The 288,358-nt window shown below is 37.7% G+C and overlaps 1 protein-coding gene across 1 annotated transcript; it reads left to right on the forward strand.

Moving 5' to 3' along the window:
• Positions 1–96,879: 96,879 nt before the first annotated feature.
• Positions 96,880–98,862, forward strand: FLRT2 (fibronectin leucine rich transmembrane protein 2; the record flags this gene model as incomplete). The annotated part of the gene is made up of 1 exon (XM_079699556.1): positions 96,880–98,862. One exon carries the CDS (start codon positions 96,880–96,882, stop codon positions 98,860–98,862), a length of 1,983 nt encoding a protein of 660 aa, XP_079555682.1.
• Between the last annotated feature and the right edge of the window lie 189,496 nt (positions 98,863–288,358).

The following is a 288,358-nucleotide window of genomic DNA, read 5'->3' on the forward strand; positions in this document are numbered from 1 at the left end:
TTTGGGGAGAAGAGCGGCTTTGCATCTGTAAGCCAAAGCATTTTCCTAGCCACCTTCTCAGGATGCAACAGGAGGAGCGACCCGCGGGCACGACCCGGGGGCGTGTGTGCGTGTGTGTGCGCGCGTGTGCCAGCGTGCGTCTTGGGCGTGCGTCTGGGTGGATCCGTGAGTGGTTTGTGTTTAAGAGGCAAATCAGGAGTTTCTCCAAGTCCGCTTAACATGATTTAGGCGCTCAAAAAACGTGAAGGCGGTAGTAGACACAACGGGGATGCGAAGGAAATAAAAACAATTAGGAAAGTGGTGCCAAGTGACTCAGACTTTGAACTGCGGACGGAGAACTCATCCCGAGCTGGTTGTGGCCACCGCCCCTGCCTAACACTTCTGCCGCGATAACCGAGAGGATCCCTAGGGAGTTGGTCCTAAGCCAGTTTCCAGCTCGCTGGTTGCTTCTCGCCTGGCCCCACCGACGGCGCGTCTCAGCGCAGTCCAGCGCTTGGCGCGAACTCGCTCTCCCTCTTCTGTTCAGATTTAGCCTCTCTCCAGACTTGTTAAAACATGACAGCAACTTACTGGAGGCAGGAGGAGCGGCAATGAAATGAGGGGAGAAAACCAGAAACTTTTTTTTTTTTTTCTTTCCTTTTTCAAGAAAGAGACGTGCACTTGGTTCTCCTTACATTACTCTTTAACCTTTGCAAAAGATTGTGAAGTTGAAACGTAGCCTGTATGCAAATCAGGCGTGTTTTTTTTTTTTTTTTTTTTTTTTCGCTGTCAAACCTGTTTTCTAAATCTCTGAGGCTGAATTTGGTTGTTCGTTGTAATCTATGGGGCAAGTGAACAGCGATCTTTCCAGCGGCTAGGGTGAAGGAAGAAAATGGGTGGCTTAAAATAATTATATGAAACTTCGAATTATTTTCCCTATTGAGTTATTTAAGAAGATCCGGGATCAGGGAACTAGTGATGGGGCGGGGGGCAAATCACCAAGGTTGCCTGCATTTGAAGTTACGCCATCTTGGTTGAGAGACTTGTTATATATTTTTACCCTCTAATGTCACGTTCCGATCGTTTCTCAGTGTCTAAGTAATAGATCCTCTGGCTTAGAAGTACAACCCAGGGCGGGCAGGGGGAAATCAACTTTTGGCGCTCAGATGGTGGCACTATCCTTCAGAGCTGGGGGTGGGAGGGTGCAGGGTAGAGAGAGAGAGGGGAAGGCGTGCACGGTCTGGGTGGCATCCGCGTTGTTAGCCTCGGCGCTCGCGCTGCAACTCTCTTCAGGGAGGACAGGGTTAAAAGCCGAGGCTGACTTTGCCTCCTGGAAAGCTTTGAGTTGCAGCCGCGCCTCCCAAGCATTCTTTAAACCAGAAATGTGGGAGGGGCTCCGAGAGGGAGGGAGTAGGGGAGGGAGGGAGAGAAAGAGGACTCGAGGAGGGGAGCGCGCCAGAGCGCGAGGGACCGAGGCAGAGGAGGAGTGCGGGAGCGGCGGAGGCGATCCCGCGCCTTCATTACTGTAAACACCTCCCGGGAGTGTCAGACGGGGTGGGGGTGGGGGTGGGGGCCGCGGCGCCTACATTAGCCGGGCCGGGTTGGGTCGAGGCGGCAGTAAGGTCGGAGCAGCCTCCGCACCCACGCCGGGCCGGCGCAGCCCTCGGAGCGAGCCCCGCGGCCGCCCCCGCGCACCCCGCGCAGCACCCCACGCCGGGCTCAGCGCGGTCGGCGCACAGGCGTCTGAGGCGCGCGCGCCCGCCCGGCTCTCCGGCTGCCCCCCGGGGTCCTCCGTGTCCGAGGAGCCCCGGCGCTGCGGGGCAGCTTTCCGCCACCCTCCCGGCTCCCCCTCCTTCTTTCGGGACTCGTGGGCTCTGCCGAGGCAGAGAGGGGGGAGGCAGAGGAGAAGAGGAGGCGGGGGCCGCGGCGGCCGGAGCCGAGAGAAAGTGGCATGCTCGAGCCCTGGAGGCGGAGGTGTTGGAGGACGGGGGAAGACGATGCCGCGGCTCCGTAGGGGAGGAAGGCGAGAGCGAGCGAGGCGAGCGGGGCGCCCGGGCGCCGGCCGGCTGCGGGGAGGCGCGCGCCGCTCTGAGGCTCCGGCCTCCGCATCCCGGCGCCCCGACGCTGCGGGCGACAGGGCCGGGCTCCGGCAGCCGCCTCCGTCGCCGCCGCCACCACCCGGAGGACCAAGCAAAAGTTTGGATCTGGGGGAGGACGCGACGCTGAGAGGGATTACTACCAGGGCTGGAAGGAGACCTCCAGAACCTTCGCAGGTAACGCACACCCCCAACCCTCTCCTTCCCTGCCTGGGCTGGGCTGCTGCTTCCTCCTAGCGCCTTTCCAGACGCTCGCCAGATCTGGCTGAAAGTAAGAGGGAGGCGAAGTTGAAGATCCCGGGAATGGGCAACTAGCACGGGGAGATCTACTGGAACGTTAGAGCGGGATCGAGGCGCTTCTCTGCGCAGAGTGGGCAGCTGTGCAGGGAGGCGAATCTCGCCCGGGAATGGATGGGAGCCCTCGGCCCCAGCTGGTGCCTCATCTTGTAGCTCGGAGGAAATTTAGAATGTTTATTCAGTGGCTTTTAGTATTCTTCAATCCAGAGAAATGATGCGTAGATTTCACTCACTCCACCTTCACCCTCCCACTCTCTCACTCTTATTTAGTATCTTTTTAAAAAATGATACGAACCCACTCTCATTAGCCTGCCCGGTTTAGCTGGTGCAGGAAAGCAAATGGGGGGTGGGTGGGAAAATTTCAAGCAAAGGGGAAAATTTATCCTTCCCCTTTTTAACATCCTAAGAGCCCTCCCTCCCTCCTTCCATTCACCTCTGGCTTCATAAAATAGGAACTTTCGAAGTCACATTTTGATTGAAGGGTGAGACGAAACACGTTAACCATTGGTGGTGTGAATTTGCAGTGATCGTCAGCCTGTGTAACTGTGTTTAGGGGGTTAGTGGTGTTGCGGAGAGGCCGGTTTTCCTCGGTGGCCTGATGCACCGGGGCTTGGGGGGAGTGAGTGGTCGCGGAGGCAGCGGAGGGGGCAGCGGAGAGAAAACAGTCACGTTTCCTGGGCAGCAGCCTTTCTTACGCTAATAAAATAGCTCCTGCGTTTCACTCCGAGAGCAAAAAGGTTTCAGCCTCAACTCCCCGACGTCCCCTTTCCCCCAGTCGAGTAGTTTCGAAGCAGCTCAACGTTTGCTGTTCTGTCTTCTTTATTATGATCATTATTTATTCACCTGGAAACTCATCGTGCCTTCTCTCGTAAATGGAAATCAGTTTCCAAGAGCTTTTGATTAATTTTAGTGGAGGAAATCTCTTGTAAAGCTTACAGTAAGCTAATCAAGTGCAAGGCACAAATCCGTGTAAATGCTCGCGCAGGAGTGCAAGGTGCTGATTAGATTTCTTTACACGCTGCATTTGCTATGCAAAGCGTCTTCTAAATGGGAGCTATTGCTCCCCACTCAGCTGGGAGACTTTAATCACCCAGGGTCAGGGAGCTTTGGGGCATGTCCACTGGCTCACAGGCTTATTGCTAAATTTATTATGTCTAACTTCTCCCAGGCAAAAGGTAATATGAAGGCTACCTTCCATATCGGGACCGATATTGTCTATGGACTTAGCGGTATGACCTTATTACATCTCCAACGAAAGGATCCCCCAAATATTTTGAGGTAAATAGAATGCAGGTTGGCATTTGTCCAGGCATTCATTTGGTTGTTGCAGTATGAATCAGTATGAATGTAAAATTTTTGGTCAGTATCTGAAGTGTTAGAACTGGACTTTTTTTTTTTTTTTTTTTTTAATCACTGAGCAACATGCGCCAAATACATAAGATCGGCAGGCCACCATGTTAGATGAAAATCAGTCTCTGGGTAATCAATCTTTCATGCATAGCATGAAAAGTTGCTTATTTTCCCACAGTGTCGCTAGTCCGCGAAATACAACTTTTCTTCCTCGCCTCGCCAGAAACCTCAAAACCATTTATGGATTTTTAATAATCACAGGTGACAGTGCAACACCATACTGTCATGTTGAGCTGCAAATATCTGTGACTGGAGGAGGCTGGAAGATGAAATTTCAAACATTAGTCCATGCCTCTGGCAGTAGGTACAAGAAATTGTAAAAAGACTTGAGCTAGCTGTACTGTAGCAGACCTATTACAAACCTAGCATGGAAGGAATGCTGGTTTAAAAAAAAAATACCAGTGTCTTAACACTTCAGTAGTTTCATTGCAGTTTTAGAAATTCCAGGGGATGCTTTTAACAGAAGAAGTAGATTCCCAAATGACACCATGCTGGGCTGCCTTGGGTTTCCCAAAGCAGGCATGGTTTTTCCTGTATGCTAGGTTTCAGATGATGTGCTCTTATCCGAGTTTGAGTTTGACTTCGACCGCCTGGATCTAATTTGAACCTCCTCTGATACCCGTTACATTTATATTCTGGCCTGCTGGAGAGTTTGATTTAGGATTTAGACATATCTCCCAAAAGCAATCCTATATGTTCCCAGTTTGAAGCTGTGGTTTCAAGAAAGGCTCAAGTATGTACAAGTGCAGAAGCCTTATTCTGTAGAGAACCAGTGTGAGCACCTGATCTGACTCTTCAGCTTTGTACTCTACAAGGAAGAATTGCCACTTCTGCGATCCCTAGTGTCTGAAGGTAAAAAACAGCAAGGGTGCCGGGTGGCTCTCGGTTTTGCTCTACTTAGAAGATTCGAAAAAGGTCAAGGTGATGTAATTTTATTTCTGTTCCGGTTAGACCTTTCTGGATAACCATCTTTTGGTATCTTTAATTTCAATTCAAGTTCATTTTTCACTAGATTACTTTACTAACCTTGTGGTTTCTGCCACAGTGATTCAAATTCAGGCCATTAGTGACCTCTGTCTGTGAGAAGTGAGCACTCATTGTTTTTCTTTCTTCTCATCAGAGTCGACAGATTATGTGTGTGTGTGCAGGGAAGAACCCAACAGCTCTGTAGTTCTTTCTGAGTATTTAGATTTTCGAACTTGATATTTCTAATACAGAGTTCAGAATGGGTAATGATATTTAACAATGGTAATAAAAATGTTACAGGCTAATAGGCTACTAAATGGTTATTCCATACAACATTGACAATGTGATCAACATAAATAAAACACCAGTGCTGTCCACTGCCAATAAAAGGATAGTACAGACAGGTAGACTAATGTTTCGAGACTCACAGTACTGCTGGATGTTAGTGAAATTTTATTGCCCTGAAGTGCTTATGTAACAAGGGAAACTTGAGACAAGCCCAGAACATACATGTGGGCTCTAGACTTCACAGTAGCAGTGCAAGTATGTCTTTTTAACTTCTACTGTGAACTTATGGTCCAAATCAAGGGCGACGTGGGGTGTGAGAATGGTGTCTATAAACAGCTGGTCTTTTAAGGAGACTTTTTAAAATCTGATTCCTAATCCAGCTTTGTCTTCTGAGTGTTTTCAAATCAAAATTTCCATTTGAGTTGATTATCCTAAATGATAATTGAAGACAAAATTTACTGACTTTCTTAGGTGGGCGGATACCATTATTTGGCATTTTCCAGCTGGTTTTTGATCTCGTGGTATTTGGGAATATAGAATTTTTAGGAGGCTTTCCTTCCCTTGGGCGGGTTTTATGCCAGAGACATATAAAAAGACCAATTATTATTATTATTATTATAACTAAACTTAAGCAACTATTATAACACCCCAACTTTCTTACTTTTCTCTACCCTCCACAAATTGCTTTGCTTTTTTTTAAGTTATATTTTTCTTCTAAAACTACAGGTTGGGGCTAGGAGTAAGGCTATCAGTATCTTTTAACTACTTTCAGCAATGTGACCTCCAATTACATATCTGTTTATAGTAAAACATACACAGGTAAACATCAAGGACCATTTTAGGACAGAGATTCTTTTCAAGGTTTGAAATATGTTTCTTTTTAAAGGACTATGACACAAATATTGTAATAAAAATATCCTGTGTTCCAATGAATACAGAGGCTTATTTCAGTCGCATGGAACAGTAAAACACTGTATTGGCAAAATAATCAGCAGTATTTTCAGTACATGGTCAAAATCTGTTAGAACCTTCATGGGTTTTTTTTCCCCCCTTGGTGAATTTCACATCTACTGGTCTTTTTTGGTTTTCTTTGATTCTTTCTAATGTGGCTCTTTGAAGTGATTCAGAAGTAAACAGTAGCTCCTTTTCTCGGGAAATTCATCATCTTATGTTCAGGATTCCAGAGGAGTTAATGATGCAGAAAAAGTCCTGTAAAACATCTTTCTAAAAGAAGTCCTTCTCTTGCAGGCTTCCCACTTACTGGCCTCCTGTACCATTTGCAGTGAATTGGAACTCTGTTATTTATTTATTTTTCAAATACCACCTCTAACTTAATTTAATGTGGGATGTGTTTCTGCAGAAGCGTACAGCACCATGTGCTGTCCGAACAAAGCAGTGTCATTTACAGATCTGTCATAGGGAAAGTCAAAGAAAATATCCTTGTATAATTTGGGAAGTCAAAAGGCCACATTCATGATTCTTAAATACCAATCAATTGTTCTGCGGATACTCAATAAGGGCACACATTTTTTCTGGCAGTTTAGTGGTTGAAGACCTCAGCCATTTTTTGATGTATTCACAAAATAAATCTCAGATGCTCTTACCCGTTGAGCGCTCATTAGAACTGAGCAGTTTTTCTCACTTTCTTCCCAGGTTGCTTTTAAGGGAATGTGCAAGAAACTTGGCAAAAAGTCCTCTGTTCCCCTCAGTTCACAGGTCACGTGCTGTATTTCAGTTCCCTTTATTAGAGCTTTCAACACACAGATAAAAGAATCTTCCAGCTGAACCTTTTAAGAACCTAAGGGCTTTTGGATTTAAATCCATCGAAAAATATCAGGTCTCCAAGTTCATCGATACTATTAGGCCTCAGAACAATGAAACCTCCTTCCACAGGGAGTGAAAGAACAGTGGCTCCTAAAATTGGCTCACAAATATATGGTCCATTGAAGTCAACAGAGGTCACAGGGCTGAATGGAAAACATTAGACTTATATCAGTCCCGAAATAGGCCCACGTGCTGGTGTCACTCTTAGCCCCAGCTGCCCGTGGGCGTCACTTTCATGAAAATCCAGTATCAGAATAACCTCTATGATAGTTTTCTCTCCCACTTTGCTCCAGAGCTTCGACTCGAATATTTTGAAGGAGGAAATCATGAAGGAACTTGTAATGTTCCTCATAGATATTAGATAAAGAGGTGCTAAAGGTTAAGGGAGTAGATTGGATAAACATTTGACATAGTGGTTCCAGAAAATTCTGTTTAGGCCCTGAGGGATGACATTGACTTTAAAACATATCCCTCTTGATCATTTACTCCCCTCCTCTGTTATGTTTTTCAGTTCTCACATACAGTATTTCATTTATTCCTCACAACTGCCTCTTCTGTGAGTTGGTCTGAGAAAGCCCCACTCTCCTGGCTTCTTATTGGGTTACAGGAGCCAGAAGGAAGTTGAAGGCTACCTAAGGCTGCACAGAGCCCTCCTTTAAACCATTTGACTTTATACAAAATCATGAACATTACATTTAATTACATAGATGCTGAATTCTCTGATACAGTTCAGAAGTTTCCTTCTTTACGAACTCAACTAAAATGATCAGAGTTGGATTTCTTAAATTAAAACTGTAAAAAATCTTGCAATTGTGTACGTATTTTGATTTAAAAATAACACTTCACTGTCTCTCCCTCATTATCCTAGAGGCATGTTTGCCTGTTAGGATGGGGGTAATTTTATGAGGTTGGCTTTGTGATTTGGGACTTTTACTGTGATGGGGAATGAGAAATAGGGAGGCTGTTTTGGAGGAAAGAGAAGATGTATTTATAGAAAGAAAACCTGCATTCTCATGTCAGCACACGCCTTTCTACACTGATGACCTTGGGCAAATTACTTCATCTTCTGGAGACTTAATTTCCTCTCTACAGAGTTCAACAGGGTTGTTATGGGGTCAGATAAGATTAATGTGTGTGAAAATACCTTGATAATAATTCAGTGTTATATTCCCATAAAGAGGCATTATTCAGATTGATGACATTTATCACTGTAGGACTGTCAGGTGCTAGGATAGTTCTAGGTTTTATGTAAATAGAAGGGTAACCAAGACAGAGTGCCCTGCTCTCCAGGAGCTTTTGTTTTTGTGAGTGTTCTGGACACCACCTAACCAGTAAAGTGTCTGGTGGTCCTCTACATCACTCCCTCCTTTCATTTAATGGTGCATGATCTTCTTCCGTGGTGAGTTGGGCACAAGGGTCAAACTTTCCTTTCTTGACAGCTTGGCTTGACATTGGAAACTGAATTTATCACAGATGGATTCCACTTGGGATCTTTTGGGAAGGAACTGTCAACATTCCCTGAAGTAAGGTTGTTTCTTTTTGGATGGCTTTATACTTTAGCTATCCAAATGAACCTTTTGCAAAAACACAGTCATTACTAGAATATATGATGATTTTTCAGACTTTTGTTTTGCAAAATAAGGCAGGTCAGTGCAAAAGACTGTCAGTAGTTTGGAAGCCTCCTGAGCCCATTACCAATAAATGTCCTCATTTATTAAGAAACAACACAGTCTCCAAAGCTTGGCCTTATTTTGACTTGTGAGTGTCACAAAGCCCTTGTGGGACAGTTCTTCACAACTTATTTCTTCATATTTTGTTCAGTTGTATTTTTATAATTGTCAAATCGGAGACACTTTTAATTTTAAATGTTCCACGAGTTGAGCATGTTTATTTTACTTCCCTGATTTGTATACATGTAAGCCTTTGTAAAGGTTAAATTGTTTTAAAGTTACTTAATTGAAGCCTGCAGAAAACACACATATGCGAAGTGTGTATTTATAAAACGTATGATTAGGTCATGATTCTTGATCAGAAGATAATATTCCTATCAGTGATTTGAATGTATGACAGTCTGGATCTGTGTTCTGGATCTGGACAGTGTTCTTTTTAGTTCTGGATTTTCTATTTGCCAGAGTTCTGATGCTTGCTTTATTCTTTTTTAAGTTGATTAGAATTTTAGGAGTACCTTGTAAAGGACCTGGCCATGGAACTATATTTTTACATGACAAATTATTTTCATAGTTTGAAAAAATTAGTCTGAATACCTTTTGTTCTGGCAGTGCCAAATGATATAATATTTGAAGAAAGAATGTTTGCTGCTACTCTGAAGAGTTCTGCTAACAACATGAGAAGAACTTGTGGGTACATATGGGGGAGGTAGTATATGTTTGTGTGCGTCTTTGAAATGCACAAACAAATCTAAGGCTTAGATACTATGGGATGGGGGTACAACTTTACCATTATGCTAGGTGGTGTTAATTTAGCCCAGATGTCCATAATATAATAGAACAATGAGATAACCCAACTTATTTTTGGTTGGAGATTTTCACTTCCAAATAGGTCCTAGGGAAACTCTAAATAGATAAACACACACGTAACAAGGGACTATACTTTTGTGTGAATGGCATGGTACTTAGGAGGAGATATTATTCTTGTAGAGGCAGAAGGTATACATCCAACAATGAAGAAAGCTTTTTCATACATTCAGGAGATTATTTTTGCCACTTACCATGTACCAGGCATGGAGTAAGACTGGAGAGGCAAACACTGGTAATGCAGGATCCCTCCACAGGGGCAACCCAGGCTGGCGAGGAGAGAGGAAGACATAAAACCTATCTGCATGGCAGTTTCATCCATGATTGAAGACAGTGCCAGGAGCAGAGTATTAATGAAAAGAGCTTTACATTTGGAGAGAGAGTCTCGGGTTCTAATGCTGCCTTTGTCCCTTGTTAATTATGTAAACTTGGGCACACCTTAAAAATATCTTTTAGTCTTTCCCTCCTCAAGTGGAAAAATGGAAGGAAATTCTTTCTAGTCACAGAGCTGTTCTTCTGAGGATTGAGATAATTATGTAAAATGTCTGCCAGTCTGGCACACAGTAGAGGCTTAATAAATGCTGACTGCAGATCCTTCTCTCTCTGAAATGATAATGATTCCATTATGTTACTCTTCCCCTCTACACATACCTCTGCATTCCCCTGGAATCCTGAAGAAGGCTTTTGACCCTTTGAACCTGTTCATTAACAGGGTACAGCTTCTGCAAAAGACAATTTCGTTATTTATGCACATAACAGAGCATGAGGGGACAGCAAAGGAAAGCGCTCTCCACATAGTGGCAGAATAGGCTCATGGCTAGTGGGATACAGTGTGGGCTGATGGTGTGAGAGGACACAGAGGGAAGGGACGGAGGGCAGAAAAGAGGCCTCAGTTTGAGGAATCAGAAGGTGGTGTCAGCTGAGTCCTGCCTGACTTGCAATGTTTTTGGTCATTGAAAGCATAGCCTTTGGGACCCCGCCCCCATTCATCCCCATGCCCCTTCCAGGGTGACAGTACCTGCAGCTTCAACAAGCCCCATGTCTAGACTGTGACCCGGACACAGTGAGCCGAGGTTATGATGCCTCTGCTAGTCTACGGAGATTTTTTTTTATCAGAATGCATTTTAAACACTTGCTTCACACAATCCATCTCACACATGGCTCTTGGCAGAGTCAAGAAGATATTTCGTTGTAGAAGATTAACATGTAAATCATTGCTCTGTTTATATAATGCTTATTCTGTGCTTACAGAATAATTATACCTTGCTTGTGTAATGGTAGATGTTCATATCAGAATGATGCTCTTGGGTTATCATTTCCATGTGGAAGGATTTCTTTCAGAAAGCCATTTTTAATTAATTTAAGTAAAGGAGCTTCTTACTGCTTCTGTGTGAGACACTCCTGAACAGCACTCAAAGGCACTGGTCAAATACACGATGCTGGGGTTATTTTCCATTTCATTATGATTACATGTATATATAGTATAATTTTTTGCATTCTACTGAGCAGTTGAGACTTGGTTACTTTTTCTTAGCACTATGAATCTGTAAATTGTTGTGGGAAGGTTATATTTAAGAAGATGTTAGGAACCCCTAGCTTCCAAGTTTGGAAACACAGAAGGTTTTCCTGTTAAAATCACATCATATGTATGCAACACATATACATACAATCAATCACATTGGAGAAGAGAAGCAGGCACTAGAGTGTATTCTGCAAGCTCTTCACTTCTTAGTAAGTAGCTTTAGAACCAACATTCCACCCAACATAAAACAATAAGACCTTGTTTTGCTTCTTTAGAACATGTAAGAAAGATTAAAATTCTTTGGGAAATGGTTTAAAATATTTTTTTTTACCCAAATAGGTAAGGAACCAGTCAAATAGTGCTGACAGCAATGGAATTTAAAGCTCAATTCTCATAATCTCTGAATCCCAAAGGAATGCAAGGCAGACATCCATTCAAGTCACAAGCTTGTAACTGGGGATTTGACAAAGGTTGATTTTGTACCACGTGCCAGGCACCATACTAAGTTTTGTTCTGAGCATTTGGGATACTCTTTCAAAGAAGACCTCGTCCCTCCTCCCCAGGAAATCTAATGGATTGACCTAGAGTTGCCCTTTTCCAAACTAGACTCATCCAACTGAATGAACTGGTTAAAAAACTGGAGGAACTGGTTAAAAATCCATGTTTCTGGGCCTGAGGCCTGGAGACCCTGATATTTTAAGTCTGTGATGAAGCCTGGGAATGTGGATGTTCAGAAGTTCCTGGGATTGGAGATCACTCACTGATAATTTTTAGAATTTTTTCCAACCCAGAGACTCAGTGGTTTTATAGTTGTCTGGTTTAGAGTAACTTGTGAATTTCTGAAAGTATTTTTCCCATATATTTTGCCACATAGGAAATATTGCTCCATTTAACCCAACTCTTCTAGGGGAACCTTCTGCGGAACCAGATGTCAGGGCTGTTTTCACTCTTGGTAGCCACAGTCTCCTGTGTGGTTTCTCTACCATCTGTCTGTACCAGTTTTGGTGTCCCCAGAGTTAACCCCCTAAGAAAGCAAATCACATTGCATTACTAGTCCTATGACTTGGATTTCCTGTCCCCCTGGATAAAGCCCATCCAAACTTGTTATCATGACACATGAGATCCATGACAATCTGGGTCCCAAGCATCACTCAGACCTCATTCTCCAGCACCCATCCCCAGCACCCATGCTCCAAAGATGGTAAGGCCTCTTGAGAGTTAGCCTTCCCCATGCTGTTTACCCTTTACATAGAATATTACCTGCTCACTCTCCATTTTGCAAACTCTTTTCCTTTAAGACACACAGGAATGACATTCCCTCCCAGTCAAAATTAGTCATTACTTTCTCTGGGCTTCTAGAGCATTTTGTTTGTCACTTTGTTAGTTCCCTGTTGGTGCTGTATTGTAACATGTCTGTTCACGTGTCTGTCTCTCCCAGTAGACCCCAAAACCATGGCTCATTCATCCCATCTCCCTGGTACTAACAATAGTGCTCAATGCCCCAGGTTCTGCATAAATGTAATTGAATGAATAAGTATATAATTGTGCTGGATAATTCTGGAAAACAAGAAGATTCATAATCTAGTGATAGGGGCTGCTTCCTCAGAAGTGCTTTCCATGCCTATAGATTGGTGGCTCAGTGGGGAAAAAATACAACCACCACCATTCTGCCTTACTGTAAGAAGGTTTGTCAGGCAAAAGCCTTTTGGTTAACCCAACCCTGATTAGCATCAAGCTCTCCAAACCTCACATGAGGCAATTTCAAAGGCCACACTTGAAGATCTGTTTAAAGAAGGAATCATTTTGCTTGATGAAGTATGTCTCTTGGCACCGAGTAAAACCATCAGTTAAGTAGATGTTCACGCAGATGTGGTTTCCATAAAATGAGAAATTTAACTTATAGTGTTAACTTTGTGTCTCTTTCCTGACAGAATTAAAAAAAGCAAAGCAAAGAACTTGTGACAGTGTTGTGCATTTGCCCTCTTTTTATGTTGTTGCTCTTTGTTTTTGTTTTGTTTTGTTTATTTTATCTTAGGTACATTATTTCCTGATGGCGATATCTGAGGAATGAGGGCCCTCCAAAGAGGAGAAAAGAAGACTAGGAATCATAGATCCTTAGTCACTCTGTATCCACAAAGCAGGATCCACCCTAGTCCTCATGATTTGCACATTGAATGCAGCAAAGCAGATGCAAAGGTTGCAACAGATTCTAAACTTGCATGGTTTAATGTGATCACGGTAGTGACAGAAGTTGGACTTTAAGTCCTTCTTGTTGGCCAAGAGACAATTCTAACACCTTGCTGCTTTTATGGTAGACTATCGATTGATGGACAGAGAGGACTTGTTTGCAAGTGGGGGTGGTGTATGCACATATAAACACACTCTGGTCCCTCCTCCCCCCTTTTTAGCAAAATTTTCAGTGGCTAAAAGAGTAGAAGATACTGGAGCACATTTTGATATGCCCACACCTTAACCCTTGGTCCCCTCTGGGCTGTCTATATACTGGCAACACTTTCCATGCCAATAGACCTGAGATGGATGACCTGAGATGACTTTTGATAAAGCACTCTGCTTGAGTTCTAGGGGCTAATCACAACCCCCCCCCCCAAGGATCTTACAGGGTTAATTTATGGGGCTGTTTAGAAACAATATGCTTTCCTGATTTTTGAATCATGCTGGGTATCAGTAAGGCCACATTCTCATCTAGGGGGATTAATAATAATAATAATAATAGTAATAATAAGTAACAACAGTAATTGTATTGATTATACAATTCATTTAGGATGCTGCTTATGCAGTTCATGTATATTATCATGTTTAAATATTCACAAAAACCCTGTATAAGAGGTTCTGTTTAGAAATACTGCTAATAACCCCAGTTTACACACAGGGAAACTGAAGTAGAGGAAATTATGTCAGATTGCTTATCTTATTTTGTAACTGAAGTTAATTAGTTTTATAGGATAAGTGAGCACTAGGTAATTTCCAAAATCCACTCTAAATTTATTTTTCCATGCCTTAAAATCAAATTCTTGGATGATTGCTCACTGTCCACTAGGCAGCATGTGGTCCAGATTTCCATATTTGACTTTTTAATAGGTAACTAAGAAGTAATTATTTGCTCTTTGCCATTTTTGAATGAAAGCAGTTCTTGGGTCTGTCCATGCATTTCTATAAAATGGGAAGAGAGAAGAGTCATTAATTAGAAAATAAAGTGTGACAACTTCTAGCATGTTTTCAGTACTAATGAAAGTCTGTGGTAAGTACCTAGTGATTAAGGAGTCTGTTTTCGGAGAGCAGACTCTCCGTTTCTTGTATTTACCCTTTTATCAGCACTACTAATAAATAGTTAGATGGACTGATTTGAGATGCACCTCTTTTTCCCTGTGGAGGTGATAATGGACAATGGAATGTCCAAAGGGCAGATAATAACATAGAGCGAGAGGTTTTCTGAGAGAGCCTGGAAATGACTGAGAATTGACTGTGCTATAAATAGATCAGATTCTCTCCTTTTCTAAATCTATGTGATTGCTCAGGTGGTTGACCCTGTTGGGTGAAAAAATGACCCAGAGATGGTCTGGAAAAGGCTGTTGCATGTTGGTAATTTGAACATAAGCCCAGTGCTTACAAGTCATCACCCAGTTGAATTTGATTTTTGACCATCCCTCTTTTTTCACCCTTTCTGCTGATGCCCTCTGCATGTATTCTCGTTGCATTTTATGAATTTGCAATTATTTGTTCTTCCTAGTTCTGTATAAATATTCTTAATTCTGTCTAAATTAAGTGATCCATTGCTTAATTCTTTCATTTCCCTGGAGGCAGCTAGACCATGACTGCTGTTACTTCTATGTTCTTTTGTCACCACATGCCCATGATCTGTCATGAGACTTCTGTGGATGGGGTGGTATAAGATGATTTCTGAGTTGGGTCAGTTTGGATGGGCTCGTGGATGGGGTGGTGTATGAAAGCATGCTCTGCCCACGTGTGGTAGCAGTTTGATTAGCGGCTCCCCATCTCCAGGACCACACGCAAACACCAGCTCTGTTGACCCTCCGGTGAATTCTGTGTTATTTCTGTCTATGGCAGAAATTTTACCTAATGCTTTGTGTCCACTATCTGTGAGCTCACTTAAGGTGAAGGCCTTGCCCAACAAATGTTTGAGGAGCTAAATTGAACCAAAGCATTTGCTCTCTGCAGTTTGCAGCTGAGAAGTGATCAAGCCACATGGAAGAAACTGAAACATACCAGTGTCAGTCTTGCTGGAAATGGCTGCCTGGTCTCTTTGGACCATGCACAGACCTATAAGGGATCAGCCTGCGACCCAGGGTCACTCTTCCCTCTCCACTCGGAGTGGTGAACTCACTTGGATTTTGTTGGAATTCAATGTCGGTATGTCATTTTAAACAAAGTCTCACTCTGTTTAATTCATATGTCTTATTAAACAAGATCCACTGTCTAGAACCACTGCTTTGAGTCATCTTTGATTACTCCCTTTCACTCACTTTCAACTGTTCTGTCACTAGTTTTATGCATCTTTCAAAAATTCTATCCTTGCCCTTTCACTTTGGCTGCATTGCAGTTAAACACAGGTATGTCTTTCCTCCCCTGACGTGCACACCACAGCTGCTCTTCCTCATTTTCAGGCGGATGCTACTGCTTTCCATTATTCACAGGGTCAAGGCTAAATTTTATTTTTATTTATTTTTAATTATTATTATTTTTTTTATTTGCGGTACGTGGGCCTCTCACTATTGTGGCCTCTCCCGTTGCGGAGCACAGGCTCCAGACACACAGGTTCAGTGGCCATGGCTCACGGGACCAGCCGCTCCGTGGCATGTGGGATCTTCCCGGACCGGGGCTCGAACCCACGTCCCCTGCATCGGCAGCATCGGCAAGTGGACTCTCAACCACTGCACCACCAGGGAAGCCCAAGTCTAAACTTTTAAGCTTGACACTTAAGGCCATTCTTTCCATGGCTTTCCTTTATCTTCCCAAAGAAAGTTAATCTTCTCTTCTGAACTAAATGTAGGGTGAGCCCTCATTTTTATCCTTATAATAGTCTCATTGTGGTGTAAAATTTTACCTGGTGCTTTGTGTCCACTGTCTGTGAGCTCCTTTAGGGAGAAGGCCATGCCCAGTAAATGTTTGAGGAGCTCCATTGAACTCAGGTATCTGACTCCAACCTACCTCTGAAACTTATAGCACAAGTCTCTATCTCCATCAACATATACTACTTCCCATCATTTTCAATGCTGAGCAAATTAATATTAACAGAAGTTTGCAGAAATAACTCATGCATTTGAATTTCAAAGTTATCTAATAGAAGCTTCCCTTGTTCCCTCTGTGGAACACTTTGTCAAAGCAGTGCACTCTTGCTTGGAAAACAGGAAGGTAGAACATTCCAACAGCACCATGAACCCTCTGTTTATATTTGTAAAATCGATAGTCTTTCCAGACCTCTAAGCAAGAGCAAATAGAAATAATCAGAGGCATTAGACTTGATTATGTTGAGCTGGATTCTTATAACTGAGGCTGGACAGCCAAAATTGTGGTGTGATGGTTTATACTGAAAGAGATGCTTGCAGTATTGCAGAACCACAGACTGCAGCTCGCTGGAATCTTTGAAGACATCTGGATGTTTTGAAAAATGCAACAATCACATGCTTTTTATTATCTCCATAATTGTATTCTTTCAAAAAGGGAGCTGCATAATGACAGAGGATGGGTGTAGTGGGAAGGCCATGGAGTTTGCATTCACATGGATGGCTTTGAATCTGGTTCTGCCGCAACCAGCTAGGGTACCTTGAGCGTGTTTCTTCGTCTTGGGTCTACTTCCTCCATTTTTAAATGGAGGAAAAATAATATGCATCTCACAGGATCCCTGTGACAAATAGATTAGGTGATGCCTGACACACATCAAGTACTAGTAAGCCTTAGCTTTCCTTCCTTTTGCACTCCAACTTGGAATAATATGAGTGCTGTTGTTTATAAATGGCTATTTTTTTTCCTGCATAGATAAGGCAGTTCTGTAATACTACGTCACTGTTTCCCTAAAGGATCTCTCTGTGGGGCAACACTGCCTCTTGCCCAATTTCTCCATAACAGTATTTATGTCTGGGGTCCAGAAGAGGAAATGATATCTTAAGAACTAGTTATCACTCTGTCTCAATTAGGACACTCACTGTTGAAGAACTCTTAAAAACACTTTGCTTCTGGGAAAAAAAGAAATCTCTCCAACAGTCTTATCGCCTCAAAAACAGTGGGTATCATGGATTATTAGAAAGGAGTTACTCAAAGAGAGTGCTCTTAAAAACAACTGCCCGCCGAGGAGTCTGGCTTATCAACAGGCAAAAAAGAATTTTTCTACTAAATTTTAGCTTGTCACTCTAAACATGAAAATGGCAATACTCATAATATATTCTGTGGGGACGATGCAGTGCGTGTTTCCACTAGGTGAAAATCTCTAGTAAGAGCTTCTAAAAATGAACATTAACTCTTCAAGAACACTAGGGAATGTCTATTAGGAAACAGGTAAACAGCAAAATGAAAGCTATTACAAAGAGAGAAGCAAAACAGGCAAATCTAGTAAATAATTTTATTGTGGACCACATTGTGGAAAATATGATGGGATGTGAGGCACATTTTATTTAACATGAATGACCAATGTGATTATAGTTGAATATGTTTTCAATGAATATGTTTTCTTTTTCAGCATAATATTAGTGTCATCCAGAGTTATGAAGGTGTTTTTCATATCAAAACCCCACAGCCATGAGAAATTATATTCGTAGACTTATTTTCTGGTAAAAAGTCAATGTTGTTTCAACTTCACTTAGATTTCAGTTTAAAGGCTTGTCTGCAGTCTGAAAACACGTTAGCAGATGAAGAAGGATCTATAAAACATGACTTTTTTTTTTTTTTACCCTTAAAAACCAATATTAGAGCTTATCCTTGATTGTATTTTTTTTGTGTGTGGAAATCTTGATCTTCTTGTATAAAGTACTTTGGAAGTTTGGAAGGGATCTCATGGGAGAATTGTAGTTGTTCCTTCATTAGCGATTTTTCAGATAACATAAATAATTATCCTGATGGTTTAGCTTAAATTTGGTCTCTGATGACAGGCGTGCAAACAAGCTGGCTTGTCACTGCCCACTCTCGTTTCATGATTCTTTATTTCTAGATCATTAATGGGATTTCTATGAAAATATATAGCAAATAGATTCCTGAAGAAATGAGTATTCAGGTGATTATTTGTCCTCAAGTGACAGAGACACTTGTAAATAATGGAGTGTCGAGAGAAATCTCTAATTTCATTTAATGGTAGCTTGGCTGTGATTATGACTCCACCTTTTTACCAGAACTCTTAAGAAGAAGATGAAAGGATTGCAACTTCAAGTCCCATATTTCTTTTGCTCTTCAAGATTTAGAGCACGTTGCTGATGGAGGAGTGCTAGTTGGTATCTGTGAAATGTACTGAACAGGACCATTAGGCCATAATTGAAGTGATATAAGGAATGGGATTGTTTGGAAAAATTAGGAAATGGAGGTAGACTGGAAGCTTAAGAGGAGCACGGACATGCCGCTGGTAGAGATAACCTTCTAGAATCTCCTTTTCTGCCTACAGTAGCTCTTAGCTTTCTCCAATGGAGAGTTATTGAGAATACATTAAAAAATGCAGTGTTTTTTTTTATATCAGTCTATGATTTAACTCTCTAGAGCCCAAGTGATAGCAATAGGTACTCCCATGTCACCTCTGCTTGTCCTGTTTAATGGGAGGGGTTGGGAGGGGTAGTACTTTGTGGTCATCGGCACATCCAAACATGACTCCAGGTAGAGGGAATGTCAAGGACAGCATGGTTGTTCGGTGTTAGAATTAGGTGGGCCTGAGTTTGAATACCAGCTCTATTACTACCTAACTGTGACACTTTGGGCAAATTATAAATTTTATCTCAACCTCTTGTATAAAATGAAGACATTAATATTTTATAGAGTTCTTATAAAGATTAAGTGAAATAAGATATGCAAAATATTATGCCTAGTAGGATCTTAGCATATTGTTAGTTTTTGGTGTGTTTGGCTAACTACCACTGTATCTTAAGTTCTTGAATGAATGGATGGATGCGTGCATGCATGGATGGATTTATATGTGTGTTCTGCCTTGAAATCCCTAAAAGATTCATTTTATTTAGGATTGCAGTGGACCCTAATGGAATAGCTAAAGATTTAATTTAATTATTGCCAGAGAGAAAGCATGGCATGAAATGGAAACATGAAGATGGGAACTGTTTTTCGTAATCCTTTCCATTTTTGTAATTCCTATTTCTTTTATTTCTTAAAGCTTTCAGTTTGGTTATATCATTTTACTTTCCTATCTCCTGTAGTAGGTGGGGTGTGTACAATTATCACTACCTCAAAGATTCCCAGAGAGGAAGATGAAATGGGGAAGGTCATGTCCATTTCTGTTTTGTATAGCTATGTACCAAATAGTCATCTTATCAACAATTGGTGCCATGAGCTGGACTGGACAAGCAGTGTGGGATCATGAAAAGTTTGATAGGCTAGTGGGCAGATGTTCTGAATTCTAGTTTTTGTGCTGTCTCTAAAAAAAAAATCTTTGATTTCTGTCAAATTTCTCAACTGTCTTGAGCCTCAGTTTCTTCATTTGTTTAAGACTGGACAGTTCCAGTAATTCTTTAATTCTCAGAATCTAGGGAGCCAGCATTAGTGGTTAAAAGCTAGGCTCTGGATCTTGTCTGCTTGGGCTTGTAGCTGCCTTCACTACTTCACAGCTCTGGCACCCTGGATAAGCCTCACCTTTCTCATCTGTGCAGTGGGGACAGCAAAATTAAAACCTCCTTTAAAAAGTTGTCATGAGGATAAACAACACGGTCCTACTGTATAGCACAGGGAACGATATTCAATACCCCGTGATAAACCATAATGGAAAAGAATATGAAAAAGAATGTATGTATAACTGAATCACTTAGCTGCACAGCAGAAATTAACAGAACATTGTAAATCAACTATATTTCATTAAAATAAATTTTTAAAAAAGAAAAAAAAACAAAACCCCCAAACCAAATATAAACCAAAGAGAAATCATGTTAATAAAAAAAATGAAAATAAATACATAAGTAATCGAAATAAATGTGAGTAGATTTAATTCACACATTAGAGATTCTCAGATCTGATAAAGGAAATAAATGGGTATTATGCTATTTATAAGAGACATCTCACCCCTATTAAAAAACTATACCTGAAGTTCTAAAATAAAAGAATGGAAGGTTATACCACACAAAGAGAAATTAAACAAAGCAAACAAATAAACAAAAACTCCACCATCAACAACAACAGTAAAACAGAAAGATGTCAAAAAAAAAAAAAAGAAATTGATATAGCAGGGGCAACATCCAATAACTAGAAAACAAACTAAACACTTAAGAGTTATAGAAAGGAAAATATAAATCATGTATAATGCCAAATACTGGTAATGATCATCACTATTATTATTTCCATATGTTTTTACAAATTTGGAATTCTATTAAATACATTTTTATTTAAAAAAAAAAAAAGTTGCCATGAGGATTAAATGCATGCCGAGCATTTAGCATAGTATCTGGTGCAGTTATGTGCTCAATAAATATTAACAAGTCTTCTAACATGGCTTATTCAAAAAAAGGTAAGGCAAGCATCACTGACGTTTTGGAAAAGAAATAGACATTAATATGTCCCTGTATTACTGACCCAACAACCCAAGTCATGTCCTTCGAAGCTACCAAGGGCAGATGATCACAGAAGAACATCCCACAGGTCTCTTCCATGAGAGGTGTGGTCCCTCTCGTTCCCTCTAGGAGCTCAGCCAGTGTTTCATGAAGATACTCTTGATGATTCTGCCACAGCATGGAATTTCCTGGTGTAGACAGGTAAGACACGGAGACCTTTCAGTTTATGGAGTGATTTAGAAGGCTGATCGTGAAACCTTTGATGTGAAGAAATGATTCCAGAAATCCCTCCAAGAGACCTGCACTGCTGTAACTAATGAGTCTTGTTGCTCATGTATCTGATGCTTCTGCCACTGCATTATTTCTCTGAAAATTTTACCAGCCTAACCTCTAGGTCTAGTTTTAGAAGACTGTGGAGGAATGGCATTTCTGGATGCAGTGATCAGGCTAGGACTCTCACATTAAATTTTAACTAGGGGATTTTTTGTAAATTAAATACTTTCAGACACAATAGATAGTGAATAAGGCAGGGAACACTGAGGGAGCAGCCACCTTCCACCTGTTATCTCTTTTCTTTTGATTCAAGTAAGATTTTACAGGTATCGGCATTGGTCTTTTGTTAGGAAATGCACACCTGTTCTCCTTTGCAGCATTGAGACAGAACAAAAGGATGCAGTGGATATTGCAGTGATAAAGGTTTATTGGCCACTAAACATAAAATCATGATGAGATGTGATGATACAATCTTCTTAAGGATGCAGACAGGGTATTTTGTAGTGGCCGACTTTTAAACACTTGCCCCAATGATCAACTTGCTTTCTCTTCCTCTCCCTCAGTGGGCTCTGCCACTGGGACCATCTAAGGGTCCTTTCACCTTGTGGAACCCCTTGGGATGATGGCTGTCTAATTACACTTTTATCCTCAGATTCCAGCACAGATCAGGGATATAGTAGGGTTTCAATGAATATTTGTGGTGGAAAGGAGTGAGAGAAGGGAGGGGGAAGGAAGGAAAGATTGAGGGAGAAGGTAAAAAGAAAGATGATTTCGAGACTTCCCTGGTGGTCCAGTGGTTAAGAGTCCACATTCCAACAGAGGGGATGCAGGTTTGATCCCTGGTCAGGGAACTAAGGTCCCACATGCCGCGGGACAACTAAAACCGCATGCCACGACTACTGATACCCTGCACTCTAGAGCCTGCGTGCCACAACTAGAGAGAAGCCCACGCCGCAATGAAGAGCCCGTTCGTCATAACAAAAGATCCCGCATGCCTCAACGAAGATCCCGCATGCTGCAACCAAGACCCGACGCATCCTAATTAATTAATTAAAAAAAAAAGGAAAGATGATCTCATGTTACCTCCGTAGATGAGTATAAGTTTTTTTCTTTTTTAAAGAAGATGTTGGGGGTAGTTCATTTATTTATTTATTTATTTTTGCTGTGTTGGGTCTTCATTTCTGTGCGAGGGCTTTCTCTAGTTGTGGCAAGTGGGGGCCACTCTTTATCGCGGTGCGTGGGTCTTTCACTACTATCGCGGCCTCTCTTGTTGCGAAGCACAGGCTCCAGATGCGCAGGCTCAGTAGTTGTGGCTCACGGGTCTAGTTGCTCCACGGCATGTGGGATCCTCCCAGACCAGGGCTCGAACCCATGTCCCCTGCATTAGTAGGCGGATTCTCAACCACTGAGCCACCAGGGAAACCCTGAGTATAAGTTTTGGTGGTGGTTCTGCATTTTAATTTTGGAAAAGGATAGAGCCTTTTTGTCCTACTGAAGACACGGCATAACAGAGGACCTTTGGAGTGCATTAAAACACAGCTCTGCCTATGTGCTTGACACAGTTATCCAAAAAACAGCATAGATTCAGTTTTATATTCATCAGCTTATAAGGTAGGGCAGATATTTTCAAATGTGATTTTGAGGGTTTCAATTGAAAGGAAAATCTCATCAGTAACAGAAAGCCAAGCCTCCCTTCTTGTTTTCATTCTCATGTAGAAGAAAGGGGGAAACATTTTATTTTTTTCTTTTTCAAAGAGCTGAACTTATTAGAGGGCTTCATTACCCTCTGAAAGACACCACATATTTTTAGGTAAAAAAGGATTCATGATTGAGCCAGCGATTAACAATTAATTATTGAAGTCCCAAATACCAGAAAGTTCTAAGTGCTAGTTTAGTGTTCTTCCTGCAGGATTTAATAAACTGTCATCTTGCAAAAAAGACATTGTAGAAGATAAACATTTGTCGTGAGTGACCACAGGGTGCAGACGCCTTTCCTGCAGAGTGGAGGTATTATGTGCTTCATTTCCTGATATATTAATGTACCTAAGAAATACAGTCCAGGATGTACTACATTTTCATTTTTTTTTCAAAGCTTGCCAGTGGCATACAGATGACTCTGAGGTTTTTTCAGACCATGTCTGTGTGGTTTGAATATCTATTTTGAATCCTCCAACCCTTTACCTTAACTGAATCGTGACGTTCTACTTAGAGCTGACAATGAATTCAACTCACCTAATTGGGCCAAGACTCTTTCCCTCTTAAAATTGTGATATTTCTACTTGATCCATTATTTGTAAAATTTAATTCATTAACTTTGACCAAACAATTAGGATTGTGAATATGAGTGTGGTGTTTAACTTACCTGAGGAATGGTTATGTTTGCCATTCCTTTCTGAATTTAAAAATAGAGAGGTGCTGCTATGAATTTCAGTCGACTCGGCCCAGGTAAGAGAACAATTCTACATCACTACTGGATGGCTGCTAAGGTCTGATTCTGAGGTCCTTTTTCCCTGAAGGTGGTTTGCTGTCCTGCAGTCAGAGGTGGTGCTTGGTACCACATCAGCTTCCCATGCCCTCACCCACTGGGTATAGATCACACCTGCAGAACACACTGATGTGGATTAAAGACCTATAACATCATCTAATAATGCCTTTCTAATGGAGACAGGCATCATTCTGGTAATGCAATTGTGGTCCTTAGAGACCACTTGGTATGCTAGTTTACTCTGTGTAAAAGCTATCTTTATTGAAAGGGAAGGAGGGAAAATCTAAGAGTGACGAGGTACTGAAGTCTTTTCACGTCAGATTTCACAGTAGATTCAGATCTTGAGCTAAGGGGCCAAAGGAGGTTAGCAGCTCTAATAATCTTGCTGTACCTTCAGAAATGAACTAGTTAGTATGTCAGAATATGCCTAAATTCCTGTGAGATGCTACACGTCAGCAACATAGCTATTTCTTCCCTATGTAAAATCTTAAAATGAATGTGGTAAGGAAAGAAGAAAACGGGAAGAACTCCAACTATTAAAAATTAGAAAAGTGATGACTAAAAACACTTTTAATAATTAGCAGGAGAAAGGGACTTCCCTAGTGGCGCAGTGGTTAAGAATCCACCTGCCAATGCAGGGAACATGGTTCAAGCCCTGGTCCAGGAAGATACCCATGCCACAGAGCAACTAAGCCCATGTGCCACAACTACTGAGCCTGTGCTCTAGAGCCCAATATCCACAACTACTGAGCCCACGTGCCGCAACTACTGAAACCTGTGCACCTAGAGCCCGTGCTCTGAAACAAAGAGAAGCCAGCACAATGAGAAGACTGCACACCACAACGGAGAGTAGCCCCCTCTGGCCGCAACTAGAGAAAAGCCTGCATGCAACAATGAAGACCCAACACGGCCAAAAATAAATGAATAAATAAATTAATTAATTAAAAAATAATTAGCAGAAGAAATAAGCATAAAGATGTATGCATGTTTCTATTTTCTAGCTGTGAGATGTTAATACAATATAGATAGAAGGCATATAATAAGAAATTCACTATTAAGTTGATAAATTCAGTCTTGTGAATAGAGAAGATTTGTACTTTCGTAAGACTGTCTGGAATATACGGTGATTCTCTTAAAATTAAAGCAGTAATAAGCAGTGCTGTCTGGACGTTTATAATTTTTTTAAAGTTTCATATCCTAGAGACAACTATATGGATTTCATCTGCAGTATTCGCCATTCTAAAAGAATGCCCACTGGGTGGTTGAAAATTCGGTGTACAGGGGTGTGTGCAGGGCACACTAATTTTATTGGTAAGAGCTTAATTTCAGATATTTAACTTACCTTTTGACAAGCTCTAGCTTACATCCCAAATACCCTGCTTTCTTTCCCTAAATTCACCTACAGGTACTGCTCTGTTAATTTTAAAAAGTTAGTGATAGGGCTTCCCTGGTGGTGCGGTGGTTGAGAGTCCACCTGCTGATGCAGGGGACACGGGTTCGTGCCCCGGTCCGGGAAGATCCCACATGCCGCGGAGCGGCTGGGCCCGTGAGCCATGGCCGCTGAGTCTGTGCGTCTGGAGCCTGTGCTCCACAGCGGGAGAGGCAACACACAGTGAAGTTAGTGATAATTCTATTGATAAAAATATTGTAGCTTTAAAAATGGAATCATAGCCTGAGATTGGCCTGAGGACCACACATGTCCCTTCGAGAAAATCCATTTTCGACCTGGTAAGTTGCATACGTTCTATATTGCAGGGGCGTGCCAAGGCTTAGAGGCAGTTGTAGGAAATGATTAAGCTAGCGCTGGAGGCGGGCTTTGTAGGGCTCAGATCCCTCCTCGTGATTGTACTTGGTTGCCTTAAGTAAGTTACTTGTCTCTCCGGGCCTTAGTTTTCTCAACTAGAGCATGGAGATAATGTCTACCATATAAAGGTGTTGGGAGGATTAAATGAATTAATACTGTGTGCTCGGAACAGTGCCTGGCACGTAGTACATGCATATTAAAGTAATAACTATGACTATTACTTATAAATAACTCCTTACTAGCACAATTTATCTACCTTTTATAATTGATCTAGTAAAAGACTTTGTGAACTCTTCCTGTTTTCTAAGTGATAAACCCCTTCAAAAAACACAGACCCTCTTACTTGATGGGAGGCTTAAATTCATAACGAATTTAGAGTGTTCTTTTTTAAAGCATTTTTATGAGGTAGCTCTGTTACTAGTTTGCTGATTCTTTGAGAGCAAGGTTCATATCATATTTATCTTGAAATACCTCCACAGCTCCTAACTGAGTATTGAATGAAGTGATGAATAAATTTGCTTAAATGATTTCTTCCTTAAGTTTACCGCATTTTGACTCTAAGGTATTATTAGTAGGGTACCTGGATTTTCAAAAAGGAGATGGGCTAGTTAACATCCCTACACAAACCCAGAAAGTATAAAAATAAAAGCAAAGCATAAAAGACACTTCTAGAGCTAACTTGTGTATAGCACAAGCTCATATTAGAAGGAAAATGATGATTATAGAAATAGTGAACCTGGAATCCTTCTTAGGAAATAAAGCACATGATGGAATTTTGTACACAGTATCTCTTACTGTGTTCTAAGTACAGACCATAATAATGAAGCCTCCATGTAGTCTGTTTTGCTCTTGGAAAGTGTATGTCCTCTGCGTGTGTGTATATATTTTCAACTGGGTTATGATTTTGTCATTTTGTAAGCAGAACAAGAGACAAGGGGCTCTCCTTTGCCCCCAGAGTTATATTCAGATCTTTTAGGGAATTAGTGTGTTCGCCCTGAAACATATATCCTTGCTTCAAAACTTAATTTAAAAAATAAGTAAATGAGCACAAACAGAGAAAACAAGCTGGGTGGGTGGAGGGAGGGGATTGGAGTCATGGGAATGGGCAGGTGCTTAGCTGATTTAAAATGAGAAGTAAAGCAACGGCCGACGTTCCTGGATAAATGTCGATATGCATTATTAAATGAAACAGTAGTAAAATATAGACTGTCAGAAGCATTTGTCTTCTAGAGACATGGGGAGAATTGAAATGCACTTTGAAGGAGAAGTCTTTTTCAGTGCTTCTTCAATCATTTTCTGCTTGAAGCTTTAATTACAGTGCTTCTTGCTACCTAATGCTTTCAGTTTAAAATCACATCACAAAGGAGAGGGGAAGATGCAGTTGCTCAGATGAACAGCAGCTGTAGCATCAGTGTCAAGGTGTTTATTCACCGGGGAGTTCCCGTTACATGATTCCCTTCCAGATCAGTATTTTGTTTTTCAAATCCTTTTGCATCATGCATATTGGATAGTGTTTCTTTAGAGTGATTGCGAGATGCTGTTATTGTCAGAAGAGTTAATAACCTTTAGGGAATAAGGTAATCTGAAGTAAAGGAACTAGTTATTCCCATCACTTTCTCTGGATCTGGTAATGTGGGTGGCTAGTGGCATCCTAACAGTTTAGTGTCCTCATCAAAGAAAACTGCGTTTAAAATATATTTATGAGGCCAGATAAATCCAAGTAAAAGCACATGTATACACATAGATATGTACACGTCAATATGCATCTGCATATATAGACATATATAACTGTCGCAGTTACTCCTGCTGAAGAATCTCTTATTCAGCTCAGCTGACATGTACTTTTTGAACACGTGCTCAGCCTAGCAGTACGGAGATGCAGGGACTCAGCCCCTGTCTCAAGCTGTTCATGGTCTGGTGGTAGATGGACAAGAGGGCAAGCTGGGGTGGGGGGATGTACACAGAGGTCTGGAGGCAGAGTAGAAGTGGGGCTCATTTCTCCTCTGGGAGTCTGGGAAGGCTCCACAAGGAAGTAACCTTTTAGCCGATCCTTGCTGAAGGAACAAGAATTAGCTAAGCAGATAAGCAGTGTGAGGTCTACCAGGCAAAGGAAGTAATCACTTTGGGGCTAAACTTACAGCAAAATGAATATGCGTTCTTTTGTTTCTAAATAGTTCAGCTGTCCTTTGAAAGGCACTACCTAGAAGAAAGGAAGCCCGGGAACTAAATCATAGTTGCATATGGTAAAGATTATATGCGCTATGTAATATATGTGTATACATACATATATGTGTAATGTATGTACATATGAGTACATGTAATATAGATGTTGTTTATAAAGTCTTTTTACGCTTTTTTTTTTCTTTTTACCTCTTAGCAGCTCAACGAATTAGAGGAATAGGATCACTGTTTTTCAGGTAAGGAAAGGGAGGCTTACAGAAGTGCTGTCACTTGCACAGGATCATGTGGCTCGGTTTCCCTCCAGGGACGTTCTTGGAACTCACCACTCTTCCCCAGGTCTGTGCTGTCCATTACCATCCAGAGGTTAGATGTCAGGTTACAGGTTAGACTCCAGACCCTGGGCTTCCCCTGGCATCAGCAGCTTTTAGTGGCTTTCCTGTCTCCTTCACTCTTGCTTCATGTCGGATGGACAGGGCTTTTTATCTGTCTCAAGAAGCCCATAGGATTTGAGCAAAAATGTTTACTTTCTTTCATCTCTGCCAGAGTTGCTCCCTTCTCCCTGCAGAAATTTCAACAAATTTCTTCATGCTGCTTCCTCATTTCTGTTCTTCAAAGTGTTTCTGCCAGACAGACAGACCTTGTCTCTCCCAGCTCCGACTCTTCAGGGATGGGCAGGTTTATTTCTTTCTTTCTAAAGTTTTACTTGTCTACTGTATGTGGATCTGTACCCACCCGGGTGAAACAACTCTGTATTTCCTCATTTTTATAGGTGAGACAGTGTGAACTTACAATTACTTGAAACTAAGTCCAGAATCAGGAAGCACGAAGGAGAAAAACATCTTAACCTATCAGATTTAGAAATGATATCACACACACCAGAAACTGACTCCTAATAAAGACAGTCTTCACACATAAAATCCATGCTATGTGACAAGTAATTTGTAACAGCTAAAAAAAAAGTGGTTCAAGGGAAGAAAATTGAAAGGTGCTAGGTGCTGTGTGATGAGCCTGCCTGCTCTTGGGTTCTGAAATAGATTCTTGTGAGAAATTTTAAAAAGTAAATGAAGAATGTTCTTTTCTCTCCTTTTTTTTTTTTTTTTTATACAGTTAGATCTTTTTGACTACAAAAAAAATGCAGAAGAGCAATTACTCTGCTACTTTAATTACTCTCCTAATTATAACGATAACCTTGTCACATTATCGTAATTCCCAAAACAGAAAATGCAAACTCCAAATTGCACCAATATTTGGTCATTTTACCCTGTTAATAGCTCAATGTCAGTGCGTGGAACACTAGATTTTTTTTCCTCATTACCTTTCTGTTGCACACTGGATATTTCTTTGCCTCCAAAGCTGATATTACATTCTGTCTAACATGCTTCTGCTCCACCACCATTATTTCAGTGCAGCTTTTTAACATCTCCTCACTTGCAGAAGCCGTCTACTGAGCAGTGTGTCATTCTCCCCTGGCTGTTGGGTGGTAATGCGAGCTATATGTCTCTAGAGAGGGAAGCACACAGCCTGGGGTGAGAAAGTAGCTATTTATCAAGGTATCTCACAATCTCAGTTTATGTTGCTGTAAAACGTTACCGTGCATATGTTCTGCAAGATTATATCCGCTAGAAATTTGTCAGCCATTGTCGACATACTGTAAGGAGTAAGGACCCGTTTTCTTCTAGTCAACGGAATTTTATTCTGCATTTCTTTGCCCTCATTTTCAAAGAGACTGACTTACCGGGGATACTTGCTTAATGGTGGTACCTGTTAGATTATGAATTGGGCAGAATGAGTGCTGGAAATACACTAGGACACTCACAGAACCCCGGCAGGTAGAAAACAAGGCATCCTAATACATGGCTTTTGCCTGCATGGAAATTCTCCTCCCATTATTACAGCAGGTCATATTGTTGACACCAGTAAAATTGCAGAAAGGCTGCCTAGTATACAGTGATAAAGTAAGAGTGAGATCACATAGAATCACGCCGGAAACCTGTCCAAATAGAATGGTAAATTTCCCTTATTTTAAAATGTATAGTAACGGAGCCTTGAAAATCATTAGTGTTTTTTTTTTTTTTTTTTTTTTTTTTTTTTGCGGTACGCGGGCCTCTCACTGTTGTGGCCTCTCCCGCTGCGGAGCACAGGCTCCGGACGCGCAGGCTCAGGGGCCATGTCTCACGGGCCCAGCCACTCCGCGGCATGTGGGATCTTCCCGGACCGGGGCACGAACCCGTGTCCCCTGCATCGGCAGGCGGACTCTCAACCACTGTGCCACCAGGGAAGCCCGAAAATCATTAATTCTTTAAGACAGCCCCAAGCCTTGGGTAAAGGTACAAACTTGTTTCGGTTGTGGCTCTTGCTGTCTTTGTATTTTGTTTCTGTTGTTTGGCTTTAGTGCCCCTACCAGTTCCAGGGCTGCCCATCCTCCCTTCTGTGGGACACTTCTGCTACCATGTTTCTTTTCTGTCCTCAAGCTCTCTTACCAATACAACTGGTCTCAAGATAAGTTGGAACTCATTGCCACTACAGTGAATATGACTGACACCAATGCTCAGTATTTGTTTTCTGAAAGTATTTACATTTTAAAACTATAAGTAAGGCCTTGGACAAAATGCAGATAGTTTCTGAAATGGAATGCTTAGAGCAGCTACTGAACAAATGGGGGAGAAAAGGCTTCATTTCCTTCTGAAAGTTACTGCACACCTGGTCAGCTTCTCAAACCTGATTCAGGTTTCCAGAGGGACACTTCATTTCACGTAGACATGGATATTTCTGAAATTCAAACCCAAAGTAATCGGAATGTAATGTAAACAGTGTAAAGTTTTAATATTATTCCTGGATTCTCCATAGATGATGTATGGTGGTTGGCATCAAGAAGACCAAGTCTGAGTGCAGTCTCTACCCTTTTTTTGGCTGTGAGGCAGGTTATTTGACTTTCCGGAAATACAGTCTCCTCCTCTGTACACTGAGGTAATAATACCAACTCATGGCCTTGTTCTGAGAACCAACTGAGATGATATAAATATCAGAGAGGGGGAGAGAGTAGATGGGTATATAATGTCAGCTACTTGAGGCTAGTTACCAAGTCTCAACCCTACTCCACCTTTTTTTTTTCTTTAATCAAAATGCAAGATCTCTAATTTAACTCATAATTGTCTTAAATATTGTGATGCTTATGGGCATCAATTATTTTCCTGTTCTTTAGGACATTCTTTAGGCAATGACAGTTCAATCACAGGAAAGAATGCCATCACATGATTGCATCATGTTCTTCAAAATGAAATTATTGAAGGTTGAACAGTATAAACAACAAGGAACATAATCGGTCAGAGTGACCCAGGGGAAATGGCCCAATGAAATTAAACAAAGGAAATTTTATACTGTGAGGAAAAAATCAATGGTGTAACAGAACCTGGTAAGAAGAGACAAAGCTCTTCAGTCCCAGAGACCCAGAGGTGATTGAGAAGCTGTGTGAACTGGAACCTGGGGTTCTTGCTTTGCTTTTTGAAGGCTGTTTCCACTGTGTTAAATATAAAGATAAATAATAAGAAATGTATTTTTAACTTTGTTTCTTCTTAAGTAAAGTTAGATAGCTAGAAGCATCAATAGGACATCTAGTTCTTAAAAGAAACACATACCAGTTTTTGAGAATTATGGTCTTCTGGACACTGTTGCCTTACTCAGTGTAACCATTACAGAAGTCTTATGAAATAAGAATTATTTCATAATTAGAATTACACCCAAGTAATATCACAACAGTTACCTCTGTTACCAGGGCCACACAACCAGAAAATGATGAGATTGGAATGGGACCAGCTCTATGTGACTCCAAAGTCTATGCTATTTAACAACTGCCAGATTCATTGGGTGCTTCCCAAGGGTACTTCTGTTGTGGCTGACGTCGTTCAGATTTTCTGTTACCTCCAAACCCCAGTACTTTATATGATCTTGGGAAAGATAAACAAAAACAGAGAGAGTTGGACTTCTCTCTCAAAAAAACCAGGAAATATTACATATATTTCCTCCTGGGTAGAGGATGTGTCTGATATCTGTATATAACGTCATAGATGACGGTTCACTCTAAATCTCAATGAAGACATAGAGTGAAAAAGAAGACAGCGTTGACACAGGTAGAAGTCGAAGCATGAAAAGGCCCTTAAAAAAAAGTACTCCTACATTTGATGCTTGAATGGACAGCTGGACGTCAGGACATTGATCCCTTTCCTTCAATTGATCATAAGATGATGTTATCAAGGGAGGTATAGGGCAGGCAGGGGGGTTCCCACTTCAGTGCACTGTTTTCAGTATTAACATAGTGGAAAACCAAAGTGACACTTGGCAACCTTTTCTTCTCTGCCTGTATATGGAGAACGTTATAGCCATATAACTTTTTTTTTCATGTCTCATGGATTGATTTGGCTGATGACTATGTATTGCTTGAGTTGGATGGATAGGTTTAGAAGATTTAGTGATTTTTTTTTTAACCCTTTGGTGAGGACCAATTTGGGAGTGTTAAAAGGGACACTGGTTTCCCTCATTTTAGTATAAATTGATTATCTTAGAGGGATGCAAGATAATCAAAAATTCAACAAACAAAAACTAACAACTGAGTTAGGAACATATTTAGGTAATTAAGAGCCTAAATCATTACATGTCCATTGTTCCAACCAAGACCATTCGAAATGTATTCATGGAAGATCTATGTGAAGACATTCTGACTTTGGCAAAAAAGGCTAGTTTTCTGAGTGTTCCATTAGACTCATAGATAGCATGAAAAAAAAATGTGTTTGTATGTAAGGTCCTGAAATATGAACCATTTTCTGTGTCTTTTGTAGACATGGTTAACACTATTGCAGAAAAATAGTACTGTACCTATCGTGATTGAAACAAATGATATGTAATTTAATGTAATAGTTCTTAAACTGTGCAGCTCTGCAAAGCAACTTCTTCATCTATATGATGAGCATCATAATAGTGCTGATTTCAAAGGTTTTTGTGGTGATCAGTTGTGAGATCCTATCTAAAAATGATTTGCAAGTTGAAGACTCTTATTCAAGTCTAAGTCCTAGTGGTGATTATTATTCTGATTCTATGGGGCAGTTCATACATTAAGACACACTTCATGTGGATTACCTTGTCCTGTCTTATGTTTGTACAGTAATACCCATTTAAATTTATCTCCTTTTGTTTCACGAAATTGTTCTCCTCATATTTCCTGTATAGCCATGAGTTAGTTCTCAGCTGCATCCCTGGTCTTACCAGAAAGCAAACAATTTAATTTTATGATGCAATCAAGTATTTGGGATTTTAAAATATTGCTTCCTCAATATAAAAGAGAATTCAAACTCCTGAATTGTTGGGTTCCAAAGAATTTATATGATATTGAAAGGGAAATTTTGAATGTACACTTGTTGTTTCATAGTAAGAAGGAGGTAGGATATTTATCATACGATCTCTGGTTTTATCTTGTTTCTTTCTCACCATTTCTGTGACAGAAGGAAAAGAGTTGTAGAGTTATGAACTATACCAGTCTTAGGAACAGAATTTATAAGATATATTAGAGAACGTTAAAGATGCAAAGCCACAGAAATCCTAAAGTCTTATTTTAAACTAGACCCATTTCTGTCATTTCTATTTCTTTCAGGGATCTTAAGAAAAAGGAAATTAAATACCCTACTTTTTTTTTTATTAGTTTCTGCTTTATAACAAAGCGAATCAGTCATACATATACAGGTGTTCTCACATCCCTTCCCTCTTGCGTCTCCCTCCCTCCCACCCTCCCTATCCCACCCCTCCAGGCAGTCACCAAGCACCGAGCTGATCTCCCCGAGCTAGGCAGCTGCTTCCCACTATCTATCTACCTTATGTTTGGTACTGTATATATGTCCATGCCTCTCTCTCGCTTAGTCACAGCTTACCCTTCCCCCTCCCCATATCCTCAAGTCCATTCCCAAGTAGGCCTGTGTTTTTATTCCTGTTTTACACCTAGGTTCTTCATAACATTTTTTTTCTTAAATTCCATATATATGTGTTAGCATATGGTATTTGTCTTTCTCTTTCTGACTTACTTCACTCTGTATGACAGACTCTAGGTCTATCTATCTCACTACAAATAGCTCAGTTTCGTTTCTTTCTATGGCTGAGTAATATTCCATTGTATATATGTGCCACATCTTCTTTATCCATTCATCCGATGATGGACACTTAGGTTGTTTCCAGCTCCGGGCTATTGTGAATAGACTGCAATGAACATTTTGGTACATGTCTCTTTTTGAATTATGGTTTTCTCAGGGTATATGCCTAGTAGTGGGATTGCTGGGTCATATGGTAATTCTATTTTTAGTTTTTTAAGGAACCTCCATACTGTTCTCCATAGTGGCTGTACCAATTCACATTCCCACCAGCAGTGCAAGAGTGTTCCCTTTTCTCCACAACCTGTCCAGCATTTATTGTTTCTAGATTTCTTGATGATGGCCATTCTGACTGGTGTGAGATGATATCTCACTGTAGTTTTGATTTGCATTTCTCTAATGATTAATGATGTTGAGCATTCTTTCATGTGTTTGTTGGCAGTCTGTATATCTTCTTTGGAGAAATGCCTATTCAAGTATTCTGCCCATTTTTGGATTGGGTTGTTTGATTTTTTGCTATTGAGCTGCATGAGCTGCTTATAAATTTTGGAGATTAATCCTTTGTCAGTTGCTTCATTTGCAAATATTTTCTCCCATTCTGAGGGTTGTCTTTTGTTCTTGTTTATGGTTTCCTTTGCTGTGCAAAAGCTTTGAAGTTTCATTAGGTCCCATTTGTTTATCTTTGCTTTTAGTTCCATTTCTCTAGGAGGTGGGTCCAAAAGGATCTTGCTGTGATTTATGTCATAGAGTGTTCTGCCTATGTTTTCCTCTAAGAGTTTGATAGTTTCTGGCCTTACATTTAGGTCTTTAATCCATTTTGAGCTTATTTTTGTGTATGGTGTTAGGGAATTATCTAATCTCATATTTTTACATGTCCCTGTCCAGTTATCCCAGCACCACTTATTGAAGAGGCTGTCCTTTCTCCACTGTACATTCCTGCCTCCTTTATCAAAGGTAAGTTGACCATATGTGTGTGGGTTTATCTCTGGGCTTTCCATCCTGTTCCATTGACCTACCTTTCCGTTTTTGTGCCAGTACCACACTGTCTTGATTACTGTAGCTTTGTAGTATAGTCTGAAGTCAGGGAGCCTGATTCCTCCAGCTCCATTTATCGTTCTCAAGATTGCTTTGGCTATTCGGGGTCTTTTGTTTTTCCAAACAAATTTTGAAATTTTTTGTCCTAGCTCTGTGAAAAATGCCAGTGGTAGTTTCATAAGGATTGCATTGAATCTGTAGATTGCTTTGTGTAGTAGAGTCATTTTCACCATATTGATTCTTCCAATCCAGGAACATGGTATGTCTCTCCATCTGTTTGTATCATATTTAATTTCATTTATCAGTGTCTTATAATTTTCTGCATACAGGTCTTTTGTCTCCTTAGGTAGGTTTATTCCTAGATATTTTATTCTTTTTGTTGCAATGGTAAATGGGAGTGTTTTCTTGATTTCACTTTCAGATTTTTCATCATTAGTGTACAGGAATGCCAGAGATTTCTGTGCATTAATTTTGTATCCTGCTACTTTACCGAATACATTGATTCGCTCTAGTAGTTTCCTGGTAGCATCTTTAGGGTTCTCTATTTATAGTATCATGTCATCTGCAAGCAGTGACAGCTTTACTTCTTCTTTTCCAATTTGGATTCCTTTTATTTCCTTTTCTTCTCTGATTGCTGTGGCTAAAACTTCCAAAACTAGGTTGAATAAGAGTGGTGAGAGTGGGCAGCCTTGTCTTGCTCCTGATCTTAGTGGAAATGGTTTCAGTTTTTCACCATTGAGGACATGTTGGCTGTGAGTTTGTCATATATGGCCTTTATTATGTTGAGGAAAGTTCCCTCTATGCTTACTTTCTGCAGGGTTTTTATCAAAAATGGGTGTTGAATTTAGTCGAAAGCTTTCTCTGCATCTATTGAGAAGATCATATAGTTTTTCTCCTTCAATTTGTTAATATGGTATACCACATTGATTGATTTGCATATATTGAAGAATCCTTGCATTCCTGGAATAAACCCCACTTGATCATGGTGTATGATCCTTTTAATGTGCTGTTGGATTCTGTTTGCTAGTATTTTGTTGAGGATTTTTGAATCTATCTTCATCAGTGATATTGGCCTGTAGTTTTCTTTCTTTGTGACATCCTTGCCTGGTTTTGGTATCAAGGTGATGGTGTCCTCGTAGAATGAGTTTGGGTGTGCTCCTCCCTCTGCCATATTTTGGAAGAGTTTGAGAAGGATAGGTGTTAGCTCTTCTCTAAATGTTTGATAGAATTCGCCTGTGAAGCCATCTGGTCCTGGGCTTTTGTTTGTTGGAAGATTTTTAATCTCAGTTTCAATTTCAGTGCTTGTGATTGGTCTATTCATATTTTCTATTTCTTCCTGATTCAGTCTTGGCAGGTTGTGCATTTCTAAGAATTTGTCCATTTTTTCAAGGTTGTCCATTTTATTGGCATAGAGTTGCTTGTAGTAATCTCTCATGATCTTTTGTATTTCTGCAATGTCAGTTGTTACTTCTCCTTTTTCATTTTTAATTCTATTGATTTCAGTCTTCTCCCTTTTTTTCTTGATGAGTCTGGTTAATGATTTATCAATTTTGTTTATCTTCTCAAAGAACCACCTTTTAGTTTTATTGATCTCTGGTATCATTTCCTTCATTTCTTTTTCATTTATTTCTGATCTGATCTTTATGATTTCTTTCCTTCTGTTAACTTTGGGGTTTTTTTGTTCTTCTTTCTCTAATTGCTTTAGGTGCAGGGTCAGGTTGTTTACTCCAGATGTTTCCTGTTTCTTAAGGTGGGATTGTATTGCTATAAACTTCCCCCTTAGAACTGCTTTTGCAGCATCCCATAGGTTTTGGGTCGTCGTGTCACCACTGTCATTTGTTTCTAGGTATTTTTTTTATTTCCTCTTTGATTTCTTCAGTGATCACTTCGTTATTAAGTAGTGTATTGTTTAGCCTCCATGTGTTTGTATTTTTTACAGATCTTTTCCTCTAATTGATGTCTAGTCTCACAGCATTGTGGTCGGAAAAGATACTTGATACAATTTCAATTTTCTTAAATTTATCAAGGCTTGATTTGTGACCCAAGATATGATGTACCCTGGAGAATGTTCCATGAGTACTTGAGAAAAATGTGTATTCTGTTGTTTTTGTATGGAATGTCCTATAAATATCAATTAAGTCCATCTTGTTTAATGTATCATTTAAAGCTTGTGTTTTCTTATTTATTTTCATTTTGGATGATCTGTCCATTGGTGAAAGTGGGGTGTTAAAGCCCCCTACTATGAGTGTGTTACTGTTGATTTCCCCTTTTATGGCTGTTAGTATTTGCCTTATGTATTGAGGTGCTCCTATGTTGGGTGCATAAATATTTACAATTGTTATATCTTCTTCTTGGATCGATCCCTTGATCATTATGTAGTGTCCTTCTTTGTCTCTTCTAATAGTCTTTATTTTAAAGTCTATTTTGTCTGATATAAGAATTGCTACTCCAGCTTTCTTTTGATTTCCATTTGCATGGAATATCTTTTTCCATCCCCTTACTTTCCATCTGTATGTGTCTCTAGGTCTGAAGTGAGTCTCTTTTAGACAGCATATATATGGGTCTTGTTTTTGTATCCATTCAACCTATTTATTTGTGTCTTTTGGTGGGAGCATTTAGTCCATTTGCATTTAAGGTAATTATTGATATGTATGTTCCTATTCCCCATTTCCTTAATTGTTTTGAGTTCGTTATTGTAGGTATTTTCCTTCTGTTGTGTTTCTTGCCTAGAGAAGTTCCTTTAGCATTTGTTGTAAAGCTGGTTTGGTGGTGCTGAACTCTCTCAACTTTTGCTTGTCTGTAAATGTTTTAATTTCTCCATCAAATCTGAATGAGATCCTTGCTGGGTAGAGTAATCTTGGTTGCAGGTTCTTCTCCTTCATCACTTTAAATATGTCCTCCCAGTCCCTTCTAGCTTGTAGAGTTTCTGCTGAAGTATCAGCTGTTAACCTGGTGGGGATTCCCTTGTGTGGTATTTGCTGTTTTTCTCTTGCTGCTTTTTTTTTTTTTTTTTTTTTTTTTTTTTTGCTTTATGTGGGCCTCTCACTGTTGTGGCCTCTCCCATTGCGGAGCACAGACTCTGGACATGCAGGCTCAATGGCCATGGCTCATGGGCCCAGCCGCTCCGCAGCATGTGGGATCTTCCCAGATTTGGGCACGAACCCGTGTCCCCTGCATCAGCAGGCGGACTCTCAACCACTGTGCCACCAGGGAAGCCCTCTCTTGCTGCTTTTAACATGATTTCTTCGTGTTTAATTTTTGACAGTTTGATTAATATGTGTCTTGGCGTATTTCTCCTTGGATTTATTCTGTATGGGACTCTCTGTGCCTCCTGGACATGATTAACTATTTCCTTTCCCATATTAGTGAAGTTTTCAACTATAATCTCTTCAGATATTTTCTCAGTCCCTTTCTTTTTCTCTTCTTCTTCTGGAACCCCTATAATTCGAATGTTGGTGCGTTTAATGTTGTCCCAGAGGTCTCTGAGACTGTCCTCTGTTCTTTTCATTCTTTTTTCTTTATTTTGCTCTGCAGCAGTTATTTCCACTATTTTATCTTCCACCTCACTTATCCGTTCTTCTGCCTCAGTTATTCTGCTATTGATCCCATCTAGAGTATTTTTCATTTCATCCAACATGTTTATAATCGACGCTTGATTCATCTTTAGTTCTTCTAGGTCCTTGTTAACTGTTTCTTGCATTTTGTCTATTCTATTTCCAAGATTTTGTATCTTGGAAATAGAATCTTGGATCATCTTTACTATCATTATTCTGAGTTCTTTTTCAGGTAGTCTGCCTATTACCTCTTCATTTGTTAGGTCTGGTAGGTTTTTGTCTTGCTCCTTCACCTGCTGTGTGTTTTTCTGTCTTCTCATTTTGCTTACCTTGCTGTGTTTGGGGTCTCCTTTTTGCAGGCTGCAGATTCGCAGTTCCCGTTGTTTTTGGTGTCTGTCCCCAGTGGCTAAGGTTGTTTCAGTAGGTTGTGTAGGCTTCCTGGTGGGGGGGACTAGTGCCTGTGTTCTGGTGGTTGAGGCTCGATCTTGTCTTTCTGGTGGACAGGTCCACGTCTGATGGTGTGTTTTGGGGTGCCTGTGGCCTTATTATGTTTTTAGGCATCCTTTCTCCTAATGGGTGTGGTTGTGTTCCTGCCTTGCTAGTTGCTTGGCATAGGGTGACCGGCACTGTAGCTTGCTGGTCGTTGACTGAAGCTGGGTGCTGGTGTTGAGATGGAGATCTCTGGGAGATTTTTGCCATTTGATATTATGTGGAGCTGGGAGGTCTCTTGTGGACCCGTGTCCTGAAGTTGGCTCTCCCACTTCAGAGGCACAGCACTGACTCCCGGCTGCAGCAACAAGATCCTTTCATCTACCCAGCTCAGAATAAAAGGGAGAAAAATTAGAAAGAAAGAATTAGTAGAAGAAAGAAAGAAAGAAAGAAAGAAGAAAGAAAGGAAGGAAGGAAGGAAGGAAGGAAGAAAGAAAGAAGGAAAGGAGGGAGGGAGGAAGGAAGGAAAGAAAGAAAGAAAGAAAGAAAGAAAGAAAGAAAGAAAGAAAGAAAGAAAGAAAGAAAGACAGGAGGGAGGGATGGAGGAAAGAAAGAAAGAAAGAAAGAAAGAAAGAAAGAAAGAAGAAAGTAAGAAAGGAAGGAGGGAGGAAAGAAAGAAAGAAAGAAAAGAAAGAAAGAAAGGAGTGGCGGCAGGAGGGAGGGAGGAAGGGAAGGTAGGAAAAAGGAAAGAGAGAAGATAAAGTAAAATAGAATAAAGTATGATAAAATATAGTAGCGTTATTAAAATAAAAAAAGTAATTAATTAAAAAAATACGGTCGGATAGAACCCTGGGACAAATGGTGGAAGCAAAGCTATACAGAGAAAATCTCACACAGAAGCATACACATACACATTCACAAAAGGAGAACAGGGGGAAAAATCGTAAATTTTGCTCTCAAAGTCCACCTCCTCAATTTGGGATAATTCGTTGTAAAAAGAGGAAAAGGGGAAAAAATCTTAAATCTTGTCCTCAAAGTCCACCTCCTCAATTTGGGATGATTCGTTGTCTATTCATGTATTCCACAGATGCAGGGTACATCAAGTTGATTGTGGAGCTTTAATCCCCTGCTTCTGAGGCTGCACAGAGAGATTTCCCTGTCTCTTCTTTGTTCTCCCAGCTCCCGGGTCTCAGCTTTGGATTTGGCCCCACCTCTGCATGTGGGTCGCTGGAGGGCGTCTGTTCTTCCCTCAGACAGGACGGGTTTAAAGGAGCCGCTGATTCGGGGGCTCTGGCTCACTCAGGCCGGGCGGGGAGGGAGGGGCACGGAGTGTGGGGCGAGCCTGCGGTGGCAGCGGCCGGCGTGATGTTGCACCAGCCCGAGGTGCTCCGTGCGCTTTCCCGGGGAAGCTGTCCCTGGATCCCGGGACCCCGGCAGTGGCGACCTGCACAGGCTCCCCGGAAGGGGGGCGTGGACAGTGACTTGCGCTCGCATACAGGCCTCGTGGCGGCGGCAGCAGCAGCCCCAGCGTCCCACGCCCGTCTCCAGGGTCCGCGCCTTTAGCCGCGGCTCGCGCCCATCTCTGGAGCTCCTTTAAGCAGCGCTCTTAATCCCCTCTCCTTGCGCACCAGGAAACAAAGAGGGAAGAAAAAGTCTGTTGCCTCTTCGGCAGCTCCAGTCTTTTTCCCGGACTCCCTCCGTGCTAGCCGTGGTGCACTAACCCCTTCAGGCTCTCTTCCCGCCGCCAGCCCCAGTCCTCTCCCTGCGCTCCGACTGAAACCGGATACCCGAGCCTCAGCTCCCAGCCCCGCCCTCCCCGGCGGCGGAGCACACAAGCCTCTCGGGCTGGTGAGTGCCTGAGGGCACCGATCCTCTGTGCGGGAATCTCCCTGCTTTGCCCTCCGCACCCCTGTTGCTCCGCTCTCCTCCGCTACTCCGAAGCTTCCCCCCTCCGCCACCCGCAGTCTCCGCCCACGAAGGGGCTTCCTAGTGTGTGGAAACCTTTCCGCCTTCACGGCTCCCTCCCACTGGTGCAGGTCCCGTCCCTATCCTTTTGTCTCTGTTTATTCTTTTTTCTTTTGCCCTACCCAGGTATGTGAGGAGTTTCTTGCCTTTTTGGGGGTCTGAGGTCTTCTGTCAGCGTTCAGTAGGTGTTCTGTAGGAGTTGTTCCACGTGTAGATGAATTTCTGATGTATCTGTGGGGAGGAAGGTGATCTCCACGTCTTACTCTTCCACCATCTTCCCCGGACTCTCGAAATACCCTACTTTAAAAACAGTTTTGTTTTTGTTTTTATCGGGACGAGGATAGCGAAATTCTTCCTGACCAAAATGGCATGCAGTCTGCAGTGTCATGTATTGTTTTTGCATAAGAGAAGTGATATTAATATTACCGGGATGTATGGAGTCATAAAAATAGCTTTTGTCATAATGTCACTTGTGTGCTATTACTTTTCTCATAAGAAATCTGTCACATCCATTTTCAGTTAAAATGTGGATATGAGACAAGGGGATTTTGCAATTGGTTTAATGGGCTGGGTGTAAAAATAATGACTTTGCTGGAGCTATTCGGAGTGTTATTACAACATCTGGAACCCCAATAGTTTCTTAATCTGATTAATAGGAATATCACCATTGCTCCAGTACATGCATGGATAGTGACCAAATTTATTTACTTTTTAAATTTTCAAAAGATTTCAGAATACAGAGAATATATAAGATGTATATGCTTGAGGTCCTTGTGCTCAGGTTATTGGTTTTAAAATACAGGTTGTTAGCTTTAAAAAAGGGTTTCTATTTTGGGTTGTCATGCTTAAAAGACACTTGGAAATAGCATAAAAAGACTCCTAGATTAAAAGAGCTGTTACAAGTCATGAGGGAAAATGTACTTGACGTGTAACACTGATGTACTCCTACCTATTGAATCCATGGGGTCTTGGGAAGGTTTAGAACCTGTAATGGAGTTTATTACAAAATGCCTACCGACAGGCTGTTATCTTAAGGGAGAAAAACCATTGCTTTGTTAGTCCTCCAGACAGAGACTTCACTGCTTTCAATAGAGGATGAATAAGCAAAACGAATCAACTTTTGTAAGATTCTCCCATACACCCAGTCATTACAATAAGAAAGATGGGTCTCTGCTTTCTGTCAGATCTAGGCCATGCTGAAAGATAAACCAGTATAAGAAAATGACAAGTTTAGGGAAATTTGCAAATGCTACTGTGCCAGCAGTAGTTTTCTCAGGAATTATCCTGATGACTCATACAATGGAGATTAGAAGACAAAGTTGGATGTACCTGGACAGAGATCCACTTTCTTGTTGGCACTTGCCCAATTCACTCTGGTTGAGGACCCTAAAAAGGGTACATGAGTCAACAAACAATAGTCTCTACATGTATTAAAGGGAAAAACATCAAAGTATTGTGGGCTTGATTACGCTGATGAGCCACTCACTCATGGGTCAGGGAAGAAGGTATTCACTGAATTAATACCATACATTATTAGTACATTCAAGACTGAAGTTGGGGCAGTTCTTCAAGAATGAAGTGGCTTTGTAAAGGAATCTAGAGGATCATTTTGATTTTTCAACCCAGAAGATAACACTTGGTAAATTCTCAAGTCTAATCCTAAAAGAGCTATCCTCACCACTCCCATGATTGTGTGTGTATGTGTGTGTGTGTGTGTGTGTGTGTGTGTGTGTGTGTGTGTAAGATGAGGATTTCTGCTGCTATTTTGGTGAAAGCATTTGGGAAAATGCAATATTCAGTATTGTTCAGTAGCTGATCCAAATATGTGTGGTATACTCTTCAGGGTTTATATTCCTCGCCTAGTTGCAGGGAGAAAAAAAGTCATCTGGTGGCTGAAAAACAGTTACAATATTGCATCCTATCAAATCTTTGGCGTGACTGAAAAGGAACAGACCTCTTCAGCGTATCAGCTTCCCAGAATGAAGCAAGCGTAAATATTTTTCAGTTTGGTCGTTTGTGAATTAGTCATGATGAAAAAACAGTCCGTTTCTGCCAGATGAAGGGTAATACAGTGCAGAACTTTCAACAATATTAATATTTGTGTTGGGACTAGAAAGTAATGAAAATAGTTTCCACAGGTGACCAAAATTTCTCCTGATTCAGCCAGTGTCATTGAAAGTTGAAGGAAGGACACATCTATTGGAACCCATTTAAAATGAAAAATGTGTTGATGCCTGGACCATTGGTAATCTTTTTCAAAGGAGCTAGAGGAGGTGTGTGCAAACACATCCATCAGTTGGGAGCAGGATATTGGATTTGAGGTTTGCAGAAGTGCTCGCAACCAGCCCAGGTCAGCCGCCATGTTTGACACGTACCCTCAGACCCCCACGGACACCTGGGCAGTGTCTTGAACATCATGGTACTTCCATCGTACCATGGTGCCTGCACATAATAGAAACTCCAAAGGTCATTTGGACCTCCTTCTACACACTTCCTCTGTTAGACCAGAATGGAACTTTCTAGGAAGACATACACTGTGTATGTGTCATATGCATGTTTGCCCTATTGCCATACTATATGGATTAAGAGCATCGATTCCAAAGCCAGACTCACCACCTGGGTTCATACCTTGGCTTTGTCACTTATTTACCTAGGAGCTCGGGCAGGGTCTTTATCACTCTGCCTCAGTATCTTTCTCTGTATAATGCAGACAATCACAGTACCTACTCATAGGGCTGTTGTGAGAATTGAATGACTTAATATCTGTAAAGCACTTAGAATGGGGTCTAGCATAGGGCAAAGGACTTATGAGTAAATTTTGTTTTCCTATAGAGATCAGGGGAACATCCAGCTCGATTAAGTTCTACGATAGCATGGCTTACCCTCCTCCCAGCAGGTGGGTCGCCGAAGATTTGCACAGTTCGTCTGCAGAGCAAGGAGTCTTACTACTTATTTGGAGATTAGCCATCTCTATCTTCCTCATGGTGGGTTCTTTGAGAATTTGCCCCTTATCCTGTTTCATCAGGGGACAAATAAAGACAAGGAAGTGAGAAGGCAGCAAACATTGTCTCTATTTGTAGAACCTCGCTGACTTGGGGAAGGAGGGCGCTGGGGGAGGAACGTGGGTCTTTGAGGCAGAAAACATGTTTTTTGTTCCAAGTCTGCCCTAGGCTGGTCACTCAGGTTCCTGCTGAAAGTAAAGAGTTTCTTTGCCCTGCTTGGACAATGGAAAGGGTTATTGTGAGGAGGATGAGTGCTGAAATTAAAAGATGATTGGAAAACCTTAACAACCATGTGTGAGGGAGGCACTAGGACTGAGACAGTGGTCATTGCTAGGTGTATTTCCAACTGAATTTAATTTTCCTTCTATATATAAATATAGATGGGGATTTCCCTTAAAAATGTACTCATGTTCAGGAAGCTTGGAGCAACTCTGAATCAAATGGCACAAAAGATGGTGATTGAGCTTCACATTTAGTTTACCTGTCATTTCTTTTGTCTTTTCTGTTTCCATGAACTTCCCCAGAGATCCAGTGTCCTGATCCTGCCCTCCCCTCCAATTAATGAGGACACTCACTGTGGAGCCCTACCTTGGATGTGCCCTCCTCCTATTCTTAGGCTCTTTACCTTTCTCCTCTTAGTTACTTGACCTTTTGAAATCCATTTTCATTGTCTGTAAAATGGAGAAGCCTAGAGGTTAATGGACATGGTATGTATGTCTAGCCCAGTGCCTGGTATATATTAACCATTTCTCTCTGCTTCTCATTCTTTCCATCCCCTCTCATCCCCTCTTATCCTAATGTCTTAAGGATTTGCAGGTCAGCCTTTATCTTAGAAATTCCAGTTCTGATACTAATTAATGAGTAAACCCTATCATGATAAGTAGTAACATTGTGACAGTAATTTCTTAGCAACCACAACCCTTCACAGAAAAAAAAGGAATATATTCATGGTGGACCTTTTGGACGTTGTGACAAGCTACTGAGGGCTCTGTGGGACCAAAGGAAGGCACTTTAACCAGTAGAGGTGGTTATCATTTTGTTCTTGGGCACTGTTCTTGGTTTCCTCTAGAAAGAAAAGAGAAGCTGTGTCTGCCCAAAGCAGCTCTGTCATTACCCCATGTCCTTGACAGCTGACCAGCTGTTGTTAAGGAGACCTATGTCAATGCAGGTTTCTAGCCTAGGATGGAGAGAAGGGCAAAACTGAGCCCCTCTGGTTCCCTGAGCTGACCAGGAAATGGCACCAGGGGCAAGGAAGAGGGTGGAGCCTAGTCCTCTGTGCTGGGACTGTGGACCAGAGCAGTGCAAGAGCAGCAGGAGGAAGACATCATTTCCTACAGTGAACACTACCCTGGATGGGCACTTAACTTGGCCCTTAGAGATAAACCATAGAAAAAAGGAACCAGTAGGAACCAGGACAATTGTGAGTACACTACAGAGTTCTCATAAAACTGCAGGCAGTCACACTAAGGAGTGTGTTTTAAGAATTTCAGATGAGGTTTATTTTGTCACTGGGCCCTTTGGTTACCAGTTTGTTATGGTTTTATCAGAGCTACTAACAAATACATTTATCTCACACCAGTGAGACAATGGCAGGATACCAATCCTGAAATAATGTTATTAAAGCTTTTTTTTTTTTTTTTTTTTTCCTGTGCCTTTGGAAGGATTTTGCATTAGTGATAAAATCATCACAAGTGCTGGCATTACCAAGATGTTTTCTTACAAAAGTTTTGACCAGTTCAATTTTGGGATCATGCTAATTAAATGTGACAGAGGGTCAGTCTTAGTGGTATTGATAGGATGTTGGTATGTCCATTTCACCTACTACCATATTCTTTAAACAGGCTTTCTCCAGATGGATATATCATTTTCAACCTTAGTGAAAAATCAGGAACAGAAAGTGACAAGCTTTCACACCACATAAGACTGTGTATCGTCACTATCACCATTCTCTAGCTTCCAGTATTGACAGCCATCACCCAGGAGAGTAGAGTTGTCATTTTTGTCCCAAATTATACCTTGGCTCCTTCAAAGACGTTCTCTTGTTCCGATGTCAAGTTTGTGTTGAGTATTGAAGATGAAAGCCCTTGGTTTTCATAGGTTCCAAATTCTGACTCCAGGTTAGAATCTACGTGAGGATATTGTAAATAACTGAGTAGATACATACAAAATTGAACATGTAATAACTGAACTCTTCTCATTTTAGGCATTAGGATTCATAGTTGTACTTTTTTTTACCTGAACTTGACCACAGTATTGGAAGCAGCTAAATGAATTCACATTTAGAGGTTTTTTTTTTTTTTTTTTTTTTTTTTTACAACATTGCATAGATGTGCTCTAATTTATACAGTTACTGAAAGAGCAAAGAGCAAAGTGCATGGTTTTAAGGAATTCTTTATGCTTGTGTTTTTCCCTTAAATTTTCATTATTTCCTTGAAAACAGCTCTGGTGTCTTAATATGTTACATTATACTTATTTTCATTGTAGTCTGCCATGAATCAGGAGTTTAGATTTTAAAGCATTTGTTGCTTCAAGTGTTTGTAAGACTTCTCTCTTAAGAAAGTATCTGTTTGTGGTTCTCAGTGATACTGGCTTTGGGGGGTGTAAGGTGATTACAGTGTATCTTGGGCCCTGGTGACATCCTAAGGATTTGGAACTCAGGGCTTTTCTTCATCTGATTTGCTCAAGGCTGAAGTTGTTTAAAATGGATATACTTTTATTTTTATCACAGGATGCTATCTGCTAAGGTTTTTCTCAGAAGCGTGCATGAATTTAAGAATAAACATGATGTTAGCTTAGGGTCGGCTATAATATGTTTATATTTGGATCTGCTATAACATTTTTATTTTCTAGAATTTCTTTTAAAATGGAAATTATCACCCTCTTATATATTAGTTTCAGAAACTTTAACAAACTGTAAAGAACTTTCTGGGGTAAGGAGTATATTGAAATATTAGATGGCCAAATAGTACCTATTATGACATTTTAATTCAGTGGTCCATAGTTGGCAGTTTAAAAAGTATAACCCAATGGATGGGGTGGTGGATGTGGCCATAAGAAAGGAGAAATGGTTTATCTAATCCCTGGGCTCTTCCCTTCCACTGACATGTGTAAAAGCTGTATCAAAGATTGATTCCAAAAATGAGAATCAAATGTAATCATTATTCATCTGGTATTGAATATTTCCTTGACTTTCTTCCCAAGGAGGTGTGGGAGGAATTGTAACAAGGTGGGCTGGGGGAGGCCACTGGAGCAGAGCCATAGAGGAACTCTCCTTCTCTGATTCAGTGCACTTGATGTTTGAAGAACATGGAGAGCACCTTCTTTCCTTATCAAGTGTCTCTTGATTTGGCTTGCTAAAGCTCTTAGGGGCTCTTGTCCCAAGGCAGCCATGTAAACCATGTGTCAAGAGACTACTGTTTTGCAGTCAGTGAAATTGTGTGTGTGTGTGTGTGTGTGCGTGTGTGTGTGTGTGCGTGTGCGTGTGTGTGTGTGTGTGTGTGTGTGTGTGTGTGTGTTTGGAGTTCGGGGGAGGATGCTAGTGCCAGTTTACTAGGACTTTATATAATCTACAATCAGTCTTATTTATGCAACCCCAAATACTTTTGAGTGGAGTCTTGAGAATGATCACTGATATTATCTGACATCTGTATAGTGGTGAGACAAACAATAAAATGTTGAGAACCACCAGCCTAAATAGCAATGGTCCAACTTTTGTGCCTGGCATTCAGTGTTGCAAACAGCATGGCTAATGTACTGTGTATCTCTAAGTCATCACTTAACCCTGTGTTTTCTCATTTCTGTGACTTTCTTGTATCATAAATCTAGGATTTCCTCTTCTCTGCTTATCTAAATCCTACTCTTCTTTCAAGTCCAGTCTCAAGTGGCTTATCTTCCATGAAGAATTCCCAGACTGCTTTAACTCATGGCAGTTCCCTGTTTCTCTGAGCTCATGGATGGTGTTATCAGTTATACCACTTGTCTGACTGCTCATCAGTGATTCATCTACTGCCCTTTGTACTTTTATGTTGTCCTTTTGTTGTTATTCAACAGTCATTTTCATTAACTTCTCCAGCAGGTGTGTGTTATTTCCTCAACCAAGACATGGGGGCAGGACAATGTGTCTTACAAAGTTTTGTATTATCAACATCAGTTAATCAGGTCCCAGGGTCATGGCAGGAGTTGCTATTAAGCATATTGGTACATGGATTATAAGACAGTTATGTGCAGACAGTAAGTAGGTTTTGATATTCTTTTATTGCTCATTCGTCCTGTATGTAGCTAGGCACAGAGTCTGTGCCTAAGTACTGGCAAATACATGGTGATGGGCTGACCCACTGGCCCCACAGAAATGTGCATTCTTGCCTCTCATTATTCCCATTTAGTGAGCATGTACCATGCGCTGTGGTAGGTAGTTCACACACACTAATGTATTTAATCCTCACAGGAGCTCTTTGAGTTTGCTGCTGTTACTTACATTTTCCAGATGGCTAAGGGGCACAGAGAGTTTGAATAACCTGCCCAAGATCTCAGGGCCAGACAAGATGGAACTCGGATTTGAATACAAGTCTGAGTAACTCTCAAGAGAGAACTCTAATGCCTACTTCCCACTCTCCTGAATTCCTGCTGCATACAGACTCATGCTTCAGTTCTAGCTTTCCAGTTCTTGACCATTCTAATTACTGATTAGCCACAGTTTCTGTGTTAACATCTTTCTTTGGCTGGGTCATCCTCTTGGTCATTTGTATCTCATAGTTAGCAACCCAGGATTGTCAAACATAGCCTCCCTGGGAGGGAAGTTTTTATCTATTGTAAATGCAAGGGTGTGTGTGTGGAGCTATTGTAAATGGCCATTATGCCCCAGAGAAGAAATTCTGCTGATGGTAAGAGAAGGAAACACTCCCTCCTCCATCATTCCTGTCCATTTATAGACAACACACACACACACACACAGAGCATGTCCTTGGAAGCAAAAAGTCATTGAGCTTTATTTCCCATGAAGAAAAATTCGATTTTTCTTTACTCACTTTTAATGCTATGTTTAGCATTTACTGATACAATGAAGACCCAGCTCACATCTGTTGAGATAATTCCTGATTCAAATGTGGATGTCGTTATGATAGACTATGATTGGACGGTAACATTGTGGCAAAGGAGTTCACACATTAGCTATGGGTAGAAGAATGTCTCAGCTCTGTTGGGTGTGCCAACTGTCTCAGCTGTTCAAGAAACAGGATGTGAGGAATTGTTTAGAAATGACAACATGGGGTGAATTCTGGCATCAGGTGTCAGAGATTCTATTCTTGGTTGTACGTCTGTGTTACTAATTTAGAGTGAATGGTTCTCCCTCAGTGTCCTCATGTGGGTAATGAAGAAGTAGTCCATTACAATATTTTCTTAACCAGTATTTGGGTTGATGTTATCTCCTTTTGACATTCGCAAGTTAACACTACCTTAAGATTTAGGACATCTGAGTCACCTCTAAAAGCCTAATGGAGTGATTCGAGCCATCAAAGAAATCTGGCTTATTGTGTCTTCCACATTTATTTTTATTAGTCTGGGTTAAAACAGTCATTCTCAAATATGTGTGCATCAAGATTCACCTGGGAACTTGTAAGCACAGTGATGCTTGGCCCATAGGAGAACTAATCTCTAGGGGAAGGTCCCAGGAGTCTGCATTTTCAAAGAGCTTCCCAGGAAAACATGAAATACAATAGTGGTTAAGGACCTCTGGTTGCACCATTAACCAGCTCAAAAATAGTTCATTCAAAATTTGCTCATGACTGATTGATTGTTCTATTAGAGGGTTAATAGATAAAATAAAGAAAAATACAGGATGCCTGGTTAAATTTGATTTTCTGATAAACACTGAATATTTGTTTTCATGCATAGGTCCCATGCCTTATTTGTATTATGTTTTTTTCACCTGGCAACCTTTCATGCTATAGAAAGCCAAGACAGTCTTGGTTCTTTTACAAATGTTAATACCAAGGGGTCAAAAATGATCTCTAGACAAAGAGAGGTTTGCAGAAGCTGTGGTATTGCCTGCTAACTTGTGTCTTGAACCTTTGGAAGATCATTGTATTAGAAAGAAATTTGAAGATACCTTTTTTAAATCTTTCACTCATTTTCTTCCCTTTATGCTGCATTTTGTCAGAGCTGCATGCACTTTTATGCCTGAAATAAATTAAAGGGTTTCTATTTTTTTAGAGTGCAAAGGAATCTAGCCACACTGCTCCTATTAAGCCATCATTTCATGTGGAAAACTGTTCCAGTGTTTCTCATGTGGATACAACTATCATCTCCTAAATTTCAGAACTTTATTTTGATGAGACTTGTGAGGAATCTAAGACCTCCCTGTTGACCAATGTGTTGTCTTCCCAAACAGTTTTTCTTCCAAATGGAATATTTTTCCACTGTTTGTGAATTGCATCTCTTTAGTCTACTTTGGAAAAAATTTACCCAAGACATGCTGGGTAAGGTAGGAAACAAAGGCCTTGGCCATTTTTTAAGAGCAGACCAGGTCATGGCCAACACCACCAGGATTCATTTTCCCTGAAATTGATCTCTGGGTACCACCCACGCTTAGTGATACTTAGTCTTACTGACTCAATATCTCTGGGTACCACTCATACTTAGTCTTACTGACTCAGCAGAAAAGACTTATGGTCATTAGGTTAGCAAATATTTTCACTTTGGCTTTTATTTAGTAGGTTTTCAGATACACTTAATGGGCACGCTTGTGAATATGGCCATACTGGCACAGAGCCTGTAATAGGTGGTTGTGATTGCCAAGGAAATAGTTCAGCAGCCTGGACCCAACCTTCATCATCTGAAGGTTGTTTATTCCCAGGCTTTGCTCCTGGGCTTTTACCATCTCACTGAGATCTTGAAACCTGTACCCAGATGATCTTATACAGTCCTAATGCCTAAAACAGGCTGAAGGTACATTTTGAATATCTACCTCTGATACCTCTGGGTACCTCAGAGCAGAGTGTGTGTGGGTAGAACAAGAGACTCTGACTTACAACCCTGTTTCCCGTTTTCTGTAGCTGAAGACAATCTGTTCTTATTGAAATATTTCTTCAAGCTCAACAAATATCTACCGATACCTCTGGTTCCCCCTCAAAACATTATTTTAGAATGGATCAAGTGGTTCTGCGGCTCAAGAAAAGATAACACATCTTTTTCATAAGTATGTATGAGTTAAGTTGGAAATGGGGAAATGAAAGTTCTCTGCTCTGGGATGGGCACATCGGGCCCCACAACAAGAATCCCCTGCCAAGCATAACTAAATGGAGTAAGGAGACACAAGCGGTTTGGACCCCTGCGTCTCCAAACAAAGTTGTTTACAGCAAGTAGTGAAAACCTTGCCCCAGACTGTGCTTCTTCCCATGGGGCAGATGGGCTAATGAATGAACAACCTGCAGCAGCAATTTCAAGCCTCTTTAAGAGATGCAGAGAGCGAGAGGGTGCAGGAGGGAAGGCAGAATGGGGGGCCCCCTTTTTTTCCAGGAGAGCCACCTTGCAGCCATAGTTCCACTGCTAAACGCCTTCACATCTGAGTGTCAAATTGTTCATCTGTAAAGAAGTGATAATACTACCTCTTTGGCTGGGCTATCCAGAAGATTAAAGGGAGGAATGTATGTTAAGTGCTTAGCACAGTGTCTGGGAGGGACGGGGCTTTTAAGGAGTTTGGTAAACCTTCATTCTCTCTTGCCTGTAAAATTCCATTTGTGAGGACATATTCTAGAATTGGGAAGGATGCTTATTGCACTAAGGCTTTAAGATATCATTCACGACCTTGTATGTTTATATTCTGGGCTTCCTCTGATTAATAATCTGCCATTGAGTTCACCAGTGACCAACCTTGAGATAAAATGATCTTTCTTTACTTGCAATCTGTGCTATATTTGAAACTCTGTCAGAGGCAGCCTCAGAAACTCATGACCAAACCCTCAGTTATTCGGATTTCTTTCAGGTTTGCTGTTATTTTAATTATATGTGCTTTCTTATTTTCCTTTTGGGACAAGAGCTCTGTATTTTCATCACCATAGTTATCTTTTGGTGCCTCGAAGTATTTGGCTGTTTTCCTCTATTTGGGCATAGAGACAGGGATGTTATAATTTGTCTAAAAGTATTTGCTGTCTCCAAACAGTAGAGAGAGTGCCTTACATTTATAAAGTGCCAAAACACTATCATTGTCTTGTGTTTGGTGCTTGCAAACTCAGAATTTTACGTGTTATTAAAAGCTTTCAACACCTTCTTTTCCTACTTTGAAAAAAATAATCAGCATATTGCCTCTATCATTCTTTCAAAGAAAGCCAAAGACTGTGTTTTCCAACTTCTGAAAATCTAATTCCTAAAGCAACAGCAGTACAAACTGCTTGTGCCTTTTGCGAGGAGGTTAACAAGTCATCTGTCGATTTTGTTTTCAAATGCATTTCAGATTTGCAGTTCTACATATTAAAACTAATTGCTTGCTTGATGGTAGAAATATTCTATTGCATCAGAGAAAAGGCATTATAGACACCCTTCGAAAGCGCTCCAGATATCCTTCCAAGAGCACTGACATACTGCTCAAAGAGGAGCAGACATTCTGATGGCCAATTCAAATCCTCGCCATGAAGTTCATACAATGCCCACATGTTTTGTATTTCTGTTGAGAAAAAGTGAAAAACCAATTCTGTCCATGTGTGTTCCTGATCTTACATACAGTTATTCCTCTAACTATAGCTCAGAACATTTGTCAGCGAACTGTGAAGCTCTTGTTAAAGATAAAATAGAAATTCAAATCTCAAAATAAATAAGGAGCGATTTGTAGTGCATTTTTCCTGTTTTTCATTTTGGGTTGGCGAATCTGAGGCCTGTGGAACGCCCTTGTGGGTGACCCCATTTAAATAATTATTCAGAGGCTATCGAATCTTATAATTCTGATGTCTCCTTTTGCTGTTGGTGTAGAAAACTACAAAGCCGAATCGATTTATTTAAATGTATTTTTGTATTTTGTCAATATGTATAAAAATGGAGGAGAAGAAGTGAAATGATTCATTTTCAATGACATATGAATCCATTTTCTCCTGCAGTGCTGTTACAGAACTCCCGTCCACACTAAGGGGAGGTGAGTGCATGCATGAAGAGTTGAATTCTAGTCACAGCCTACTGCTGCTCCCTTTAAAAAAAAGATGTACGGATTTTTTATTAATTCCCTCCAGCCGTGCTCTCCTTCAAGATTCTGCTTTCTAGCCAGTATACTATTTTTCAGTTTATTGGCCTCTGAGGACCATGCCCTGCCTTCTGTATGCCTGCTCTACTTCCCCTGCTGTCAACAGGACTTGAGTGAGATGGTCAAGGACAGCAAATGGCAATCACTGCCCTTAGAGAGTTTGCCACAATGAGTTGAGAAGGAAAGGGCCACATTTCTAACGGTGTATATGGTGTTACCTATTTGGTTGTCATCTATGCACAAAAGTACACCCAGTTTGCTGTTTAAAAAAATATGTATATTGGCACCTGTTTTTTTTTTCCCCCAGTTCTACATGTAACCGTTCAGAAAGCTACTAAACATTCCATTGCGGCAGCTTTTTTGACTTGTGCCAGAACAAAAATCACAGGCATGCTATGTTAGCTAGACAGTGTAAAAGCATATCGCATACATTATTATCAGATGAGAACATCTTTATAAGTCCATAATCATTCTGAATAATAATGGCAGCAGTAACAATGGTAACTGATGAATGATAGACCAAGAATAGACGGCTAAGTGGCTGTCTCTAAGATGTCAACTTGTAAATCAGAGGCAGAGCAGAAGGGAAGGATGCACTGGCTTGACTTCCAGGCAGGGCCTCCAACCCCTATCGTGGACAAAAAACAATAGATGCTGCAGCAAGTTGGGGGAAAATGGGGGCTGAGGAATGTTACAAACCATTTTAAGGAACTTTTTGGTTATTTCACATATTTAGTTTATATAGCTCAATTCAGGAGCATTCTTGTAAAAGAGTATTGCTTCAAATTATAGACATGCTGAGGGTCACAGACAGCTTTATGGGCAGGTGAAATATTGCTGCCTTGTCATGGTGGGGATAAACTGAGTCTACTTGACATCTGGATGGCCAGCCCTGCCCCTCAAATCCAGCCAGACACTCAGAAATCTGGGATCATCCTGCAAACCTGGGAGTTGAGCCACAGAAACACATCCCTCCCAGTTGGAACCTCATACCTTCTGATCTGCCCTGGCAGTCCTGATAGAAATCAGCTTTTGGAAACACTTTGAATTCTTTTCTTTGAGCTGACCGACCTCTGTAGTGAATCTCCACCCTTCCCTAGGGAAATGGTCCCCCTTCCAGCTGGCCCTCATGGACCTCATGCTTCTCTTCCCCCTGGAGATGCCTTTGAAGTCAGAGGGGGCTGTGCAGTGGCTGATGGGAGTGGGGAGGTGGGTGGAGGGGGGGAGTGGGGGCCGGCTGAAATCCATGTTGTTTGATGGGATTACAGGTTTCTCTTTTGCTTCCTTTTAAAAATATATATTTACTTTTTATTTTGAAATGTGTGTCTTCTCTTGGCTAAAGTAAAGACAGAATTATTCTGGTTTTAAAGAACACCACTAGAGCCAGCCTGTTTATGCAAAGTTGACTGTAACAAGCAGCTGCCACCAAAGCCACTAGTGCCAGGACTTGGAAATTGGACATACACCCATCCCATTTAGGCTTAGGCTATTTTGGGAGTGGAGGAAGGCTGGGAGGTGTCAGAAAATTTATAACTGAATCCTGATGCTCTCTCTTCTTTAGTGTCTCATTTTCTAGTTACCTGGAGAAAATTACCTCTCAGAACCTCAATTTTCCTTATTTGTAAAATGGAAATAAAACTCTTAGCTCATGGGGGTGTTCTGAAGATTAAATGATGCAGTATTCTTAAGCACTTTATATAGTTGCTGGTTCATCTGAACTGCTTAAGAACCTTTGTCATTATCAGGGTCGTATTTATGGTACAACAAATTTCTATTGAATGTGTACAGGGTTCTAGTGGGCAGAAGTTGACAGAGTCCTCTTTGAAAGCAACACCCCTGGAGTCATAACAAATCTTTTCGTGGCTATATGCACCAGTAGTGATAGTCCAGATTCATAGAGGCTATTGGGATTTCTTAAAATCAGTAGTTATCAAAAGGGGAGGCCTGAGTCGCTTGTAGATTCGTTCTTGAGCATCTACCAGTCTGGTTTGAGTTGTCGCAGTTTTGTCACTCAGATTTGCATCTTGTCTTTCTTTCTGTTTTTAGTTGTTTGGATTTCTCCCAAAGTATTTGTGGCTAGAATTCCCTTTGGACTCTGAGTTGCCTTTTTTACATAAGCTTTGGATTGGACTCAATAGAATGTCAAGATGCCGGGCACATTCAGCCTAATAGCAGGTGGGTGTCTGCTGGACAGTGCGCCTGATTTGCCTGATAGTTGCAAATTTAGGCCAGAATTAATGATCCAGGGAAGATGCTGTTGATGTTGCAGGATTTTTGCAGAGTTATCACAAGTAGTTTTGTTTTCTCCTTCTCATGGGATTGTGTTTGCTCAAGAAATACGTGTTCATGTATGTATGTGTGTGTTTATTATGAGATAGAGCCTATTTATTCTTGGTAACTAACATTCACACACACCTCAAAATCTGGCTCATAAACCTAAAAAAGTTTAGCTTAAGTTAACAGTTTTTCTCTGTCTGATTAATCTTCAAGGGGAAGAAAACATTCAAATGCTGAGTGAATCGCTGAAGTTTTTGTTTATACTTACTAGGATAGTTTTCTGTTGTATTTTGGGCTAATTTCAGAAAACAAGGGGTCGGCAGAAGGGAGGTGAATTGGAGTGACGGGTGAAGGAATGGGGTTACAGCCAGACACTACTACGTTTGAATCTTGCTTCTACTGTTTAGAGGATGTTTAACATTGAGAAAACCTCCTGCCTTTTGATTTTCTTTTTCCTCTGGACTTTCCCTGTATATCAGGGAGTAAAAAACGATTAAATGTGGAAATGCAAGTGAAGTACCTGGTGTCATCTTAGGCGCCCCTGAATGGTGACTTGCTAGCTCATCAGTAGAAATGCAAGAAGACCTCAGCAATGGTTTCTGGTTTCTGCCATGTTTATACTGTAACTGGTCTTTTTGTTTTTTCATACTCTGTATCTTGCAGCAGGCCTTCTCTTGTTTCTGCTTTTAATTTCAAATATAAACCCAACTCTGGAACCCAGACCTTCTCATGGTTGACCACAAATGGCCTTAAATTCACGAGACCTCCCACAGCGGGGATGATATTAAACATTCTGATCTAGATTTGGGCAGGAGATGAATAAAATGCAAATGAGGTTTATGCAAATCAGCTTCCCATTTGCTTGGAGATGGTCCGGAGGCAGCAGCAGTCATGGGGTGTTCCAGGATTCTAGAACAGAGCAAGCAGTGCTCTGAATGACAAGCCGGTGGCTTCACATAGCTCATTACAGGATGCCACTGACCCCTAGAGAAGACCGGCCTCTATATTTTGTGGTCAAAGAAAGGAAAACAATAGTTTGACAGTACCATTGAGTCCTAGTTCAAACAGTTTAGAAAATCTACCACGTCTCCACTTCTTGGAACAAAATGGTGGTCATTCCGTTCCTTTGGTTCAAAGACCCAGTCGGTCCTCATGGGCATTCATAGTCACAAGTCCAGTAACGTTAGCATTGAAGATTGACCTCAGAATGAAGACTTCCATTTTCTTCTGGAGTGAAAGGTTAAAAATTCTCCCTGTGCAGTGGTGACATTACATATATTTTATAAAGTTTGTTTTGTAGTATCCGTTATTTTTTAATTTGTAGAACTAGATTTTAAATAATAACATTCTTTATTTTTATTCAGAAAAAAATGTGTATTTTTTTGCAGGGCCAGTTTGAGGGTGGTGTCCAAAAGGTCCTTTGCCACGTTTCACTTGAGTGAAAAAAGTCTAATATTTGGGGTCATTCTGCAGTGTTATTTCTCCATATTGTCTTGTCCACCTTTAGGATGTGTGACAAATATGACAGATATCTATCATTTCATTTCAACTTGGATCGTAGCCTTTGAAGGGATGAAGTCTTAGCTATGGATGACGACTATACCTGTGAACACAGTTGCAAGTTTGGCTTCAACTTTGGTGTTTCCATACAGTGAGGGGCGGGCTTTTCTTTTCATGGAGTGCATCATTTACACTAGCTGTTTTCTTCCTTGGGGATGGTGGCAAGTGGGGAGCATTACTAATACAGTATGTTAGTGGAAAGAGCACCAGCACTGGAGAAGGAGCTAGTCTTAAATACTTGTTTGATCATTATTTTTATGCATCTGAGTCATCCTGTCTTTAAATTGTACAAAAGGGGTCTTTCTGCCATGTTCTTATGAAGCTTAAGGAAGAAGTTATTTATAGGAAGCAGTAACTCTAACAATGGAAGATATTTACTTAATAACAGCTACCATCCCATTGTCTGTATGATTTGCCTGGTTTAAGGTGTACATAGATCTTGCTCTTAGGTCTACAGGCTGGTGGTAAGGCAAAACAAATGGAGTTTTGATATTCTATTCAACAGCAAGATGAGCATTATTTTGATACATAATGCCTTACGACTATGTGATGTGTGTGTGTGTGTGTGTGTGTGTGTGTGTGTGTGTGTGTGTGTGTAATGGGTAATCATAGCTTGTTTTGATTTAGGAAGCTCAATGAAAGTGGCAGAAATTTTGAGTTGGGTACCTAAGGAGTAGATAGAAACTATTTGCTCAAAGACTCATAGAGGTCTTCCTCAACCCCACTCACTGATTTTCATTGTACTTCGTGTTTGTTTGAGGCGGTAGAGCAAAGTGGTTAAGAAGTCAAGAATGAGTTCAGTCTGGGTTGAAATGCTGGCACTTATAAGTGTTGATCTTAGTTAGTTACTTAACCTCTGTGGGCTCCGTTTCTTCATCGGTACAATGGGAGAAACTAGAGAACCATGTTCATAATGCTAATGCATGGATTAAATGAAGATGACTAAAGTAAGGTGTATAGCACGTAGTTAGGCACTGAGTAGATAATTCATAGCTCTTGGTATTGTTATTATCATTACTATGATGGGTATAATGGGGGATAATGGATAGTCTTATATTAAGCAGTCACTGTGGAGATTACATGCAATAATTATGCATAAATTTGTCCTGCAAAGAAAGTGCTCAATAAAGTCTAGCTGTTTTTATTACTAACTTGGGATGAAAGCATCTAATTTTGAGAGATGTTAAATAGTAGCTATGAAAAAGGGCATCCTTTTGTAGGGCTCTGTGTATGTTAGATCAATTTTATTGTTTTACTATATATTTCCATAATATTCTGCATATTTTTTTGAGAATAACAGTTGCACATTGTTTCACTGCACAACTTTGGAGGTTAAAGCTAAGCTTCCTCCCTAATCCCCTCTCCTGGCCCTTATCTAAAGTAGAAAACCATCTGAAAAAATAGTACCCAGAGAAAATTCCCATGTGAGGAATAAAATTGTCCTTGTGAAGGGTTAGGGCTCTAGGAACTGTGTGCAGAAAATCATTGAAAAATAATCTCTGTAAGATTCTGAAAGTTACTGGGATGGATCAGCTCTGAAAGTTAGAATGTCCCAATTCTTCCAGTAGTAAATACTTCAGGGACATTTATTTATTTTAAATTAATTTTGATTCATTTAATTTTTTATGCTATGTCATACTACCTAAAGAAGCAGAGGTAATGAGAAAGGATAGATAAGGTTCATCCATTTTGTTAGATCAAAACTTAAACACTTTTAACCCATTTGAGATCCTTGCTGCTGGTAAACTGGAGTGGGCAAAATTCCCCAATAGAAACAATCAAGGAGTTAATCCAGGGAGCTACTGAGGGGCACTCTGTCCCATGAACAGAATTCAAATATGGGTTAAAGCAGTGAATTTTGGGAGCAGAACACTCCCATTTTGGCAATAGTGGCTTGAAGCCCTAGGTACACACAGAATCAGGCAGTAGATGTCATGGGGAGAGCCTCCAGTCACATCCCAGGGTCCCTACAGGACAAAGTCAAGATCAGAGCTCATGGCTCGCTTAAAGAATGTTTCCTCAAGGCGTTGTGCAAGGAAGAAAATATATCTTACTTTATATAATATGTGTGCTGCATGTTGGTTGTACTGATCTGTACCTCCTGAAAATCACTGAGAAGGAAGAGAAAAATGGGCTTTTCTTAAGCTAATCAGAATCTGACAATGGGTATATAGATGTTTTAAGAATAGGAGATGATTGGCACTAGTTTTTTGTTATTGATGGGCTCCTGTGGCTCCCTGGACTGTCTTTATCCCTGCGATAGGATTTATTTATTTTTCCCTCAGGGAATATGGGCTCCCCTTTATCTTACCTATAACCTTTCAGTCTTGGGAAGGCTCCACAATTAAACTGCTCTGTTGTCCTAACCTTTTTTTTTTTTTTTTTTTGCGGTACACGGGCCTCTCACTGTTGTGGCCTCTCCCGTTGTGGAGCACAGGCTCCGGAGACGCAGGCTCAGCGGCCATGGCTCACGGGCCCAGCCTCTCCGCGGCATGTGGGATCTTCCCGGACCGGAGCACAAACCCGTGTCCCCTGCATCGGCAGGCGGACTCTTAACGACTGCGCCACCAGGGAAGCCCCTTAACCTCTCTATGTAAGCGCTGGTGAACTAGGGCTTCTTAGCTACTTGCCTCACAAAACGCAAGAGTCTATGAATATGTGCACAGGACTAGGAAATGCCTTTTAGGAATGGCATGAGCATGTACCAGGCCTTATAGTATTGACTTAGGCTTTGCACTCATTTCCTTCTTTAAATAATTAGCAGGAGAAATTACATGAAAAATATATATGCTGAAAGGTATAAATGAAAAAAAAAATAGTGGGGGCCAATTAAAGCCATGAAAGGTATTTTTTTAATGATCTTAATTCTGTATTTCTGTCAAACAGTAGAAATTCCATGCCTAGGTTGGGTGACTGGATACAGTCAGACTTGGAGGTTCTTCCTTAGACATTTCTGCAGCTCTTTCTCCCCTTCCTATCTTTTGGGACATGATAATATGCCCTCCAGAGCCACAGAAGACAGACATTCTTCCCTGGGGTCCCATGCAGTCCTGCCTGGGTTCAGTAGAGAGTCACTTACTCTGTGGGAGCTGGCCTCCACCGCAGATGCCTGCTGACACAGGGTTCTAAGTGGCACTGAAAGCTGCTTTATGAGCTTTGCAGAATCGGTGTGCATGCCTGCAGCTGCATGTCTGTGAGAATACCGGTGGGTTCAGGCGCTGCTGTCTCTACCTTAGTCAGGCTTTCTGTGTGGGAGCTATATGAGGCTTTTGTACTCCTGCTGACTTTTCATTGCAAATGGGACCACATCCAAAAAGCAGGGAAGAGGGTGGGCTTGAACGGGGAGCATGGTAGGGGCAACAAATAAATATATGAGAGGGCTGAGGAAAAGCAAGAGGCAGACGAGGGCCTCTGTGGTATCATGAAAGGATATGTAACTTAGAACTGGGAAATGTGGTTGGTGTTCTACCATGGCTGCTGACCTTGACCCCTGGTTTCCATATTTGTAAAATTGTGGTCCAAATATCTCTCTACAAGTTGGAGGTGAGATTGAGGGAGATAATGCTTGTCAAGTTATCTGTCATCAGGACTCAATAAGTGTCTCTAGCCCCTAAGCCTTTCCAAGCCACCACTCCTCAGGTTTGACTGAGGTGAACATCTGTCCTCTGTGTTCAAAGAGCAAGATGTTACTCAAATGTTTTATTTCTCTTACTGTTCTTTGTCCCACTTGGTTCACTGCAGGTGATCATTTTTCAGGGCAGTCTTTTTATTATCAGTCTGCTAGTCCTGCTTTTCCCACTGAAAGGGGGCTCAATCGTGTTCAGTTATAATGAGAATTCCAAAATTATCCCCACTTGAAAACTGCGAACCTTTTTATTTCTGATTACATATGTAAGGTGATCTTATTTGTAGATAATTTGGAAAATCCAAAGTTAAAGAGGAAAATAACCAGCAATTATAATCTCAGCACACAGAAAGAATCATTGCATGTGTGGGTATGTGTTTTACAGAGACATGAGAGTATATATGATGAGTATTTTATTGAGTATCATATTAATATCTTATTTAGAGTTCTGGATTCTGCAACATAAGGTTTGTTGAGATCAAGGGTGGGTGAATTTTATTTTCTTCATTTTAGAATGAGAATATAAATGCATATACATTTTCCTTTCTTGTTGTTCTTCAGGAGTACCAATGCTTCAGCTTTGCTGATAGTCAGTGATAATGATTGCAAATATTTTTTTATGTTATTTATCTTCTTTGCATTGGTTCTACATGCCACACACATACATAGTTAATACACATCTACCCACACATACATGTTATATGTGTTATATAACATATAACATATATATTATATATGTATTATTATGATTTATATATATTTTATATAACATATAAACATAACATATATATATATATATATATATATATATATATATATATATATATATAACATATAACACATATATATGATTTTTTAAATTCTTTTCGCAGAAGAGGAAAATGAGGCACAGGGAGGTTAAGTAACTTGCCCACACGTCACACAGCCTGTGACAATGGAGCCCAGCTTCAGTCCCAGGGTCTGTGGAGCATGAGCTTTTATCTATTCTGCCTACTGCATTGATAATGCTGGTGTAAGAAATAATGATCAATCAAGGAGCTTGAAATTTCAGTTATGCAAGATGAATAAGTTCCAGCGATCTGTTATACAACATTGTGCCTATATTAACAATTCTGTATTATACACTTAAAAATTGAGGGTTTGTTGAGAGTAATCTTGCTAAGTGTTCTTACCACAATAAGATGAAAGTTTTAAAAAATAAATGAAAAAATACCCCAAATAGGAATTTTATAATCCTGGAAAAATTCACCAGGATTATGTGCCAATCCTTCCACAGTTTGGGAATTGAAAATATGGTATTTCATTATATATATATATATATATATCAAAGTAAAAAAGCGTCTTTGTTTAAGTTGTTTTTAAACAGTTGAAACCAGAACACTAGTCAGGCAAATTCTCATGGGCATAGTAGACATGGAATGAGTTTAGTAATGATCCCATCACTTGTACAATGGGGCCGTGATATTTCTCAAAGTCAGAAGAAAAATGTTCTAATCCAAAAGATCAACACAGGAAGGTAAGCTGATTCTCATGGAGTTTAGTTTAATCAAAGAAATTCCCAGGTAGCATGTGAATGTTAAAAATAGTAGAGGTTTTTGTTTTTGTTTTTGTTTTTGAGTTGGCTTCCCTTTATAGATCAGTATTCTCCAGTTTGACTCTATGGAAATCTACACTATTTTATATAAAGAATATCTTACTTGATATTTGGTCCTTGGTTGTGTGTTAGAAAAGGTGTATTTCCAGTTTTACCATCAAATGAGGAAGCTCAGTTTTACTTTGCTTTCAAAATGATATTCGAAAAAAAACACACTTTCTTTCAGCATTTCAGGACATGGGCACAAGTAGATTTTAGCCTTGAAACTGCTCTGTCATCTAGTTTGTAGCCGGCTAAGGAATGAAAAAAAAAAAAAAAAAAAAAAAAAAAAAGAAAAACAGAGCTTATATTGGTCACTCTAATTGCCACTGACAGCAGACACCAGTTTGCCCACAGTTCCAAAGAATTCCCAAGGAAGAGCTACTCTGCTGTCCGAGATTTTCCAGATTTGTTTTGTTTGCTCATTTGATATATAATCTTGTGGTTTACACCACCTAAAGCAGAAAAACATATTCGATTCTTAGGTCATTTTAACTAGAACTTGCTCAGGTTCTAACTATTTCAACAAATTAAAGGACTTGACTGTGGAATTTTTTTTTTTTTTTTTTGAAGTGAACACTTTGCTATTACTCAAGCTCTAACCACAGGTTCAGCAGACAAATGCAAACTGTCTCTTTAGATGTGGTCACAGTTGACAGCTCAAAAGAATGAAATCAGAACCCTTAAAATTGAAATAAAAAATCACTCTTGGAATAAAAAGTCGTATTTCAAAGGTGATATTAAAATGATAATAATTTTAAACATCCCTTTTTAGCATAAACTTCTCCTGATTAAACACTACCCACAAAACTGTAAGGCTGTATTGTCTTAATCATCCATTTAGGGAAACCTCTGGAACTCTCACAGGGTAAATGATGAGGAATGTTCTGGAGGATTGCTTTTATGTTAGCTTTCCTTTTTATTGGTGGGGGTGGCCCTTAGATTAAATTAGATTAATTAGATTAAAATTAATTAAATTAATTAGATTAAAATATTCTAGGCTGAACAAAATGTGACTGTTTGATTCTGAATTTTATTTTTTAATACTATCCTAAGCTTAAAATGTGTCTTTATTCTGATGCTCTCTTATATATTTTCCTTTCTTCATGTGCTGTTCAATGAAAGGTATGGGCTTTATTATGAATAAAAGTAATAAAAATACTTCCAGTTTTATAAGCATTCCAGTAACAGGATGAAGTACTTTGCCTGAATTATCTCTTTCAGTACTTCACCCATCCTTCAAGGTAGGGACTGCTGTATTATTAATAGTATTATACAGTTAAGGAGGCTTGCATTTCCAGAAGTTCAATAACTTTTCAATGTCGTATCACTAATTCAGGGTTTCTCCACTACAGAACTATCAACAGTTTGAACTGAATAGCTCTTTGTTGTGGGGGTTGCATTCTGCCTTATAAGACATTGGGCGACACCCATGGTCTCATCTATGGTCTCTTCCCACTAAATGCCAACAGCACCCCCAGCCATGACTAATAAAAAGTCTCCAGTATTGCTAAATGTCCCTTGGGGACAGGGGTAAAATTGCCCCACTGAGAACCGCTGTACTATATGTAGCGGAGCTTGGGAATGTCTTAGACTAATTCCCTTCCTCTTTACTCTTTGTTACTGTAATTCCGCTCCCTGTTCATATAGCACACAGCTACAGCTATCAGCTTTTCTTGTCTCTTTCTCTTCCCCTCTCTCTTTCTTTCTTCTGAACATAGAGATTTAGCCCTTAGTAAGTGATCATTAATGTCTGCTTGTTCATCTTGATGATGGGCTAAGTGCATTGACAAACACCTTTCTATTCTCTTTGTGGGTGTAGTCAGTTAAAAATGGTATGGGATCTACGCCTTGTGAAAGCAATATCATACGCACAGCAGCGTGTGTGAAGAACCACACAGCAGCTGTTTAATTGCTCATCCCTCTTCGCTTGCTTGCTGAATGTGTGTTTGAGATACACAGTCGTCATGTGTTCACTGAGTCAGACTTCTATCACCGTTTCCTCTGAATGGCTGGGTGGCCTTGAGCAAGTCACTGAATCATTTGTGTTTCCTCTTTTTTCTTTTTGAAAAAATGAGAACCATTCTTCTATCACGAGTCCTCTTACCTTTCACTTTGGAGAGTGGTATGTTAACTGCGAAACACTTTGAGAGGGATTCTAAGACATCCAGTTCATTGAAAAGTATAATTTTTGAAAAATAGAAGTATCATTCACGGTGATAACTTTCAAGATGAAATAGTCTGTTGGTCAGCCATTAATGCATAAAATACTATCAGAAGAAAGCCACATATACCTTTTGCAAGCCATCGTTAGTTTTGGTTTTCTCAGGCTTTCTAGTAGCTGAGGATTTGGGTTAATACAAAACCATTTTGGAAAAAGGTATGAAAAGCACATATCAGGGGTGTCTTGATGTTGCCATCTGTTCATTTCACAGAAACTGAGGACACATCTTGCCCTCTTCCAGTGTCGGTGCATTTGAAGTGCATTGTGCTGTGGGAATTTATTCTCTAGGTTAGAAAGTCTGCAATGGAAAAGTTCTTGCACTCTGAGCATCTAAAGATGTACAGGCAGGGAAGAGATATGGGAACATATGTATATGTATAACTGATTCACTTTGTTATAAAGCAGAAACTAACACACGATTGTAACGCAATTATACTCCAATAAAGATGTAAATAAATAAATAAATAAATAAATAAAAATAAAGATGCACAGGCAGGGGGCAGACCACAGCCCTGCCCCTTACTTGGGGGATGTATGGGGCAGGTTCCAATTGCTCCTAAAAGGTAACCTAGGTGAATGCTTAGGTGATTAGAAATCTTATCACCTCAGGCCTCCAAAATAGCCATCAAATCATTTTTGCCAGTTAGCACATAAAATAGCTGATAATAAAGCAAATCTGTATAAATCTAGGTTAGCAGGAAACTAAATGCAATTGTTTTTAATTGCTTTTGATTTATTGAGTGACGGGTGTACAGGGGTACCTAATTTATAAATGAGGTGGAGTTTTGTTTGCTGAATATATAGAATTTTTATTGCTTAATAAACATTTCGTGAGCTAAGCCCTGACTCTTATGGATGTGGAAAATAAAGGGGCATTATACTTACATAGAATGCTATATAAATTTAATATGCATTTATCTTAGTGTTTTAAACACATGTAACAGTCAAGAAATGAATGACTCACTCAAGTAAATTGAAATAATGAAGTAAATTGCAAATTGATTTACAAAGTGTCAAATTAAATATTTCTCTACGTAGTAGTTGATTTCACCCTGTCTGAGATGGGTCATTAAAAACAGATGTGACACGAAGAAAACAAAAATCTTTTATATGACTATTTTTTAACAGCAACAACAAAAAGTGATAGGATAAAGACGACTTTATTTCTTAGTGTTAATCAATATATTCTGTGATGATGGAAGACAAAATAGAAAAGAAAGGAGAGAACTCTAGATAAGGACAGAGGTAGTGCCTCCTTTTTTTCTGCTCTTTACATCCCTATAGTCATATCCCTGGTTTCTCACCCAATTAGATAGCAACTGGGCTGCAAATTGTGTGACACACAGTAAATGGAGACCTTCTCCTTCCCTTCCTTCTTTATCAGGTAAGAAGAACTGGTACATCCTTTTCCCTTGGTGATAAAAGTGCATCAACTCTGAAAATAAATGGAATCTGGTATGTACAAAGCTGTATTGGCATTACTTGCTCAATCAAAAATTGTAACCACATTAATCTGCACCTGTTTGTCCAGAATTTTGTGCAGAGTGCTGTGGAGGATCCAGACATGCAGAACATGCTGCATCAGCTGTCCTGGGGGCACAAGGCTTTCTTTGTAGTCATTCCATACTCTTTTCAAATTACATAAATGTTTTACCTAATATTTTCAAATCAGTGGGCAGAAAATACACAAAATACATCTTCATCTACTCTACACTAAATCTCAATACACATCTGGATATGGGTAATATTTTCTTTTCATCTTATGCTACAGAATTGCCACTGGGTTATATACCGTGTTCCTTTAAGAACATTTAGAAGAAATGTTTCTTCAGAAGAAAGGAGAAAAAGAGTACTTGACCATATGTCTATATACTATCTGTAGATTAACTTTTCATTTCTTCGAGTGCAGCTTACAAATGCTTAATCAATGAGTTATTAGATTTTTCCTAAAATTTCTAGATTTTTCTGTGATGTCTGTGTGCCCCAATTCTGTGCTGCTTTTGTCATTACATGAAGCTCGTGGCTGTTTCTTCCTCATGATATTCAAGCTCTTTTTCTGTACCTCATCTCCTGGCTGCAGAGCCAGTAGGTTAATTTAAGGCTTGTCATACCTTTCATATAATTTCTCTTTAAGTACAATTGTGAAATCCTGTTGATTTGATAAGATTAAAAATGTGTTCAGTCAAAATCAGTAGGTGCCAGTAGGATTTTCGAGATGTCATATACTTTCTGGGGATTGAAACCGAGGGATATTGTTGGGTCTTTATACTCTACCTGGGAACCATTTAATAATGTTTTATAGACTGTGAACTCTTTATGTCATTGCCGACCCTTAACTGTTTCTTTTAGTTGTTTAGCATTGTTTTCAGGGCTCTTATTTACCTGTGTTTCTTGTTTTTGTTTTTGTTTTTCTTGAATTGAAATTATTTTATGCCTGGTTCTGAGCATTAAAAAGTCTCAGCATCTGATTTTTAAAAATAAGATTTAAAAATTTCTATTTGCCTTATATACTGTGGATCCTATCATTTGCCTGCTTATTTAGAACATTCCAGTCACAAGTATCTGTTAATAATTTTTCAAACTCGTCTAAAGATAATATTTAATATTAAATATATACTACTTAAATCTGATTATTTAAATAACATTAAGTAAACTAGTAATGAAACTTTTATCAGTAAGTGAATGACCACAATTGTTTTTTACCTAAAATAATTTATGTAAGCTAAATTTTAGATTTTCAACCATAATGAGGTTTTCAGTCCACTCCAACTGTGGTCTTCTGAATATTTTAATGAACCAACACTAGATTTAAGGTCTTCAATACAGATTCTCTAGAAAATTCAAATTGCAGTTGGTAGACCTGGGTAATTCAGCAGCCACATGAAAAAGACCAGGCTCTGTGTCATGTGACCAACGTGAGCCTCTTTCTGTGGTTGAGACCATGAAGTGTGAGCTGGTGTTAGTAGACACAGCAGGCTGGATGCCCTGCCCCAAACACCAGCCCCTCTGTTTCCCATCAGCATGGCTTCCTTCCTTTGGATCCCCAGGGCTTTTCTTCAGATAAGAAAGCATTTTACAATAAAAGTTTATCTTGATTGGAAGCGATCTCCTAATACTAATAGGCCCTACAAATGGGATGATATTGATTTCTAACTTAGAATAAGACCAGAGGAGGTATCTTTGGAAAGGAGAAGACAGAGGAAACAAATCATCTGACTGGAGGAGACAGCCAAGGAATAATAGAAAAAATTCCACAATCACACCCTATGTATGTCAAGAGGAGAGTACACGTCTGTACAAGGAAGTGACACTTTTTGCAGGAGATTGGAAATACAGGTCATGGTGGAGTGACTATACATGGCTGCAAGGGTTTTGTTCAGGTTCTATGTGTATTTCAAGTTTGTCCTCAGCTGAGGGAGAGGAGCACTGGGGGCCACGATCGCCACTCTGGGGGGGATTGGGGATCTGTTGAGTATGGGATGGAATGTGTGTGGATGTGTGTCTTTGGAGTATGGCCATGTGTGCCTCAGCAGAGCTGCCCTGCATCTCTTCCTCCAGGTATCCACGTGCCCAGATCCTTCCCTCCTGCAAGTCTCAGCTCAAATGCCATATTTAAAATTGCACTGCCGGTGGGAGGGAGGGGCAGGGCGAGTGGGGAAGTGCCGGGAAAGAGGCCGGTGGACCTCCGGGGGACTCCTGTCTTCTTGGAGGTAAAGTCTTCCCGTCCGAGGAGCCGGCGCCTAATCCCGCACAGGCCCAGCACGTGGACGCCATAACTGAGTGCTTCGGCTTCGCTCCCGCACCCGAGGAGCCCCTGGCCCTGGAGGGGGCCGGGCAGGCACACTCTCGGACCCCCGGTATCATCTCTGCCCAGACTGAGGGGGCACGGGGCCCCCAGGAGAGGGCGCCCGGCTTGGCCTGTCGAGTGCCGGGTAGGCTTCTTAGAGAAGAAACCTGCGAGCTAAGGCCTGAGTAGTAGTTCTAATGCCCCGGGGAGTGACATGGGGTGGGAGAACCTAAGTCTCGGACTTTAGGAGCTTTGGACGCCACCACACTGAGCTCAGAGGAGGTTGCGTCCGCCCTATTGTTAATGGGCTGGGAGATTTTAAAGACGTTTAAAGTGTATCCAGGGTGCTGACAAGGCAATGAAGACACTTGGGTTTGAGAGGGCAGCGGCCACGCGTGTGTAGCAGTCACCTTGACCGGGTGTGTAGGGGGTGGGGATAGGGGGATGACCCTGTGGCCACTATCCTGGCAGGAAGGGCGAGGTCCTGGGGGGTGGGGTGTGCTGAGATATCTTGCCCGGCTGGAGAGGAATATCCTGGTAGGAAGTGAACCCCCAGAGTCTGAGATGGGGAGAGATAGGGCAGAGTCAAGGACAACGTTGTAGTGCCAAGATTAGGTGCCTGGGCTGTTGCTTGAGGGGTTCTATCAATGAGACTTAGCCTGAGACTACATTGGGTCTTTGTTTTCATATAATAGTTTTCCTTTTAATAAAGACTAGTAGAAGTTAAAAAAACAAATAAATAAAATAAAATAAAATAAAATAAAATTGCACTCACTCAGCCCTTCACCCCCTTCACCACACACCCAAATAAATCCCTCTTACCTTATTAGGTGCTCAATAAACTTTTGGGAATGTTCTCCCTGAGCTCTGAAAGAACTTGGACCTTAAGAGTTGTCCCCAGAACTTCCCTGAGGGTCCAGGGGTTAAGACTCCATGCTTCTACTGCAGGGGGGCACAGGTTCAATCCCTGGCCAGTCAGGAAACCAGGATCCCACATGCCACGGGGCATGGCCAAATAAATAAATAAATAAATATAAAAAATAATTTGCTTCTGGTATAGGTATTGTACTGAATTTGTATCAATTAAAAAAAACAAAAACAAAAACAAAGAGTTGTCCCCATCGAAGTCATTTTCAGTCAATAAACATACAGGAGGCTTTTATCTTTTGGCGCATTGGAGTCTAAGTCCTCCCATTCAGTTTTCATATAATCCTGACAAGAACTAAAGTTTTCTCCATAGTCCCACACACAGCCCCAGTCATTACTTAACAGGGGATACCTGTGATATGTCAGAATGACCCTGGGATGTGGTACTCACATCATCCTAGGTTGGAGAGCTGATGTTTATAATCTGTGTGAATTTGAGCAAATTATGTCACTTTAATTAAATTTAGATATTTTTAAATCTCAATAATGAGTTACAAATAATGGTCTGCATGGGTTTTGTGAGGATTAGTGATAAGATATAAAGAAATGACGGAGAAAATGCTTGGCCTGGAGAACATGTCCATAGTTGGTCGATACATTTTGAATGTATATTCATGCTTGTTTATTTCTGTACGTGTATATGCACAGAGCTAGAAGAACTCATGGATTCCTTTCAAAGATAAGGAAGAAAGAATCTTTTGAAGTCTATATGAAAAGAGTTTAGGAATTAATGTCCTGCTGTTATCCAAGATATAAGTGCCTACCATGTTCAAATAGCATCAATAGGATTAATATTCCGAATTTTCTTTGAAGTCCTAATACAGAAAGGCCTGGAAGTGAAACCCATAGCTATTTCTATTGGGGGTAAGTTCTCGATACCAAGTAACAGGCCCAGTGGGACAGCTAGGCCATATCTTTATTGTCCTGTCTTCACATATGTATTCTCTTGGTGCCTTAGAACGGTTCAGTTGACTGGCAAGAGGTGAGCATGTTCCTTGCTTGGTCTGTCGCTTGGAGTTAACTTCTGTAAGCCTCCTGGGGAGGATTTGGAGGGCTTGGAGATTTCTGCTGTCGGGACTGGGCTTTTTTTTCATTCATCTTCGGACAGGCTTGTGGCTGCCTCTCAGGAAATTACAGTTCATTTTTTGACTGTTCAGGAAGGGCCTTTTTAAATACTAGCATCCAACAAACAAACAGTCTTTCCCTGCACAGGTCAGAGAGGCCGCATCTCACCCAGGGGCCAGGAAACAGACTCCTCTGAACTTTCCCCATGGTTTGTTTTCACACGTTATCTTCTCTTCCAGATCTGGAGACTGACATAGAACCTGTCTTCACGGATTTAGGTGAGGTCAGTTAAATAACCACCAGCAGCCCTCATCTTCACAAGAATCCTCAAATGAATCAGACATTTCTGCAAATATTAAAGCAGTTGGACACACAGTTTTCATGTAGTTTTTTTTTTTTCTTTTTCTTTTTTGAGACACTCCAGCACATTTGTTTGCTATGTCATATTTATGCCTTGTAGAACCATGGACCAAACTAGAGATTAGATAGGAACATAAGGCAGGGATTTTTTGAAGTAACTTTTTTTTTTTAAGTGAAAAAGGACTTTAATGTGAGAATTTATTTTATGGATTTCTCCAATGCACAAGTAGATAAAAGAACTTCAGATTTAGAAATTCTAAAGTAACTGAGCCAGTCATCTTTTGGAAGATTTTTCTGTTTGTTTTTCTTTGAAACATTTTCACTATTTAAGCTCTTTCTGCTTCTCACCATGGTACCTGCAAGAATTCGGATGTTTCACAGGTGAGCAGTTACCATGCAGCTAAACAGATCAGAACATGTTAGCTGGGCCTTGTTATGTGATGTGTTGACTTTCAATTGATTTTAAGCACACTTTAAATGGTAGTGAGAATGCCAGGCTGGGAGATAGCATATGGCTTTAACGATTTGATTCTCAGAAAGCAAGCAAACGTTTTAAAATTATGATAGAGTTTTACTAGTGTGAAACTCAAGGTGAAATCAGTGTTTGAATGACAGAAACTATTTCTTCCCTCTTTATTATTATTAGTTATGCTTTATTATATTGTGTTGTGTGGCTAGGAAAAAAAAGTAAAGAGGAAAACCAGAATTTGCTATCAAAGTTTGGATCAAATTAAATATGACATAAGGCTTTGCTCAAAAGGTATGAGGCCTGGTGTTTTTGAACTCAAATCATCCTTTCCAGCAAAATTTAATATGAAAAGTCAATTAAAATATAATAAGGAAAAATGTAGTTCAAGGAGCTGGAAAATGAGAGAAAATGTGTCAGGGCATGAAAGAAAGATGAAAAGAAATATTAGCTATTTAGGCATGAACTACATTTATATATATATATATATATATATATATATATATATATATATATATATGTATAGTACTTAGTACATAGTCTCCTATTAACCAAGAGAAAAATGTGAGTAAATGAGGTGAGTTATTTGGAGATATTTGATCTCTTTATGGGGAAAGACTTGGAGACGCTGTTGAACGTTTGTTTTCTTTATTTGTTCTATCAGATTTTGCCAGCTGCCATTCCCAGCTAAATGACAAACGCCTATGGGGTTATTTTTTTCTTAAATTACACTGTTTTCATAGTTAAAACGGAATGCTGGAGATACCAAAATGCAGTCAACTTTAGGATATTTAGGGGTTTAAACAACTTGTGAGAAGTACGATCTGTTCACAAAGAAACCATGCTTCTCTATACCTCAGTCACTTCTGCAGAAATTTAAAGGCATTGGTGAATTACACAGTAAGATGTATGGTTTAAAATTATATACGATAAGATGTCACCACTGAGTGACATTTTATCTCTACAGAGATAAAATGCTCTGGAGGCATTTTTTTTTTCTTATACCAGCAAAATGGATTTATTTACAGTCAAAAACATAATTGTCTACAGTTGGAAAATAAACCTTTGATCTCCTGAGTTTTAGACTCTCTTTAATGGCTTCTCTACACTTGTCACTATTTCAGTTTAGTTGTTTCATTCAAAACTGTTAATTTAGTTACTTCATATAGACACAGTCTAAGTCGAATGATGAAAATAATGATTACCATTTACTGAGCACTTACCCCATTCAGGCCATTTACTAAGTAAAAGCTTTGCATAAATGCCCTCATTTAATTTTTACAATCATGTTGTAAGGAAATTTTGGATTAGAGAAGTTAAACGATTTACTGAATATTTGCCTACAGCTCATTAATGGCAGAGAACGTGTTCAGACACTCATGCACACTGGGGACAAGGAGACACAAAGAAAGTTCAGTTTAGCTTATTTATGAGGTTAGCAGTAAATATCTGAAGAGGCGGTTTTAAAGTAAGACTTGACCTTACCAGTGACTCATTTGGGTGATAAGTTAGGAGGAAGTAGGAGGCAGTGGTGACCTCTTCACTGTGAGTAACAAAGAGGATGCTGATGCCATTGGTCAAAATGAAGAAGTCAGAAGAAGATCCTGAGAGAGTTGGTTTGAAGTTCCAGATAGATGTAATGCTGTTAACATCCATGGGTATGGAAATGTAGGACTGAATTTCGGATCAGGTGTTGGAACTGGGTTGAAGATTTGGGATCCAGCTTTATACGATTAAAGCAGTAACATTTCATCGTGCATCAAATAGAAGGTAAATAAGGACAGAACTGTAAGGACTGTCCACATGTAGGGGTTGGGAAGAAACAAATGGGGTCAAAAAAGTAAGAGGAAGACGGATGGGATATCAGAGAAACTGATGAAGGGGAGAGCTTAGGGAAAGGAAGAGTGTCAGGAGTGTCATTCCTTGCAGAGAAGTCAGGGTGAAGGAAGATCAAAAGAGACTATTCGATTTTATATTATGAAATCCTAATGTGGACTTTTTAGAGAGCAGTTTCAAAAATATTTCAGGAGAGTTTAAGCCAAATTATAAAGATCCAGAGGGTAAGAAATAGAGATAAGATAATTTACAAGAATGCAAGGAGAAAGATGGAGTGGGAGTTTGGTGGACTCCCAGTGCTGGGAATGAGTTTTTGAAATAGTGGAGACCTGATCATATTTGTCATCAGAAAAGACCTAGTTTGAGGTCAAGTCTCTGACTTATACATCATTCTGTACATTGCCTCATCCACGTAGGTGCTTAATAGATGTTTGTTGAATGACTGATTTAACCTTTTACCAAACCAGAAAGATAGATATTACCTTAATTTTATAAATTAAAAAAAAAACATGTTCTCAAATAAACAAATAGAAACTATGTCCTATGGTAGGCGGGAGAGTGGGGAGGAGGTTGGATGAAGGACACAGGTTAACATCAGAAAGGAGAAGGTCCAGCTGATGGTCAGGCAGGGCTAAGGCTCAGGAAGGTGGTGAAGATACAGGAACAGAGGCAGAAGTGCTGGAGGGAGAATAGGATGAGATTGGAGGGAAGTAAAATACGCAGGAGACCCACTGACAGGATGTGGCACAGGGCAGGCAGCGAACTGGCAGCCCAGACCGATGAGGGCTGGGTTGAACTTGCATGAACTCATAGACCATTGCTGAGCCATTTTGTCAGCGTTGCTTACAAGCCCTATTGAACTTTAAATGACATGGTGTGATCATAATAACGAGGTCCTGGAGCACAGCCAGGCTTCCAGGACTAAAGTTATGCCCCACATCACCAATTCCCCAGAGAGACTGCAGGTCTCTGGATAATAGAAAGCAGCAGGCTGCTCTAGGAGCTGGGGAATGGCAGGCTGCAGTGGATTAATGGCCTGGGGAGAAAAGCCCTAAAGCTCTTCTCACCTCAAAGGAAAGAGCACAACTCTGGAATCAGAACACTTGAACTCAAACTCCAGCCTTGCTTCCCACTACCTAGATAAACTTGAGCAAATCTTTGAAACTATCTGAGCCTCAGTTCTGTCATCTACAAACTGAGACCAATGACAGACTTGTCTTACAGAGATGTTGTGAAGATCAAATGAGAGACATGGGAGAGTAGTTTGTAAATTTTAACTTCTACACAAATATTAGTTTTTTGACCATTACCATTATTGTTGGTAAAGCCACAGCGATGTGAATGGCTAAGAAATAGTGCTAGCAGAAGGATTGCCATGTATCTGCCATACAGTACTCAGAAATGGGAGATGTGTCCTTGAGTCCATCATGGAGTGTTCTGAATACCAGGCTGTACAGATGGAAGTTCATTGTCTGTGACAAACAGTACTTCTTGGTCTGTATGAAGGAAGGCCCTTTCTGCAATAGACACTTTTTTGTAAAACCATATCAGGAAGTTGTCATGAAATACTTATTTATAGTAAAGGATAGTGCAGTGTATTTTGTAGGTATAAATGTTTTTTGTGTATATATACATACATGCACTCATCCTGTAAATGCATATAAATATTCACATGTATGTTATATGAAAATACATACATAACTACCTTATTTTCTTAGCTCTCTCCTACGTAGCTGTCTTTTCAAATAATGATACATCTGGTCCAGTTTCTCAAGGTTAACCCTCTTGTTAAAACAACCTTGCAATAGTCTCTGGGCTCAGATTTGGAGTTACTATTGCAGAATCATTCCTGGTCTGCTCCTGGTTCTTCTTCCTTCCCACCTTCTCCACTGGAAGGGAGATGGTGTTTCTGATTTCATTACCACGCCCTGTGGATCAGGGAGCAAATTGGAGACATCAGGATTGATTATTTTCTGTGCTCTCTTTGTCTTCATCAGGGTTTGTTCAAAAGCCAAGTTAGAGTTTTCAGAGTGAGAATAGCTTAATGGAGCTCTACCTTCAGTACAGAAAACTGTGATTTGGCAAAAGCTCCAATTATTACAGACAGTGAAATAAAAAGGATGGGCGTGATTGTGCTTTAGGAACCTTACCTTCACATCATGTTATTTGCCCTGTAGCTGAACGTATCTGGCAACGTTTTTATTAGGAAACAAGTTGCTAGAATGTCATATGTGGATGGCATATCCTTTGAGGCATGTAAACTCTGTGTGTGCCTTTCATCACTGTTTAAAATAAAACTAATGACCATTTTAAAGATATATTGCAGAGAAAAATTGGTCATAACCCCAGACTGATGATTATTTCTGGGCTCAGGTTTATTTGTGGGGGGTTGTGGGTTGTGAGGTGCTTCTCCTGTTTACAACTCAATGGGCAGTTAGAAAAGGAGCTAATCTCAAATGCCACTTTTTTATTCAAGTCTTTCAGATATTCCCAATCAAATATTCCCTTTCTTTTCTGCCTGGATATAGTTTTGTTGATAACCTCTAGTTATGGCATTTATGCCCTTCTGCCTTCAATTATTCATTTATCCATCTTCCTTGTCTTCCTGTGTGCTAAGTAACACACAGGCAAGGACTTGAACTGATTCCTTCTGAATTCCCTGAAGACACTTTGTATGGAGCCCTTCACCCAGTACGTACAGCTTGGTAACCACTCCTGTTGCTCCAGTGAGGTAGACTCCAGAGAAGAGCAGACGGAGGGCCCTTTGCTTGTATCAATAAGGAAGAGGAAAGTTGAGGTTCTGGGCATTGATTATTAAGGAGGAAAAAGAAGATGTGTCAGTTCTTTCTACAATAACGGCAGTGTCTGAATAACTGATAAGCTCAAAACCAGCATATTAAAAAATGTCCCTGTCTTATTGTTCCTTGATGAGTGATGTTCTCTGCTGAGGACAAGATAAGGACAGATAAATAACTTCTGATAGAAGATGAAGGGGTTCCCTCTTTATTTTTTCTTCTCTTTTCTTTTTTTGTCAAATCTTGGCAGGTAATTGGGACCTGAACAAAGAATGGAGAAGGGATCAGAGATTAAAACTGTACATATTTCTGGGTAACAAAAGGTGACTTTTCACTGTGTCTTGATGGGACCATTTTAATAATATTAAAATGTACTGCTCTGGTTGAAATACACATCTATTGCTTTCTTTAATATATTTCTGTGAACTCAAGAACTTCAAAGCTTATCCTACCTAAATTAATCTTACCCTGTCTTATTAGTTTTTAAAAACATTTTTTTGTGGATTTTTTTTTTTTTTTTTTTGATTTTGGGTAGGTGGGATGGGCTGGAAGAAAAGAGCTTAGATGTAATGAAGTCCATCCTCTTCCATAAAGATGCATGACAGGATGCCCAGGGAAGTTAAGTGGCACGCCTGTATTAGTGGACTGTTCAGGAGTAAAGTCATGATTTCCTAGCTCTTACCAATATCATCTTTCACTTATATCTTATTTCATGTATATTTCACATGTTTATCTGCTGCCTGATAATCTTCTCTAATGTGTGTATTTTCTTTATGCAACTATAGTGTACATCTTTCAAGGACTCAGATCATATCTTTGACTTCTTTTGACCTCTCACAACCAAGCCCAAGTCTTTGAACATTATTATTCACAGTAGGTCACCCTTTAAGGATTAATGATTGCTGTGGGCAGCATTTGTTTGTACAAATTACTGTGGATGAAGAAGTTGAGTGAGAGATGGAAAGTTCCACCAAAAAGAAAAAAAAAAAAAAAAAATCAGAAGCAAGTTAAATAAGCCTAAGGACTGTTTTTAAAACTGAGAAGAATTTTTTTTGCTCTTACTGTTTTTGAAATTGGACTAATGGTAGAGGGGATAAAAAGATGCAGATAAACTAAATTGCTCTAAATAGCTGCAGTTCAGAGCAGTCCTAGAGAGGTACCTTCAAAGAGGGCTTAGAAAATGCGAAGAAATTAGTCATTCCTGCTGTGTCTGTGCAGAGGGGTGAGATGGGGGTGGTTAGGAAAGGAAATGGGAAGACCACAGTGGCCCTCGCAGCCTCCTCTGGCTGTCAGTGCCGGGTAGCGAAGACGTGACTCTGACACGGAAGGTTCAGAATCATCATAGGTCACAAAGAAGGCACCACTAAGAATTCATAGCCCTTTTGGGACCTAACTACAGTGCACCTGATAAATAATTCAGGTAGTCAGAAGTGCCTGCGTATGGAAGACTTTAACAGTTCTTTTTCATCTTTTCCTTTAATATTTTCCCTGGCCTCCTTTCCATCTGATGCGAATCTCAATCTCTCTGTCCCTGTCTCTCTGACTCTCTCTCTGCCTGCTCCCCTTTCTCTTTCTCTCTGTCACATCTCTGTCTCTGTCTCTGTCACTATATGGCTGTGTCTGTCTCTAACTCTCTTTTGTCAAGAAGGATCATTTAGGAAGCCCCTTGTTTTCTCTCAGCTATGTTATTCTTTCAGTAACTTGCAAATATAGTTGGAAATAGGGAGCATCATTTATTTTGGTAACGGTAACTCTCTCCATTGGATGGAGCTCAACAATTTTGCTTACGTTTTTGCCTCAATAATAAGTCACAGATTTTCCAGGTTTTAGGGCTAATAGAACCATGTTATACATTTGAAAATGTATACAGTGTACAAGTTATCTATTATCAGACATAATTGGGACAGTAATTTCAGTTAAATTAAGAAGTCATAAAAATATTTAATAAGTGATACACATACACACAAAACCATCTAAACGGACACTAACTTGGCAATCTTTTGATGTAGGGTCCAAGTTATTGCCTGCATGTGGATCCACTGATTGAATTAATATTTTTTCCCTTCCCCACATGTATCAACTCTGATTTCCAGTTTGCTTTCTTATATTGGAATAAAAACATTTAGGCACTTGGAGAGTAATTTGAGTGTAGAATCATTCAAGATTTTTAAGATTCTGCCCTCTCATTACCCACATGTCCCCTGATTTGCCAGAAACTTTAACTGACTTGTCCTTCATAAATGTTTCTAAGCCATTCAAGTAGATTTTCATACAATGAGTAACTCCTTTTTTGTTCCCCTATTTTATTGTATTATAAAATATTTATTCTTATATAATTACAATACAAAAGTATAGTTGGCATAATTGCTAATTATTAGAGAAATGCAAATCAAAATTACAATGAGGTATTATTACCTCACTCCAGTCAGAATGGTGATCATCAAAATGATTACAAATAATAAATGCTGGAGAAGGTGTGGAGAAAAAGGAACCCTCCTACACTGTTGGTGGGAATGTAAATTGGTGCAACCACTATGGAGAACAGTGTGGAGGGTTCTTAAAAAAATTAAAAATAGAGCTACCATATGATTCAGCGATCCCACTCCTGGACATATATTTGAAAGAGACAAAGACTCTAATTTGAAAAGGTACATGCACCCCAATATTCATGGCAGCACTATTTACAATAGCCAAGATGTGGAGGCAGCCTAAATGTCCACCAACAGATGGATGGATAAAGAATATATGGTATAAATATACAATGGAATATTACTCGGCCATAAAAATAATAAAATAATGCCATTTGCAGCAAAATGGATGGACCTAGAGATTATCATACTAAGTGAAGTAAGTCAGACAGAGAAAGACAAATATCATATGATATTGCTTATATGTGGAATCTGAAAAAAAAAGAATACAAACAAACTTATTAACAAAACAGAAATAGACCCACGGACTTATCGTTACCAAAGGGGAAGTGGGGGAGGGATAAATTAGGAGGTTGTGATTAACATATATGCACTACTATACATAAAATAGATAACCCACAAGGGAACTATACTCATTATTTTTTAATAACCTATAAGGGAAAAGAATGTGAAAAAATGTATATATATAAAGAATATTTTTTTCAGTCATTTTTTTTTAAGTATAGTTGCCATAATATGGTTTGGTAAGAGCTTGACAGTCAAGAGCACATGTGTGGAGGTGCCAGAAGATTACCTGAGCAGCCACTAACGCCCAGTATGTGCTGGGTGGTGGTCAGTGCATTTCATAAGGACATGAGACCATCGAACTTTCTGGTATATTGATTAAGTGGAATATTGGGCAGAAACTTTCTGCCACATATATCCCAGCTATCATATATTTCAGCTGTGTAATCTTGGGAAAATGACTTAAACACTTATGCCTCAGTTTCTATGTCATGTAAAATAGTAATATAATAATAATACTTGGGGCTTCCCTGGTGGTGCAGTGGTTGGGAGTCCGCCTGCTGATGCAGGAGACTCGGGTTCATGCCCTGGTCCGGGAGGATTCCACATGCCGCAGAGCGGCTGGCCCCGTGAGCCATGGCTGCTGGGCCTGCACATCCGGAGCCTGTGCTCCGTGGTGGGAGAGGCCACAGCAGTGAGAGGCCCGCATACCGCAAAAAAAATAAATAAATAAATAAAAATAAAAATAAAAAAAATAATAAAACTTATCTCACAGGCTTGCGAGAAAAATTTAATGAGCTGGCAAATCTCAAGCACTTGGCACTGTGCATTTCAGTTGCAGGTGGCACTCAGTACATCTTAGATATTACTATTCTTATGTCCTTGTTTGGTAGTCTATGACTGTGTCTCTCAAACTTTTTGTCCTTATTGCCCCCCTAAGGAGATTGCTTAGAGTTTTTTCCTAAAGATCTCGTTCCCTCATAACATTTTAATACCATAGATATGCAGTATATCTGCTTATGTTCTGTGGCCACGTGGAGGGTCATAAACTATCATAATATCTAAGGTTTTCTTCTCCTTTCCCTAAGAAAATTTTTCTTACCCTCTGGGGACAACATTGCCCTGGTTGAGAACACGTGGTCTACTGTATTTCAGATGACTGTGTTCTCCTCCAACCCAAGGCATCAGGGTACTATGTTAGACTGGGGTTGACTCTTTATAATATGGGATTGAGCTAGTTTTGACCTGGGAGTGATGCTCCCTTATCCTGTGGATATTTCTCTCCTTAGATAGGTACTTTGTTAATGGATTGTCATTGAAGATATGCAGTATTATTTGTTGGCCTGAGAAGTGGGAGGTGGGTGGATTCTTGGAACTGTTGGGGGTATGACCAAGGCACCTGGGAGAAGAAAGTTTTCAGTTCCAAGAATGAGAAATCTTGATGGGGAGACCTGGAAGTTGAAATTAGGTTTAAAGTGGACTTCTAGGAGAAAATCCTTCCTTTGGTTTACAAACAAGTCTGCTTTCAGTCTTGCTCTGAGAGTTGGATGTAAGTAAGCTGTTCTTAATCACCTGGTCTTACAATTAGTTGTGACATGTCTTTCTTTTCCTCTGTATTATGAGTTATTGAACTGAGTGTATCTCTGTGTTAGCTTGCTCAGGCTGCCATAGCAAAGTACCACATACTGGGTGGCTTAAACCACAGAAATTTATTTTTTCATGGTTCTGGAGGTTACAAGTCCAAAATCAAGATGTCAGCAGGGTCAGCGGGGTTCTGAGACCTCCCTTCCCGGCTTATAGGTGGTGGTTTTCTCCTTGTGTCATCGGATGGTCTTCCTTCTGTGTGTGTCTGTGTCCTATAATCTCCTCTTCTTACAAGGATACCAGTCATATTGGATTAGGGCCCACCCTAATGACCTCATTTTACCTTAATACCTCTTTAAAGACTCTGTGTCCAAATATGGTCACATTCTGAGGTCCTGGGAATTAGGACTTCAACATGTGAGTTTTAAGGAGCACAATTCAGTTCATAACAATCCATTAACTGTTGGGTAGTGGGTATTCAATAATAAGTGAATGAATGAATCGGTTTTTATTTATATTTTTGCTGTTTGCAGAATTAGCAATTCTAGCAATTCTTGTGAGTTATTAATAAGTTTCTCAAAATTTTTATATTTCTTTCACCCTAAAGATATGCTTAGGAGATAAAATTCCAATATGATGTTCATATTTATTCAGCAACTATGCACCACTCTTCTCTTCATGGAGGAAGGTCCTCTCATCATGTTAAGAGCTTCTGCCATCAGCAGGTGTAACCCAAACATTAGCAGACCCCTGAGCAGCTGTTAGAGAGAGGCCAGCCACAGAACTAATCTTTCAAAAGTTATCCATCTTATTAACAGATTGTTTATAAAATGCGTACAATCCTCCTACCATGACTGATCTGCATTTCAGAATGTCCTGGAAGGCCAGGAAGGTTTGACTTTAGAAGTCTGACTCCACCAGTGCTGCATGGAAAGTAACAACACAAAGAGAGCTGATCCAAAGCCTCTTCTCTTCTCCACAGGGGTTCCATCCTGAACCACAAGGGGCTTGGCCCACACACACCAGCTCTGCACTCTTCTCCCCCAGATAAACAGGGGACACCTAGAGATGTCAGAACCTTGGGAGGACAGATGCAGCAGAGAAGCCCACCCAGACCCTGGGAGAAGGTTTGGGACAGGAAATTATGGACCTTGGCTACAAAGAACCTAGCTTAGAAGAGGCTGTATGGTCTTCAGAGAGTCATACTGTTTGGCCCTGTCCACCCCTTGCCCTGATGGGAGGGTGCGGGTCTTGGTCTGAGGGTGATGCTGCAGTCAGTTTCAACTCCTCCAGGACTTTGCACTAGTTTTGAGATTATCCTCATACTCTGACTTCCTTGAAGAGTGAGCAGGAGAGTCAGGGGGACAGAACCTTCTGAGAAAGCACAAGGGTCAGGGGTTAGCCACGTTCAAAGGGAGCCGATGGAGGTGGCTTTTTCACCTGGAAATTCACCTCCTTAAGTCCTGACACCAAATACCCCCAGTTTCTGCACCCGTGAGTCCCCGAAAAGACCAACTCACTCCCTCTGAGGAGATTCAGCTCTAGAAACATATGAACAGATTTCAGGTCAAAGCAGAAACTGCACAGGCTACCCTGGAGAGGTGCCCACCTCACCTGCAGGGAGCCAGGGCATTGATGCCACCCCTGCACTCAGGTGAGACAGCCCAGCCACTCATGAATGATGCAGCCCTGCCAAACCCTGGACAGCACTGGCCACTTTTTTGTCACTAGGGTCAAGAAAAGCCACTTTTTCAAAATTATCTATGGTGGTCTGCCAGGCTATGCTCATAGCTTCAGGGAAAAAAAAAAAAAACAAACAAACAGTGTTCTTCTTCACTACATAGAATCATTTACAGGTAGGGACCAATCTACTTGCTTGGGAACAGTGGGTGGTCTGTGCCTTTCCCAGTGGAGGGGACATTATGTTAAGCAGGGTGACAGTCTTCAGTGTTCACCATGGAAGTAGGGAGAGCTTTCTCATTAATTACATGGCTGTCTTTATGCAGTATAGGTACCTTACTTTGTCCTCAAGATTCTTTAGGCAAAGCCGTATTTCTTTTATGTATTTATTATTTATACAACATCTATTTTCAAAGAGAGTTTAAGACAGATGAGAAAATGGGAGTTGGGCCAGTATTTGGAAGGCTCTCTGAAACAGGACATTTGAAGAGACAATTCAGACAGAAGTTTGAAGGTGCTTGTCCTCTTCTTGATAAAATTTCCTGTTTTTACTTCATCCTTACTTCTGCTCTCCCCAGACCTCCTTCCACTCTATGCTGTACAGATTCAGGGTATCCCTTTTCATTGTTACCATCCCTCTCTATACCCTCCCTGCTCTAGTCCATTTAATTGCCGGCTTCCAGTTGTCCTTAGAATAAAATTCAAGTGGTTTACCAAAGCCTCAAGGCCTTGTGTATCCAGGCCCATCGGAACCCTTGGTCTTTCCACTCACCCCATTCCTCACAAAACATCCCCAGCCACATTGATCTTTCAGTTCCCGGAAAAAAACAGACTCTTCTTCCCTACTAACTTTGTGCCTGCTCTTACTGAGACCTGGACTGTTGTGTTAACCTCTCTCCTCCCATGCACTGCCCTCCTTTGTCCCAGCTCCCCCATGGGTATCAACCGCTCATCCTTTGGGAATCCCATTCTCCAAGATGTCATCCATGTCCGCCATATTTAAACTCACACTCACAGCCTCCCAATATTCTCTGTCATAATAATTTTATTATTTCCAGTCTCAAGTTTGTAGTTGTTATTTGATATTTCTTTTCTGTCTTGCTTTCAAAACAGATAACCTCCCCAACTACAGGGACTTTATCTGTCTTGTTCATCTTTGTATCCCAAGGGCCTCACACTGTGTCTGGCACAGAGTAGCCACTCAACACTTGTTTGACAAATGAATGAAGGAATGAGAAATGCTAGCTTTAGGATAAAGTCTGATACACTTCACTTGATTTAGAATGTCTGCCAAAGATATTTGGATTTCTAGAGAGGGTAACATTCTAGTCCAAAGAAATTGGTTTACAATTATGAAATTGTAAGTGTCAGGGAAGTGGTGTAAAAGGTTTTTGTGGAAACACAGGTCCATTGGGAAACCATGTCACATTAAGCAGCTGCCCACTCACGAGTCTTTTTCCTTGATCTGTTTCTTGAGTGTTTTGTCTAAGAGAGCAGGCCTGCCATTTAGATGCGATACTTTAGAAGTTAAACCTTGTTAGACCCACCGCGGTACTCCCAAGGACCAGGGGGCCCTGCATTTCAGTCAAGTGTGAAAATGTAGCTAAGGAAGGAATGAGTAATCCAATCTGATTTCAAACATATGATGCTCCCCTCATTAATCTCAGTCTTTAAAATCTGCTTTATCATCCCAAACTTCACATTACTCTCTAATACTTGAGTTTTTAGTTTTATTTCTAAGTGAAGATAGGAACTCTTTTCTGAACAACCATAAAGTAGCTGAGACAAAGATGAAAAAACAGTCAAAACTTTTTTTCATGTGATGGGCGTGTGTGTGTGTGTGTGTGTGTGTGTGTGTGTGTGTGTGTGTGTATTACTGAGATCATCTTACAGCTGTGTTGCCTCCCTCTGACTGCCAGCTATGTGCACATGGGCCTGGGTGACATGGACTAAGTCAGACTGTAATTTTTGGTGGAAGCTCTTTTTTTTTTTTTTTTTTTTAACAAAGACTTAAGTGGTTGAAATTGATTGGCAGCATATATTCGATACTTAAGAGAATACAAGCTTTTTGCATGTGGGGTAAAGTTGGGAACCTGCAGTGTTCATAAATGAAAGCAGGGCTCTGACTGCATATAAACCTATAAAAGGATCTGCTCATATGTTTAAATTCCTCAGTATTGGGGGAACATATTTCAAAATTCATTCAAATGAGAAAGGCCACCAGTATAGATTTTTTAAAGGTAGCTTTTAAAATCTGTTGTGGGTGTGTGTTTTTATTATTTTCCTTTGAATTTTTCCTTATCTGAACTGCATAGTTACACTGGATATGGTACTGATGGCTCTCATCTGAGGTTTTATTTTATGTCTTAGAAATCACTTGATTTAATTTTAACCCATATCTAGACATGTTCCAGGGTCAGGGCAGGGGAGAATTTCCTTGAGAGAAGGAGAGGGTCAAGGGTAAGGAATAATAATTTTTCTTCTGTTTCTTATCCCTTCTCATCCTCCAGATCCAGAAATAGTCCCCTGAACATAGCCTGACACATCTGCGTGACAGGTGTTCTGAAGATGAGAAGGTGTACTGTAAAGCCTATTTATTCAGTGAGGAAATTTTATACCACTTACATTCAGAGCCGTCACTATCATACTGAAATAGGCTTAAGCAATGAATTTTTTGTTTTTTTAGACTCAAAACCAGATAACCCACATGAAAATACACACTATGTAATTTCATTTCATGCACCTAATCAATATCACTGCCTGAAATCTGTATTCTCCTTGTGAAGGAGACACAAGATTTTCTGTTTCATTATGTCTATTACATATAGGGTACAGTATTTTGGTGGGAAAAAATAGGCCATGTTTATATTTTTTGATTCAGTTTGTTTTTTTATAAGCATTTTTATAACTCTCAAAGTTACTGGCCTATATTGTGTTGATTCTAACTATGTGGCATGGTAAAGTGATGTGTAATTAAAACACACTGTCACTGAACTGTCACACTGAATGTATGTAAATATTTATAAGCTGTTGGTATATATAAGTAGAACACATATTTGCTGTAAACCATAAAAACTTACCTGAATTCAGGTCATAACCATTTTAAAACTGAGGAGTTAGGTATCTAGCACGATCAGATGTGTCTTTCATCAAACAGAGTTTGTAGTAATAGATCAGACTGATCTTATGTGAGTAGTACTCTTGCTAAGAAGACCACAGAATTTGATGCTATTTTGTAAAAGAAGTACAGTGCTGTAGTAATTACAGTTATTTTCCACTTACGTGTTCTGTGTCTTTTCCTAAAATCATCTAGTTCCTTTGTGTTTGGGAACTATTTATCTATCAATCTCTCCAGCTAGGTTAGTGTAGCATAAATCCCTTGAAGCCTGTTCTGAAATATTATCTCAGTGATTCCTTATGGGACCTCAAATTGAAGATGCTGAAGAGTTTTCACAGACTGCCTCTTCAAACAAAGTAATCATCTGAAAGTCATTCTCTGATTCGTCCATTTATTCTACAAACACTTCTTGAATGCCTGCCATGTGCTGCTCCCGGCCCTGGGGAGGGACCAGCCTGTGAATGTGTGGAGTTTACAGAGAGTCAGAACACAGGATAGGAGCAAGGCCCTGCAGATCATGCCTGAGTTCAAGTCCATCCGTGTGACTTCTCTGCTCATCCACCTTGGAGAAGCTACTTAACTTGGAGCCTCCATTCCCTCTGTGAGATAATAACAGTATAAAATACGTAGTTTTATTATGAGTCCATGTATGTAAGCTTCTTTTAAAGTATCTAAAACTGTAAATGCTATGTTGGAAGTGTTCTTGAAACACTGAAGTAAGTCAGGTGGGTGTTTGGGTGTACAGACAAGCAGCTGAGAGGACAGTCTGGGATGGAGATTGAAGTTTCTGACTGTAGATATGATCATTTCTTAAAACTTTTTTTGGAGTTTAGTTGATTTACAATGTTGTGTTAGTTTCAGGTGCAAGGTGATTCAGTTATACATACACATATATTCATTCTATTTTGGATTCTTTTCTCAAATAAGTTATCACGGAATATTGAGTGGAGTTCCCTGTGCTATACGGTAGTTGGTTATCTTCTTGTATATAGTAGTGTGTGTACGTTAATCCCATCCTCCTGATTCATCCCTCCCCCCCCCCCCCGCTATGTTTCCCCTTTGGTAACCATAAGTTTGTTTTCGATATCTGTAAGTCTGTTTCTGTTTTGTAAATAAGTTCATTTGTATCATGTTTTTAAATTAGATTACACAGATTTTTAAATATCATATGATATTTGCTTTTCTCTGTTTGACTTACTTCACTTAGTATGATAATCTCTAGGTCCATCCATGTTGCTGTAAATGGCATTATTTTGTTCTTTTTATGGCTGAGTAATATTCCATTGTATATATGTACTACATCTTCTTTATCCATTCCTCTATTGATGGACATTTAGGTTGCTTCCATATCCTAACTACTGTAAATAATGCTGCAAAGAACATTGGGGTGCATCTATCTTTTTGAATTATGGTTTTCTCAGGCTATATGTCCAGGAGTAGAATTGCTGTGTCATATGGTATTTCTATTTTTAGTTTTTCAAGGAACATCCATACTGTTCTCTATAGTGGCTGTACTAATTTACATTCCCACCAACAGTGTAGGAGGGTTCCCTTCCCTCCACACCCTCTCAAGCATCATTTGTATATATGATCATTTAAGCTTAAGGCTTGGATGCCATTTCTTACAAAGGGAAGAAGAGTGTCTGGACCCAAGCTTATTGGACTAACACTGAATGGCTACACTGAAGAAAGAGAACCTACAAAATAAGAAATAACAAGAGAAATAGGAAGAAAACCAGCAGCTGCCATAGCAACCAAGGAATGAGGATGTTTCAGTAAGGGCATGAACAAGTCTAAATGATGCTGTGAGATTAAGTGGGAGGAATACAGTCAAAAGAAAGCACTTTGGATTTGCCAACCTGGGGCTGATTGTTAGCATCTCCTAATGTAAACATTAGGAGAGAAGCTTGTGGGAGAGTAGGGATGGGAACCAGCATGGAATGTGTTGGTGTGAGATGGATGGGAGGTGAGAAAACAGAGATATCATGATGGACTGTTCTTTCCAGGAATTTAGCTAAAAGGAGAGAAATGTGGGAATAGCTGGAGGGGAACTTGAGGGTCAAGGGGATTTTTTTTTAGTGGAAAATAGTGGGGAATGTTTCAACATGGATCCAGTTTGAGAGGGAGAGATTGTGCACGCAGGGAAGGAAGAGATAGTTATCTTCCAGAGAGGCCTGTAGGGCGAGGGCTCCAAGGAACAGATGACATGATCAACCTTTAAGGAAAAGAGAGTGGGTGCACATAAAGGTAAACTCGTATGTTTGGCAACAGAAAGAGGTGAGAGATCCTGTCTGATGCCTTCCTCTCTCTTCAGATTAAAGTCAGGTTGTCTACTGAGAGTGAGGGGAATGAGGTTTGGAGGGCTAAGGAGAGTGAAGTTTAACGCCATCTTTGAGGAGAATGGGAGAGAGTGCTTTCCAGAGAAGTGCAGTAACATTGCTAGATAGGGTGAGGTCTCACTTTAGGTTGGGGATTTCTTATTTAAGGTAGAACTAGTCTGTGCTGTTAGGTGACTTTCTCTAGTGGGAATCTGAAACTCAGGTGGGCACAGGGGAGATTGGGCTTGTGATTGAGTGGGAAGCCTTTGCTTCATTGGTGTAATGAAAGAATAGAGGGCAAAGAGAACCTGGGGTGTTAGCAGAAGAATTTTTGAAATGAGAGACTCTATACCCTAAACCGATAAGGAGAGAAATGTGCTGTAGTGGGAAGAGCACTAACTGGTTTTTAGCCAGGAAAATTGAGTTGCAGTTCTATTTCTAGGATATGTTACCGTTTCAACTGGTGGAAGTCACAGATTTCTCCAGGCTAGTTTCCTCATTTGTAAATTAGGAATAGTAATGACTTATTTCTCATAGCTGTGTAGGCATTTCACAAGACTAGTAGTGACTAGCTCTCAATAGGTATTTGAATATTTAGCTGAATCTGAACTTCAGTTGGAAATGTACAAGAGCCTAGTGGTGAATAATTTGAGTATAGTTATTTGCTTATTCCTTCTCTTGAATTATCAAGAACTGTTTAAACATGTTTTGTTCTAGCCCTGCACAGCCTGCCTTTCGAAAAAGAAAGAAGGGGAAGGGGTGAGGAAAAGAGGACGAATTCTCAGTTGGGACACACGTATTCAGAATGAGCACTGCATGCTTGAGTTATAGAGTGGAAGGGGGAAAAGAAAACCTATTAGACTTCCTGATGTCACATGCTATTATAGGATTGCCTGAACAAAGTCTCTTGTAGAGAAAAAGCAGATGTAGAAAGATTTTCCCTAAAATTACTGTTTGGTAGCTTACTGAGCCTACTTTCTACAGATTTTTTTTTTTTTCACTTGGAATTCAAGGAACTCACAACACTAAGCAACATTTCATTTAATTAGTATACAGAAGGTGGCTGTATGTAGGACAGTTGGCAGTTAGTTTTATCCCTTAAATGGCTTTTCCAACAGTTACTCCACATAAAGACCTTCCCAAGCTGTAGAACGTAGTGGCAGCAAACCTGGGACTCTTGGTTATGAAGGAGGCAAGGGGACTTTGTTGTCTTTCTTGCTACCAACTTATCAGTAGCCGTCTAGTCCTTTAGACACCTGCAGTTCTTGGCATCTTGCTGCTGCCCATTGTCTGGGGAGCCCTTGATTTCCCATTCTTGCTGAGTCCTGGAGTCATGTGGGCAAAGCAGATAATTCGCCCACTGGTGTAATTACCTTTTACTTATGCACCAGTCCAGCTTGGAAGTGTTACCCACTTTAAATGCCAGGCTGCTGCTAGTTTTGAAAATTTGAGCTGTGGCGAGGGACTTTATTTTTTTCAGGGAAGTAGATGTTTTTTTTGTTTGTTTGTTTTGTTTGGTTTTGTTTTGTTTTGTTTTTCGTGTTTTTGTTTTTGTTTTTGTTTTTTTGAGGTACGCGGGCCTGTCACTGTTGTGGCCTCTCCCGTTGTGGAGCACAGGCTCCGGAGACACAGGCTCAGCGGCCATGGCTTACGGGCCCAGCCGCTCCACGGCATGTGGGATCTTCCCGGACTGGGGCACGAACCCGCGTCCCCTGCATCGGCAGGCGGACTCTCAACCACTGCGCCACGAGGGAAGCCCGGATGTTTGTTTTAATACCACTGTAACTAACACCATTCATAAAATTATACCTGAAGCTTGCATTTTCATACAGAAGATTTACAATACTATCCTCTGTCCATACCGTCCATGTGGCTTCAGGCAAATTATTTCATCTTTGTGGACATCATTTGAGGTTGATATAAATACCTCCTGTGGGTTGTTGTGGGATTAGATGAAATGAAATATATTAAAAGTCTTTGGAATTATAAAGAGTTTTATACAAAAAGTTACTTGATATTACATGAACCTTTACTCAATACCAAGGGCCATGTCATAGGTATCTTTCTAGTTACCAGTTCCATGCCTGGCAGGGCATGGGCATTCCCTGAGTATTTGCTGAGCACTACTTGGTGCTGGTAGACCTCATGAGTCTTATTTTCCATTCTGGGCAACATATATCAAGAAAGGCATTGCCAGTGAAGGCATCAGCATTGCTAAGATTCTGGAGCAAATGAAAGAAAAGGGACATTTACACAGGAAAGGAAGAGATCTCAGAGACCCAATAAATGTCTCCACATATTTGCAGGTTGATGGATGGAAAGGTGTGTGTGTGTATCTCCAGAGGAAAGCACTATGATAAAAATAGATAATGAAAGTCAGAGGAAAATAAAATTTGATGAATTAAACAGAATGACCTGTCTACTAAATTAGGGACAAAAGCTTCCTAGAATAGGGGGCTTTTTGTTATTATTATTATTTTTTTTAATGCTAATAATAGGAATGACACAATGAATGTATGTTCTCCATGTGTTAGATGATATTCTAAGTGATTTATAGTCCTACAACAACTATGAGAGATTAATACTATCATTTTCCCCATTTTGCATATGAGTTAACTGGGGCATAGGGAGATGAAGTAATGTGCCCAAATTAGCACAGCTAGTAAGTGGGAAAGCTGTCTAGGTCAACTGTCCCCAGACACAGCTTTTTCTCATTATACAATCTTTACCTCTCTTAAATCACAGTTTATTGAGTGCCTAGTTGGTGCTTTTTGCTACTTTACATGCATTATATCTAGTCTTCCCAACATGAGCATGGCTTATTATCCCCTCTTGAGATGAAAAAAAGGTGATGTACAGAGAGGTTAAGTGTCCATTGTCATGCCGTTTGAGTGGCTGCACTGATGTCAAGCTAAATTCTGACTCCAAACCCTTTGCTCTTTCCATACCCCCACGCACCTCTACCTCTCACTTGTTGATTTGATCCAGAAGCAAGAAGGACCAGTTGTCTCGATGCCCTGAAAGCAGTTCCTGATTAGTGAGTGGCTGGGTAGTAAGACCCTAAAGTGCCTGATCATCAAACCCATCTGGGGAAAGTTGACAAAATGTACCTACCCAGCCTTCTTTGAAGACCAGTCAAACCAGAATCTGCAGAGGTGGCACCCAAGAACTTTAATGTTTCATCACCTTCCCTAAGTGTTTCTGATGACCCTTGGGGATGGGGAATCACTGAATCAGATGATGAGAAAAATCTCTCCCAAATTTGAGTTTAAGAAATCAGCTATTTTCTATGCTCAAACCATGAGGTGCTCAGTATTTGAGCAAATGAATGAATGTATGAATGACTGCTTAACTACCTCCCTTTGAAATGGGTTGAAGAGTGTATAGATATGAGCTGTAGGGACTTCCATCCTTTATTGACCGTAGAGTTGTTTCTTTTTTTTAATCCTGTTGGCGCTGTCTCAATAAAATTCTTCTCTAATAGTTTCTGTTCACCAGTGGGCTTTATTAAATACTGTGAAGACTCAGTCTTGCAGTCCTAGATTATACAGATTTATATGAACCCAGAGGATGGTCAGTGGGAGCTCCCTAGTGGATTGAGAGAAGCGTATGGCAGTAATGAAGGTGTCCTCAAAGTTTATGCAGTTGAGTTTTTAGCACTGTAACTTGTTCTAAACTTAGCCCTATTATTCAATCCAACTGCATTGGAAACCATGTGAGAACAACCCTTCAAATGTGTTAGAGAATTTTATGCTTGTCAGGAGAATAGTTTTTCTTCTTCTTTTTTTTTGGTCCAATTTTAATGTTTTCCATTCTAGACTGACTGGAGCCAAAAAATTGTCAACTGTTTAAATAAAGTGTTTCCTTTCTTTCCCTCCCTCCTTCCCTCCTTTTCTCCCTCTTCCTTTCTTTCTCTCCCTTTGTTTTGGCAAAGAAAAATATTTGTCTAATGAGAAAAACTTCAAGGAGCTTGATTGAGCTTCAGTGAATGAGATGGAAAAATGGTTTCAAGTTAGGGGGTAGCTATTGTTATATTTTCCTCCACATTCCTCTGCTAATTCCCACATCTTGGCCAGCTAACTACAGAACTCTCCTGATTGTTGTAGGAATGGTATTTATAACCTATCTTGAGGAATGTGGAAATGTGCACAAGATCTATAAATTGCTTTAGTGTTTCCAGATTATAACACAGACATTTACAGTGTAGTTGGGACTATGGATTCTGCACCTGTGTGTGTCGATTTTAAGCACAAACTTAACTCCAGAAGCTCTAAGTCTGATGTATCCAGGGAAACTTTTCTAGGAGGATCCCTCATCAACGTAGCTTTTTCACTTGCATCGCTCCAGGCAGTGTGCTGTCTTGGCACAATCCAGCCAATGCCGAAACCATTAAGGTTTTTATTAGGTTTGTCCTGGTGTCATTATACTATGGAATTGGCAGTGCTTATAGATAATGCCTATTTTCTGTACTATGATTTTTATAGTCTGAGTTTATTAAGAGCCCCTGGAATTAATTTAAGAAACTTTTTAGGCAACATGAGGAGAGAAACACTTTGAAGAAAGCTCTTCCATGATTTATGTCTCTTGAGTCTCAGTTCCTATGAAAAGAGTTAAAAAGTAGCCTGGCATAACTGCTGCCATTACTGTCATCTTTAACAGACAGGCAGGGTCAGGGTCTTGCTGTCTCCAAAGAGCCTTTGTTGCATGTTGTTTTACACTCAGGCTTTTGAAACTGTTTTCTGCTTTAAAGGAAAATTTCTGTTTTTACCTAGCACCTTCCATTAAGCCATTCTTCACATTCTCTCATTTCCTGGAGGGGAGACATACTCAGTGCACTACTCAAATAGGAAAGGAAGAAGAAAAACCCCACACCTTTTGCTCTCAATATTTGAAATCCATCTTGTAAAGCAAAATCTTTTTATTACCAACCTTTAGAGACTTATAAATGAAATGGCTAATGATTTTGAAACATGGGTTTATTTATTAACTTCTAGAAACAGGACTATCTCTTTGGGAAGCAAAGAGTTGAGCGAAAATGCTGTGTAGTCAAAGTTTTGTTCCTTCTCTGAGCTGGGCTGGGGTTCACCTCTTGGTCCACATGACAACTGTCCATGTGCAGAACTTTTGGAATCTCTTCCCTGGCTTGCACCTTACTATCCTTCAGATCCTCATGTACACAGCCCTTCCTCTGCTGTGTTTTTCCTGATACCCCATGGACTAGATTAGAGCTTTTTACATGGTGCCATAATTTCCTGATGGCCTGAGATTGGATATCTTTACACAGTACCACAATTCCCTGCTTATTCATTTCTCTCCCCTCATTATATTTTTAAGACTCACAAAGTCAAAAACCATATTAGTTCTGCATGATGGTATCGTCATTCCAGTGCCCAATAAATATTGGCTGAATAAATGAATGAAAAACATATTGCATTTTCATGCTTTTTTGGTGGCCATGGCATGAAGCATTTATGGGCTCTGTTTATTAGAAACGTATTTTCAACTTCCTCTATAAAATCAAGATAAAAATACTAACCCTTTAAGGTACTTGTAAGATGGGGTGGGTCAGTCGTTCTTAACTGGGGGCATTTTGCCTCACCAGGGGACATACGTAAGGCAATGTCTGGAGACATCTTTGTGTGCTCACAGCAGCTCCACAAGAAAATAATTATCTGGCTCAAAATATGAATAGTGCTGATGTTGAGAAATCCTGGAGGAGGTGTCAGTACAGAGAACTTGGTTGGTCAAAAGTGATTTTATTTTACTCTACATTTTGGAGTTCACCTTTTTGGATATCATTAATAATAACAAGTACACAGAGAATAACAGTTTTATTTATTATGTTCTTGCCATGTGTCAGGCACAATATAACTTCGCACAAATATTATCCTATTTAATCCTCTCAACAGTGCTGTTGAGTTAAGAACTATTTTATCCCCATTTTTCAGATAGGGAGACTAAGACTTAAAAGGTTAACTAATTTATCTAGCTCCTAAGTGCCAGAGGTGGGATGAGAACTCAGAGGCTATGCTTTTGACCATTATACTATACTGCTTTCTCTATAAATACAGTCTCCATTTTAAGGTCTAAAAGGATTTCTCCCCTTAGTATTTAGGAGGAATTATAGTGGAGAATATGGAGATTTTAGCCTTACTTAAGTTTAAAAAATATCATCATTGCCTAGGTGGTTGCAGTTTTACACTTGCACTAATTTGAACAAAGATACAGTCTACTAGCTGATATAATATGTAGGCAGTTGTTGATCCAGGAATTAGGACAAGTCTATTATGCACAGTTATTTTATGGAATTCCCAAAAGCACAAAGAAAACCTTGAGAGTTTGTTTTCTTTCAACACTGAACTTGCCATAGCTGATCAACACAGTGCGATCTAGATGGGACTTTTCTCCTGTTGAGGTGGATAAACAGTGACAGTTTGCCCCACGTAATCCCATTAGGAGCTTTCTTCAGGACCACATCCTCTTCTTATGTAATTATACAAGAACCACTCATGAGTAAAGTCCACCTGCCAAGAGAGCAAGGCCTGGGGCAAAGGGTTGGCTGATAGGGCTTTTTCTCTCCTTACAGTGGACACAGTTGAAGCAAGTGGAAGAGTTGCAATTTGGATGCACAGTGATGGTCTCCAGTGATCCCTGAGTACTTTGTTAGCTCGCAATCATTATTGCCTTGAGGCTCTTCACTGATAAAGTTTCTAAACAAATTCTACCATCTTCAGGCACTGGTTTGTTGTTTCTAGGGCCTTAAAACTTGGCTTGTAAATGCCAAGTTAAGAAGCATCTATCCTTTTTACATAGGAATTTAAAGACCCTGGGGCAGCTGTGTTTTCTCCCTTGGAAAATCCGTTCATTGTGTGCTATTATCACACTTTGAAGGTTCCCGTGGAATACTCAAAAATGTGTTAGATTCTATTCTTTTGGTCTCACTTTCCTACCTTTTTAGAAGAGTAAATGCTAATAGCACCAAACAGATTTTTGTTCTTAAATAAATCATGCTTTATGAAAGTAGGCCCCCTCTGATTACAAATAGCTCTTTAAGTTCCTACTGGATACTAGTGCTTGTCATTCAGACATACATTTTCAAGGGTCTGTTGAAGCCAAGTGATATATTTAGTCATTGCATTACTCTACCTGTAAGATGTCCTTTACATATAAGATGCAATTTGAGACCATCTCCTGGGGACGAAAGTGATTAGTATGCCTTATGCTTTTACACTTCTCAAATGAATCATTTGACATGCTCTTGCATTTATTTTTCATTTAATAAATTAAAACATTTGAAAAATTAAATAAGACGGCACTGTGTTTAGGGCAGTGTTTCTCAAATTTTAACGTGTACGCCCCAGGCTCTTGCTAATGTGCAGATTCTGTTTCCAGCAACTTCCCAGGTGAGGTTCATGCTGTTGAACCAGAGCTCACACTTGAGTAGCAGGCTATTAGGGAACATTGAGATGGTTTGAGAATTTGAAACCTGAGCTAGGGATGGCATCAAGCTGATGGCATTAAATTCGCTTTTCCTGCACTAAGCTTAGTTGTAGTATAAATTATTCTTTAAGTGTATAGGGACATTTTTGGCAGAGAGGATGACTCCTGTTCAATGTGATAAAACATATATTTGTAATTTTTAACAAATTAAATAATGCTTAATTTTTAATAAAGTATCACATCTATCTGTTTTGCCTGGAAAGATACTCCCTATACCCCCTCCTTTTTTTATTTTTTTAAGTTTTCTGAACAATAAAAAAATGAATATTACCGTTTCTGGTCATCAAAGGCATTTTTTAGATGGCTCACAATATTTCAAATTGTAGAACAAATTTACAAGAGTCTGGACACTAAAATAGTAGTTACAATGTTTTTTTTTTTTTAATTACCTTTCTAAAGATAGCTAAGAGAACAATTTCAAATAGTTCCTCTGTGCTTTACATATAAGTTGTTTCAATTGTTGTGTATTGGTAAGAATTAAGAGACTTCCAGCTTGCCATGTCCTGTCACGTTAGCTTCTTTTGTAGGGAAATCAAATCTGGCACCTTTCAATTAACTTCTTTACTTCTCTAATCTAAAAATAGACGGAACAGTTCTGGAGCAAGAAGGTCTGATTACTACCTGTAAATTGCCTTTACTTCCCCAACTGTGTCTTCTAACATTTCAAAGTTTACTGAAAGTCCTTTCTTAAAAGCAGGAAAACACACACAGATGGGAGGAAGGTTGAGTTGTTGGACAATAATTTTATTCCCAGTCATGAGCTTGTCAACTCTCAAAGGAATCACAATGGTGTATCTCATCTGAACCTGAAGGTCGCAAAAGAGGGGATAAGTGGAAATGTGTCATGGGTAACTCAAGTGTGGGCTATTTGGGAGGCAGAGAGAGATGAGAGGAGACAGGGAGTGGGGAAGAAAAGAGCAGTCTTCTCTCTGACTTGACATCACCTCTGTTTCTGTGCATCACCTTTAAACTGCTTCATCACAATGCCAGATCAAAAGGATGCATCGTTCTAAATAACTTTATCAGTCCCCATTTTGCATTTGTTTATAACTGGAAAGGGTTTCACAATTTTTTTTTCCCTTAAATTGTATTCGTTGCTCAGTCACTCATTTCATCTTGAAATATGACTGTGACCAGTTGCATTTGTAGACGGTCATCATTGATTCAGTGGATTCAGCCCTGGGCCTCTTGTGCCTGTCTGTTTGGATATGCAAATAGATCTCTGAGAGAAGATACTGACTGTGATGTAAAATTCACAATATGATCATTGATAGTGAGAGGTAACAACATGGTCTCCTTTTGATGTAAAGATAACTGAATCGTTTTCATTCCTTGAATACCTTTTCAACTGAATTATTATTATTTAGCATGTCACTTAATGCCAACTCCCTGCCTCTGAGCATTTAGTCCCAATCACAGTGATATATTTTTTTAACATCTTTGTTGGAGTATAATTGCTTTAAAATGTTGTATTAGTTTCTGCTGTATAAGAAAGTGAATCAGCTATATGTATACATATATCCCCATATCCTCTCTCTCTTGAGTCTCCCTCCCACCCTCCCTATCCCACCCCTCTAGGTGATCTTCCTGTGCTATGCAGCCGCTTCCCACTAGCTATCTCTTTTACATTTGGTAGTGTATATATGTCCATGCCACTCTCTCACTTCGTCCCAGCTTATCCTTCCCCCTCGCCGTGTCCTCAAGTCCGTTCTCTACATCTGCATCTTTATTCCTGTCCTGCCCCTAGGTTCTTCAGAACCATTTTTTTTTTTTTTTTTAGTTTCCATATATATGTGTTTTTCTCTTTCTGACCTACTTCACTCTGTATGACAGACTCTAGGTCTATCCACCTTACTACAAATAACTCAGTTTCATTTTTTTTATGGCTGAGTAATATTCCATTGTATATATGTGCCACATTTTCTTTATCCATTCATCTGACAATGGACACTTAGGTTGCTTCATGTCCTGGCTATTGTAAATAGTGCTGCAATGAACATTGGATCACAGCATTCTTGAAAAGCCAGTCAGATCAGCACTTAATCCACTCACTACCCTTAACTGATTCTTTTCTCTCTACTTTCCTACAACAGATTGCAGACTGAACTTAACCAAGTTCATAGGCTGATCCACACTGACCTGACCGACCACAGAAGAAGGGATTCTGCCTACCCAACTGGGCCCCTTTTGACCGCTGATAACTTGGCTTCACTTGTTGCCTGGGTGGAAAGTTCTCCCTATTGAATTTTTTTTGCACATGGAGGACAATAGCAAAGAGGGCAACATAGGCTGATAAGACCAGAGACCACAGGAAGATTCTTTGACTTTAGCCTTCGGAACTTTTCCTCTAGCTGGAGTTCTGGACTTTAACAGAACTGCATTCAATCATTTTGGTTTTGCTATCTGTTTTGTTTTTGTTTTTTTTTTCTTTTCCTTTTCACTACCACATTGTATTTTATTTCTGTACTTCAGAAATGGGCCTACAGACTACACAGGGGCCCAGCCAGGGGGCTTGTTTCCTGAAATCTTGGCTTCTCATCTCCCTGGGGCTCTACTCACAAGTGTCAAAACTCCTGGCATGCCCCAGCGTGTGTCGCTGTGACAGGAACTTTGTCTACTGTAACGAGCGAAGCTTGACCTCAGTGCCTCTTGGGATCCCGGAGGGCGTCACTGTACTCTACCTCCACAACAACCAAATTAATAATGCTGGGTTTCCTGCAGAGCTGCATAACGTACAGTCTGTGCACACCGTGTACCTTTATGGGAACCAACTGGATGAATTCCCCATGAACCTTCCCAAGAATGTCCGAGTTCTCCATCTGCAGGAAAACAATATTCAGACCATTTCACGGGCTGCCCTGGCCCAGCTCTTGAAGCTTGAAGAGCTCCACCTGGATGACAACTCAATATCCACGGTGGGGGTGGAAGATGGGGCCTTCCGTGAGGCCGTTAGCCTCAAATTGTTGTTTCTGTCCAAGAATCACCTGAGCAGCGTGCCTGTGGGGCTTCCCGTGGAACTGCAAGAGCTGAGAGTGGATGAGAATCGAATTGCTGTCATATCAGACATGGCCTTTCAGAACCTCACGAGCTTGGAGCGTCTGATCATGGATGGAAACCTCCTGACCAACAAGGGCATTGCCGAGGGCACCTTCAGCCACCTCACCAAGCTCAAGGAATTTTCCATTGTCCGGAATTCGCTTTCCCATCCCCCTTCTGACCTCCCAGGTATGCACCTGATGAGGCTCTATCTGCAGGACAACCAGATCAACCACATCCCTTTGACAGCCTTCTCGAATCTCCGGAAGCTGGAACGGCTGGATATATCCAACAACCAGCTGCGTGTGTTGACTCAAGGGGTCTTCGATAACCTCTCCAACCTGAAGCAGCTCACTGCTCGGAATAATCCTTGGTTCTGTGACTGCAGTATTAAATGGGTCACGGAATGGCTCAAACACACACCCTCATCTCTCAACGTGCGAGGTTTCATGTGCCAAGGTCCTGAACAAGTCCGGGGGATGGCAGTCCGGGAGTTGAATATGAATCTGTTGTCCTGTCCCACCACGACCCCCGGCCTGCCTCTCTTCACCCCAGCCCCAAGTTCAGCTTCGCCCACGACTCAACCTCCCACACTCTCTGTCCCGACCCCTAGCAGAAGCTATGCGCCTCTAACTCCCATGGCATCGAAACTCCCCACGATTCCCGACTGGGATGGCAGAGAAAGAGTGACCCCGCCTCTTTCTGAACGGATCCAGCTCTCTATCCATTTTGTGAATGACACTTCCATTCAAGTCAGCTGGCTCTCTCTCTTTACTGTGATGGCATACAAACTCACATGGGTGAAAATGGGCCACAGTTTGGTGGGAGGCATTGTTCAGGAACGCATTGTCAGTGGTGAGAAGCAGCATCTGAGCCTGGTCAATTTAGAGCCCAGATCCACTTATCGGATTTGTTTAGTGCCACTGGATGCATTTAACTACCGAGCTGTAGAAGACACCATTTGTTCTGAGGCCACCACCCATGCCTCCTATGTGAACAATGGCAGCAACACGGCTTCCAGCCATGAGCAGACGACTTCCCATAGCATGGGCTCCCCTTTTCTGCTGGCGGGCCTGATTGGGGGTGCAGTGATATTTGTGCTTGTGGTCCTTCTCAGTGTCTTTTGCTGGCATATGCACAAAAAGGGGCGCTACACCTCCCAGAAGTGGAAATACAACCGAGGCCGGCGGAAAGATGACTATTGCGAGGCAGGCACCAAAAAGGACAATTCCATCCTGGAGATGACAGAAACCAGCTTTCAGATCGTCTCCTTAAATAACGATCAGCTCCTTAAAGGAGATTTCAGACTGCAGCCCATTTACACCCCAAATGGGGGCATTAATTACACAGACTGCCATATCCCCAACAACATGCGATACTGCAACAGCAGTGTGCCAGACTTGGAGCACTGCCATACGTGACAGCCAGAGGTCCAGCATTACAAAGGCGGACAGTAAGACTCTCGAGAACACACTCATGTGTGCACATAAAGACACGCGAATTACATTTGATAAATGTTACACAGATGCGTTTGTGCATTTGAATACTCTGTAATTTATACGGTGTACTATATAATGGGATTTAAAAAAAGTGCTATCTTTTCTATTCCAAGTTAATTACAAACAGTTTTGTAACTCTTCGCTTTTTAAATCTTAAAAAAAAAAAAAATTAGTTGCTGAAGTACTGTACAGGGTTGTACAATGAGAACCCAATGCTAAGGTAAAAGAACGAGTGATTCTTCCTCCTGATGCAATTCACCACTTTGCTGTTGAAGCTTCAGAACAAATTCCTTTCCTAGAATTGGTGGTCAGATGAAAGGGCAGCTTAAAATGGACTCATCAGGGTAGGATAAATAATAGGCATAAAACCAGAAATGACCCCAGATTTCTTCACGCTATTTGTATACTTCCTGGTCTGGAAGAAAAGTGAAAACTTCTAGAATATAAGAAAGGAGGTAGTCACCCTGATTTGACCCAAAGGAGGAAATGCAGAAAACATCTCTTGAGGAAGTCAGTTCCTGTGAGATAAGTTAACCCATCCTGGCAGAATCAAGAAAATGAGATAAGATTTGAAAAGACAGTCAAACCCAGGGGTTGGCTATCTGACTGGGAACTTGAAAATCACTCTTCAGGCTTCCCTGGCCCTATGTGAAACAGTGAGAGACCTGAGTCTGATTTCAGTCATCTTTGGGGGCAGGTAGGATGTCCCAGAAAGAAAACTCCCTTTAAAAGTGTTACTGTTCAAGTCATATGTCAGGTTGAATCACACTCATCAGAGATATATTCTAGAATACTTTTTTAGAAGAGGCTAATAAAATAATGGGAAGAATTATATTGAATGGAATTATTTTTGATAATGATAACTATTTGGGTAGATTCACTGCAGCTATGTCAACATGATATTTAGACCAACAAGGGATCAATGTTTGGAATATACTAAACTTGTTATGTAAAAATTATTGATACCATTTAGACAAAAGCAAGTGATCAGTGGTTCTGTTATACTATATCAACTAACTTTGTTAGTATCATGTTGAAATAGCTTGAATTAATACTTTTATCCCCTCGGAAATTCTTGTCTTCCAATCACCTCATGTATATTTTCGTAATTAGCTGTAGAGGCAACATTTGTCGTTCCCCCTCTCTTCAAAATTCAAAAGAAAATCATGGATTCCAGTCTTGGTTGCACAAAATATCCATATACATTTTAAAATGTATACTAATTCTCCTTGATAATAATTCTGTAAGGACACGTCAAAGCTGGTGAAATAACATATTTGTTTAAAAAGCAATACCAAGTTTCCACCTTGAACTGACTTTGACCTTCCATTTTTAAAATTTCATTTATTCCTTTCAGTCATGGATGTTCCTCTTCTTTGGGAATTGTGGAGGGATAATCAATCTTATATTAACAGCATAACAGATGAAAGAAATGATCAAGTCTGAGAGGGAAGACTTGTTCTCCTAATCTTGGCAAAGCAGGGCATAGAACAGAAGGCATAGAGAAGAGAAGGATGTCCAGACTTAATTCTAGATATTTTTTGAAGCAACGTCCATCTTCAGAGAGCATGTATATTGTACTCCTTTCCATCCCTTAGTTGTAGAAGGGCTATCGATCACATACATACATTATCTAAAAAATACACCCTTGGAAAATTCTTTTTAAAATCAAATTTAGGCATTTCAGTCTGCGTTGCATGCTTCCTTGATCACCGGCCATTATTTTAGGAACCTATGAAGTTAATGTCACAATCATTTTGCTTTCTCTTTCTCTGTCCCTCTTACTTTTAACAAAATAGAGCTGTGATGTGTCTATTTTGTAAGAGTTTAGGTATAAAATGCTATGCAAGTTTTTCTTTATAGTAAGGGCTTTATTTTCTTTAATAATATCTCCCCAACTCATATGTTTTAATCTCCTTTGTCCCTCAGAATAAGCAGAACATATAACTGAAGTTATAATGTTATAGACACAAGAATCAAAACTGTGCAGTCAGTTGAACTGAAATTAACTACTAATTAATTTGAGTTAATTCTAAAGTGACTTTTGTTTTCATTTTAGTTTATTAGCTAGCTCGTTTTGGCTCTTGCTTTTTTAAAGCTTGATCCACACAGTGAAGGGATAAGACAATCTGTGAAAGTGACCAGTGTAACAGCAAGCCATCTGAAATGCAGGACCATGACATGGGGTTTTGTGTATTTAACTGGATAATTCCCTTCCACTGTCCCTTTCTCCTTGGCTGTATAGATAAAACTATGTGTTCAAATGATGGTACTTTGATTTTTGAGGTTTTTTTTTTTCTTTTATCCACAAAATAATCATTCTCATTTATTTGTATTGTGTGTATAACCTCCAGCTGGATATTTCGCTGCTGAAACAAATGTTTTTGCTTTGAGCCAAGAAGACCAAGGTTAGAGAGGTTTCTATAATGTCTTATGGGATACACAGAATTATTTGGGGCTTAAGTCCTACCACGGAGACCTGGTCATGTGTAATGATTAAGATGATCTGAAATGGTTCCTTTGCTAGAACACATTTCTGAAGAGATATAATCTAGTTATAGACTTAATTCTGAGCTTGTGCACAACATGACAGAGACTGTTAAGATTGAGATCAGTCTCCTATTTGTAATAGTGTACCTGGGGCTCTCACCTACACCAGGATAGAAAGCGCATCATGGAATTTGTAACGACCATCAGTGGTGGCTGATGCTTTGAATGGTGTTTTTGTTATGGGAATGTTTTACTGATACATCAACTCTGTATTTTGGACCTCTCTTGAGCTCATACATTATTTTGCATTTTGAGATTAGTCAAGAGTCACAGTTCAAGATGCAAGACAAGACCAAGAGCAAAGCCATACATACCTGCTTTTAAAGAGCTCAATGCTGTCTGACCAAATCTAATGATTTCAGATTCTATGTGTCCACTTTCAGAGCTAGGTAACTGTCACTGTGCCCAAGAAATTCCAAAAGGAAAAGGCATAGCCATGAGCACACAGGTACTACTGACCATTATTTATACCCAGGGTTGTCATGAATACCTACTTGTTTGGGGAGACGTATTTGAATAGGGAGAGGCCCTTAGCTTCCCTCAAACTGTCAAATGCATTAACAACCTATTGCATGGGACAATCAAAAGCAGAGACACAAAGGGTGTCCTCCTGCCTATTTTTCTGATGAGAGAAGTGGAAAACATTCTACCCTGTGAGAAATCATGCAATTTCTAGTTATCTGGATGTTTGTTGAAAATATGTTACATGTTTTCCCAGAGATTAAAAAAAAAAGTATAATGTGACCAGTCTGGTAAAAAGGATGAATGAAATAGCTGATGTTATGGCTCCATTTCCTACTAGATCATAATAGTCCTAGTCATTCCACAGGAGTTAGAACTTCCTTCCTCACTGAGGAGAACAAGCTCTCCATGTTGTGGACAGAGCATCCATTCCAGACACAAGATGATACAGTTGCTGTCCACAGGGAGAAGATAGCTTGGTCAGCTAACCTCACTTGCAGAATCCATTACAACTTGCAACAATGAAGTGATCAATTGCCATTCTTAGCTTCTAGCATTTTTCTCTACCCTATAACAAGGAGACATTGTTTCACTTTAGAATATGAGAATAATAGTTTTGCTCATGACTTACCTTTCCAACTTCATGGGAAAGCAGAGCAGATAATGGAGCCCCAAAGAGAAAGCGATAAATACATAAAACAAACCAAAAAACTCCTCTTCATTATTAGTTTTGTCCAACCTTGCCTGATGCTTATTTTTTTTAAGTCAAAATACTAATGTAGGAAGCATTAGTTTTCACCCCTCTCTAATTTCTTCAGTGGGGTCGAAAGACTATTGCTGACAATGGGGGATGCTTGTCACTGATTGTGGGGAGAAAGTTTTGTACATGTTGTTATAACATGTGCTGTTACACTGTTATTCTGGGGATACTGTTACAACAAAAAAATCACATTCTTTTTGCTATAGTTTAAATTTTTTTCTTTTTCTAGCTGCACACCCACCAGAAGAGCACAAAGCAAGGCCATCACAACAGACATTTTTTAACTAGTATAAAACACACACTTGTGTACACACACACACCACACACAGGGGTATTCATAAAGACATCCATGGGATGTAAGATTTATAACCTTTCTGAGGCAAGGTGAAGGCGTCGCCACTGTGTGTCCCTCGTGGGAACAGTATATATTCGCTGAAAGTTAATCCTGATGACTTGTTATTGTTTGAGCCGTATGTTGATTTGCTTCTGGTTTCTGTGTAGTGTGTTCTCGCTGACAAGGGACTGCAAGGGGCTGGAAGATTCTGCATCACACATCCCCTGAGACCTACTGTGTCACACACTTTGTTAACTACAAACTTCACTCTACACTATAGAGTACCTTGTTGATATACTCAGTAAAGGCTTATTTTAAAAAGAAACCACATTGTGTTTATCTGAGTAAGTTCATTGGGATACTGCTCATCTTTGCTTGGTTCATGTCAAAGAGAAATGAGGGACACTTCCTGATGCAGGATCGTGGATGGAATGAAGGAGGTAGTAGGGTTTTTCATTTTCTCTTACCTTGAAGACAACTTCTGTGTTTTAAGGCCATTTGACTCTTTTTGTGTGAGGGGTTTATATGAAATCTTCACGTTTTTTTCTATTTCCTGACTAAATTGTGTGTTCCTATGGATATCTTTTGAATATACACACATACATGGAGCATATTATTTTGTGTTTGTGAAATCTGTGTTGTTTAGAATATAGATAAATGCCAATGTAGTTATTTTATCAGAATAGTCTTTTTCCCTATTTCATAATATACACTGTCCATTTTAAATGTCACTTTTCCTTAAGAATCCTCATGGTACTTTCTTCTTCAGAATTGTTTATATAGCTCATCCACCCATACTTTCAATAAGCACTCATGAAAATGTATGTATTCATATGCTCAAGTTCAATTCGGGATTATCTCCTGATTTTCCAGAAGCCCTTTCTCTAACCCCTCTTGGCCGTTTTACTAATAGTGTATTCGACAGAGACTGAATCAGGAAATAAAATGATGACACTCAGTTACTACTATTAATGACTTGCAGAACCTCTGTTGGAGAATTAACTATGAAAGATGGTTGTAACAGGTGATTCATATTACATTTGGGAGATTTTATTCAAAATAATGTCTATGTGTTCTTGGTTACTTTTGCCAAGAGTTACAGACTTTACTCTGTGGAGACCAGACCCTTAGTCAAGGAATACCTTTCATTCAAAAGAGTTTATGAAACAACTTTTACTATGTCCCAGGCACTGGTCTGAGTTCAGAGGTTCCATAGAAGAATGACATACAGTCTTAGCTAAACCAAGTGTATTTCCGACACCACCATGTTCCTAAAATTTTGTTCATCCAATATATTTACTTTTCATCTACTTTTTACAGAGTACTTTATTAGGTTCTACTGGGGATTCAGAGAAAAATATGACTCTGCTGCTAGGAAGCCCACAGATCATGTAATAAACTTGTTTTCTAACACATTCTAGTGTCTCAGAGCCCATGTAATAACTTTACATTCTCTCATTAAACTCAACAGAATATCTAAGATAATGAAAGAGACATATATACCTATTGGTAAATTTGATAATACATCAAATTTGTATATTAGATATCTAGAGAGAAAGAGGTTAGATGATCTTGGTGTTTAATAGATGAAACAAAGAGAGTGTTTTGATAAGATCAGAATTCAATTGAATTAAATTTTCAAATTTACAATTTGAAAATTGAAGATTTCAGAATTGTATTTGGTAATTACAAAGGCAACCTCTTAAACTCCCATTGAGCACAGAATGGAAATCAATCCAAAATAATAATCATAATAATGGTACCTGGCTCCATGGACTGTTCTTGTTTTCTTGCCTCTTAATCAATTGACTAGCCTTAAGACTGACTAGCCTTCAGGACAAATTCTTAGTATTTAAGATTTTCAGTGATGGAGATACCACAACTTCACCCAGTGGATTCATCCATTGATTGTTTGTGACCAATCAAGGGAATACTTTTACAAACCTCAAAATATCTATGTCTTTGAACTCCATTGGTCATCCATTCCTATAATTTTAATTTTTATATTCTTGTGAATATAATATTCTTGTGAATAATTTGTGCTCGTTTGATACCTGCACATTGATTTCATTTGAAAGCTTCAGATGGAATCAAGCAAGCTCTGTGTATATCCATGGGGTAAGCTGAGAGAACTATTAAAAAAAAACTTGAGTCAGGTTATTTTTAGTAATGAATTTGTTTCATACTTGAGAGGTTGCTCTAAATATTTTGTAAATCCTGCTGAAGATGCTGATATATCAGAACCTATTAGGGTGTTAGCAAACTGGCTTCTGGATCTATACCTTTATTTCATAGCACAGATATAGAATGTGTGCTTTAGAGGATATTATACAAGCTTTATCTCATTAGTTTACAGAAAGTTAAGGATAAAGATTTTTTAAACTCTAAACTGGATGTCACTGTAGGACACACACCAACTGATGATCCCGTCTGTCCAGGTTCTTGGTATGAAGTCTAAAGTAGATGAACATTTCAATATACCCTTAGGGGGATTCTTACCATTTGACATAATAAACCTCCATAATGGGTCCATCTTTTTCTAATCAAATATAAAAATGCGATGGATCAGAGGGTCTGTTAAACTCCCTGGTTTGGGTAATTTAGTTTTGTTTTCATTCAGCAAATATTCGCTAAGGCCTGATAAGTTTTGGCGCTGAGTAAGACAGTTTTCCAGGAGACTTAACTTTGCATCATCAAAAATCTTTCCTGGAAGCCGCAGGTATTCAACTCACAGCCTAGGCTATTCCCCACACTCTTTGACTTCTTGGAGAGCTCACGCACCTATATTTAAATAATCAGCTAACGATACTATTTCTGGCACTTACACACGCTCTCAAATGTGTTTTCTTCTCTCAGCTTCCTAACCCTGACATGGGTAAGACCCTTCCTTCAGTCTGTTCCCAATTCAGCCTCATGTATACATAGCAGGACAAAGGATAATCTATAAAAAATGCTTGTTGTGATACTGTCTCAATTTCAAAATATTCCATTATCATTACTTTAAGAGAGAAGTCAAACTCCTTGTGTGACATGCGCGTCCTACTACCCGTTGCTGCCTGGTATTCCTTACCAGTATTTCCTCCTCATTCATTATGTGCTCTAGGTTAGATATATATTTTAAATTTAAAAAAAACGAAAGAAAATCTTTCACTCTATCTCTAAGAGATCTCAAGTTCCTTGTCTGGTTGACTATTCAAGATACAATTCAAATTCACACCCACCCCCAACACTTGGAAAGCTTCTTGAATCATACCTGTTAATGATCTGACCTCTCTGTGCAGTTAATCTAGCTTTAAAATACTTTTATTTGTAGCACCTATGCATTGTAAATTTTCATGGGTCTGTTTCATGACTATACTCCAAGAGAGACAGAACACATATGCTGTCAATTGTATCTCATCCAGTGTTGAGTATGGTGTCCAGGCCCTGGCAGCTGCCCTCTATGTGCTTTTGGAGAAAGTGTGATTGGAGCACAGGGGGCCCCATGGTGACACCAGGCTCCCTGTGGAATCAGCTCTCCACACACAGCATCACCTCAAATAACAGCTACCCTGTCAATCTCTTGTGGCTGGATACTTTTTTTTCAAAGCCTCAGAAAGAGCTATAGAATTCTGAATCATGCACAATAAGCTTTGCTCAAAGCAAATCATATATTTTCTTTAACATCTCTTGGTTACCCATTACTATTTTTTACAGAAATTTTGTTTTTATGATTATATGATAGCCACACATTTATCTGATTTGGAAGCCTCAGATGGACTCAGGATATGTTTACACCCACAGGGAAGGATAAGAGAACTGTTAAAATGATTTGAAGAATATCCTTTTTTCTATTTACACACAACCTCAAAACTGAGCCAGCTTGCAAAATGCATATAAAGAGCTATCTTAAAAAATCGTCTTGCAACAAAATGTCACCATCATGAAAAGTACACAAAGTATGGGGAGACACAAAGTCAAATTGAGGAAAACATTTTGACTGTTTGCTAGTCAAAATGAATTCTTCACATGTAAAAAGCAGAGGTAGATTTTTTGTTGTGTCCATCAGCAGTATCAAAAGGGACAGTCATTATTCACTGTGTTCTACCCTATATAAAAAATACGGCATATATCATTTAAACGTTCACATTGTATTATCTTGGTTATTACCATGAGAATAAATAGTCTCTCCTAGAAATGATATTCCCATAAAGAAGGATGCATAGAGAGTAGTGGTTATTGAAACTTGAATGAGGCTGACTTATTTTGGAAACCTGCCTTTGCCATTGACCTGCCAATTGGCCTTTTTAATAACTTACACTTTAGGGTCATCGGTTTCTTTTACCTTAAATGGAGACAGTGAAGACTAACACATATGATGGCTGTCAGAACTGAAAGCAGGTATGGAAGTTAACACATTATCTGGGGTTGAATAAATGACGTCAAGCACCATGTACTTTTCAGGCAAACCCAATTCACAAGCATGGAGTGACATATCGCCAAATTTATATGATGAAACCAAGCTTTATTTATTTATTTATTTATTTTGTGGTACGCAGACCTCTCACTGTTGTGGCCTCTCCCGTTGTGGAGCACAGGCTCCGGACGCACAGGGTCAACGGCCATGGCTCACGGGCCCAGCCGCTCCGCGACATGTGGGATCTTCCCGGACCGGGTCATGAACCTGTGTCCCCTGCATCGGCAGGCGGACTCTCAACCACTGTGCCACCAGGGAAGCCCCGACACCAAGCTTCTTGAGGATTAAGATCAGAATTATATGCAGGAATCATTTATGTAAAGGAAGTTAGCATCCAAAATTCCACAACACTGTGTACAACCATTTTCAACACAAGTTTGACAGGGAGCTTTTCATTTTCCTTATTCTTTTTTTCTGGAACATTTGGGGAAAGTGAGACCCCACAGGGTAACACAAAACAATACCAGGTCCTTTGTCTCGTGGTGAGCAGGATCCCTTGAACAACACAGTTGAAAGAGAATAGACTTCTTTGTAGTGTAGCTATTTCCTCTCTGATCTGCAGAGGACATGTAGGCATGGTTATTGCTGAAAATTAAATCAAGAAATGTATCAAAAGGGTGAGTATCAGAAAGAGTGTTCAGAAGACACTGGGAAATTGAAACATTAAAAAGATCAAGGTAATAACTTTCTGTTTCAAAAATCTGTAATGTTAAATGACGTAGTTTTATTTCATTCTACTATACCACAAGCCGTGGCATCTGCATCCACAATTGATTGATAGTGGGGAAGGTAGCAACCAAATGGAAGAGTTCCTTAATGGCTCTGCAATGCAGATGTGATAGTCTACCAGCTGTCACATAGTTCCTTTTTGCAATCAATACCATTCTTGATTTCATAGTCTAGCTGTAATTAAGAAACATGCATCCTCTTCAGCTGAGTTGTGGGTTTTTTTTTTTTTTTTCCTTCTGTACACTTTCTGTTCATGGTAGTTAAAATAGTCTCAAAGCAGCTCACTCACTGGGGTCTATATTAGAATTATTTTCCTTTTAATCCTGTGTTTCCTTGATCAGTAAATACAGAAGATCAGATATCCAGATGTTAAGAGAAGAAAATACTTTATATTCCAGTCCTTGACTGCAGAGTTTAATTGGTCTCAGGGCAATTATTTGGTAGGTGTAAGTCAGTCCTACCAATCCCATGGTTTATAGCCAATTTCTATTCTGTTAGGGCCAGTATCTGTTTTGATAGATTGGCCCACAGCTCTTTCTATTGTTAAATATTTTACATAGTGTCCCTGGTAAGTTGGAATACAGGATGCTCCTCGAGTATATCTGAAGTAAGGGAAAACCAGTTGCTTTGTAATGGAGGCCAATCACATCTAATAGAGACTAGCAGTTTCTGTACAGCCTATTGGGTGAGGAGCTAAATTACTGAATGGTGGTGAATCCCTTTCAGTCTGAGTTCAAAGCTATCTAGAGCTAGATTCATCCTTGCGGCAACACATACTAATGTTGGGCCCTGGACATGTTTATGCTTCAATTACCTCATCTGTACAAAGGGTAATTACAAAACTTACCTCAGCAACAATAATACAGCGCCATGCTGTATAATTTACTAATACAGCACACATACCAAGTGCTCAATAAATGTCACTTACTTTCTGAAAATATATGGAATTCATGTCCAAAAGTTGGGCTACATAGCTCAGGTCTCTCTTGCATCTTGGGTAAGACCATTAATCTCTCTGGCTTGTTTCTTATATTTGAAAGCATCAGAATTTGGTGGATCTTTAAGACCTTTAAACTCTAAATTCAGTTTCATCCTTGTTAGTTTTCCGTGAAGTTTAGCTCTATTTAATTGGGCTGCTTTATGTCCTATGTTCTTATAAATTTTAGAAAGATGTGTATGGACTAGAAAACAGGGAGCGTTCGCTCAGTTTCATTAACTTTATCACAAAGGCTGACATGTTCCTCGTTAGCTATAGCGATAGTAAACTCAATATGTTTGGGAAACAGTGTGCACGATCATTAAAAGTAGGAGTTGTGGAATCATAGGAAATCCTACTTTGTATCTGTGTGATATTATTTAATGTCCCTGAGTCTCAGTTTCCTCATATGTGAAATGGGGTACTAAAACTTCTGAGGAGCCAATGAGATAATTTCTTTCCAGTGTTCAGTGCAGTGACAGGGATTCATTCATAACCATTATTGCTGAAAAATGACAAATGAATGGAAAGGGAAGAAAGTGGAACAAAACTCATTCTTATTAATTCAATGACCCTTCCTTCAAAACAGAGGAATTCAAGCACTATTACTAAGTAGACACACTTATAAAATACATAATTTCAATACAAGGTATCAAAGATAGATTTCCCTACAGTAACAATTGTATAAAGCAAGATTGTTTCTTTAAATATTGAGTGCATCTTATATCTTTACAGGCCTTTTATGTAATAGCTATTAAACTTTAAATATTCAACAGAAAGTTAATTATGAGAAGAACACCCAGGAAAACAATGATTGATAAATGTAGTTTATTTTAGATGAAATAGAACAGATTCTAGTGCTGACTCTACCACTTCTTATCTTTAAACCTTGAAAAACTATGCACTTCTGGTCTAAAAAAATTAAAGAACAAGGAATTTAGAATAATTAGGAATTACTTATTTTCAGGACCTTCAATATATTTATAAAACCACTGATTAACAGGTAATAATGGGATCTTAATTTCAAAATGTTTAGCCTTGACGTGGTTGCCTAAGAATCCCTGCCAGTAAACAATACCTTTATTTGATTACACCATACACCTGAATTGAATAATGATATATTGTTTTATTAAAGATGTTACATAATGCCGACTTTCCAATTTATAACACACTAATGATTGATATTTTAAATGAATGACTTTTTAAATTTTTATTGGAGTATAATTGATTTACAATATTATGTTAATTTCAGGTGTACAGCAAAGTGAATCAGTTATATATATATAAATATCCACTCTCTTTTTAGATTATTTTCCCATAAAGAAAAATATCATATGATATCACTTATATGTGGAATTTAAATGAATGACTTTTAATTTTATAGTTGGAAAGTCATCCTTGGGGCTCAGATTGAGGTACCTCTATGTGTTTACCTTTTTTACAAGCTGTTATTTATGATTCTCATTCATCAGCTCTTTGTTATGAAATTTTAAAAGTCCATTAATTCTAGAAAGGGAATTTAATAAAATGAAACCAAATTAGTAAAATAATTATTTTTTGATGTTAGTTAAGTACTACTTTACCTTTATAAAGGACCAGAATAACATTTAAAAAAGGATTTATCAAAGTAAGTATTATAAAATTATATAATAATATTTTTTTCAAACATTAGAATTCTACTTAGCAGTTCAGAAACATCCCTAATACTGCTTAAACATAAATAAATCAAAGATGAAGTCACCTCAAGGAAAAACACATCCTTATTAATCTTAACTAATTTTCCATAGTGAGTGAAATTCAAAACTTCAGAGACAAGTTTTTGAAATCATTTATTTTAATAAAGATAGATTTTACTAATGAAAGAATTACTATAAAGTGAGTCTGTTTTAAAAAGCTAATGTAACGTGAAAAGTAAAAACAAAAAAAAAAAAAAAGAAAAAACAGCATAAGGAAGAGAGAAAGACATAAAATGTTTATGCAACATTACTAATATTTTAACAGGCAAAAACATACACACAAATCAAAAACATAAACATATATTTTACAGAGGAGTGATCAAAGTACAGGAAAGGAAACTGTGATGTGACATACTTTTTTTGTTTGTTTTTAGGGAAAAAGAAGCAACATGTTTTATGGACATAGGGATAAACACATTTAAACATATAAATCATTTGTGGCATGGGTACAAGTTAAAATAATCAGGGTTAGTTTAGAAAATATGAGAAAATTTACATCTCGACCATGAAGTTATTAAAAGCATTAACAAGTAGTTTAAAATATTAACCTTCCAAATACTAGAAAGTTGAACTGCTGTTATTAATAGTTGTTCAGAATCTCCATAGCATATGAGTATGAGATGGTGGAAATAACACTGGCTTTGGAGTTCAAATGTTGGTTTATTCACTTACCAGCTGTGTTCCCTAGCCAAATAGCTAATTTCTTTAACATTTGGTTTCTTATCTTTAAAAACATCTGCCATAGTGTTGGTATGAGAATTCATTTAAAGTTACCAGCAGAGTGCCTAGTTCATAGTAGTCACTTAGCTGCATTAACTACATCCAACATCTTCCTGTCATTTCTGGCCCCTTTCCTTTCCTTTGTGAGCACTTCTTGTAGAACTAAGTGCTTTCCTGTACTCCTGTAATGAGTACTTACAGTCTGCACTCCCATGAGATCCTCAGATAGAGATGCTATCTCATGTGTCCAGGAGTCATGTAGCTTTGAGCAAGGATCCACCAATCCTGCCATACTTTGGGTATGCTCATCTATTGCTTGAATTAAATTAAGATTTAAAACATAGTCATTTTCTCTGGCATTTCCATGGGTGTCTCCGGGAGAGCTGGTGAGGCACATTTGCAAATTTTTCATGATGTAATCTCCCAAAAGTATAACAGAAAGGTTAACTATATGCACCCCTAGAGTTATCTCATTTTAAAGAAGTTTAAATTCCCTGTTGTTCTTAATCTTTTTTCTGTAATGCTTCACTCTGCTTGGAGTTGACACCAGTGTCTTCATTCCCTTGATTCCAGGCATCATTACCAAAATGAGTACATGTTACCAAGGTTTTCAAGAAGTGACACGTCTACTAGCCATTATGAAAGGGTGTTGGAAATATGTGTCTTATCCCAACATAACGATTAATGGTAGACAATGCGATGAGACAATTGAATTGGAGAGAGGAGAAATGGAAGACTTTGGAGCAGAGGCCTCTAAGAAGGACAGCCACCAAGTGGGATCCCAAATTTGGGAGCAACGTTAAGGAAAGCAAGATATGCCTTTGTGGTTAGCACTCCAGGAAGTGCTCTAGTGCTATTGGTAGAAAGCTTGAGTCTGAAGAGAGGGTATTCACCTCTGTTCTCTTCTCCAGATCACACTTACCTGCTGACTGGTAGTCACAGGGGTATGAAGGTCTGGGTATCTTACTGCAACTTGGATCAGCTCTGTAAGGTGTTGCTTACAAATGGGCTGCAGCCTCAATTTAGGATTCATTTAAGATTTTATAATGGCTTCACTTCTGCCTCTATCCTGTCCTTCCTTCTTTTTCATCTGTTTCACTGTAAATTGCAAGAGTCCTTGCAAATAAACCTCTTGCATGCTAGTCTTGCATGCTTCTCTGGAAACCCTACCCTCCATAGCCTACTTCACATTTCTGCTCAAAGTTTAAATTTCACCGCAGATAGGACTATCATTTTAGGAAGATGTGAGACTGAGCTTAAAGGTGTTCCTTACTTGTTGAACAACATGGAATAAAATTAACTTCATGTTATAACCTCTGACTGTTTAATTCTATGCATATAAATGATGTACATGAACATATACAAGGCCCAAATTTTGCTCCACGTTTATGGCAAACTTATCTTGATTAATCAGTATTTGACTTTTTCCCTTATGTGATGACTATCAACTTTCTCAGTAAATAGCCCTAATATACCCTAAAAGTGAAAATTTAAAAACACAGAGTACAATAACCAAAAATATTTAATATTCAATTCTTTGAAGCCAAGTGAAACCAAGTTCATCAATTCTATATGAAAATAAAAATGTCTAAGAAAAAGACAATCAAAATGATCGTTGTGTTAAGCCAAGTGTCTCCTGTGGCTAGATAAAAACGGAAATGAAACCAAAAGAATTCCCAAAGTAGGCAGCCACTACTCTGTAACAAACTTCTCTTATGATGCAATTATTTTAAGCATCCCTGCAGTATCCCCCAGATTTTCTCAATCATTGGCTGGAACCTGGGAAATGGCGCTTCTCATTCTCTGCTGTGCTGTTTCCTTCTTCCAGTCCTAATACTCCTTGACAAATTCAGTTAACCAGATGGCAAGTTGTTTATGAGCATGCCTTCTCGTTAAGTTGACAAAAGCTTGACAGGAGTAAGAGCAAAGTGAATTCTCTTTCTGAAGTGATTTATAATTTTAAAATAAGCTGCTCTTCTTGAAAGCAGTTTACCTACATGGGCAAAAAGAAAATGAGTATTAAAGCCCATCAGGTATTCAAGATACCACATTTATTTTCTGTAACACAAGTAAGTAGAAGGGTCCCCACCAGTAATTCAGAGACTTGTGATTCATTTTTAGCTACTTACTTTTTAATGCGCCCAAAGAAATGTAGCAGTGAATGGTTTGTCTCAACCTTATTGGAGAGCTTCTGAGTTTTCTTACCATTGATTTTGGCTAGAATTAGCGTGTGTATTAAGAATTCATATTTATGGACTCTTGCTATCATCAAGTGCATCACTTATTTTAAAGATGAGATAACTGAAGCCCATTGTAAGGGGCTTGTGGTGGACCATTCTGCAGATAAAGCCAAGGTAATCTAAAAATGACCAAACTGAGCATTTTATTTCCAAAACTATATATTTTAACAGGATAGCAAGGCACTCCATGGATTAATGGCCCAACCATCCTGCTGACTACATTTAGAATCATGCAATTATGAGTTTTTAATGAAGATCATGACCCAGATTCTCTTGGGTAAAATGTAGTCACCAAAGTATTTATTGCAAGTATTAAATATCTTGAGATTTTGTTTTGTTTAATCCTCGGGAAAACCATGGAGAGCTTTCTGTCCAGAAGCAAATTAGAAGAGGCAGAATTAATTAATAATAATAAAAATAAAGACTAAGTACTCTCATTGAGGTCTTTGCCATTACAGAACCATTGGCTGCCATAAATTACATACTTTTTTAATAAATGTGCCTTGTGACTATTACTACATCTTTATATATGTTCTGGATTTTCATTGGTCAGTCTGTCTCTCCTATTAGAGTCTAGCATCTCTGCAAAGAAATTTAAACCCCTTGATTACAACATAGCAAACTACTTAAATGACCTGGCAAACACTTCATTAGAAGCTGCCTCCTATTCTCTCTCACAAATAGCTTGAGAGAATGTGTGGACATTTCTAAAGTGTAGATCTCACCTTAGGCTTTTCTGAAGCACAGCTGATGTGCCTGTGTGGAAATCCTGACCTGGCTTCTTACTAATCACGTGACCTTGGGCAAGTTGTTTAAAATGTAACCAAAATTTCCTGGTAGATTTGGTGTAAGTGCTAAATGAGTTTAAATACACGTAAAGCACACATGACATCTAGTGCAGTTCTCCATAATGTGAGTCCCAATTGTACTCCTTCCCACCATGCATTTAGTCTATGAATTATTTCTGCTAAATCCCACTAAAGTGAAAACTAAAAATAGAAAGGGCTTTTAAAAGACATAAAAACCTCAAAGGAGAAAAGAAGGGAATACAGTGCTTGATGCTGGGTGGCAAGCTGTGAGAATCAACTTTTTTAGACAAACCTCTAAATATGGCTGATTGCTTTGGTATTCATCATTCTTAATTTATTATATACTTTTCTGGAAGAGTCAACCACATTTATTGGACTCCTTTACATGTAGGGTTCTATATGTGAATTAGGCTCTGCCAGTTATGTGCATTTGTACAAAATTTTCAAGGCAGAAGTGAAGTTGAAACTATCTGCCTTTTGATGTTTGGGCTTCGGTACAAGTCAGGCAAGGTAGCCATAATCAGCGTTCCAGTGTCTCGTCACTAACTTCACTGAGGTCATGAGGCAGCAGTGGAGAGCCCTGCTTTCTGGATAAAGGCTACAGCAGAATGTCCTTGGATATAACAGTTTAAGAAATGGCCCTGGATTTCTTCTCCCACCCCCCCATCCCCAGGCTCTTTCACTGATTTTGTACACACCTAATATTTGTATTAAATCCTCTCTTGCTTAAAATAACTAGAATCATTTCCATTTCTTATATTTTATCCTATTGGCTGAAGTATTTGATTCCAAAACTGGTTACAGATCTACTTATTCAAGGATATAAATTTGGAATTGCCTAACCCGGTTGAGTATGAAAGAGGAGACAATCCTATTAGTGCATAATGATACATTGCTGTTACTTGGCTTGTAATGATTACCTGAGGTCACCTGGAATGAAGTACCTATGAAAACCAAGGTTTTGTGATTTTTTCAATAGAATTTTATGATGGGAATATAAATATAATAATTGTAAGGTAGGCTGGCTCTCTCTGACTGGCCTGATCATACAGAGAGGAAACAACAAACCCAGGGTTTTAAATACTTTTCTCAAGGCAAGTCAGGAGCCCAGGGAGCATCCATGTCTACCTCCCACAATCTTTTATATCTTGTAGCTGTAGGGCTGCTGATGGCAAAAAAACAAAAACACAAAAACAAACAAAAAAGTATCTCTTACACAGTGTCTAATCTTGTTTATTGCTAAATTGTAATGTGGGCTGAATCTCAGCCTCACCAGGCCTCCTCTGTGAAAGTTACAGGATTGGTTGAGAAAGACTGAGAGCTCAGAGAATTTGAATGGGAACATTAGATGGATTTAGATTATTGTAACTATACTGAATGTCCAAATCCACTGAAACTTCCTTGCCAGTAGAGGACTTCTCATCCCTATTTTATTAGGTTGATTCTTCCTTTCTTGGAGAGCTAACTCACCTGCAGTTAACTAATGTATAAGGAATGCCATTTCTCCTCACGGTCTGTCCTTACTACCTCACTGCCTCCAGACTTGTTAGAATTGGTTCCCAGGGTGTGAACAGAGGTCAAATACAAAGTGTGAACCAGGAGGAAAAGCCCAAAACATTAAAAAATGGCAATAGTTTGTTCTTGTTTATCAGCAGAAACCTGAGGAATGTGTGTGGAAATATATTTGAAGGGAGCTGCACCAGATAGGAAAAATTATAAACATACTGGGCCAAATATGGTTGCACATACCAGCATCTGCATCTAATGTGCTGGTCCAAGAAGCCAAGAGGGCTTATAAGTGTTTGATGGATTGGTTGACTGAAACCTGGACTTAGAGATGATTCCCACCAAATGAAGTTAAGATGCAAGAAATTCCTCAGCATATCTGTAGAATCTGAGACTTGGGGGGATAAGAACATTGGAATGATTTATCATGTGACTCACTTTAACTTCTAATTATATCACCTAAGCAAGTTCAGAGGGTATTTCTTTCACCAAGGCATTTAGCAGTACACTGATGTCCTCTCTAGGACAGAGATAAAGGTGTAGATGCTGCCCTTGAAATGGGCTCTCTGTTTAGATAGGAGTGATGGACTCTTGGAGTGACAGATGTCAAATGACAATATTTGTTGCCAGGTATAGGGTGGACATGATTATAATAGACATCAAGAAGATAGTAGTAGAAAAATGGTTTAACCCATTTTCTAGGACTGGATAATTGCTCATCATAACTTTATGAATAAAATAGATGGTCAACTCACTTAACTTGTATTAAGTTGTACAGCTGAAGAAATGACCCGGGTGTGACAAATGGAAGCCCGACTCTAATTATCACAGTGGAATGTCACAGACACTTACCCAATTCCCAGACTTGAGGTGTAAGGGTAGTGATTTCTATGATATCCCCATTTAACTTGTTTCTTTCAGCCATGAAGAAGTTGGCTATGTTTTGGAAAAGAGCAGGTCAATGTAAGCTTAATCAGATGGTGACTTCAGTTGCTACTGTTGTGGAAGATGTGGTCTCTCCTAGAACAAAATCAACTGCGCTGTGATATCTTGTAGCTATTAATCTAGAATTTTCTTTATTTTTATCTGAATAAGCAAAGAACGTAAAAAGGCTTGCTTTCACCTTAATTAATTTTTCTCATGGCAATGGCGTGAATTACCCCAGGGCCCTTGATTATCTGACTATGCCAGAAGATATCACAGAGGTTTATTATTTAATGACATAAAGTAACTTTTCATCACTTGGAGATCTGTGAGTAAATTTTATTCTAGACAGCTCGGTAATTTGTATACATGCCAGAAAGTAGGAGAGACCCCCTTCCCCATGAAAATTCAGGACCTGCCATCTTTTTCAAATTCCTGAGAGTTCAATGGGGCATGTCTTTATATCTCTTCCAAAGAAATAGGCCCAGTTTTTGTGGGCTTCTTGGATGTTTAAAAGCAACATACACTATTTTGGGATGTGCTTCTTTAATACTTTTACCAAGTAATCACTACGTCTGAGTTTTCAGTGTGTTGCAGAACAAGAATAGACTCTCCAGCTCATCCAGGCTGTGGTGCAAGCTGTTCTCTCTGCCACTTGGCCATAATGAGTCAGCAAATTCAGTAGTGCCTAAAGTGTTTGAGGCAGATGGCCATGAAGTTTGGAAAATCTTGCAAATCTGATAGGAGATTAATAATGTAGACCTTTGGGGTTTCAAAAAAAATTATGTCTCCTTCCTGATATTATTAATCTTCTTTTGAAGGAAATATCCTTCCTTGCTAATAGATCCTGGGAAAGGCTAAACACTTGACCATTGGACCCCCCAAGTGGTCATGCAACCACGATTATGTTTTTTGACCAACCCACCAGAAATTTGAGCTTGAGCAACAAGCCACCTACAGCAAATGGTAACAGAATATATAAGATTGGCTGAATGCTCAAATTTGTCACTCGAACAATTTTTTTACCCTTGAACAATTTTTTACCCTCTCAATGGACTTCATTTTGTTCCATTGCCACTTCAATCATCCTATTTCCCAGAAAAACTATAGAGAAGAGAAATCTTCCAAGTGCACAGATCTTTGAGTGGCACATCTGTTTGCTCACTTTGTTTGGAAAAAAAGGCTGTCAGAAGTATGGATGAAATTTGGAGGATTGATAACAAGGAGTTAAAGGGTAGAGGTATGTGGAAGGACCTTTCAGAACTGACAGAGCCTATGTGGATATTAATGTCCCAGGTGATTTCTCTTTAGAAGAGATTCCTAGATGAGGAATTTTTCAAAGATTACATGAATACAATGACCCATTATATGAACGCCAAGGAGTTTTTTTGTTTGTTTTGTTTTTGTTTTTTGTTTTTTTTACCAGCCACCTTCCCTTGCTTGCTCAATGGAGTCAAAAATAAAGAGTTCAAAATAGCAAGGATGTAAGTTAAACACAGATTTAACAGCATGGCTTATTTGGTATGACCAATACTCAATACCCGCGCTGCCAGCCTCAGGGATAAACGCTGATACACACATTGCACCATTCACAGGGGGACCAGTAGTCTGTCTGATGACAGATAATGACATGGGATTCTTTCCATTATGGAAATGGCAACTATTCATTTTAGGATAGACAGTTATTCTGCATATGGATTTGCCTTTCTTGTTACCATGTCTCTGCATCTGTTGATTTACTTAATGGTACATAATCATGGTGACACATACAACATTGTTTTTGAACAGTGGATTCATTTATAGGACACACATTTTTTTAAATGGGCTCAAGTCAACAGGATTCACTTGTGTATCATGTGCCACAAGCTGCCTGAAGCAAATGGCTTTTTAAGACAGTATAATGAACCAATGAAAACTCATTTATAACACCACTTGGGAGAAGATTCACTTGGAGGTTGAAGGCACTGTCCTTCAATAATAGGATACATGATCAGAATTAGTGACCAATACATGACACTTTTTTTCTATATTTGAATGTTATGTGGGGAGTTACCTTAAGCTTCCCAGAGGTCATTGAACAATGTCATTGAACAGAGACTTACAGACCAAATTAAGATGCTCAAATCAGATGGCATATTCAATTTAAAACAAATGACGAGAAGTAAAGGGAAAGGGCTGAGTTCAGTTAATGTTCTTCTTAGAATAGATGCCAGTAGGCTGAATGGATCCTAGTGTTTAATCTTCACTTGAACATATTTGTAGCTTCTGCCTCTTGAATGGATTAGCCTTCAGCCTTCCCATCTGATGGCATGGTAATGAGGACCAGAGTTGAGGTTTAAGGGAGGGTCCCTAAGATATGGAAATTGTCCAGGGCCAACACACTCTATCTAGGATGCCAAGGGGCATGTGCATCTGGATAAAGCTGTAGCTTGTAAATTACTGGAGGAGCAGCTATGGATGTTTTTTGCATTTATGGTCCACAGGAAACATGGGTTTGGGATGATTATCACTAATGTTTGGTTGATCCACAACCTTGTAAATTTTGAGTACCTCATATGCTTTATGTACATTTAGTGTGTCAAGAACACTTGGTGCCTCAGGTGCCTCATATATTTAGTATATTATGAATGTTAGGTGACTCTTGTTCTTCCCATCCCTTTATGTCTATGTTCAGAGCACACAAGATGTACTTGCTTTATCTATATTTAATATGTCTCATAGGTTAAAAACTTCCACATCTTATGAGTTTTTGTGTTTCTTACAGCAGAATTGAATATTGTCTAACAATATGACATATGCAAATCATACCAAAGTGTATATCTGGAAACCAAGAGATGCAACTGGGAGAGGAGATAATTATCTATCATCTAAAGAGCATTCACAATATTTAGCTCTCTGTCCACATGACTTTGGGCTGGGATGGTTTAAAGGTCTTAGTACTCAAAGGAGGAGTGCCTCCCCTCCAAAATGACACAACAGCGATTCCTTTGAACTCTAAGGTTACTGCTGGATAGTTTGGTGTTTCCATGACACTGAACCAATAGGCAATGAGGAAGTTAACTTCATTGGCTGGCACAATTGATCCTGTATCAGGAAGAAATAGAACTGTTTCTACAAAGAAAAGGAGAGGTACATGTGGAACCCAGGGCATCCTCTAGGAGCACCTCTTACTACTTCCATACTTTTTTGTCAAATGTTAAATAGGGGACAATAACAATCCAATACAGGCAGAACCACCAAGAGTAAAGAACCCTCAAGAATGAGGATTTGGGTCCCCTACTGAGCAAAGATCCCTAACTAGTCACAGTGCTGGTCAAAAGTCAATGGAATGGGAAGAAGATAAAAGGCATCATAAACAACAATTGTGATCTTGTGACCAGTTACAGAATAAGGAATTAATAACCACTCCTCTTTTCTTCCTTGCTCTGCTGTGTATGTCCTGCCTTTCCTTTTTACCTCTTTCCTTTCCCCCTACAGTTTTATATAAATTGTGATGTTTGTACTTTTGCCCTCAAATTACAGACTATCAGTTTAGAATTATGACTGGACCTTAAGGATGATGATAACTCAGCTACAGATGCAATGACTAATAAAATTTGGGGAGAGGAAAACCTATGTTTATTTGTATAAGGGGTAATTGCTATATGATAGGCAGGTGCATGTTGAAATTGCTAATTTTTTTTTTAAGTTTAAGATATGGTCTTGAGTAGCCAAAGTGTCTAATCAATTGGCACTCAGCATTCATTCCCATATTCTTCTGGGTGCCATGCTGTACTAAAGAAGCTGTAAGCCTAAAAATGCATTTCCATATCCCCTTGTTACTAGTCGTCTAGATGGAAATTTGGTTCCACCATCAGATACACTCATAGAGTTTGAAAGACAAAAATGAGACAGAGGCCATCCTTATGTTGCCATTTCAGTTATAAAGTTCACTGAGACATGAGTGTTAAGGGCAGCTGTGATGGGGATAGTGCCTGGCAATACAAGAGTGTTTTTCTAATTCCCAGAGTGCAATCACTCAATGCTCTCTTGAACTTAATACTTCCATGGGCCGTCCCCTTTCTCTGCTCCTTCAATTCTTCATACAGTTTTCTAAGTACCTAATTTCCCTTCTTGCCTAAATACTTACAGTGGGTTTTATTTCTTGAATTGGACCTCGAACTAGTTACAGATAAGAAGTTCTGTCTGCATCCTTAATTGTCCCCAGTACTACAACAAGGATATCAACACTAAGTGGTCATCTATCTCTGCGATTATATGTTCAATGCCTATCTTCCATTAAAGGATAATATCCATGAAAGTAGGGACAACAGTTGTTGTTGTTGTTGTTGTTGTTTTTCGATACGCAGGCCTCTCACTGCTGCAGCCTCTCCCGTTGCGGAGCACAGGTTCTGGACGCGCAGGCTCAGCGGCCATGGCTCACCGGCCCAGCCACTCCGTGGCACGTGGGATCTTCACGGACCGGGACACGAACCTGTGTCCCCTGCATCAGCAGGAGAACTCTCAACCACTGCGCCACCAGGGAAGCCCTACACGAGTTGTTTTGATCAGAACTTAGCACAATATTTAGCACTGTCGAAGAGAACCAGAGCCGGACAATAAAGTGGTAAAAATAGATTTTATTTGGAAACTATTGCATTAAGGGGAAAAGAGACCTCAGCATAGAACAGGGCTCAGTTGCAAATACAGCAAGGAGAAGTGGGGACTTATAGCTAAGGAGCAGAGTGAGGGGTTATTGATGGAAAATTAGTACAAGGAAACATCCAAGGCAGGGAGATTCTTGCTCAATCGACCTAAAAGCATTCTTCTTGTACACAGGCCAGGGCTGTCAGATATCAAGGCTGGGAGATTCTCACTAAACAGACTAGCAGGATTCTTCCTACAACTAGGATAGGTAGACTTTAGGACAAGACCCAAGGATGAGGCCTGTTCAAAAGTAGGGCTCAGAGGAGACAGTCTAAAGTTTAACCAAGGAGAGATGCTGTCATGAATAAGATCTAATTTTTTTAAAAATTGATTAAAATTTTTTGAATGAAGAGATTTTTAAGCCATGTGTAAGCAGGTACAAAATTTGTATTTCTCTTTATAACTAACCCATTCCTTTGAACCCATAGCATCTTTGCAGTGTATTTTGCCCACAGACATTCCTCCATAACTGATGTGGACAGAAATCCCATATCTCTGGGGGAGAATTGTTACTGTCCCTGTCAACATACCCATTACCTCAATGTGACTTGATTGCCCTGAAGTCTGGTTGCAGAATCATAAATGCAAAAGTATACATTTTAGACATGATGTAAGAATCTGGAAATGCACTAATTATTAATTTTCTATTCTACGGTTTCCTCCATAAAGTCCCAATGTATTTATTTTGGGTAACAATTTACTTGAGCAGAAATCACTTGACCCAAATTTTGATGATTTAATAGCTCATCGGAAGAACTAGCCTGAAGCAGATGACAAAATCTGTCGCAGATGCTGTAACTCCTATTTGCAGCCATTGGTCCTTTGGTTTATGTGCTTTAATGGTTTGAAAAACAAGAAGATAATCAGGAACTAAGACAGATATGTGTGTCTCAAGTCAGAACTTAATTCAAAATTGTACAAAATATTTTGTCAGATGAACTCCTTAACCACATTTGTTATCAGTGGCACAGAATATATTGGGTTAAGTGTTTGAATAACATGCACGAATCATGTCAGATTGATCTTGCCGAGCAAAAAGCTCAGCCTCAAAAACAGAACCTTGTTTCTATCAGACTAGTTTTACACAAAAGGTTTTAAGATAAATTCTTTCACAATGAAATTTCTCATATTGTCTATACTTTCCTTCATTATAAAATTTAATGAAACATATTATTGTTATGTGTCAACTTTGAGTTCTTCATTTAACTTTATTTAAACTGTGTCAACAATTTCAAAGAGACCATGTTTGGGGCAGAGGCAATAATCCACTTATTTTAAAATATATACCTTATACACATGTAGAATATTTTCTCATATTCTGAGGAAGAACGTAATATTTCTGTTCTAGTTGATCATACAATTTGTTGCTTTATTTTATTATTTCTTTATTATTTTATTTTTTATTAAGAAATTATTATTATTTCACCACACAAGAAAGTAATGAGAGTGATAACAGGAACACTCATGTACTCATCAACTAGCTTTGATCTAAAGAGTATTCTAAATTTGCTTCAGATCTTTTATTCATTAAAAAAGTTACAAATATAGTTGAAGCTCTTGTGCCCACCTGTCGCACTAGCCTCTTTCCTTTCACAAATATTTACTGTGTTCATGTGTATAAATACACAGTATATAATTTTGTTTTATGCTTTAAATTTATATATAAATGTTTTTATAATCTATGAATCATTCTGCATTTTGCTTTTTTGTGCCCAACATCATATTTGTGGAAATCCCATGTTGTTTAATTCACTCATTTTCAATACAGAATAGTATTTTACTATATAAATACAACATTTAACAAATACATAAGAATTTAGATTTTACTTTAGCATATTGATGAACATTTTAGCTGTTTTACATTTTTCAGTATCATAAAACCTCTTTCAGTGAACATTTTTTAATGTCTTGTATCATGTATGAGAATTCCTTAGGTATATATATATATATAGGATTTGAATTGCTAGATTGAACATTCAGTTTTCATTTTTAGCTTTAGTAGGTACTACCAAATTGCTCTCCAAAGTGTTTATACAAATTTTAATTACCACCAGTAATATATAAGTTCTCATTTCCCCATGCTTGATATTTCCTAGTCTAAAACATTTAAATGTTTGCCTATCTTAGGAATAGAAATGGTGTCTCCTTTTGCTTTTAATTTGCATTTCCTTAATTCCTTTTGTGTTTGAGCTTCTTTTTATTTATGCATTATCTGTTCATGAATTTCACTTATTTTTTTTCTTATTGGTTCCTCTATATGATGAATAGTAAACATTAGCTTGTTCTAATCTCAGCAGTAAATTTTAAAGTTTTTTCTTAATATAAGGCTATATCTTTTGCTCTAAGTACTAATTTAGCTGCCTCTCTGAACTTTTAGTATGTAATTTTAAATTAATATTCAGCTCTTAAATTTTTCTAATTTGATATAGATTTTTGATCCATAAATTATTTAGAATGTCTCATTTTTTTTGGTTTTATAGATATCTTTAATTACTTATTCCTGATTTATTTTCATTTAAGTTGGAGAATATGGCCTAGAAAATATCAATTCTTTGGTATTTGTTGTGATTTGTTTTATGACTTAATAATTTGTCAATTACTTGCAATGAGTGTTCTTTTCCTAATGTTGTATACAGGATTCTATGTAACTACATTATATTTAGCCAATATTACCTCATTTTATCCCTTACCACTTTTGCTTTGCCTGCTTGGTCTATCAATTATTGGGATAATGTATTAAAAGGATTGTGCACTGTGTCATAATTTGACTAAGTTATTCACTGCATAGATTTTAGAATAGTTATATAGTTGTAATTCCTTTTGTAATTATGTATGTTCCATTTAATTTCTCAGAGGGACATTTTGTATTATTGGTTTAAATTCTATTTTGATTATTATTAACACTTTCTTTTGGCTGATATGTTCATGTCATTTTCTTCCTCTTATTTTTAATCTTTCTATGTCCTTATGCTTAAACTGTGTCTCTTATGAGGAAGGTTTTTTTTTTTTTTCCCCCTCAACTGATTTGGAAGATATGTGTTCTATTTCTATTTCTTGTAATGGTTTCCTGAAAATCTCAGCATGCATATTTGACTTAAAGTCTAAAATTAATCAATGCTTTCTTGTTTCTCTTAAATAATAAAATAAATTTCAAATTCGTTATTGTCCTTCATCACCTGCCAGCTTACATATACTTTCTCACTAGGACTGGGAGCTCACATATATTACACCTTAAATAAGATATCTGTATTGGGGCTTCCCTGGTGGTGCAGTGGTTGAGAGTCCGCCTGCCGATGCAGCGGACACGGGTTCGTGCCCCAGTCTGGGAGGATCCCACATGCCGCGGAGCGGCTGGGCTCGTGGGCCATGGCCGCTGAGCCTGCGTGTCCGTAGCCTGTGCTCTGCAGCAGGAGAGGCCACAACAGTGAGAGGCCCGCGTACCGCAAAAAAAAAAAAAAAAAAAAAAAAAGATATCTGTATTAAATACAGGATTTAAAACAACAACAAGAACATAATCTACATTAGATAGTTCTCATTAAAGAAGCTGTTTATTAGGAAAGCAAGGAACAAAGAATACAGAGTATTCTTTAGACATGAGGACAAAAATAATATTTTGTTTCATATGTTTGGTGTTGCTGAAGATATCTTCATAAATATATTATTTAAAGTCAATTAGAATTCTGCTTTAATAGGCTTATTAGCTCAGAAGATATTTCAGTGATTTGTACTAATGTATTATTTGGAGAATCTTTAAATAACACTATTAGCTCTTCTCATATTCAGTAATATTTCTATTGGGGAGCAGCTTTTCTCTGATTATTTGGAAAAGAGTTCTACTTTCTGACATGCTTCCTTTCCATTGAAGAATGTCCAAGATAGCAAGTTTTCTTTTAGAAGCAAAGTTCATTTTCTACCTTGAAGTGGGTTTTAGTTTTTTGTTTATTGCTGCAGAAAATATTTCCTGAGAACTTTCTTCTTGTAATGCTCTTCATCTGATTAAACAAAGTCATCTTAATTTTTAGGCTATAAATCTAATAAAATATTATAAAACTTTTAGAAGATTGAAAAAGAAATCATGGCTTTCATTTTACAAGTTAAATATAATCTTCATCTATTACTGAGCCAGTTGTAAGATTTGAACATTTGACTTTTTGTTCATGTTAAATATGTCAAATTACACTATGTTGTACACCTGAAACTAATTTAATATTGTACATCAGCTATACTTCAATTAAAAATTTTAAAAGGCAGGGCTTCCCTGGTGGCACAGTGCTTGAGAGTCCGCCTGCCGATGCAGGGGACATGGGTTCATGCCCCAGTCCGGGAAGATCCCACATGCCACGGAGCAGCTAGGCCAGTGAGCCATGGCTGTTGAGCCAGCGTGTCCAGAGCCTGTGCTCCGCAACGGGAGAGGTCACAACAGTGAGAGGTCCACGTACCACAGAAAATAAATAAATAAATAAAAATAAATAAAAATAAAAAGGCAAAAAAATACTATCAAATTAGTTGCTTAAAGTGAATATGTAACTAAACTAATAAGCATAAAAATACATTTAGTGATTTACAAAAACCTAGAAATTAACAATGAATTTGATGTTTTTGTTATTTTGAACAGTTTTTCCTTTACAAGTCTCCCCAACTCTTCTTAACAAAGGAAAGAAATTAAGAATATTGTTTGGACATTAATCAACATAACAACACCCTAAAATTACCTACCTCTGAAGTTGTGGAAATGTTAGCCCTTTGATTTGGCCTGTTTAAGGTATGTCATAGTCCATGTTTTGAATGGAAGTTGCCTTTAACTACATGAGAACAGTTAGGAGAATGTCAAAGTTTTAACCTAAGTTGGCTGTTATGCAATGGCTGTGATAACAGTTATTATCTATAAGAGAGAAAACAGCAAACGAGTTCCAGACGTTTACAGTGATGCACCTAAACTCAAAACACAATTTAAAAAATAAACATTTTCAGTGGTGATCCACTTGAGGACTTGCATAGATAGGCTGGAGGTATTTCCTGAGTCACATATACAAGTGGAAGGTTTTAATCAAAGTTGGAAAAAAAATTGCAGCTCTACCCACAGAATAGTTTTGCTAGGCAACAGATGTAACTTGGAAAGCTACCAACTTGGTCATCCAAGTAGACAAATCTTCTGGTGGCATCAGTGGAGTGCCATTTGGCTAGTCATGCTGGGTGAAGAATATCCAGAGATTCTATGACCCGTCGCTGAGGATGATCCATTAAGCCATTTAAACAAAACTTCCTTGCAAGTGATGTCTAGAATCTCAATTTAACTGTATCCTTTGGTGATTTCAGGAAAACCTCTATCAAAGCTAAAAATGCTTCTGCCGGGGGACCTATTAGTAATCCCCACAGTGCTACTCAAACTCACTGCCTTTTCTTAGAAGCACATGAAAGAAACAGATCCAAGTATGCTGTGTTCCCCTCACCAAAGCCACCTTGGAGAGAGCCCACCCTGAGACATGGAGACCTGGGCTTTAATAAGAGTTCAGCCACACAGTAACTTTGATTGAGTCACTTAACCTCTGTGCTCTTCTAAGCACCTTCCCTGGCCTGTTTTGCAGGGACATTTTGAGAATAAGTCCATGTGTATGAATCCTTCTCTGTGTGTTGCTTTTAGAGAGACATGGGGATTGATCTGAGTAGCAGGCTTTCTAAAAACTGAATGAGGGAACCAGAAAATTAATGTCTATTTTTCTTCTAAATTAAAGAACAGAGAAACTGTACCCTTTAATTGTTTTTCTTGATACTGAGAGTATGATCCTAAAATTTTATCTCTCATCTCATATTAATGTTAATTTGGTATTAACTGATTTAGTGTCATTTATTGTCTGCTTTTTCAAGGTCATCTGATGAAAATCAGAATGATTTCACTTAACGCAAGAGACATTAAAATTAAAACTAGTAAAAAAGTACCTTGATATTCATGTTTGTGCCAAATATTATCCTGATGAGTTTCTGATGGGATGGCTGCAATGAAGAGACCAGGTTTCTGGTTTGTGATCTTTCTATGAATAGTCTCATAGATTTGAAAGAGCTATGAAAATTTCATGGGATTAGTTTGTAAATCACTTTTCTCTGCACATAATTCTAATATGTATGTATATAGATATATATAGATATATAGATATATAGATATATATATATATATATATATATATATATAAAACCTAAAGAGCACATAAAGTACAAAATAAAAATTACCCATGTCTCATCAGCCAAAGCTAATTAATGTCACCCTCTTCATATCTGTGTGTATATTCTTTACAAAAATTAAGTTGAGATAATGTATTTAAACAGATTTGATTCCTACTTGAACTTACATTAATAAAATTCACTTTGTGAACGTAATATTCCATCCCATTGATGTACCAACATTTATTTAATCAGTAGTCTGGTGAAGGATATTCAGAATAAATTTTTTTCAGTACAATGTATAAGGCAACATGTACATCTTTTTGCTTGTACACTTTGAATAATTGGGAAATTTGGGCAAATGTAAGAATAGCTTTAAACTTTTATTTCATATTATCATATTCTTTCAACAGTTTGTACTAATTTACAGATTTACCTGCAGTGTATGGATACCCGGTTATACTCTGGCCTCACCAACACATTGTTAATGTAACAAGGCTGGAGATGTTGCTGATGTCTTCTTGGTAAAATCATAAAACAGACTTCAACCAGATGTTGAAATAACACCTGGGTATTAACAACAGTTAAATAGAGGAAGCATCTTTAATCTCGATCCTGAAAGCTCTTCCTCAACATTTGAAAAGCTTCGGGCAACAGAAGAAGAAAGAATGCATTAATTTGAACCTAGGGGTCCATATGCTGTCTACAAATCAGACCCATTAGCTTTGCTCCCCTTATGGTTTGGCTATCACATGGAAGCTGTCTTGAATGCCAGGGAGAGATAAAAGTGTACATTAAAAATACATTGCACCTTATCTCACGGAAGCAGGTGAAGAGGCTTTCATTCTTTAAGCAGGCGGACTCTACTTTTTTGTTGCATGTGTTTAATAGGGACTCAACACAAATGATGGCAACATGCAATCTGAGCACGCTGTTCCAGGAGCAGTGTCTGCCATCTGCTTGGGCTAAATGGAACTGCCCAGTCCTCGCCTCCCTGCCCTTGAAACTTGACTATTGGAATTTAATTACATGGTTATATGATTAAATCAATGAGATTGAAAGGTTAAAGCTAACTTTCCTAGAGGTGAAGCAGGACTCAGGCTTCTGAAACAGCTGGCATTGGGGAACAAGTTCCCTCCTGGCGTGTCAAGAGGAAGAAAGGTAATGAGCTCTTCTGGGGGTGACACTGATTTTGTTTTATTAGATGTGGTGCTGATTGGGAAAGAATAGGTCCAGAAAATGAATTTGAAAACTTTTTATTTTTTTCTTAAGTCAAAGTGCTCAAACAATATTTTTTCCCCCTGATTTAGCTCTTTGATTCCTTTTGCTGTTTTAGAGTAATTTTGAGAGTCTGGAATATATTTTATGAAAGTTAAAGAATTAGGGAGGCAAAAGGGAATCTGGGACTCATTTTTAATAGATGTGCTGTCTCTATCTTACCTCCAACAGTTCAATGCAGTGCTGGTCTTTGCATCAAAACAGATATTTTCTGATGGACTGTGACCTTGATAGTGACATTCTTTTCAGAGGACCCATCAGAAAACAGCCAATGAAGACAGGTATCAGTTGCAAAGGATCTCCTGGATTTTACAATTTAGTGTGGCACAGAGCATAACAAGTGGTGATAGAGCCCAGATTCAGGAGACTAGGGTTTGTACTCAGGAGCAATACCTGCATCTACCATTTACTGGAGCCTGCAAATTACTTAACTTCTCCTTGACTCAGTTTTCTCCTCTGAAAAATAGACTAATAATAACACCCACGTCATGGAATTGTTAATCAGGATTTAAATGGCTAGTTACCGCCAGGTGCTTAGAATGAGGTAATTGTAAATATGAGTTCTTATTGCTATCAGATCAAATGAGGGAAACTTCTGATTTTCCATTTGATTCTTCACATACTTGCAAAATACTCCTTTCTGAGAGGTCTGTGTGGCACGACTATGGTCCTTTGACAAATTCTATTATCCATGCAGAGTATACTGTGAGAATTTGTATTATCACATGGATTTGTGGCAGAACCATATGACCTCCTAGCCACAACTATGGAATTTTCAGCATCATTTTGGTGATGAAAAAATATTTCGGCCAGGAGAAGTGTATTAGAGGAGGAAGCTGTGCTACTCAGAATCCTTCCAAATTCTCAATAGCAAAGTTCACCCCACATCCCTCGTTGTACCTCCCTCAGTTTAGTTTCATTGGGTCGTATCACCTCGATGCATCTGGCATTTGTTACTTTTGTGTATAAAACACTCATTCATAAAAGTTAGGGCAATGTGCTTCTTGCACCTGGAAAGCAGTGTCTTTACCAAATCAACAGTTATTTGCAGAGATTTAGGAGGGGGGTGGTGACCAATCAGCTCTAGCTCTTGACTACCGAGATCAAAGGAAAGATAGACTTTAAATGCAGAATGACACAGTCATTGTAGGCATAGGTGAGAATTTCCCAATAGTAAGCATGGTGACTATTGCAAACCTTAATTCACTCATTTGTTCCATGTGTTAATAGGACTGATATGTTAATAAGTCTATATAATAATAAGGCTTGCCTGCATTTCTACATCTAGAAAGGGATGACACTTGGTTTGAATCTCAAGGCCCTCATTCCTGATGATGCTGTATTACACCCTGCAGAACAATACAAGTGACAAAATAACAATTATGCCAACATGTATCGAATTCTTCTAAAGCACTGTAATGTACTTTGTGTGAGTACTCACATTAAAAAACAAACAAACAGGGCTTCCCTGGTGGTGCAGTGGTTGAGAATCTGCTTGGCGATGCAGGGGACACGGGTTCGTGCCCCGGTCCGGGAAGATCCCACATGCCGCGGAGCAACTAGGCCCGTGAGCCACAACTACTGAGCCTGCGCGTCTGGAGCCTGTGCTCCACAACAAGAGAGGCCGCGATAGTGAGAGGCCCATGCACCGCGATGAAGAGTGGCCCCCGCTTGCCACAACTAGAGAAAGCCCTCGCACAGAAACGAAGACCCAACACAGCCAAAAGTAAATAAATAAAATTAAAAAAAAACAAAAAAAAAACAACAAATGTGACATTAGCTCCACATTACAGATGAAGAAAGTGAGGATTGATATCTAATGAGGCCAGACTCAGACTCAGGCCCTGTGAGTCAAAGCCCATTTCTTCTTAATCACATCATATAATGAGATATAAATTTAGTCAAGGGTCTGGGAGAAAAACACCTTAATGCACTTTAATGAAAAGCATTAGAAAGCAATAGAAAATGACAGAAATAATTTAGCATAAGGGCCTGGAAACCCAAATTCTGATCTGCCACAAATCTCTGTATCAACTTGGATAAACCAGTTAAAAGTTCTATAAAATGAGAGAATTCAATAGCTGACTATTACACATTCTGTCCAATAACCATTCTGAATATAAGTACCAAATTGTTGTTATTTATGCCAAAACCCAGCCTCTGTGCACCAGTGCTGAATTGTATCTTGGAGACAGAGTTTTGGCTGAAGTAGAAAATAATAGCTTTATTGCTTTGCCAGGCAAAGGGGGACACATTGGGCTCATGCCCCTCAAAAACTGTGTCCCAACCCGGGGTTATTTGGTGAGGAGTTTTATAGAAATGGTTCAAGGGGAGTTTTGCTGATAAGGATCAGGGTGTGTGCAGGACCTGCACTCCTTTAATCTGGCCTCAGGTGGTCTCCTGATGAGCTTCTGTTATTAAACTGTGACCTTCTCTCTGGAATGAAGAATGCTTCATCAAGTAGAAAACATCTTCCATTTGTTGGGGGTTTTAGTTCTGCAGAAGAACTCAAAGATATTGTTGTATATATCCCTTGAGGCAGAACCAGGATCCTGTCTCAAGGCTGCACAATTGTTTCTTGACTGCTCCCACCTTGTCTCTGCATCCCCTCCCTTCCCTAGTTAACAACTGTTTGAACCTGCCCTTCACAACACAGGGAAGGTCATGGAGGCTGAAGCCTATTCCCTACAAACAAGAAACAGAGGACACAGAAAGGCTTTCATGCCAAGGAGCCCCTAGGGTTCTGCTGGGTTTTGCTACCAATCATAAAAATTAAGAAGATAAGGAAAGAGAACTTATATTTGCAAATGAGGCAACTGACAAAGGATTAATCTACAAAACATACAAGCAGCTCAACATCAAAAAAAGAGAAACAACCCAATCCAGAAATGGGTTGAAGACCTAAATAGATATTTCTCCAAAGAAGATATACAGATTGCCAACAAACACATGAAAGGATGCTCAACATCATTAATCATTAGAGAAATGCAAATCAAAACTACAATGAGATATTACTTCACATTGGTCAGAATGGCCATCACCAAAAAATCTACAAACAATAAATGCTGGAGAAGGTGTGGAGAAAAGGGAACCCTCTTGCACTGTTGGTGGGGATGTAAATTGATACAACCATTATGGAGAACAGTATGGAGGTTCCTTAAAAAACTAAAATAGAACTACCATACAACCCAGAAATCCCACTACAGGGCATATACCCTGAGAAAACCATAATTCAAAAAGACACATGCACCACGATGTTCATCACAGCACTATTTACAATAGCCAGGACATGGAAGCAACCTAAGTGTCCATCGACAGATGAATGGATAAAGAAGATGTGGCACATATATACAATGGAATATTACTCAGCCAGAAAATGGAACAAAATTCAGTTATTTGCAGTGTATATATATATATATATATATATATATATATATATATATATATATATATGGGGATATATGTTTAAGTGTAGCTGATTCACTTTGTTATACAGCAGAAACTAACACACCATTGTAAAACAATTATACTCCAATAAAGATGTTTTTTAAAAAAAGGGTTAGATTACAAGTGATTATAGAGGAAGGAATTTGAGACAATTAATGTATTAGAAGTTTGTGAAATTTCTTTTTGGAAATAGAAGGATACAAATAAACAATGTTAATACTGGACAAAATTAGAAACATCTTGTCCAAAGTCCTTATTTTACAAATTCAACAAATAATCTACAACAATAGAAAAAGAACTTTGATATTGTAAAATTACTTGACTCATTTCTCTCTAGTTTTCCCTTGTTCCTCCTCCCCCAACCCCCAACATAAAGCCATGGTCATAGGAAATTATACATCTGAGTCTCAGATATGTTACTGAGATGTAAAGTATATATGTATAAATGTAGGATTTCCATTTCTTTCAAATTTCAGTTGAGTCATAACACCAATATGACACAAAGAGGAGAATCTTGCAGTCTGTTTTGGCTTGAATTTCATGCTCTGTCTATCCATGAGTTTAAAGAGATAGTGGAGAACAGAGGGCTAAGTGCCATCCTGTTCTCTGCAAAGGAGAAAGAAAAGATAAGGAGATAAGCAGAGTGATAAATAGCTTGGGTGACTAACATATGCTGACTACTGCTCATTTCTCCCCACTCAAATCAGAGGTGACATCCTTGCAGCCTCATTTCACCAATTTTTCTACCATTGGCAGGGACGGGCAGTATCAAGTGGACCCATATGAATGTTGTTTTAACCACTGAATGAATGACTATGGGCAAGTTGCTTAATGACTCATCATTTGCAAGTTTGTCAGTAGGTTTTAAAAAAGTTTGTCAAGGTCTCAGTATAATTCCTAGCAAATAGGAAGTATTCAACCATGATGATTTTTACTGTGATGATGTATCAAAACACTTCTTTTAGGAAAATCTCTGCTGATGGTGTAGTTCTTGTTCAAAGCAAAAAAATAAAGTTATATAAATTCACAATGGGAATTAAATTTTCTATTTTGAAAACAACAACAAAAACAACATGTTCTCTAGGTGTCCTCCACCATACTGTGAGAAACTCAAGTCACAGAGTTGTCCCATCAGAGCCAAAATGTACATACCACAGTATTTAAATTTCAACTCTTTTTTTAACCTTATGTTATAATAAGGTCTCTCTCTCTCTCTCCCCATGTGTGTATATATATATATATATATATATATATATATATATATATATATATATATATATATATATATTTATAGCATAGATCCAGTCCAAATGCAGGCAAACTGGAGGCCCAAGAAGACCTGATGCTGCAGTTCAAGTCTCAAGGGAAGAAAAAGACCAGTGTCCCAGCTCAATTAGTCAGGCAGAAGGAGTTCCCTGTAATTCAGGCTTTTAGTTTTGTTCAGTTTTTCAATTAATTGGATAAAGTCCACCCAGATTAAGGGAGGGAAATATATGTTACTCAGTCTCATTTAGAAACACCTCACAGAGACACTCAGAATAATGTTTGGCCAAATGTCTGGGCACCCATGACTCAGTCAAGTTGACAATATAGAACCATCACGCCATAGAACTATATCTTCTTGACATTTGAGAAAGACAGAATTTGCCTGACTCTGTATGAATCAGGTGTTTCTTGTGACTTATTTTCATAATCTGAAGGCTGCCACACAGAGAGACTGAGCAAAGTGGCAGAGACTACAGTCACACAATTCAGGGCAAACAAAAATAGGTAAGACTCGCTCCCTACTGAGCTTTGCTGTTCCTAAACCTGATCACGATAATCAACAAAGTTCAGATTCCCTTGTCCAACTCACTGGAGCCATGACAGTTAACATGCACTCATCCTGAAATTTTGCTTTGCCTTTCTTGAAAAGGGATTAAATCCCATGAACAAAGTGGAATTTGATCAATGAGGAATGTTGTGCCCTGGGCAAGAAGTCTATCAAGTTGACTCTGTTAGGTTTCCCTATATTAATTTGGAAATCTACTAATATCATCCCTAGACCTAATCTATGCACTTCCTCTTCACCTTGCTCATCCCCCATCTTTGCCTCCAACAGACTTTAAAATGGCTGTACCAGCCATTTTGAAATCTGGCCATTCTCATGAAAAAAGTGAGTGGTACCTTCATTTCTATGAGCTAGTCAATTCTTAACATGTTTTCTGAGCATGACAGGAAACATATGTCAACACCTGACACAGAACTTTCTCTTGGTTTACTTTGAAAAACTGACTACTGGACCAATCCCATGAAATCTACTTATAGTGGTTATAAAACTATAACAAATTTAACTTAAAAAAGAGCTTTGAATGAAGGTAAATGATCACATTTGATGTGAATGTTTTCACAGTTTCTTTCCTGTCACCAGCAATATCCAATAAACTCTGTTTCTCCCTCTTTTCCTTATAGAGCCTTTACTTGAGATTTTTACTTTAGTTGAGATTTTCCTGGTTTTCTTTTCTTTTCTTGGCAGTAGGAAGAGTTGTGATATCCAGGGTACCAAGGCTTTAGCTTTGGTTTGTCATTTGGTGATGCTATCACACCTCATTTTGAAAAGAGAAAATTGCACTTGTGCCCACAGGCCATAGAAATGTCAAAACTACTGAAGAGTTTGATCCTCCCAATAGTTTGGAAAAGCTCTCTGAAAATCCCATGGATGTAACAAAAGAGCGAGAGAGGAAGAAGAGAGGGAGAAAGGGAAAAAAGTAATAACCGTATTCATTTCCCCTAAACTGATGTGGCAATCAACTGTGCAATTACCAAGATTTATTTCACTGGACTTTATAACTGGAAATGAAATGAGTGAGAAATGAGAATCTCTAATGAAGGCTCAGGTCTCCACCCATTGCGTTATCATCACATTCCACCAATTTCAACATTCACTTGCCAACTTTGTAATCTGCAGCTTATTTTCTCACAGCTCGCCAAGAGATTCACATTCATTTACATTATTGCCATTTAACATGCAGACAAGGAGAAATATGGTTTCAGATCTGATGTGCTTGGCATTTTTTTTTTTTTGTCTAGTTGAGTTTGTTTTGCTGCCTAAAACAAATGTCTCTGGAGCTCCGTTTAATTTAGCATGTCAAACTGCTTCCTTCAAAGGCGATTTGGAAAAGCTTTATATATATGATCGATGCAAAAAGCCAGAAAAAGCAGAGTGAGGAGTGATGCTTAAATGAGGAACAATGTAAACATAAGCAGGGCTGCCTATCAACTCAACTGATGTTTCCATTGTTGTCAGAAAAAACACCTGTATTCTGGAACTGAATAAACTGAGGAGAGAGGCACGAGGTATTTCAAAACCATGAACTAATAAAAAACATTTCTTTGTTGACCTTTCTTTTTTCTCTTCTAATTTTGATTGTTTTTAATTGCAACCTATTTGTGGCAACCCAGTACTTGTTCATTGTCCCAAACATACAGATTTTTCAGAGGTCTTGCTCTTGGAACTCCCATTGTTTGTATATTCTTGATACAAGGTCTTTATCAGATATATGATTTGCAATTATTTTCTCCCATTCTGTGGGTTGCCTTTTCACTCTCGATAGAGTTCTTTGATGCACAAAAGTATTTAATTTTGATGAAGTCCAATTTATCTGTTTTGTTAATTATTTATACAGCTCGACAAGCACGTCTCACAAAAAGCCCTGAACATTAAGGCATTTAATAAGCATTCTTTAAAAATAGAATCTGCATGGACTTTCCAAGAAGGAATGGCATTTAATATTGAAATCGTGGGAATACAGGTTGACAATTTCTCATCACCAAGTTCCAAATCTGAAAACCTATTGAAATGGAAAGTTTTCATAATTCAGTTGTTAGTAAAACCTCTTCTAAACCATCATGCAGCTGGAGATAGTCTTTATTTATCCCACTTAATGGGAATATTTGTTCATTTTGCTTCAGAAATATTAATGTCTTTAATAATAGGATGCTATCCCAAGCTCCACTGAATCTAATAATTGGCATATAGATTGAGTTACTTTTTCCCCCCAGGATGCTACTAAACTATTTTTTAATGTGAACAATATCATGATTTAATATACACATATGTTGTGAAATGATCACCACAATCAAGCTAATGAACACATCCATCACCTCGCATAGTTACTATTTGTGTGTGTGTGTGTGCATGTGTTAAGAACACTTAAGATGTATTTTCTTAGCAAATTTCAACTGAATTACCTTTTTAATATCAAAAATATTATGAAGTTGACAGGGCTTCCCTGGTGGCACAGTGGATGAGAGTCCACCTGCCGATGCAGTGGACACGGGTTCGTGCCCCAGTCCGAGGGGGTCCCACATGCTGCAGAGTGGCTGGGCCCGTGAGCCATGGCCGTGGAGCCTGTGCATCCGGAGCCTGTGCTCCGCAACGGGAGAGGCCACAACAGTGAGAGGCCCACTTACCGCAAAAAAAAAAAAAAAAAAAAAAAATATATATATATATATATATATATATATATATATATATATATATATATATATATATATATATATATATATATATATATATATATATATATATATATATATATATATTCTGAAGTTTGAAGAGATTTTGAATGGGCTTATGAACCTGCAATGATAATAGCAGCTAACACTGGTGTAATGCCTTTAGTTTCTAAAAGGATTTCCTGTATTATCTCACTTGAGCCTCACCTAAGATTCTTATAGAAAGTGTTACTCCTATTTTACAAGTAAAGGCACTGCTGCTCAAAGAGATTGTGTTAAAGAAAACCAGAGCAAAACAGAAGTTAAAGCAGTGAAGATACATTTTATTAAAAAACAAAACAAAACTTTGCAATAGCAAAAGAGACCTCTATAAAATTAGGTTCAATTCCTAATATAGCATGGGCAAGTGGGAATTATAGCTGAGGAGCAGGATTAGGTTGGGGGCAGGGCAGTGGATAGAATATTATTAAGAGGAAACCTTGGTAGCAAGGGGAGATTCTGGCTAACCTGACTTAACAGGATTCTTGCTGGAGGAGGGCCACGTAGAAGATTTGAGCGGATTTTGATAGTGATCAGGTGTCAAGAAAGAGGGTTCTTTTTTTTTTTTTCCTACAATTTAAAACATTTTATTTTATATTGGAGTATAGTTGATTTACAATGTTGTGTTAGTTTCAGGTGTACAGCAAAGTGACTTAATTATACGTATACATATATCTATCCTTTTTCAGATTCTTTTCCCATATAGGTTATTACAGAATATTGAGTAGAGTTCCCTGTGCGATACAATAGGTCTTTGTTGATTATCTATTTTACATATAGAGGAAGGGGATTCTTGCTAAATTGAACTATCAGTGTTCTTGCTAAAATTGGATTCTACAAGGAAGGATGTGGAAGCCCAAAACTGAAGCCTAGTCAGAGAAGCCTGACAAAAGTGTGGTCTAGGAGAGAGTGCTTGTCAAATGACTTTCTCAAAAGTGATGAAGTGTCAGAACTGAGAGGTTAGATTTCATGTCTTCTGACTACAAATCCCAGGGGATGGCACAGCTTCTATTTGTGAAGCACACAGGAGAAGATTTACTAAACAAGGTGACCCCCATGCAAAATTAAGCCAAAACTATTCCTGTGATGATAGAAAAACTACACAATTCATTGAAAGAGAGAAAGGGAGAGGAAGAGGGAGAGGGAGAGAGAGAGAATCTATACCAGATACCCTGTGGATGTGACTGACAATTGTAATTTTCTGTTACTGAGGACCTGGCAGTGGTGTTGATAGAACAGAGAAGATAAACAGGCTTGCTTAGCTAGCCTGCTCTGGATTTCTCTTCCATGGGACATTTCCTAACTAATATATAGAAAAGGCCTACAAGTTTAGTGAGATTTCAGGTGAGAAATTTTAGGGAATTTTGTGACCCTTTTCTCTGACACTTCATCGCTTGTCAGCTCACTGAGCATTCTTAAAAGTTTTAACTGGTTTTATTCCTGATCTATCAAGGGGATGATAATTGATACAAGAGGGACACGTTAAGCCATTTCCACCTCAGTGCGAATAATATTTTTTAAATCCTTGTCTGAAAGCATAAGGATTCCGAATTTGAAGTGGGGAAGGAGGCATCAAAGAACTCTGAAATTGCTCTTAAAATTTCGGGACTTCCAGCCCATGTGGTTGGGATTCTGATGGATATTACTTTGTAACTAAGTTTCTTCAGAGAAGTTAACTTCTTTGAGCCTTGATTTTCTTTGTTTCTGGGGAAGCCGTAAATTTGGCCAACTTCCCAACTTTTGTAAGGCCTGATGGCAAACATTTTGGAGACTAAGAACTCACTTTGTACATCTACCACTTAGGGGGGCTGCCATTGGAGGATAGATATAGTGAGTGGTTGATTGTGTAAATAGTCTGAGCTTGTTTCTAGTGGAAATTCCATTTGGAAAATTTGGAGAGATTCCATAAATCAGGACACCCATGACTGTGGTTGACTTGGGTCAAAATGAGGTGGAGGTTGGCAGTGGGCACCACTAAACCAACCCCTGTCCCTTCCTCCAAGTTCTACATCTGCTTTAAGGAAAGAATTGGACAAGTTCACTGCAAACCAGAATTTACAAGAAGATTTTCTGTCAAAAGAAAAGTGATTATAATTCTTCTAAGCTACTGACTACTTTGGATCTCAAATATACAGGTAGGAGTGGGGGAATAAAATTTGAGTGGAGGCTTCCTGATTTTGCTTGATTCAAGCAAAATAAGCTGCTCCCATAGGTACATAACCCATCTTTCATATAAATCCATCTCCTCCAGGTTTTGGTGAGGATACAGGAGCCTGAAGGTTCCTATCTATAAAGAATGTACTATGCCTGAATTGCAGTGGCTGAAGGCAGTTCATTCCCACCCACATCCTAGCCTTTTTCTTTTTTTTTGAAACAAAAACTTCTTTACTACCAAGGTTAGGATTATCATTAGCCAGCTAAACTCTTTTTTCTTTTTTTCAGGAAATAATTCTGCTGAAACGAATCATGTCATATTAAGGTAGGTAGGTTAAGTAATGTTTAAGAAATTTCCCAACTTATATTAGTTATAGGGTGCCAAGATAGGAATTTTTACAAAGAAAACCAAACATTTTTCCTTCTGTGGGTCTTATGATCCTATTATTTGCAGTGGTCCCACCATCCTGACGTAGACTCATTTCTTCTCTCCCTTGGGCTGTTAAGCCAGAACAGGAAGGATTTCATGATGGGTAGGATAGATTTCCAGAACTCCCTGGTGCTTCTAAATCTCCTATTTTGGCTGGGACAAATTACCCAGCACAATTTGTAATATCAGACAGCAGTGTAAGGAGAGGCTAAATGTCAGGGCTGGGGAAGCAGAATGATGAGGGATAAATGTGATTGCCTAAAGCAGTGCTGAAGACGATCTCATTAATCTTTCATTTTATGGGCATTGATTTCCAAGACAGACAACAGGAACACACAGGGAAGAGGTATGCTCTGGGCAACTTAGGGGACAAAACCTTCCCACCTTGACCTAGTGAGAATGTCATGTGACCCTGCTGATTCCCATATTTAAAGGACTCTGATGTTCTTTGTGTTGCCTCAAAGACTGTATTAGAAGAATAAGAGTGAACATTCCTTAAACCTCTGTGGAAAACACTATGGTTTGTGGACCATTAGAAAGTTGAGGGTTTTTTTGTTTTTTTTAAAACAAATCAGCCTGTTTCGGATCTTGATAAATAAGAATAACTTGTGGTATTTTCGACTGTTTATACTTTATTAAATCTGGGCCCCAAAGCGTCAATGTCATAATTGCTATATCAAAGCCCCTCTGTATCCGAATAAACAATTTCTTATGAAGTCAGTTTAGGTCACAGCCAAATGTTTATCATTTCACATACCTCATTGGCTGGTTCTGAACAATCTTAATCCTGGATTTATAAGTGAAATTATTTTATTTGCATATTTCTTGAGATGGTGCAGTGGACTAGGTGTTGTGGTAGAGAATCAACGTCTAGTGCAGAAGAACCCTGAATAGAAAATTACTGTAAAATGTGACAATGCCTATGGATAACAAATGAATACAGAGGCAACATGGCAGCCATAGAAGAATGTATGCTCATGTCGACAAGGGGAATGAGAACAGGCTTCTCAAAGGAGGTGTTGTTGAGGTTGATTCTTGAAAAAGTAGGAGTTTGTCATATGCACAATTCAGGGGAGCTTTTCCTGGTATAACAAACACTATGCAAATGGTACAAACAAAATGAATATTCTGATAGATCGAATATTTCATCTTGAATGCACTAACATGCATATAGCTCAGCTACATAAATATAACAGAAAAATAGTTTAGGTTCTGTCATAGTTGAAGATATATAAGTACTTTCACACATTATACCTCTTCATGTGCATAAATTAGCTAATGATCAGGTTCTGTGTTTTGAGAATTGTGTGATTAGTCATTTAGAATATCATATGAGAGTATCTCATATCCCACATTCTAAAAACTATATATTTGTTTTAACGTGTCCCTTTGTATGCCTACAATACACTGAAAACTTCTATAACAATTGTAGAATTCTGAAGTGATTTCTGACATGCTGGAAAAAATTTAAATTATACCATACAGTTTTAGTGCTGTGGACTTTCAAATATATTTTCCATCCTTTCTTTAAAAAAAAAAAGTCTTTAACTTTTGATATAATTTATACACTACTAAAAGGCAAAGACTACATCTTACCAAACTTGATTTCTTGTGCATTGCATAAAAAAGTGTTCCAAGTACACTTGTCAAATTGTATTTAATGCAGTAATCTTGTTTACTAGGATAACTAATTAAACTACATAAATTATTTTCTAATTCTGCTGGGGAATCTGCTTCCATGGGATTGGTTGTGACTCTTAACATTTTTATAAATTTAACAAAAATTTTAACTTTAATTTTAAAATAATTTCAAAATATAAAAAAAATGGCAAAAACTGTACTTTAGGAATTCCCATTTACTCTCCTTCCAGCTTTCCAAAATGATGACATCGTTACATAACTACAGTTATAATAAGTGTTAGAAAATTGTTAATTTCCTAGTTTAATAGTAATAATTAAAAGTAATAATTAATTACTTAGTAAAGTAATCAATAGACCTGCACAAATTTCACCCATTGTTAAACTAATGTGATTTTCCAGCCCAAGATTCAATTCATAATCCCACATTGAAATTCATCATCATGTCTCTGTAGTCTTTTCTAAATTGAGATGGTGCTTTGTCTTTCATGACCTTATCCTTCTGAAGAGGACTGGACAGTTACTTTGTAGAATGTCCCTCCTTTTGGATTTGTCTGATGTTTCCTCATAATCAAATTCAGGTTTGCATTTTTGGCAAGAGGAGCACAGAGGTGTTATGCCCTTCTCAGTGCATCATATCAGGGAAGGAATGTTGTTGTAGTGTCTCATTACTGGTTTTATTAGCTTTGGTCACCATGAAGTCTGACTGCAAGAAATCAAGCTTGAGATCACTCTGCTATGTCACAACTAGACCAACTTCAGCTCCCAACTTCACTTCCAAATGTTAATTTTGGGAATGGTTGCTGTTGAGATAACAGTATACGAGTTCTGGTTGAAAGAGACAAGATTGTTATTATCTTTTGAACTATGGAAACCAAAACCCAGGTCTAAAGTTTTTGTGTAAGTTAAAGAAATCAGCACATGGTTTCTCTCATTAATTTATTTCCCTCTCTGGCCACAGTTGGGCAAAATCCACCAAGATAACAGGACTCCAGTATACTAGCCACTATCTTTTCTTTCTAGGAATGGAGCAGTGTGGATCATATTTTCCCAAGAAAACTTTAATGCGTACTTGTAATTCTTCCATTTTCAGCCTCTTAGTATAACAGTCAACCTAATAACCCCTTTTTTTTTCTTTAAGGAAATGACCTCTTGCTGACCCTCAGTTTCCTTTCAATGTTAAAGGATATTATAAGGTTGGTATATGTAAAGAGAAAAGAAGACCAATGGCTCAGTTCATAATGACAGGAAACAGGAGAGATAAAAACAGAAAAGTATAAGAGCTGCAGGAAAAATTATCAAGTTTAACTATACATGCTTCTTTGTGGGAAAGAGCAGTGAAACAAGACTCACCCCTCTCCAAATCAGGAATTCAGTTGGAAATAGGAAGAAAGACCAAGGTCATGCAAATGACAAAGTGCCTAATATGAAAGCACGTGTGAAATTAAACTGCCTGGGTCCATCATTACATAACTGCTGTGCTACTAAGGGCCCGGCACACTGATATTCTGTTCATGTGATACTAAATAGAGTTGATGAGATCATTTTAGTAAGACTATATGCCCACTCTAGACACTTTGTTCTTAAAAGCAAAGAATGTTGGTGCTATGTCACAATCCAAGTACTGTGTATTATCAAGTTAGAAAGTATAAAAAAAAGTGTGGTCTTCATTTGCAGTTCAATATGTTTATAGAATCTGTCAGGTTTTATCCCTGAGGAAACATAGTAAGTATGTGACTTGGAGTATTAAACCATGGCTATCTACAGTTTCTTAAGTGAAATCAGAGGGGAGAAACCTCTTCTTTACTGACTCTAGGATTCAGGTGATTTAGCTGGTTACCTTGACCTCACCACCACCACATAAAAATGAGCTGGTCCCTTATTCCCAAGGTCTGGTCCAGGGTGGAGAAGCAGCTGAAATTCCTGCATCCCTTCAACATGCAGATACCTGAGGGACAAAATGAGAGACATTTAGTCCAAACTGTACTCTATGGATCTTAGTTGTTCTTAGTGTTCTCTTTTAAGCTCATCCGGTCTCAGCATTTTATACCAATATCAACAATGAATGTTCATTTCACAAAATGCATTCATAACTACTCTATATTCCATCTTTCTTGACAGCACCATTCAATTATTAACCTGTCGTTTTGAAAATGATGCCATAGAATTAAATTCATGAGCTGTTTTCCCCGCTGCGTTTTCGAAGACTTTTTAAATAACAAAACATCCTCTGTAGTTATTTAATACTTTCAAAAAGCAGTACATTTTTTAGCTACTTCATGATTAACTATTGAAATGTGTAAGCCTAGGAATTTAGCAGGTCTGCAAAAATCCAACACCTTCTAAATCTATCTTCCATTTGAAAAACTAGACTACCATTTAACTCTTGTTATAAGGGCCTTAGAAAATCATATATTCTGAATACCAAAGAGAAGGAAATAGATCCCATGAAAGGAATTTCTGTGGCTGGCTGCTTGGGTTTCCTCTTGTAAAATGCACGCTTTTATTTAAATTAGGCAAATGCCAAGTTTTCCTGCCTAATGAGACTGCTTGGACTAGTGGTTTGGAAGTGTCACCTCCACTCTTTATCAGATAATCATAATTTGGGTGAATGAACCAATCAGGGAATTGGAGAGCAAGTCAAAAAGTGTTTTGAATGGAAACAAAAAGGACCTCCAACAAGCTGACCACCAGGGCGCAATCAGGAGGAAACATCTACTATAGTGAGAACACAGAGCTGGGGAAAAGCTGCTGGGCACCAATGATGTGACTGCTGAATTATAGTTCATAGTAAGTTTGAGTTCTGACTGTCCAGATTGCCTAAACAGTTCTGTTTCAATTAGGTCCACTTTCTCAATACAGCCTCCCCAAACTCAGCCTTCTCCCTCTTTTACTGTCTGTCAAAACAGCCCATGATGGATTTAACTTACATTTGTCAATGAACCTATTTACAAAACAGAAATAGAGTTACAAATGTAGAAAACAAATTTATGGTTACTGGGGGAAAGTGGAGGGGAGTGTTAAATGGGAGATTGGGATTGACATATACACACTACTATATATAAAATCGATAACTAATAAGAATCTACTGCATAGCACAGGGAACTCTACTCAATATACCATAATGACTTTTATGGGAATAGAATCTAAAAAAAAAAAGATTACATATGTATATGTATAACTGATTCACTTTGCTGTACTGAAGAACCTAACACAACATTGTAAATCAACTATACTCCAATAAAAATTAATTAAAAAGCAAATAAATTGCATTTGTCCTTTTATTTGCTAATTGCATCTTTCTGCTCCAACTTGAGAAGTCTTTCAACAATATAGGAATTTCTCTGCCTTTGCTCACAAGAAATCCTCTGAATCCCTAACTGTACCTCTTTGGATACATTGTAGAATCCATATGAGGTAGAAATAACTGCTTTAAGTCCCCTTTAAATTTCTGTTCTTACAATGTTTCAGTACATTGTAAATGTCTTTTTCTTTAAGGAAGATTTCTGAGAGGAATTTCTAGGCCAAGCCAGACCAAAAGCTGAACTCTGATTCAGTAAAAGCGTATGGTAGTACAGGGATAGACAAGCTCAAGGTCAAGTTATTTTTCCAAATGCTGGGAAGACAGAGTTGAGATAACTGTGTAATTAATTTGAAGGAGGCATGGAAGTAACTTTGGAGGGCCTAGTGATTCAAGAAAATGAAAAGGAGCAAACAGGCTCCATATCAGTGAGTAGTATGAGTAGTAGACATCGGAATGATAACACATGTCTATTCCCCAAGCTCATTTTCCAGAAATTTGATTTCTGGTAAGGCACAAAGATCTGCATGTTTTGAAGAACCCCGAATGATTCTGATTCATGCTGGCATCACGGAGAATGACTCAGGAACACAGTGCAGATATATGATTGGCCTCTTTCCATGGCAAGGGACATAAACCCATCTCAAATTTATTTATGCCAAAGCAGCAGGAATGCACTGATGGAAGTGGCTGAAATGTTCAAGAGCAGACCTTTGAGGTTAAGGTGAAGCTGGACCCAGGTGCTGAAAGGAAGTCATCCAGAAACTTTTTCTGTCTTCCGCCCTGTTTTTGTACTTGTGGGCTTCATTCTTAGGGAGGCTTTGACTGGAAATGGTATTGATATGGTACTAACAAATCTGGCTTAAAAGCTACTCATTTAGCAACTCCATTAGAAAGATAGCTTCTACAATTAGTTTAACAAATTTCCCTGATTTAATAGTATTAAATTAATTTGTTGAATTAAGTAAATTAATTTATGTAATTAATTTGGTCCACTAGAGCAAGTGCAGTGATTGGGAAGAAGGAACATACTAATTAACTACTTTTGAGTGACATGTTTCCCCCTGGATCCTGGGTTGGGGTCTTTCACACACAAATCAGTACATGAAATATGAGACAATCTTGGAACAATGCTTTGTTTAAATGCAAAACAGTGAGTCTAAAATGTAAAGTAAAAAAAAAAAAAGGTGGTAAATGGATATGGCAAAAATTGTGAAGGCGACTCATGAATGACTGAAATTTTGATAATTTATCATGTATTCAGGAAGAAATGAGTGGGAAATAAACCCACTGCCAGGGAGAAAGGTATACGTAAATCAATTAAGGTCACAATTAGACCTAAGAAATGTCAGAATAAGAGGTTATAACACATTGGAAGGAGAGAACTAATGTAGTCCTTATTAAATACATATGCATAAAATAGACACGTGAAAAAGGGAAATTTGCCCAGTTTCAGCCAAGATTTAAAAGAGGTGATAGAAATGTTTGCCTCACTTTTCCCAGTACTGACTTCAGATTTCCTTTCTGCCAAAATTAGCTTCAAGAGGATGTCTACAAAAAAAAAAAAAAAAAAAAAAAAAAAAAAGCACAACATGAGAGTTGTGATTAAGTTTCATTTGGGACAAAATGAGGACTACAACCTTTGAGACAGCATCTCAGACGGTGCTGAGGTACCAGCTCCAAAGAGGTGGGGGGAAGTTCAGTATTATCTATGATTTTAGTGAAGGGGGTACGTGCAATCAAGCACACATGTTGGCAGAGGCTTGCTGCCAGTCACGTGGAGCAGACGTCCCCGTTAATGATCGTTAATGATTTTAGTGCTCTTCTAGATATGAGAAGATGCAGGAATTTGGGCTCATAAAACCTCCTGAAAATATCTAACTATCTGAATGCCTGTTCTGCCAGTGTTTCCCAGAGCACAGAGCACCTCATTACTGATCTCCACCCTGAACTCCTTTCAGGGCGTGTTGAAGGTCAGCGGCTGCTGACCTAGGTCAGTAGGTCACCAGTGGCTAGTGACCTAATCCTTGTAGAGGCAGATGGCAAGTGCTAATTTTTAGCTGGCAAGGGTGAAGTGATTTTTACATTGAGTCCTTTCAGCGGCCCCACCGTGTTTTCTTGCTCTTTGTCAATCTCAACCCCCAGTGTTACGTTCAACATATTAACACTGCATTTGTCAGATCTATGGAAAAGATAAGTTAGTTCCTAGCAGTGTATTATTATTGTTTTCTACTTCAAAACTCTAGGTGTTAATTGTAAAACTCAGCTCAAAATACTTGATTTATTTTTCTCTACAGAAGGGGAAATAGATGTGTAATAAATAGGCACACATAGATATCCCCAAAGAAATTAATGAATCTAATAGCTTATTTTTTGGCATATGTGATATTTGGTTATTTCCTATGGTTTATCATCAAGGAAACTTTTTTTATATTTCGTATTATTTTCTCTGTTACAAAGCCAGAATCAACGTGGAAAGCAATGAAAAACAGGATATTTTAATAGGAAATTGAAAAACATCACTTCTTAATAACAGAAAGCCATCTGCTCACCGTGTTATACTTTTGAGGATTTGAGCTGAGAGCATCACATAGGCATACCTGAATGTATTTCAAATCAGCCTTTCTTAATTGTCTGCTCATGAGATATAGTACAATGGAAAACTCCAAGGTTAAGGACTTTGTCTAAAACTTCTGTACCTCCACAATTCCACCCCAATTTAGATCCATCGAAACTGCTTAGTAAATTTTTGTGGATGAGATAATGTATGTTCATTTTAATGAAAGATCTGAAATTTCTAATAGAGCTTAAAAATAAATATCTCAAAAATTTTGGTGAGGAAAAGCTAGCAGTTTTTTGAAAGTTAAGGCTTATGTTTTGTAAACACAGAATTAAAGGCAGGAAATTTTGAACATTTTTAGAGTTTATAAGAAAGACATAAAAATATTTAGCGTTTATGTGACAGATGTATTATAAGTGAGAATACAGCATCCATTTTCTGGATTCCTTAGTCTTTTTCTTTATTTCTCTTGCCATAACTAAATCCATCAAATTATACTCTAGATCATTAAATTTTATTACATTTCCTAGATTTCAGGGTACTTCTGATTTTTGAACATATTAACCTCATATGTAAGTATTACAAGGTCAAAGTTGATAATTCTTAAAGAAAAACAGGCTAATTTTACCTGTTCATTTAATCCCCATTAAAGCCATCCTAAATGATTTATTGAATATTTTAAAAATATAAATGCCACTTTTCACATGGGTCACTAAGAAGATTCTGGAATCATGAGGTATGCCTTTGATTATTTTTATATTCAAAAAGATTTAGTAAATATGCTTAAAAATTCAGTACTTAGAAGACATTTTATAATTAGAAGAATATATATATATACATATATATATATGTATATATATATGTATATATATATATATATATATATACCATAAACATTCTCAGATTCTGGAGCCTATAAATTAATATTTTTCAAAAATTGGTATAAAATATTTGAAAATACAACTTAAAATATTGATGATAAAATTTTGAGTGAAATATGGACTTATTAACTCTTATTAATGTTATATGTTTAAAATGTTATTTAAAAGCAGTATCATGCATTTTTTAATATTGAGCTGCATAAGCTGTTTATATATTTTAGAGATTAACCCATTGTCCATTGATTCATTTGCAAATATAGAAAAACAAACGACCCAATCCAAAAATGGGCAGAAGAGCTAAATAGACATTCCTCCAAAGAAGACACACAGATGGCCAAGAAGCACATGAAAAACTGCTCAAAAACATTAATTATTAGAGAAATGCAAATCAAAACTACAATGAAGTATCACCTCACACTAGTTAGAATGGGCATCATCAGGAAATCTACAAACAACAAATGCTGGAGAGGGTGTGGAGAAAAGGGAAACCTTTTGCACTGTTGGTAGGAATGTAAGTTGATACAGCCACTGTGGAGAACAGTATAGAGGTTCCTTAAAAAACTAAAAATAGAATTACCATATGACCCAGCAATCCCACTACTGGGCATATACTCAGAGCAAGCCACAATTCAAAAAAGACAAATGCACTCCAATGTTCATTGCAACACTATTTACAATAGCCAGGTCATGGAAGCAACCTAAATGTCCATTGACAGACGAATAGATAAAGAAGATGTTGTGCATATATACAATGGAATATTACTCAACCATAAAAAGGAATGGAATTAGGTCATTTGTTGAGACGTGGATGGATCTAGAGACTGTCATACAGAGTGTAGTAAGTCAGAAAGAGAAAAACAAATACCATATATTAATGCATATATATGGAACCTAGAAAAATGGTACAGATGAAGCAGTTTGCAGGGCAGAAATTGAGACACAGATGTAGAGAACAAATGTATGGACACCAAGGGGGGAAAGTGGTGTGTGTGTGTGTGTGTGATGAATTGGGAGATTGGGATTGACATGGATTCGTTGATGTGTATAAAATTGATGACTAATAAGAACCAGCTGTATAAAAAAAAAAAAAATTAATTTAAAAAATTTTAAAAAGAAAAAATAATAAATGTATTTTAAAAAAAGCAGTATATGTAGCATTTTAAAAGCATGTTTCATGCAATGCTATTTTTTACATAGTGCTGCATTTTATCATATACCATTACAAAATGTTTTATGGTAAATGATTTAGTGATTGGCACAGCCACTATGGAGAACAGCATGGAGGTTCCTTAAAACACTAAAAATGGAGTTACCATATGATCTAGCAATCCCACTCCCTGGACATATATCTGAAAAAGACAAAAACTCTAATTTGAAAAGATGCATACACCCCAAAGTTCATAGCAGCATTATTTACAATAAGCAAGACATGGAAGCAACCTAAATGTCCATTGACAGATGAATAGATAAAGAAGATCTGGTATATATATATATATATATATATATATATACACACACACAAAAAAAAACACACAACGGAATATTACTCAGCCATAAAAAAGAATGGAATAATGCCATTTGCAGAAACATAAGTGGACCTAGAGATTATCATACTAAGTGAAGTAAGTCAGACAGAGAAAGAAAAATATCATATGATGTTGCTTAAATGTGGACTCTAAAAAAAATCATACAAATGAACTTATTTACAAAACAGAAATAGACTCACAGGCTTAGAAAACAAAATGATGATTACCAAAGAGTAAAAGTGTGTGTGGGGGGGGATAAACTAAAAGTATGGGATTAACAGATACACACTACTATATATAAAATAGATAACCAATAAGGACCTACTGTATAGCACAAGGAACTATATTCAATATCTTGTAATAATTTGTAATGGAAAAGAATCTGAAAAAGAATATAAATACATATGTATAACTATATATATCTGTGAATCACTTTGCTGTACACCTGAAAGGAACATGACATTGTAAATCAACTATACTTCAATTAAAAAACGGGGGTGGGGGAAAGGATTTAGTAGTCCAAGAAGTTTCTCATTTGTGTTCCAGCAAGTCAAAATACATATTAAGTCTATAAGGCAATAGGATCACTCTAACTTGTCTTCAAGTTGAACTTTTTGAGTTATTTTTGTTACATGTGTACAGCTTTCAGAACTGATATTTGATAAAATAGTAGTGGAAAGCCATAGAATATCGTGTTTAAGAAAACACTCTGGGACCAAATGCTTGGATCAAAATCTTACCACCTAATTCTTCACCTTGGAATTTCTCTAGCTATAAAATGGTGATGTTGGGGGCTTCCCTGGTGGTGCAGTGGTTGAGAGTCCACCTGCCGATGCAGGGGACGTGGGTTCATGCACTGGTCCGGGAGGATCCCACGTGCTGCAGAGCAGCTGGGCTCCTGAGCCATGGCCGCTGAGCCTGCGCGTCTGGAGCCTGTGCTCCACAACGGGAGAGGCCACAACAGTGAGAGGCTCGCATATCGCAAAAAAAAAAAAAAAAAAAAAAAAAAAAAAATGATGATGTTGGTATAATAGTATCTGTCTCATAAAGTTATTATGAGTATCATATTAATTAATATATGTAAGTACTTAGAATAGTGTACTGCACAAAGGACACTTACAAAATGCTAACTCTTATTATAATTCTGTAAGCTATTTTGGGACTTTGAAGTAACCCACAATTGATTCATGTGTTCTCATTCATTCTCTTATTACATATGTATTTATATGTATATGAAAGTACATAAGTGTGTGTACATACATGAATACCTATGCATACATGTACATCTATCTATTTTGTCTTACTTCCCCCAAAATTACAAAATACTTCCAATGAAAAAATGTAACTTAAAATCAGCTTCATCCCTGAGACTAAAATATTTAGTTTACTAGAGAGCTATTACATTTTCTTAAAATATAAATAAAATCATGTCCTTCTGTCCAGGAACGCTGTGTCTAGATAGCCAATATGAATTAGATATAGCATTTTCCAAGGACTAACCCAACTTTGACTCAGGATGCTCATTTCCAAGTCTACTACACAGAACTCCTTAAATCTTTTGATTTTGAAAATAAAATCTCTGATCCGACACTTGTGTTTCATACCAGAGTATGTTTCTTGAGAGTATTTTCCTAATACAATATCTGGTTGCTTGATACGTATGATCTGTTCAGTTTTCATTTCTAGGTTAGATACTATATAACATTTTCATTAAAATCTATACATTTATAGTAAGATTAAAAGAAAAATTCTACATTGCCCATATATAGCTCCTATTGTTCTCATATTCTTGTAGAATGATAATCGTGGAAAATAACTCAGAAGCAAAAATGCAAACTCATTTATGCTTTATTTTAATGAAAAAGAGTTTTATTTTTTAAAGAATGAACCATCAGTCTAATATATTTTGCCAAAAAGAGGAATTTATTGGCTTACATAATTGTATTATTCAAGCTGTGAAATTTGCTTTAGCTACCTCTGCATGTAAAGCCTTAACTCGATGGATCTCAGTGGGGGAGGTACCACTCTCTAGTGTACATTTTGTAAATTTATGGGGCTTATTTTTAGTTATCACAACGCTTGGGGGAGGTGGCTAAACCAGGACTGGTGAGTGGGGCCAGGAACGGTAGACATTCTGCAATGATCAGGATTGTTCTGCAAAAATGTATAGTTTATCTCAGCAGAGCTCTTAAATAGCCTGCATGTAGCCCAAACAGATGTTTATACCCAAACCGTAGATTAAAACTCCAATTTATATATAAATTCAAACAGTCTTTTTGGACAACTTTAAGGCAAACTGAATAACCAAGGAATGCAAATTTTATATAAATCAAAGGAAGGTTGTTCTGTTTTAAACTTTACCAAGAGTTGTATATCGTTTTGAATCATTTATTATGTGTGGCCACACTTCTCATGGAATTTGAATCTGTATCTCAATTTGTAGATATTGCATGCAATTTTTTAACAGGGAAATATGTGTGACTCCTTTTTATAGCCAGGTGAAGATATTAAATTTAGTGGAGACATATGAAATATAGGCATCTCATTAACTTTTATCAATAAAGCTTGTCTAAAATTAAATAATGTTCGTGATTTTTAAATTTTGAGTATTTCTACAGCACAATGAAACATCTAATTGTGAAAAACCTTGTTGAACTTAATTTTTAAGTTTGTATTTTCTATACCAAAACGTTGTTTTCATGTTTCTAGAGATGTGAATCACCATGTCTTCATAGACTTTTATCGCTATTCTTTGTCCCAATATATTCTATGCCTCCTGTCTTACATTGATCAATATGGCCTCCATGGCCTTTTTTACATAGTAGAAAAAATTGTATGCTTCAACATGACAGAATCTTAAAATAGGAGATGTATTTTGTGATTCTTTGATTCTGTCCTATCCCAAGTCATTATATTATAACATGGAAATCAAGTGTGTTGACACTGGAATATATATATATGTGTATAACTGAGTCAATGTGCTGTATACCTGAAATGAACACGACATTGTAAATCAACTATAATTTTTATTTATTTATTTTTTTTTTTGCGGTACGTGGGCCTCTCACTGTTGTGGCCTCTCCCGTTGCAGAGCACAGGCTCTGGACGTGCAGGTTCAGTGGCTATGGCTCACGGGCCCAGCCGCTCCATGGAATGTGGGATCTTCCTGGACTGGGCACGAACCCGTGTCCCCTGCATCAGCAGGCGGACTCTCAACCACGGCGCTACCAGGGAAGCCCCAACTATAATTTTTAAAAAAAAAGAATGCGTAGTTTCAAATCTTGGCTCTGCTGCTTACTAACTATGGATTCTTGGGTAAGTTACGTAACCCTCTGTGTCTCAGTTTCCTCTGCAAAATAATGATTCCAGTCTCACAGGGTAATTCGCATGAGGAGTGAATGAGTTAATACATTTAAAAGCATAGGATTAAGCAGATACATGGAAAGCATTATATAAATGTTTGATAAAAAATATAAAGTATTATTTTCAAACTACCCATATATATAAGGTCTAAACCATCTGCAAATATTTTAACTTCTCATTTTCGCCATTAAACAGTCTGTGGGAGTTCTTGGTGCTTTATACCTATATTGATTGAAGTCGTTTTCATCTTTGTCACTCACAGATAAGTCTATTCTGTTATTTATTTCTCCTCATGCTGAGTTTTATTGTAATGTCCACCTGTATCTCTGCTTTTATTTTCTGTAAAAATTGTACAGAATTGCTTCTGATGATCTTTCCCTTTTTGTTCTAAGTTTATTATAATTAGTAAAATAATCTGATGACTTTATTATGTCTCCTAGTATAGTCAGTCTGAGCATTTCCAAACTGAAATGGAATATTTCAGTATAAATTACTTTATTGTTATTCTTCTATGTAACACTTAGGGCTTTAGATTGACTTTTAAGAAAAAAAAAAGGTGTTATATGTGAGTCTTACTTAAGGATAAGAAACAAACAATTTAAAAATATTGTTATAAAAAATGTTTTTCAATTTGGTTGAGAAGTATTGTGTGAGAATATGAAGAAACATCAAAACACCTCTTCCCTGAGCTGCTGGACTTTTAGAATCACGCTTGTAAATAATATTGAGAGATGACAAAGCTATTCTCAGAGTCAAGTGACTGTCTTACAACCATGCATCTAATACCATTAAAGGAAAAAACAAGAAATCAAGTTTCTTTACTGCTCATAAACTTCATGAAACTATAGTTGACCGTAATTATCATATTAACTTTCAATAAAGTATATACACTGAATGAAAATACAGAATTAAGGAAAATAACAAAGAAATAAATCTTTGTCTTAAATTAATTCTTACCCTCTTACATTTTAAGGTGAAACATATGGCTTCTTCAACTTTTCTGATGGCTCCCTTTGACTCTTTGAAAAATATCAGAGCACTTTATCTTAGTTATTTCTACTGTCCGCTTTGAGTCCTACGTTAGAGACCTTAAGACTTTACACACCTTAAATAATAACTGGAATCATGAATCATTTTTATTTCCAAGTCAATAAAGACCCATTTATGTTATGTGTTGAGGGAAAAACAAAATCCCCAACCAAAACTCCAAATCACTGTCTTCAGGATTAAACAGTCTCGAGTATTATTCCCTTTGCTACTTCAACAGAAAGAACATGGGGCCAAAAGCAGTTTAACAAGGCTTGAATGAAATTATAAAGTATTTTTAAAACGAATTTTATCCTCCTGAATTTTAATAATAAAATGAGCCTTATTCCTGAAAAATATTATCAGAATTGTGGTCTAGAAATAATGTGCAGCGACTAGCCTATGTAATATTTGAGTTGTGGAATATTAATTTACTGAATTACTGCTTGCTTATTACAAATTTGGTTGGACATTTGGCAGTGCCGATTCTGGTACATTCTCTCTGTTCATTATCTTGTAGGCACATTGCCTACTAAAAGGGTCATAAGAGCAATGTGCTATAACTTGGGCTTTCTTGCAGCTGCAGGTCTACCTAATCTGTACTTTGGCACTCAAAAGATTATAATAAATGAAGTGCTGTTTTCAAATTTTCAGACACACTGATTTTTCCCCCTGTTTGGCAAAGGTGGATTTAATTTGACTTTCACGAGTGCAAAGTCCGTCTCTTTAGAAGTTGGTCAAACTATTAATTTTATGGCAGGGACAACTGAGTACAGTAAACCTTTTCACAAAGCCAGACAGCTTAACCTAATTAAAGGGTTGTTTTGACAGGTGGTTTAAAGTAGGATGAATACTATCAAGAACATTTCAAGAAATAAAGTTGATGAATGCCTAGTGTGTGCCTGCAGGTGAAAATGTGATTTGGAAGGGTGTGATGACAGGCCTACGCTCAAAACGAATACCTCAAGATTCATCTGTGTATTCGTTTGGCAATTTATTTCTCTTATCTAGATATTTTAAGGAGATGGATAACATCAAATCCACATGAATATCAAAAGATATCGAGAACTGATAAGGACTTTTAAAATAACTTGCAAAATAACTTGCTTGCCTCTTAGCAGAATTAAAATATTCCTTTAAGAAATTGGAGATGAGTTAAGACATAAATTTAAACTTTGAATTGAGATTTTTCTGAATATTAGTAAAATTTCTTATGCCTGGTTTCTACATGGAGTTTCTGGATCTTAAGATTTGACACACTATAGAGGTATTGCATTAACCTGTCCTATGATGATTTGACCAGTTAAACACAGTTTTCTACAGCTTTTTGTGTTCTTTCATGCAGCTTTCAATAATGAGAAATAAATTGATGGATTTTCAAGTCTGTGTCTCAATAATGTACTCTCAAGAGAAGGGTCTGTAGGATTTGTTATGACATGGTATTTTGTGGTCTTCTACTCCATATAACAAGCACTGGTGCTCAGAATGTAGAATCTTCTTGACACATTTCCATTTTCCACCCTCTGTTTCTTTTACTCATCTCTTCAGCAGAAAATGTAGTTAAGGTGGTACGAAGTTCTTGGTACCAGAAAGTCAAATGATACCAAACCAATATGGGTGCTCAAGAGTCATTTAATAATCTTGTGATAGCATGATCTAAAAAGTGATGATTTCTTTAGAGTAAACTTAAAACATGGATGATGTCAAGAGTTTCAGAAGGGGCTTCCCTGGTGGCGCAGTGGTTTAGAGTCCGCCTGCCGATGCAGGGGACACGGGTTCGTGCCCCGGTCCGGGAACATCCCACATGCTGCGGAGCAGCTGGGCCCGTGAGCCATGGCCACTGAGCCTGCGCATCCGGAGCCTGTGCTCTGCAACGGGAGAGGCCACAACAGTGAGAGGCCCGCGTACCGCAAAAAAAAAAAAAAAAAAAAAAAAAGAGTTTCAGAAGGACCTGCCTTAGCATAGCTCTCATCAAACTGCTTCTGCATCTCTCTGATACTGTATACTAACCTCTTAAAAGTAATTTATGAGAATTTCTATTTTCATTTTTTCTGTATTTATAAAATTTTTAAAACTCAAATTGTCAATAGCTGAAGTGGCATTATTGTTGATGACAAGAACAATAATAAAACTGAGGACAAATAACTTGCTCAAAGTTACATACCATAAATTAATCTGAAAATTAATCCCCAAAGCTGAAATTCATTCCAAGTCCTTAAAATTTGAGGCATGTTCTCTTAACCACTTGATTGTCCAAATATTTACTCTGAAATTTTACACTGCTCAAATTTAATTAAAAAATTTAAAATAATATCAAAATGTAACATTTTCCCATTCATTCTTTAGGCTAATATGGAGCTAGCCTAAATTCTAACACATAGTTTCTACATAGTTTATCATTATAAGGACAAAGAAATAAGATGAAAACTTTTGTGTATATGTTGAACTAATACACACAAAAACTAATGCTAGAACCATAAAAAGTTTTTTACTGATTTTAAGATAACTATTGATAGAACCAGGGGAAATAAAAAAATGACCTAGGTTTTGACTTGGCTTTTTGGGGGGAAAGGTGTCACCTGAGAAAAGGTAGAAAATTCACGCTTCTGTCATCATATCAACATGAGCATTGACTCGTGATCTTGGCTCCAATCACAACAAGACACTGAGCTATTACATTTGGATACTGATTTGTACTGCTTACCTACACCAAATCTACCTTGTACACTAAGCAAGATGTTACTAACAGGAAAGGAGTTTTATAAACCACATAAAATAAGGGGCAAGGAGTCGAAGTAAAACTGGGAGTTTTGCATGCATTCTAAAAGTTATAGATCCATTGAAGAAAGAAAAATTGTTGAGGGCCAAGATGATCAAAAGGAAGAATTCTTGATAGCAGGTATCTTAGAAATTATATTTTAAAATTAAGTTTAACAGCTAGGAATATTAGAAAGTGAGGTATTAGAAGAGGTAATAGACAACTTCAGGAGAGTCCAGCTTGCTTGGATCCAAAATTTAAAATGGTGTTATGTCCAAGATCTTCTCTCTAAATGTGTTTAAAGAGTACATACACCCTATTGGACAGAGAACAGGAACAAAGTCAATATCGTTTTCAGTCCATGGAAGTTGTGTGGAAATTGTCCTTTATTAGATTAAAATATGTGATTAAGAGAAGAAGTGAAAGCACGTACACACACACACTCACTAGACACTTATCAGATAAATGATTTGCCAGTGTTTTCTCCATTCTATTTTTCATTCTCTTAATAGTGTCCTTTGATACACAAAAGTTTTAAATTTGGATAAAGTCCAATTATCTATTTTTTTCCTTTTGTTTCAGTTCTCTTCCATTGTTTTACACAACCCACACATCAAGTCACTTAATAAGTGTTTTTAAAAATGGAATTTGCATGAACTTCCCCCCAAAACAAATGAAATTTAATACTGAAACCACGGAAATACAGGTCAACAATTTCTCATTGCCATTTGCATATTCCAAAAAGTTACTGAAATAAAAAAAAATTTTGTAACTCAGTTGAGAGTTCAATCTGTCTTAAATGGTCAGGAAGTTAGATTTGGTCTTTGTTTACACCAGTGAGTGGGAATATTTGTCTATTAATGAAATATTAATGTGTTTCATTATGAGTTGCTACTTCAAATCTCATTGAATCTAATAATTGGAATATGTACTGAATCACTTTTCTAAAATCCAAAATATTCTGAACTTTGAAGGTATCTTGTCCCAGGAGATTCTGAAAGGCTTGTGAATCTGCAGTGTATAACAATTAACAATGTTGTAATACCATTTTAATTTCTAAAGGGCTTTCCTGTATTTTATCTCACTTAAGCATCACCAAAATTTTTGTAGAGGGTTTCATTCCTACCTTACAAGTAAAAACACTAAGTCTCAAAGAAGTTAAACAACTTTCCCAAAGGTGATAAGGTGTAAGAACTGAGAGACTGGATTCCAGGTCTTCTGACTCCAAATCCCAGTGGATAGCATGAATTCTGTTGGCCAAGCACATTGGAGGAGATCTACTAAATGAGTTGACCACCCCCCCATGCAAGGTAATTCCCTTCAAAAAAACAAAATAGTAGATGTTGATTATATGAAATAGTCTGAAAATGGAGTGGAAAAAAAAGTGTAAAAGTAAGAAGATGTATTTTCAAGAAAATTGAAACAGAAAAGTTTACTATAGCTCATACTTACAGAATTCCAAACCCTCAGAGACATATTATGGGGACAGTACTGTTATTATCCCCACTTTACAGGTAAAGAAACTGAGGCACAGTTATGTACTAACTTGTCTGATTATCTAGCTTAAGTAAATAGCAGAGTCAAGTTCCGGAGTTAGTGCTGCTATCACTATTCCATACAATGTCACACTGTTGATATCATGAGAGAAGTTTTAAGGCAAAAACATCAAGCAGAATAAGTAAGTATTTTTTAATTAGTGATGAATGTAATTCACAATGATAACTAAGTAACTTCAATGAAGAAAAATATATTGAGTATGGTCACAAGACAAAGTAATTAGAAAAGTAAGATGAACTTGACAATGTATGTTAAAAGTCAATTATATAAATTGACAGTAATGTATTAATTTATCTTTAACAGATATTATAGGTTATAATTAATTACATGGATTAATTTAATATATTTGTATGTAAAACTATGTTTTCTTTATACAAAGGCTATAGTTCCCTTTCAAATGCCCATGCAATATTTCAAAATTTGATCGAGGTGACTCAAGGAAAATATCAGAGTCCCTGAAGCAGATGTTTTAGAGGCTATGTTATTTGACTGCAATAGAAGAGGACTTTAAATTAATAACATTAATCATGCTCCTACTACCCTTATTCAAAGAAATCAATAAAAAATCCCCTATACCTAGAAATTTAAAACAAATCTACCTAAAACATTTGCCAAAGAGGAAAAAACACTACTATTACAATGACAATAATATATATAAAAACTTATGGTATTTATTACAAGATGTATAAAGTAGAATACTAATATCTTTTATTGTTTTTATTACTAAAGGAAAAATTAGGATAAATAAACCATGCCATCAGAGAAGAAGCACACAGCCAGACACACACACACTCCTATGCATGCACACCTAAGGAGAATAGGTACTAGTAGAAAGTTAATGGACTTTACAAATTGAGATAAGAATATATTTTTTGAAGATAGATCATTGACAGGGCTATTCATTAAGAAAAGAAAAATATGAAAGCTTACTATTGTAAAATGGTGGATAAAACCACACATTAAAAAACAGCTTTTAAACTGAATAGGTCAACAACATAAAAGATATTCAAAATGTGACAACAAACAAACACACTTTATATCACCACCATGCCTAGAGAAGTTTGCAGAAAATTCTAGGAAGCCATCCAAAAATAGATACTTCTATATAATTTAATCAATATCAAAGCTTAGAAAAAAAATATGAACTATTCAAATGATAAAATATTATGTTTGACTATAGATTTTCCAAGATTTAAAAGTAGTGATGCTACCTACTATTTGTGAGCCAATTAAGGAAAAATATTGTATCTGGTTGGTGAATATAAAAATGGATTGCATTTTCTTCTGTAGGCATTTGCTGCAGAAATATTGCAGGACAATTGAGCCAGTAATACATATCTAAGCATTTGATGTGAGGAAGTAGTAAAAAACAAAGTGTATACTCAGACATGTGTATAGGGATCTTTATTACAATGTTGGTTTTTTTAGTATCTAATAATATCACTGTGTTTAAATCAATTTTGGTGCATCCCCATGTCTATACGATACATTATTATGAACTCTTCAAGAGAAATGATATAGAGATGTATTTACTGATATGGAAATAGCCTCATCATTTACAGGAAAATACATAAAACTTTTAAAGTTATTTCTATATATTTTTGGCTTATCCATATCATCTTATATATATTATGTACACATATTTATTTATTTATTTACAATAACAATTAAAGTAATGCCTTGGCATTGGTTACACATCCACTAGAAAGGAAAGACTGGGGAAGCCTGGTTCATAGAATGCTTACAATTATAACTGAGTTGTAGAAGGACATTACTAAAAGGAGGGGAGTATAAGCAAAATCCTGGAGTCAGAGTGAGATGTGTTTGGTGGTTGACCTACACTGGATGAGAAAATGAAAGAAATCTGGTTTGTGGTCAGTTTACACAACACTTGTTCCTGCATTCGTCATGAGTGACCAGTGTTTATCTGGAAACTTGGTCTTCTGGAGTGAAAAAATATTTTCTCTTGCTCTTCCCTTAGACCCACTTGACTCTTTTAGAAACACTGCTTTTTGGGTAATTGATTCAGTAAGATTCTGTGGTAGTTTCTGCCAGAGCATCTGGCACCCCTTTGACATTTGATAAATGCCTCTCAAATCTGAGCAGGACACAACGGGTAGGCTAGCTCATGGTGGATTGTCTGCATCTTTGTAAATAGCCTCTTCAGACTGTCTTCAGGCAGGCACACACCATGACAAACTGTCATTTCCTTGCCTCTGTTATTCTGTTGAAAGTGCTGATGAGAGATTCAAGTCGAAACTGGGCCCGTGTCAATATTCTGTGATTCCAACTTTTGACCATTACAAATTATGATCGCTGTGAACATCCTGCACATATACTTTTATTTTCCTGTGTGAATACAGCTGCAAGATAGATTCCCAAAACTGGTCAAAAGTAGTACGTGCTGAACACCTTTTGTTACTCATCTGTAGTTCACCTGTTGGCCATTTATATGCCTTCTTTTGAGAAATGTCTATTCATGTCCTTTGTCCAATTTTCATTAGTTTTTTTTTTTTTTTTTTTTCAGAAAATGTTGGTTTATTTTCACTTCACTTCCCACCTCCCCAAAATACTTGGCCATCACCCTGCTGGATAATTTCCTCAATCTTCTCCTGGCACACAGGTCCCATAATATCAATTAAAATATACTAACCAAAGTTAATCTTGTGCATGATTCATCTGTACACTATTACTATTTTCCCAATAGTCATTAAGAATTTATCTCAAAGAATATTTCTGAAGCAAAAAACGTATTTCTGTAGCAAAACACACTAACTGTGTTAGGTTTACTTTTTTGTTGTTGTTACTGACTTGCTTTTTTAAAAACATCTTTATTGGAGTATAACTGCTTTAAAATGGTGTGTTAGTTTCTGCTTTATAACAAAGTGAATCAGCTATACATATATCCCCATATCTCCTCCCTCTTGCATCTCCCTCCCACCCTCACTATCCTGCCCTTCTAGGTGGTCACAAAGCACAGAGCTAATCTCCCTGTGCTATGAGGCTGCTTCCCACTAGCTTTTATTAGTTTTTATTTTTGTTTTTATTTTTCCTATTAAATTGTTTGAGTTCCCTATAAATTTTGGATATTAACCTCTTATCAGATATGTGGTTTGCAAATACTTTCTCCTATTTCATAAACTGCTTTTTCAGTCTGTTAATTGCTTCCTGTGCTGTGCAGAAGGTATCCAGTTTGAGGAAATTCCACTTGTCTATTTTTATTTTTGTTGCTTGTGTTTTTGATATTATGACCAAAAAATCATTGTCAAGACCAATGTTGAAAAGATTTTCCCCTATGATTTATTATAGCAGTTTCACAGTTTCAGGTCTTATATTTAAGTCTTTAGTTCATTTTGAGTTGATTTTTGTATATGGTGTGAGATAAGGGTACACTTTCATTCTTCTGCATGTGTATATCCAGTTTTACCAACACTGTTTACTGAAGAGACTATCCTTTCCCCATTGTGTTTATTGACACCCTTATCAAACATCTGGTAACCATGAATATATGGATTTATTTCTGGGCTCTCTATTTTATTCCATTGGCTGATATATCTGTTTTTATGCCTGCACCATACTCTTTAGGTTACTATTGATTTGTAATATATTTTGAAATCAAGAAGTATGAAATGCAAATCAAAACCACAATGAGATTATCACCTCACACATGTTATGATGGATGTTATGAAAAAGACAAAAGATAACAAGTGTTGGTGATGATGTGAAGAAAAGGGAAATCTTGGTGGGAATGTAAATTGGTATAGTCATTTCAGAAAACAGTACGAGGTCCCTCAAAAAATTTAAAATAGAACTACCATATCACCCAGCAATTCCACTTCTGGGTACATATCCAAAAGAAATTAAATCTGAATATCGAAGAGATATCCACACCCACATGTTCATTGTAGCATTATTCACAATAACCAAGATACAGAAACAACCTAAATGTCAATGGATGAATGGATGAAGAAAACATGGTACACACATACAATGGAATATTATTCCACATTTAAAAAGAAGGAAGTCCTACCATTTGCAACAACACGGATGAAGCTAGAGCACATTATGGTTAGTGAGATAAGCCAGACACAGAAAGACAAATACTGCATGATTTCACTTATACGTGGAATCTTAAAAGAGTCAATCAAATACATAGAAGCAAAGAATAGGACGGTGGTTGCCAGGGGTAGGGGATAGGCAAGAGAAAAGGAGAAGATATTGGTCAAAGGATACAAAGTTTCAGTCTGCAAGATGAATGAGTTTTGGAGATCTAATTTACAGTAAGGTGAAGATAGTTAACAATACTGTATTTTATACTTGAAGTTTGCTGAGAATATATCTTAAATTAAATCTTCTCAGCACACACAATGGTAATTATGTAGAAGTGATGGATAAGTTATTTAGCTTGATTGTGACGTATTTTTCACAATGTATACATAAATTAAAACATCAAGATATACAGCATGAATATATATATAATTTTTATATGTCAAAGATATCACTTTGAAGTTTTTAAAAAAGAAGGGAAAATACATGCATGCTGTAAATCTCATTTTCTTACTTTCTCCTCTGGGTCTTTCCACCACACTTAATTTTTATCACCATCATTCTGTGATAGCTAACCTATCGTGCTTGTAGACATTGCAGTGGTAACTGAAAAAATGAGGAAAGCTTATACACAATATTTCTACATCTTGGCAGTATTAACAGTAACTACAATGAATTGTCATAAAATGTGGTTGAGTCTCCATGGACTTTGTTAACTTTTCAAATTAAACTTTATTATGTTTTATAGCTTCACATTGAGATTTTACAATGCTGTCTTTAGTGAAGTTATTTTATAGAACAAACCCTGTGAACTAAATAAATTATTTTAAAACTTAACACCATGCAAAAAAGTTCTCTGGTTCTTAGATGGAAACATGTGTAATGAAAACTTAATCTAAAGATTGTTGAATAAAATGTATTTAGTTGAATTATTTATTAAGGTTATGATTTATTAATAAAATTTGTATTTATTAAAAAATTTCAAAGATCACAAAATAACCAGATGATTGGAAATATAACATGTTTTTCTAGGGTTTGCCTCTAACATTTAGATCAACACTGAGCTCAGATAAGTAACTTTTTTCCTACGTGGATGACTTACTACAGTAAGTAACCATTCTTATAATGAGTGGATCTAGTTCTCCATAGACAGGAAAGAATGGTTGCTGTGAGTACCTTCCTGTTGAAGACTAAAAATCTTTAGGGCATTAATAAATGTTAAGTCATGAGTTATTTGCCTTGATTGAGTTTTATAAGAAACATTAAAGTAAAGGAATTGGAAGTCTCATGGATGACTGATATGAAAATAATCCGTGGGGTGGGTTTGTCTCACAACATGGAGATCAACTTCAAGGGGAGATGTGTTAAGTAAAATCTGACTTATTATTAGATTGGACTTAAGCAAAGCTAATAAATATGCTTTACACACACACTATATTAACAATTTATGTAATATTCTGTAAAGGGGACATTCATAGATTCCTTTAGCTTTATAGTTTCAGTCTTGAGGGATTTATTCTCACAATCCTACTGACTACATTTTTACTTAAATCTTTATTGAAGGGGACTTCCTTGGTGGTCCAGTGGTTGAGACTTCACCTTCCAATGCATGGGGTGCGGCTTCGATCCCTGGTCAGGGATCTGGGACCCCGCATGCCTCGTGGCTAAAAAAAACAAAACAAAAAACGGGGGCAATATTGTAACAAATTCGATAAATACTTTAACAATGGTCCACATCAAAAAGAAAATCTTTAAAAAAAAAGATTTACTGAGATATAATTCATCAATTTAAAGTATACAATATGATGGTGTTAGTATAATCATATAGATGTAACCGTCACTACAATAAATTTTCATCCCCCTAAAAACACACTGCACACATTAACAGTTACTCCCTTCCTATTTCTATCCAACTCTACCATTTCCTGCCCCCAGCCCTTGGCAATCACTAACTTGCTTTATATCCATATATTTGCTTATTCTAGACATTTCACATAAATGAAATCATAAAATATGTGATCACACTTAGCATAACATTTTCAAGGCTCATCCATGCTGTAATTTATTCCTTTTTATTTCCAAATAATATTCAATTATATGTATATACCACGTTTCATTTATCTATCCAACAGTTTATGGACATTTGAGTCATTTTCGCTTTTTGGCTATTATGAGCAATGCTGCTGTGATCATTAATGTACACTTTTTTTTTTTTGCATGGATGTGTTTTCATTTTTCCTTGTTATACATTATTATCTCTTATTTTACTTGTAGTGTGTAATTATCTAGCAGCAGTATGATGTAGCTGAAAATAAGTGAAAAGAAAAAATCTTTAATAAATTATACAAAGGTACAAAATTTTAAAAGATCAGAGCCCCTGAAGAGATCATTGAAATATATTGCATTTCCAACCAAGGAAAGTGCAAGTTTTGTCCAATATACTCAGTTTGAGAACATAAGAATGAATGTACTCTATGTTTGAAGTACTTCCACAAAAAAGGATTAACATAAAATCTTGTTCTGCATAGACACCCAGTTGCCAAGTTCGGGTGACTCCTTCTCTACAATACCTCTCATATCTACCTCTTACTCCCTATACTGACAGCAGCTGTATGTTCTCTCTAGAAAATTATCATGGTCTTCTTTCTACTCCTTTTATTTCCATTTAGATCCCTTCCTGATCTAAACCCTCTAAAGAAAAATTCTATAATGTTTTGTTTTGTTTTGTTTTGTTTTTGTGCGGTACGCAGGCCTCTCACTGTTGTGGTCTCTCCCGTTGTGGAGCACAGGCTTCGGACGCGCAGGCTCAGCGGCCATGGCTCACGGGCCCAGCCGCTCCACGGCATGTGGGATCTTCCTGGACTGGGGCACGAACCCGTGTCCCCTGCATAGGCAGGCGGACTCTCAACCACTGCACCACCAGAGAAGCCCTATAATGTTACTCTTCTGTTAAAACACAATAAAAAATAAAGCCAAAAGGGCTCTCAATGTTTCAGTATTGCCCACAGAATAAAGGGAAAAGAGGCAAAGTATGAAGGTGTGGCAGTCCGTTTCTTGGATCTCAGCTTCTGACTGAACTGGTTTATTGAAGTCACTAATTGAATAAATGAATTCTGAAATACATTTAACCACTGTCCTAGGGCTTATCTTTGACACAAAGCATATATGGCTTTAGTCATTGTGTTAGTCCAGGTTCTACAAGAAGCAGATGCCAATATTAGATTAAACATACAAGACATTTATTAGGGGAACAACCTGTGAGCAAAAATTAGGATGAAGCCAGAAAGGAGAGAAGTGCTGTCAGACCATGACGCAGGTGCAATCTCAAGTGAAGGAATGTGGGGTAAAAACATCTTAGTCTGCAGTGAAGTTCTTAAGAAAATTAGACAAGATTATAAGGGGTGTCCTGATAATCCAGGACTGATAATCTCAGGAGCAAGCCAGTGTGGCTCCTGAGAGGAATACTGTGTCTCCAGAAATGGGTCTGAAGTGGCATGCTGCTGTGTCTAACATCTGACTGAGAGTAACTGAAACCATGAACTTGGTGCAAATAAGATGCTGAATTTTGGAGTACAGCAGCTGGAGCCCCATAGCTAGAGATCTAAAAACTGCATTGGCATAGCTGCCACAGGTAAACAGTGCACCCTCAAAAAAGAATGATAGCCATATAGATCATACTTTGGAGGTTGTGATGGTAGAGAAATATTGGAGGAATTACCATATGGGCAGTTTTTGTTTTGCTTCTAGAAAATAAATTTCCAATTGAACAAATTGAAATACATACTTTTCATGGTACACCACTTCTGAGTATTTAATTCATTATGGTCTACCCAAAACAGAAGAGCAGGTTTAATACAAATGTTTCAAAGTGATTATCCTGTTTTATGTTCCCACTACCAGTGTACCAAAGTTTCCATTTTCTACATATCTTCACCAACACATGGTAATGTCAGACTTTTAACTTTTGACCAATGTAGTAAGTGTGTAGCCCTATCTTATGGATCACACTTTTGACATCTTATCTCAGAACGTTTTTGCTTTATCCAATGTCATAAAGATTTTCTCCTATACTGTCATTTAGTTACAGTTCTAGTTTTATATTTAAGTCTCCATTCTGAGTTAATTTTTGCATATGATGTGAGATTTGCATCAAAATTAAAAAAAATATGTCCCAGCATCATTTGATGAAATGATTATAATTTCTCCACTGAATTGCTTTTGCATCTTTATCAAAAATCAGTTGTCCATATATGTTGACTATCTACTCTGTTCCATTATCTCTTCATCTATATTTATGCTGATATCTCACTGTCTTATTTCCTACAGTTTTAGAGTAAATCTCGAAGTCAGATAATTTTAGCCTCCAACCTTATTCTTCAAATTTGTTTTGGCTGTTCTAGAGGTTCTTCTTGTTTCAATACAAATTTTAAAATTTACTTTAATTTCTCCAGAAAAATATCTGGTGGGATTTCCATTGGAAGAGCATCAGAGAGAATTGGCATCATAAATATATTGAATCTCTGTTCCATGAACATAGAGCATCTCACTATTTAATCACTTTAATTTGTCTTAACAGTATAGTGTAAGTTTAATCAGGCAACTCTTATAATTTTTGTCAGAATTACCCTTAAATATTTTGTACTTTTTAATGCTATTAAAATATTTTTAACTTTGATTTCTTTATATTCTTTGCTAGTACTATTGCTTTTTTGGGTTGGTTCTGTGTTCTTAATTAAACTTATCAAGTGACTTATTACTTCTAGTAGCTTTTTAATAGATTCCTGCTTTTGTAGATTTTCTACGTAACACGCTATGTCATCTTTGAATCAAAACAGTTTTATTTCTTTTGTTACAGTCAGGATGACTTTATTTTTCCAGACTTTATAGAGAAGTGGTAAGGAGGGACACTTTTACCTTATTCCTGATCATAGAAAAATGTTTCAGTCTTTCACTACTAAGTATATTGTTACCTGCATTTTTTTTTATAGATGACATTTATTAGGTTGAGAAAGTTTAATTCAATTTCTGAAATTTTATCTGGAAGGTTTTGTAATTTGTTAAGTGCTTTATCTGCTTTTATTGAGATTGCCTTATTGTTTTCTTTTTAAGTTTATTAATATGATGGCATTCTTGGGATAAAACCCACTTGGTCATGATGTATTATCTATCTTATAATTGTTGGACTTAATATTAAATATTAAATAATAATATCAATATTAATTCAATTTAAATAAAGGAGAGTATCTTATTTATTTAGCATGTCTAATGGCCTTCGTTCATATCTCCAACCATGGTTTCACTTGGTAGTTTCCTTCTGCTTTGAAGGGCTTTGTTCATCATGTCCAGTGGTACAGGTCTGGTGCTGATAAACTATTTCTGCTTTTGCAAGTCTAAAAGTCTTTGTTTTGACTTTTCTTTTGAAAGATATTTTTGCTGGAGATAAAATGCTAGGTTGACAGTGTTTCCTTTCTGTACTTAAAAGATGTTGCTCCACTCATTTTTATCACTCGAATTTTTTTCTGATAATAAAATGCTGTCAAGTTTTTGGGATATTTTTCCTTTGAAAGTAGTGTGCTTTTCCACCCCTGGCTGCTTTTAAGATTTTCTGTTTATTACAGGTTTTTGAGCAATTTAATTATAATGTGCCTTGGTATAAGTTTCTTGTCTTTTGGGTTTTGTGAACTTCTTGGATCTATGGATTTATTAGTGTTAATCAATTTGGAAAAATGTTGGCCACTATTTCTTCAATTTTTTTCTGTTCCCTCCTTTGATGATTCTAATTCCACATATATTAGGATTCTTAAAGTTGTGCTACAAGTTCCCTGATGCTCTTTTTATTTTTATTTGATTATTTCTCTGTTTTTAATTTTGGATAGTTTCTTTTGCTAAGTCTTAAAGTTTATGAATCTTTTCTTCTGCACGGTCTAATCTGTCTTTAATCCTATCAGGTGTAATTTTTCATCTCAAAAATTGAAATTTTCATTTTTAAAAGTTTATTTATAGTCTTTTTATTTCTTTCAAGTCACTACTTAATTCATCGAACATGTGAAATACAATTATAATAATAATCCAAATGGCCTTGTTTCCAATTTTAATATCTATGTCAATTTGGGTCTCTTTCAGTTAACCTATATTCCTTCTCAATACATATCATGTATTCTTGCTTCTGTGTGTGTCTGGTAAGTTTAGATTGGATGCGTGACATGAATTTTACCTTTCTGTGTGTGGTTATTTTTGTATTCCTCTATATTCCTCTATAATTATTTTTGAGCTTTGATCCTTATAATAAATTTCTTGGCTTTTAGATTAAAGGGGGTTTGGATAGGTAGAACTGATAGGAACTAATGGTTGTGAAATACCAGAGGCTTCTTGATAATACTTACATTTGTCTAGAAAGATTCCAAATGAATTAAGCCAGTGATATTTATTTATATATATATTTATTTATCTCCTGCCAAAATAGAAATACACATTATTAATGAACCATTTAGTACATGGCAAGTTACAAATAACTATAACTGGTTGAACATTTCCTTGGAACTATTAAGATTCAGATCCAATTGTCTGATTTCTTCACTTGAAAAGGTAGTAGTTCACACATTTAATATTTCTCTGTAGCATTATATTTTCCCCTGACACAATGATGTAATTTTTTGACTCTCTAGATTATTGAGAAAAATATAGAAAAATACAAGGAGAAATCTATCAAGTGCTTTGAAATATCAAAGTAGGTCATAAACCTATGTCTTAGATTTTTTTTTTGTATATATATATTTTTTTCCTTGCATTCATCACTCCCATCACTGACAGACTTCTGCTTGGACAATCTCCAAGGCATTTTGACATTTTACTGAGTCTCTGCCTATCTACTTTTCAATGGTTATTGAAATGTATTTAGTTTGAAACTCAGGGGAAAGGCCAAGAAAATTTATGCTCAGCACTGTGATGATTCAAGGTAGTACCAGAGGTTACCTTCTGTTTTGCTTTTCATGTTTGCACATACCCATGGAGAAGTGAATATTTACTATCTCACAATGAAAAGACTATTTCTTGTCCAGTTGAATAATAGTTTATAGTTGTATTTACATGACATCGGTCTAGTGAGGTAGACAACTTCAGGAGTCAGGAAGAAACTTCACATAAGTCCATTGGAAATAGTGGAAAAAAGAGCTGTGTTTGTATTGTATGAGTTTGAAGTCCAATTCCTGCTGCAAACATAATAAAAAGGATTCATGATTAGTTTATATCTTATGAACATCTAGCTTTATTTGCTTCTAAAAGATGTGTATCTTTACCTACTTTCTTTGTAAGAGAAAACTGTTTCTTTAAAGTGATAAAATCATGTTTTAATTATGAGACTTCAAAAATTGTACTTATTGACCCATTTAAAATCATAGAATGTTTAATGTGGCTTTATTTATGAAAGACTGTTTTTCAGATTCCTCAGGTAATAACTGCAGACTCATTCTTTTGAAGAGATAGATCTAGTAATAATACTTCTTCAGTGGTTTCTCTTTATTTGAAAGTATATATGTCCTGAAATGTGGCAAGAGATTTTCCATGACTAAAAGCAACAACTTCCTTATATGTTAGAATATTGAGTGATAACAGTACTCTAAAGCATTACTTATCATATACTTCCTAGGCTCAATAATACATGTTTTTATTTTTTATGGTAACTTTAATAATGTGTAATTTATTATTTTTTGTTATTCAGGAATGTCTGTTCTGATGTAACCCTTAATTCTTTCACTCCCAGATTAATCATATTTAAAGACTTGTATTGCAACATATTAACTTTCTGTAAAGAACTGTTTGTCAAAAATTTTTATTGACTCTGATATAAAATATGATGGATTAATAAAACGTCACACTGCTTCATAAAATAATGCCACAGTAAGTTGTAAATAGTGAAAAGAAGAAGTGTGGCCTTTGAGGCAGAAACATTCTTGGTGACACTATGAACCTGCCACTGTACATGTCACCAGTTTGTAGACAGCATATTTTGGACAATCAAGTATTCCACTTGGTTTTTAGTGAATCTGCCTTCCCTGAAATGAACCACTGTTTTCTTTGATCAGTTCATGGGAGTAGCATCTTGCATAAGACAGAAGTGGAATCAGAGTTCAAGTTATGTAATTTTCTCAAAGAGGTTTTCTTCTGATGCATTACTTTTTATTATACATTTTATTTACATTTGGAAAGTGTGCAATAAAGTAGTGCAGTATAAAAGTAATGCATTTTTGCATTGAGCACGTTTCCCAAACTAATACCTTTTGCTACAATTAATATGATATTCTTTGCCAACTAAAAAATAAAACTTAAAGAGTAGAAAGTAAATGGAAGGCTGAATGTTATACAAATGAAAATTCATGATTTTTTTGTTCATATAATTTTGATGTATGTCTACAGAGATTTATGATATGGGAAAGAAAGGAGAGAAATATTAAGAGATTACTGAGAGTGGAAGATGAGGAAGGAAAACAGTACAGCACTTTCTACCTGGGTAACAGGGTAAAGGAAAATAGTTGGAACATGAAGCAAGAGGACTGAGCACTGGGAGAACGTGTTGGCAATGAACCTGATTTGGTAGCAGGTTTACAAAGGACAGAAGAGTCTCAGAGGAAGAATCCAAACTATACTCAAGAGAAAGACAAAGGTCCATAGTAAGAGGAAAATCAAGAGTCAGGATCAAGAAATGAGACAAGGTAATTATGGGATCCAATTGCGGAAAATTTCAGATGAAACAGGATGCAGAATCCAAAGCAGGTTGGAAGAAAGTGTTCAGAATTAGCTGTTGGAAGCTTCCAAGAAAGTGATGATTGCATCAGGTTGCAGATTTCTTAAAACTAGGCACTTTGCATCTCTTGCCAGTTGACCTTCTGGTCCAGCCACACTAAATTTCTCTCTAATTTCAAAAAGGCTTCACCAAGATTATTGAAGGGCAATTAAAAATGTGATCAGTGATATAAGAGAGGCAACCAATACTATGGGAATTTGTTGGAGTGTCACATGGCTTCTGTGTTTTGTGTTTGTGGGAGAGGATTACAAGATTGTTTAGCAAAGTCTATGTTTATGAAGTGCCCTCAATCTGTTCTTGAATAGCTCCTTATGTGGAAGTTCTTCAACATCTTCCACCATGAAATTATGGGAACCTAAAACATGATATAAAGGAAAGTTGGACTCTGATAATAACAGTCAAAGAATAATTGATATTATGATACATTGAATGCCAACAAGAATAATTGTTTTGAAAAACTTAACCATTTTATCTTTTTGAATAATCTTACTTCATTTCCTGCAGCCTTTCCTGTTAATTGCCCCAGAGAGAGGTGAAGGCATATGGAAAAAAAGGATGATATGGCATGGGGGAAGTTACCATAGGAAATAGAGAAAACTCTCAGTGGTGCTAGAGGATAGGATGAGAAAGTTCAGGTTCAAGAGGGCTGGAGGAGGAGAGATGTGAGTTTTCCTACTGTCTCCATTATGTTGAACACCTTTAGGGCAGAAGAGGAGAAGAACACGTAGAAACTCCCAGATAGATTTGGGAAGATGTAAGAAGCTCAATTTTAATGTCTTACCTCCTCTTTTGTAGAGATTAGTAGCTTTCTAAAGAAGTCCCACTTCTGGCATGGTGCCATGACCATTACAGTGAGAGGGGATGCAGGAGCAGCATTGTGGAAGGAGGCCCAGGTAGATCTCCTAGAGAACACTACAGGTTCCTACAGCCTGGATGCACCGTGGGGGAGATCCAGAAATTGGTGTGGGGGTGACAAAGTACCAAGCATATTTGTGGGTCTGAATAAGCCATAATTCAGGGAAAGGCGGGCATGCCTCATGACCAGAGGCTATACTGTAAAGGGCCCATGTATTTTATCGTGGATGTCATCTGTAGGCTGTTCTGCCTGGCTCCTCTCTGGAGAACAACTGACCAGCATGTGCAACTGAATTCCTCACACTCAGAGGTATCTTGGGAAGGTAGAAGGGATAGGAGCATATTTGAAGAGGCAAAAAAAAAAAAAAAAAAAAAAAAAAAAAAAAAAGCCTTAATAGGAAGTCTGAACCTTAAGTGTACAGCATTTTCAAAAAAGCATCTATTCTAAACCAGACAAGATAGAGTTACTAGCAAATAGCATTATCCCATGAGGGAGAAAGGCATTTATATTTGCTTTTAAAAAAGTATTTCCATACGTACCTAATGAAGCAGTATGTGTAAAATATGCATAAGGAAAGAGATTTAAGGTCAAACCTCAAAATAAACTTTTGTCTGTCTGTTTTATAGCTTTTCTAGTAAGTGGAAATAAACAGGACTTCTCTTTTCTATCCCAGATTTACTTCCCAAGTAAGTAGACCATAAATTAGAGTCTATGCATCCTTGACATTTTCATTTTCATTCTTTTTCTCTTCTCTTTCCTTTTCTTCTTGCCCCCTGCCCTCCATTCCTACTCTTCTATTGGACAATACTGGGGTACTTTAATCTGTATTTTGTTTCTTTCACCTAATTAACAGCTACAGGGAGGGGCCAACCTGCTCTTTTAGTGCGATTCAAAACCAACAATGTGTCTGTCCACAACCTGATGCACAGGGAGAGACTGGCCAATATGTTAAAACAGCAAAACATTAGAATCAGAGAAATTAAGGCTTGAATATCTGCAACCACTTGGAACTGTGTGACCATTTCCAAGTCATTTAAGTCCTCAGGCTCAATTTTGCCATCTCTAGCATGGGGACAACAACACCCTCTTCTTACAGGACTCTTATTTGGATCATCTTAAATATTCCTCACAGGGGGTCCCGGAGGAAGATGGCGGAAGAGTAAGACGTGGAGATCACCTTCCTCCGCACAGATACATCAGAAATTCATCTACACGTGGAACAACTCCTACAGAACACCTACTGAACGCTGACAGAAGACCTCAGACCCCCCAAAAGGCAAGAAACTCCCCACATACCTGGGTAGGGCAAAAGAAAAAAGAATAAACAGAGACAAAAGGATAGGGACGGGACCTGCACCAGTGGGAGGGAGCCGAGAAGGAGGAAAGGTTTCCACACGCTAGAAGCCCCTTCGCGGGCGGAGACTGCAGGTGGCGGAGGGGGAAAGCTTCGGAGTAGCGGAGGAGAGCACAGCAACAGGGGTGTGGAGGGCAAAGCGGAGAGATTCCGGAACAGAGGATCGGTGCCCTCAGGCACACACCAGCCCGAGAGGCTTGTCTGATCGGCCGCAGGGGCGGGCGGGGCTGAGAGCTGAGGCTCGGGTATCGGGTTTCAGTCGGAGCGCAGGGAGAGGACTGGGGCTGGCGGCAGGAAGAGAGGCTGAAGGGGTTAGTGCACCATGGCTAGCCCGGAGGGAGTCCGGGGAAAAAGTCTGGAGCTTCCGAAGAGGCAAGAGACTTTTTCTTCCCTTTTGTTTCCTGGTGCGCGAGGAGAGGGCATTAAGAGAGCTGCTTAAAGAAGCACCAGAGACAGGGGTGGGACGCTGGGGCTGCTGCTGCCGCTGCCACAAGGCCTGTGTGGGAGAGCAGGTCACTGTCCACCCCGCCTTCCGGGGAGCCTGTGCACCCTGCCACTGCCGGGGTCCCGGGACCCAGAGACGGCTTTCCCGGGAAAGCGAACGGAGCGCCTCGGGCTGGTGCAACGTCACGCTGGCCTCTGCTGCCGCAGGCCCGCCTCACACTGTGCGCCACTCCCTCCCCTCTGCCTGAGTGAGCCAGAGCCCCTGAATCAGCGGCTCCTTTAAACCCGTCCTGTCTGAGCAAAGAACGGACGCCCTCCGGCGACCTACGCGCAGAGGTGGGGCCAGGTCCAAGGCTGAGACCCGGGAGCTGTGAAAGCAGAGAAGAGACAGGGAAATCTCTCCGTGCAGCCTCGGAGGCAGCGGATTAAAGCCCCACGGTCCACTTGATGTGCCCTGCGTCTGTGGAGTGCATGAATGGACAGCGAATCATCCCAAATTGAGGAGGTGGACTTTGAGGACAAGATTTAAGACTTTTCCCCCTTTTCCTCTTTTTACAACGAATTATCCCAAATTGAGGAGGTGGACTTTGAGAGCAAGATTTTCGATTTTTCCCCCTGCTCTCTTTTTGTGAATGTGTATGTGTATGCTTCTGTGTGAGATTTTCTCTCTATAGCTTTGCTTCCACCATATGTCCCAGGGTTCTATCTGTCCGTTTTTTTTTTTCAATAATTACTTTTTAATTTTAATAACGCTACTATATTTTATGCTTTATACTATTTTACTTTACCTGCTCTTTCTTTTTTTCCTACCTTGCCTTCCTCCCTCCCTCCCTCCGCCCCTCCTTTCCTTCTTTCTCTCCTTCTTTCCTTCCTCCCTCCCTTCTTCCTTTCACTCTATCTTTCTCTTTCCTTCCTCCCTCCCTCCCTCCCTCCTGTCTGTCTTTCTTTCCTTCCTCCCTCCCACCCTTCTTCCTTTCACTCTTTCTTTTTCATTCCTTCCTCCCTTCCTCCCTCCTTTCTTTCTTTCCGTCCTTCCTCCCTCACTCCATTCTTTCTTTCTTCCTTTCTTTCTCTCTCTCCTTCTTTCTTCGACTAATTCTTTCTTTCTACATTTTCTCCCTTTTATTCTGAGTCAGGTAGATGAAAGGCTCTTGATGCTGAAGCCAGGAGTTAGTACTGTGCCTCTGAAGTGGGAGAGCCAACTTCAGGACACGGGTCCACAAGAGACCTCACAGCTTCACAAAATATCAAGCAGCGAAAATCTCCCAGAGGTCTCCATCTCAACACCAGCACCCAGCTTCAGTCAACGACCAGCAAGCTACAGTGCTGGTCACCCTATGCCAAGCAATTAGCAAGGCAGGAACACAATCACACCCATTAGCAGAGAGGCTGCCTAAAAACATAATAAGGCCAAAGGCAGCCAAAAACACAACACCAGATGTGGACCTGTCCACCAGAAAGACAAGATCAAGCCTCAACCACCAGAACACAGGCACTAGTCCCCTCCACCAGGAAGCCTACACAACCTACTGAAACAACCTTAGCCACTGGGGACAGACACCAAAAACAACGGGAACTACGAATCTGCAGCCTGCAAAAAGGAGACCCCAAACACAGTAAGATAAGCAAAATGAGAAGACAGAAAAACACACAGCAGGTGAAGGAGCAAGATAAAAACCTACCAGACCTAACAAATGAAGAGTTAATAGGCAGTCTACCTGAAAAAGAACTCAGAATAATGATAGTAAAGATGATCCAAGATTCTATTTCCAAGATACAAAATCTTGGAAATACAATAGACAAAATGCAAGAAACAGTTAACAAGGACCTAGAAGAACTAAAGATGAATCAAGCATCAATTAAAAACACAATAAATGAAATGAAAAATACTCTAGATGGGATCAATAGCAGAATAACTGAGGCAGAAGAACGGATAACTGAGGTGGAAGATAAAATAGTGGAAATAACTGCTGCAGAGCAAAATAAAGAAAAAAGAATGAAAAGAACAGAGGACAGTCTCAGAGACCTCTGGGACAACATTAAACGCACCAACATTCGAATTATAGGGGTTCCAGAAGAAGAAGAGAAAAAGAAAGGGACTGAGAAAATATCTGAAGAGATTATAGTTGAAAACTTCCCTAATATGGGAAAGGAAATAGTTAATCAAGTCCAGGAGGCACAGAGAGTCCCATACAGAATAAATCCAAGGAGAAATACGCCAAGACACATATTAATCAAACTGTCAAAAATTAAAGAAAACGAAATCATATTAAAAGCAGCAAGAGAAAAACAACAAATAACACACAAGGGAATCCCCATCTGGTTAACAGCTGATCTCTCAGCAGAAACTCTACAAGCCAGAAGGGAGTGGCAGGACATAATTAAAATGACGAAGGAGAGAAACCTGCAACAAAGATTACTCTACCCAGCAAGGATCTCATTCAGATTTGATGGAGAAATGAAAACCTTTACAGACAAGCAAAAGCTGAGAGAGTTCAGCACCACCAAACCAGCTTTACAACAAATGATAAAGGAACTTCTCTAGGAAAGAAACACAACAGAAGGAATATACCTACAATAACGAACACAAAGCAATTAAGGAAATGGGAATAGGAACATACATATTGATAATTACCTTAAATGTAAATGGACTAAATGCTCCCACCAAAAGACACAGATTGGCTGAATGGATACAAAAACAAGACCCATCTATATGCTGTCTACAAGAGACCCACTTCAGACCTAGAGACACATACAGATTGAAAGTAAGGGGATGGAAAAAGATATTCCATGCAAATGGAACTCAAAAGAAAGCTGGAGTAGCAATTCTTATATCAGACAAAATAGACTTTAAAATAAAGACTACTAGAAGAGACATAGAAGGACACTACATAATGATCAAGGGATCCATCCAAGAAGAAGATATAACAATTGTAAATATTTATGCACCCAACACAGGAGCACCTGAATACATAAGGAAAATACTAACAGCCATAAACGGGGAAATCGACAGTAACACATTCATATTAGGGGACTTTAACACCCCACTTTCACCAATGAACAGATCATCCAAAATGAAAATAAATAAGGAAACACAAGCTTTAAATGATACATTAAACAAGATGGACTTAATTGATATTTATAGGACATTCCATCCAAAAACAACAGAATAAACATTTTTCTCAAGTGCTCATGGAACATTCTCCAGGATAGATCATATCTTGGGTCACAAATCAAGCCTTGGTAAATTTAAGAAAATTGAAATTGTATCAAGTATCTCTTCCGACCACAATGCTATGAGACTAGACATCAATTACAGGAAAAGATCTGTAAAAAATACAAACACATGGAGGCAAAACAATACACTACTCAATAATGAAATGATCACTGAAGAAATCAAAGAGGAAATAAAAAAAATACCTAGAAACAAATGACAATGGAGACACGATGACCCAAAACCTATGGGACGCAGCAAAAGCAGTTCTACGGGGGAAGTTTATAGCAATACAATCCCACCTAAAGAAACAGGAAACATCTCGAGTAAACAACCTGACCCTGCACCTAAAGCAATTAGAGAAAGAAGAACAGAAAAACCCCAAAGTTAGCAGAAGGAAAAAAATCATAAAAATCAGATCAGAAATAAATGAAAAAGAAATGAAGGAAATGATAGCAAAGATCAATAAAACTAAAAGCCGGTACTTTGAGAAGATAAACAAAATTGACAAACCATTAGCCAGACTCATCAAGAAAAAAAGGGAGAAGATGCAAATCAATAGAATTAGAAATGAAAAAGGAGAAGTAACAAATGACACTGCAGAAATACAAAAGATCATGAGTGATTACTACAAGCAACTCTATGCCAATAAAATGGATAACCTGGAAGAAATGGACAAATTCTTAGAAATGCACAACCTGCCAAGACTGAATCAGGGAGAAATAGAAAATATGAATAGACCAAACACAAGCACTAAAATTGAAACTGTGATTAAAAATCTTCCAACAAACAAAAACCCAGGACGAGATGTCTTCACAGGCGAATTCTATCAAACATTTAGAGAAGAGCTAACACCCATCCTTCTCAAGCTCTTCCAAACAATTTCAGAGGAAGGAACACTCCCAAACTCATTCTACGAGGCCACCATCACCTTGATACCAAAACCAGACAAGAATGTCACAAAGAAAGAAAACTACAGGCCAATATCACTGATGAACATAGATGAAAAAATCCTCAACAAAATACTAGCAAACAGAATCCAACAGCACATTAAAAGGATCATACACCATGATCAAGTGGGGTTTATTCCAGGAATGCAAGGATTCTTCAATATATGCAAATCAATCATCATGATACACCAAATTAACAAACTGAAGGAGAAAAACCATATGATCATCTAAATAGATGCAGAGAAAGCTTTCGACAAAATTCAACACCCATTTATGATAAAAACCCTGCAGAAAGTAGGCATAGAGGGAACTTTCCTCAACATAATAAAGGCCATATATGACAAACCCACAGTCAATATTGTCCTCAATGGTGAAAAACTGAAACCATTTCCAGGAACAAGACAAGGCTGCCCACTCTCACCACTCTTATTCAACCTAGGTTTGGAAGTTTTAGCCACAGCAATCAGAGAAGAAAAGGAAATAAAAGGAATCCAAATTGGAAAAGAAGAAGTAAAGCTGTCACTGTGTGCAGATGACATGATACTATACACAGAGAATCCTAAAGATGCTAACAGAAAACTACTAGAGCTAATCAATGAATTTGGTAAAGTAGCAGGATACAAAATTAATGCACAGAAATATCTGGCATTCCTGTACACTAATGATGAAAAATCTGAAAATGAAATCAAGAAAACACTCCCATTTACCATTGCAACAAAAAGAATAAAATATCTAGGTATAAACTTACCTAAGGAGACAAAAGACCTGTATGCAGAAAATTATAAGACACTGATGAAAGAAAATAAAGGTGATACAAATAGATGGAGAGATATACCATGCTCCTGGATTGGAAGAATCAATATTGTAAAAATGACTCTACTACCCAAAGCAATCTACAGATTCAATGCAATCCCTATCAATCTGCCATTGGAATTTTTCACAGAACTAGAGCAAAAAATTTCAAAATTTGTTTGGAAAAACAAAAGACCCCAAAGAGCCAAAGCAATCTTGAGAACGAAAAACGGAGCTGGAGGAATCAGGATCCCTGACTTCAGACTATACTATAAAGCTACATTAATCAAGACAGTGTGGTACTGGCACAAAAACAGAAAGATAGATCAATGGAACAGGATAGAAAGCCCAGAGATAAACCCACGCACATATGGTCAACTTATCTTTGATAAAGGAGGCAGGAATGTACAGTGGAGAAAGGACAGCCTCTTCAATAAGTGGTGCTGGGAAAACTGGACAGGGATATGTAAAAGTATGAGATTAGATCATTCCCTAACACCATACACAAAAATAAGCTCAAAATGGATTAAAGACCTAAATATAAGGCCAGAAACTATCAAACTCTTAGAGGAAAACATAGGCAGAACACTCTATGACATAAATCACAGCAATATCCTTTTGGACCCACCTCCTAGAGAAAAGGAAATAAAAACAAAGATAAACAAATGGGACCTAATGAAACTTCAAAGCTTTTGCACAGCAAAGGACACCATAAAGAAGACCAAAAGACAACCCTCAGAATGGGAGAAAATATTTGCAAATGAAGCAACTGACAAAGGATTAATCTTCAAAATTTATAAACAGCTCATGCAGCTCAATAGCAAAAAAACAAACAATCCAATCCAAAAATGGGCACAAGACTTAAATAGGCATTTCTCCATAGAAGATATACAGACTGCCAACAAACACATGAAAGAATGCTAAACATCATTAATCATTAGAGAAATGCAAATCAAAACTACAATGAGATATCATCTCACACCCGTCAGAATGGCCAGCATCAAGAAATCTATAAACAATAAATGCTGGAGAGAGTGTAGAGAAAAGGGAACACTCTTGCACTGCTGGTGGAATGTGAATTGGTACAGCCACTATGGAGAACAGTATGGAGATTCCTTAAAAAAACTAAAAATAGAATTACCATATGACCCAGCAATCCCACTACTAGGCATATACCCTGAGAACCCATAATTCAAAAAGAGACATGTACCAAAATGTTCATTGCAGCTCTATTCACAATACCCCAGAGATGGAAACAACCTAAGTGTCCATCATCGGATGAATGGATAAAGAAGATGTGGCACATATATACAATGGAATATTACTCAGCCATAAAAAGAAACGAAACTGAGCTATTTGTAATGAGGTGGATAGACCTAGAGTTTTTCATACAGAGTGAAGTAAGTCAGAAAGAGAATGACAAATACCGTATGCTAACACATATATATGGAATTAAAAGAAAATGTCATGAAGAACCTAGGGTTAAAATGGGAATAAAGACACAGGCCTAATTGAGAATGGACTTGAGGATATGGGGAGGGAGAAGGGTAAGCTGTGACAAAGCAAAAGAGTGGCATGGACATATATACACTACCAAACTTAAGGTAGATAGATAGTGGGAAGCAGCTGCAGAGCACAGTGAGATCAGCTCGGTGCTTTGTGACTGCCTGGAGGAGTGGGATGGGGAGGGTGGGAGGGAGGGAGATACATGAGGGAAGGGATGTGGGAACAGATGTATATGTATGACTGATTCACTTTGTTATAAACAGAAACTAATAAAAAAAAATATTCCTCACAAACACTCAGTAAATAGAAACAAGATGATAATAATGCATGACAAAGCTGCTTGAGCTAGTATCAGTCATATTCAATGGTTGATTGGAAATTGAATTGCATAGAAAAAAAATAATGGTTTAAAGAAAAAAAACAGACCACACCCTTAAAACTGTAGTGTTTTCCCAAAGTAATCTCCAGTGATGACAAGCCACAAAACCTTGTAATTTACTCAGTGAAAGTCTATGCTGAACTGTTCTGTTTCTCACAGTATTTGTGGTAACTCTTCTTTTCTGAAATTTGTTCTTCATGTCAGTTTGAGGAATGACTTGCTCCATGGTTGGATGTGTGATGATAATATTTTATGAGTGATACTTAACTGTAGCATTTTCATTAGAAAAAAAAGAGTCTATATATCCTTTGAAACTAAGTTGCCACAATCAAATGAACAGCTCGCTTCTAATATCATAGCAGGCCAAAGACACACAGCAAAGACACTGGAAAATTAATAACTTGGTGTCAGTATTTTTATTCAGGGTATTATGAGATAGGTAAAAGCATTTCATAATATTTGTGGGGGAAACTGGACAAAAACGTTAGAGGATTGTTGTAGATAGTAAGAGAAAATCATCTCTTCAGTTTTTTGATTTGCTAATTCATTAAAGGTGACCAAGATTCAAGTGCAGAAATAATTACACAGAAAATAGTCCATGATATGGTGAAGTGGATAGACACAGTTAAGTGGAAAAAAAAAAAAAAATCCAAGCCCAGAATGGAAGAAAATATTTGAAAAAATATCTGATAAAAGACTTGTATCAAAAATAGTCAAAGAACTCTTAAAACTCAACAATAAGAAAATAAACAACTCAGAAAAATGGATAAAAGATCTGAAAAAATATTTCACAGAAGAAGATAAAATATAAACAAAAGTTGGCAAATAAACATTTGAAAAGGTGTTCAACATCATTTGTCATTAAGGAATTAAAACAACACCATGATACCAAGACATTCTGATAGAATGGCTAAAATTTGAAAACTGACAGTACCAATTGCTAGCTGGAGTGTGAAACAATAGGAACTCTCACTCATTGTTGGTAGGAATGAAAAATGGCACAACCACTTTGACAGATAGTTTGACAGTTTCTTACAAAGGTAAATATACTATACAATCTAGTGATTGTGACTATCGGCATTTACTGCATTTATTTGAAAACTTATGTCCACATAAATACATGCACGTGAATATTTACAGCAGCTTTATTCATAAAGCATCAAAAATTGAATGAAAACAAGGTATCCTTCAATAAGTGAGTGGATAAATAAGCAGTGGTTCATCCATACAATGGAATGTTACTTAATGACAAAAAGAAATGAGCTATCAAGCCATGAAACAGATGAATCTTAAACATATATTGTAAAGTAAAAGAAGCCAGTCAAAAAAAAAACTACTAACTGAATGATTCAGATTACATGAGTTTCTTTAAAAAGCAAAACTATAGAAGCAGTAAAAAGATCAATGCTTGCCAATGGTTTGATTGACGCTTGGGAAGAAGATTGAATAGATGAGGCATGGGGAATTTTAATGTTGGTGAAACTATTGTTTATGATATGGTAATGGTGAATAAAACACATTAAACACTCATAGAACTTTACAACACAAAGTAAATCTTAATGAATGTGAACTGGAAAAATCATTTAGGAATTTGAGGGATCCCAGAATATAATAAAAAATGCATTAAATAATCCAAATATATTAAAAATACATTTAAGAACCTCACTGTATGGGGTAGAAGGATATGGTACTGTAACTTTGAAAATAAGTTGAGTCTGTAAAACTGAAGGAAGAAAGAACTATGTATAAACACTTTACTCCAGTTAATAAAGTTGTTTCCTACTGGGGTATGAATTAACAACTCTGAAAGCACTATATATATATATATATATATATATATATATAGGACTTGAACAATTAATAAATGGATGACAGATGGTGGGAGCTAGTTTTATCTCTATGGAGTGGAAGGTTACAGATAGACAGGAGAGTAGGCTAGACTGATACATGAGGTAAATGGATTAGAGTTGGAGACATCAGTATGAACATATGTTTAGCTTAAGACAGATACAGATGGTTACATACAGAAATATTTATTGATATGTGTGGATATACATTTTAGGGTCTAGAAACAATGGAACCCCAGTAGTAATCGGCACTCCTAATGCTCAGACTTTAGTTTCGAATACCCTTATCAAATAAAAGGAACCAGAGTTCCTTGGAGAAATGGCAGATTCTAAGACTGGGGCAAAAAATATACATGATGAGTCTCCAAAAGCTTGTAATGACATAAAATAAGAAAGTACTTAAATAAAAAAACAAAATGCAAAACCAACCAATCAAGCAAACAACAACAACAACAAAAGCCACAATGATAAGGATAAATTAAAAGAATACAAGAACCAATTGAAAGAGCTCCTAGTGGCCAACTCGGATGACTCTGAGCAACAAAATAAATAATTAGTATTGGATTGTAACCTAAATAGTAAAATAAATAATTATAAGTCCATACAAACATGAATGATTAAGTAAATAAGTAGGCAAGAATAGACAAATACCTTATGCAGAGAATCCCAAATAATTTATGTAACTATCCACCCATAAGGAGGTGAAGCTTAACCTCTGACTCCTTAAGTGTGGGCTGCATAGTGATTTTCTTCTAAAGGGTATAGTATGGAGAGGAGGGGGAAAAAAAAGGTAACTTTACAATGTCTAAATCTGACAAACACTGTCTCAAGACAGCTGACCAAGGTTAACAACAACGATATGTTATGTTGATAGTCTGTACCCTTGATATGACATGATAAGAATTGGTTTACCTCTGTGATCTTTCTCCCCCAAACATATTATGCCAGTCTAATCATGAGAAAAAACATCAGATAAATGCAAACTAAGGGGCGTTCTACAAATTACTTGTTCAATATTTCTCAAAACTATCAAGGTAATGAAAAGAAAATGCTGAGAAACTGTCACAACCAAGAGGAGCTTAAGAAGACACGGCTATTAAATGTAACGTGGTATCCTAGGTGGGATCCTGGAACAGAGAAAATATATTAGAGAAAAGCTGAAAAAAAAAGGAATAAAGTATTGACTATAGTTCATAATAATATATCAATATTGGTTCTTTATGATAAATATATCAATAATATAAGATGTTAATAATGGATGAAGCCACGTGTTACAGTATACAGGAACTCTATACTATCTTCACCTTTTTATGTAAATCTAACTCTTTACTAAAAAAAGTTTGTTAAAATAATTCTAATTCTAATATTTTATCTGTTGATGGTTTCTGGTTCTCTACATACACAATCATGCCCATAGCAAATAATAATAATTTTATATGTTCATTTATAATCTTAGTACCTTTTATTCTTTTTCTTCTCTTATTATCAACAGCCTCCAGTACAATACTAAATGAAGCAGGGCTTCCCAACCTCACTGGGAATGTTTTCAACATTTCACCATTAAATATGCTGTTACTGTTGATATGTTTAAGGTACACCTTCATTTTTTCAAATTTTCTATAATCGAGAGTTGAAGAAGTTTTGGAGGTAGGGACTGATAATCAAAGTTGCCATTTTTGACTCCCTACTGTGTAAGGATACTATACCAGACCCTTTACCTAGATCTTTCTGAATCTACACAATCAAAAGGTAAGAAATTTTGTAACTGTTCAACTTAGCCTCTCAGAGAGGCTAAGCAATTTGCTTAGTGTCACGACACTTGTCTAGCAGAGATAAAATTCCATCCAAAGTAGCATATACTTGAAATAAGTGAGTTAAGGAAAGTTTAAAAGTGTAGAGGCATTTATTTGTCAAAAAAGGCAATTTAAGAGTTTGAAAATGAAGGCATAGAAGGAAACGGAGACTGAGTATGGAGATGAAGGGGACATGAGAAGGAGTCCACAGTCAAGGAATTGATAGCTCAGTGGAGTTACATTTTAGGTATAATTTGTGGATGTAACATAGCACAGATCAGAATGAAGAGCTAGAGGGCAGGAAGAGAAATGACAAAACTAAATAGAATCAGAATTGGAAATGACACTCTGGTTTCAGGTGTGGTTCATATGCTCTGACCCTCATATACAGAAATTGTAGCAGTAAATATAATCATTAAGGAAATAGTCACCAGTCAGTCATACGTGGTTTCCATACCTGTCTCCAACAACTAAAGCTGTCTGATGTTACATAAACAATGCACTCTCTCTGAGTCTCAGTTACCTGACTGCATAAGAGAAAGAACCATGTTAGAAACATCATAGTGTTATTGCGAGGGTTAAATAAGGTAATATGTGTAATGTATTTAGCAAAGGCAAATGAATCTTCTATAAAGACTGCTCAGAGGAGTGAGTAATGGAAGAAATGCAAGGACTTTGGTAGACAGAGGTCTTCTGGGGAAGGGGCCCTTGGATGCCTCTGAAGCAATATTTTTCAGTATTGCCTGCACATTGGAATCATATGGGGGGGATTCAGAAAATACTGATGACCTGAATCCAACCCCCAGGAGTGGGTTTTATTTTTATTTTTTAACATCTTTATTGGAGTATAATTGCTTTACAATGGTGTGTTTGCTTCTGTGGTATAACAAAGTGAATCAGCTATACATATACATATATCCCCATATCTCCACCCTCTTGTGTCTCCCTCCCACCCTCCCTATCCCACCCCTCTAGGTGGGCACAAAGCACTGAGCTGATCTCACTGTGCTATGCAGCTGCTTCCCACTAGCTATCTATTTTACATTTGGTAGTGTATATATGTACATGCCACTCTCTCACTTCATCCCAGCTTACCCTTCACCCACCCCGTGTCCTCAAGTCCATTCTTTACATCTGCATCTTTATTCCTGTCCTGCTTCAGAAAAGATTCTTCAGAATCTTTTTTTTTTTATTCCATATATATGTGTTAGCATATGATACTTGTTTTTCTCTTTCTGACTTGCTTCACTCTGTATGACAGTCTCCATGTTCATCCACCTCACTACAAATAACTCAATTTTGTTTCTCTTTTGGCTGAGTAATATCCCATTGTATATATGTGCCACATCTTCTTTATCCATTCATCTGTCGATGGGCACTTAGTTTGCTTCCATGACCTGGCTATGGAAATATAGCTGCAATGAATGTTGTGGTACATGACACTTTTTGAATATGGTTTCCTCAGGGTGTATGCCCAGTAGTGGGATTGCTGGGTCGTATGGGAGTTCTATTTTTAGTTTTCTAAGGAACCTCCATACTGTTCTCCATAGTGGCTGTATCAATTTATATTCCCACGAACAGTGCAAGAGGGTACACTTTTCTCCACACCCTCTCCAGTATTTATTGTTTGTAGATTTTTTGATAATGGCCATTGTTGCCCGGGTAAGGTGATACCTCATTGTAGTTTTGATTTGCATTTCTCTAATGATTATTGATGTTGAGCATCCTTTCATGTGTTTGTTGGCAGTCTGTATATCTTCTTTGGAGAAATATTTATTTAGGTCTTCTGCCCTTTATTGGATTGGGTTGTTTGTTTTTTGATGTTGAACTACATGAGCTGCTTGTTTATTTTGGAGATTAATCCTTTGTCATTTGCTTCATTGGCAAATATTTTCTCCCAGTCTGAGGGTTCTTTTTTCATCTTGTTTATGGCTTCCTTTGCTGTGCAAAAGCTTTTAAGATTCATTAGGTTCCATTTGTTTATTTTTTATTTTATTTCCCTTTCTCTAGGAGGTGGATCAAAAAGGATTTTGCTGTGATGTATGTCATAGAGTGTTCTGACTATGTTTTCATCTAAGAGTATTATAGTGTCTGCCCTTACATTTAGGTGTCTAATCCATTTTGAGTTTATTTTTGTGTATGGTGTTAGGAAGTGTTCAAATTTCATTCTTTGACATGTAGCTGTCCAGTTTTCTCAGCACCATTTAATGAAGAGGCTGTCTTTTCTCCATTTTATATTCTTGCCTCCTTTATCAAAGATAAGGTGACCATATGTGAGTAGGTTTATCTCTGGGATTTCTATCCTGTTCCATTGATACATATTTCTGTTTTTGTTCCAGAACCATACTGTGTTGATTACTGTAGCTTTGTAGTATAGTCTGAAGTTCAGGAGCCTGACTCCTCCAGCTCAGTTTTTCTTTCTCAAGATTGCTTTGGCTATTTGGGGTGTTTTGTGTTTCCATACAAACTGTGAAATTTTTTGTTCTAGTTCTGTGAAAAATACCAGTGGTAGTTTCATAGGGATTGCATTGGATCTGTAGATTGCTTTGTGTAGTATAGTCATTTTCTCAATTTTGACTCTTCCAATCCAAGAACATGGTATATCTCTCCATCTGTTTGTGTCATCTTTAATTTCTTTCATCAGTGTCTTATAGTTTTCTGCATAGAGGTCTTTTGTCTCATTAGGTAGGTTTATTCCTAGGTATTTTATTCTTTTTGTTACAGTGTTAAATGGGAGTGTTTCCTTAATTTCTCTTTCAGATTTTTCATCAATAGTGTATAGGAATGCCAGAGATTTCTGTGCATTAGTTGTGTATCCTGCTACTTTACCAAATTCATTGATTAGCTCTAGTAGTTTTCTGGTAGCATCTTTAGAATTCTCTATGTATAGTATCATGTCACCTGCAAACAGTGACATCTTTACTTCTTCTTTTCCAATTTGGATTCCTTTTATTTCTTTTTCTTCTCTGATTGATCTGGCTAAAAGTTCCAAAACTATGTTGAATAAAAGTGTTGAGAATGGGCAACCTTGTCTTGTCCCTGATCTTAGTTGAAATGGTTTGAATTTTCACCATTGAGAATGATGTTGGCTGTGGGTTTGTCATATATGGCCTTTTTTATGTTGAGGTAAGTTCCCTCTATGCCTACTTTCTGGAGGGCTTTTATCATAAATGAGTGTTGCATTTTGTTGAAAACTTTTTCTGCATCTATTTAGATGATCATATGGTTTTTCTCCTTCAATTTGTTAATATGGTGTATCACCTTGATGGATTTCCGTATATTGAAGGATCTTGCATTCCTGGAATAAACCCCACTTGATCATGGTGTATGATCCTTTTAATGTGCTGTTGGATTATGTTTGCTAGTATTTTGTTGAGGATTTTTGCATCTATGTTCATCAGTGATACTAGCCTGTAGTTTTCTTTCTTTGTGACATCTTTGTCTGGTTATTGTATCAGGATGATGGTGGCCTCATAGAATGAGTTTGGGAGTGTTCCTCCCTCTCCTATATTTTGGAAGAGTTTGAGAAGGAAAGGTATTAAGTATTCTCTAAATGTTTGATAGAATTAGCCTGTGAAGCCATCTTGTCCTGGGCTTTTGTTTGTTGGAAGAGTTTTAATTACAGTTTCAATTTCAGTGTTTGTGATTGGTCTGTTTATATTTTCTATTTCTTCCTGGTTCAGTCATGGAAGGTTGTGCTTTTTAAATAATTTGTCAATTTTTTCCAGGTTGTCCATTTTATTGGCATATAGTTGCTTGTAGTAATGTTTCATGATCCTTTGTATTTCTGCAGTGTCATTTGTTACTTCTTTTTCATTTCTAATTCTATTGATTTGTGTCTTCTCCCTTTTTTCTTGGTGACTCTGGCTAATGTTTTAACAATTTTGTTTATGTACTCAAAGAACCAGCTTTTAGTTTTCTTGATCTTTGCTATTGCTTCCTTCATTCCTTTTTCATTGATTCTGACCTGATCTTTATGATTTCTTTCCTTCTGCTAACTTTAGGGGTTTTTTTGTTGTTGTTCTTCTTCTTTCTCTAATTGCTTTAGGTGTAAGGTTAGGTTGTTTATTTGAGATGTTTCTTGTTTCTTGAGGTAGGATTGTATTGCTATATACTTCCATCTTAGAACTGCTTTTGCTGCATCCCATGGGTTTTGGGTGGTCGTGTTTGCATTGTCATTTGTTTCTAATTATTTTATGATTTCCTCTTTGATTTCCTCAGTGATCTCTTGGTTATTTAGTAGTGTATTGTTTAGCCTCCATCTGTTTGTATTTGTTACAGATTTTTTCCTCTAATTTATATCTAGTCTCATAACATTGTGGTCAGAAAAGATACTTGATACCGTTTCAATTTTCTTAAATTTGCCAAGGCTTGGTTTGTGACCCAAAATATGATCTATCCTGGAAAATGTTCTATGAGCACTTGAGAAGAAAGTGTACTCTTTTGTTTTTGGATGGAATGTCCTATAAATATCAATTAAGTCCATCTTTTGTAATATATCATTTAAAGCTTGTGTTTCCTTATTTATTTTCATTTTGGATGATCTGTCCATTGGTGAAAGTGGGGTGTTAAAATCCCCTAGTGTTACTGTCGATTTTCCCTTTTATTCCTGTTAGCTTTTGCCTTAGGTATTGAGGTGCTCCTATGTTGGGTGCATAAATATTTACAATTGTTATATCTTCTTCTTGATTTGATCACTTGATCATTATGTAGTGTCCTTCTTTGTCTCTTGTAATCATCTTTATTTTAATGTCTATTTTGTCTGATTTGAGAATTGCTACTCCAGATTTATTTTGATTTCCATTTTCATGGAACAACTTCTTCCATCCCCTCACTTTCAGTCTGTATGTGTCCCTAGGTCTGTAGTGGGTCTCTTGTAGACAGCAATATATAGGTTGTGTCCCTAGGTCTGTAGTGGGTCTCTTGTAGACAGCAATATATAGGTCTTGTTTTTGTATCCATTCAGCCAGTCTATGTATTTTGGTTGGAGCATTTAATCCATTTACACTTAAGTTAGTTACCGATATGTATGTTCCTATTACCATTTTCTTAATTGTTTTGGTTTTGTTATTGTAGGTCTTTTCCTTCTCTTGTTTTTCCTGCCTAGAGAAGTTCCTTTAGCATTTGTTTTAAAGCTAGTTTGGTGGTGCTGAATTCTCATAACTTTTGCTTTTCTGTAAACACTTTAATTTCTCCGTTGAATCTGAATGAGGTCCTTGCTGGGTAGAGTAATCTTGGTTGTAGTTTTTTTCCTTTTATCACTTTCAATATGTCCTGTCCCTCCCTTCTGGCTTGCAGAGCTTCTGCTGAAAGAAGGCTGTTTACCTTATAGGGATTCCCCTGAATGTTATTTGTTGTTTTTCCCTTGCTGCTTTTAATATTTTTTCTTTGTATTTAATTTTGATAGTTTGATTAATATGTGTCTTGCCGTGTTTCTCCTTGGATTTATCCTGTTTGTTACTCCAGGAGTGGGTTTGATATAACCTGTTTGAAGTGTAGGCTGGGCTACAGAGAAACACTTTATTCCTCCTTCACCTTCTTGCTCTGCATCTGCTCCACTTCCTCATAAAGTCAGTTCCAATTTGTATTTGGGGTCTTACCCCCTCATTCCTACTCAGTCAGGTGGTGCCAGCTAACACAGATCTGGCCAATCAATATCTCATATTCTTCTGTCACAGGTAAATATTCAACCCTGTCAGGACAGTGAGACACTATGAGACCTACTGAGGCCTTTGAAAGACAGATACTCTAACTTGCTGGATTTGAAGCTGAGATGTTTTAAGTTTTGTAGCTACAGCACTCACTTTTCTACCCTGAGAGAGAAACTAAAAGATGGAAAGAAACCTAGTTCTGAGCAACTTAGTCAGCTGTGCCTGCAGCTTCTCTAACTCCTGCACATTTTTATTTTATCTATGGCAATAAAAAAGGCATTTTTTATTGAAAAATGTTATTTTGTAGTATTGCACAAAATAACTGAATCATTTTAAAGAAAGACAACCCAAATTGTAATTTTCTTCTTTGGGTCAATATTCATGTAATACTCTGTAGTAATGAATTTATTAACATGTAAGTATCTATATGTAAGTATTAAGACATACAAAGATATATAAATATAAAAATAGATGATAAATGTAACAGTTTTAATTTTAGCCTTTATGTATAATTAATTTATAAGCATATTAAATCAAATTACATTTATTATATTGAGCTTATAATCTTTATCATGTGTAACAATTTCTTTGATAAATAGACAAATTATGTTTATTATCCTATCTAGATATTTGTATTTTTCTGTATCTACTGCTAAGCCTATAAGGATTGATTCTACATCAAAGTTTAAGAAACAGTAATAAAAACACCTGTCAGTTAACTCCCACAGTTTTAAGTGAATCATGTTAGTATGTTCCCTTCTTTGCTTAAAGTAGCTTGAATCAGGTTTTCTTTTACTTTTGGAAAAAAGAAAAGAGACAACTGATACATTTCTTTCTTCCCCATACCCAAATTTCCACGTTTTTTACCTACAGGTGAGTCTTGACATGATTCCTTGTAATAATGCTGCTCAAATAATTTAGCAAGAATTTTCTTTAAAGGGCAACTCTGGGTTAAGCATGAAATTTAATTAACTCATTAAAATCTAAAATGTGTTCTCTCTAGGATGCTGGCTGAAAACAGAACCCTGAGTAATGAAGCCACTCCACTATATCTCAGAGCTCTCCCCTTCCAGGTTATACTAGAAAAATCAGGTTTTTGAATCTGACGTGGGAGGTACAGTTAAACTTACATTTCAGAAAAGAAACGTGCTTTAAATGTGAGTTAGCTGTCTGGATGGTTCTGAAACATTTAGTTTCTGTTTGATCTTTAGCCAGAGTAGTCAGAAAATAGCTTGGCTAATGCTACTCAGCAAATTCTCTCAAGGACAAGGATTCACACCATGAATTTTTCTCAGGTCTGATGACTAAATCTCCCACTTCATTTATTACTCAGGCACTATCTATTCTCTGGAGGCAGCACAGAATAGAATGGAAACACTTTGTAGATAGATGTTGGGTGATGAGTGTGTATGTCTTTCCCTAAAGCTGCATTTTGTCACATCAACTCAGAGTAAGGACAGCCACTGAAGAATTTCTCAATGTTGTACTGTAAAAGATAAAGGGAGGACACCATGAATGGTCAGAGAGCAGGAGAATTCACTTCAGCTTTCTGCTAATACTCACTAAATGGAATGCCACCCCTGTTTTTTTTTAACTTTGCAGGTAAACTGTTTTGAAAGGGCAATCGCAGATTTTACTGGAGAAGTTAGCCACTAGAGGGTCCCTCTGTTCAAAGTCATGCATATAATGTTGAAGGATTTGCACACAGACAAACAGAGACAGAAAGAGAGAGAGAAAGAGAGAGAGAGAGAGCATTGAAAATAGGAATAAAAATGAAACAGAATCATAAGGTAGTGGGATTGCCTTAGCTCATTACTATCCTCCTGTATTCCACTACATGCTGTTGGTCGTGCACCTTAAACAAAATTGCTCCTTTTAGAAGAAGGAAATGATCTTGCTATAAAATGCACTATAGCACATTGATAATTATTGATTCTTACAGGCTACTCTATTTAACATCAGAGAAAGAGATTGTTTAAGGACAGGTGCTTTAAGGCCAACTCCATCCCCATGGAAACACTGATAGATAAACTGAAAAAAAGGTGCAATATTGTGATTTATTAAAAAAAATGTATTTTCTGTTTCAGATGGCAAAAATATATTTCTCATAAATATTTGGTCTTTGTCCATAGTTTCTGGCTTACAGCTCCCCAAATCCCTGGAATGTCCTAAGTGATAAGAGCCATGAAGATGTCTTTTTGTTAGGTTAATGAGGTGACTTTGGGACCCCAACTGAAGATGAGAGGTGGTTGCCAGGAGACCCAACCATGTGATTAGCAGGTTGCAACTTTCGGTCCCACCCCCCTGACCTCTGGATGAAGAGCAAGGGGTTGGAGGCTGAACCAATTGCCAATGGCCAATTATTTATTCAATCATGCCTGTGTAATGAAGGCTCCAGGTTGGTGAACATGTGGAGGTGCTGGGAGAGTGATGCACTCAGAGGACGTGGAAGCTCCACACACCTTCCCCATCCCTTGCCCTCTACATCTCTCCCATCCGGCTGTTCCTGATTTACATCCTTTTATCATAAACCTGTTATCTAGTAAGTAACATTTTTCTCTGAGTTCTGTGAGCTGCTCTAGCAAATTAATTGAACCCAAAGAGTGGTGGTGGAAACCTCTAATTTATAGCCAGTTGGTCAGAAATAGAAGTAGTAACAGAGGAAAATTGCTTTTGACTTGAGGTGTTAGGCTTAGAAGCAACTAATTCAGAACACCTATGAGCTTCTGCCATCAAATGAATTGTATACCCAAATAACATCCCCCCTTAATTTCTGGGGGTTTACATGTGTGGCCCAAAGAGGTTCTGTCTTCCTTGGTTTGGAAGTGGCAATGAATGGACAAACAAAGAGGTCAGATCGTAAACATTTCCCACTCTCACTTAGAAACTCAAGGGATGCAGATTGTTGTTAGAAAAAATCTATCCTAAGACTGAAGTCTTTCTCAGCATTGTATGTCTAAAGCATTTTAGGTCCATTTTTAGTTTTGCTGACAGTGGGAATGTATTTTGAGGCTGGCAGGGAGAGTGAATCAGATTGGAATAATTGTTCCTGTGTGGACAAACTGATTAAGCCAGGGAAGATTTCATGCCTGCTGTTTTTGTACTTTTGTTCATATTGTTTTTTGGGCCCCCATCAGTAATGTTCTGAAGTCTTCTTTTTTCATGTACTTAAATGTAATCAATCTTTTAAGACCATTAGAATCTTAGAACATCTTAAACGTATTTAGTTCTCCCAGATGACTTATTCTACTGAACTAGTAGAAACTTTAACCTATGCTTTCATTTGGCCCTTGGTGATGTGAATATTGTCTTAACATGTATTATTTTCATTTTTATTATTATTATGTAAACTACCATTAACTATTATTTATAGAGATGTTTGTCATGCATATGAAAAGTGGAGAGCTGAGTTTAGAACTATGTTTGCTTGACTTTTGTACATTAAATCATTCATCCATTTATTCAGATATTGAGTGCTTAAATATGGAAGACTGCACTTTTCAGAGAGCTCCCTATTGGCTATGATTGGCCCCTACATCAGATTCCATTAAACAGTTCTCATGTTGAGTCATATGTGTTTGCATCTCTGGTCCTCTTCTGCATGGAAAAGGAGGGAACCTTGAGGGAGAGATTCTGTCTTGTTCATCTTTATATTTCCTGAATCTATGTAGCACAGGTGACATTTTAGGCAATTATCCCTTCTTTCTCTTCTTTACTCCATTCATCCCCTTCAGGTCAATCATTTATTATATTTCAAACCCATAGTGAAGTTCTACTCTGTCTCTAGTTTCTAGGATACAAAAGTGAGTCTGGAATAATCTCTGCCCCCAAGTCATCAGCCTGTGGTGGGTCACTTACATTTAAACAAGCAGTAAAATAATCTAAAAAAGAGTAGATATGTGTATATGTATAACTGATTCACTTTGCTGTACACCTGAAACTAACACAACAATTGTAAATCAATTATAATCCAATAAAAATTAAAGCAAAACAGTACAAAATCCCATTTTTTTCTATTTTTTTATTAGTTTCTCTTTATAACAAAGTAAATCAGTCATACATATACATCTGTTCCCACATCCGTTCCCTCATGCAACTCCCTCTGTCCCACCCTCCCCATCCCACACCTCCAGGCGGTCACAAAGCACCAAGCTGATCACCCTGTGTTCTGCGGCTGCTTCCCACTTTCTATCTACCTTACCTTTGATAGTGTATATAGGTCCATGCCTCTCTTTCGCTTTGTCACAGCTTACCCTTCCCCCTCCCCACATCCTCAAGTCCATTCTCAATTAGGTCTGTGTCTTTATTCCCGTTTTACCCCTAGGTTCTTCATGACATTTTTTTTTTAATTCCATATATATGTGTTAGTATACGGTATTTGTCGTTCTCTTTCTGACTTACTTCATTCTGTATGACAGACTCTAGGTCTATCCACCTCATTACAAATAGCTCAGTTTCGTTTCTTTTTATGGCTGAGTAATATTCCATTGTATATATGTGCCACATCTTCTTTATCCATTCATCCGATGATGGACACTTAGGTTGTTTCCATCTCTGGGGTATTGTGAATAGAGCTGCAATGAATATTTTGGTACATGTCTCTTTTTGAATTATGGTTTTCTCAGGGTATATGCCTAGTAGTGGGATTGCTGGGTCATATGGTAATTCTATTTTTAGTTTTTTAAGGAATCTCCATACTGTTCTCCATAGTGGCTGTACCAATTCACATTCCCACCAGCAGTGCAGGAGTGTTCCCTTTTCTCCACACTCTTTCCAGCATTTATTGTTTCTAGATTTCTTGATGCTGGCCATTCTGACAGATGTGAGATGATATCTCATTGTAGTTTTGATTTGCATTTCTCTAATGATTAATGATGTTGAGCATTCTTTCATGTGTTTGTTGGCAGTCTGTATATCTTCTTTGGAGAAATGCCTATTCAAGTATTCTGCCCATTTTTGGATTGGGTTGTTTGATTTTTTGCTATTGAGCTGCATGAGCTGTTTATACATTTTGGAGATAAATCCTTTTTCAGTTGCTTCATTTGCAAATATTTTCTCCCATTCTGAGGGTTGTCTTTTAGTCTTGTTTATGGTTTCCTTTGCTGTGCAAAAGCTTTGAAGTTTCATTAGGTCCCATTTTTTTATCTTTGTTTTTATTTCCATTTCTCTAGGAGGTGGATCCAAAAGGTTCTTGCTGTGATTTATGTCATAAAGTGTTCTGCCTGTTTTCCTCTAAGAGTTTGATAGTTTCTGGCCTTACACTTAGGTCTTTAATCCATTTTGAGCTTATTTTTGTGTATGGTCTTAGGGAATGATCTAATCTCATACTTTTACATATCCCTGTCCAGTTTTCCCAGCACCACTTATTGAAGAGGCTGTCCTTTCTCCACTGTACATTCCTGCCTCCTTTATCAAAGATAAGTTGACCATATGTGCGAGGGTTTATCTCTGGGCTTTCTATCCTGTTCCATTGATCTATCTTTCTGTTTTTGTGCCAGTACCACACTGTCTTGATTACTGTAGCTTTGTAGTAGAGTCTGAAGTCAGGGATCCTGATTCCTCCAGCTCCGTTTTTCGTTCTCAAGATTGCTTTGGCTATTCAGGGACTTTTGTTTTTCCAAACAAATTATGAAATTTTTTGTTCTAGTTCTGTGAAAAATGCCAGTGGTAGTTTGATAGGGATTGCATTGAATCTGTAGATTGCTTTGGGTAGTAGAGTCATTTTTACAATATTGATTCTTCCAATCGAGGAGCATGGTATATCTCTCCATCTATTTGTATCATCTTTAATTTCTTTCATCAGTGTCTTATAATTTTCTGCATACAGGTCTTTTGTCTCCTTAGGTAGGTTTATTCCTAGATATTTTATTCTTTTTGTTGCAATGGTAAATGGGAGTGTTTTCTTGATTTCATTTTCAGATTTTTCATCATTAGTGTACAGGAATGCCAGATATTTCTGTGCCTTAATTTTGTATCCTGCTACTTTACCAAATACATTGATTAACTCCAGTAGTTTTCTGGTAGCATCTTTAGGATTCTCTGTGTATAGTATCATGTCATCTGCACACAGTGACAGCTTTACTTCTTCTTTTCCAATTTGGATTCCTTTTATTTCCTTTTCTTCTCTGATTGCTGTGGCTAAAACTTCCAAACCTAGGTTGAATAAGAGTAGTGAGAGTGGGCAGCCTTGTCTTGTTCCTGATCTTAGTGGAAATGGTTTAAGTTTTTCACCATTGAGTGCAAGGTTGGCTGTGGGTTTGTCATATATGGCCTTTATTATGTTGAGGAAAGTTCCCTCTATGCCTACTTTCTGCAGGGTTTTTATCATAAATGGGTGTTGAATTTTGTCGAATGCTTTTTCTGCATCTATTGGGATGATCATATGGCTTTTCTCCTTCAATTTGTTAATATGGTGTATAACATTGATTGATTTGCGTATATTGAAGAATCCTTGCATTCCTGGAACAAACCCCCCTTGATCATGGTATATGATCCTTTTAATGTGCTGTTGGATTCTGTTTGCTAGAATTTTGTTGAGGATTTTTGCATCTATGTTCATCAGTGATATTGGCCTGTAGTTTTCTTTCTTTGTGACATCCTTGCCGGGTTTTGGTATAAAGGTGATCGTGGCCTCACCGTTTTTAATACAATGATAGAAATTCACAGACTGGGCTTCCCAGAGGTTGAATTTCAAGCCCCTATTACATTTTATAATAAAAATTTAAGGGCTTCCCTGGTGGCTCAGTGGTTGAGAGTCTGCCTGCTGATGCAAGGGACGTGGGTTCGTTCCCATGTCGGGGAAGATGTCACATGCCGCAGAGCGGCTGGACCCATGAGCCATGGCTGCTGAGCCTGCACGTCCAGAGCCTGTGCTCCACAATGGGAGAGGCCACAACAGTGAGAGGTCCACGTACCACCAAAAAAATAAATAAATAAATAAAATAAAATAAAATAAAAAATGCCAAGTCAGTAGTTACAACAAACACTAATTTATTTTAAATGCTTCCACATTAAACACCTAAAAATACAATGAAATATAATTTTGCTACTTGCAAATATTAAGAAGATTTCTAAAATATCAATAGATTACTAGAGACTGAGCCTACTTGGGATAGAAATGTGTATTAGGCATATATGCCCATAAATAAAGGAGATATGAAACAATCAGAAGGATTCCCCAAGGGAATATACACAAGGGAATCTGGTGATTGCTGTTCAAGAATTGTGCTGAGCATGGGACCACATGGGAGTGTGTGGTTTGGGAGAATAATAATATTTTCCCCTTTTCAAACTCTTAGGATTAATGAGAATGTGTGCTCTCCATAAGAAGGGGCTGCAGTAGGGGGACTGGTCTTTTAGGGAGGAAAGGAGATGTGGGACAGCTGAAAGGACAGTCTTGATCTGAATCTTTCACTCTAACATATTTATGTATCCTCTCTGGGTCATTTTCTTTTTTTTGATTTAAGATTCTTTTGAGTCCCAGTTGACCAAGATAGCAGTGATGGGAGGAAGAGGAAATGAGACCTTAAATCCTTTCTTAAGTGTCAGTGAAGTATTTGACTCCCTAACTTAGTACCCTTACTTTATTTGACAAAAGTAGTATTCCTACCAAAATTGATATTATGTATACTTATCTCTTATAATTTAAAGACAAACAATATAAAATAAAATGAATAATAATGAAAGCATTATTAACCCTTTGGTGTGTGAGACTGTGGAGGTGGGGTGTCCTGCCCATTTGAGTTAATGGCAAATTGCCAAAGGACTTTTGAGTATCATTCAGAGCTTCAGGTGGTAGAGATGATTATCAATCATAATTGTACTGAAGGCTCACAAAGTAGTGGTTTTTTGTTTGTTTTGTTTTGTTTTTTGTTTTGCAGTACACAGGCTTCTCACTGTTGTGGCCTCTCCCATTGTGGAGCACAGGCTCTGGACGTGCAGGCTCAGCGGCCATGGCTTACGGCCCCAGCCACTCCGCAGCATGTGGGATCCTCCCAGACTGGGGCATGAACCCGCGTCCCCTGCATAGGCAAGCGGTCTCCCAACCACTGTGCCACCAGGGAAGCCCCAAAGTAGTGTTTTGAATACAATTATATGAAGGAGAAAATGTCCCTACCCCTTCTTAAATGCCATTATGCTTTCTGAATTTGATGATGATCTTTACATAATCTAAATATCTTGGCGATGAGAGTCACTACATTAAAATATATCCATGCTCCAAATGTGTGGCAATATTACTGCAACAGGATATTCAACCAGAATGATCCGAAGGAGCTCTGATTTGCGCTGCATGTGGATCACTGTAGATTTACAAAGGAGTTAGAAACCAGATCCCCCTCTGTGAAGGGCTTGCAAAAACCCCTTTTCTATGCAACAGACAAAGAATAGTAACAGAGAAAACATTCAAAGAGTTAAATCCATGCTACCTCAATCTTCTCACTAGATTGATATTATCCATATCGCCCCAGTCTGGCTAGTTTATTTCTTGATCTTTTAAAAAAAAATGTGTCAAGGAGAGAATTACCTGACTCCAGTCAGATCTAATTTTTTTTATTTCATAGAAAATAATGCCATTAGGAGGCAGGTGCAGCAGTGTTTTATTCTATTTTATATTTTTCTCAGTTTCTCTCTTCTCAAGAAAACATTCTGAGCTTTTGGTTTAACAGTGGTGAACACAGAAAACAAGCATTGGGAATAACAAGGCTGAAATTAGTCATTTTTAAAGGACATCTTTGATATAAGTTCTATTAACTGGTATGATGGCTGGCTGAGGGTGGCAAATCAAGAAATATGACAAAAGATTAGGTAGCTGATCTTGTTTTACATCTCCATTAATGATCGAAAAGGAGCAAACAGCACATTGAATTTGGATGATGTTAATTCAATAGCTTTTGAAAGCCCTAGTGAGGTCAGGGAAAGACTTTTTGTAAAGGCTTGTAAAACTTAGAGTTAATGAAAAAAGATTGAAATAAGAGAAAGGAGACTTCCCAGAGCTTGAGAACAGGTAATGCTCAGAACCAACACTTAATGAAAAGAGCATATTGTTAATGGGAACTATTGAATAATACCTCAGATTTATAATGGGAAGAAAAATTAATGGAACTTGCAATGTGAGCTAAAGATGGAAAGATAAAGAGAATTAGCATATTTTTTCTATTACATGAAGTTAGGAATGTGGGCATTTATACAAAATGAAGATATCACCCACATATATTCTTCCACAGTTCAGTCACCACAAATAAGGACCGGAGGACTCTTTGTATGTGTCAGTCATCCATAACACTTAGCCTTAAATATCCTCTTTACTTCCAAAGCAACAAGAATTATATTCAGGTCCTCCTATGACTTATAAGCCAATGACACAAGGTGATATTCTGTCTACTGGGAATGCAGCCATGAATGAAACAGGTGAAATCCTGTCCTTATTGAGCCTATATTCTAGTGGAGGGAGACATAAATAAATGAGTGAGAATATATCCAATAAGTTTAGAAAAAAACACTAAGGATTATTAAGAATAAAATTAAATAAGAAAGTATATGTATACTTCAAAAAGTGTTGAAAATTCTATACTAATTACATTTGTATGAAGCCTTATAGATACAAAAGTTAAAATAACAAAATTACCATCTATTTTAGTTATCTATTTGTATAACAAAGTTATACAAAGTTATACAAATAGGAATTTATAAAGGTCCACCCATGTTCATCCCAAAGTTAGTGGTATAAAACAATAGCAATGATCTATTGTTATCATCCTGGACATTCTGGGGGATTGACTAGGTTCAGCTGGGCAGTGTTTGCTCTTGTTCCTTTCACTGTTTGAGCCAAACTGTGGCCAGGGTTGAAGTCACCTCTAAAGCTTCTGTGCACGCCTGTCTGGTATGTGGGCAGGGAAGGTTCAAAGGGCTGGGTGATGTAACAGCTGAAACTCCTCAAGTATCTCTCTTCCTATGTGGTCTATCCTTGAGGGCTCTCAGCATGGTGGCCTCACAGTGCTCTGGCCGCTAAAGACACATAATCTCAGTGAGAGAATAAAACCAGGTTGATAACAATATTGTCTTTGTGACCTAGTCTTGGATTAATCAGTGTCACTTCTACTACAGTCGTGTGGTTGAGAAATTTATAAAGGTCCACCCAGGTTCAAGGACTGGAAACATAAACACAATTGCTGATTTGGAGGATCCCCATGTTGAAAAATTGCACATAAGATGAGATATATACTGTTATCATAGTTTTTGGAAAATACTATCTGCCATATCAGATAATAATGGCTACTCTATTATGTACCAAGCAAGTTGATAAGTTTTCTGGTAGATAAACTCTAAGAGACTGTGGCTTAGTATGGAGAAATATTACCAAGTTACAATGAAAGCTAATAAATGTTATATAAAAAATATAAGATTATAAAAGAGCTGGCACAAGAAATTATATGATTTGGTATGATATAATTTCGTAGAATAGGTTCCATAAATTTGGAAGAAAGAGATCACTGTGGACCATTCTGAGAAATTTCATGTTGGAGAAGGACTTTGATCCTCTAGACTGGATTGTCGACTGAGAAATAGATAAGACATTCTCCAACTAGAGGAACAATGAATAAAGGTAAGAGTTGAGAACATTCTTAGAAAGTCTGATCTGAGGACAGTGAAAAGACAAGAAAATATCCTCAAGAGAGTGATTAAAACAATGACGACAACAAAAATCCAGACTAGAAAGACCAGAGGACACACACCTATAATATGTTCTACATTGTAATAGAGAATCAAGGGATAAGAATATGGAAAATTAAAATCTTGGCTCTCCTTGAGTTGTCAACTGAAATTTGTTAAGGAAATTGGTGACAAATTGTGGTAGGATATTTGTACATTAAAAGCTTGACACTATGACTAGGTAAAAGGAAGATACTGTTATTAGAAATAACAGTTTGTGAAAAAAGTAAAATGAAATATAAAACATAGGTGTGTCCTGAGGGAGAGCCAAGTGGTAGCTCTGTTGGCTTTTATGACCTGGTTTCAGAAGTCCCTTAGTGTGACTTCTGTCACATTCACAAAGATCTGTCTAGGTTCCAAGGATGAGGCTATTCATAAGGATTCTTAATTTCATATGAGAAAATAAAAGCCAGAATGAATTCAGTTTTTGCTGACTTTAGATTGTTTATATGCCAGACAGGGAGATTCCTGAAGGTAGAACCCAGGTGGAACCTAGTCATCTTTCTTCTCAGTAGTTGGCACGGTGCTGGGCATAATTATGTACTTGTTGAGTGAAAAAAAGCAGTAGTTCTGCTTGGATAGTGGTTCACTTATTGTTTCTTTAATCAGTTCAAAGATCCCTATAACCATCTTCCTATTTCAGCTGGTGGGTTTAACCACATATGGACAACTCCATTGGTCAGATTCTCCACCCAAGTTACAATTATGTGTTCCATTCTCTAGTATCTGTTGGTTTGTTAATTTCATTATACATATACATATAAAATATAAATATATACTATATAGGTATATTTTTCATCACTCTTACCATTTTGCATGTATAGAAAGGAGCTAGAACTTTTTGTGACATTTTGCAAAAAAAAAAAAAAAAAAAAGAAAAACTTTTAAGATTGAGATTAATGTGAAAAAGTCTCTCCTAACTTAAACTTATGGCATCTGTAACTCTATCTTCATAAAGAAGTTGAGAGTCCAATCTCTAATTGGACATTATTTCATGTTTATATTCTATTCTTAAGAGTTTTACTCAAAGTAGCCTGTGTCTAGTAGTTCTAGTGGTATTTCCATCTGTTTTGCAGACTTTGCACAATTGCCCCAAATATTAACAATCTTTCAGAATGGGGCAAGAAAAATGTAAACAAAATAGTACAGATGATTATTATAAGCCTTTCCCACTCCTGACATTCCCTCACCTCAAAACAACCACTGATGGAACATTACTTCCTCATTTCATTTTTGAATTTTGAATCAATTGCAGTGATTCAATTCATAATGTCATTATTTAGCCTGTGGTGGCCTTTCCTTTCTTCCCTACAAGTTCTATCAGGCAATACTATAGACTAACACACTTTCTAGTGTTCTCTCTGAGAGGAATGAAGATTAGATATGAAAAACAAACATAACAGGCAGAAAAATACTGTTTCTCCTCCTCCCTCCTTCTATACAGTGCTTCCCTCGGAATAATTTTTACCACAAACACTAGCCTTCTGAAACCTGAAGCAATCAATAAGGCTCACTTAAATGCCATTGCTTCCAAGAAGCCTCTCCTAAAATGATCTAATAAACCCTTGGATATTAGTAGTGATTTGTTTATACTTTTGATTTTTTAATTATTCATTCAATGAGTATTTATTGAGCACCTAATATATGAAGACACAATGCTAACCAATGGGTGTATAAGATCAATGGGTAAAGAAAACAGACTTGGACCTTATTTTACAAATTGGATTAGTGAATTGACAGGAACAAGTAGGGGTCGTATGATGACAGAAATGTGTGTTTCTGTGCGTTTGTATGTGTGTGTGGTGATGAGGGTGGCTTACGAAAAGTATTTTTTAAAAGCTTCTTAAAAGAGGTGACATTTCAGCTGATACCTGAAGATGTTAGTCATGTGAAGGACGTGATTAGGGTTAGGAATAGGAGAATGGAGCTGGCAAGGTCGAAGGAAGAGCATCCGCTAAAGCTCTAGGAAATGAAGAACTCACTGTGTTTAAGAGACTGAAGGCTAGAATGTTTGGAGAAGCAGCAACAATGGTGAGGCTGCATTAGAGACCAGAAATGGCAAAGAGTTTAATTTTAGCTCAAAAATGCTGTAGAAAGCCATTGCAAATTTTTAAATAAGGGATTTGATATCATTTCATAATGAATATATTTTCTCTCTTAAAGTTTGCATAGTTGTTGCTAGAATATTTGCCTTATTTCTTTTTCCAAGTGATAAGCTACTTTTGTGCTAAAGCTTGGTCATTACCTACCAGTGTCTTTTTCTATTATACAGAAAGTACATGTTCATGAAATAGTTGCTGACTCGAATTGAAACAACTAATATAACTACTTATTTTTTCTCAGATATATCCATTGTTCGATTATACATTGGTTATCTTGTGCTATAAAAGAAATCCCCCCAAAACTTAGTAGCTAAGTCAAAAATAATCATTGACTATCTCCCACAGTTTCTGTGGGTCAGAATTTCAGTAGTAGCTTGTTTGAGCAGTTCTGTCATGGGGTCTTTCATCAGGATGCAGTGGATGGGAGCTGCAGTCATCTGAAGGCTTGCTTCAGGCTGAAGTATCCATTTACAAGATGGCTTACTCATGTGGCTGGAAAGTTGGTGCTGGTTGCCAGTACAAAAAGTCACAGTTTCTCTCCATATGAGACCCTCACAGTCACTGTCTGGCTTTCCTGAATGAGCATACCTAGAGACCAAGTTGAAAGCTGCAATACTTTTTAGGACTTAGTCCTGATTCGGTGTGGAATAAACAATCACAAGAACATGGATGTGAGGAAACAAGGCTTCCTGACATCTGGAAGCCATCTTGGAGGTTGGGTAACACAAGTTATAAGCACTTAGTACAAAATTTGTTTACCTTGGATTGCTTTAGGACTCTCATACCTTGTTCTCTCTTTGCTTTGCTGGCTACACCCCAGCAGGGATACAGGTAAAACTAACTTATCTTTTGCAAAGATCATCTAGAGATTCTAATCCAGATGCCCTATTCTGTGCAAAAGCCTGCCTCTGGCTGCTGAATGCAATTCAGTCTCCCTTCTGCTCTCAATTTTATTTCCTTTTTCCCACCATGGGAACCAGATAGTAAGCTTCTCAGGAGTACTGGTGGCTTTTAAAGCATATTTACAAGATTACATGAGACAGCATGTCTTTAATTTGCTATTTAGCTGAAGAGTAATATGTTTCTCTATTTGGAAAATGGTTTCAAGGTACCAGCACGAAGGATAGGAAATTAGAATTTCTAGGATCAATTTTCTAACTGACTTACGAGTTACTGTGTACCCTTCAGCAAAGCACCTAATGTGCTTCTCTGTAAAACGGGGATAGGAAGAATAAGTCCCTACATCAAGGGAATGCATCACAGTTGAATTCATATTAATATAATAGGCTTTGAAAAATTTCACAAGAAAAGTACTATGGAATGCAAATTATTATGGTGCAAAGCTCTTCGGGATACAAGGTGCTATGTGCCTGCAAAATACTAAATCACTCTATTTTATCTGCTTTATGATATGGTTTTTTAATTTCAAACAATAAGTAGTTTTCCTGAATTGTGACAGGACAAAGGGAAAGCTCAACTCTCATTTTGTAATTGATACATTGTTTTGGTAGCTATCTGTCATATAATCTTAAAAGGGCTCTATCATTCTCATATGGAACTCATCCCTATAATCAAATAACACCATTCAAAGATGATAATTGCCTTTTACTCTTATGCTAACAATAAAGGTATATCACGTAATATCCACATCTTCATTTGACTGTTTAAAGTGTAATTTAATAGTTATGGAAGTCTGGGGGAAGGTAAAGGAGGGGAGGAAGCTAAACTTTAAGCCATAGCATGATTAGTGTGTGTAAAAATGTATATATTGTGTGCATATATATAAAATCTATTGTGTGTATATACATATGATATAATATATATAACTTGTTTTGCATTTAGTATTTTGTATATAATATTCAGGTTCTTGTAAATTATTTGGGGGTTATCTTCTCTTAGAAAAGGAGAGAGGAAAAGGTAGGTGTTTAATATTATAGAAGTTTTACACACAATTCAAACATAGGAATTTTCCACAGTATTTACGTGATATGCACATATGATTAAAGTCTACTGTTGGCAAAATTTAGAATAGTTGGATTTCTATTTTAGAGTTCTCTCCCTTCCCCAATACCATTTCCTATTCTAATCAGTTACACTGACATGCTCTACCTTTAGGCATCCATTAGTCTCCTGCTGTTTCTATCAAAATCTCTTTTTGAGAATGGAGCTGAAAATTCTTCTCATGAAAAACACAAGTGACAGAAAACCGTTTAAAATATGACCTCAGCCTAGGGAATTTGCAATTTAAACCAGAATGAAGGTCCTATGGTAGAAGTTGACAAATGACCCTAAAGTGTTTCTTAGTGACAAGGAAGCTTCTTCACCCATAGCAAGTATGATTAGTTTTGCCCACAACAAATCCAAGGCCAGTTTGGAATCCTGGAAAAAGAGGGAAGAATGAGAAATGGTAAAGAGGAGGCAAATCTGGTTACAAAAAGGGCAGGAGTCAGAGCTACGGCATCTCAAGCAAATCTTCCTATCTTTCATGTATTCTTGTCACCTCTAACATTTAGGCATTATTTTTCTTTTTCTTTCACCAAGAAGGAAAAAAACTCTGCTAATAGGAAAAAAAATGTGACTTTCATTTATCAGTTATTTTTGGATGCACAACAAATCATTCCAAGACCTAGTATTTAAAACAATAAACATTTATGTTGTTTTTTCTGGTTTTGTGGATTGACCACGTGTTTTCTGGTCTGGGTCAAGTTACCTGGGGTAGGATGATCTTGGACTACCTCATAAACATATCTGGTGGCTGGCAGTGGTTGGCCTAGGGGTACTGCACTTGCATGCCTGATGGCTGGCTTGAAGTTACAGGTGGCAAGTGCACATCCATCTCATCAGCATCCAGCAGGATAGCCCATGTTCACTTTTATGGAGGTTGTAAAGACCTCCCAGCAGCAAGAACAGGCAAACTACAAATGCACAAAACTTTGCTTATATCACATTTACACATACGCCACTGCACCAAGTAAGCCAATGGCTAGGCCTAGGGTTAAGGTGTTGAGAAACTACTTTTTGATGGGAGGAGTCTCAAAGAATTTGTCACCAGTTTTTTTTTTTCTTCAATCTGCCACAGACTGTAAATTATATCATTATATCCTGAGTCTTTCCTTTCTTATTGGTCCCCCATCATTAAACATATATTGCTTCACTGTTTCCCAGTGGATATCCAGTACCAATGTACTCTCCTTTGGTTCTCCCAAATAAAAATATTTTCTTAAGAAAGGATACAAAATTTTTGTTTACACTGAGATGAGTAATCATCTTCTTCCTAAGTGGTCTATCATTTCCACATGGAAAGAGTGTATTGAGCGTAAAGTCATCACAATGTGAATAGAACCTTAGATTTCTACAGACTGATCTGGAGAGAGAAATTTTAGTGTAAAGCTAGGATTTCCTTTTGATTCTGAAATATTATCATATACATTCAAAGTGGTAACAAGTAGTGTTTTAAAAGAGTCACTGCTTATCTTGAGAAGCCAGGCTCATGCCTGCCCTTCAAAAGCAGTACTGACAAAGAAAGACACCATCTACTGGAAATCCAACTACCATAATATCAATTTGTCATTTTCCCATGTCTTTTTCCCTCATCTATTTGTGTTCTTCCTGATATGTAGCTACATGAATGCAATCTCGACTATGTCCAACCATCAGTACATTCATTTATCCATCCATTCACTAATATTTATGTAGCATGCACCATATGACTATTAATATTCTAAGTTGCTGGGGATACATCAGGGAAGACAATGGACAATATCACTGCCATAATGGAGCTCACCTTCTACTGGGTGAATCTTTTTCCTTTTGTCCTTCTAGATTGACTCACTATCCTTTCTCACCTTGCTCTATACTCCAGGCTGTATCAATGTGATCCCTTGCCCTTTAGTTTACAGAGGGATTTGAACAGTTCTCACTGTTCCCAAGACTCAATGTTTGCTAGGTTGCCACAGGTTGGCTTCATTTTTCTACCAAAGGTTCAGAGGCAACATTTACCATTAGAGAAAATGTGGGTTCAATTATAATGATAAGCCACTGGGCAAAGTGGTAATTAGAGTTTTTGGGCCCACAGGGATCTGTTGTGATAGCTAACTGATCATAGAGTCCTGAAGAATTAAATAGATGAGTAGCTTCCTAAGATGCTGCTATATAAGCAAACATTTTCTAAGTCTGATAGACAGAAATCAAACCTGAGTCACTGTCGTAGAGATCGTGGTCCTTACTAAAGGACATAAACTAGTTAATAGCTCTATATTGCTGAGATAAAACCCTGGTCCCGTTGAGGAAGACCCTGTATGCGGCCACAGATATACACTATGCATCTTCCCCCAAGACTTCACCAAAGTGATCAATGGCCATTTCCAGAGTGACAGCGACCTCAGAAAGGTAAATGCCTGAACTTTTTTGTTGATATTCCATAGTGACTTTAGACTTATAATAATCACCAGAACTAAAATACCACTCTGGCTCACTGGATGCAGAGGTTTATGAAGATTAGGTCATAACTGGAGTCTTAGATAAATCTCATAATCTCTCCAGTGCCACTGAGGGTCCATCCATTGTTTCCTTTTGTTTTGTTTTTCAGATCTAGACTATATGGTAAAAATAAATACACTAAGTAAACACTTGAAGGAATTTCCTCAATGGTTCCCTGAACTATGTTCTTTTATAATAGAAAAGGCATGTGGAAAACCCTAAGAATTGCCCCTCACAAGACAGTAAACCCAAAACTATATAGGATCCCTAGGAGAAGAGCAAATTGGTACTTTTATAAAAGTCTTGATAGATGTAAAAGTCTTGATTACCATCTCATCATTATTTAACTTGCACATTTTGGTCAGTAAAGAAGCTAGATTGTTCATGAAAAGTGACTTAGATTATTATAGACATAATCAAGTCATGCTATAATTCACAGTTATAAATCCAAATATGGTGCCTTTACTGAAGCAAATAAACAGAAATTTTAGACCCTAGTATACACAATCATTGGCCTCAAAAATCCTTTTCTCTATATCTCTAGTATCAAAGATAATCAGAAATAATTTTCAACTGGCATGGCCTGCAGTATACCAGTACTCTCTTGCCTCTATGTTATGGCAACTCTCCTATTACTTCATTTTATAATCTAGATGGAATTTGGTTATTTTTCTTTCTTCCCCCCCCCCCAGCTTTTGTGAGGTATAACTGGTAAATAAAAATTGTATATATTTAAAGTGTACTACCTGATGTTTTGATATATGTACACATTGGGAAATGATTACCACAATCAAGATAATTAACATATTTATCATCTTTTTATTTACCATTTATTTGTGTGTGTGGTGAGAATACTTAAAATATACTCTGTTAACAAATTTCAAGTGTATAATACATTATTGTTAACTATGGTCACAATGCTGTACATTAGGTCTCCAGAACTTATTCACCTTTTAACTGGAAGATTGTACCCTTTGACCAACATCTCCCCATTTCCCCTACACAGTATGTCCTCATAACCACTCTTTTAACCTTTTTCTATGAATTCAGCTTTTTTAGATTCCACATATAAGTGAAGTCATGCAGTATTTTTCTTTCTGTGTCTGACTTATTTCACTTAGCATAATGTCCTATGTCCTATGTCCTAATCTATGTTTTATCACAAATGACAGGATTTCCTTCCTTGAAAAGGCTGAATAGTATTCCATTGTATATACATACCATATTTCCCATATGTCCATTGACAGACACTTAGGCTATTTCCATATCTTGGCTATTGTGAATGCAGATATCTCTTTGAGATAGTAATTTTATTTCCTTTAGATACATACCCAGAAGTGAGACTGCTGGATCATATGACAGTTATATTTTTAATCTTTTGAGGCATCTCCATACTCTTTTTCATAATGGCTGTACTGGTTTACATTTCCACCAACAGTGTACAAGGATGAACCTGGTAATCCTGGTCCATTATACTAATGATATGAAGTTAATTGGCCTGAGTGGGCAGGAAATACGAAGTACTCTAGAAAACATATTAAGTTTCATGGGTGTCAGATGGTGACCAATAATATCTGAGCAGTTTCAGAGATGTTGCTTTGGTGATATTTCTAGGAATCTAGCTGTCCAATGAATGTCAGTATATTACCTCTAAACTGAGCAACAAGTGTTGCATCTACACTTTCCACCACAAAGAAAGAAACATGTTTGTGTTTGTCTGACCCATATACTGTATAGCCTCAAGGCTGCAAGTTATGAGTGGTGTTCAGAGCAAAACAATGGCTTTGAAGAAGGTACATACTGTGACCGAAGTTTCCCTTGGGTCTTATAACTCAGCAGAATCCATGGTAAGGGAAGTGTCTGTGGCAACTTTGGGAGCAACGTCTGGTTTTCCACTTCATGTGTGAGAAGTCTTGGCTTGAGGAATGAATCTACACCACTTAATAGGCAGCGATTATGAGCTTGTCATAGGATTAGCAGTTTAGAATAATATTGGAAGATTAGTGACAAGGAGATCTGGGAAGACGTATGTGAACAAATATTTCAGTATGTGCAGACATTTTAGAGGTATTCAAGTCCCATGTAATGCCCATTTGTTTTTATACACTGTAGGGGAGACTCAAATAATTCAGTGGAGCAGATGACTCACTATGTGACATAGTGAGCTTCTTTTCCCAGACATGTTAGTGTTAAATCAATCAATAAAAAGGGTGAATGACTGAAGAAAAAAAAAATAGGTGATACATGGACTTAAAACCCTGTGTATGGGATGTCCCATATCAAGGTTAATCTAGGAATCACCAGAGTTGAAAGCCAATCTACCAAGACCAGAGGTATAGGTTAAATTACAACATAATACCACACTGTAGGGAATTCAGCAAACTTACTATGTCAGGGTGATTACAGTAGCCTTCCTCCATCACAGAGAGGGGAGGGATATTTTCCTCTTGGGAATATAATGTTCCTGGATTTTCAAAATGTCTTATCTATCACTATGGTAGCCAGGATACCAATGTTTCTGTTCAGAGCATGTTCTGGAGAAGGAAGAATGGCAAAGGCTCATGCTCATGGAATGCACACGCTCCTCCTTCCCTCTTTTGCACCATGACACTGTTGAATGGCCTGATGAGGGCTGAGTTATGACACTAGTACTGTGATATTTGGCTTAGTGACTGTGAAGATCCTGGGGCTTAAATGATAAATGTCTTTATCGGGCAATAAAATCATAATTCCCAATCTTCTTAAATTAGAAGCTGAGATTGGCTTTTGGGTTCTTTGTGCCACTGAAACAGCAGTCAGGGATGGGAATCTATACTGACTGAGATAATGATCCTAATCACAAGGGGAATATTAATTTTCTAATTCAAAATGAGGGCAAGGAAAGCTATGTATTGATATAGGGAGACACTCTGTAAAGCCTCTTAGTGTTCCTTTGCCCTACAGTCATTTTCAGTTAAAACCTTTTGAAATCCAGTAACTACAGGGATGCCAAAGGCTCAAATTTTATAGGAATGAGGGTTTGGATCACCCCATTAAAATAAAACACTCTTTTCCAGCTATAGTGCCAGCAGTTGTTTAGTCTTCTACATTCTGACTGACTTTTTACCTAGTTTGTTGTCAATTACTGAGAGAAATGTGTTATATTCCCCAACTATGATTGTGAATTTGTCCATTTGACCCATTTTTAATTGGGTCTAATTTTTGCTTCATGTATTTTGAATTTCTGTTATGAGGTGAATATGTGTTTTTACTTGTTATATGTTACTGACACATTTACCCTTTTATCATTTAAAGTGTTCCTGTTTTGTTTGTGGTAACACTCCTTGTGCTGATATATATTTTATCTGATATTAACATATTCATTTTAATTTTATTACAGTTACTTTTCCCGTGACATATTCTTTGCATTTTTGTTTTACTTTAAAACTTGGATTTAAATATGTCTATCACAGAATATAGTTGATTCTTTTTAAAAAAATCAGCCTGATGGTCTTTGCCTGAAATGAAGGTTTATTACATTTATATTTAATATAATTTTATATAGTTTTATTTATGGTTACCATTTCAAATTTTCCTGTTCTTCCTTTCCTGCATTCTTTTTATTAATCAAATCCTTTTATGATTCCATTTTAATTATCTTTTATTAACTAGTGTTTGCTCTAGAAATTATGCTACTTTAAATCGTTAAATCTACTTAGAGGCAATAATGAATTGCCTCAGGCAGGTATAGGAAACTTGCAATAATTGTTTCTATTTACTCTCCCCATACACTCCTTTAGTACTATTGTCGTGTATTTACATCTATATAGGTTATAAGCTCAGAAATTCAGGGTTACAATTGTTGCTTTTTAACCACATGTCAATTTAATTAATTAAGATAAAAAGAATATACACACAAATATACATTCTTATATAGCCTTTTATATACCAATTTATTCTTCATTGTTTCCTAGAGGCCTGAATTGCTCTAAGTGACATTTATCTTGAGCCTGAAAAATTCCATCATTTCCGGCTTGTTTGACATGTCATTATTTTGTCTTAATTTTTACTGGATCATTTTGCTTGATAGAAATTTTGGATACAGGTTTTTCTTTCATCACTTTGAATATGTTGTTCCAATTTCTTCTGGTCTTTTGGTTTCTAAAGATAAATCAATCATTTATTATAATTATTGTTCCTTTATATGCAAAATAATGTTTGTATGTGGCTGCTTTCAGGATTGTCTTTTTATCTTTGGCTTTCAGCAGTTTGAATATGATGTGCCTAGGAGTAGTACTAATCTTCGTGTTTATCTTGCTTGAAGTTTTCTGAGAGTCTTGGATCTGGAAGTATTAAACTGCCACATTTGGCAGTTTTAATCATTACAATTTTTCCCTGACCTTTTCAATCCTCTCCTTCTAGAACTCAAATTATGTATTTGTTAGGCCTTTTGATATTGTCCACAGGTTGGATTGCAAGGCTTCAGGTCTCTGAGCCTCTCTGTTCATTTTTTCATTTTATTTTACCATTTTTTTCTGTATTCTTTGAATTGAGTACTTTCTATTTATCTCTCTTCAAGTTTTCTAATTCTTTTTTTCTGTTTTCTCCAATCTGCTATTGAGATCATCTAGAGAACTTTTATTGTCAGTTATTTTACTTTTCAGCAAGCTAATTTCCACTTTTGATATATCACAATTCCCTGTTGAGATTTCTTATTTGTTAATACTTTGATACCATATTTTCCTTTAATTGTTTCATCATATTTAAGATAACTGCTATGAAGCTGTTGCCTGCTAAAGTTAACATCTGGTTCCTCTTAGATTCAGATTATTTTAACTGGTCTACATCCTGACTAACAGTATTCTTTCCTGAGATATATATATATATATATATATATATATATATATATATATATATAATTTTTGTTTGAAAAGTGGATATTGTTGATAATGTAGCATCACTGAATTGTGTTGTGTTCTGATAATTATTGTTTTTTGTTCTACTAGGCAATTAATTTGCTTGAGTTCATCCAAAAACTTTGTTTCCTGCATAATATATAGCAGCTCATATTTCTGTTCTGTATTTTGTCTTCTGGTTCCTACCTTTCTATTCTGATCCCTGGGGTCTTGTCTATGTTTGCATAATTTGAAGGCCAACCAAAGATTTGGCCAGAGATTATTCTCAGATATAAGGATTTAGTGTCTATGGTTTTCTTCTTCCAGGAATTCTCCCCTAATTTCCATCTGCTCTGTCAGCCTTGGGATCTAGTCTCTAATGCCTCAGGTCAGTAAGCTCAAGCTTTATCTTAATTAAGCTGCAGACAACTGCAGATTCTCTCAGTTAAAAAAAGATATAAATTCACAGAATTTGCCTAAGTGTGGCTCCTTGAGCCACACTGTCTATAACAGTGCTATAGACACTGTTTTTCTCTATAACCCTGGGGACCATTGTGCATGGGTGTTTTCTTTGTCAGTTATTGATTTGAGCAGTTTTCTTGGTTTTGTAATTGTCATCCATGGGAGAGTTTGCGTGACCATATCACTCCATCACCTTTGTTAGGGTTTCTTTCTTTCCTTGTGAATTTACCTCAATTTCCCCATGATCATCCTACTAAAGATGTAATATCAAGCACAATGGAAGGTTCCAGGACACTGTTACAACACTGTAGTGTTTATTCTAATTGCTCATTCCTCTGTCATACCAAGAGCTTAATCTTAATGCCACTCCTGGTCATATAAATGCCATGAAGTACCCAGGAAATAAGAAGAGCCAGAAAGAATAAATATCACCCCTATTATTCTCAACATTATTGTTAAAGTGATAATTTTAAAAGACATCTGATCAAATTACTTCTCTACATAAAATTTGCCTTTAGCTTCCTACTTTCTACAATGTAAAGTCCAAGCTCTCTATCATGTCATGTAACGTATATATTGTACTTACTCCATGTCTAGGACAATGGACTAGATTCAATGCACTGTGTATGACATAGTGGAATTTCAGTAAATTTATGACAGAGTTGTCTACAGGATTTGGATGGTGCTACTTACTTGGTGAATTAACACTATGTTGGTTGCATACACTTTTAAAAGAATTTTTCTTGTCTCTGTAACTAGATTGGAACATCTAGACTGTGATGGTTGTGTAATAACTTGACTAGGCTACAAGGCACCCAGATATTTGGTCAAAACATCATTATGGGTATGGTTGTGAGGACGTTTGTGGATGAAATTAACATTTAAATTGGTAGACTGAGTAGATTACCCTTCCTAATATGGATGGGTCTTATCCAATTAGTTGAAGGCCTGAATAGAACAAAAAGGCTGATGTTCCCAAGTGAGAGAGAATTATTTCTGCCTAATTGGGACACTGCCCTTTTTTCTTTCTTCAGACTCAAACCAAACATTGGCTTTTCCTGTCTTAAGCCTGCTGGTTTGAGGGCCAAAGCTACATTAATTTTTCTCAGGGCCTTTAGCTTCATACTGGAACTATACCACTGGTTCTCCTGGACCTCCAACTTGACTCACTCTGCAGATCTTGGAATTGTCCATATCCATAATTGCATGAGCCAATTCCTTATTAAAAATCTGTTTATATATGTCTATCCATATCTCTATCATCTCTATCTCTATCTATCTATCTATCTATCTGCCTATCTATCTAGTCTCTAATTGGTTCTATTTCTCTGGAGAATCCTAATACATAGAATAATGAACACATATTAAGAAAGTACTCACTTACTGAATGAATAAACAATAACAGAAAAACCAGAGTCACTAATTCAGATTCTTCTTTTCTATGTAACTACAAATACCTAGATTGAGTAATTCAATCACTGATCTGTTATTTCTCTAACCCTTATTATTATTATTTTTTTGATCCCCATTACTGAGTTAATATTACTGAGATCTTGGCACATTAATGGTAATAATAAAAATAGCTAATAAAATTTTTAAGAGAGCACCAATAAGTACCAGAGTTTATTCTAAAAGCTTTATCCATTAATCATTTAATCCTCACAACAATTATTAGTAAATATTAATGTTACCCTGGAAAAAGCAAATTGAACCTGTTAGGCATCTCCTCTATGCCAGTCCTTATGCTAGATATTTTATATAAATTATCACATTAAAACTTCACTATTAACCTATAAGTTATAGATGCAGCATTAATAGTCACTGACTTTAAAAATCAGGTTCAAACAATGAGGTATATCAGTTTGGAATCCATGTCTATGTAATTCCAAGGATCTTTCCCTTGTATTATTCTTAAGGAAACATGCTCTTTTCACCTAAATAAGCACTATAGAACTTAGTTTTTTGGGCCTATGACAACTTTTTCAGGACTTTTCCAGGGTCTGTTTGGAGAGAACATTGTAAGCTTATACAAGGGTCTATGTACTATAAGTACCAAGTGCTTATCACAGAAGATTGGTGAACAGTAAAGAATGGGAACATGTAGATCTTAACAAGCGATAGACTAGAAAATTCACAAGAAAATGGAGTTTGAGCTACAACCAAAGTGAATCTAAAGCAAGTGTAGGGGCTTCCCTGGTGGTGCAGTGGTTGAGAATCTGCCTGCTAATGCTGGGGACGTGGGTTCGAGCCCTGGTCTGGAAAGATCCCTCATGCCGCGGAGCAACTAGGCCCATGAGACACAACTACTGAGCCTGTGCGTCTGGAACATGTGCTCTGCAACAAAAGAGGTGGCGATAGTGAGAGGCCCGTGCACCGCGATGAAGAGTGGCCCCCACTTGCCACAACTGGAGAAAGCCCTTGCACAGAAGCGAAGACCCAACGCAGCCAAAAATAAATAAATTAATTAATTAATTAAAGCAAGTGTAAAAAATGAAACCCATTCAAACCTGAATATCTGCAATTTCATGAGCTTCCTCCATAGCTTTTCTCTCTCTTAAGTACACTGTGTATTTATTTGCATCAGAACCATTACAGAAAGTCTTTCTTGGCTCTAAATTGAGTCACTATCCTTAATAACATAGTGCCACATCTATTAGATTATATTTCATCAATGTACAATTCCATCCATTGTGTACTTTGTCCAATTCTCCAATTAATCTGATGATATGTTTTTCTATCTAATCATGTTTCCAAATATTAGTAGAGATAGAATTGTCTGTGTCCCTAAGAAAAGACAAGCCTTCATAATTTTATAAGTCCTTTTTAAAGGAACAGGCCTGCTGGGTTTTGCCCTGAGGCATTTTCATTGCTTGTTGCTTGCTCCAAGGCCAGGTGACCTTTGCAGGTGGAAGATGCACCTGTCCTTAAAGGGCCACACATTCAGTAGTTGCCATTTGGTTTCTAGTTCAAAGAACATATCCCTGTTCTGGTGAGTCTGTGTCAGAAGGTTTAGCAGATGTTTCAGCTGTATAAGTCACAGTAGGTGTTTTCCCCTGTATGTAGTCTTTTCAAACCAGATTTCATGCTCCAACCACTTATAATGTTTTATTAGAAAATAATTTCTAAATAGAGCTCTAAATTAAATTTAAATTTTGCAATATGTAAAATTAAGCTGACATAGAATATGATGCTGAAGATACTGTTTCTTAGAAGTATTAAGACTTTGAATATGAGAGTAATAATCACAGTTGGCATAAACCCATGTGAAGATCTGAAAACAGATTTACATTTCTTTAACATTATTTCAGTTTTGTTGAATTATTTTCTTTTGCTAGTGTTTGATTCCAGTTGAAGCAGATTTAAGTAACAGTATATCATTATTAAAACATAAGCTAGTCATATTTGGCACAGTTCTGGAGATCATAAAGAGGTATTCATATTCCTATAAAGAGGTAAATATGAAAATATCCCCTTTCTTTTCTGTGGATAAAAGTAGAGGAATTTGGAGACATATTCTGAAAATAATGATCATTTCCCACTGATGACCATATTATTTGATGAAAGTAAAAAATAATTCTGGGTTTTCACTTATTGTCATCATTATTTTCTTGGCATCTACACAAGCTTTGCATATTTATATATAATGCATGACCATGTCTAGGAATGTTTTCAAAACTATTCTTGGAGAGAAAAATACCAACATAACTTTAGAATCATGATATATGATGTAAGGTTAAGACTATGAATAAATTATTCCAAATTATATGAAACCTTATTCCAACTTGTATTTGGTCTTTTTTTTTAAACAAAATACAAAGTTGGGGTGGTTTCTTGATCTTTCCTTCAAACAACTGTTAATATGAGTATTTAGGATCAGAAATACAGAACAGAGTTTTAGGAGTCAAGAGAGCTTCAGTGGAAAACTTTAAACTTGATGCAAACCACCTCTTTCATATCTACAGCTCTTTGTAATTACTCTAGCTAAAGTAGAGAATGATGTGAAAAATACTGTATATAAACATGGATAGTTAAATTAAAATGTAGGGTCCTATTAGTCAAAACATAAACATATGCACTATATTTTCACCTCAGTAAACTAGGTGAGTTAATGACAAAAAGGGTCATAGCTGAAAACGTTAAGAGTAAGTTGGGGCACAAATATTTCCCTAAGAGGGAAATAATTATAATAATATAAACATTATCTGTCAAGACATGGGAACTGGAGTACAGAAAAAAATAGGTGGAACAGCCCCTTAAACAGGTGGAAGACACTAGGACACAATCTATACAAGGGTCTAAAAGTTAAATCATTAGATTTTAAATTGATAGCATGAAAACTTCTATCAAACCACCAAAATAGAGACCTCCTTTTTCTAAAATATAGGTTGAAATTCTATGGGCAGCACCACAATTTGCTCACTCTTTTATGTATAACTGTTGGAGATCTGTTGGGATGATACATCAGTCGTGAATTGTGGGTTGGGGAAGAGTACAGAAGATAGCATTTCATTGTTTTAAGACAAGACCCAGGATCACAAGATTTCCATGCCCTTCTCATTCCTGTCTTTTTCATCTCCCTTGAAAAAGTTGATTTCCTGGTAAAAGGATATGAGACATATTAAGCAGGGTCCTGGCAGGAAACAGATGGCATATTCAAATGAGTAATTTGAAGAAATTTAGTAAAGAGGTGATTTAAAAGAGCTTTGTCAGAATTCAGAAAAATCAGTAAGGAAAAGTGGAAGACACTGGGGCTAGAAACAGTTCTGTAGGGACAAAACGTTGAAGTTCAAGGTAGCTGTTAGGACAAGAGCTCTGGTTGAGGAATGCAGCCAGACATCAATCACCTGGCAAGGAGGAAATTGGCCTCACACTCTTCCCACTTTCTCACCTCCAATTTATACCTCCTGTTGGCTAAAACCACACAGTGACAGAGGGCAGGGATCCTCTAATGTAATCCAAAAGGCTCATCATCCCAAGCTCCAGGGTAGGGTGGAAAAGGAAGAGGTGAAGATTTGTAGGAACAAAAGTGATATTTAACACATAAGGGTAGAATAAACAACCTTTCAAAGAATTTTCTCATCTGCCTTGAGGCAAAACTATCTGATGCAAGGAATATAATTAATAATTGTTCCTTAGATTTTTGGAATTTTATTGTAGTCAATCAAAATATTCAATATAGAGTCAAATATAGAAAAGTTTTATAGAATCAGAAATGAAAAAATACACAATGTAGAAAGAGTTCAGAGATGTTGGGGTAAAACAGGAAACCCTGTAGATTTAAGAGAGCACACTGCACTGGTCTGCAGTGTGACTAGGCACCTGGCTACCCAACATAGAATTCTCTGGAATCTGGTCTAGATTTGTGGGTTGACTTCTGCCTGACTTTGCTAGCCTTTTCCTCTTTTATCATCCTGTGTTAAGGATTTATTGAATGTTTTCTGAAATTACAGCACATAGTCAGTTCATTTGAATTTTTTCTCCACTTAGTCTTCTTTTGGTGTAGAATCTGGTGGTGTCTTCACAATCTTCATCCCATCTTTCCTCACCCCTCTGCTGAGTGTTACTTAGCAAAGACGTCTGATATGAGCTGCAATAGAGGAGGCAGAGTGAGCCCTTGAGGTATTTATTCTCTTTACTCAGAGATATTTTTTGAGCTAGTCCTATCCTGTAAGTTGCTCTAAGAGTGGTACAGTAAGTGGGGCAGATATGCAAACATTGCACAGGCATCTAATTAGAGCTGTATGAGAGATATCCAAGGTAAGAACCTAGTATAAACAGGAAGGGTAATTTATAAAAAAGCAATTTTTGGGATTCTATGACAACCTTTATAATAAGTTCAATTCAACAATATGTTTTAATATGGTATTATGAATTTGCACTCAGTGAATTGTTAGTTGCTACATAGGGAAAAATGTAGATAATATGTGGTCTGTCCATCCAGGACCTTTCCAACTAGTTAAGAAGACATGAAAATCCATTAAACAATAAATTATACATTGAATAGCATGGTTGTTTAAGTTTCCAGGGAGTGAGTATTGAAAGAAAACTCTACATAACAAGAAAGACTCGACAAGATGAAGGTCAAATCATGACCTTAGCAACAGGGACTATAAAGATTGTAAGAGGAGATGGTTTCCCAAAGGAAATGCAGCATCTTCCTTTACCACTTTCAAACTAGAGTGATAAGGAATTATGACAGCAGTGGAGTTGGCAAGAATAACAAGATTCTTGACCTCCAAAATCTTCCTTATCTATAATTCTCATGGATTTCCATCTGTCTCAACAAAGATAAAAATATGAATTCTTTTGCAGTGTGGTCTTCTTCATCTGATATGTGTCATAATTTATAGTGTCTAAGAAGTCTGAAACTATGACCATTTGGGGTTCACAGTAAATCTAGAATGCTTGTACTAAATCTGTTTGTGTATTTGTGTATGTGTGTATATAAAATATTGCATTTCTAAATATAAATATATGTATAAACAAATATGAATATATTTACAGTGCTATCAAGTATTCTGAGTCTGTGGGATTATGGATTAGACATACAAATACCACCCAGGTTTTAAAAGCCTAATCAATTTTATATAATCTTTTTAAAGTATTTTAGGAGAAACTTTCAGTTTTCCTTTGCTTTGTTAACTCTTCATCCATATTCAGTTCTCATTAAAAAAACAGTATGTTTTTCCTGCTTGGAGTTAGCATAATTTCTCTCTTCATGTTTGATTATTTAATTCAATATCAGGGTTGCTTGGTTTGGCAAGATCTTTTAGCATCCAGGAAGTTAAAATCATGCATAGAAAATTACATTCTGCTTCATTATGGGGGCAGGTCTTATTTTTATGTGTTGTCTCTATTATAACACATAGTAAAATATAGTCTTTCTTTTTGAAAGTACATGTAGATAAAGTTATTTATATCCTTTGGGGCCTCTTATGAAAATGTGAAGCCATCAGAATTAGAAGTCAGATTCCAGATGCTCTTTGCTTATTAACATTCATTGCCTTAGTTCAGGTCCATGTTACTTTTGTCCTGAATTTCTGAAGGCACTTTCCATCTGCTCCACCTCTAAAGTGTTTGTGAGTTTAAAATCCCCTTGTTTTATACTCATGGCAAAGCAAATTTCTGAAAACCCACCCACCTCTGTTAAAAATGCCTAAGTGGCTCTTGAATGCCTATTGTTTTAATTTCCTAACATGGCATTGGAAATCTTTTACAATAAGATTTAACATCTCTTTTATATTCTTATTTCTCAGTACACTCATTTCTCCATTTACTATATAGACTGGCCAATAAGACTATGCAGCTATAACTGAACATGTCTTGTTTTTATCTGCATGTATTTAGTTATATGGTACCTGTTTCCTAAAATGACATCTCTCCCTCTCCTGACCTTGTAGTGGCTGTCTTTTTAGGCTGAAATCAAATCTTTCTGGTCTTAAAGTTTCTCTCTTCTATATATTCGTATTCCATTTATATTCCAATAAAACGTATGTCTTTCTTGGTCCTGTGTTATTATAATTTATGTGAATGTCTCTCTTTCACTGTCCAGTACTTCACTCAATAACATTTAATATGTCTGTACTGTGGGTCATGCTCTTTTATAAGAAATTTTGGAAACAAAATAGAACACAACATAATGTTTGTGCTAATAGAGTTTATATTGAATTTAGTGGGTCAACAGTTAAACACAGTTACAAAACAATATGATATAAGTGATCATAAAATAATATATGAAATATTATATAAAAAGATAAGAAAAGGTACCTAAGTATGCCTGCAAAAATAAAGGAAGTCTTCATTAATGGTAGGTTAATATAAAACTGAGACTTTAAGAATGAAGAGAAATTTACTTGTCAGGCAATAATGAGGAAAGACTCAGATAAATAGATAAATTGAGAGAATTAGATTGTTAAATGGGGCCAAGAGATTCAGTAAAGTTAGGTTTAGAGTGCATATAGAGGAAATGGAGTAGGAATCAGGTCATAAAAAGCATTTTGTGTCCTTCTAAGTCTGTAAGAAATAAGAAAGAACTGAAAAAAATATGAATAGGGATTTGTTTATCTGAAATATTGCCCAGGCTGTGGTGTAAAGAGAGGATGGCTTGGAATACATTAGACCTGAGAAGGGGAGTGAAATTAGATGATTGCTTCTGTGGTTCAAATGAGACATGGTTAAATAATGAACCATGGTGGTGGCCTTGAATATGGAGAGGGAAGGCAGATTTGACAATGGAAAGAGGTAGCGGGTAGAAGTGGCAGGATTTTGTGGCTGATTGCTTACAGGAATGAGAGAAGGAGGGTGGAAACCACCCTCTGGTTTTGGCGAGGGCAGCTAAAGAATCTGGCCGTCCAGTCACCAAAACAGGAAATAAGAGAGGAAAGGCTGGTAGAAGCAGCAAGAGCATGAGGTTGTTTTAGGACAGGTTGAGTTTGAGGTACATTTAGAACTTTATGTTGAGTTGTCAATTTGGAAGTTGGAAGAAATGTTGAAGAGCTCAAGAGAGAGATGAAGAGAGAACTCAAAAGAATATGAAAGTGTTGATTCGGGACTTGGAAACAACACAGGTAATTAAAATAGTTGCATGGAATGATGGAGTGTCCAGGCTTACATAGAATAGGATCAGAGAGCACTGAAAAGTCTCAACGTATAAGGAGCAATAGGAAGCTTATGATTCATTAACAAAAGACTAAGAAGGAAGTTTCAGGGGACTCTAGTGTAATGGAAGTTGAGAAAGGAGAAAGTTTTCAATGGCGTTACGTGCTAGTAACGATTAAATATTATCCATTGGATTTGGAAATTAGGGATCCTTGATTACTTCATCAGGTCATTTTCTTTTTTTTTTTTTTTTTTTTTTTTTTTTTTTTGCGGTACGCGGGCCTCTCACTGTTGTGGCCTCTCCCGTTGTGGAGCACAGGCTCCGGACGCGCAGGCTCAGCGGCCATGGCTCACAGGCCCAGCCGCTCCGCGGCATGTGGGATCTTCCCGGACTGGGGCACAAACCCGTGTCCCCTGCATTGGCAGGTGGACTCTCAACCACTGTGCCACCAGGGTAGCCCCATCAGGTCATTTTTAATGAGAGCAAATGCAGTCTTCAATAACTTCAGAAATGAAAAAGTGGAAACATCAGATATTGTGTCCTCTTTTGATAAGGTAAGAAATTAAGAACTATTACGTGATAGGACAATAGTCAAAAACAAACACAGTATTGTTGAATGTTTTATTTTTGTGGGGTTTTCTTTTTTTATAAGTGAGAGATCTCAAGTATGAGATTCTTAGGAGAATGATCCAGTGGAAAGCAATAAACAAAAACCCACTTGAGAAAGAGGGTACTTGATAGAAGTTATTTTCAGTCAAGATGATTTATACGTTTTAGAAAGAAAAGGTGATAGAATAGTCTTTGAACAATGTATGGACGAAGGCAAGATTTTAGGTGAAGAAGTGAAACAGTTGTTTTTTTCTTTCTGTGAATTAGAAAACTAGGTCATTTACTATGATAGGTTGAGAGGAAGGGGACTTTGAAGAAATGGTTGCATATTTGAAATAACTACCGTGTAAATATGGAGGGCTTAAGTGCATGTTGCATGATATCTGAGCCATGTCCAGGACCCATCTGAAGTCAGACACCATGAAGTCTTCATGGCACCTTTATTAAGAGTTGGGTGATTTTCCTCCAAGGCAGAAATAAAGAATAGTTTGATGCAGATTTGAGGAATTTAAGTTTGAATAAAATTGAAATATCATGTAAGGGATGTAGAGGTGTTACTATGAAAATTTGGAAGTAATTAACCATGAGGTCTTGAAGCCAGGATTAGATTTGATGGCCTTAAAAGTGGGTGGTAGGTTCAGGAGAAATGAGAATTTCTTTTTGGCTGAGGCTGAGGTGTGTTGCTCTCAAACCTAAGAGTATATAAAAATAATCAAGAATATCATGTTAAAAGTGCAGGTTTTCAGGCTATCCCCACAGACTTTAGAGTGAGTTTTTGGAACCTGCATTTTTAAACCATCCAGATGAGGATGTAGGAGGTCTTCAATAACAATTAGAAAACAAACAAACACTGGGAAACAACGTCAGTTGAGAACAAAGATTAAGAATGAGCCTGTAAAGGTAAATGGGGGTTGTGCTGCCATGAAACTTGAGCATTTTTTGCTGAGGAGTGTAAAATTCTTCCTTCAGATAATATATTAGGCCAAGGAACTTACCCAAAACTCCAAGAACTAATAAGTGAGTTCAGAAAGGTTGCAAGATACAAGATCAACAAACAAATGTCAATCACACAAGAAGATCAGCTCTGTGCTTTGTGACCACCTAGAGGGGTGGGATAGGGAGGGTGGGAGGGAGACACAAGAAGCAAGAGGGAGGAGATATGGGGATATATGTATATGTATAACTGATTCACTTTGTTATGAAGCAGAAACTAACACACCACTGTAAAGCAATTATACTCCAATAAAGATGTTAAAAATAAAAAAGTCAATCACATTTCTTTATGTTGACAATGAACACATGGAAACCAAAATTAAAAACACAGTACCAGACTTCCCTGGTGGAGCAATGGTTAAGAATCCACCTGCCAATGCAGGGGACACAGGTTTGAGTGCTGGTCCGGGAAGACCCCACATGCCGTGGAGCAACTAAGCCCGTGCACCACAACTACTGATCCTACGCCCTACAACTACTGAGCCTGTGCCCTAGAGCCCGTGGTCTACAACTACTGAAGCCCGCATGCTTAGAGCCAGTGCTCTGCAACAAAAGAAGCCACCACAATGAAAAGCCCGCGTACCGCAGTGAAGAATAGCCCCCGCTCGCCGCAACTAGAGAAAGCCCACTCAGCAACGAAGACCCAACACAGCCAAAAATAAAATAAAGCATATAAATTTAAAACACACACACACACACACACACACACACACAATACCATTTGCAATCACTCCAAAGAAATGACATATATAAGTATAAACTTAACAAAATATGTACAAGATCTATATGCTCAAAAGCACAAAATACTGATGAAAGAAGATCTAAATAGATAGATAGACATACTGTATTCATGAATTGAAAGAGTCAACATGGTAAAGATGTAAATTTTTTCCCACAGTGATATGTAAATTTAATGTAATTCCTGCCAACGTCCTAGCATGATTCTTGCAGACATGGCCAAGCTTATTCTAAAGTGTTGTTGAAAGGTACAGGCCCTAGAACAACTAAAACAGTTTTGAAAAAGAAGAATAAAATGGAAGAATTACAGTACCAATATTAAGACATGTTGTATAGCTTGAGTAATCAAGATTGTGTGGTCACGGTAGACAGACAGACATTTAGACCAAGAAAATTCAGTAAATAACTCAGAAATAGACACATACATGATTTTTGGCAAAGCTGCAAACCAATTCAATGGAGGAAATTTTCAACACATGGTGAATGAGCAATTGGACATCCACAGGAAAAAAAGAAAAAGGAATCTTGACTAAACCTCACACTTTACACAAATGATATGCTAGGTAAAATGTGCAAAAAAAAATGTGAACAGATTGTTTTTGAAACAGAGCTGGCAGCCCTGGAGTCTTTCCCTCCCTGGCTAGAGCCTCTTGATAAGATTCCTTCACTAGCCACTGTGACTCCAAGGTACTTCCACGGTTCTGCTAGGAAAATAGATCTCAAAGGTTAATGTGCACCAGTATCAGCTGGAAGGTTTGTTTGAAGACAGATTGCTGAGCCCCACACCCAGAGTCTCAGATGCTCTGTAGGTCTAGGAGAAGAAGCAGCGAATTATATTTCTAAGCTGTTCCTAGGTAACGCTGATGCTGCAGATATGCGTACCCACCTCGAGAACCACTGTTCTAGGTATCCACAGAGCAAAGGTGAATATTACTATTCATGTAATAAGGAACCAAGAGAAAATTTTGAGCAAGTGACCAATGCCACTTATAATAATAATTTAATACATATTTGGAAGATAGCTCTGAGTGAGAAGAGATTAGAAGACCAGTGAAAAGAATGCTACAGTAGTCCAGAAAAGTGAAAGGAAGGGGCATATTTAAGGAGCCAGATGTCTAACTGGCGTTTATTCGTGACCGATTGGAAGTCAGCAACAAGAAAGAGGTGGGATTAGTGATGTACTGAAACATTTTAGCTTGAGAGCTAAGTTTCCTTTCTATGATGTAACCGAGAAAATTTATCACTACCATTCAGCTATGCAAAAAGAAAATATGGTTATTTATTTTCTATAACTGATTTAACTTTCCTCCTAAGCCCCTACTCCACCAAGTATCAAAGGATGACTAGAACTTTAAATGGCCAATTAGTGGAAATGAGTTTTTAGAAGGGGAAAAATGTGTCTTTCAAGAAGCTCCACCTTTTTCAGGTAAAAGCTCAGTATCCTGTACATTCTCTTTCTCTCTGTTCTTCTAAAAATATGTCATATTGCTATTTGAGGAGGAGTGAGGGGTATTGTGACTTAGAGGTATCTGAGTGTCAGCGGCATTGCCACCTCATGGTCTCAGATATCACTCCCTCTGTGGTTGTTTTCTGCCAACATCCATGGTTATTGATATCTGTATTCATGATGGTTTCCTCTTTCTGATGGAGGTTGTTGTTGGTCTAGCTGTCCTCTCAGCATCTCTTGGTTCTATTAACAAGACAGGTGGTAACTTCTGGTGTCCTGCATGTCATGTGTTTACCATGAACATTCAGCAGTGTAACCCAGCTCTCTACTTAAGCATCTTCTCCCAAATATGCCATTCAACTACTTCCACACTGCACTGGATCTAGATCCCAGGAAAATCACCTCCTTTGGGAGGTTAACAACCTACCCAGACTTTTCCCAGGAAATTAAGCTATAATGTTCTCAAGGTCTTCATATTTTATTCTTCATATTTATAACCCTGGGTGTAAGGGAAACAGAGTTAATGTGTTCTTCTTTTACCATTTCACTTCTTCTTCTCACATGCCAAGGAAGTAAAGGGGGGTTCTCCATTTTCTATCAGTGTTAGGGAAGGAATTCCCCTGTATAACATCTTCTTCATTCCTGAGGTGGCATTCATCCTGCCCCTTTTCCAGAAACCACAGTCATGGATGAATACAGGTGAAAAATGGTTATGTTAATAATGTAAGATACATAAGAAGGCATGAAATATGCAAAATATCTCAGCCACAAGGAGATAGAGAATATGAAAGAGAAGCTACTTTGTTAGAAAAGATGGCTTACTCTGCTTGAGTGATATTGAATTTGTCTTGCCATCAGTCATCCAGATGGAGATAATCCAACAGAATCTGGGGACATAGGCCTGAAGTTCAGAAATAAGATTGTGTTGAAAGTATAGATATAATAATCCTCCAAGTAATTCTTCAGGTTGCCTGGCCATTTAATTTAAAGCAAAACAATCAGTTAATTAAAAGCTGTGTCCTTGGCTGGAATATATTCAAGCTAATTGGAATGGTTTTACTGTCTTTTTTTTTTTTTTCTGGAATGTCAGACTAGTTAACTATTTTGACTATAACCATGGAATATATTCTATGTTTAATAGTTACTTTTGACATTGGGAGTTTGGAGAATTAATTTCACATAGTAAAATTACAGATAGTGACAGAGTATTATAGAAATGGTTCTATTTATTTATTATGAAAGTGATGTGGTTTCAACTTATTTCTGAGTTGCTCTGAAGGAGGAATACATTTATAATTACTCCTGCTCATACTTACAGCTCAAAGTTTCTGTTTGATGGGGGACTTGAAAACACATTCTGATTGTGATGAGAGCTCTTCTGGAATCTCCTGTCTTTGCTGAGCTTCCATCATTTCCCTGCTCTTTCTCCTTACTGTCTCCTACCCCAGCCCATGCCAGAGTTTTGCTCTATGATCTTGTTTTCCTTCTCTCTTATCAGCCCCTTTTCAGATTTTGTTTTCCTGGCTTTTCCATGTATTTCTCCAATATCTGAATGTTGGAGTCCCCCAGAGCTCTAGGTTGGGCACATTTTTTTTCTCTTACCCCTAGAGATCTCCTCCTGTCCTCCAAATTAACTACTGTGTTAGCCATCACAAATCAGCAGATGACTTACATTTTATATCTCTAGTTCTGACCTCTGTGAACTCCACATATTTCAACACCTGTCATCTTGGCTCAGAATTATAAGAAATCTCAAATTGAAAATATCCAAGACAGAATTCTTGATACATCTTCTGTACTAGTCTACTCAGGTTGTAATAACAAAATACCACAGACAGCATGCCTTAAACAACAGAAATTTATTTTCTCATAGTTCTGAAGACTGGAAGCCCACATTCAATGTGCAGGAGGGTTGGTATCTGGTAAGGATTCTTCCCTTGGGGTGCAGATGCCTGCCTTCTCACTGAGTTCTCACCTGGCATTTCCTTGGTGACTTTGTGTAGAGAGAGAGAGAGGGATCTCTTTTTTCGTATAAGGTCATAAATGCTATCAAATTAGGATCCTATCCTCATGACATCATTTAATATTAATTACTTCTTAAAAGCCATGTCTCCACATACAGTCACATTGAGGGTTAGGGCTTTAATATGAAATTATTGTGGGGGAACACAATTCAGTTCACAGCCCCATTTCAGGATTTTGAAACTTTTGTTATAGGGGAAGTTGAAAGCAGATGCTACTACAAGGCTAATTCCATTCTCTGGTGTCTCTTATAAGAACACTAATCCTATCAGATCAGGACCCCACACTTACGACCTCATTTTACCTTAATTACTTCCTTTGAGACATTATCTACAAATGTAGCCACACTGGGTTGGAGGAGGGCTAGGGCTTCAACCTATGCATTTTGACGGGACACAAATATTCAGTCTATATCATCTTCCCACCTTGAGTCTTCTCACACAGTCTTCTGTATCTCAGTCAACGAAGGCATCATTATTAACTCCAATCCTCCAGTCATGTAATTGGCTGTATCCTGAAAATCCGTGCTGAATGTGATCATGTTTCCTTTCTCCACACTTGTCTCCCTAAACCTATTGCAACAGACTCTGAACAGGACTTCCTGCTTCCGCTCATGCTTGTCAACAATCTCTTCTCCACAAACATAAATCAGATCATTTCACTCTCCTGTTCAAAACATTTCCATACCTTTCATGTCACTTAGAATGAAATCCAATGTTCTTGCCCAGGTTTTGATGCCTTACATGATGTATGAGACTACCAACTGCCACCTCTTTCCTACCCCTGTTTATTGTGTTATTATACCCCACTTGCATCAGTCTTCTTATGAGTGCTCATGCTTCTTCTTCTCCACTTTTGCATCTGCTCTTTTCTCTGTCTGGAATGTTCTTTCCCTAGTTCTGTGCATGGTTTGATGACTTCATTCAAAACCTGTGTGAATAGTATTTTCTCCTGCTTCCATGTCTCCATCCTCCATTCACATTTTAATCCCTTGTAGCTGGATACCACTTTGGAGAATCTGCTCTTACTACCCAAAATGCTAATCTAACATAGAGTTTTCAGCTTGTGCATAACTAATGCTTGCTGCAGCACTTGACTCTTGGGAACTCTCTTTCTTGAATTATCCCTCTTTGCCTTTCATGACACCACTATTTGAATCATTTATTTATTCAGGCATCTTCTAGGCATTGGGTGTGCAATGAGTGTCACTCATAAAACTGACATTCTTCTGAGAGTGAAGGTAATGAATAAACAAGTGAATGTATTGCAGGCCACCTCTGTAGAAGAGACCTTTTCTAACTACCCTGTCTAAATAATAGTCCTCCTTCTACTTTCTACTTCTTGGCTCTGTACTTATCACCACCTTCCATGCTGTTATACCTAGAATGTAAGCTCTCTGAGGGCAGGAGGTCAAGAACTTTTTTAGTTTATCTTTGCTATGACTGGTTTTCAAAGCACTGCTTAGCATGTAGTCATTGTGGCTCAATAAATATTTTCCAAGTTACTAAATCACTGCATTATTAAGCCAAAAAAATCATTATTTGATGCCCTACATCTTGGTGTAATTTCAAGTAATTGTTTTTTCTTATTTTTGATGTGGACAATTCAAGCATTCACAGGTTGTTAGAAAGTGTGTACAGCATCCACATGATCCTGAGAGAAGCTGGATGCAGTTTACACCATTACAATAAAATTGGAAAGAGAATACAGAGGTATGAGATTACTCCTCTGCTTGTCCCCAGGGAGAGGTTTATAGTGCAAAAGGTAAAGATGAAAACTATAAACTATTTTATCTTGATTTGAATGTAAGGGTCAGTGTGGCTGAACAACCTTGCGTACTTCTGTGGTTCATTGAGGAAGAAGTCAAGGCAAGTTCACATCCAGTTGATTCACTCTTTTACAATTTCTAGAAATAATTGTGCCATCATTTTTATTGTTCCTAAGGATGTTTTGGTCAGTTTCAGAAAACAAAACTAATTCCTTAAGCTTCAGAATTTACTGGCAAACTCTCAGTGAAACTGAGGAGCTTATAAAGTTCTAGAAAAGCACGACAGTGTAGACTGAGTGAAAAAATCAATGTTTTTTTGTTGTTTTTACTGTTAGAAATATATCACTTAATGAATTGTAGTGTGTAAATATTCCCTTTTGAATCCATAATGAAATCCTGGTTTCAGAATGTAAGACTCACACACACACAGATACACACAGACATATTTAGAAATGAAGCAGCTTGAAGATCAAGCATTGAAAATTGCAAACTGCTACATGATACCACACTCTCTTATTCTGTTCTTTTAGTTGGAAGTGGGAAATAAAACCTACTCTCATTGCACTGATGGAAGCAGAAACCCAGAGACGTCAAGTCCTTGGCAGGGTATTTCACCCAGCCCACCTCCCACATCTGGCATTAAATATGCCCCAGTGAGTAGCCTTCATAAGTTTGAGAAGTTCTCTACCTCATCCTCTAACACCACTGCCATCCAAAGAATCCTCCTAAATTATGGCCCTTCAGCTGTATGATTTGTGCCAAGAACTTCAAAGACAAAACCCATTTTTAAACAATCTAAATTTTGTTTCATTGCTATTGTCACTGCTATCTATGAGGAGGTGACTGGTGGTGGTCATGACAGTGGCAAATCCCTGACTTGACAAGATGCGGTAGGCGGTATTTTGAGATGACCTCCAAGATTCCTACCCCTCCAGTGTGTATAATCTTGTATAATTCCTTACCCTTGAGGATGGAAGGAATCTGCAATTTGCTTCAAACTGGTAGAATATGATACAAGTGAAGAGGATTTTTTAGATGTGATTAAGGCCTTTAATCATTTGACTCTGAGTTAGTCAAAAGGGAGATTATTCTGGGTGGCCCTGACCTAATCAGGCAAGTCCTCCTCTGAAGTTAGAGACTCCCACTGTTGCTGGCTTTGAAAAAAAAAAGACATCTTGAATTCTAAAGCAGAAAGGAAATGAATTTTGCTAACAAACTAAGGGAGCTTGGAAGCAGATCCTCTCGTAATCAAGCATCCAGATAAGAATATAGCTCAGCCAACAACTAGTTTCAGCTCTGTGAGACCCTAAGCATTTCACCCAAGTAAGATGTACCTAGACTCCTGACTTACAGAACCTGTGAAATAATAGACATTCTCTTTTAAGCTGTTAGGTTTGTAGTAATCTATTACACAGCATAGAAAACTGATACACAAGGGTAAAGGAAGTTAAAAATGGTCCCTGAGCAAAGACAAGGATTCAAGGCATTCAATGTGCTATCAGGGCAAAAAGGAATGAAGAATACTGATGAAATTCCAGATTTAGAGTTCCTGATAATCTGAGGCTCTAGACGGTGCTTTAAATTTTTCTACTCATAATATCATTTATACAAATTTCACATTCTCATTCTCTAACCATATGTTATTATCTTCCTTTGTAAACTCACTAGACGGTGCAATTCCTTTGTTTGTCAAGTATAAAATGTACCACCATCTGGATAAAAAGAGAAAAAAAAATCAACGATTTGGAGAGCTTCAAATATACAGATGTTTAGTGTTGAAAAAACTATCATTCTGGATTGGTGACTAATCTGAATCTCCTTTTATTTGGATGTTTTGGGACCATGTAGATATACCACCTGAAGCTGTAGATAATGATAAAAAGCCAGATGTGTTTGTTAGTGATGACAATATGTAATTTGATAACATGAATTCGAATCTTTCTAAACCTATGCCCATGTGTTTGATAAACTGTTTCTATTTTTCCATTACACCAGAGTTTAATATATACTTTAAGTGAATTATAATAATACCTACAGCCATTCAAATAATCAAATTTACATTAGTTTTTTGCTTCCCATAAATAGAGCTTCTTATTTCTTTCTCTCTTGTTCATTGCACCCCAGTTTCATTCTTAAGTGCCCAGTCTTGTTGGCAATAATTTATTATAATAGAAGAATATAACACTTTAAAAAATGAAAGAGCTAGGGATTCAATTTGGCAGAATAGATAAATTGTTATTGCTTCTAGCTTAGAAAATTCTGATCCTGCAGGATGGTTAGTAGCCTTCAACATTCAGAAAAACAATTAAGTGTTTACATATAAAACCGGGAGGATATTTTGGCAATACCACATTACTGGTCACTGAGAATAATTCACAGATAGTAACACAAAGTTCCTGCCTTCAAGTTTTTTCAGTAAAGTGGATGAGAGAAAGCTATTTCACAAATAATACTAATTTAAGTGAATATGACAAGAATCTCCCTTGTTGATATATAGGGACTGCGGTAATTCAGAAAAAGAAAGATGGGAAAGAAGGGGTTCTATTCGGGGTGATAGAGTATGAGTTCTCAACCAATTTTAAAATTTAATTTGTTATAAATATTTGGTGTCTGAATTTCTCTAGCATATAGGAAGCCTTTTTTTTTTTTAATCGTATTGAGCACTGGAGGTTGCATATATATTTTTTAAAACTGAAAATTATAAACCACTCAAATGAGTTTTTAGTTTTCATGTTTATACTTTTATCTGGTAGATGAATAAGTGATCAGTTGCATTATTGGAGAATTGCATTTTGGGGGACTGCCTTCTAGACAACCAACCTAAGTATGTTCTGGGATTGTAGGACACTTGCTTCTAAGAATCTGATGGTGGCAGGAGGCATGGGGTGAGTGAGAGATGTGGAATGAGAATATGTTACTCAGAAAAGTTCCTGGATTAAGTGTTTCTATATTAACCTCTAAATGTATGGCCCTTTCAGGCCTTTCTCATTGCAAATAAAAACCACTGTCTCACTATCAAGAGTGACACTTCTTCATACAATGAATACTTGAGTTTTAAAGTGCTTCCATATATGTTATTTCAAGAAGACATGATCTACTTTAGGAGGAGAGAAACATTTCTGTTTTTGTTTCTGCTGAAGGTCATCTTGGGCGATTGAAAAGAAAAGCATTCCTATGCATCCATATTCATCTATTTTTGGCATGGATTTTGTAGCAGAGAAAAAAACACCAATTCCCCACTGCTTCCTGTTCTTAGCAGGTCCAGCTGTCTGAGTGGTGGTCTGTACAGTGATGGGAGCAAAAGCTTGTCACATAAAGAAAGGAGTTGCCTGTGGTCTTTCAGCTTGAGGTTCCTCAGCTGGAATTTCTGAGATTTGGCACAAACTCTAGGGAGAGATTCTAGGTTGGAAAACTCCTCCCTTTAATTAATGACTGTGTCTATATCTTAGTATAATTCTTCCTTGTTTGAAGCTATACTTACATTTACATATTAATTTTTAATATTGGTTTTGTTGTGACATTACCTTAAGATAACATTTCTACAAAAAAAAGGAATTATATTTCCTATTTTTTTGTTCCAAATCAATGTACAATGACTTTTGTCTGAATTAATGGGTATTTCGGCATCATATAGATTACAGAAATGAGAAGGGAGTCATTTCAACTTAATTTTTTTAAAAAAATGAATGAAAATTTTCAAATCAAATATGTAACTTAGAAAATATAAAGTTGAATTTATGTTAAATTATTAATATGAAAAATGTAAATGTTATACTATTCTATCTAGGCTACTTATTTGAAGTACCAACTTTGTTTCAGGAAGTAAATTGATATAATCTAGTCTTTGTGCTATTTTTTTTTTTTTTGAATGAAACTTCTATCTCCAGTACTATTTTATTTGACAATTGTTTGAGATATTTTGTGTTTCAGGAATGGTGCTATGTCCTGGACATTAAGAGATAAACATGATGTACCTGGTACTCAGAGACTAGTGGAAGAAAATAGTGCACTCTGATAGGAACAGAATAAAGGAAGTACAATGACTTTATAAGACATATTGCTTTAATCTACTTTTTGCGCCAATGTGGACATGAGAAAGAGGAATGGCTCACTTACCAACAGTTAATCATGTTCAGTAAACAGGTATTGGTTGGTGACCCTTTGGTATTTGGCCAACCATGCATGAGTTATTATTAGGGATGAGAGAACAGGACATTGAAAAGGATAGGCTTCAGAGTTAGATGGGGTAAATGTGAATTGCAATCTAGCCCTCCCTTCCTATCTCTGTGACCTTGAGCAAATGATGAGGTCCCCAGTGTGCATGACTCCATTGCTATAGGAAGATAATAATAATCATACTTACCTCATCAGATTCTGGGGATTAAGAGATGATACACATAAATCACTTAGAACACTGCTTGAAGTATTAATAATGAACACACACTGTTGGTTTTGAACTGCAAATTCTATGTAAACCTTACAAATAGAAAATAAAAAAAAATAAGTTCTTGGATTATAAGACAAAATATTTTGATAAAGACAAGATAACCCATTTGAAATCAACATTAGGTAAAGTATCCAGTATTTGGTGACATTGCACTAACCAATAAGAAATCTAGCAGGATATCAGTGACAAGAAAGATGAAAGGACTCTGGCAAAAAGTTAATTATAGACTTTAAACTTATAACAGCATTTTCTACACTTTAAATCATGGCCTCTGGTAGGTTTTTAAGTAACCTAGATTAATGTGCACAGGAATCTTAAGAGATTTAAAATATTATCCCCATTTTACAGGTGAGTAAACTAAGGCCCATATAGCTAAAGTGAATTGCTCATAGTTATACAGCTAGCAATACACAGTTTCTGGATTTGAACCCATGACTTTTGACTCTGAAACCTGAGCAGTTAACCACTTCTTACCTCTTTTGGGGAGGCTGAACATGGCCTGTGCTTACACAATATAAATTTGGATAAGTCAAAAGAGAAGGGGCAGCCACCTCACACTGGGAAATTAGCTGGAGCAAAAGCACAGGGATGAGCAAGCTGTGGTTGGGGGACAGTGAGAAACAGCTTGATTGACATGGTCGGATTGAACATGTGATTGATATAGCTGGGGATGCAATCAAAAGCATATAAGAAACTCAGCTTAAAGTAACAAACTAATCCATTCTTTTCCACATAACAAGAAGTTTAGGGGTAAGTGGTTACTAGGTTACTAGGGATAGCTTAATGATCCTACCAGGGCCACCATATTTTATTTTTATTGTTTCTCTTTTACATTTGTAATAGAGTGAATTTTTTCCCAAATGCTTGTCATTTTATGGTTATGTTACAGCTCGAAGTAGAAAAATGGAAGAAACTTAAGGAAGAAGCCTTAAAAATCTATGCCAGACACATCTGTCTGCTTTCTTTAGGAAATCTATAGAGTTCCAAAAATGACTACCACCCCAACCCCCAACCAAGTAGACTCTTGCCTAGGTCTCACTGGCCTGAATTAGCTCACATAGTCACACTAAACTACCTGGGGGCTGGTCAACTTTCAGTATAATTGTTAGCTTTGGGGATATATTATGTTAACAGCAGCACAATGACTTCCCCTAAATCTTGGCGACTTTAAGGGCAAGGGAAAAGAGAGCATGGAAGAGCTATAAGATTTTTTAAAGCATTGATTTGGAAGCAATGCTTTTTTATCCTTGGCAAGTGCTCTTTACCTGACTAATACAAAAGATTCTCTTTGTGTTGAAAAATTTAAAAACAAGAAGAAACGGTGTAAGGAGGTGAGAAACCCTTATTCAAATGCTGCTTCTGCCATTTCCTGAGTTTGTGCTTTTATTTACTTATTTGTTAATTAAGAGGAAGACATAGAGGCAAGTATCGGGTTAGTGTAACATGTTTTCTGAGTAAATCCTTGTGGCTTTGAGAGTCAGTAAAACATGGATTTAGATCACAAACTTTACCATAGTCTTAACTCTATGACCTGATTAACTTCCTGAACTTCCCTAAAATTTAATTTCCAACTCTGAAAAATGAAGGTAGACCCTCCTTTGTGATATGGGAAAACTGACAGGACGGGTGACTGGCAAAGGAAGGAGACTATTCTAGCTTACTAGATCCCTGCAGTTTTCAGCCACTGTGTTGCCTGCACTACACAGTCCAGGACCAACCTTAGTATGAATATTTAACTGAGTGGGAGTGCTTAGAAATCAGGAAACCAAATTCTGAAAGGGACTCACAAAGTCTAACTCTGGTTTGAATAATCCACAGCTATTCTTGGAGATGGCTCTGGCACGGATTTTTGTGGGAATGCATTCTTGTACCTGCATTTACATCTCTTCCTCACGTTGTTCACTTTCACACCTGCTGCTTTAAGTATTGATGACCATTGCCTCTTGTCCTCTTACTGTTTCTACTGCTCAGAACAGGTTTGGCCTGTGCTATGGATTAAAAGTTTCTTTCTTCCCAACTCTTCTGTTGAAACCTAATCCCCAATGTGATGGTATTTGGAGGTGGGGTGTTTGGGAGGTAGTTTGATCATGTGGGTGGAATGCTCATAAATGGAATTAGTGCCCTTATAAGAAGAGCCATGAAAGTGTTTGCTTTCTCTTTCTCTCTCCTCATCAAGTGAGGATATAGCAAGAAAGAATCCATCTACAAACCAGGAAACATGTTCTCACTAGACACAAATCTGCTGGTGTCTTGATCTTGGACTTCCCAGCCTCCAGTACTGTGTAAAGAGACCACCTCATTTTTTTTCTCAAAGAGATTCCTTGTATTTAACATCATTTCCCATTCATTTTTCATATAGTAGTAGTAGCAGTTGTAGTTGTAGTAATTTTAAGACAGAGTTACAGAATGGATCAGGAAGCAAAATAGTTTGTCTTAGACCCAGGCAATACAGGGCCTTTCCCAAAGTCTTACACTTTAGATGACTCTGTACCCTGGCTTTCCTTAGCTTTGTCCCATAGGACAAGACGTGCATGGGTACAAGGGACCTCTTCTAGGTCATATTAAATTGCTTGCAGCCCTAAAATTGCCTGACCCAATGTTCCTGAAACCACTTCTGGTCCTGCACAGGCCTCTTGAAGGCCCAGACGTATAGCCATTCTAGCCTGTGGGAGGAGCAGGTGTATGGGAGTGAATGGAGCATGGATTTTAGGGGATGGGTGTTCACACACATGGGCAGGTCACCCTTCATGCTGAGGAGCAGAATTGGAGGTGGGAAGGGAAGAGGTGAAGTCAAGGGGTCTCTAGCGATACCCTTGTCTCAGGCCTGGCAAATTTTTAGGGTAAGCCTTATAGTAGAGATAGAGGGAAAACAAGAGGATGTGGGTGGGAGGGAGGAAAATGCAAACGTGCACTTGTCATTTCAGGTCCTTGAAATTGCATTCCTATTTATTAGGGAAAAGAGAGCTGAAACTTCTGTAAAGAACTTGGTAGGGTCAGATCAGGGAGATTTCTTTGGCTTTACTGTGCCCTGACAGGAAGGAAGCACATATAGGCACAGTGAAAGAAAAGAGAGAGCAGCTAAGTTTTAAGATGATTATAATTGCTACTGGGAAACCAAAGCGGCTGTTGTATCTTGACTTAAGGAAACAAAACTGTCCAGTTCCATGAGCTTTTAGATGCAGATACTGAGGCAGCTCTGTGTTTCCAATCCTCCCCAGTGAATCCCTACAATTTAACCCCAGTTCCCTGGGGCTCCATTCAGTTTCTTGCAAATTCTGTTTCTTATAACCTAGAAGAGCTGGACTAACACAGTTGTCTAGGGGAATAAGTATCCCCAACATCACTTCTGCTCTCCTCATGCCTCCAGAGACCCATCACTAAGATGCTATGAGACATCCCTATGTTTGTGTTTGAAGTTTGCAAAATCAAAACATTTTAACAAACTACAAATCAGTTCCCTGTTCCCTTCAGCTGATTGGAGGCAAATGCTATGAAAGCCCAGCCCATGACTACTTTGCAGATGGAGAAATTGACCTGGAAGCAGTTTTACTGGCCCCAAGCAGTGGCTGAGTCTCCATGTAGTCCTAGGCACCTGTTTGACCCTGCTTCCTTCCTCCATCTGTGTATTCATATTCCTTGACTGTACATTTTAAGTGAGCAAGTTTTCCTTAGTCTATTTCAAAAATTTAGTACCAAATACAGTATCTAGTTCAAATCTTTTCCCTGCCTTTCTTTTTGGTTGCTTTTGCAAAGTGCTGAGAGATTCAGCTCATTGACTTTGCTGCACAGGCCCATCCTTCTCTGCACAGTTCTAATTTCTAACTCCTGTTGAGAACCATTCTGTGAAGCATTGTTAGGCTTCCATGCCCACTCTATCCCCAGCCTTTCTTCCTAAATATCCAACAGCGCCAATTAGTACCACATGTGGTGTGAGTTTGCACAGTGCCTGTTGTAGCAAAGTCCTTAAAATGTGGCCCAAATGCAAACTGGCCTGTAGACAAGTTCTTGGGTGTGAGTTTAGGGGAAAAAGTTTAATCACTGCAACATAAATATCAGCCCTTTTATTCCTCGTCCCTCCTGGAATGCTTTACACCTTTTAAGTGAAATAGGCAAAAAGACTTGGAGTGCCCCAAAAGAGAAAATATGACAAAATACTTTAAATAAAATTATAAGAGTAAATCATTTCAAACTTAGCTGAGAAGCATTAGAGTTTTGCACCTGTAACCACTTATCATCATGACAGAAGCAAGTCCAGATCACCTTGCCCCTCGCAACCCCTTGGATATTTTGCCTATTACAAGAAATCCCATTGTTTGGGTCAGGTACCTTTTTTTGTGAATATGGACATCTAATCCTGATTTCCCTGTGTGCTTCTTCCCCACAGATGTGCTCTATCATTCGAAATTATAACAAATCCCTTTGAGGGTTTCTTTTTTTTTTTTTTTTTTTTTTGCCACATTTTCTTCTGCTGTAGTTCTATCTTCATGCTGAACTCAAGTCTGGCTCTGTCTTCCCTGGAGAGTTAACAAAGATTCTAGACAAATCTCCGTATTCGTCTCTGCCCCTATCTGGGAAAAGTGTGGGGAGAGTAATGACATAATAAGTGGACACTGTTAAATGCTGGAGACTTTCATAGGTACTTTATTATGTCATTGATTTAATGATCAAATGATCTCTGCAATGTAATTATTGTTCCCCCCATTCTAAAGATGACGAAACTAAAGTTGCTCTAATTTATACATTTATACATGAAAGTCAAACCCAGGTCAGCTGATCTGTAGTCTCAACTCCTTCATTGTGCTAAACTTTCTGCTCCATTAAGAGTCCCCAGTTGTTTGTGAGACACATTAGTCATTGGGTCCCTCACCTCTCAAGAGGAACATCAGGGCAAAGTGGGACATCACAGCTCCAAGGTGTCCTATCAAGAGGATATCTGTAAATCACTGGTTCTGTATGTTCATTTATAAATTTAGTTCTCATTTTTTGTTTGTATTGGGTTGGCCAAAAAGTTCATTCAGGTTTTTTTGTCTCTTCTTAGGAAAAAACCCAAACAAACTTTTTGGCCAACACAAGAGGAGATCAGCCAATGCACTCTTCAAGAACCCTGAAACATGATATCATGTTTCTTAAAATAAGCAGAAGGCTCTCAGTCCCTGAACACTGGTTCCCACATTGCTATAAGATCCTGTTTCCCCAAGTTTCCCACTTATATGAAATTGCTGGGGCAAATAGGGTATTCAGGGGGGAATATTCCCATGCTCTCTTTCTGCTTGATGGCAGGTCATCCTCTTTAAGTAACCAGATGTGGGCTCACCTTGTTACATCACTGACATCACTCAATGAAGCATATTTGTAGTTGTGCTGGCCAGCTGGCATTTTGGTCAAATCAGAATTGAATTATTTCTCTGTGTTTCTTCTGCTGAGCATGCCAAGTAGTTGTCCAGATCACAATATGGGCTTCAGCAAGAAAAGAAAAATCTTGCTGACCAGATCAACTAATTTCCCTAATGTATCAAGCTTTCACCTCAAGATTAAAAATGATCATTCTTGATCCAGCTGGGTATAGTCAGTGACCTGGGGTCTGTGTGTATCTTATTACCAACACCCAGCGGCACAAACCACAGCCTAAGTATATGCATGGAAAACAACCCTAACCTAAGATTACGCGGTTTGGGCTGGGAAAAGCAATCCGTTCCATTTACAAACATCTGCCGGAAAGGTCAGACATAGGCTGGCCAATCCCTGGGCTCTGATTCTGGAGACTATTTTGGTTGCAAGTACTGTGTCCAAGGGAAATTAAAATTCAAAGAGAACCCAACCTCGGGCAGAAATCTTTGACAGTTAACTCCAATTCAGTCCAAAGTAAGATTTCACAGTCTTTTTCTAAAGGTGTTAGACCAGAGAGACAAGTGAGAGAATTTATTACTTTTATTCAATTACATAAAGGAACAGTAGAGAGAAAGGGTGTGTGTGTGTGTGTGTGTGTGTGTGTGTTTCAGAGAAAGAGAGAGGGATATTACTTTTAGTACCTCTTAAAGTCAGGATTTTGTTTCCTTGTCTGTTAAAAAGAAATTGTTTTCAGGTTACCAATGTACTGCTAACAAAATATGGGGCATTTTATTTAATTCTTTTTCATGGAAAGCTATGCTACCACTCAAGATAATTTAAAATAAAGCCCCTTATAATAATGTGCAGTTTAAGCAATGAAAACAACAGAGACTATCAGTTTTCATTTCAGAGTATTGGAATGAAACATTCTTTCAGCTTGGGGGTCAGTGAACACATACTGTTATAATTCCATACAAGCCTGTGCTCCAAAGAGCTCATTTCCCTGATCTGATCTGAGCAGGGATGTATCTGTCAGGGAAATTCATTACCAGTCTCCCAGAATTGCCAAATGAAGTGAACCGCTCAGCAGGGCACACTGCACATGTACAAGAAGCAAAACCTACTACTATTTATTGGCTACTAAGAGAAATTTCCTTTTAGGATCTACAAATATGGCTTTAATTTAGTGGGGTTTATTTTGAGGTGGTGGGGAAAAATGGGGGGATAAAAGAGGAGGGGACGTTTCAGAACACTTTTTCTCATGTAAACGGAACAGCATATTTCCACTCCTGGTCTACCAACAGGAGAAAAACACCAATCTAGCAATCTTTCTTGTGGGTATCAAATTCTCACCTCTGCATTTGGGCTTGAGTGTGGTAAGGGCTGAATCCAGAGGGTACCTTACCCTCAATAGCTGGAAAATGACATTTATCATCTATCTTTTTATTTTTACTGTCTTTATTGTTATGCTAATTACCATCTAGCAATTCTGTATCCATCAAAGTGAAGAGACAGAATTTGTTGCATTTATGTTTGAGGTTGTGCTTGGATTTGCATGGGTGTTTGTCAGAATGGTATTAGGTCTTCAAACTTAATCAGAATTTTAGCACAGAAAGTTTTGTTGGTTTGTAATTTGAAACCTATTGTGACTTGAAGCTCAAAGGGCTACAAGAGTGTGGTAGATTAAAGACAGCTGTAAATTCTTTGAGGGATACAGTCTAATTCTACTCCCCTTAGGTTAGTCTAGGTGACTTATTCAACTAATAAGATGTGAATGAAGTGGCAGCTGGACATTCCAAGTTTAGGTTGTAAGAAGTCTGGTAGTTTCTTCCCAGGTCTCTTGGAATTCTCACTCTGTTAGCCCTGAACTGCCATGTAAGAAATTTGACAATCCCCCACCCCAAATCAAGCCCATCATCACGTAGGTCCTTGGTCAACATCTGAGCTGAGTCCAGCATTTGCGTCATCCCTGCCAAGGTGCCAGAGATGGTTTCTATCCACTGGACCAGCCTGTCCATCTACTGAATACCATCAAGGTGACAATGTTTGTAGTAAGAAAAATTTCCCAGCTTACTTGTCTATCCCAAGAACCATGAGAGCTAATAATAATTGTTGTTTTAAGCCATTAATTTTAAGAATGTTTGTTAAACAGTAATAGATTACTGAAAAAAAGCAAGATTCAACAATGGAAGCATACTACTTTATACACTAGAATGGTCATCTAGTTCTTGTCTTTTTTGCCAATTTTTTTTTTTTTTTTTTTGGGTACGTGGGCCTCTCACTGTTGTGGCCTCTCCCGTTGTGGAGCACAGGCTCCGGACACGCAGGCTCAGCGGCCATGGCCGCTCCACGGCATGTGGGATCTTCCCAGACTGGGGCACGAACCTGTGTCCACTGCATCGGCAAGCGGACTCTCAACCACTGCACCACCAGGGAAGCCTTTTTTTTTTTGCCATATTTTTTATCCATTGAATCTCAGATTGATTCTCACTCCCTCTTAAAGCAACCTCTGTCCCTATTCCTGCCCAAGACAGATTAGATTCTCATTCTCTTTATTAAGCCCTCCTCCCTCAAATTCAGTGCCTTTAGGAGAGGTAACATTTTTTAATTAATTACATATTTATGTAGGAAACATAAATTATGTATCTACCAATGTAAATCATCATGTTCACTGCTAGAAAAATTTGGGAGCATCTCAGTTTCTTTTCTGTATTCCCCAAACCTAGCACACATGTAATTGGAGCTTGACATATGCTAACTTTTGCTAAATTCAAACTGAGGATGTACTCTCTTTTCATCCAGTTAATTGGTTTGATCTGAATTTCTGCATTTACTATTGTACAGTAGTATGATGAACAGTGATGGCACATAGAACCAAGTGCAAATCCTGGCTTGGCCGAATATAAGGTGCATGAATGGAGTGCAACAGTTCCTCAGTTTCCCAACTGGTAAAGTAAGAATAATATTATTCAACTTCTAGGGTGGTTATGAGAATTGAATAAACTAATGTGTATAAAGTGGCTTAAAACCATGTCCTATACATAGTAAGCACTAGAAAAGTGTTTGTTAAATAAAATTATTTTAAAATGTATAACATTTAGAATAGTACCTGGTATATGTAATAGACATGATGAAAAATATTTTTTGTCATGTCATGTTCTTATTTTGCCCTTTTGTTTGGCCTATTGGTACTTAAAAAGAAATAACAAATTTATACATTGTTTATCTTTTTAAAATCTTAAGTAATGTGTGGATTGGAAAATAATTTGGTTTAATAATACATGCCAAATTTATGTATGTATGTGGATAAATCCAGCTGTTTATTGATCCACAATTGACTCATATGAGAAGGCTCTCAGGTGAGCATGAGCACAGTGTTTTAAATCTCCATCTTTTTTTTTCTTTTTTTCAAAATTACCTCATTTATTGTTGGTTTGAAAATCTAATACTACTGAATATTAGTGAGTGATATTTGGTCAAAATCTCACCAATGCATCTACTGTATACTTTGTTTTCCTTGAAAATTATTCCAGTTACTTAATATTTGAATCACTGCTGGGAAGAGAGGTGAGGGCAAGAAAACAAAGAAGGGAGGTAGGAATATAGAAAAAGCAGATACATTATATATTTCCTGGAAATCCCGTGTCATTGGATCCAACTCATTCCTGTTTCATACCAATCTTTATGCTAAAGTCATAGAAGTTTAATTACATTTAACTGGCTAATTATGTTCTTAAACTTGGGTAAATATAGAAGTAGGAATTTCTAATTTTTACAATTACTTATGGGCAGATAGATAACCTAGGAGCTGGCAATTATACTGGCAAATTATACTCTTTGTGTATAGCTACATAAATATGAGTATATACATAAATGTATACATTTATTTCTCTGAGTATATTACTGGCATTACATGTTTTATTTAAGCCAATCATGCCCCAAGTAAAATTCAATAGCCTATAGATAGAGAAACCTAAGGACTTTACAAAAAGTACAGCTAATTTCTAGTAAGACATCAAATGGTGATTGCCTTTAAAAAAGACAGAAAAATGAGACAGCAGTTGCAAAGGCATGGAATTAAATAAAGCAACTACTGAACATTGTATAAAACAAATATTAAAAGTAATACAGATGACTGTAATGAGTGAGGAGTCGGGAGCTGTTCTCTGAGGGGTCATTCTGACCTGTCATTTTTTTCTCACATAGCACCTTACATTCTGTACTCTAAATGTTCATACTCTTGATTTATTTTCTATCAGACTGTGGATTCCTTAAGAGATGAATCTCTATGTGACTTGGTTTTAACTACAGTGTGTTGAGATGATTTGTTTATCTGGCTGTGTTCTCCACTTGCCTATGATTTCCTGGGGGACGTAGAATACATCTTACTCCTACCCAGCTTATTATCTCAGAAATCCAGCACATGTCACAGAATTTCAAGTGGAACTTTTCTTCATGTCTGAATTTGTCTAATGACCTAAAGCTAAGGATAATTGGTGACAAGAAATCCTGTGTTATAATGAGGGCTGCTTCACACATTCCCCATGAGATTTAGCAAGAGCTCGGGAAACTGGCTCTCTGACCACCAGAACCCTCACCCATCTTCCCTATGTATAAGAAAAGGTTAGAAATTGAAACTTTAAAAGTGTTTTTTTTTTATGAAAATACAGAGGAGAAGAAAGTGCTATTTGTGCTTTCTGTCCTCTAAAGGTGAGGAAAAGAACCAGATATTTCTCCCTCTCCCTTTCCCCACCCCCAGGCTCAATGAGAGGGAAAACAAGAAGAACGATTCATAAACACTTGGGATTTATTTTTCAAAACAGTTTTTCTTTTCAAAATGGTGACTGGCCTCTTCATTCCCATGTAGATGAGACGTAGGTTGATCCCATGCTGTCACAGGAGCATGGGAGTGTTCTCATGAGAATCTGATAGGTAGCTATGAAAAGACTTGTGCTTGTTTTTTGCCTGGAAAAGCCAGAAGAAGGGAGAATATCAGTGGTAACCTGATATTCTCAGGTTACAGAGCTGGACAAGAGGGTAGATCTGCAATAGGGACAGCCATTATTTTTATTATGTACCAGAGAAAGAAGATCTAGTTACTGGTGACCAAGTTTGCTTCAGGAAGGAAATTGGGCTTCAAGTCCCCAGTGGGCCAAATGGACCCTAGCAGAAAGAGGCTGTGGGTGTATTGTCAAGGGCAGGGACTGAGGGCGTCATGCAGGCAGGTTCCATCACCTTGTCAGGAAAAAGTGCAATTCAGCCATTGGTGGGAAGGTGGAGTAGGAAGTGCCTTGGAAAAATCACCCGCAAGAACTCTATGCTCAAGCATCAGTATTTTGATACCTGACGTAAAAGAGGTACCAGTCACCTGGCTCTTGATCCAGGACTTTATTCCTTTTCCTGTAAGGACACCTAACCCAGGAGATCCCGGACATTGGAAGACAAATTCACAGGAATGGGGGAAGAGCAATGGAAAAACTAGATGGTGCTAAACATCGTACTAAACATTTTACTAAATAGCACCTACTTTTATTTTAATTAATTAATTAATTAATTAATTTTTAACATCTTTATTGGAGTATAATTGCTTTACAATGGTGTGTTAGTTTCTGCTTTATAACAAAGTGAATCATCTATACATATACATATATCCCCATATCTCCTCCCTCTTGCGTCTCCCTCCCACCCACCCTCCCTATCCCACCCCTCTAGGTGGTCACAAAGCACTGAGCTCATCTCCCTGTGCTATGCAGCTGCTTTCCACTAGCTATCTATTTGGTAGCATATATATGTCCATGACACACTCTCAGTTCGTCCCAGCTTACTCTTCCCTCTCCCCGTGTCCTCAAGTCCATTCTCTATGTTTGCATCTTTATTCCTGTCCTGCCCCTAGGTTTTTCAGAACCATTTTTTTTGTTTTTTTATATTCCATATATATGTGTTAGTATATGGTATTTCTTTTTCTCTTTCTGACTTACTTCACTCTGTATGACAGACTCTAGGTCATTCCACCTCACTACAAATAACTCATTTTCATTTCTTTTTATGGCTTAGTAATATTCCAATGTATATATGTGTCACATCTTCTTTACCCATTCATCTGTCAATGGACAGTTAAGTTATTTCCACGTCCTGGCTATTGTAAACAGAGCTGCAATGAACATTGTGGTACATGACTCTTTATGAATTATGTTTTCCTCAGGGTATATGTCCAGTAGTGGGATTGCTGGGTAGTATGGTATTTCTATTTTTAGTTTTTTAAGGAACCTCCATACTGTGTGCCATAGTGGGTGTAAAATCCCACCAACAGTTCAAGAGGGTTCCCCTTTCTCCACACCCTCTGCAGCATTTATTGTTTGTAGATTTTTTAGATGATGGCCATTCTGATCAGGGTGAGGTGATACCTCATTGTAGTTTTGATTTGCATTTCTCTAATGATCAGTGATGTTGAGCATCCTTTCATGTGTTTGTTGGCAATCTGTATATCTTCTTTGCAGAGATGTCTATTTAAGTCTTCAGCCCATTTTTGGATTGGGTTGTTTGTTTTTTTGATATTGAGCTGCATGAGCTGCTTGTAAATTTTGGAGATTAATCCTTTGTCAGTTGCTTCATTTGCAAATATTTTCTCCCATTTTGAGGGTGTCTTTTGGTCTTGTTTAGGTTCTCCTTTGTTGTGCAAAAGCTTTTAAGTTTCATTAGGTCCCATTTGTTTATTTTTGTTTTTAATTCCATTTCTCTAGGAGATGGGTCAAAAAGGATGTTGTGATTTATGTCATAGAGTGTTCTGCCTATGTTTTCCTCTAAGAGTTTTATAGTGTCTGACCTTACATTTAAGTCTTTAATCCATTTTGAGCTTATTTTTGTGGATGGTGTTAGGGAGTGATCTAATTTCATTCTTTTACATGTAGCTGTCAAGTTTTCCCAGCACCACTTATTGAAGAGGCAGTCTCTTCTCCATTGTATACACTTGCCTCCTTCATCAAAAATAAGGTGACCATATGTGCATGAGTTTATCTCTGGGCTTTCTAACCTGTCTCTTTGATCTATATTTCTGTTTTTGTGCCAGTACCATACTGTCTTGATTACTGTAGCTTTGTAGTATAGTTGGAAGTCAGGGAGCCTGATTCCTCCAGCTCCATTTATCTTTCTCAAGATTCCTCTGGCTATTTGGGGTCTTTTGTATTTCCATATGCATTATGAAAATTTTTATTCTAGTTCTGTGAAAAAAGCCATTGGTAGTTTGATAGGGATTGCATTGAATCTGTAGATTGCTTTGGGTCATATAGTCATTTTCACAATGTTGAGTCTTCCAATCCAAGTATATGGTATACCTCTCCATCTGTTTGTATCATCTTTAATTTCTTTCATCAGTGTCTTATAGTTTTCTGCATACAGGTCTTTTGTCTCCTTAGGTAGGTTTATTCTGAGGTATTTTATTCTTATTTTGCAATGGTAAATGGGAGTGTTTCCTTAATTTCTCTTTCAGAATTTTCATCATTAGTGTATAGGAATGCAAGAGATTTCTGTTCATTAATTTTGTATCCTGCTACTTTACCAAATTCATTGATTAGCTCTAGTAGTTTTCTTGTAGTGTCTTTAAGATTCTCTATGTATAGTATCATGTCATCTGCAAACAGTGACATCTTTACTTCTTCTTTTCCAATTTGGATTCCTTTTATTTCTTTTTCTTCTCTGATTGATCTGGCTAAAACTTCCAAAACTATGTTGAATAATAGTGGTGAGAGTGGACAACCTTGTCTTCTTCCTGATCTTAGTGGAAATGGTTTCAGTTTTTCACCATTGAGAACAATGTTGGCTGTGGGTTTGTCATATATGGCCATATATGGCCATATATGGATGCATAAATATTTACAGTTGTAATATATTTTTCTTGGTTTGATCCCTTGATCATTATGTAGTGTCCCTCTTTGTCTGTTGTAATAGTCTTTATTTTAAAGTCTATTATGTCTGATATGAGAATTGCTACATCAGCTTTCATTTGCTTTCCATTTGCATGGAATATCCTTTTCCATGCCCTTACTTTCAGTCTGTATGTGTCCCTAGGTCTGAAGTGGGTCTCTTGTAGGCAGCATATATAAGGGTCTTGCTTTTGTATCTATTCAGGAAGTCTATGCTTTTGGTTGGAGGATTTAATCCATTTACCTTTAAGGTAGTTATCAATATGTATGTTCCAGTTACCATTTTCTTAATTGTTTGGGTTTGTTATTGTATGTCTTTTCCTTCTCTAGTGTTTCCTGCCTAGAGAAGTTCCTTTAGCAGTTGTTGTAAAGCTTGTTTGGTGCTGCTGAATTCTCTTAGATTTTGCTTGTTTGTAAAGGTTTAATTTCTCTGTCGAATCTAAATGAGATCCTTGCTGGGTAGAGTAATCTTGGTTGTAGGTTTTCCCCTTCATTACTTTAAATATGTCCTGCCATTCCCTTGTGGCTTGCAAAGTTTCTGCTGAAAGATCAGCTGTTAACATTATGGGGATTCCCTTGTATGTTATTTGTTGTTTTTCCTGTGCCTCTTTTAATGTTTTTTTTTTTTTTGTATTTAATTTTTGATAGTTTGATTAATATGTGTCTTTGTGTGTTTCTCCCTGTATTTATCCTGTATGAGACTCTACACACTTCCTGGTCTTGATTGACTAATGTCTTTCCCATATAAGGGAAGTTTTCAACTCTAATCTATTCAAATATTTTCTCAGTCTCTTACTTTTTCTCTTTTTCTTGGACCCTTATAATTCGAGTGTTGGTGCATTTAATATTGTCCCAGAGGTCTCTGAGACTGTCCTCAATTCTTTTCATTCTTTTTTCTTTATTCCACCCTGTGGTAGTTATTTCCACTATTTTATCTTCCAGGTCACTTATCCGTTCTTTTGCCTCAGTTATTCTGCTATTGATTCCTTCTAGAGAATTTTAAATTTCATTTATTGTGTTCTTCATCCTTGTTTGTTTGCTCTTTAGTTCTTCTAGGTCTTTGTTAAATGTTTCTTGTATTTTCTCCATTCTATTTCCAAGATTTGGGTCATCTTTGCTATCATTACTCTGAATTCTTTTTCAGGTAAGCTGCCTTTTTCCTCTTCATTTGTTTGGTCTGGTGGGTTTTTACCTTGCTCCTTCACCTGCTGCGTATTTCTCTGTCTTCTCATCTTGCTTAACTTACTGTGTTTGGGGTCTCCTTTTCGCAGGCTGCAAGTTCATAGTTCCCATTGTTTTTGGTATCTTCCCCCAGTGGCTAAGGTTGGCTCAGTGCATTGTGTAGGCTTCCTGATGGAAGGGACTGCTGCCAGTGTTCTGGTGGATGAGGTTGGATCTTGTCTTTCTGGTGGGTAGGACTGCATCCGGTGGTTTGTTTTGGGCTGTCTGAGACCTTGCTATGATTTTAGGCAGCCTCTGTTAATGTGTGGGGTTTTGTTCCTGTCTTGCTAGTTGTTTGGCACAGGTTGTCTAGCACTGCATCTTGCTGGTCATTGAGTGGAGCTGGGTCTTAGCGTTGAGATGGGGATCTCTGGTAGAGCTTTTGCTGTTTGATATTATGTGGAGCCGGGAGGACTCTGGTGGAACAATGTCCTGAACTTGGCTCTCCCCCCCTCAGAGGCATAGGCCTCACACACAGCTGGAGCATGAAGACCCTGTCTGCCACATGGCTCTGGCCAGTTATGGTAGCTGTTCTAATTCATTCTGATTCTTTGCAACCACCAAGCTGCATTTGTCAGCCCTCCTTATACCTGATGGGGACCTCACGATGGAGTCCTTGCCAACTCAGATGAGCAGAAGCAATATGACTTCCTGGGAGGCTTGTCTTGAGCAGCCATGAGACAAGTAAATCTCTGAACACGCCAGCTCTAGTCTCCAAGTAAAGCCTTAATCATGTTCAGTCACATGTAACTATCCAGATGGTCCCAACTACTGTTAGCACCTAGTTTTAAATGCACATTTTTATGAATTTTGACAAATGTATACACCTGTGTAACTACCATCCAACCAAAATATAGATCATTACAATCACCTCGAGGAGAAGTTCCCTTGTGTCTTTTCACAGGCCTTTGCTTCCCAGTTTCAATCCTGGCCCTAGGCAACCACTGATATACTTTCTGTCAGTATAGATTAGTCTTTTTTTTCAAATTTCAAATAAATAGGATGATAAAGCATGTGCTTTTCTGCTCTGCTTCATTCATTCATTCAGCATGTTTTTTGATATTTATACACACTGTTGATGTATCAGTAGTTTCTTTCCTTTTTAATTCTGAGTGGTGTTCTATTCTATGGATATACCATCCTTTATCCATTCATCTATTGCTGAACATTTGGGTTGTTTACAATTTTTTGCTACTATGAATAGAGCTGTTATGAACAGCAAAACCTTTGAGTAAACTTAAATTTTTATTTTCCTGAGTAAATAACTAGGATTGCAATTTCTGGATTATATGTTACATATATGTGTTTAACTTGTAAGAAGCTGTAAAACTATTTTCCAAGTTGTGCCATTTTACTATACCATCAGCAAAGGTATGAGAGTTCCATTTACTCCACATCCTTATCAAAACTTGGTGTTATGTTTCTAAAATTAGCTAATTTAATAAATGATTCATGGCATTTCATGTAGGTTTACTTTGCATTACCCTGTTGACTATTGATTTTGAGCATTTTTTATGTTTTTTTGCCATGAATATATTTTCTTTTGGGAAATGTTCAAAACCTTTGCCTTGGGTTACCTTGTTATTGAGTTGTTAATCTTAGTATCCAGTATATACTGGATCCAAATCCTTTGTGAAAGAAATGTAGTAGAAATATTTTTTCTAAGCCTCTGGCTCATCTTTTCAGTTTTTAACTATATCTTACAAAAAGAATAATTTTATAGAGTACAAATTATCATGCTTTCCTTTATGTTTCATGCTTTTGGGGTTCCAATTTAAGAAATCTACCCAAAGTTGTAAAAATATTTTGTTCTGGTTTCTTCCAGAATTTTTACAGTTTCAGACTTTACAGTTAGTTGTATGATCTGTTTCAAGTTAATTTCTGTGTATGTCAAGAGAAAAAAGCCTGGTTTTTCTTTTTTTCAAATTAATATCTATGTTGTTCCATCCACATTTGTTAAAAAGACTATCTTTTTTTCACCTGGGCACCTGTGTCATTTATAAATTAACTATACATGAATGAGTTTATTTATGAACTATCTATCTATATACCTTATCCTTATACAGATATCAAAAGGTCTTGATTACAGTAGCATTAGGTAAGTTTTGAAATCATGCCCTGTAAGTCCTCCAGATTTGCTCTGCTTTTTCAAAATTATTTGACCATCCTAGGTCTTTTGCATTTCCACATACACTTTAAACCAGGTTTTTAATTCCTACAAAATATCTTTTGTGATTTTGATTGGGACCGTGTTGAAGTGTAGATCTGTCTGGGGAGAATTAACAACTTAATAGTGTTGAGTCTTCCAATCCAGTGGCCTAGAATATTTCTTTACTTATTTGGGCTCTTTTAAAAATTTCTGCCCCCAATATTTTATTGTTTTAATTCTATAGCTCTTACAAGTATTTTATTAAATTTAATCCTAAAGCATTTTATATTTTGAAGTTATTGTAAATGTTAATAATTTTTAAAGTTTAATTTCTAATGTTTATTTGCTGGTATTCAGAAATATAATTGATTTTGGTATACTGATCTTCTATCCTGTGACCTTACTAGTTTTAGTTGTTTGTGGACATTCTTCATGTCATTTGTATATAGAAATGGTATTCCTTCTTCCTTTGTAATCTCTATGGTTTAGTTTTTCTTTTTTTTACCTCATGTTGCTGGTAGGATCTCTGAATAGAGGTGGTAAGAAGGCTTGTTTCCCATCAAAATATTAATTGTTAGTCATAAGTGTATTATCTTTCAAGGTTAAGTCCCTCCCTCTTTATTCCTAATTGTCAAGAGTTTTTGAGTTTTGTCAAATTATTTTGAATTATTGAATTTTGTCAAGTGTTTCTTCTGTATCCATTGAGTAATCATAGTAGATTTTGTCTTTTTTTCACCAGCTAATGTATATTAAAATGAATTTTTAAATATAAAACAATTCTTGCATTCCTGGGATAAATCCCATTTGTGCATGGTATATTATACTTTTAAAGTAATACTGCATTTAATTAGCTAATATCTTTTTAAAAATTTTGTTCATGAAGGATGTTAATTTCTAGATTGCTTTTCTTGAAATATCTTTATGGTTTGAAGTCAGTGTAATATTGCCTATATAAAATGAGTTAGTAGATTTCATAAAAGAATTGATGTAGGAATGGCAATTTTCTCTTCATCAAATATTTGAGAAAATTGACAAGAGAATATTCCAGGATTAGAGCTTACTGATATAGCTGCCAAGTTGCAGCAAAAAGCCAGGGAATGTAACTAGGCATGATTAGTGTGACTATGGGGTACAGAGGGCAATGGCATTTTTGTGACCAGGCAGTAGACAGAGAAATTTAGCAACATCACCACATATCCTACCTATCAGCAGTGTCTGCATGGTGCTTGGGGGATTCAAAGTACTCACTTCCTCATGGATGGGATTATTTTAGCCTGAAGAGAGGCTTGGCCCAATGAGGAGTATCTCCCAGGGCACTTGGGATCCTGGAAGTCTGTAAAGGGGATACAACAAATTCTTAGGGAGTTGGGAATGAGATAGGCCATCCATGTCCTTGTCTTTGAAAGCCCTGACTGAGATACATTCACTGCAGGAATGAAAACCAAGACACTCCAGTCCACCCCCAGCACCTGGTATGGGGCATTGATATCCATGCTGAATCCAGTCCCGGGACTAGACAGTGATGATGTTGTGTAGTCCATTGCTGATCTAGGGGAAACTGACAAATCCTGGGACTGGCAGAGGCTGTGGGAAACACCTGAAACAGAGAGGAAACTCGAAAAGCCTATTCCTATTGGTTGTAAAGGGTCTGATAAAAGTAACACAGAGACAAAACTGGCTTAACCCCTTTGCTGCTGGGACCCCCCACCTGAAAAGATAGACTGACAACTAATGCTGTGTTGGTCACCTGTGGAAAGCCTCAAAGAGGGCAAATGGTAGTGGTCAAGAGGGTCCCTTTTATAATGCAATTTGGTCCATGGTGGATGAGTGTAGATCACCAAGAATCAAATAAGGTAGTGCCTCCTATCCATGTGGTTGCACCCAACATTGCCACCATCTTAGATACCTTGGCCATGGTCCTAGACCAAGTCCTAGAGTACCATACTGTACTCCCTGACAATCAGGAAGCTGATTCCTTAGCCCAGGTATGAGTCTTAGCAACTGACTCTGCAGCAGATGCAGCAGATTGGGTGCATAAAACGGGTGGCCACTGTACAACACAAGTAGGCTGGTATATTGCCAAGGATGCTGGCTTGCCCTTGAAATACAGTGACTTGTTTAATGAAGTAACAGTATGTCTTGTGTGTTCTGAGCAATTCCTAAGGCAATTGCCAAAGGAGTCTGGGGTTGTCCACCAGAGTTCCCAACAACTAATGGATTGGCAAATTGATTATATTGGCTCTCTCCCTCTAAGTGAGAGTTCCAAATATGCCTTGGTTTGTGTGGTCACTGTGTCTGGCCTAACCCTAGATTTCCCCAGTCACTGAGAAAAAAACAGGCTGCTGTCTTTGAGGGTTAAAGAAGCTAAGTACCATGTATGGATACCCTTGTCAAATAGACAGTGATTGGGGGTCACAGTTCAAAGGTCATGATGTGCAAGACTGGACTTTTTCTTTTGAACATGACGTTCAATGGAGGTTCCATCTACCCTATGACCTAAAAGCAGCAGGGTTGGTAGAAAGGAAAAATGAAATATTGATTAAGATTAAGTTGTTAACATGTAAAACCACCTTTGCTGGGTAAACTAAAGTACTATCCCAGGCTTTAATACATTTGACTGACCAACCATTAGGGCCTGTTGAAACCATTATACCTGGAATTAAACATGCACCATTGAAAGAGGAGAGAAGGTGGGGGTCCTTGTCTGGCATATCCCACTCATAGTCCATCTCCTTACACCTGACTGCTGCCTCACTGGGCCACCATGTTTGTTATGCACAAGGTCAAATTCTTAAAGCTGTAGCTGCATTACCATCTAAGGATCAGGCCACAGGTGTAATGCTTATAGAAGGAGAAGACCTTCCCATCTACATTCCTACTAAATGTTTGTCTTTTTGGCATTAGTCTTCTGATACTCCTCTGGTATCCAGTCACAGGATGTACTCTTAATGAAAATATCTTTCTGCAATGTGTACTTGTATGCCCGGCAAAGAAATCAATCCAATGCTTGGGTATGTGCACAGCTGTCCCTCTCTAGCTCATCAGGATTTTTATGGTGGACATCAGCACTTCGGGAGGGGATCAGAAGGTCCTAAATCAGTACCTTAAGGAAGAACAATCTAGGAGTTGTACTCTTAATTCATCTGATATTTCCAATAGTGATCCAGAAGCCTGGCTTGTGGCACACACTGTCAATAACATTACACATGGGAATTCTTCTTCGTCAATCAAACAATGCAAGCAGTCCATCAAACTGCTGCCTGGAAGGATCCTAAAAATATCACCATTAGAACCATGGGTGACTATGCTCAGGTTTGGAATGAGTTCATGTGACTTACCCCCTGACATTTGAACATCAATGCACCCCTATGCTGGGAACAAAAAAATCACTCCAACAGAACCAAGTCAATTGCATCAAAGATATAGGCTGAATATCAATGGAACTGCATAGTCATTCTGCCACATTAAGAGATAACGACTGGTTTGGCACTGACTGGTTGTGCTGCCCAGGTATTTATTGGGTAGCCCTGAATGGAACCCAGTGGTTGTGTGACACAAATCTTTGGCTATGGTTTCCACCTGGGTGATTGGGCTGTTGCACCCTGGGTTTTCCCTGGGCCCAGGGGAGAAGTCACTGCTCGGTAACAAAAATTGCCAACCTCTCTCCACTCAAGACCAAATATGCATGTTCTATTTTCCACTGGTACAATCATTTGGCTACCATATTTGTATCCTCCATTGGACTGAAGAACGTTTACAGCACACATAGAGGCCCTTACTAAATTCATCCAATAAGCCCTAAATGATAGCAGGCAATGAATATCCGTACTGAATGCTGAATTGTCTCTAGTGAGAAAACCTGTCCTCCAAAATGGAATGACCCTGGTCATTATTACTCTTTTGCAAGGAGATATCAAGGCCATTATCTACAGTGTTGTATGTTCATACCTGATGAATCTGCTAATGTATCATCTTTATTAAATCACATGAGTACACATACCCCGAGTGATTCAACTCCCAGTCAAGGAGACTTACTAAATCAATGGTTTGAATCATGGGGTTCTTAGTGGAAAAGTATATTTTTACTTACTTTGGGAATCATTACCTTGATCTGTGTTTTCTCCAACATGTGCCTCTATTGCTACTGTAGTATCTGCCTCCTGTACAACCAGATAGCAACCAAATGAGCCACCTCCATGCTACTTAAAAACCCTTGCTGACCACTTAGGGAATGTGGTGGTAGAGAGGGGTGTGTAAGATTCTAAGAGTAGGTCTCAAAGGGGTGAAGTGCTGGTGGAGGTCACAGAGAGAATGTGACCTCCAATTGACCCTCAAGCTAAACCAGAGCACTTGGAGGCTCCTCATCTACTTCTCTGTTCTTGGAATGTACATTATGCCCACCATTCCCACAGTGGGAACTATTTTCAAGGACACAGCCTTGAGAGAGTAAGGTCTTGAGATCGCCAAAGTGGGACATGTGACTGAACCCCATTAAGGTCTCTACATAAACTTTTAAGATTCTGGTGGGCAGGGGCAGATATCTACTTGTCTTGGGGCTACCCAAGGCAAGTCTCATATATAAGTTCCCATGAGTATTAAACTTGACATCTACCAATCTGGAGTGGCTGCCTCTTTCTTCAGTCTCTCTTTGCCCTTCATGTACAGGGGCCAGTTTCATATTTCACCCAAGGCACTCCCGAGTTTTCAAACCAAAAAGGAAGGTTTTTGATTTTGATTTATTTAAGAGACATAAATGTACTCATTTGTTCTATTTTTTAAGCATATTTTTGTAATTTGGATCCCTCAAGGAATTTGTACATGTAAATACAATTTTTGATATTAATGACTTAATGTTATTTATAGTATTCTTGCCTATTCTTTCATTACCAGATCCCTAATGGTTTTTCCTTTTTCATTCTTAATACTGGTAGGTTGTTTCTTTCTATCTCTCTCTCAATATGTTAAGCTGAAGATTTCTTACTTTTGGTTTTGGTTTCACTAATTTTTTCTATTGTTTTTCTCAGGTTTCTATTTTACTGATTAATGGTCTTATCTTTATCATTTCTCTTTTATACTTGCTTCAGGTTTAATTTATTCACAATTTTTTTAACTTCTTAAGGTGGAAGCTTAGATAATTGATTTTTAATATTTCTTCTTTTATATCATAAACCTTTAAAGAAATGATTTTTCCTCTAAACACTGCTTTAGTTGCAGCCCTTTCTGGATATGATGTGGTTTTTATTTTATTTGATTTAAAATATTTTCTAAATTTGTTTATGATTTTTCCTTTGAATAGTGTTTATATATTGGAAATATTATGGGTTTTTTTTGTTTTGTTTTGTTTTTTTTTTTTTTTTTTGCGGTACATGGGCCTCTCACTGTTGTGGGCTCTCCCATTGTGGAGCACAGGCTCTAGACGTGCAGGCTCAGGGACCATGGCTCACGGGCCCAGCTGCTCCATGGCATGTGGGATCTTCCCAGACTGGGGCACGAACCCGTGTCCCCTGCATCGGCAGGCAGACTCTCAACCACTGCGCCACCAGGGAAGCCCGAAATATTATGCTTTAATTTCCAAATATTTGGGGATTTTTCACATACCTTTCTGTTATCGACTCCTAGTTTAATTCTATTGCAGTTACAGAATGCTTTATGGTTCCAATACTTTTATACTTATTAAAACTTAATTAGGGGCTTCCCTGGTGGCGCAGTGGTTGAGAGTCTGCCTGCCGATGCAGGGGACACGGGTTCGTGCCCCGGTCCGGGAAGATCCCACATGCCACGGAGTGGCTGGGCCCATGAGCCATGGCTGCTGAGCCTGCGCGTCCAGAGCCTGTGCTCTGCAATGGGAGAGGCCACAACAGGGAGAGGCCTGCGTACTGCAAAAAAAAAAAAAAAAAAAAAAAAAAAACTTAATTAAATGCCCCTAAATATATTTTTCTTGTTGTATATTTCATATGCACCTGTAAGCAAGGTATACAGTCTGCTTGTGTGATGGAAATGTCAATTAGGTCATGTTGATTGATGCTATTTACATCTTTCATATTCTTACTCATTTTTTTATCTACTAATTTTACTGATTATTGAGAGTGTGGAAATATCCAATTTTAGATTAGTCTATTTATTGTCATTCTATTAATTTTTCTTTATGTATTTTGAAGCTCTGTTTTAAAATACATATACATTTATCATTGTTATGTCTTCTTTATGAATTGACATATTATAAAATATCTATCTATCTCTGATTATATACAGGCATACCTTATTTTATTGTGCTTTGCTTTTTTTTTTTTTTTTTTTTTACAAATTGAGAGTTTGTAGCAACCTTGTGTCGAGCAAGTCTATTGGTGTCATTTTTCCAACATTAGCTCACTTTATGTCCCTGTGTGACATTTTGGTAATTCTCACAACATTTCAAATGTTTTCATTATCATATTTTTATAGTGATCTGTGATCAGTGATCTTTTTTTTTTTTTTTTTTTTTTTTTTGCGGTACGTGGGCCTCTCACCATTGTGGCTTCTCCTGTTGTGGAGCACAGGCTCTGGATGCGCAGGCTTAGCGGCCACGGCTCATGGGCCCAGCCGCTCCGCGACATGTGGGATCTTCCCAGACTGGGGCACGAACCTGTGTCCCCTGCATCGGCAGGAGGACTCTCAACCACTGCGCCACCAGGGAAGCCCAATCAGTGATCTTTGATGTTATTACTATTACTCACTGATGGCTCAAATGATGGTTAGCAATTTTTAGCAATAAAGAAATTTTAAACTAAGGTACGCACATTGATTTTTAGATATAATACTATTGTACACTTAATAGACTACAGTATAGTGTAAACATAACTTTTACGTGCACTGGGAAACAAAAAAAAATTCATGTGACTTTCTTTATCTTGATACTTGCTTTATTACAGTGGTCTGGAACCAAATTCACAATATCTCCAAGGTATTCCTGTACCTTCTTCTGAAATTTAGTCTAATATTGTAAGAATTACAGTTCTCATATGCTTAGAGTTTGCATGCGTTATTTTTTCTATCCTTTCATTTCAATCTCTCTGTGTCCTTACATTAAAATGGATTGCTCATAGGCAGCATATAGTCACGTTTTGCATTTTTAGTTATTATGACAGTCTTTGTGTTTTAACTGAGAATGCAGGACATTTATATGTAATAGAATTATTGATATGTTTGTATTTACATGTATCATGTTGCTAGTTCTTTTCCATTTGTCCCATCCATTTTTTAAATTACTTTTTCCATTTTCCTGTCTTTTAGATTAGTTAAATATATATTGCAATTCAGTGTTATTTCCACCATTTACTTCTTAGCTATACCTCTATTTTCTCATTGTTGGTCTGAGGTTTATAATATTATAATTTAAACTATGCAGTCTATTGTGTCATAATTTCATATAACAATACATCTCAGGCAGAATACTTTCAATATCCCCTCTCATTCTTTCTCCTATCATTGTCATAATTATACTTCTATGTATATGTGATAACCTCTAAAGTATATTACTGTTAATATTTTTGCTTTAAACAACAAATTATCTTTGAGAAAAATTTTAGAATGAGAAAAAAACTTTTCAATTCTACCACATACTTAACATTCTACTGTTCTTCATCCCAATTTGTGTACAAATTTCCACCTTGTGACATTTACCATTCACCCAAAGAACTTCTTTATTTTTCATACTGTCAATCTGTTGGTGATTCATTCTCTCAGCTCTTGTTTGTCTGAAAAATTATCTAATTTGTCTTTGATTGTGAACATTTTCCCTTGGTAAATAATCCCAATTTCATAGTGTTTGTGTTTCATCACTTTAAATATGTCCTAATATTTATTCTAGTTTGCATTTTTTCTGATGAGAAATTATTTTTATTATTCTTATATTTTTCTATATGTTGTTATTCATTTCTCCTCATTGTCTTTATGAATTTTTTCTTCATTATATATTTTGTGTAATTTGATTTTGATGTACTTTGGAGTGTATGTATCTGTATCTCTACGTATCCTGCTTTGGGTTCTTTGAGCTTTGACATGTGTGTGTGTGTGTGTGTGTGTGTGTGTGTGTGTGTGTGTGTGTGTTTTACTTTTTCAGCTGTATTGGAGTAATTTGCTATTGTTTGTTATGGCCACTATTGTGTTTGGTTTTGCCCTTTTCTTCTTTGTCTCTTCTTTTTTTGTGGAAACCCAAATACATGTATTTTAGACTACTTGATATCTTTCCATTGGCTTTTAGGGTTTGTTAATTTTGTTCATTTAGTTGCCTTCCTGTGCTTCATTATTAATCAATTCTACTGCTATGTCTTTAATATCAATGAAACCTTCTGCAGTATCTAATCTGCAGGTAATCTCATTCAGTGAAATTTTCAACTCAGATTATTTACTTCTCATGGCTATAAGTTCTGTCTGATTCGTTTTTATATTTTCCATTTCTATCTTTACTATGTTTATATTTTCCTTTGAATTCTTGAATACAGTTACAGCAGCTGTTTTAACATTCTTGTTGGCTAATTCCACCATCTCTCTCATTTCTATGATACCACAGTCAGTTACCACCAAGTTCAGTGGTGGTAATCTAGAGGTGAAGTAGGCAACTGAAATGAATACCTCTGCTGTGGTTGTTTTAGGGAAAGAAATTATTAAAAAAATAATTCTAACTAAAAGCAAACTGCAATGTTGAATATGGCTGTCAGCTTTATTCTACACTTTGATTTTTAACATTAATCAGTCAAATTCTACATTAATAAAAGTTGACTTTAGTTATTCCAAACAAAAAGAAACTAACTTTAAAAAAAACCTGATTGATATTTTTCCTGGTCATGGGTAACATTTTCCTTTCCCTTTGAATGTCTACTAATTTTTGGATACTTGTTAGACATTTTGACATTATGTTGTTGAGTGTCTGGATTTTGTTTTCTTTCTTTAAAGACCATTGAAGTTTGTTTTGGCACACAGCTGTGTTACTAACAGATGAGTTTAATCTCTTTAATCGTGTTTGGAAACTTTGCTAAGGCCTAGCTAGAATAGCATTTTATCCAGAGATAGACCCTTTTAGTTTTTCTGCTCTGGCTTTGGGGACCTCAAATATTTTCCCTTCTGATGTGAATTCAGGGAATTTCTCAGCTTGTGACTTTCTGCTCCTTCTTTGCTTGCCTTTTGAAGTTTTACTTTTCACATCTGTGATCACTTTGTGATGTGCCAAGTTTTCTAGACTAAACAAGACTCCTCTCTAGTGTGTTTCAAGTTAGAATGGGCTACAAGAGAGACAGCAGCCATTTTGTACTGTGTACACACATCTCCCAGTTTATCAATTAAATATTCATCTGGGTTTTGCTGTGAAGGAAATTTTCAAATGGACTTAAAATCATAATCATTTAACTTTTAATTAATCAAAAAAGTTATCCTGGGTGGGCTTGATTTAATCAGGTAGAAGCCCTTAAAAGAGAACATAGGTGCTCCTTGAGAAGAGACACTCTAAGCAGCAGCACGGCCTGATACTGCCTTTCCTTTTCTTTGGGTCTCCCTTTCTAACTGCCTGCCTGTGGATTCAAGCTTCGACTCAATCTCATAGAGTTCCAGCCTACCCATGATATTCTTTTCCTAACTGGTTGCCTTGCTTCAGAGATAACTTTATCAGCCCCTACATTTCATAAGCCAATTTCTTATAATAATAATAATTATATTATATATATATATATATATATATATATATATATATATATATATATATATACACACACACACACTGATTCTACTTCTCTAGTTTAACCCTGACCTAAATAAGATCTGTGGTGTAAGGCTTATCAAATACTAAATGGGGTCTCTCTTCAAATTTCTTAAGCTCATTTCCTGCGTTGCTTCCTCTTTTTATGGAAATGGGCCACATGATTTTCACCTGCTTTAGCATCCTCAAACTCTAACCTTGGTCTCCTGAACTCATCAGGACTACAGGATTCTGTTTGGATTCCTCCTTTCTGCTAATAATTGCTTCCAGTCAAAACACCAGGGCTATTATAGGTTCACCTCATTTTTTCCCTTTTATGAAGTGTCATATTCAATGACGCTTTATTCAATGTTTGAAAAACACTCTTTGTGTTTTATTCAATGTCTGAAAAACACTTCTAGTTGTTTAAAGTTGGGAGATAGAGTTATAGATGATTACTCCAAAATGGCTGAAAAAAGAAATCCTTGGTCTAGACTTTCAAATTTTTTTTAAAAATTTTTGGGAATTCCTTGGCAGTCGAGTGGTTAGGACTTGTCGCTTTCACTGCTGTGGCCTGGGTTCAATCACAGGTTGGGGAACTAAGACTCCACAAGGCACACAGCATGGCCAAAAATTATTATTATTTTTTATTTAAGAACTTTATTTTTAGGGAAATTTTAGGTTTGCAGCAAAATTGAGAGAGATGTACAGAGATTTCCCATATACCCACTGCCCTGACACATACATAGCCTCCTCCATTGTCAACTTCCCCTACAAGAGTGGTACATTTATTAAAGATGATGAATGAATCTCGACATATCATAATCCACCCAATTTCAAATGTATTTTAGAATTTTTTCTTAGTGTTGTATGTTCTATGGATTTAGATGGTCTAGACTTTCTAACACCTGAAGTTATACTGTTCTTAAACCTGAAATTTACCATAATCTTCCCTACTGCAATCCAGTGGCAGAGAATGGAAATATTTCAGACCGCACTTGAAGGCACTAATGAGGAAATAAATATATCCTGATTGTGCCCTAACAAGTCCATCTGACTAAACTCTCTAATTGTATATATTACCTGGTACATAATATACTCTGAAAAAAATGTAGTTGGACTATACTGAATTGTGATTCCAGCACCCATCTAACACAGCACCTGATAACATAATTTAAAGCAGCAGAGTATAATGGTTGAGAAATTTTTAAAAGCTAGATAAAATCATGTTTGAATTCCACTTCCTATCTTACTAATTATATGACAAATACAAAACTATTAATTTCTAGTAGTCTAAACTTCTTCATCTGAAATAGGAGATAGTTATAATTCCAACCTCATGGGGTTGCTATGGAATTAAATAAAATAATATTTGTAAAGTTCTTAACACTGTTATCAACACATTGTAAGCACTCGATTTATTTTTGAAATTCTTGGTATTTTTTTAAAATGATAAATATTTAAATAAAACTAACATGTTAAAACCTTTTTTCTCTACTTTCGAAGGCAGAGAAAAGGGTTCCCAAGTTGTTTGGAAGTTTAGACAAAATGTGGTAAGTCATCTATGTGAGCCCCTTGTCTGATACTTAAAATTAATTCAGCAGATGATTGAACTCAAACTGACTTATGCAATGCAGACAACTTAAAGATTCACATAACTTAGATGTCCAGAGGTAAGCAGGTCTCAAGTGGGTGATCAGCTTCATTTCTCAAGGATTCTCTAAAACCTACTCTCCTTGTTTGGGTTTCATCCTCAGGCTTACTTAATTCAAGGTAACTAAATGGCTGCAGCCAATCCTAAGCTTACATCTATCTAAAGTATGAGAACTTCTTGCCACTCAAATATAAAATAAATGCTTTCTCATTTCTTCAAATGGTACCACTGGAGATCACATGTCCACCTCTTGTGGACAAAGTAATGACATATCTTGATAGACTCAGGATGCGATTAAATGCCCATGATTGAATCAACCAATGGTACAATGGGTAGCACATGGTAGATATGCTTATTCACTTCTGTTCCTCAGGTCCTACCTTTGAGTTGGAGCTTGAGTTAATCCTGCTCAATAAACACTGTTGCTGTTCAGTGGTGAAGGATACAATGTATTCTGCAAAGACCATGTGCAACATCCATATTCTTTGTGAATATTCAGAGTGCCTTTTATTATTATTATTTTTAAAAAGATGTTGGGGGTAGGAGTTTATTAGTTTATTTATTTATTTTTGCTGTGTTGAGTCTTCGTTTCTGTGCGAGGGCTTTCTCTAGTTGTGGCAAATGGGAGCCGCTCTTCATCGTGGTGCACAGGTCTCTCACTATCGCAACCTCTCTTGTTGCGGATCACAGGCTCCAGACGTGCAGGCTCAATAGCTGTGGCTCATGGGCCTAGTTGCTCTGTGGCATGTGGGATCCTCCCAGACCAGGGCTCAAACCCGTGTCCCCTGCATTAGCAGGCAGATTTTCAATCACTGCGCCACCAGGGAAACCCCAGAGTGCCTTTGAATATTCTTCATCATGGGAAATTTACCACAACCTTCCCACGTCACGTGTTTTCACTGTTGATAAATTTTGATCTCTATGTCTTAGGTTTTATGTTTGAGGATTAACTGGAAGAAAAAGATGACTTTCTCCCTGGATTGGCCAAGGTAATTCACTTATTTAATAGTCTTTACATATAACTCAGAATTCTAAGTGCATTCCATATTTGTAATAATTTAATCTTCACACACTTATGAAGCAGAATCTAGTACCATCTGTGTTTTACAAGTAACTGAGACACTTAATGGTTGAATAACTTGTACAAGGTAAGAGTCACAAAGAGATTGACAGATCTAGGATTTGAATCCAGCTAATCTAGCTCCCAAATCCAAATCCATGTTCTTAACTGTGATAAAATAATACAATATTACTTTATTAATTGAGAACACTTAGTATAGAGGGAAGTGAAATGGATTGTAAAACCTGTTTGACTGGGGAAAACTTGCTCTAATTTGCTCTGTCTATCTGTCTATCTACCCATTCATCTACCCATCTATCAAATCTACCTATGTTGCTAGGGATGCAATATAGGCAGAAGTATAATAAGCACTTCCAAAAGTTTTGGTCTTTTATTTTTAATATGATGCATATATACAACATTTATTTATTTATTTAATCATTCACTTATTTTTATTCACTAAAAGTTTACTACCCCATATTCACCCCTAGACACTGAACTAATTCCTTGAAATACAGAGAATTAAGACAGTGTTTCTGCTCTTAAGGAGGTCATAGAGCTGCCTCTTAGACCAATGTTCTTGAAATGGTGGATCATGACTCATCAATTAAATTTTTAAAAAACGAATAAAAATGTCGAGTTCTTTATATGTGATAAGTGTAAGTGTTATGTGATTTATGTGTTTATGTATGAGTGTGTTCTGTGTGTACTGGTTTATGGTATAAACTGTGTTTCTTATGTTTCTTATTTTGATCGTGTAGGGCATGTTCCAAAATATTCTAGAATGACTACATTAGAATCCAGTCAAACAATCTTTAGACTTTTCCCAAACATTTTACTTCCTATTATTATGTTGGGCTTACTTGAGGAAAAGGACTGTATGTTATATTCTACTTTATTTTTCCTGGCACTCATTCTAGTAATTTGCTCAGGGTAGCCACTTGATGCAACTCGTTGTCTTCTTGATTTAATGAAGTGTTTTATTTGGAATTATTGGGGTCTGTTATTGATTGATATCTTCCTTCCTTAGATTTAGTTTAGAAGTCATTTAAACAATATTTCTGACTTTGTGATAAAACAAAGTTTGGTTGGTTGACCAAAGCTTTGAGTTTTTAAACCAATTTACTTTCTTCTTGGAGACAGAGCCTGAACCTTATGATCAGCTATCACAAGGCATTAACTCTTGTTGTCTTATCTTATTAAAGTAGAATTGTCTTGTCAATATTGAGGTAAAATGGCTTTAAATAGTATTATTAAACCCTAAGCTAAGCAATAGCTTTACCATTGAACTTTATGCTTTGTGGTTGCTGCACTTTATGGATTTATTCTCCTTGCTCTCAGTGTAAAAATGACCAGCTGGAAAAGGCTACATGACCTGAAGACCACACGATTTTGGCCATGCAGATGACCCAACATTAGGGAATCTGGGTTGGAACTTTCATGTGTGGAACAATTTCATTAAATGTCTCATGCTTCTTATGACCTTTTTCTCTTCACCTCTCGAACTTCTGTAGTCACATAAAGATATGGAAAGGTTTCTACCATTTTCTCTGAACTAAAAGCATTCTCTGGCATCAAACTCCTATGGAAAATTTTGGAAGAAGTAACCAAAGTGAACAATTTGTTCTCTATATGTTTAAGAAAATGGAGTAGAATAGCCTTTATAGGAGGTTCAGGGCTTTTCCACAAAGAATGCCATTGTAGTTAATGTTCACATACCCATTTTTAGTCTAATTTATTTCTTTTTTAAACTTATTGGCAATCATCTGGGAAAGCAATTCTTTAAAGGAGTTATTCATGCTACAGAACACTCCTTAACTTACTTTCACTGTTTTTAAAATGGGACTTTAAAATTTATCTATCTATCCATTCATCCATCTATTTATCTTTAATCTATCTATAATCAATTCATTCATTCATTCATTCATTCACTATTTTAAACACAGCTGAAGGAAAAAGAAAACTCCAGGAGGTTAAAAGATAGTAATAGTTCCCCTATATGTTTAATTAAATATTTCACAAACATTTTCTGAGTAAACACTTGTTTTCTGAGTAAACACATTTTTTTGGTAACATTGCATAAATACAAATTGGTGCAAAAGACACATCCACACAAACATCTTTCAAAAGCAGACTATTGGAAAGCACCTGAAAACATTGAAAGGTAGCACATAGTGTTGTGATGCCTTATTGCTATATTTTGAAATCACTTATTAATAAAATTAATTAAGTTTTAATATAGGAAGAACTGGAAATTCATTTACTATATCTGAAGAACTGTTTCTAGGGGTTTGGGGAATTAATTTCAGTCATTTTCATTTGTTTTTGAGGTACGTGTATTTATAATGAGGCATGTAAATGCATCTATAAATATTGCTTTAAGTCAGAGGGAATTTTCCTACTGGTCTTTGTATTATTAGGCTTTTGAGAGAATGTGTTCCACTTATATTGACATGTTGCTCATTGGCAGCCAAGTTAGACTAATGGTGTTTAAGTAAGAGCCTTTTTGAGCCCTACCTAGACAAACAGTGGAACAATTAAATATGTTTCAGCTTTTGAAAATCTTAAATGTGTTTCAGTCTATGTCTATATGTAACCCAGACTCTGGGTCAGTGCAACATACTTGTGAGTACTTCTCTTAAATACAAATTGGGGTGGGGTAGTGATATCAATTTTGGGGTGTTGAACTAAATCCATACACTAGTGTTTTAGCTATCAGAGATGCCACCTCTTTTTAAAATGACCCTTTAGATAATAGTCTAAATACTATCTTTCTTAACCACAAGATTTTCAGTATTTTACCAGATTCTCCTCCCCAGGGATTTCTGTGTGATTTGGAATGTTTACGTGTTTCATAAATCCAACCTGGTTGATAATTGTCCCAGTTTCTATGTCTAAAGGCCATGTAATCCCCAAAGTAATTCCAACTGACTATATATATATATATATATATTTTTTTTTTTTTTTGCAGTACGCCGGCATCTCACTGTTGCGGCCTCTCCCGTTGCAGAGTACAGGCTCTGGACATGCAGGCTCAGCAGTCATGGCTCACGGGCCCAGCCGCTCCATGGCATTTGGGATCCTCCTGGACCAGGGCACGAACCCACGTCCCCTGCATCGGCAGGTGGACTCTCAACCACTGTGCCACCAGGGAAGCCCTGACTATCTGTCTTCTTATGTCCTGGCCTTCAGCCAAGATGCTGTGGCTACTACCTTATCTTCCATTAGTGGAAGTGCCTACGATCTTGTCTTTACTACCTTAAATCTATCTATGCCTTCTTAGTCTTCTCTGAAACAGAGCAAGAGGAAGGAAAACCAAACCAACCCATTTCTCTCTTGCTCCCAATAATCGGCCCATTTTTCAATCAACATAACAATAATTAGCAGAGATACAGCATGACTCTTCATGAACATATTTTACATTTTTATTTCTTAAGTTTAGCTCACTATAGTTAGAGCTGTGAGCTTTAGCAAATAAAAGTGCTTAAACTTATATAAAAATAATTTCTTCTTGCCCTGAAATTCAAATTTAACCAAGCACCCTATACTTTATCTGGCAACTCTAACTAATACAGAGTCTTTCTGCTAGTATAGGTTAGTAAAAAACAAAACACGACAAAACAAAAGAAAAAGCAAACAAACTAAACAAAACCATTTTGCATAAGCAAAAATAACCAAACTGAGAATAAACCTAGCCTAAGGAATCTAATCCTTCACCTAAAGAAACAGAAAAATTGTTTGATCCTTAAAAATAGCAGTTTCCCATCCTCATTTAGGTATTAATGGTTCAAGGATATCGGAGTTAAGTTTCAGGCCATCCTGCAAATGACTATTTTCCCTTCCTAACTGGTTGCTGCTGTGCTTAGTAAGAAACTTTCCTTCAAGGTAGTGCTCTGACTTTCAGGATACTTTCTTAGTTTCATGGTTGGTTAATAGGATGACTTCCTCAGATTCTTCTTTCCAGAAAATCTGAAGGAGAAAAGGATAATCCCCTCCCCATACTCCAGTGTTTGTGGTCTCCAATCCAGTGACTGGGAGTATATAAAACATATAAAAAGTTGTGTATGCAATATTTTCAACACTGTCCAAATGGGAGGAGAATGGTATGGGAAAAGTCAGGTTTTCCCCAGTGTAAAAATGATTTCAGGTCTAATCTAAAAGAAGGGACTTTCCAAATACTGAAGCTCTGAGTTATTTTAGAATTCTTTGCATTAATATTGCTGGGGAGGGGAGCGAGGTCACCTTCTGAGGTTTAGCTCTGGTTGCACTTGGCGTATTTGGATTAATCCTGCATTAATTAATGCAGACACAACAGGGATTCCGCTCTGACACAGACACAAAAATCTGCAAACTCAGTTTGTGTAATTTATTTAGTGTCAGATTTATATCAGTATCAAAATACTTTAGCAATCAAATTAATTCAAATCTGCCTTAGCATCTCTTCACCTCAAGATTAAAAGTATTCACAATATTGTGTTACAGAATGTTTTTGCATGTTTTCCTTACACTTAGCTTACTTAGTTTAGATTTTGCTAATACAACCTTTTGATCGACTAACTACTGAAGCATTAGCTCTATTATCTGTTGCCTCCAAAATTGGTAACAGAATCTGAACCTTTGACCCCATCCTAGAAAAGTAGTAATTAATGTCAGATACATTTTGATAACACTATTAAAATTGTTTTCAACACTTGAGCAGCTAATTAGAGAAAGTAGATTCCTGTGTTACTTTACCAAACCTTGTCCCAGGGTGAATATTATCTTTCTGATTAATCACAATGAAATACCTAACACTTTGGGAAAATAATCAAAGAAAGCATATTTTGGTATAGAATGTGTTTATATAGGGAACACACCTAACAATATGGCAATTCCTTCTCCTCTGTCATTGAGAGAGCAAAATGGTACTTTGACCCAACACATTCTTTACATGATGATGGCACTGTGTTTTGAGACATTATGAAACTCAGCTAAGGTCATTGTTTGGTCTTGAAATCTAGTACAAGATTAATTTTTCCAATATATTTTGTGGGTGTAGAAAGGATCAGAGGAAGAGTGGAGGTCATGTTAGAGTCTGATGAAATTTTCCTTTGACACCTGCTGCCCAGCCCACCTTTTTTATGAGGAAATGTGACTTCAGCTTGATGAGCTAGAAATATCTTGTCTCTTATTTACTTATGAATAAATAAATCCCAGAAAAGTCAGTATTTCCAGGCTTGGCAAATACTAAAGTAAGGTTGGGAAATTAAGACATATTTTGCTCTCAAACATTTTTTCAACATTTCACATTAATTAAAGCCTAAGGTGCATTTGACAAAGCTACCAAAGTAATTTTAAATCCAAGACTTTAGACTGTCAACACTTGGTCAAAGTAATCTCTAGCCTTTAATATATCTCATGATGACTTCACACAGTATTATTGGATTTTTTCTCTTTAAAGTGGATGTGCATGCAGGGTGGGTTTTTTTTTGGTTTTTTTGTTTGTTTTTTCCCTCTTCTGACTGCAAACAATAAATTAATAAATTGATAAGAAAAAATCAGGTTAATTTCAGCTTGAACACTTCAAATTACCATTTTGATTACTTTGAAAAAATTATCAAAACATCAATGAATAAGTATATTTTTTAATTTTAAATATTACTATGGAAAAATTTGTAATTTTATGTTAGAAAGGGAATTGGTGATAATTGGCCTCTACTTAAACACCATGTTGGCTTATCCACATTTCCAAGGTGTATTCACCTGTGTTAGAGTGAGTAGATGCTGGCACACACTCTGGTCATTTCCATTTTGTCTTTGAATATGTGATTCACCTCACCTAACTGTTTCTCACATTTCTTATCTAACTCTCCAAATCCTACCACTTTCAAATAAAAGCCCCTACTATGATCACATTTCTGACCATTCAAACACATATCAGTCTCTCATTTATTTTCCACCATTTTCTTCCTAGTCAGTAAAACACTTAGTCATTCATGTTTTCTGATTACTTAATTATATTCCTTGTAAGTGAACGTTACACTTCAGTATGTATGTATGTATATATCACCAGAAACTTACTAGACATGGTTAATATGAACTGATCACTTACAGTGTGCCTGGAATGCATTAATTCATTTAATCCTAATAAGAATCCAAGAAGATAAGGACTGTCATTTCTCTCTTTCTTAGCAGGGGAATCTTAGCCTTAGAGATGTTTAAAATTTTCCTAAAGATACCTAGTTGTTCTACACTGAAACCAAGCTCTTTATACTATGTCATTTGGCTTCACAGTAAGGGTCCAGTCAATACTCTAAAGTCAATCGTGAGTGTGGATTGAGGTGAAGAAAGAAATGGTCCCAGAAGCCTTCTGATTTACCTAGGGGAAATGGGCTTCAGAAACTAGTATACCCTCACCTTCTAAAACCCACTCACACAGGCTGGTCAGGGTGAAAACTAATGCTATACACATGAACACACATACACACATGCATACAGAGGAACAGAGACCTGTATGTCAGGTGGAGTAGGAAAAGAAGGACATTTAACCAATGCCTCATCTGTAATCTGAGTGTAAATGCAGGAAAGAATAAGTATATTTCTAATGGGGCTTTCTGCTTCAGGCTGTAGGCAGGTAGTTTCCCTTCTCCTCTCTCTCTCCTGCAGAAGCTTAGCTTCCCATTTGCCAATTCATTTCTCTCAAGTTTGTTGTTGGATTTACTTATCATTAGCTTATTTATCCTAAAATCTGCTAAAAGTGGAGTTTTTTTCTTTTTTTAATGGGCTGTTGAAAGAGCTTTTTAAAAAAAATATGAGATCATATCTTGGTGAGAAATGCAAGAGTTCTCTTCTGCTTTTACTACCTTAGTACTTTCAGTTTAAAAAGAGTCATATGTGGTCTCTTCCCACATATATTAAGGAGAGATCGCTACCAAGAAATCTTCACAGCATTCTTCTATTGAGTTATAAATGCAAGGTTTATGATGGCTGCCCAGTGATAAAGGTGAGATTATTACTTAAAGTTTTTACCCTGTTCTTAGACTTCATAGTGCACTGGAGAGGATGGTGACAAGAAGTCTGAGAAACTGAGTGGCTACAAAATTGTAAGGACCCCAAATCACTTCTGAAAACAGCCCTTAGGATTGCCAAATTCTAAGTTTCTTACTAAGACCTCAGTGGCAGTGAATACTAAATTAGCTCAATCTTTTCTCTTCCAATTTTGAAAACTGATGAGGATAGCCACGTTTCTAGAATAGTTAGGATTTCTTTCCTACATTGAATCAGTGAAGAAGTTTAGAAAACATTATCGTTCCCTGCTGGTGTCATGCATTCCTGATTCAAGATGCTATGGATTACCCATAGTTCCCTCCTGTGACATTGCTGTAAGGAGACACAAGCTGTTGTCTGCAGAGTTTAAGCTCTGAGGTACTCTTTAGGAAGTCTACCCATGGTTAATGTTACTGAGCTATTTTGTACTCACATGCTGTATTTGTCAAGATTCTCCTGAGAAACATAACCAAGAGGTCATATATATATTTAGAAAGATCCATTTTATGGAATTGGCTTCCACAACTGTGGGAGCTGGCAAGTTCAAAATCTACAGAGAAGGCTGGCAGTCATATATGAGTTGACATTGCAGTTTTGAGTTTGAAATCTACAGGCTGAAAACTCAAGTAGTTTCCTATGTTGTAATCTTAAGGAAGAATTGTTTTTTACTCAGGAAACGTTGTCTTCGTTATTAAGGCCTTCAGCTGATTAGATGAGCCTCCCCCCCCCACCCTCTGGGAAGGTAACTTTCTTTACTCAAAGTCTGGTGATTTATCATGTCTAAAAAACATCTTTTCAGCCATATTTAGACTGGTGTTAGAGCAAACAACTGGGCACCATAGCCTAGTCACGTTGACAAATAAAATTAACCATCATGTATGATTTGCATGTAGATTTGAATGATACAGAAAGAGAAGCGTGAAGATAGGAAATATAAACTGTTTAGAAACGGGTTTGGATTTTTTTTCCTGAATTTTTAAGATTATCTTTTTTTCTTTTTTTTTTTGCGGTACGCGGGCCTCTCACTGTTGTGGGCTCTCCCGTTGTGGAGCACAGGCTCCGGACGCACAGGCTCAACGATCACAGGCTCAACGGGCCTAGCTGCTCCACAGCATGTGGGATCTTCCCGGACCGGGGCATGAACCCGTGTCCCCTGCATCAGCAGGCGGACTCTCAACCACTGCGCCACCAGGGAAGCCCCTAAGATTATCTTTAATCAAGGATACATGAGAAATAAGAAGCTTCCCTCACACTCACACAGTAACAGATAAAGTAAAAATGAAAGGATTTGTGACTACTATGCTGTTTCATTTGAGTTATAAGAGCTGGAAATAAAATATAAACTAAAGAGAGTTGTTCTCGATGTTCCTTTGTTTTAAAATCCACTTAAATCAAAATATTTTAGTCTTGCAAACTTATGATTCAATGATATTTCCAAACATCCTCTATATGCCAGGCAATTTTTAAAACTCTGGTGACATGGCAAAGAGCAAAACAAACTTTAAATGAACTTCACATTTCAGTAGGGATTGACTGATAATAAAGAAGTAAAGATAGCACATGTTAGAAATTGATAGGATGGTTTTAAAGAAGTTTATTAAGTGAGTTGTCTCTGAGGAGGTAATATTTGAGCTGAGATCTGAATGAATAATGTGAGTTCTATTGGTATCTGAGGAAAGAGGAAACAGCATCTAGAATATTCAAGAAGCAGCTAGAGATGAGTATGGCTAGAGTCAGGAGGAGAGTGATAGAAGGATAGACAATGATCTTGGGGGGAAGAGAGAGAGAGGGAGAGAGAGAGAGAGTGGGGACTGGGATGTCTATGACTTTGTGGGCCATGATAAGGATTTTGAACTTCACTGTTAGTGAGAAGAAAGCCCTTAGAGAATTAGAGTAGAGGACTGATCAGACTTAGATTTTGATGGGATTCTTCTGGCAGCTCTGTGAAGAAGATTTCTACTAGGTGGTTAGGCAGTGGTATTTGAAAAGAGATGACGAACTAGGGTAGTAGCTGTGGAGAGAGTGAGAAGTGGTTGGATTCTGCGTATATGAATAATATCTATCTGAATAGTTTGAATGGTGCAGTGATGCAATTTGTGTAAGGATAGCTCCCAAAGGGCAAAAGTAAGCATAGAAGCACTCATTGGCAAAGTGCATTTTCTTCAGATAAATGTGTGAAACATCTGTTGGTGTTAGGAGGATATACAGGAGAGAGCTTGAGGTCTGGAGATGAGTTGAAAGTGTTGTTGTGTCTCTTACCAGACAGATAAAATAAGTGAATCTTCTTCCTGCCTCGGCCTCCTTCTTAAGAGAAGAAAGAGAGAGAATTGAAGGTGAGAGAGAAAGAGAGAGGGAGTAGGACACCTGGATCATCTGGCTGTGACTCCATGTCTGTTCACAGGGCAAAACCCTCTCGACTTTTCCAGATGCTTTGCTGTTCACAGGTGGGGTTCACATCCTCTTTCCAACATTTTTGTTTGCCTCGCTCCTTCTCTGCATCCACTTCTGTTATTTTCCAGGAAAGGACAGGAACCACAAAACTACACAGTCTGATTTGCAAGAGGAATGGAAAACCCAAGAGCAACTTATTCTACATAAGGGTGTGCTGGACAGAGAGGGTAGGACTCTTCAGAGTAAGTCAGGACTGTGACATCATATTCTGCAGCCCCTTGCATGGTGACCTGGGAGAGGACTGGCAACAATACGTGGGGAAGAACATTTTGAGTGAGTGAGTGCCTTGTGGAGAAAGTGTTAGGTCCATCGCAGGGTTGGTTTGTAGGAACAAATAATGGAAGCTAAGGACTTTAATAAAAGTTTTTGTAAATCAAATTCAAAATACTAACTCTACCACACATCTTGGTGTAAATGTATGAGGGAGATGAGAGTACTATTTAAATGTCCTGTCTGGACCATAACTTTTTAAAAGATGTATAGTTAATTTGTATTATTCTCAGTACTTATGTTCTATACATTTGCTGTGAGCAGCAAATTAGCAAATACTGAACCATCCCTTCTAGATGCCTGTAAACCTCTGGTTATAGAATTTTCATAAACCAATCAATGAATGATCTTGTTGTATGTGTGTCTATATTTAAAGACACTTTATTTAATGTACATTGTTGATTCATTAACCATTGAAATCATGGTCAACAGTACTATATTTCAAGTTGGATGGAAGTTTTCTAACACCTGTATTTTTCTATAAGACTCATCACAGCGTTCTTGCTCTAAGGAACACTAGATACCTCTCAGCACTATGCTTGGGGGTCATTTTAAACAGGAAAATCACCCCCCACACTGAAGCACAGAAATTAAAAAAAAACATGGCTCTAAATAGATCATAAAAAGGATACTTGTTTACAATATGAAAAGTGAAACAAGAAGTCAGAGCATCTGACTTACTTCACTCAGTATGACAATCTTTAGGTCTATCCGTGTTGCTGAAAATGACATTATTTTGTTCTTTTTTATGGCTGAGTAATATTCCACTGTATATATGTACCATATCTTCTTTAACCATTCTTCTGTCAATGGACATTTAGGTTGCTTCCATGTCCTGGTTATTGTACATAGTGCTGCAATGAACATTGGGGTGTATGTAACTTTTTGAGTTATGGTTTTCTCTGGATATACGCCCAGGAGTGGGATTTCTGTATCATATGGTAGCTCTATTTTTAGTTTTTTAGGGAACCTATCATATGCTATTGCTTATATGTGACATCTAAAAAATGGTGCAAATGAACTTATTTACAAAACAGAAAGAGAGTCACAGATGTAACAACAACAAAAAAAAAAACTTGTGGTTACCAAGGGGAAATGGGGGGGAATAAATTGGGAGACTGAGATTGACATATACACACTACTATATATAAAATAGCTAACTAATAAGGACCTACTGTATAGCACAGCGAACTCTACTCAATACTCTGTAATGACCTATATGGGAAAAGAAATCTAAAAAAGAGTGGATATGTGTATATGTATAATTGATTCACTTCGTTGTACAACAGAAACTAACACAACATTGTAAATCAACTATACTCCAATAAAAATTAAAAAAAAAAAGAAGTCAGAACATCACCTTATTAGACCTCGTACAGTAAAGTGTATGTCAGACAATGGTGACTCAATTTTTCATCACTCTGCATGTGTTTGCTAAAGATCATGAAAACACTGAAGAGTATGGACTTTGGGATTATGAATAGATTTTAACAAGCAGGAAAATTTGCAAATATGAATTTTCAAATAATTAGGATCCAATTTACTACTCTGGTAATGGACTACAGTGAGTTAAAAAATTATGAGCAACACACATTCTAATTGAATTTCCTCCTTTCTGCAATTTGCACTTGAACAGAAAATCCAGGGTCTATGTAATTACACTGGAATTATTTTGCAACTAACTAAGCAATGAATTTAGGCATTTTGGAGTGTGAATCTTTTATCTGTCATTCAGTCTCTGTGTAGCTATTACGACCAATTATATATTTCTAAAATGGGCACAATAACATCTGCTTTATAAAGTTGCTGTGAGAATTGAATGAAGTATGATATATCAATATCTAGCTAAGTTTGGAGCACCTGATACATTTTCATAAATGCCGTTTCTTTTAACTAAGCCTATTTCACACTCAGCTCTGTTGTATCTTCATGGTCCCTCTTGGTTGTTCTTTCCCTCCATTTCTAGGAGACTCCAAGTGACATAAAGGACTGCTTGTCAGTAATCATTACCCTAAGATTATGATATGGTAATGGTCTTGTTTTTCTTTATGCGTGGTTTTTCATCTGTTTATCAAATATGTTCTTTTGGAGCATAGTGGAGAATAAATTATAAATTAAAAAACAAGCAAATAGATGTACTAATAATGAAGTCATGTTTACTTCTTTAGGCTTTGGTAGACCTGGCTTTCTGTGGAAGATGTACAAAGTCTAGCATTTCTTTTGTAAATAATTATATATTACAAGTAAGAGAGAACCTGTGATAGGTCATGTGCATTTAGGATGGTAGAAGTTACAGTGATGAACAAAACAACAAAAATTAAGGATAATAATTCTAAAATAGATGTTTGCCTGTTCTTGTGAAAGTACAGTATATGAAGAAGCATTTAGAGTTTATGAAGAACAGTGGACTTATTGCTGTGGCATGGCAGAGCCAAGTATTTTTCTGCATTTAAAGTTTCAGTGACATGAGGGAACTAACACTGAATGACAATTTGAATAGTGCAATCATAATAATAACTGAATCATGAGTTTATTTTGAACATTCATTATTTATTGAACATTCTGCTGCAAGTGTACATTGTGTTACTGATTTCTCATTACTATCTTGTGATGTGGAATAAATTTCTCTCTACTTTAGATAAGGAAGTAAACTTAGAAATGTTATGGAAATAATCTATGGTCACAATGCTCATAAATGATGGGGCTGTAATTAGAACTCAGGTCCATCTCCAGGCTTTGATTTATCTTCTCTAAACTTTCATTTATCTTCAATGACTATTTGGATGACTAATGAATGCTTTGAAATATTCTAATCAAGTTGTTAGGTTTGTATATAGCTTGCGAATGATCAGGATCCCAAATCTTCTAAAAAAGAGCTTCAAAGCCTATTTAAAAATCTTTACTTGACAAATAGATCTACTTCAAATATGTGGCTCTTTCATCTGGGAAAAGCAAAGTAAAAAGGGGTAACCCAAACCATGCAGAGAATAATTGCTATTGCTGGAATGGTTATCAACATAGAGATTTTGTTAGAAAGAACAACATAAAATTTAGGAGATATAACTAGATTCAGATAGGAAAGAATTAAAATTATTAAAACCAGAAAACATGTTTCATTTAAATAGAATAAAGCACTTTTTCTTTCTTCCAGGTTTTCCATCCTGACTACAAAGTATGGTTTATGTTGGAAAATGTTTTCATCTCAGTTATTTTGGTTTCAGGGATAGGTATAAAATTAAAACTCATCTCTATCCTGAAGGGTTTCTTTTTCAATCAATCCCAGCTTTCAGTTAGTAAAAGGTAACAGAGTGCCTGTGTGAGAACGCAGAAAACAAGGAGATAAAGCTCTAAGATTTTTTTTTCCTCTATAAAGAGGCTTATACAATGATTGGAGCAGACATCAGGAAATTAGACCAAATGGTAGTGTTAAATCCATTCGCCAACCTACATTCTCCAGTGAAAAATGACATAACTTTTAACAGTTTGGGTGAAAAACTTAAATATGTGGCTAGGATCTTTAATTCCTTTGTGGGTTACTCCCCTAGTAAGTATTTGCTAAAGTTTCACCATATGTACGTTCCTTGGCTTGCACATCAGATCACGTGTAAAATTTATTTAACAGGCGTATTCTCAAAACAGTTTAAGCCATGAGAAGTCCTTTTCCATTTCCTCAGTAGGTTTTTATTCCTAGTTATTTGTTTAGGGTTCGGAGGAATATGGGAGTGTGTGTGTGTGTGTGTGTGTGTGTGTGTGTGTGTGTGTAAATGAGTTTTAGGAGATTTTTGGCTTATTTAGGAAACAAAAAACATTCAATGATCTGGTCTTGCATTCCTTGGATTGAAATACTTTCTTAAATTCAAAATAATACCATTTAACAAAATCAAAGGAAAACATGTAGAAGAGAAATATTTCCTGTTGTTAACCAAATGAATTTGGACTTTCAATTTTACTTCTAGTTAAGTAATATTTTGCATATCACCAATAAAAAAACCACACAAGACCAAACATTAAATATCTTTTTTTTTTTTTTTCAGAAAGTAAAACACTTCAGCAGATTAGATGCTAAGAAGGTGCTTATAACACAAATGGGAAAACTCCATGCTTTTACTCATACAATGGGTCCTGTTTCTAAGGAGAATCCTCCTTTCTCTTAATACGGGCAGAGGAAGGAGGACAGAATAGGTGGCTCCCCAGGGGATGCAATGCAAAGAATACTCAACGACCCCACCTGTCCAGATTCTTGCTTGCACAGCCTGCCATGGTACCTGACCATCATTATAAAAGAGATTCTTCAACATCTAATATAGGTTGGTTTGATAGCTAGCTGAGAACAAGTCCCTTCCAGAATATGACTTGATTGGGGAGGGTAAGTCATCGAAAGTGCTCAACGAGGTAAAGAATGAGGCTGGAAGGAAAACACAAAAGATATTTTGGGCTGCCTGGCAATGTGGCTCAGGGCAAGCCTTGATTATGATGGTTAGTCATTCTGATGTGGATTCTCAGTGGAATCCATAACTGACACAGAGAGACAAAAGTTGCTCTTTCACATACTAGGCAGAAAGCACACACCTAACTTTGAAGAAAAAGTTTGGCAGGACCAATTCTTTGAAGCCATTCTGTTCAAAGTTTTTGTAATTTCAACACCATGTCTCTATGGCATGTCTATCAGCATCTGGAAGAGGGCCAGTGAACCAGCAGACAGGGATGAGTCAAGTCCAACTCATGAGTATATAATCACTCTGCTTTATCTGAGAAATAAATGAGAATGTCTTGTGATAGAAAACCAATTCTCATAAATTTAAACAGTAGAAGTAAATTGATTTGCTCATGAAATTAAGAAGTCGAAGGAGTTGCAGCTGATTTTAGGCATGTCTAAATCTAAATGTTCAAATAAAGTCATCAGGTTTGATCTGTTGGCTTCTTTCTTTCCTTTTCTTTGATCTAGTTCCTTTTGGTTGGTTGCAGAAATGGCCATCTGAAGCTGGAGTTTGTAGCATCCCTGTATGTGTGATTCCAGAGAACAAAGATAATTTTTTTTTTCTGTTTCAGTGTCCACATCATTCTCCTCCAAGAGGACTTAATATTGGACCCTTTTGTTTGATCTTAATCTCACTTTAAGCTTTTGTCCACACAGTTATGCTGTGCAGGTGTGGGAAAAGCCTCAGTTTACTTCCATACTCAGAAAACACATGTGGTGAGGAGACATGGCTAAAAATGATTTTTAGCAAATGTTCAGGGCTTTACTTCAATCACAATGAAAAAATGGCTACATACTGATAACTGCCATTTTATCAGAGTTTCGCCTGATCTGACAAGTTCTTACTGATAGGCACATGCTCTGGAGAATTACATACCTGTTACTAGGCATAAATTCCTTCTCTGTCAATCTCAGTGGCTAACTGCTATTAAAACAATAATTGTCATTTAAAATTAAGAAGGTTTTGAAGCAAAAATATGGTAAGCAGCACAACAGCTGTTTTTTTCTTCCTAGTCATAAAGGGGGATCTAAATTTTATAAATTCTTGAAGGACTTGAGATAATTTACTTTTGTGTGTGTGTGTGTGTGTGTGTGTGTGTGTGTGTGTGTTTAACTTTCTGAACTTTTTAGACAAACAAGAAGTCATTGGGAGAGGGAAAGAGATGGTGAAAACTGAATCCAAAAAAAAAGTCTGACTAAAATTTTTGTCAGTACATCTTCACTTTAAGAAAATGCAGGTAAATCAGCAGCAAGCATATAAATCAGTAAAACAGCTATTGTGAAATATTTACTACCAGACTTTTAAAAATAAAAATTTTGGAAAGCAGTTAATCATTTGATCATGAATTAAAAAATTATCTTGATGACAGGGAAGAAAAATTTTTAATTTGGAATTAGAGTTTACTGAGAAAAACAAAGAAAAAAAATCTGAAGTACAAACCTAGTGTAAGCCAATAGGGGAGAAGTAGGATTTAATCCACAAAAAAACTTGCAAACATACTCATACCCACCACTTTCCAGGAGTAAGCCCATCACATAAAGGAAATATCCTGTCTGTGATATGTTTGCTCTAAAATATGGAGACAGAGCAGTAGTTTACTTAGGCATCCAATAAAATGCACCTCCTGCGAATGGTGCTATTTTACCATTCATCCTTCGGCTCCACAGAACAGCACTGACTGTGCATGAACGATGCTTCAGAAGAGCTTGTGTGTCACCGGAATTATGTTTTATTTATAATAATTGACTCTATTTGGCTTGTGTTCCAGTTTTTAAGAGACCACAGTAGAGGGATCTTGATACATGTGAACACTGTAGACCATAATACATTTAATTATGCTGTATTTTGGCATGGTGAGTCACTTTTAATCTGAAACTATGAACTTTTAAAATGTATAATGATAGTTAATAGTATAACGAGGCTTTCAAACAACTGAACACACACACCAGGTGACTTATTCACAGTTGTACAAGGGTATAATACACAGTGATTTCTTAAATGTATTTTCTCTATCTCTATAGAGGTGCCAGAAGGAAACTAGCTATGGAAGCATCAATCAATCAATATTTATAAAGGACTTACTATGCTTACAGAACTGTGATAATTTCTTTTAACAAAACAAGAGAAACATAAACTATGTTACATTTAAACATGCTAAATTTTGTCACACCATCAGCAAATGCAATGTCTATTCACCAGCGTTACTGTCCATCACGGGCTGGAAGAAACGGAATTTAAGCTGGGCCTTGAGGACCTGTCACATTTAGAGAATCAGAAACCATGGGTTTCATAGAAGTAAAGGCAAATTATACAAAGATAAGGTGGGAGAAGTGAGAATGCACGTTCAGGGAAGAGGCATGCGATAAGGAGGAACAGACAGAAATGTATTGTTTGGATATAGCAAGCTCAGCTGGGTCAGAAAGGCATAGATTATGGGAGGCTTTCAAATTCAGTCACCAAATTTGGAATTTAGATTTAATTTAATAAGTAAAATAAAAACATTCATCTTTCTGGGTAGGAGAATGATATTAGAACAATCATAATGGGCAATGATATTTTTCCAACTGATGCAAAGCATAAAGTATGTGTTAGAAGGAAAGTAAAGAGTCTAAAAATAGAAGGAAGTTTAAAGATTACTGTATGAACTATTGGGGATTCCGGTCAGATGGCAGTCAAATTTCAACTGAACACCAATTGGAACCTCCACTCTTAAGCAGTTTAACTTAGTATCATCACCTATCACAAAGGCATTTTAAAATGTTTGTTATGAAGGAAATTCCTATGGAATATTATATTTTTGATTGAATTTAATGCAAATATTTAATGCAAATAGAGATGTTATTTAAAAGAAAAAATATCTTCCATGAATTTGTCTGAAATATTGGAGAGAAAAGAGGTGAAGCTGTTTTTTCAAGTTCATCAATGTGAAGTTGATTCTACTCATACCGAGTTTAGTCACGTGCTAAATCAAGCCAAGAACTGCGATTTAAATCAGGCATTCACGTCAGATTTTGTTTCTAGGCTCAAACCACTAATTTGTGGGATCTGCTGTATTTTACTCTTTGGGCCACTAACTACTGCTCTTTTGGGGGGCTTTCAATTTACAGCTCTAGAAAACAGAAAGATTTATTGTAGTTTTTCCAATCTTATTTATTTCCAACTATTTTTTTTTCGTACTAGAATCCCCTGCCTTCAACATTGGAGACAACTTGTTATTTCAATACCTCGACTTTCCTGGTGATTAAATTTAAGCTGTACCCCACAGGTGAACAGAGGACTAACCAGGAATTGTAAAGGACTTTTAAATGTAACACTTGTGAAAGTAAAGATGGTAATCAATTTCATGGTGAATCCAAGAACAAACTACATAGCTCTCTTTTCATTTCCCTAATTCCAAGCACATTGCATTAAAACAACAACAACAACAAAGCCTGAATGGGATTTGCAGGATTTTAAGACTTTAGTAGGTCTGGTCTCCTTGGCATGCTGCAGATAATTCAATATTATCTGATTGCACTTGTACAGTCAAACAGAAACAGAAAACAAAATCTTTTGGGTTGTTTTGGGGAGATATATGCAGTGATTATCCCAACTAGTTATTGCCTTGAATCTTCTTGATAAGCTGTGGGAATAACATCAGGTAATTATGTAATAATAAGTGTTTATGAAAGAAATAATCTCAAGCACTCTACACCTATTTGCATAGAATGCCAAAATAAATTTTTAATACTGATCTTCCTTTGGGGTATTTGCTTCTTGAGTAATTAGGTGTCACTAAAGGTATCCAAATTAAATTCATAAATAGAATATTTTCTTGGAGATTTCCAGTACTAGCAATTGTTGTCATGGCAATTTGTAACACTTCCACACAATGCTATTATAAACAACCAATTTAGAAAAAAAAACAGAAAAACAAAGCAAACCAAAATTCTGGCAAATGTAATTTTTTCTACAACATAGACCCAGTCTTACTCTTCTCCACTACTCCTTCCCATTATTCAACTCTGTCATCTAGTTAAGGTGATACACCAGATGACCTTTGAATTGAGCTCAAGGTTTCAAGTTTTGGATCTTTGCTGTTAGTGTTTGTCCTACCAAGGAAATCTCATTCCCATGTTAACCTCTCAAATTATATCTATTTTTTTAATTCTCAATTAAAATACCATGTTTCCTGGGATGTTTTTTTTATGCTTCCATTAGAGTTCACCTGGCTTGTCTTGAAATTATTATGGTGCCTGTCTTATGCTTGCTATAACATTATTAGCAATGATGGCAGGGGTGGATTTTGTGTCTTACTCCTTTTTATCCAATCTCTTTTATTTCTTTTATTTATTTATTTATTTATTTTTTGTGGTACGCGGGCCTCTCACTGTTGTGGCCTCTCCTGTTGCAGAGCACAGGCTCTGGACACACAGGCTTAGCAGCCATGGCTCACTGGTCCAGCCGCTCTGCGGAATGTGGGATCTTCCTGGACTGGGGCACGAGCCCATGTCCCCTGCATCGGCAGACAGACTCTCAACCACTGCGTCACCAGAGAAGCCCAATCTCTTGTATTTCTGATACCTGAAGAAGTGTTCCTTGTAAATACAGGTGTTAAATAAGTATCTTCCGACCAGAGGTCAACTTAACTGTAAATTGTTAACAAAAACAAGAGCAGTTCTGGAGTGTTACCTACCCTTTCCCACTTCCATGTTCTTTTCTGTTTGTACTTTAGTTAACAAACTAAAAATGGAGCACCTGCCAAATATAGCTATTACTCTGAAGAGATCATCTCTAGGGCTCCCATGGTTTCTCACCCATGGCATGCTAGTGCAAGGATGGACTTAGGGGTCAAACCAACCTGTTCTTGTGTGCCAGCTTCACTGATTGCTAACTGAAATTATTTAACCACTCTAAGATCACTTTTTCTCTTATGTAAAATGGGACTGGAAAGAGTATTGTGCTGAAGATTAAATGCATAGATGCTGGCAAATGGCTTCACACAGTGCCAGTATATATCAATCGCTCTAGAAGAAGTAGTTGCTTGTAGGATTTTGAGGGATAGCTAAATACTCTAATTCTTCTCTGCCTTACTCATGTTTTTCAACCTTGCCCGTTTCTTAATTTTAGGTACATTTTCCCTTGAAATCTCAGCAGACAACAGATTTCCAAGCTATCAAGCCTTTTCTACCATGTGAACCTAAGAAGCGGGACATCTTTTATTTCTTTTCCTTTTTCTTTTGGCCTGTAATTTTTTCAGTTATTTTTCATTTTTTTACAAAATTGAGGTACAGTTGATTTACATTCTTAGATTATTTTCAGGAGTACAACATAGTGATTCAAAATTTTATAGATTATACTCCATTTATAGTTATTATAAAATATTGCTATATTCCCTTTAATCTACAATACAAACTTGTAGCTTCTTTATTTTATACATAGTAGTGTGTACCACTTAGTTCCCTCTCCCCACTAGTAACCACCAGTTTGTACTCTATATCTGTCAGTCTGTTTCTTTTTTGTTATATACACATTTGTTTTATTCTTTTAGATTTCACTGGTAAGTGATAGCATACAGTATTTGTCATTTTCTGTCTGACTTATTTCACTAAGAATAGTACCCTCTAGCTCCATCCATGTTGTTGCAAATGGAAAAATCCCATGCTTTTTTTTATGACAGAGTAGTATTCCATTGTATTTATATACCACATCTTCTTTATTCATTCATCTGTTGTTGGATACTTAGGTTGCTTCCATATCTTGGCTATGTAAATAATGCTGCTATGAACATTGTATCTCTTTGAATTAGTGTTTTAGTTTTCTTCAGATATATACCCACCCAGGAGTGGAATTGTTGGATCATGTGGTAGTTCAATTTTTAGTTTTTTGAGGAAACTCCATACTGTTTTCCACAGTGGATTTATCAATTTACATTCTAACTAACAGTGTACAAGTGTTCCCTTTTCTCCACATCCTCACCAATGTTTGTTAGTGAGGTCTGTGGTGTTTCTGATGATAGCCATTCTGACAGGTTGCGGCAGTACCTTGCTGTAGTTTTCTTTGCATTTTTCTGATGACTAGCAATATTGAGTATCTTTTCATGTACCTGTTGTCCATTTGTATGTCTTTTTTAGAAAAATGTCTCTTCAAGTCTTCTGCCCATTTTTCAGTTGGGTTGTTTGATTTTTTGATATTGAGTTGCATGAAGTGCTTATACATTTTGCATGCTAACACTTATCAATCAATTCATTTGCAGATATTTTCTCCCAGTCAGTACTCTTTTTTTTTTTTTTTCATTTGTCATGGTTCCCTTTTCTGTGAAAAAGCTTTTAAGTTTAATTAGCCCCCCTTTGTTTATGTTTGATCTTGTTTCCTTTGCCTTAGGAAACAGATCCAAAAAAATATTGCTACAATTTATGTCGAAGAGTGTTCTGCCCATGTTTTCTTCTAGGAGTTTTATGGTTTCTGGTTTTACATTTAGGTCTTTAATCCATTTTGAGTTTATTTTTGCATATGGTATGAGAAAATGTTCTAATTTTATTATTTTACATGTAGCTGTACAATCTCCAAGACTAACCAGGAAGAAATAGAAGATATAAACACACTAATTACCAGTGATGATATTGAATTGGTAATGAAAAAAAACCAACAACTCCCGACAAACAAAAGTCTAGGACCACATGGCTTCACAAGTGAATTCTACCTAATATTTAGAGAAGAGTTAACACCTATGTTTCTCAAACTATTCCAAAAAAATTCAGAGGAAGGATGGCTTCCAAACTCATTCTGTGAGGCCATCATCACCCTGAAAACCAGACAAAGATATCACAAAAAAAGAAAATTACAGGCCAATATCACTGATGAGCATAGATGCAAAATTCCTCAACAAAATATTAGCAAACTTAATCCAATACATTAAAAGAATCATATACCATCCTTGATTTATCCCAGGAATGCAAAAATAGGGACATCTTGTTAAATTTCATTAATTTCTTTCCATAGATCGACTTCTCTATCCCAGATCTAAAGACATTAGGGAAGTGTTGACTGTGTTTGAAGGAAAGGCAGATTAGGTAAACAAGGAGTTGGGGATAGATGATGCATTAGAAATTTACATTGGTTCAAGATTAGTTGACCTTTGTTTAAATCTAGTTGACCTTTGTTTAAATCTAACAATTTTCTTCTCGAATGATTACATATATTCCTACTTAATAATGACCAGTGCAGAAAGGCTAGAGACCTTTGAAGTTCAACTGATAAATTATCTCCAGACCTTGTAAAACTATCATCATCCAGCTTGCTTACTGTATATTCAAATTCAATTTGGGACAATAAGAAAATTGTAGCCATGTGTCAATTTTAGCTGTGTGTGTGTGTGTGTGTGCGTGTGTATGTGTGTGAATGTGTGAGTGAGTGGGTGCTCGTATGCACACATGGGGTACATATGCATGTGTGACTGTTAGTAGTGGGTGTGTATGTGTAACTGATTGTAAATATGGCCAGTTGAAAAACTGAGCATAAATGATGAATTCTCAACAGGAGGTTTCTATGATCCAGGAACCGATCTGACTTGAAGCAGTTAATTTTCTCTGGTATGCTCCAACACACTGCCAGGGACATATAGGGTTTCTCCCTGGTGAATGCTATTATGCTATTTATTTCTTATTCTGCTGCCCAAGTGGAGGCAAAGACCACAGGATCTTTGAGAATAATTATTTCTTAGGCATATCAGAAAAGAGACTGCATTTTTCTGTATAGGGATGAGTTTTTCTTTCATCCCAGGGGCCTTTTTTCAAAGCCCTGAGAATTTCAGCAAGTGGTCTGTCCAGCTCACCAGCTAGTACACATAGGCACAATGCTGTGTTTTTGTTATTACGATCTTTTATAGTCTTTTTAGCACTTTCCCTCCCTCTGTCTCTCTACACACACACACACACACACACACACACACACACACAATGAAATTACTGTCTATCTTTCATGGTAAAATTCACAGTTTTTGTTTTACTTTTCAGTTAAAAACATTTATATTTCTCCCCTTTCCCAAATTCACTCTTCTGGAAATTGAAAATTTACTTCTCTGCTAAACTGCAAGGTATGCCAAACCCCAAATAGCTCACGGATCATAATTCAGAAGCCACTGGTTTAGTCTCTTGTATGAAAAGCCTGTAGAAGTAACCATGGGCTCTGGGATAAGTTTCTCAGGACATCCAGGAAACCCAGCAGGAAGATACTGAACTTGCCTTAAAGAACTTTCCAAAAGAATTGTCAGGGTGACTGCTTCATATTTTAAGCCAGGTTGTAATGCAGATTTTGTCTTTTTCAGGTAGGCAAAACCTTCTTTTGCAAGTAGATAAGTGATTCCTTGGGAAATAGCACTTGTTTCCCACCTTTTTTTTTAGGACTTAAGAGAACTGGATTGGGACTTAAGAGATTCAAGTTCTAGTCCTTGATGAAAAGTTAACTAACTGTGCCTTGGGAAAGTGGCACACTCCCGTAGTCTGTTTCCCCATTTGTAATTTGTAAAGAATGATCTCTATGGACTCATCTAGCTCTAAAACCCTGTGACTCTAAGCTATGACTCCTTTCCGAAACACCTTATCTCCAATCAAAATTGTCAGAAGGTGTTTGTGTTTGTTTTGCTTTGTTTGTGACTGGGTGTGTCCTTCATTTTATTACTTCCTCCCTTTATAAAACAAAAAAGGAATCCCCCTGTGGTCTATAAAAAGGTTTCATATTGAGTGCTGTGTATAACAGCCAGTTTTCCATTTTAATCCTCTAAAAATACCTACTATAATAAAACAAGTGCAGATTGTTACAAAGCCTCTTGCTGACTTGCTACAATGTGAGTGGGCTGCCCTCTATCCACAAAATTTTCAATTGCTAGAAGAGATGAAGTTTAAATATAGTCTGACAACCAGGGTCTGGAGTTGTAATGGCATTTTGTGACCTCTTGATATGTTATCCTATGATGTCTAGAGTTGAAGTGGGAAAAAGCTGTGATGAATAACTATCTCCAATTCTAAGTTGATTGTCCTCCTCTCAATAATTTCTTTTTGTGAGATAAAATTAGTTTATGCATTTTAAGTACATAAATGTGGATACTCCTACAAGTAAATCTGTAATAGGTAAAAGGTTGACTTGTGAGATATGAAACAATGGAAAGGCAAGTGTGTTGGGAAGAGCAAAAGGAAAGTAAAATCAGCACAAAAATGGTGATTAAAGGGATTATTGGTAAGAAGAAATATGAGAACTTGGCAAAACTTGGGGCATGAGACAAGAGGAAGTGGAAGGCCTGGTTGCATCAGCATTTTTGAACCTGAATAATTGGGAGGAAGGCATGTCATTAGCAGAGATTGGTGGGAAGATCTGTTAAAAGGAGAGTTCAGATCAGGACAAGGGGAGTCTGAGAACTTGTGAGGATGCCCAAAGGGAGATGTTCAGCAAACAATTAAACATGAGGGATTTGAGGCCTCTGTCTTATGTAATACACTTTAATCCACAAGAATCAAAAAAAATTAGAAAATGTGGTTAATTCAGTATTAAGATATTATAAATGTTTATTTTAAAAGCATATAGGTCTTACTCTGTGTTTTCAATGAAGCTAGCTGGTTCTATTAGAATTGAAACTCTTCTAAACTCAGGACAGCTTATATTGGTAACTGATCTTTATTTTATAAATCTTTTTACTTTTTAGTATTTCAATTGACTAACAGCCTAATAAGCATTTTCCTACTTAAAACTAGTTCCTACTGTACAAAATGCAATTTAGTTTACCCAGCGATTTATTATATGTACATACATAGCTAACACTATGCTCAGGGTACTGTGTGATAAGAAGGAAATATATGATTTTATCTTAGGTATTGGACAATTTAAGTCTAGTTGGAGGAATCAGACATGCTGGGGAAAATGGCAGCATACAGCATACAGTCAATGAACATTTATTTACTAAAAAAAAATATTTATTTTCTTTTTTTTTTGTTCTGTTTTTCTTTCTTTTTTTATTTTAGAATTTTATTTTTTTATACAGCAGGTTCTTATTAGTTATCCATTTTATACATATTAGTGTATATATGTCATTCCCAATCTCCTAATTCATCATACCATCACCGTTCCCTGCCACTTTCCCCCCTTGGTGTCCATACATTTGTTCTCTATACCTGTGTCTCAATATTAAAAAAAACAAAGAATCCAATCAAAAAATGAGCAGAAGCCCTAAATAGACATTTCTCCAAAGAAGACATACAGATGGCCAACAAGCACATGAAAAGCTTCTCAACATCACTAATTAATAGAGAAATGCAAATCAAAACTGCAATGAGGTATCACCTCACACCTGTTAGAATGGGCATCATTAGAAAATCTACAAACAACAAATGCTGGAGAGGGTGTGGAGAAGAGGGAACCCTCTTGCATTGTTGGTGGGAATGTAAATTGATACAGCCACTCTGGAGAACAGTATGGAGGTTCCTTAAAAAACTAAAAATAGAACTCCCATATGACGCAGCAATCCCACTACTGGGCATATACCCAAAGAAAACCATAATTCAAAAAGACACATGCATCCCAATGTTCATTGCAGCACTATTTACAATAGCCAGGTCATGCAAGCAACCTAAATGCTCATCAACAGACAAATGGATAAAGAAGATGTGGTACAAATATACAATGGAATATTAATCAGCTATAAAAAGGAATGAACTTGGGTCATTTGTAGAGATGTGGATGGATCTAGAGACTATCATACAGAGTGAAGTGAGTCAGAAAGAGAACAATAAATACCGTATATTAACGCATATATGTGGAACCTAGAAAAATGGTACAGATGAACCCATTTTCAGGGCAGAAATAGAGACACAGATGTAAATATATTTATTTTCAACAGTCATCAGCCAGTGGTCTTCAACACATTGGAAGAATTTATCTGGAGGATGGACATGGATTTCAAACTCAGAACAAAACCAAACTCATCATACACCTCCTGTCCTCTGCCTCTTCTTTTGTAATTTCTCTTTCTACAAATATCCCCACAACTCTCCATATCACCAAGTCAGAAGTCTAGAATGACTTCTTTCTGTATACCTATCCTTCTCCTACTCACCCCTGCCACCTCTACTCCCAAGTCAATTTGATTACATTCCTTTGCTTTATATTTCTAAATTGCTACCACTGATTTTAATAAAGTCCAAATGGAAAGCTCTTTTAGTTCCAATCTCCCATCTCACCACTCCCTTGGTCTCAGTGTTAGACTCCTTTCCATATGAGGTCCTTGGAATTTTCAGTAATACTTTTTTCAAGTCTACTTCATTTTGTATTTGCTGGGACCAACCTTTCAATCCTACTGTAACAGACAAAAACTTAGTTTTCCTTTACAGTCCCAGTTAAGAGTTACCTCCTCAGCAAAATCTCCTCTGATTCTCTCTAACCTAACCCTCCCACTCTTGAGCTCCAATAGTCCCCATGCTTGCCCTTAACAGGGAGCTTATAGGTTGGTTTTACTAGACTCTGATCTCTTGCAGGCAAGTAACATCTCACCTCATTATTGTGATTATTACTGTGTTTATTCAAATCTAGTGTCTTATTCAGCATCTATTACACTCTAGGCAATTGCAGATGAGATTGAATTGAAAGATTCACATTCTATGAACATGTTTCTCTCTGTTGCTTTTCTTGCATCATTGTTTTTCACACTGGGTATACGTTTTTCTCTCAGCACTTTTTCCTTTTTTTTTTTTTGCGGTACACAGGCCTCTGACTGTTGTGGCCTCTCCCATTGTGGAGCACAGGTTCCG

The sequence above is a fragment of the Hyperoodon ampullatus genome (genome assembly GCF_949752795.1).
Source record: "Hyperoodon ampullatus genome assembly, chromosome: 3".
Taxonomy (NCBI): domain Eukaryota; kingdom Metazoa; phylum Chordata; class Mammalia; order Artiodactyla; family Ziphiidae; genus Hyperoodon; species Hyperoodon ampullatus.